The following is a 247,222-nucleotide window of genomic DNA, read 5'->3' on the forward strand; positions in this document are numbered from 1 at the left end:
CGCAACGAAATTATTTTTTTATTACCGTTTCTCTGTTTGCCGAGGTGCCAACTGCCCGCAATTTTTCAATTAGAGCATTGTATGCTGCTGTCTTTTTGTCTCGGTCACTATATTCTTTACTTTTAATCTTCCACAAACATGGGTGGTTTCTGTATATTTCAATGAATTCACTTACAAACTCTCGAGAACACTGACGAGTATCAGCCATTTTAATGCCCTGTGCACACAAATACAAACACTAGACTGAGCAAACAGCTGTTTCGCGCCAGATTTGCGACGATCTCCTGTCCACACACTCTAACTTGTCTGCGCAGATGTGGTTTGAACCGACAGATTTGAGAGGTTTCACTCAAACCTCCAACTCCAACTTCCAGGTTTGCACACACCTCAGGTTGGTGCAAATCTTCTGTTCACACGCAACGATCTGTCTGCGCAGATGTGATGTGCGCAGACATTTGCGCAGACAGATCGTTGCGTGTGGACGGGCCTTTCGTTTACAGCTCCCACGTCAAATGAAAACAAAACAGATTTCTGTGGCCGGTAGCCATCAAGTGAATTAATATACATTCTCATAACCATGAAAGACCAAAATAAGTTAGAAGTTTCAATTTTCTGATTTTATATTATTTCCACGTTATTAGCAATCAACCATTAATGTCTTAATGAAGCTATTTCTGTCTGTTTTATAGAGAAATTTGCTTCAGTTAATTTTTTTTGCGCTGAGGCAGTTAGTTTATTTGAAACGAAGTGTTTCATTCCGCGCTATTGGCTACTTTCAACCTGGTTCAGTTTAAAGTGCAAATTTTCATTTTCTGGGACGAATGATGTTATACCATAATAAAGAACCAAACATGAGAATACAGTACGGGACCTCCAAGAAAATTGGTCTCACGAGAACCACATGAAAAGCTGAATATCAGGTACTTCAGAGTCCATCTGGACATAGAAACGTGCAATTAGAGCGGAATGAAGTATTTTAGAATGGTTTATGAAATTCCGGTGCTGCTGGAGTAGTCTCTGATGTCCTGTTCCTTTTATGACACTGTAAGATCTCTTAATGCTATATACGTACGAACATACGTAAACATTGATTTGAAGCTAAGTAGGCAAATTTGGTCAGTATTTTTGAACTAAATATTTTGTTTCAAATATAACGACAGGTGTAGCAGAATTTTATAGATCTGCCTTCTGTGAAATTTTTTTTCGATCACAAGGCACTTGTCTAGTACTTCCTCTGGGCCTGAAGTTATTTCTTAATTTGTGTTTACGTCTTAAATTTGTAGAATGCCATTCTATGCTAAATTTTAGACTGGCAGCCTACCATGTTTTATCGTTCTAACTCCCCACATGGCTTCATATTTATTCCTAGGGTAGAATATAAACTGTCAGTTGTACAGTTTCTTTGCCTCACAAACAACCATGTTAATTTTTTCACATTTTAAAATAGTCATGAAATTTATTGTCCTTTATTCCGGTATAAGCTACACAAGAAACTGTCTCTTTTTTTGTTGCAAGTAACTTGTATTCCATACTAGTAGCTTTTTGCAATGCTGTGTAGATGCAAACCTGTTGGAAATGCTGCATAACATTATTGGAGAGCACGAATTAAAAAAAAAAAATATCTGTCAGTCACCCCTTAGCAAAATTTTATGGTGCTTCGAGCTGTGGAGTCTAATTTTGAAATGATATTTTGCCAATAACTGCTTCCTTATTTGCATCCTTTATCTGTGTGGGATATGATAAAACAATTGCTCTAAGTACAACTCAGTTGTCCTCTAGGTGCGTTTACACTGCGATTTGTATCGGCACATGTATGAGATACATACGACTTTGCGACATGTATCGCGACTTGTATGAGTTGACAAGTATCAACCTCATACATGTATGAGCGTGCGTTTACACTGGTTGATATGTATCACTGTGCGATAGCTTCCGACGACGATTTGGAAGTTCTCACATTTTTATGTGCTGATACACTTGCTCTTTTGGAAAATGATAGGAAGAAAAGGCGGAGGAAGCGTAGATGGTGGCACAGAGAGTTTCTCGCGAATTAACGCCATATTTTAGAAATTATGTTAGGATGAGTATGGAGGATTTCCGCGGTTTGTTATCACTTGTGGCTCTTCTTGTGTCCAAAACCAACACAAACTTTCGGGAAGCGATTCCACCAGAGGATCAGTTGGCAGTAACACTCCGTTTTTTAGCCACTGGGGATTCCTCGTAAAACGAAGATTTCATGACAAAACATTTGCATTGTCGCGCGATTGCTAATGCCGACGTCTCACACACGATTGTCGGCATCCGTTGTCAACATTATCACGCGAGGCCGCCGGAATAACAGCAAAACATTGATATACGTGCCAGATGCATGAAAAAATTATTTAATGTATGACATACTCTGATATATATAAAACTTTTACCTTCACTTCTTGGGATAAAACTTGCACAATGGCCTCGCAAACACGAAGAATAATGTTGCATATGGCACTTTTTGATATTTTATGCAGATACATTAACGTCGAAACGACAGTCGGCACCTTCAAAACTCAAACAGCCGCCAAAGAGCCTGGTACTACGCATACGCTAATCGTCGAAATAAGCGGCAGTCGACAAGACGACAGGAAATGATAGTACTGCGCATGCGCGAGTTCTTCAAATGTCGCTCATACATGTCGCGTATATGGCCAAAAAGCGATATACAAAATGTATACGCGACATGTATGAGCTCGAGGGTCCGCATACAAGTTCCGTGAATTTTTGTATGAGGTGATGTCAAATTGACATGTCGCTCATACATGTCGCGATACATGTATCCCAGTGTAAACGTACCTTCTCAACAACATGCCACACGGGCGGCACGGCTACACATGGTCACGTGATGCCCCACCAGAAATGCGACGAAAAGCGTATGAGCAGAGCAAGCACCAAGCACGGGCTGCCCACGTCATCGTAGCTGCGCATGCGCGGTACAGCCTGTTGTCTGGCGCTTTCTGGTAACTGCTCAAACGAACCTTCTGCTACTTCCGCGATTTCTGCGACTTCTGCGATTTCTGCGACTTCTACGATTTCTGCGACTTCTGCGATTTCTGCGATTTCTGCGATTTCTGCGACTTCTACGATTTCTGCGACTTCTGCGATTTCTGTTACTCCTGCGATTTCTGTGACTTACCACCGTATGAAAAAGTTACATTTGTCCACACAGAAAATTGCATCTCAATAAACCTGTCATTGGTAAGTATGTTTTACGTTTGTTCTTCCGTTGGCTTTAATTTTGTATTGAAGAAACAACTGTGAAAATATTAATAGTGTAATTAATATGTAAGTAGCCATACAGTAGCGTAATAGTTCGTGTTTATAGTTAATGAATTCTACCATATTGTTATGTTCACAGGTACGCGAACTACATTTTAGTCACTCAGTAAAGTGATAACTCAAAATATCATTGTCAACAGATCTGGAGAAATTGCCACTGCGTCTTTAGACCGTTTTCGTCAGACGAGAGGTTAGTTTCTAAGTGTTTCGATGGACTTAATTACTTCAGTGAGATCGTTCTTGCAAATGTGAAATATACCCCATAGAGCAAATTTTAGCAATCTACTCTGTCAATTATATTACTTGTAATTAGTGACAGCAAAAATTGTTTAATAATCAGTTCTGACTCTGATTACTGGTTGCTGTACGTATCTATCCACATCAAGGCTGTTGAGAGAGACTCGTGAAGATTCAAGACAGCTCTTAGAAGATTTTGCAGTTTAAAAGTGACATAATTGTGAAATAAGTGTGCAGATGAGTGATTAAACTGTGTTTTATTGAAGTTGTTGCGCGATTTTAAAGGAATAGTAAATGTTAAATACAGTGAGTGAATAATGAAAATCTCATTTTCCACATGTTTAAGCCATCCTATACCCGTAATTTTCCGCCACTTATTTACTGGTAAACACTAGTTGGAGAGTGACATGGCGCCCCCCCCCCCCCCCTCCCCGTCTCCAGAATCTTGGTGTGACACTGACCTGTAACATATCCCAGAGTCTACAATATGCATTTTGAGGCTGTTGATATGAAAGTGGGAAGTAGAGATCTTCCATTTAAATCAGGAATAGGTTAAGTGCATTACTTGAAAGTAACACAGGAAAAACTTACTTATGTAGGTGGTAGTAGTGTCGGCAAAAAGTTCTTGTGTGTGAAGTTGCCATGTAGAACACCAGCTGTAAAACTTTTATCCCGAGTCTTGAACTGTGTTGGAACAAAAGTGAGGCATTTATATGACCCCAATAATACTGTTTTCATTTCACTACACTTATACAGATGTCTGAGTTCCTCTGTGTTAACATTGCAAAGTCCTGTAGGCATGTGGAGTATTAAGCAAAACTGTCATATTGGAAGCAGAATCAAACACATTTGTTACGTTACTTGATACACTCCTGGAAATGGAAAAAAGAACACATTGACACCGGTGTGTCAGACCCACCATACTTGCTCCGGACACTGCGAGAGGGCTGTACAAGCAACGATCACACGCACGGCACAGCGGACACACCACACTGCGCAGCATTTGTGCACCACCGCCGTCAGTGTCAGCCAGTTTGCCGTGGCATACGGAGCTCCATCGCAGTCTTTAACACTGGTAGCATGCCGCGACAGCGTGGACGTGAACCGTATGTGCAGTTGACGGACTTTGAGCGAGGGCGTATAGTGGGCATGCGGGAGGCCGGGTGGACGTACCGCCGAATTGCTCAACACGTGGGGCGTGAGGTCTCCACAGTACATCGATGTTGTCGCCAGTGGTCGGCGGAAGGTGCACGTGCCCGTCGACCTGGGACCGGACCGCAGCGACGCACGGATGCACGCCAAGACCGTAGGATCCTACGCAGTGCCATAGGGGAATGCACCGCCACTTCCCAGCAAATTAGGGACACTGTTGCTCCTGGGGTATCGGCGAGGACCATTCGCAACCGTCTCCATGAAGCTGGGCTACGGTCCCGCACACCGTTAGGCCGTCTTCCGCTCACGCCCCAACATCGTGCAGCCCGCCTCCAGTGGTGTCGCGACAGGCGTGAATGGAGGGACGAATGGAGACGTGTCGTCTTCAGCGATGAGAGTCGCTTCTGCCTTGGTGCCAATGATGGTCGTATGCGTGTTTGGCGCCGTGCAGGTGAGCGCCACAATCAGGACTGCATACGACCGAGGCACACAGGGCCAACACCCGGCATCATGGTGTGGGGAGCGATCTCCGACACTGGCCGTACACCACTGGTGATCGTCGAGGGGACACTGAATAGTGCACGGTACATCCAAACCGTCATCGAACCCATCGTTCTACCATTCCTAGACCGGCAAGGGAACTTGCTGTTCCAACAGGACAATGCACGTCCGCATGTATCCCGTGCCACCCAACGTGCTCTAGAAGGTGTAAGTCAACTACCCTGGCCAGCAAGATCTCTGGATCTGTCCCCCATTGAGCATGTTTGGGACTGGATGAAGCGTCGTCTCACGCGGTCTGCACGTCCAGCACGAACGCTGGTCCAACTGAGGCGCCAGGTGGAAATGGCATGGCAAACCGTTCCACAGGACTACATCCAGCATCTCTACGATCGTCTCCGTGGGAGAATAGCAGCCTGCATTGCTGCGAAAGGTGGATATACACTGTACTAGTGCCGACATTGTGCATGCTCTGTTGCCTGTGTCTATGTGCCTGTGGTTCTGTCAGTGTGATCATGTGATGTATCTGACCCCAGGAATGTGTCAATAAAGTTTCCCCTTCCTGGGACAATGAATTCACGGTGTTCTTATTTCAATTTCCAGGAGTGTATTTTCGGGAGAAAAAGGCAATGGTGCTTCTTATTAATATAATACTTTAAGAGTCACAGCTGTGTTTGACCAACCATAACTGATGCTGAATGTGCATGTCGTCATATAATGTGAAGGGCTTATTTCAATAGTGGTACAAGTCCATTACCTCCACTTTTCTGTCTATAATGCTTCTGAAGTTAATGATCCAAACAAATATAAATAAAGGTTCATCTCTAGCAAGCAGCCATAGGCTTGAATATTCTGGTATCTCAACTGCAGATTTTTCAGTGCTCATTTAACTTTACGACTCCGTATCTCAAAATGAACAAAAATGAAATAAGTCCTTCATATGCACACACAGCACACCGATCTCGTGAGGCACAAGGCTCTCATAACGAAGTACGTACGTCGGTCAATAGATGGCACTAGGAAAAGAATGTTAACTGCGCTTTTTAGTTGCTACTTGCCACTCTTAGTTGCGATTTGTCACAGAAATCGCAGTTTCTCGGTAGCTAATAGCGTAGTTTGAACTTTGCTCAACAGATGGCATTGCTAGCTGCGCTTTTTAATTGCTGCTTGCGACTCTTAGTTGCGACTTGTCACGGAAATCGCTGTTGGACTCGATAGCGTACCGCAGAGATGGACGTAGTACGGACTTTGGCCAACAGATGGCACTGTTAACTGCGCTTTTTAGTTTCACTTGCGACTCTTAGTCGCGACTTGTCACGGAAATCGCAGTTGGACTCGACTGCGAATTGCAGAGACGAGCGTAGTATAAACTTTGGCCAACAGATGCCACTGTTAACCGCGCTTTTTAGTTGCTAATTGCGACTCTTAGTTGCGACTTGTCACTGAAATCGCAGAAAGCAGTGCTTAATTCGACCAATAGATGGCTCACGTCTTTGAATGTGAAATACTACTTGCGACTACTAACTGTTACTGAAATCGCAGTTAGATTCTGTAAAGTTGTTATTGTGATATCTGCGACTTCTCAGTCACTGTGATTTCTAACAGATTCGCGATTTCCTGCCCACCACTAATACACTCACGTCTCACACTGTATCGAAACATAGAAACAGTGGCCGAGTCTAGTGTTTAGTGTTTACCGTGTATGGCAAAACGATAACCTTGTAATGAAAAAAGTTTATGAATACGTACCCGAGCCATTCGATTAAATCTTCTATTTACAGAAATTTAGAAAGCATCCTATACTTGAACTTCCGATATCCCAAATGTTGCCTATACTCTGAGCATTGACATAGTGTTCTGTTAACGTCATCGATGAACAGGCTGTTCGAATACTAACGTTGTTGGTAATGTGAATCAGTCGGTCGCACTGCTTGGAAATAAAAATATGGACCAAGATTAGTGTGTTTTCCGTTAGTAAATTATTTCTGGGATTCGATAACGGAACCATTATTATGAGCATCCCTATTCATGAACTGTCGAGTAATCCAACTGCTGCATGGAAAGAACTGTCAAAAAATCAGAAAGTGATAAAAGTTCAAACGGGTCCACCGAAACCTTTGATACCAGATGATAAGGTCAGCAGAAATTATGACGATAATGCAATTAGCTGTACCGCTGAGTACATTGCTGTTTTGCAAAGTAGCATGTATAATATTTTTCTGTGTCTATTGTGTACAAGCCAGTCGAAGTATACTTATCCCAGCCTTTATTTGTTTGTTGACCAACCGTAGACAATATGCGTTTCTAGCAGTAGCTGGTAGAAAAAGGAAATTAAACACGTTGACCAAGTGAATATTTTTTTTTTTTTTGGACGGACTGTTCGCAGGCAATAACTGATGTGATAATACTCAGATAATAGGCACTGTAAATAAAGCTCAAAACGGTACTAGAGGCATGTATCATATAATTTTAGTTTTGGTGTTACAAGCACGAAAGTGCTCATGTATGCGTTCATTTATCATATGAATGTATGGAAACATAAATACTGCTTAACGCTGTAGCCTATAAAAATCACCGTTGTTGAAATTAACATTATTATAATTTTGTTTTATCTGTTGTGAGCAATGTACTTAGTGTTATGTAGTAGGCCTATAAATCTTAACATTCATCATTTAAAGTTCATATAAAAGAAAAAGGTGGTTGAACCAAATTTAATTACGTTAACCGGTGCAACTTTTTGACTTCAGTAAAGTGTAGCACAGTTGTGTTACTGAGACAATGCTCTTCTTGTGCTGGCCTGCTGGTGTGTGAAATACTATTAGTCTAACCCTATACTTTTTACAGAGTTGTTATTTTTGTATATGTTGTCTGTGCCAAAATTTAAAGGTCTCTGGTAGGACATACTTGATATTCTGTTGTTTACATAAAATTGTAGGTCAGTTACATGTTTTTTCAGACGTTTTTCTTGCCATGTGCTGCTTATATTTGTGCAACACCTCTGAGCATAGTGTGCCTCCTTCTAGTAAAGAAATGTATCCTCACTTTCTCTCTGTCATTTTTTTCTCTCCATTCTTGCTGAGGGAGATTTTAGTATATGCACCATGTAACACAAATGCTCCCTTCAGTCCTGAATATATAGTTTGGTATTGTGTTTTATGTGTATATAAAATGCTGTGGACACTCCTCCAATAACTACTTTTCACAACTCTTTTAAATTTTAAATTCCCAGTAGTACATCATACAGGTCTATTGAATAAGAAGAAAAAAAATCTAAATGTGAGGGTCAAATTTGATATTTCATCATGAAAGAATGGCCTCATTTTGTTAGACTGGACATTCTTCCACCCTATCTTCAATGTTTGTTAATTATTTTACATTAGTTTCAGGACGTATATTGTGTATTGTTATAATTCTCAGGTAGTTGGATTGGTATTGTAGTAGTATAAAATTGGCTACCACATGAAGTCTGGCACTGTTCAAATACCATTCAAAATTAAAATAATAGAGTGTGTTTCTTCTATGATAGTTGCATTAACCAGCAGTAACAAAATACAAACTTTCATTTATATCTCCAATTAATATTTGAGAGTAGAGTCTCCTTATACTGGAAGTCACCTGATGGTTCAGGTAGTTCATCCTAGAGATCATTGTCATTTGCGACACACATTTCTCAGTCTTTGAAAAGAAATTGAAATCTTTAGGTGTCATATCAAGACTGTGTGGACACTAGACTACATCAGGCATTCAGAGGTATCTTCTTTTTGGAATGCTTGCTTTACATTTCCATGGATTGTAACACTTTCATTCTGCAACTTGCCTCTTTGGTTGCACAAAGCAGTAAAGATGTTGATTAGCATGATATGCACAGTCTCTGATGAACACCAGAGGCTGAAACATTTCCACTAGTAATACATGAATGTCACCTCTCAATTCACAGTTTATGAGTCTTACTTTATTTATTCACCACATGAACAAGACCACAGTACAAACTATTCTAGACATGCTATTAGTTCATATGCATGAGATCAAATATTCAGGCAGATGGAAGTTACTCTGTCAGCCATCCTCATGTACGTTTTCTGTGGTTTTCTTGAAACACTTAAGCGCATGCTAGGATGGTTCTGTAATAAGGACATGGTAGACCATGCATGCTTTCCTTATGGGCCACCTGCCTTATCCCTGTAATGGGTGTTATGTATTATGTGTGTTGCATATTTTGAGCTATCAATTTGCATTGTATTACCTTGACCATTCATGTATCACTGTGATGTGATCCTTGGAATGAATAAAGATAAATAAATAATGGTCAGCAACAAAAGCAAACAACAAATGATTAAATAAAAAGTAGCACATATGTATGAATATTTTGCATTTTTCAGATGAAACTCATGTTAAAGGAGGTTTGTCACAATTGTTTACGAAATGCTTATTGAATGAATGTTTAATATATAGGTAATTGCTTAGTCAGAGAACACTATTTTCATATGTATTGTACATTACTGAAAGTATCTGAAAAGCAGATTGTTCCCTTTCATACCAGCTCTCTTATTAGTTCCATCCTACACAATTTTTGATTTATTGGAGTAGATCATAAATTGCTGATCGTAGAGTTTCTTGGCGTCACGAATTATATTGGCCAGGTTCTTCTTGATACAGACTACAATTATCACAAAAAACGTATTGTCTCTAGTTTTACTGTATGCAGGTAGCAGCCATTTATTTTTGCAAGGCACTCTTATTCCTAAAGTTAGCTAGTTTTTTTAAATGTCCTTTTGTGTTGATGTTGTATAGGTGGGGATTTTATTGGAAACAGCATGTCGCAATGGTGCTGCAGAATACTCATAAATTTCTCGCTCTTACTGTCAGTAACATTGGTATAATAGACATATTTTCAGCCAACTTTGTTGAGCAGATGGGTGACAATTGCTAAATTATTTTTGTTGCCTACAGATCTTTTGTAGACATATTGTAATATTTGTCTGCTTAGGGTCCAGATATATTTAGCATAGTCATGATCTGATAAACCATTAAAGGTCTTGTGTAATTTGTGAACTGATGCCACACCTACATCAACAAAAAGACCAGTACGGGCAGAAGAGATAGTAGCTGTTTTTCTTATAGATTTGTTTTTAATGTTTTCTATGTTATAACCTTTTAACTTATTATTTGTTTTTGGCAAGTTGTTATCTCTCTTAAGAAATTTTCAGGGTGTTTAACTGTTGTAAGTATAAACAAAAGGAGCAAGTAGAGGAAAGTGAGTGGTAGGGGCCAGCCACCAGCCAACCATAGTTCATTCTTGAGTGCAACAGGTTTGCTGTGTTGCCTGTTTTTTAGGTATGTGCAGTGCCTTGTGAAGTGTGGCTGCCCTCCACCTCTTGCCACTGCAATCTGTCAATCGCAAAGTTATTTTAATCTGAGTATCACTGCTTCTGCTGTGGTTGTTGTTGTTCTTGTTGTCATCATCGGTCCAAAGACTAGTTTGATGCAGCTGTCCAAGCTAGTTTGTCATATGCAAGCCTCTTAGTTGCCTTAAAAAAGGAATCAAAATTATGGCTCTTGAACAAACATTATTAGAAGAAACAAAACTGGCATTCTACAGGTTGGAGCGTGGAATGTCAGGTCCCTTAATCGGACAGGTAGGTTAGAAAATTTAAGAAGGGAAATGGATAGGTTAAAGTGGATGTAGTGGGAAATAGTGAAGTTCCATGGCAGGAGGAACAAGACTCCTGGTCAGGTGAATACAGGGTTATAAATACAAAATCAAATAGGGGTAATGCAGGAGTAGGTTTAATAATGAATAAAAAAGTAGGACCATGGGTATGCTACTACGAACAGCATAGTGAACGCATTATTGTAGCCAGGATAGACACAAAGCCCATGCCTGCCACAGTACTACAAGTTTATATGCCAACTAGCTCTGCAGATGATGAAGAGATTGAAAAAATATTATGATCAGATAAAAAAAAATATAAAAAAAATTGAGATAGTGAAGGGAGACGAAAATTTAATAGTCGTGGGGGACTGTAATTCAATAGTAGGAAAAGGAAGAGAAGGAAAAGTAGTAGGTAAATATGGAATGGAGGTAAGGAATGAAAGAGGAAGCCACCTGGTAGAATTTTGCACAGAGCATAACTTAATTATAGCTAACACTAGGTTTAAAAATCATGAAGGAAGATTGTATACGTGGAAAAGGCCTAGAGACACTGGAACACAGATATTTAGGAACCAAGTTTTAAATTGTAAGAGATTTCCAGGGGCAGATGTGGATTCTGACCACAATCTGTTGGTTATGAACTGTAGATTAAAACTAAAGAAACTGCAAAAAGGTGGAAATTTAAGGAGATGGGACCTGGATAAACTGAAAAAACCAGAGTCGTAGAGAATTTCAGAGAGAGCATTAGGAAATGATTGACAAGAACAGGGGAAAGAAATACAGTAGAAGAAGAATGGATGAATTTGAGAGATGAAATAGTGAAGGCAGCAGAGGATCAAGTGGGCAAAAAGACAAGGGCTAGTAGAAATCCTTGCGTAACAGAAGAGATGTTGAATTTAATAGATGAAAGAAGAAAATATAAAAATGCAGTAAATGAAGCAGGCAAAAAGGAATACAAACGTCTCAAAAATGAGATTGCCAGGAAGTGCAAAATGACCAAGCAAGGATGGCTAGAGGACAAATGTAGGGATGAGGTATATATACTAGGGGTAAGATAGATACTGTATTCAGGAAAATTAAAGAGACATTTGGAGAAAAGAAAACCACTTGTGTGAATATTAAGAGCTCAGATTGAAAACCAGTTCTGTATGGTTCGCGGGAAGAACGACTGCCGGAAAGCCTCAATGGACACTCAAATCTCTCTAATTTTACATTTGTGATCTCCTCGGGAGGTATAAGTAGGGGGAAGCAATATATTCGATACCTCATCCAGAAACGCACCCTCTCGAAACCTGGACAGCAAGCTATACCGCGATGCAGAGCGCCTCTCTTGCAGAGTCTGCCACTTGAGTTTGCTAAACATCTCTGTAAAGCTATCATGCTTACCAAATTACCCTGTGACGAAATGCCCCACTCTTCTTTGGATCTTCTCTATCTCCTTCATCAACCCGATCTGGTACGGATCCCACACTGATGAGCAATACTCAAGTATAGGTCGAACGAGTGTTTTGTAAGCCACCTCCTTTGTTGATGGACTACATCTTCTAAGGACTCTCTCAATGAATCTCAACATGGTACCCACCTTACCAACAATTAATTTTATATGATCATTCCACTTCAAATCATTCTGCACGCATACTCCCAGATATTTTACAGAAGTAACTGCTACCAGTGTTTGTTCTGCTATCATATAATTGTACAGTAAAGGATCCTTCTTTCTATTCTGTAGAAGTGTTGGAACAGCAGGCAATACTGACCCTACAACTTATCTTAGAAGATAGATTAAGGAAAGGCAAACCGGTGTTTCTAGCATTTGTAGACTTAGCAAAAGCTTTTGACAATGTTGACTGGAATACTCTCTTTCATATTCTGAAGGTGGCAGGGTCAAGTACAGGGAGCGAAAGGCTATTTACAATCTGAACGAAAACCAGATAGCAGTTATAAGAGTCGAGGAGCATGAAGGGGAAGCAGTGGTTGGGAAGGGAGTGAGACAGGGCTGTAGTCTCTCCCTGATGTTATTCGATCTGTATATTGAGTAAGCAGTAAAGGAAACAAAAGAAAAATTCGGAGTAGATATTAAAATCCATGGATAAGAAACAAAAACTTTGAGGTTCGTCTATGAAATTGTAATTCTGCTAGAGACAGCAAAGGACCTGGAACAGCAGTTGAACAGAATGGACAGTGTCTTGAAAGGAGGATATAAGACGAACATTAACAGAAGCAAAATGAGAGTAGTGGAATGTAGTCAAATTAAATCAGGTGATACTGAGGGACATAGATTAGGAAATGGGACGCTTAAAGTAGTAAATGAGTTGTGCTATTTGGGGAGAAAAATAACTGATGATGGTCAAAGTAGGGAGGATATAAAATGTAGACTGGCAATGGTAAGAAAAGTGTTTCTGAAGAAGAGAAATTTGTTAACATCAAGTGTAGATTTAAGTGTCAGGATGCCTTTTCTCAAAGGATTTGTATGAGTTGTAGCCATGTATGGGTGTGAAACATGGACAATAAATACTTTAGACAAGAAGAGAATAGAAGCTTTTAAAATGTGGCGCTACAGAAGAATGCTGAAGATTAGATGGATAGATCATGTAACTAATGAGGAGATACTGAATAGAATTGGGGAAAAGAGGAATTTGTGGCACAGCTTGTCTAGAAGAAGGGATCGATTGGTAGGCCATGTTGTGAGGCATCAAGGGATCACCAATTTAGTGTTGGAGGGTAGCGTGGAGGGTAAAAATCGTAGAGGGAAACCAAGAGGTGAATACACTAAGCAGATTCTGGAGGATGTAAGTTGCAGTAGTTACTTGGAAATGAAGATGCTTGCACAGGATAGAGTAGCATGGAGAGCTGCATCAAACCAGTCTCTGGAATGAAGACTACAACAACAACAAACAAACAATCCTGTGTATTCATTAGATGAGTTTCTAGTTTTAGTACACTCGTATGATGAAAGACCATCTGTCTAAAAATATATGAATCTCAGATCTTAGACTGTGTCACGAACTGTAAATATTTGAATCTCAGATCTGAAGACTGTGTCACAAACTGTAAATTCCTTAATCTATGTATTGCAATAGCAAATTGTTTTTATGTATAGGCCAAGTATGTAACATTGTTCTCTCAATTTAGAAAAAGTTGTGTAGATAATAATGCCAAGCAATAACATGTAACTCTAGTAAGCAAGGCTCTGACTTATCCAGAAGACAGGCACAAAAAAAACCTTTTTTTTTTGTAATCAGTTGATGTTGGATCAAAATAAATAAATAATGTTATGAATATTCCACGTGGGAAAAATATATCTAAAAACAAAGATGATGTGACTTACCAAACGAAAGCGCTGGCAGGTTGATAGACACATAAACATACACACAAAATTCAAGCTTTCGCAACCAACGGTTGCTTCATCAGGAAAGAGCGAAGGAGAGGGAAAGACGAAAGGATGTGGGTTTTAAGGGAGAGGGTAAGGAGTCATTCCAATTCCGGGAGCGGAAAGGCTTACCTTAGGGGAAAAAAAGGACAGGTATACACTCGCATATATGTGTGTGTATGTGAGTGTATACCTGTCCTTTTTTCCCCCTAAGGTAAGCCTTTCCGCTCCCAGGATTGGAATGACTCCTTACCCTCTCCCTTAAAACCCACATCCTTTCGTCTTTCCTTCTCCTTCCCTCTTTCCTGATGAAGCAACCGTTGGTTGCGAAAGCTTGAATTTTGTGTGTATGTTTGTGTTTGTTTGTGTGTCTATCAACCTGCCAGCGCTTTCATTTGGTAAGTCACATCATCTTTGTTTTTAGATATAAATAAATAATGTGAATTACATAATTTGAACCTGTACTCAAACCGTGGTCTCCCTGTACAACTTTTTTCCTTCCACTACTAAATTGACAATGTCTTCTGTTTTCTCCAGAGGATGCTCTAATTTTCCTATACTTGATATCTGTTGTTCCCCTAATTACATGCATTTATCTTCTAACCATTCCTGCTTAGCCATTTTGCACTCTCTCTCTGTCTCATTATTTAGACATCTGAATTCCCCCTTGCGCTCACTACATTTGCTCTTTTTTTTTTAATACATATTTTCTCCTTTCATTAATTAAGTTCAATATTGTCTATATTATCCAGGGATTTCTACTAGACTTTGTCATTTTTACCTATGTGAACCTGTCCTACCTTCTTTATTTCATCTCTCAAAGCCACCCATTTGTCTTCTATATGGTCCTGTCTCCTGTTACAGTCCACCATTGCCTATGTTGTCTCTGAAACCCCCAAGAACTTGCTTTTCCTTCAGACAGTAGAAACTCCAGGTTGGAATATCAACAGTATTAGGAAAAGGATAAGCACACCTCATGCACACATGGGTCAGTTCCTTCAATTTATCCAAGTCCCATCTTCTTAAATTCTTACATTTTCACAATTTCTTCTATTTTAACCTGGAGTTCATAACCGGTAAATTGTGGCTAGAGTTAACATCTGTCCCTGGAAACTTCGTAAAATTTTGTTTCAGAATCTCCGTCGTACCATTTTATAATCATTCTGAAGCCTTCCAGTGTCCCCTGGTTTCTTCCACGTATACATCCTTCTTTCATGCTTCTGAGACGAAGTGTCAGTGATGATTAAATTATGCTCTGTGCAAAATCGTACCAGGCAGCTTCCTCTTTCATTCCTCTCTCCTCGGTCCATGTAATTGTACAATTTTTCCTTCTCTTCCTTTTCCTACTATCAAATTCCACATCACAGTTAAATTTTCATTTCACTTAGCTATCTGAATAATTCCATTTGTACATATAATAGACAAACATCCTGTATATTAACTTCCAATGTAGTAAATTGTTTGATGTTTCTCATTGTGTAAGGAGTTATTAAAAAGCTTGGAACAGATACCGAACTTTTGTTCTTTGCAGACTGCTGGAGATAAACACATTGTACAAAGAACTGAACTCAGGCTTGTTGAAAATTGTTTGCATTCACATGAAATGTTCCATCTGTAAAATCATAGGGACAGTCTTTTTCTTGTCTTACGCAAATCAGCTGGTAACTGTTTACTGATATACTAAATCTAGTTTCCTTGATGTATTTTGTCTCCTTGTTTTTCTTTTTTTCTATTGTCTGTTGTGATGTAGCTCCATCCTCCATGACTTTTAAATTGTGCAGCAGCTACTACCTCTGCTAGCAATTCATAACTAGACAAGTGTGGAATGCTTGCAATCATTATCTGCCATCATTGAAGATTATACTTATGGGAAAAGATTTTAATTTCATGCAGTATTATTCTGTTTCTCAGTGGGATCTGTGCTCAGCAGCTCTTGACTTCTCAAGTTCTCAATTTTTAATGTATATTAATTGAAGTGTACATAGGGATAACAGTCAAAGTCATCTAAGGTCAAATTTTAGCTTTCACTGTCATCTTGTTATAGAAATGAAGAACTTCCAGGCTGTGAAACTTAAATATGATATTGTAGTGCCTGTGTTGTTAAGAACAACACTGCAGCGTTCCTTCGTACATGCATGCATCATTCTTCTTAACAAGACAAGTGCTGCAGTATCATATTTATCGGCTGACACCGGGCAGCAGCTTATAATTAAGATGTCCTCCCTGTACAGGAATTACATAATGTATGTATGAGTGCATGTTGTGATGCAGGAATAACAAGATATGGAAGTTTGGGTCGAGCTGTGAGCTGTTCATAGTTGCCAAAGCTGTTAAGGCGACCAATCACGTAAAGTGGGAAATCTGGGTTCGAGTCCTCGTCGGGCAAAATTTTCAGTGTCTTCATTCCCTTACACAGCTGATTGTTGTTTGTATTTGCAACTGCAAATACATTTCATGTGAAACCTTAACTTTGGGGATATGATCAATGCCCATGTAATTCAGGCTCTAAGTTTTTACGTACATTGGAAGAATGATCAAAGTCACATTTTTCCTTTGGAAGGTTGATCAGAGTCCACACATCCAGGTGTAAATTATTCATTGTTTTTTTTTTAGTATTGTGCACTGTTAGTTGTACTGTAGCTTTCTTTTGAGACAGTGTTCGAAAATGGAGTTTGAGTGAGAATACCGGCAATGACTATGAGTGTTCATATGGGAAATGATTTGTAAATGCAACTAGCACAGAAAGAAATACATTGATTAAAGAGTTCAGTGAAATAGCATCTTATGATAAACAAATCTAATCATTGTGAAGCCTGTATTGTGCTGGAAACAAAAAAAGAATTCTGATGAAGCACAATATCATGACTTCTCCTGCAGTTATAAAGTTAGGGTGTTAAGGGATCTGAAGACAGTTGAAATACCACGAAGTGCTTCTATCAATCCATGGCATTACAAACCGATGCCTCATCACTTTGAAATGTTCCCTAGTCACTACAGGGAAAGCATACATCAACACCGTGGGTAAACATGGTTATAGGCCCCACAAACGTAATGACGAAACAAGAGGCAAAAGTCCTGAACATATACAATCGCTCAAAGGGCGTGCTGCTCATTAGAAGACCTTAATGTCAAGAAGCTACACCAGATGTCCTTAAACAAATTCCTGGGTAACCCAGTGTCCTATGAACAATATCATGTAACTTTTGTGACAAAATATAAATTTTGGCTGCCAAATGACAACACCTGCAGCATATGTGATGTTGTCCAAGTTGATTCACAGATAGTGATGCAAAGGTTTCTCCTCAGGACCTGATTGAGAAGAGAAAACACTTATCTGTTTAAAATGAACTGCACAAATGAAAGGCTGACAAGTTTTTTTGAAATAAAGCAGACTGGACAGGGGGAGTGTAGAAAATAAACAGAGTTGTAATTATGATGAATCATGAGGAAAAAAAACCACTGCCCACTATCTCAACAAGTTACTACCAACTGTCACTTTACTCATTTAATATATATTGCCGTGCTACAGCTAAGTCTTTGTTCTACACCTACAGTTGAACCATGGCAAACAAAGTTTCAGATGAAGTTTGTTCTGAGCTATCGTATTATAGTACTGAAGTCATATCCAGCAATGTATGTGAATTTGGTGTATTCTGTGGTTCTTGCCCAGGACAGAACATGAACTACACTGTGTTTCATTGCCGCAAAATGACGCTGATAAATCATCAGAATGGAAGTTAGTACACAACAAGCATCAAACATTCGGCACTAAAACTTCGTCTACAGCAAATGTTTCGAGGTTCGAGAATGTAAACAATTTTGATGTACTTTGTTCTAGTAATAGTCTCACAGAAAGTGAAAACAATCGTAAGAAGAGTGTTCCGATAAACTATCGGAAAAAGGTTAGGTTTGATCTTCCAAAGCCACAACGTTCAGTTAACAGCAATGAAAGTGGCAGTGGTGTGATCCAGTCTGCTGTGAGTGAAACATCAACAAATCGTCTTCACATTTTCGCTGATAGTCATGGTAGAGGCATGGCTGATATAGTGAAAAGCAATTTTAATGCTGCCGATGTTTGTGGAATTGTGAAGCCAGGTGCTAAACTTCAAGAAGTTGTAGTGAGGTGTGATCCTGAAAAAGTAAAAAACGAGTGTGTGATCTTAATAGGTGGCTCAAACAACGTTGCCTGCAATGAAGGGAATGATGTCATACAGTCGCTCAGGATGAAAATATCGGCGCTTCTTCAGTCTAAGGTATTTGTTGTGAACATTCCAAAGAGACATGACTTAAACCCACAGTCCTGTGTAAATGAGGCTATCTCACAAACGAACTCTAAGTTAGCAAAGTTGTGTAAGCATTTTAACAATACTTGTGTTGTAGATATAAGCAGTTTTGGACGAGAATTATTTACAAGACACGGTATGCACCTGAACAGATCAGGAAAAAAAAGCATTAGGTACCCTCTTAAAAACAAAAATATTGGAAGAAGCCCACAAATGTACCCCAAAGTTGGAACCAGTCGCACTTAAATGGCTCCAGCCCTCAAGTCAGACTCGGTTTCAAACTCAAATGTTTCAGGAAATTGTTAGTAATGAACGTACTGTGTCTGTAGCTACAGATAATTTTTTCGGCAAAAGTTTACATCTGTCTCTAATTCCAAAGAAATGACGATTTTTCACCAAAATGTGGGAGGACATGGTAATAAAGTAAATGACATTACTGTTCTGTTAGAGGAACCACAAGGAATAAAAATACTGATGTATTATGTGTTAGTGGACATCATGCAAAAGGCATTGAAAGGTTACAGCTAAGTGGTTACTGTCAGGCAGCGCATTACTCTAGAACCATCATGGAAAAAGGTGGAGTGTTAATTTATGTAAAAAATAACATATCTTACAATGCATTAGAGTTAAAGAGCCATTGCATAGAGCAACAAATTGAAGTATGTGGTGTTGAGATTACTGTAAATGACTTCATGGCTGTAGTGTTAGCGCTGTATAGATCTCCCTCAGGGAATTTGAATGTATTTCTTAAGCACTTAGATTCTTTATTATCCATTGTGTACTCAAAGTCCAAGAACTTGATAATTACTGGTGACTTTAATGTTGATTTTCTAAATAAGAGCAATAGTAAAGCTGATTTAGTACATTTAATGGAGTCTTATAATCTGATGGTAATAGTAGATTTCCCAACTAGGGTTACTGTTAACAGTAAAAGTCTGATAGATAATATATTTATAGATAAGTCTAAATGCAATGAGATCACTGTACCTGTGTGGCCTTTCTGATCATGGTGGTCAATTGCTTAGGCTCAGTTACATCAGTGTGTGCAACAGTTCCGAGCATTCTTGGAAATCTTTTAGGATGGTAAATGAACAGGGCCTTAAAAAATTCAATGACAGCCTAAAAGAGATAGATTGGAGCCCAGTTTATAGGGAAACAGATGTAAACAAAAAGTAGAATTCATTTTTAAATGAATTCATGTCTGTATTTGAGTCCATCTTTCCCAAAAAAGTAGTTAGAAATAGTCATATAGGCAATGCCAAGAAGTCTTGGATCACTACAGGGATAATAACATCTTGTAGAACAAAGAGGATGTTATACAGTTCTCTCAGGATTTGTAATGATCCAAAGAAACGACAACACTAGAAACTTTGCTGTAGCATTCTCAAGAAGGTTATAAATAAATCTAAAAGTATGTGCATAAAATCAGAAATTGAAAGCTCAGAAAATAAAATTAAAACTATATGGAATGTAATAAAGAGGGAAACTGGCAGGACAACAGGGAACATGTCTCAGATAGAGATTAAAACAGGGGACAGTATCATAAAGGAACCTGAGTTGGTTGCAGAAATATTTAATAACCACTTTTTGAGAGCAGCAGAGAAGACAGGCTGTAATGGTTCTATAGAAGAATCATTGTCCCTCCTACAGAAAGCTATTAGCAACAGAATCCCACAGTTATCTTTACCTCCAGTTGCTGTAAGTGAAGTCATAAGAGTAATTAGATCATTAAAAAATAAAAATTCTGCTGGTGTGGACAATATTTCTAGTAAAATACTGAAACACTGTTATAAATTTGTTAGTCCCGTCTTATGCAACATATACAATACATCCCTACAAGAAGGGATTGTCCCTGACAGACTAAAGTTGGCTGTAGTGATTCCTCTCTTTAAAAAAGGTGATAAAAGCATTGTTACAAACTATCGCCCATTATCCCTATTAACTACCTTCTCAAAAATTCTAGAAAAACTCATGCACAGGAGGACTGTAGACCATCTCAACTTCCACAGTATCTTAAGCAAAAATCAGTTTGGTTTTCGTGCCGGTCTTTGTACTGAACGGCAATATTCTCTTTCAGCAACCAAGTTTTGGAAGCCATTAACAAAAAAATGTCTCCAGGGGGTATTTTTTGTGATCTTACAAAAGCCTTTGACTGTGTAAACCACCAAATTCTCTTGAAAAAGGCAGAATACTATGGTTTAGGTGGCACTGTTGGCTTGTGGCTACAATCATATCTATAGGATCAGAAGCAGACAGTAATGCTAAACGGCTCTTCTGGAGAACCTGCCTCGTCTGAATGGGGCACGATAACATGTGGTGTGCCTCAAGGCTCTGTTTTGGGCCCACTGCTTTTCCTCATATTTATTAATGACCTTCCTCTTTGTTCTGAGACAAACAGCAAATTTACACTGTTTGCCGATGATACAACAATTCTAATTGACGATTTGATTGATCATGATCTTGAACAAGCTACAAGTACTGTTTTTAATGACATCTTAAATTGGTTCTCTTCAAATGGTCTCTCCCTCAATGCAGATAAAACTCATTATATGAGGTTCCATACATCACAAAGTAATATCGATGAAATTAACATAAAATGTAGAGATCAACAAATACAGAAAGTTGAAGATACAAAATACCTGGGTGCTTACATAGACAGTAAATGTAATTGGTCAGTTCACATTCTTCATCGATGTAAAAAACTTAGCTTGGCAACATTTGCATTACGGGTAATTTCTTCAGTGGCTGAAGTTGACACCATTAAGGTTGCCTACTTTGGCTACTTCCACTCATTGATGTCATATGCTATCATATTCTGGGGGAACCAACCACTTGCAAAAAAAGTTTTCACCATCCAAAAACAAAAGCAATCTGAATAATGTGTGGGGTCCATCAAAGACACTCTTGCAGGCACTTGTTTCGGAAGATAGGTATCCTAACAACTGCCTCACAATATATATTTTCCTTGCTGACCTTTGTGTGCAAAAATTATTCTACCTACCAAGACAACAGTAAATTCCATGGCTATAACACCAGATACACAAACAATCTACATTTCGAAATGAAACGTCTCACTCTGGTACAAAAAGGAGTTTACTACTCCAGCATTAAGCTGTTCAATGCTCTACCACTACGTATCAAATGTGTTCATACAGAACTGCCAAAATTTAAACAACTTCTCAAAGATTACCTGACAGAGAAATCTTTTTATACTGTAAATGAATATCTGAAAGAAAATGTATACCATCACTGAACTTATTGTGTCTAGAAGTAGTTCAATTGATTTTATTGTGCATTGAGCATTAGCACACTTTTCGTAACAACAAATTGGCTGTACCTGTATTTACTCTTGTAGGCCAAATATCTGATTTAACTTTGTGCTCTTATCTTGAAACTTTATTTGAAACTCCTTTTTCTGGTAAATGGTTGTTATGGTATCTAGCTGACATTGTATCTGTTACTGTATTTATAGTATGTCTTACTTAAACTATGTACAATTTGGCATTGAATTGCCCTTTGTATTTATTGTAAGTGTAAATTGAAACCTGTACAATTTGACACGTTCCATATCCTTGTGATTGGCTCACTAACTGGATCTACGGAACAAGAAATAAATAAATAAATCTTGAAGCCTACTGATGGAAGATTTGACCACAGCCACATAACTTTTTTAGTGTGACCAGAATATGGGCCTAGCAAACATAAAGACAGTTTTGTGAAGTGCCAAATGACTGGTATCAAGTAACTGAAAATGCAAGATGACTTCCAGAACCCTTTGTTGTAATGGAGTGTAATCCCTTGCAAAATATAGCAATTTGTAAATTTTGAAACAGTTTTGTGGCTAAGAAGCTCAACAATGTTTCAGTTCATTATCAGATGGTGAAACCCATGATGAAGACAAGTGTTTTTTTCGTAACATTACAGACATTGTAACACTGGACTTGGATCATTTTGCCTATTTAATTAATGTTACTGTTTTGCATTATTAAATAGGCACTTGTGTCATGTTTAAAGTTGAATAATTAGAAAAAAATGGGTCATTCTAGGAAAGTCCTGGCAATAGTTCCTACGCTTTTAAATTTATTTCATATGTTTTAAGAAAATCCAGTAAAGGAAACAAAAGAAAAATTCGGAGTAGGTATTAAAATCCATGGAGAAGAAATAAAAACTTTGAGGTTCGCCAATGACATTGTAATTCTGTCAGAGACAGCAAAGGACTTGGAAGAGCAGTTGAACGGAATGGACAGTGTCTTGAAAGGAGGATATAAGATGAACATCAACAAAAGCAAAACGAGGATAATGGAATGTAGTCAAATTAAATCAGGTGATGCTGAGGTGATTAGATTAGGAAATGAGACACTTAAAGTAGTAAAGGAGTTTTGCTATTTAGGGAGTAAAATAACTGATGATGGTCAAAGTAGAGAGGATATAAAATGTAGACTGGCAATGGCAAGGAAATCGTTTCTGAAGAAGAGAAATTTGTTAACATCGAGTATAGATTTAAGTGTCAGGAAGTCGTTTCTGAAAGTATTTGTATGAAGTGTAGCCATGTATGGAAGTGAAACATGGACGATAACCAGTTTAGACAAGAAGAGAATAGAAGCTTTCGAAATGTGGTGCTACAGAAGAATGCTGAAGATTAGGTGGGTAGATCACGTAACTAATGAGGAGGTATTGAATAGGATTGGGGAGAAGAGAAGTTTGTGGCACAACTTGACTAGAAGAAGGGATCGGTTGGTAGGACATGTTTTGAGGCATCAAGGGATCACAAATTTAGCATTGGAGGGCACCGTGGAGGGTAAAAATCGTAGAGGGAGACCAAGAGATCAATACACTAAGCAGATTCAGAAGGATGTAGGTTGCAGTAGGTACTGGGAGATGAAGAAGCTTGCACAGGATAGAGTAGCATGGAGAGCTGCATCAAACCAGTCTCAGGACTGAAGACCACAACAACAACAACAAGAATTTTGATGCTAATCTTTACCTTGCAAAATTAATTCTGTATACTGCTATTAAGTTTTTTCACTGTTGTACTGCATTATTGTAAGTAGACCTAGTATTATGACAAGATAAAAGGTTGCTGTATTGAATATATCCTATATGTCAAGTATAAAAGTGATACATAGGTAATAATAATCAGATAAAAGAGCAGTTTCTAAGCTTTTAAATTTAATTGTGAATGAACTTAGATCACTTCTTGCAAATTTTGTCTTTTGTTCTATTGATATATTTCTTCATTGTCATTCTGCACTACTGTAAGTGATTATTATGCCATGGTATAACATATAAAGTAGACAATAATTTAGGGGGTAAAATCTATAAATTATTTGTAATTAAAACTTGACACAGTCCTCAAAGCTTAAAATTTAATTTTCTCAGTATCTTCCAAACAGGACTTGAATTATTATTCCCATGTACCGTGAAATTGGTATTCTGCATAGCAGTTGGAAACAGTATGGGTGCACTGACTGCTGCAGTTGCTTCTGCACCCACATAAAATCTTATATATCCCAGGGACCCTGAGGTCGTGACTGTCTATAAATGGCTGCAACATTTCCATTATCTTCTCAGGTGGTCAGAAAATAGATCTTATACCTTGTCTTCCCCAGATTCTACATATTTTGCTAAAGGAGCACTGCAGAAAGGAAGGAGCACAATAGGTGATTCATTTCATGATTGTTCAGTATTTCTGCATTTTTGTTTCTTGGAAAGTGCCAACTTTAAATCTTATGCCCCATCCCATTCTTTCGCGACATATACTCCAGAAGTTAATTCCGGAAGTCGAGTCAAAAACAGTTGTAGCACTGTGTAGCAATGTATTTAAAATGACTCTCTTCTGGATGGGGTGGTGAAAACTCTGCATGCTGAGATATAAATCAGTGTACCTCTGGTGTACAGGGCAGCAGCCGCCCATACAACTTTGTTTGCCACAACATCTCAGTATTTCTTCTACTGTTTCGGCAATGAACCAGATGCGTGGGTGCATACCGTTCATGTGATCAATAAACTGTTCCAGAGTGTCGGGACCTTGTGGCTAGATTGTAAAAGTATCACAAATAATTGATAAAATGGAGAACAGTCTTCTCGTACTGAATTTTATTGTATTTGAAAGTCTACAAATGACCATGTCCCTTTATTAAAGTGTCAAATCAGAGACAAAATAAAAATTGAAATGAAACATCTTCGGGGTTTTGTGATCTGTTACAAAAAAAACATTTATGAGAGCCCATTTGTCTGGAGCAGCAAAACTAGCACTACTTGCACTACTTGCACTACTTTCAAAAAGGGCTAAAGAAAACATCCAGGACATGGTGGAGCACATTACAGTTACTATGACATTAAACTATCTCTTCCAAATTTGCCTAGCAAGTTTAGAAGAGCCTATCCAACTGTGACATGAGGAAAGTAGCTCTGCATTCAGGACCAAACAGCAGCTGTGTGAAGGTCCAGATGTAGACAGTCAGCAGAGAACCCTGCAGCTTTCGATGTAGCAAGAGTAAAAGTGCATTGAGTAATTCAAGAAAGCAGAGTAGAAGTTCGTGATTAAATCAATGATTTCATTTTAGTAACCAAAATATAGGAGTGAGTTGGAAGAATATCTTCCAAAAGCGAATAAATGCAGGTTAATACAACACTGAAAACATTTTTAATCTTTCCTAGCAAACTTTTCCCAAAAACAGTAGATTATTTTTCCCAAATAAAATGTAATAATGTACAAGACACCACTTTGTAGCATCGTAAAGAGAACCAGAAGAATTAGCTGTTGGAATTGATTTTCACCAGCAGGGAATGATAAAAATGCCCTTTTCCCCTGAGGGGATTAGATTTTACTGTGCCACTAGTTAATATACAACAAAAAGGCTGAACACTTTTCACTAGTGTGTGTGTGTGTGTGTGTGTGAGAGTGTGTGTGTGTGAGAGAGAGAGAGAGAGAGAGAGAGAGAGAGAGAGAGAGAGGGGTGGGGGGGGGGGGAAGGGCGTGAGGTAGGTGGCTCACCTAAAGTGTCTTGATCTCTTCAACAAAAAATTATCTTTTGGCAGTGAAATTTTATCACACATCTGAGTGAGGACAGGTAGACTACTTGGAGGAATCAAATAAAGGGGCAAGGAAAAGAATGAGCTAAGTCCAATTTTATAAATGTTATGCACTGAAACGCCAAAGAAACTGGTATAGGCATGTGTAATTCAAATACAGAGATATGTGAACAGGCAGAATATGGCACTGCGGTCGGTAACATCTGTATAAGACAAGTGTCTGATGCAGTTGTTAGATAGGTTGCTGGTGCTACAATGACAGGTTATCAGGATTTAAGTGAGTTTGAACATGGTGTTATAATCGGCACACGAGTGATGGGACGCAGCATCTCCAAGATAGCAATGAAGTGGGGACTTTCCTGTACGACCATTTCACGAGTGTACTGGGAATATCAGGAACCCAGTAAAACATCAAATCTCCAACTTTTCCGGGGGCTGGAAAAAGATCCTGCGTGAATGGAACCAACAACGACTGAAGGGAATCGTTCCACGTGGCAGAAGTGCAACCCTTCTGCAAATTGCTGCAGGTTTCAATGTTGGGCCATCAACAAATGTCAGTGTGCGAACCATTCAATGAAAAATAATCGATACGGTCATTTCGGAGCCGAAGGCCCTCTCGTGTGCCCTTGATGACTGCACGACACAAAGCTTTATGCCTCTCATGGGCCCTTCAACACCGACATTGGACTGTTGATGACTGGAAACGTGTTGCTTAGTCAGACAAGTCTCGTTTCAAATTGTATTTAGCGGATGGACGTGTACGGGTATGGGGACAACCTCTTGAGTCGGTGGACCCTGCATGTCAGCAGGAGACTGTTCAAGCTGGTGGAGGCTCTGTAATGGTGTGGGTCGTATGCAGTTGGAATGATATGGGATCCCTGATACATCTAGATATGACTCTGACAGGTGATATGTATGTAAGCATCCTGTCTGATCACCTGCATCCATCCACGTCCATTGTGCATTCCGACGGACTTGGGCAGTTCTGGCAGGATAATGCGACACACCACATGTCCAGAATTGCTACGGAGTGGCTCCAGGAATGCTCTTCTGAGTTTAAACACTTCTGCTGGTCCCCAGACTCCCCAGACATGAACATTATGGAGCATATCTCTGATGCCTTGCAACATGCTGTTCAGATATGATCTCCACCCCTTCGTACTCTCACGAATTTATGGATAGCCCTGTAGGATTCGTGGTGTCAGTTCCCTCCAGCACTACTTCAGACATTAGTCGAGTCCATACCCCCCCCCCCCCCCCTGCGGGTCCGGGGGTAAGAATAGGCCCGCGGTATTCCTACCTGTCATAAGAGGCGACTAAAAGGAGTCTCAAACGTTTCGGCCTTATGTGATGGTCCCCTGTCGGGTTTGACCTCCATCTATCAAAATTTTTCTGAAGAGCGAGCCGATTGGGGAAGGGCGCCTTACGTGGTGCATTGTGTCCATCTTGCGTTGAGATCTTTCGCCAGCTTATTCGTCGTTGCGTTGAAGTCCTGCCCGCTCTACATCTCTTGGGCATGGATACGCTCCTGCGTTCACTTTCTGCCAAGCAATGTGCAGGGCCACTTTCTGCACTGACAGTGACCATGGACCACATGTCACCTAACATCCAGTACGATAGCCAGTCCGTTGTGGTGGGGCCGCCATGTACCCTGTTGGTTGTAGCCCCCTGACAACACAGGGATCGCTCTACTGATGCCTGCGCCGTTAACTCCCCGCGTATGCCAAGGAGTAGATGCCCATCTCCCTGGGGCATCGGGACTCCCGGCAATGGCCATCCTGCCAGGTGGCCTTTGCTGTGGCTGGGTGGTGCCCATGGGGAGGGCCCTTGGTCGGAGTGGGTGGCATCAGGGTGGATGACACGCAATTAAGCGTGGCACATCTTCTCTTGCTGGTGGCCAGCCACCTGCAGTCTCTAAGCGTTCGAGGGCTCATTTTAAAGGTAACGTTTATGACCCCAAATCGTTCCCCTCCCTTGCCACACCATGGGAGGAACGAAAGGCTATGAATGAGAGCGACAGGTATTTGCCTCGGTATCTCGTCTGTACCAGAGCTGACGGGGAATCGTTTGTGTCTGTGAAGCCTCAGTTCTTTGTCGAACATTTAGAGGACAAGTTCGGGGAGGTGGAGGGCTTGTCCAAGATGCGGTCAGGGTCAGTCTTAATAAAAACAGCATCCTCTGCCCAGTCACGAGCCTTGCTCGCTTGTACGAAGCTGGGGAATGTTTCTGTTACTATCACCCCACATAAAAGCTTAAATATGGTCCAGGGAATTATTTTTCACAGGGATCTCCTTTTACAGTCCGATGACGAGCTGCACGCCAACTTAGAGCGACGAGGGGTCCATTTCGTCCGCCGCGTCCACCGGGGTCCGAGGGATCACCAAGTTGCAACCGGTGCCTTCATCTTGGCCTTCGAGGGTGACACGTTACCTGAGAAGGTCAAGGTGATGGTATACCGTTGTGATGTCAAGCCCTATATCCCTCCCCCGATGCGGTGCTTCAAGTGTTGGAAGTTCGGCCATATGTCTTCTCGCTGTGCTTCCAGCCTCATTTGTTGCGATTGTGGTCGACCGTCCCATCCTGATACTCCATGTGCCCCACCTCCCATCTGTGTCAACTGCGGGGAGCACCACCCCCCTTGCTCACCGGACTGTAAGATTCTCCAGAAGGAGTGGAAAATAATGGAATACAAGACCCTGGATAGGCTGACCTACACTGAGGCTAAGCGTAAGTTTGAACGACTGCATCCAGTACGAATGACGTCCACTTATGCCGCCACTGTCGCTCCTGTTACAGTTCCTATAGCTGCTCCACACACCGTTAGCTCTCAGAGCCAGAGGACCACACCTGCCCCCTTGGTGGTGGGGGGCACTAAACTCCCTGTTGCTCCTGCTCCATCTACTTCAGGAGCAACACCCCCCCAACCATCGGGGATGTCAGTTCCCCCTTCCCAGCCGGAGAAGCGTAAGACTTCTTCGGCTCCTCTCGCCAGGAAGGGGTCCCTTGGGGACCTCCCTTCGCAAGTTCCGACCGGTACCAAAGCCGACAGCCGCAAGTGGCTCAAACAACCGCCAGTCCCTGGTCGTAGGGACACACGGTTGTCGTCTGTCCCTGAGACTGACCCAGTGACACCCTCCCAGCCTGAACCACCGAAGGCACAGCGAGAGAACAGAAGAAGAAGAAAGTCCCCAAGGCTAACGACATTGCGGTGGCACCCATCCCACCACTTCCTACAAGCTCTGCGTCTGAGGATGAGGTGGAGATTCTGGCGTCCGCTGAGGACCTCGATCTTGCCGGTCCCTCCAATGCCACGGAAAGCACTAGCACAGGTGCTCAATCGGAGGCAGCAGGTGACCCAGCGGCGTAATCTGCCTTCCCAGTCCTGTCACGCCTTTCTCAGCCATGGCCAATACCATCCTCCAGTGGAACTGCAGCGGTTTCTTCCATCATCTAGCTGAGCTCCGACAACTTATCAGCCTTCACCCTTTCTTCTGCATTGCTCTTCAGGAAACTTGGTTTCCAGCAATGTGGACCCCTGCCCTCCGTGGCCATCGGGGTTATTATAAGAACCGAGCAGCTTATGAAAGGGTGTCTGGTGGCGTCTGCATCTATGTCCTTAACTCTCTTCACAGCGAGTCTGTCCCTCTACAAACAGCTTTAGAGGCTGTCGCTGTTAGGGTGTGGACGCCACAGGCTATTACCGTCTGCAGTCTTTACCTTCCACCGGATGGTGATGTTGCACTGCATGTCCTGGCTGCACTGATAGCCCAATTCCCGCCACCTTTCTTGTTACTAGGCGATTTCAATGCCCACAACCCTCTATGGGGTGGGACTGTCTCCGATGACCACGGTCGTGCCATGGAGCATGTGTTGGCTCAGCTTGACCTTAGCCTCTTGAACACCGGTGCTCCCACCCATTTCAGTGTGGCCCATGGGTCTTTCTCGGCCATCGATCTCTCTCTTTGCAGCCCCGGACTTGTCCCATCCCTCCACTGGAGAGTGCATCCTGACCTGTGTGGTAGTGACCATTTTCCCATCTATTTGTCACTGCCCCAGTGTCATTCTTCTGGGCACCTGCCCCACTGGGCTCTCAACAGGGCTGACTGGCCGGCTTTTACTTCCGCTGCAACCATTGAGTCTCCCCCACAGGGTGACATTGACGAGGTGGTCCGTGTCTTAACCACGTCAATCATTTCGGCGGCCGAGGCTGCCATCCCCCGCTCTTCTGGACTCCCTCAGAGGAAGGCTGTACCCTGGTGGTCGCCGGAGATTGCTGAGGCTATTCGCGACCGTAGGCGGGCTCTCCAGTGTCATAGGTGGCACCCGTCTCTAGAGACCCTCATCGCCTTAAAGAGGCTCCGTGCCTTGGCCCGTCGTCTTATTGCACGGCGTAAGCAGGAGTGCTGGGAGAGGTATGTCTCATCCTTGGGCTCCCGTGTCTCCCCCTCGCTCGTGTGGTCCCGGATCCGGCGGATTTATGGATACCAGACCCCTATGGGTGTCCCTGGGATCTCCTTGGACGGTGCTGTCTGCACGGACTCTGCTGCCATTGCTGAACACCTTGCCGCGCACTTTGCTAAGAGCTCTGCGACTGCAACTCACCCCCCCCCCCCCCCCCCCCCCCCCGCCTTTCGCTCTCTAAAGGAGCGAGCCGAGCAGACGCCGTTATCATTCCACACACGTCGTTCTGAAAAATACAATGCTCCTTTCAGCGAGAGGGAATTCCTCGCTGCCCTCTCCGATTGCCCTGATACAGCACCAGGACCAGACTGCATCCACGCGCAGATGCTGAAGCATCTCTCCAGGGACTGCCAGAGACACATCTTCACCATCTTTAACCGCATTTGGAGCGAGGGCATGTTCCCGTCGCAATGGCGAGAGGTTGTTATTGTCACCATCTTGAAGCCCGGTGCGGACCCACTGGCGGTGGACAGCTATTGTCCCATTACCCTCACCATCATTTTGTGCAAATTGCTCAAACGTATGGTGGGGCGGCGTTTGTGTTGAGTCCTTGAGTTGCGCGGTCTCCTCGCTCCATCCCAGGGTGGCTTCCGTCAGGGCCGGTCTGCTGCGGACAATTTGGTGCGGCTGGCATCTGCTATCCGTACGGCCTTTGCCCAACGTCAGCATCTCGTTGCTGATTTTTTGATCTGCGGAAGGCGTATGACACCACATGTAGGCATCACATCCTTGCTACGTTGCATGAGTGGGGTCTTCGTGGTTGGCTCCCAGCTTTTCTTCAAGCCTTTTTATTGCGCTGCTCTTTCCGGGTGCAAGTCGGTGCCACCTCTAGTTCATCTTATACACAGGAAAATGGGATCCCGCAGGGCTCGGTGTTGAGCGTCACCTTATTTCTAGTGGCCATTAATGGTCTGGCTGCAGCCGTGGGGTCGTCGGTGTCTCCTTCTTTGTATGCCGACGACTTCTGCATCTCCTTTAGCTCCACGACTACGTGTGTCGCCGAACGCAGGCTGCAAGTAGCCGTTCGCAAGGCAGCATCATGGGCTCTGACTCATGATTTTCAGTTCTCTGCAGCCAAGACTCGAGTTATGCACTTCTGCAGGCGTCGGACGGTCCACCCTCATCCTGAATTTTACCTCGACGGCCACCTGCTTGAAGTGGTGGACACTTGCCGCTTCTTAGGACTCATCTTTGATGCCCCGCTCACATGGGTTCCTCATATTACTCCGCTGAAGCAAATGTGCTGGCGGCATCTCAACGCCCTCCGCTGCCTGAGCCACACATCTTGGGGTGCAGATCGCTGCACGCTGTTGCGATTGTACAGAGCCCTTGTGCAGTCCAGGCTTGATTATGGGAGCCTGGACTATGGGTCTGCATCACCCTCAGTGTTGACGTTGTTAGACCCCATACACCACTGTGGGGTTCGGCTTGCAACTGGTGCTTTCCGTACGAGCCCCGTGGATAGTCTACTGGTGCAGGCCGGGGTTCCCCCACTGCAGATTCGCCACCATCGACTGCTCGCCGACTATGCTGTCCACGTGCATTACTCACCGGGCCATCCCAATCATCACCTGCTTTTCCCTGCCATGGTCCTCCATCTGCCCGAACGGCGACCTCGGTCTGGGCTTTCCATAGCTGTCCGTGTCCAGTCCCTGCTGTCCGAGCTGGGGTCATTCCCTCTTCTGCCTCCCTCCCGGGTCCGTGCACCTACGCCTCCCTGGTGTTTGCCCCGGCTGTCCATCCGTCTGGACTTGGCACAGGGACCCAAGGACTCGGTTCTGCCTGTGGCCCTCCGTCGCCGTTTTCTTGCGCTCCTCGCCTCATTTTCGGGCTGTGAGACTGTCTACACTGATGGTTCCCTGGTTGATGGTCGCACTGCCTACGCTTTTGCTCACGCTGCCCATGTTGAACAGCACTCCTTGCCAGCTGGCTGCAGTATTTTTACTGCAGAGCTGGTGGCCATATTGCGCGCTCTTGAGCATATGCGTTCCTGCTCAGGTACGTCCATCGTCATTTGCAGTGACTCCCTGAGCAGCCTCCAGGCCATCGACCGCTGCTATCCCTCTTCTCCTCTGGTATCCTCTATTCAGGAGTCTGTTTTCGCCATTACCCGCTCTGGTCGTTCGGTGGTCTTTGTTTGGATGCCAGGTCACATTGGCATCCCGGGGAATGAACGTGTCGACAGGCTGGCCAAAGGGGCGATCGACACCCCAGCTTTGGAGATCGGCCTCCCGGCTCGTGATCAGCAGTTGGTGTTGCGCCGTAAGGTGCTTGGGATGTGGACTGATGAGTGGTGTGGCCTGACATCCCCGAATAAACTGCGGGCTGTCAAGGAGACGACCGATGTGTGGCAGTCCTCCCTGCGGGCTTCTCGCAGGGACTCTGTCGTCCTGTGTTGGCTCCGCATCAGCCATACCTACCTGATGCACGGCCATCTTTTGCGTCAGGAGGATCCCCCCTTGTGTCGGTGTGGGTCCCGGCTGACGGTCATCCACATTTTGTTGGCAGTCTTTTAATCTCCCGGGCACTTTTCCTTTGGTTTTATGCGACGATGCCTCCATGGCTGACAACGTTTTAAATTTTATCCGTGGTAGTCCTCTTTATGGTTCCATTTAGGGAGGTCCTGCACCTTTCCCTTTCTGTGTCTCTTGTCCTCGAGTGTCTCATATTTGGTTGCAGATTTTAGTGCGTAGTCGGATGGTTGACTCTTTCCCTTGTTTTTGTTCTCGTGGTCAGTCAACCAGTCTCCGGCCATCTTCTTTTCTTCTGTTTCTTTCTGTCTGGTGTTCATCTGTACTCTTCTTGTCTGTAGTGTTCGTTGCCGCATTTGTGTTCTTTCAGTGCCTGGGAGGGAGTCTCCTTCCCCTTGGGGTTTTACCTGCTCCGCAAATTTAAGTCTCGCCTGTTTTTGGAATGGGGGACTGATGACCTTAGCTGTTTAGTCCCCCTTAAACATCCCAACAACCACCACCACCACGAGTCTGTACCACATCTTGTTGCGGCACTTCTGCGTGCTCACGGGGGCCCTACACGTTATTAAGTAGGTGTATCAGTTTCTTTGGCTCTTCAGTGTAGAACATTAATATTTCTAGTTAAATCTTTTCTTGATCTTACAGTTCTGTAACATTTACAGTTATTTTGCAAACTTACAAACCTTAACTAACATCCTGTAAATATGTAACAATGTTATTGCAAATTTGTTTGAAGTTTTGATGATGTATGTTAAAAAGTTGAGTAAGAGTTGTTTATCAAATTAAAGAAGGGGATCCGTCCATGACTTCAAAGTAGCATAAACACTGTATTTTCCTTTATTACTTGATACAGAATTGAAATATAATTTAAAAGCAGTACAAGACTGTCTAGTCTGAGAACTTCAAGCAAAAAGGAGGCAACTCTCATAATGTTCTTTTGCTAATGACAAACAAAAAATTTTCAAAATATATAGCTCCTGGTATTTCTCATGATAGATGGGTAATCTGAATCTATATCATAGTAAAAAACATATATGGTTGGGAGAAAACTCAGGAAAACCCAAACTCTAGTCCTTTGGATTCTTCAACCGGATGTGCTGATTTCAAACAGCAATCTTCTATGCTCCATTATGTCATCCTGAATTTGATAAGCCTTGGGTGAGTTCCATCTACGACATGCTCTCTAAATGGGTTTGTAGGAAAGGGACACTTCTGCACATAGAAGTGCCTCAGGAATCCTGTCCATTGGTGAAAAGTTTCAGCTTTAGCTTCCTAACAAAATGTGCGAATCGTGGAACAGACAACATCACTACCTTTTTTGGCAACACATTCAGGATAAAGGAAAAACGTAATCTATGCATTTGACAAACAGTGGATGTTTAAAGTTTACATATATAATTGGCATTTATAACATAAAGCTTTAGTTGTAATGTTGGGCAGAGGCAGATCCTTGCCAAAATCCATATATATGGCTTCCTTTTCCAGCTCTTTCTGCTTTCCTTCTTAGCTTTTCTCCTCCTCTCATAAAACATGTTTGCTTTCAATTTGTGAAAATAGTTTTATTATTATTATTATTTTGAGCTTTTCCTCATTACAGAGGCTTATCTCCAACATAATAATTTACTTGGAAATTACAACACAAACAATAAACGTTCTTAAACTATACTCTCAAAATATTTCTCCAGGTGTTTCGATCCTGCGTGTCCTCTTCCTCTGCGCCCATTCTCCTCATTGTGTGCTGTACATTTTGGAACCAGGTAGTCACAGGTCATCCTCTTCTTCTTCTCCCCTCCGGTTCCCACTCCAGTATCAATTTTGGTATTCTGGCTTCCTCCATTCGTCGTACATGCCCGTACCACTGTAATTTCTTCCTATCCATTACGTCATATATTCTTTCTTTTATTTCCATTCTCCTTATTACTTCGGTGTTCCTTATCTTTTATTTCCTGGAGATTCTTGCCGATCTTCTCCAAAAGTCCATCTCTAGAGCTTGTAATTTTTTAATGTGCTTCATGTTAATTGTCCAGGTCTCCGTTCCATACAGAACCACACTCTCTAATATGGATTTGTATATTAATTTTTTAGTTCTGCTCATTACATTCCTGCTCCATAAGACTGAGTTAAGCATCCCAATGACCCTCCGTCCGCTACTAATTCTTTTATTGATTTCTGACTCTGATTTTCCCTCGATTTCTAAAATGGATCCCAAATAACAGAAAGTGTTTATCTTTTTGATTTTCTTTCCTTCAATGTATAGCTCATCTGAATCATTAGTCAAGTATTCTGTTTTTTCGTAATTAATCTTCAAACCCCAAGTTTTGTATGCTACTGCTAGTTGATTGCACATATAGTTAGCATCCTCCCCATCTTGTGCTACGACTACTTGATCATCAGCGAATAATAAATGATGTAGGTAAACTCCATCTCTTATTTCTAATCCCATACTATTACATTTACGAGACCATGTTCTAAGGCTAATATCTATATAGATTTTAAATAATGATGGTGACATGGGACAGCCCTGTAAAAGGCCTTTGCTTGTTCTAAATTTCTGTGAAAGTTTATTACCAACTTTCACTTGGCAAATGTTATCTTTATACATCTGTTGTATTATTTTAATCAAGGAAGGGTTTATGTTTGCCATATGTAGTGCTCTCCAAAGTAATTTTCTTGGAACAGTATCATACGCTTTTTCTAGATCTATGAAAATTAATCCTATACTTTTTGATTTTTCCCTATGTTTCTCCAAAATCTGTCGTAATGTGAAAATATGGTCTACACATGATCTCCCAGCCGTGAATCCACATTGTTCTTCTTGGGTTCTAAAATTGTTTTTAATTACTTTCGCAAAAATTCTCATTAATGTGTTTGTAACACAAATTCCTCGATAGTTTGAACAAATTTTGCGATCCCCTTTCTAAAATATTGTATTAATGTAACCTAGCTTCATTTCGTTGGGTATTGAATCTCCATGTATCATTTTGTTGAAGAGCTGTGTTATCAGTTTCACAATTTTGTCACCACCATATTTCAGACACTCCAGATTGATATTGCCTGGTCCCGGTGATTTACCATTCTTTCCTGTTCTCAACGCCTGAAGTACTTCACTTTCTAAAATATGGATCTCATCATCTTCATGTCCTTTATCTTCCCCTGTTCCTTCTTCTATATATTTTTCTCTGTCCTCATTTAATAATTTTTGGAAATACTCTTCCCATTCCTTTTGTGTTATCAGTTGGAGATTAGTTTTGCTTTTTGTATCCTGTCGATGCCCTTTCAATACTGACCATGCTTCTTTTGCTCTCCCAAATCCTAATTAGCTATTCACCTTGGCACATGTTCTTTCCCATGCTTCATTTTTTGCCATCCTTATTTTTTTCATCACTTCATTCTTCTTTTCCTTGTATATTGACCTTGTTTCTTCTGATTTATCATTCAACCACTGAAGGAACGCATTTTGTTTTTCTCTAATGAGGACCTCTACTTCCTCTGACCACCACTCTGCTGCACGGTAGTGGTTGCTATCTTTTTTACCCAACACCTCTGTTGCTATGATTTTCACATTAGCTCTTATATAGTCATATATTTTCTCTGTACTTCCTTCAAATGATTCAACCAGTTTCCTTTCCATCCTGACTGCAAAGAGTGTTCTGATACTTTCATCTTGTAGGCTGTCAATATTAAAAGGTAAATTTTCATCTTTCTCAGTCTGGTTCGTTTTATTTATGTTACTTGTATCACTCCTTGCATTCTTTCATGGCCAGAAAGACTTCGTTTTAACTAGATAGTGATCTGATCCACACTGGGCTCCTCTATAAGATCTGACTTCTACTGCCTTGAAAATACTTGTTTGCCTAATGATAATATAATCTATTATAGAACGAAGTTCTTTGGTGTTCTGTTGCCAAGTATATTTATGAATGTCCTTATGTTTGAAAAATGTGTTGGTAATTTTTAGATCAAATTGTTCACAAATTGCAATCAATCGTTCTCCATTGTCATTATATTCATCCTCTCCATGTTTTCCTACTATTCTACAAGATTCTCTAATTCCTACTCTTCCATTCAGATCTCCCATGATAATCAGTTCCTTTCGTCTTGGGATTTTTTCAATAGTCTCCCTGAGGGTGTCCCAAAATGTATCTTTCTCCTTATCTTTTGTGTCGTTCGTGGGTGCATATACGCCAATAATCACAACTTCCCTAGCAAATAATGTCATTTCAACAGTTATTATACGTTGATTGATGAATGTCCAATTTGTGATTCTTTCTTTCCATGATTTTTTTATCATAATGGAGACTCCTGCTTTGGCTCTTACTGCTTTTGATACCCCACTCCAGATATGTACATAATTATCCAGTTCTTCTTCTCCTTGGCCTTTCTTCTTTGTTTCAGAGAGTACGACAACATCCATGTTGAACATGTCAAGTTCTGCGGGGAGTAAATTTATTTTAGTGGAAATACCTTGCACATTCCAGCATCCAAACATAATTTTCCGTTTCTCATTGCCAGTTCGTCGTCCAAAGTTCCAATTTTTCCGAGGCATATTATTAGGTTTTTTAGCATTTTTATGTTTTTATGTGAGTGAGGAGGTGGCCCACTGCACAACCCCCAACCTGGAGGACCAGGTAATTTTTACTCAAGGTTTTCTTCCTTTAGCCTTTGATAAGCCAATATCATACTACAAGGCAGCAGTTGCTAGTTTTGGTCCACCCCGGGTATTTTATTTCCCCGGTACCCACCATATCTGGTGAGCATTCCCCTATCCGCCACCTGGGGAGGCGCCTGATGGGAGACCAGCAAACTCCACACGGGAAAATAGTTTTAAGTTTTCTAATTCTTCAGTTGAGACTCATTGTCTCTGATTTTCGCCACTTCTGTGCACTTTTGTTTTTCCATTTGTAGGCATTTCACTTTGCCTCTGTATTTGTCACAGGTACTACATGTATCTGTGTGAGTATACTCATAGGAAATACACTATGTATGTGTTTTGTAATATGCCTTACGTGTTCGGTAATTCTCTTTGAATAAATTGAACATTGTATTTATGTCCAGTTCATCAGAGAGTATACTTTAGTTGTATCTTCTAACCCATAATAACAATGTCTGTCTGGAAAGGGGGCAATATGCTGCTTAATTTCCAGGGGCTGTTCCCGTGTTTCTCTCTCTTATCAAGAAGGGCATTCCTGGTAGTTCGATGACTAGACACTACATATTGTGTCTTACTTTTTGATATGTCATGTGCCATGCATTGCCATCAATGCCATAAGAAAAACAAAAACTTCTTTCACTGCATCCCATATTTGTACTCAAACTGTGTACTCATAGGTTGCATTGTTAAATCTTGCTTCACGTTCATTTTTCCTAGGCCTTTTTCAGTACATTGGAAGTACAGAAAGGAGACCATATAAATAAGCATCCTGCAAAACTACGCAGTCCAGTAAGTTCAGCACTTAATGGACTAAGCCTTTTTGTTGTGTTTCACATGGGCTGAGCTCTTTCTTTCCCTGTACAACTTCTTTTCAAAGCTCATTTACATTATGACTGAGTTAGTTTTCCTGTTCTGTACTTCCATATACTGGTGAAAAAAGAAAAAAAATGGACTTAACTTTTTTCCTGGACCCTTCAAGTATCTTAGCAGTTATTATTGTCATTGTGTTCTGTTCCTTCCTGAAATCTAATAGACCTCATTTTACTCTGCATATGAATTTTTTGTTTGCCCTATATGTATCAGTCCACTTTCTTCTCTTCTCTCTTTAAATCCTGAAACAAACAGTATAACATTTAGCACTTGTGTTCCAGTCAGTACTGCAGCAAGACACATTTGGTACTTGTATCTTATATTCTCATACAATATTTAATTTTTTTTACCTTCAAATACATATATTTTAAATTGCAGAAACTTATAAAAGAAAAACTTTAAGTTTAAGCAGTAGTTTAAATAAAATTGCCTTTTGCATGCTGCACATTAGTTTTTCACATTTTACATATTTTGCCTTATTTACAATGCATCTTCAGTGGGTGTCAGATCAGCATCTAATTCATTATCAGTAAGCCAAACAGCTTTCTCCCATACAGAAAACTGGTTGAAAGGCTGCAGTGACCACAACAGAAACTGCAAACTGTCAACCAATTGTCTATATGAGAGAAAGCTGTTTGGATTACAAATAATGAATTAGATGCTGATCTGAAACCCACTGAAGATGCTTTGCAAATAAAGTGAAACACATCTGGGTGTGCAAGCAAAATTTTAAAAAAAATTAATGTGCAGCATGCAAAAGGTGTTTTTCTTTAAAATTACTTCAATTTATACACTACTGCTGCAAAAATGTCCACCACAAGAAATTTGTAACTTATATTTTAAGTTATGTAAACTATGTTCATCAAGTTTAAGAACAGATAAGCTGGGTGACAGACCCAATAACTTGTGATGTATACATTTAAGGATATCAGTGACAATGTATTACTGAAGCAGCTTTTAATTTTCTAATTAATGTTCATACAGTATAATTTTAGGCGCAATTTTTTGTTGCCGTTTGATTTATTTGTAATGTTTCTGCAGGTTCGAATAGTATGTATGAGTGATACACACTCATTGACTCCACATATCAGATTTGACATTCCAGATGGAGATATTTTCATACATGCAGGTGATTTTACAAAATGTGGCAGAGAGGAAGAGGTTATTGATTTCAATAATTGGATAGGTAAGCTTAGTTGTTTCCTAATATTACATCCATGATAGTCAATACTAATATGAAAACTGAATTTACTTGTAATATGTAATTTTAGGTCAGCTGCCTCACAAATATAAAATTGTTATTGCGGGAAATCATGAGCTGAGTTTTGATGAAACATTTACACAGTCTTTGAACAGCAGTCCAGGCGACAGAACTTCTCATACAGGTTACAGTGTTGTTGATAAAATTCCAACATTGGGTGTTCCAAAAGAAAACATAACAGAAGCAATAACAACTCCAAATGTGAAAAAATGTTTGACGAACTGCATATATTTACAAGATGAAGAACTTGTAGTTTACGGATTGAAAATATATGGCACACCATGGTAAGATATTGTTTGTAGTGTTTGCACTTCATTTCCACTGTGCATCCTTTAGTAGTGAACTTACTATCCGTGAATTTACTGTTTATGGGGAAATTTACTTGTATAATTGTCGTCATAACAAACAATGTATGAAAAATATCAGAAGTGTCATATCTCAATGAGGAAATTAAAACTTTCAGCACAGGGCAGGAGCATGGAGAGGAACTCTGGCTCATGTTTAAAAGAATAACTGATCATACATTGGACAGATATGTACCCAGTAGAACAGTTCTTGGTGGGAGCAAACCTCCATGGTATACAGTTACTGTAAAGAAACTTCTAAAGAAACAGAGATTACTGCGTAATATGTGTAAAATAAAGCATAGGACTATAGATAGAGAGATGATGAATGAAACACATTTGGCTGTCAACAGAGCAATACGTGATGCCTTCTATGACTACTGTAGCAGAATATTGTCAAGTGACCTTTCACAGAACCCAAATAAGTTCTTGTCATATGTAAAGGCTGTAGTGTCCAGCCCCTAGTGAATGATACATGAACTGAAATTGATGGTAGCAAAACAAAAGCTGAAATGCTTAACACTGTTTCCAAATATTCCTTTACAAAGGAAAACCCAAGAGAATTGCCCCAATTTAATCCTTGTAACACTGACAAAATGAATGGAATAAGTATTAATGCCAATGGTGTTGAGAAACAGCTGAAATCATTAAAATTGGACAAAGCTCCAGGGTCAGGTTCTACACTGTATTTGTGGCTGAGTTAGCCCTTCTTCTAAGTATAAACTATTGTATATCCCTTGAATAAAAAACCATGCCCAGTAAAAAAGCACAGGTCACACCCTTCTACAAGAAGGGTAATAAAAGTGCTCCACAAAATTAACATCCAATATCCTTGACATCAATTTATTGTCGAATCTTAAAGCATATTTTGAGCTCAAAGACAATGAGGTATCTTGATCAGAATGACCTGCAAACTGCCAACCAGCATGAATTCTGACAACATCGATTGCACTTTTCTCACATGACATATTGAAAGCTTTGGATCAAGGTAGTTAGGTGGATGCAGTATTTCTCGATTTCCGAAAAGCATTTATCTCATTACCACATTTATGCTTATTGTCAATAAATTTGATCATATTGGATATTAAGTGAAATTTGTGTCTGGATTGAGGACTTTGTGGTAGGGAAGACACAGCATGTTATCTTGGATGGATAGTCATCATCAAAGGTAGAAGTAACTTCAGGTATACCCCAGGGAAAGGTGTTGGGAACCTTGCTGTTCATGTGGCATATTAATTTATGTTCTGCTATCAATTTGTTCCTCCACAAAAGTTACTGATTCACAAACACGATACTATTTCAACGACAAATCTCAAAACTAATCTTGCATCCTTTCGGCGAAATAACCGAATTACTGAAACATTTTCCCTCCTACGAACCAATGGAACTTTCAGCTCTTAATTATATTTTACAGCAAATTTTTGTATTACTTATCCATGGTACGGCTGCATGTGACTGCTCCACACTGGAGCCCATCACTTACTCTCCGCATATAACTTGGTGTTTGACCAATACCACCACTGGGACGCTGTTTAATGTTATACAGCATGACAATGCTCCCTATAGAGAAAAGACACTTTCAGCTTCAAAAATTCAACGCCAGTGATTAATAGAGAGTATCATTTAGCTGCATCATAACATGAAAGATAGCAGTGCTCCATGCACCCCTCCAATAGAATCTTTTCAGCAAATGCAAGAAAAAACTTTCTTGAAAAATCAAAAGAGAAAATAGGAACCCCGCATAAATTACGATCTAGAAGCAAGAACCCTGCATAAACAAATAATTGGATACCAACTAACAACCCAGCAATGGTTCTGTCTTGAGTTGTTATACTCCAATAGACTAAAAATGTTGTTGTTGTGGTCTTCAGTCTCGAGACTGGGTTGATGCAGCTCTCCATGCTACTATATCCTGTGCAAGCTTCTTCATCTCCCAGTACTTACCGGAACCTACAACCTTCTGAATCTGCTTAGTGTATTCATCTCTTGATCTGCCTCTATGATTTTTACCCTCCACGCTGCCCTCCAATGCTAAATTTGTGATCCCTTGATGCCTCAGAATGTGTCCTACCAACCGATCCCTTCTTCTAGTCAAGTTGTGCCACAAACTCGTCTACTCCCCAATTCTATTCAATACATCCTCGTTAGTTACGTGATCTACCCATATAATCTTCAGCATTCTTCTGTAGCACCACATTTTGAAGGCTTCTATTCTCTTCTGGTCCAAACTATTTATCGTTCATGTTTCACTTCCATACATGGCTACACTTCATACAAATACTTTCAGAAACGACTTCCTGACATTTAAATCTATACTCGATGTTAACAAATTTTTCTTCTTCAGAAACATTTTCCTTGCCATTGCCAGTCTACATTTTATATCCTCTCTACTTCGACCATCATCAGTTATTTTGCTCCCCAAATAGCAAAACTCCTTTACTACTTTAAGTGTCTCATTTCCTAATCTAATTCCCTCAGCATCACCCAACTTAATTTGACTACATTGCATTATCCTCGTTTCGCTTTTGTTGATGTTCATCTTATATCCTCCTTTCAAGACACTGTCCATTCCGTTCAACTGCTGTTCCAAGTCCTTTGCTGTCTCTGACAGAATTACAATGCCATTGGTGAACCAAAAAGTTTTTATTTCTTCTCCATGGATTTTAATACCTACTCCGAATTTTTCTTTTGTTTCCTTTACTGCTTGCTCAATATACAGGCTGAATAACATTGGGGAGAGGTTACAACCCTGTCTCACTCCCTTCCCAACCACTGCTTCCCCTTTCATGTCCCTCGACTCTTATAACTGCCATCTGGTTTCTGTACAAATTGTAAATAGCCTTTCGCTCCCTGTATTTTACCCCTGCCACCTTCAGAATTTGAAAGAGAGTATTCCAGTTAACGTTGTCAAAAGCTTTCTCTAAGTCTACAAATGCTAGAAACATAGGTTTGCCTTTCCTTAATCTATTTTCTTAGATGAGTCGCAGGGTCAGTATTGCCTCACGTGTTCCAACATTTCTACGGAATCCAAACTCATATTCCCCGAGGTCGGCTTCTACCAGTTTTTCCATTTGTCTGTAAAGAATTCGCATTAGTATTTTGCAGCTGTGACTTATTAAACTGATAGTTCAGTAATTTTCACATCTGTCAACAACTGCTTTCTTTGGGATTGGAATTATTATATTCTTCTTGAAGTCTGAGGGTATTTCGCCTGTCCCATACATTTTGCTCACCAGATGGTAGAGTTTTGTCAGGACTGGCTCTCCCAAGGCCATCAGTAGTTCCAATGGAATGTTGTCTACTCCCAGGGCCTTGTTTCGACTCAGGTATTTCAGTGCTCTGTCAAACTCTTCACGCAGTATCATATCTCCCATTTCATCTTCATCTACATCCTCTTCAATTTCCATAATACTGTCCTCAAGTACATCGCCCTTGTATAGACCCTCTATATACTCCTTCCACCTTTCTGCTTTTCCTTCTTTGCTTAGAACTGGGTTTCTATCTGAGCTCTTGATATTCATACAAGTGGCTATCTTTTCTCCAAAGGTCTCTCTAATTTTCCTGTAGGCAGTATCTATCTTACCCCTAGTGAGATAAGCCTCTACATCCTTACATTTGTCCTCTAGCCATCCCTGCGTAACCATTTTGCACTTCCTGATGATCTCATTTTTGAGACTTTGTATTCCTTTTTGCCTGCTTCATTTACTGTGTTTTTATATTTTCTCCTTTCATCAATTAAATTCACTATTTCTTCTATTACCCAAGGATTCCTACCAGCCCTCATCTTTTTACCCACTTGATCCTCTGCTGCCTTCACTACTTCAACCCCCAGAGCTACCCATTCTTCTTCTACTGCATTTCTTCCCCCCATTCCTGTCAATTGTTCCCTTATGCTCTCCCTGAAACTCTGTACAATCTCTGGTTTAGTGAGTTTATCCAGGTCCCATCTCCTTAAATTCCCACCTTTTTGCAGTTTCTTCAGTTTTAATCTACAGTTCGTAACCAATAGATTGTGGTCAGAGTCCACATCTGCCCCTGGAAACGTCTTACAGTTTAAAACCTGGTTCCTAAATGTCTGTCTTACAATTATATAATCTATCTGATACCTTCTAGTATCTCCAGGATTCTTCCATATATACAACCTTCTTTTATGATTCTTGAACCAAGTGTTAGCTATGATTAAGTTATGCTCTGTGCAAAATTCTACCAGACGGCTTCCTCTTTCATTTCTTACCCCCAATCCATATTCACCTACTATGTTTCCTTCTTTCCCTTTTCCTACTCTCGAATTCCAGTCACCCATGACTATTAAATTTTCGTCTCCCTTCACTATCTGAATAATTTCTGTTATCTCATGATACATTTCATCAATTTCATCATCATCTGCAGAGCTAGTTGGCATGTAAACTTGTATTACTGTAGTAGGCATGGGCTTCATGTCTATCTTAGCCACAATAATGCGTTCACTGTGCTGTTTGTAGTAGCTTACCCGCACTCTTATTTTTTTATTCATTATTAAACCTACTCCAGCATTACCCCTATTTGATTTTGTATTTATAACCCTGTATTCACCTGACCAAAAGTCTTGTTCCTCCTGCCACCGAAATTCACTATTTCCCACTATATCTAACTTTAACCTATCCATTTCCCTTCTTAAATTTTCTAACCTACCTGCCCGATTAAGGGATCAGACATTCCATGCTCCCGGTGATCCGAATGGGGGACTATTTTACCTCCGGAATATTTTACCCAAGAGGACGCCATCATCATTTAACCATACAGTAAAGCTGCATGCCCTTGGGAAAAATTACGGCTGTAGTTTCCCCTTGCTTTCAGCCGTTCGCAGTACCAGCACAGCAAGGTTGTTTTGGTTAGTGTTACAAGGCCAGATCACTCAGCCATCCAGACTGTTGCCCCTGCAACTACTGAAAAGGCTGCTGCCCCTCTTCAGGAACCACATGTTTGTCTGGCCTCTCAACAGATACCCCTCCGTTGTGGTTGCACCTATTGTACGGTCATCTGTATCGCTGAGGCACGCAAGCCTCCCCACCAGTGGCAAGGTCGATGGTTCAAATATTTACAGTTGTTTACATTTTGGTTAATATGTGTGACAAGTGGGTAATCAACACTATACAAAAATTAAGAATATCAAAATTCCTTAGTGCATCAGTTAAGTCTGAATAGCGTACAACTCATCCTGAACATTAATTTTTCTGAATAAACAGGATTATATATTATAAAGGAATATTCAGAAAGATGTGTAGATGTTATGGGAATAGGTTATGCAAAAAATTACAATGTTGTCAGTTCTCAAACAGTTCAAGACATTCTTTACTTTTCTGTTTCCTTAGCGTAACATAACTGATGATACTTTTCAACTGTAATAAACGTAACTTTTACCTCTTTCAGGTGTACTTCCATAAGCTCAGTAATTAAGATACCCCACCTGTTCTTTGTATAGGAACATTGATCAGTGTATGCAAAAGGAATCTTATTGCACATATAACTGCTGCTCTGTACATTGAAGAAGTCAAGAAATTGTCAACTTTAATTAAACTGGAACCTAATTGGTTACCAGCTAACTACCTAACATAATACAGTGTCTCATAACTGTACATCATACAGTATGTTATGATTCAAGTCATAATCAAATCAGAAAAAAGACAAGAATTATATATCTACAGCAAACAAAATGACCTGACATAAAGAAACAGATGATAAAACTTTTTCTGTAGGTAATGTAAGACAGCCAGACAGTCTGGTATTTGAAATTGGAAAAACATTTCTAACACAAGGAAATACTAGTTGCTGATTAATTATCTGAAACATAACCTTTGGAAAGACATGCGTAATTGACATTTCACTTTTCCATACAATGCTTTGAGCAGTGTTCACTCTCACTGACAGTTAGTACTATCACCTAATTCTATTGCTTCTACTTCTGCTGAGGACCTTAGGTGAGTGCAACAGGTGTTGATTGTTGCATAGCGGCCATCACCATGGCCGAAGGTCAGCAACCTGCCCACGTATCATTGCTAAGGCAGCATGGGGTGGTATGCTGAAGCTCAGCCACAGCTATGTGTGTTGTGGCTGTCAGGTGGCAGTGGATATGGCCAGATGCTTGAAGGAACTGCATTGTGTCACAGCTCTCTTCCACTATCATTTTGGCAGCTACTCAGACATATAAATGCTACAGACACTGAGTCACAGACAGGCACAACAAAAAGACTGCTATACACTTTAGGTTTTGGCCAAAATACCTTCCTCTGAAGTAGAAAACTCACACACACACACGACTGCAACTGAAGCCACATTGTGAGGGGCATTGCCTTAACATGATGGGAGTGATGACTGGGTTGTGGTGAGGAGGAGGCTGGGGCTGGGAGGGGGAGGGATTGTGAGGTAGGGGTGGCGGACAGTGAAGTGCTGCCGGGGAGCGCACAGGGATGAGGTGGAGAGAGGATAGGGCAGCTGTGTGCAGTCGAGAGTTTATATGGAGGGCCGGGGAGAGGTGGGAAGGGGGGAGGGGTGGTGGAAAAGGAAAGAAGTAAAAAGACTGGGTATGATGGTGGAATGAAGGCTGTGGAGTGCTGGAATGGGAACAGGGAAGCAGCTGGATGAATGAGGACAATGACTAACGAAGGGTGAACCCAGGAGGATTATGGGAACATAGGATATATTGCAGGGAAAGTTCCCACCTGCACTATTCAGAAAAGCTGGTGTTGGTGGGAAGGATCCATAAGGCACAGGCTGTGAAGCAGTTATTGAAATGAAGGATGTCATGTTTGGCAGCGTGCTCAGCAACAGGGTGGTCCACTTGTTTCTTGGCCACAATTTGTCAGTGGCCATTCATGCGGACAGACAGCTTGTTAGTTGTCATGCCCACGTAGAATGCAGCACAGTGGTTGCAGCTTAGCTTGCAGATCACATGACTGGTTTCACAGGTAGGCCTGCCTTTGATGGGATAAGTGATGTTTGTGACCGGACCAGGGTGTACACGCCCTGGGACAACCGGGAAATCTGGGAAAAAACCCAGGATTTTTTTCATCTGGGAGAAAACTGGGAAAAACCCAGAAATTTTAGGAATTCCGGGAATTTTCCATTCTTTTAGTTTTCATTTAAATTTTTGTAATTTTGACTGCAGTCTACCATCTAAAAACTGATCCTGACCTTATAAAACTACCTGCAGACAAAATCTCCATCACTGTTGCTTTAAACTGCAAGATTACCTGGCAGAAGGACTCCACCAGCTGTCTGATACACCCACATACCAACCTTGCCTCAATGACCCCATTCCATAAATCCAGCAGGATCTCCAATCACTCCTCAAATCCGTAGGCCTATCCCAGAACCTCTGCCAGGGTCCATCTCTCTGCTCACTCCTACCACTCCCACACTCCTACCTTCTACATGACACAAGTCCATAAACCCAACCACCCAGGATGCCACATTGTGGCCGGTTACTGTGCCCCCACAGACAGAATCTCTGCTCTCATAGACCAACACCTTTAACCTATTACCCAGTACCTAACCTCCTATATAAAAGATAACAACCACTTCCTCCATCGACTCTCCACAGTTCCTTCCCTTTACCACATTATGCCCTGCTCATCACTATTGATGCCACGTCCCTTTACACGAACATTTCTAATGCCCATTGCCTTACTGCTATTAAATACTACCTTTCCCGACACCCTACAGATTCCAAACTGACAACCTCCTTCCTAGTCGCCATGATCATCTATATCCTCACCCACAGTTACTTCTCCTTTGAAGGCATTACCTACAAACAGATATGGGGTACGGCATGGGCATCCAAATGGCACCATCCTATGCCAACCTATTTGTGGGCCATCTAGAGGAAACTTTCCTGAACCCCTCACCTGGTTCAGATTCATTGGTGACATCTTTGCGATATGGATCGAGGGTTAGTGTATCTTATCCGCATTCCTCCAGAACCTCAACAACTTCTTCTCCATTTGCTTCACCTGGTCCTGCTCAACACAACAAGCCACCTTCCAAGATGTTGACCTCCACTTCAAAGATGGCAACATCAATACCTCCATACATATCAAACCTACTAACCATCAGCAATACCTCCACTTCGACAGCTGCCACCCATTCCTTACCAAGAAGTCCCTTCCATACATCCTAGCCACCCATGGTCATCGCATCTGCAGTAACAAGCTATCCCTCTTGAAATACCCGAGTGTCTCACTGTAGCCTGCTCAGACCGTAATTATCCAACCAACCTTGTACAAAAACAAATATCCTGTGCCTTATCTTTCCAGTCTCCCACCAACTCCCAAGGTCCAGCTACAGAAGAGCATACCCCTTTGTAACTCAGTACCACCCAGGACTGGAGAAAGTGAATTACATTCTCCACCATGGTTTTGACTACATCTCATTATGCCCTGAAATGAGAAATGCCCTGCCCACTATCATTCTCACCCGTCCTACAGTGGTGTTCCGCCATCCACTAAACCTACACTATATACTTGTCCATCCCTACACAACCCCTACTCCCAAGCCCCTTGCCTCATGGCTCATACCCCTATAACAGACCTACATGCAAGACCTGTCCCATACATCCTCCCACCACCACCTGGTCACAAACATCACTTATCCCATCAAAGGCAGACCTACCTGTGAAACCAGGCATGTGATCTACAATCTAAGCCGCAACTACTGTGCTGCATTCTATGTGGGCATGACAACCAACAAGCTGTCCATCTGCCAAGAAACAAATGGACCACCCTGTTGCAGATCACACTGCCAAACATGACATTCTTCATTTCAATGACTGCTTCACAGCCTGTGCCATATAGATCCTTCCCATCAACACCAGCTTTTCTGAATCCCACAAGTGGAAACTTTCCCTGCAATACATCCTGTGTTCCCGTAACCCTCATGGCCTCAACCTTCGTCAGTCACTGTCCTCACCCATCCAGCCCCACCCCTCCATGTTCCCATTCCAGAACTACACAATCCTCATTCCACCATCACACCCAGTCTTTTTACTTCTTTCCTCTTCCACTACCCCCTTCCCCTTCCCACCTCTCCTCTGCCCACCATCTAACCTCTTGACTGCACATAGCTGCCCTACCCTCTCTCCACCTTGTCCCTGTGTGCTTCCCAGCAGCAGTTCACTGGCCGCCACCCATATCGTACTATCCCTCCCCGTCCCAGCCTCCCAGCCTCCTCTTTAACCCCACCCAGTCGCCACTCCCATCATGCACTGCACTGCACTGCACTGGTGCTGCTCCTCACAGCGTGGCTTAAGTTTCCAGAGACTGCAGTTTTGTGTGTGTGTGTGTGTGTGTGTGTGTGTGTGTGTGTGTGTGTGTCTTATTTGTGACAGTCTTTTTTGTTGTGCATATCTGCGACTCAGCATCTCCACTATGAGGGGCAATATTGTTACATTCCATCTTGGGTTTACCATTGTTTGACTTTGACAGTTCTGTTATTTATGACTGCCACTCAGTTTTTTTATGGCTGTACAGCATGCGTACATGCATCATTATCAATCTCCTTGCACTGCCTCTTCCACCGTACACCTTTTTCTGTTGTTGTCAGTTTTTAACTGGTTTGATGCGGTGTGCCATGAATTCCTCTCCTGTGCCAACTTTTTCATCTCAGAGTAGCACTTGCAACCTGTATTCTCAATTATTTGCCAGATGTATTCCAGTATCTCTCTTCCTATACAGCTCCCTTTCGTAGCACCAAAGTTATTCCCTGGTGTCTTAACAGATGTTGTACCATATTATCCCTTCTTCTTGTTAGTGTTTTCCATGCATTCTTTTCCTTGCCATTTCTGTGGAGAAGCTCCTCATTTCTTACCTTATCAGTCCATGTAATATTGATGTCCTTGTTTATGTTCAAATGACAATATTCCACTTAAACTCTGCCTATGCTCATTAGCTCCTTTCTGAGCACACTCAGTTGACCTTGGCCGTTTGCTTTCATTTTGTCTCTTTTTGTGTTTCTGCCAGTAAATTGACAAGCCATAATTATCTTGCACATCTTCATGGTGGTAATCATGCCTTCTCTTGTTTCTTTCACTTGTGTTTCCTCTTGACTCTTGTTGCTTCTTCTCTCTTGTGCTTTGTGCAAATCTTCATCATGCTTGGTCCACATTATCAGTTATCATGCTAGGGAGACAAATACAAACGTGCGGTAGTCATTGCATGACCCTGCGTATGGGAGCTTTACGTGTAGGACACACTTTGTTACAAAATGAAAATGACCATGTACCTAATACGAGCAGCAGGTAACTCTTATACTTCTCAAATATTAAAGCTGTTCAGTTGGAAGATGGGAAATAGTTCTTTGAAATATTGACAGTACAAGTCAGATTGCTTTCTTTTATTGTCCCTTTAACACATAACACATTTCCACTTCATGGAAGTCTCTTCATTTACGTTATGTCTACATGTTCCTCCATGAAAGTTACTAATTCACAAACACAATACCGTATCACCCACAAATATCAAAACTAGTCCTGCATTCCTTTCCATGAAATAACTGAATTACTCATACACTTTTCTCCTGTGAATCTGCGTAATTATACTGTCTAGCAAATTCTTCCCGCTAGTTGCTGACGATATGGCTGCATGTGACTGCTCTGTGCAGAAGCCCATCATCAACTCTCCACACATTAACTTGCTGTATGACCAGTATTGCTGGGGCAGTGTTGACATTATACAACAAGACAATGCTCCTTCCAGAGAAAATGTGCGCTCAGCTTCAAAAATTCCAGAAGCCAGTGATAAGTAAAAAGTACAATATTGCTACATCATAATATCAAAGGTAGCAGTATTCCTTACAATGCTCTCCATGAAAATTTCTGACATTACATGCTATACAATCCATATGATGCCTTATTTTGATAAGAGAAAACAGTGTTGAAGACCTCTTCTTTATATTGGTTTAGTATCCTGAAATTGAGCTTTCAACTTAGTTCTTAAAGGTAGAAGTTAGTCTGCAGTGTCTTTTATTTGAAATAGGTCATAATAGACAGTCTCATATTTTCAACTTTAATTCTAAAATAGAGTTAATGGAAAATTTTTCCAGTCACACAAAATTACTTTTCCACACAAAATAGCTTTTTTTCAGATAGGTAGCTGTTTGTTACATCAGTGGATTTCAGTATTATCTCACATTACCAATAAAGGAAATATGGACGTTAGTTGACAACAATTATAGGACTGTAGAGTCTTTTAAATTGCAGTAAAATAATGTTGCACTTTTATTTGTCGGAGTAAGTCAGGGCAGTGCTTGTTGCATCGTTTTAAAACCATCATGTTATTTGACTCTTACTGTTTGACACAACACTTTGACCTTTTCAGTCCTATGCTCTAAGCAGTTTCACAAGACATTCAGGGCCTTATTCCTTTATCGCACTACAGGTTTCATTCATTTTATGCTGCCAACTTATTGATCATTCTTTCACCAATAGATTTCAATCAACTCATTGTATTTTGCTCAAGGACCAGAATGCATTTGCATCTTCTTTTTCATAAGGACTTGTGAGAAGCAATAGAAAGAATATCTGTGGTATCAGAAACAGCATACACAGAATAAGAGGTTGGTGTATCATCTGATGCTAATGAAGATAGACTGAGATACACAGGGTATATACGCGGATGAAGAAAACAGAACTCCCGGATTTTTCCCAGATTTCCCAGTTAAAAATACACTTTTCTCTTGGGTGGAAATACACTTTTTCCATATTAAGTGACAGTATACTTTCCCTCGGAACTGTATAACTTATATATCCTTTGATTGTTTATGGTTCTATACCCTGGCATAGAATTTTCTGGCCTTTAGAAAATGAAACTCAGGAGGTGGGGTGGGTGGGGGAAACACGTTTTGGAAAGATCTTTGATGGCCAGCAACATGTATGCTGCATATTTTCGTATTATAAAGTCGAATTCCACCAAACACCACATGTTACTTTCCAAAGCATTGAAATTGAGGTTGCAATGCACTTTTGTAAGCCAGTCATAGCTCATGTCACGTGAGCTCACCAACCAATGACAGTGGATATCAGAGCATAGGACACATGATGTAGTCACCCGATAGCAACATCACTGCTAAGTAGCGTGAACACACAAATAGGAAAAGTTAATGGTTTAAATTAATATACATAGTGTTGCTACAAGAAAAGCAAAGCTTTCACATATAATATTGGTCTCGAAGATTAATAAGCTGCAAGAGAAGCTAAGCTTTTACATATAATGTTGATCTTTTCTGCACTTGTTACGCTTTAAGATACATCACACAAAAGTGCCAGTAAAATTTTTAATAACGGCGTAAGTGTCTGAATTTCTGGGCTCTAAACTCTTCTAAATGGCTCGTCCTCAAAGAGTTGATTTTTAAATGAGAATCTAACACTCTGTGACTTAAGAAAATCATCGCACATTCTCGCACATAGTTCATCTTGTGTAAAAGGAAGTTCACTTTGAAAGTAACGCTTTACAAACCACCATTTGCAATATTTTCCCGCGACCTGTTAGAAATAGGTTCGTTTCAGCAGTTGCCAGAAAGCGCCAGATGACAGGCGTCACCGCGCTTGCGCGGCTACGATGGTGTAGGAAGCCTGTATGTTCATATGTGTAAAACATTAAAAGATCTTACATTATCTCATAAAAGAGACAAGACATCTGAGGATACTCCAAGAGCATTGGTATTTCATGAACCATACTGAAATGCATAATTTGGCTTAAAGTGCACATTCGTATGTCCAGTCACATAGGGTAGCCATGTGGTATGGGCCATCTTGCCGCAGTTCGCATGGCTCCCCCCGTTGGAGGTTTTAGTCCTTCCTTGGGCATGGAGGTTTGTTTTGTCCTTAGCATAAGTTAGATTAAGTAGTGTGTAAGCCTAGGGACCGATGACTGCAGCAGTTTGGTCCCATAGAACTTACCACAAATTAATTAATCTTGTGTCCAGATTCCCAATGAAGTAGGTCTTGACCTGATTTTAAGAATTTCTGTGTGGTTTTCAGGATGCAGATTTTCCTGGCATACCAGTACTGTATTATCTCATGTTTGGTTCTTTATTACGGTATAGTGCCATACGTGCTAGAAAATGAAAACGTGCACTTGAAATGCAGCGAACAGTTGGAACTACCCAATAGTGTGGCACTAAACACTTTACTTCAAATAAATTGACTGTCTCAGTGGAGAAGATTAATAAAATCCAAATTTATTTAGTACACCGACAAAAATGATGTCATTGTTCTCCAAGGTGATTAATGCTTGACTGTCAAAAAGGTGGAAATAAAATAAAATCTGAAACTAATAACATATTTTAGCCTTCCATAGTTATATGAATGTATCTTAATTCATTTGATAGCTCCTTGACACAGAAATTTGTTTTGTTTTCATTTGATGTGAGAGCAGTAAACAAAGAGGAATCAGTAAAATCACTAAATGTAAACACGGGTCACATGGAGAGTACTCACCTCCCCACTGCAACTCGGACTGCTCTGCGCATCAGCCCCAGATGTACGATATTTCTGAACCAGAGCAGTACTAGATACTACCTCGAGTGTTTCAGATAGGACGTAAAAATTTTTTAAAAAGTTGACTTTCCAAAAATATGTTCATTTTGTAGCACACAGCTTTTTGAAGAATCTGATAAATAAAAGATATATGCTCGAGGAAATGTAAGACATGTTATTTGGCCTTAAAGTGTGCCAAAGTGCAGTGCCACACCTCTTCACACAGCATTCTTCTATAGCACTTCACTATAGCTCTGTGAATTCAAATGTGTATATTTTGTAATGGATGCCATCAAACTACATTCAGGGTAGTGGAAATTAAAATGTCCTGTGGTGCCTCTCCTGCTCCCAGTCAGCTGGTCTGACACCCTGCCGCTCAAACAATTAATACTGGATGGGATTATTTGTCAATGCGGAACAAGAACTTTTAAGAAAATTTGCACTCTTTATTGCCTATTTGCTAATAACTTGCTATTTTGTGTGACATAAAATTAAATATGGGATACATAAAACAAGTGAAGACAAGAGACAAGTAAGACAGTACACGTTTCGTCAAGCCTTAGCTCCTAGCTTCTTCTTTTTTTTTTTAAAAAAAAAAAATCTTGCTACAGCTTTACATGGCATGCTTTCCTTTCTGTGAAAGAATCTATTATCTCATCAAAGTTCGTCAAATGCTTTGATACATGCAAAATCAATATGTCTTTGTCTAATACTGAAAAAGCTGCTAATACAAATAGTACCCAAGATTGGTGTGGTTTCTCGATTCGATTACGTCTATTATGTCTCTGTCTGCAAGATAAAATGAAATAGGCCTTTCTAATATTGCAGCAATTGTAATACACACCAAATAAATGAGACTGTTTGGGCACAATTCATGAAGTACCAATATCAAGTGCCTGTTAGGCTCACTACAAGCAGAAAACTTTATGTTAGGAAATAGTTCCACAGTTCATTCATATGCTCCAGTTTCTCAAGCTTGAGATCAAGTAGTAGTATTATGCAATTTTTATATAACTTTGGAATCATCATATTCTTCCATAATTTGTTTGATGTCCCCATTTTTCCTCCTTCCTCGTTCTAACAAACAATCTTCTCACCACTAATTCTGTAACTATTTATGCCAGTGTCAAAACTTATTCTCCGGTTAACTTCACTAAACCTGTCACAATCACTGGTTTAGTTGTTGTTGTTGTGGTCTTCAGTCCTGAGACTGGTTTGATGCAGCTCTCCGTGCTACTCTATCCTGTGTAAGCTTCTTCGTCTCCCAGTATCTACTGCAACCTACATCTTTTTGAATGTGCTTAGTATATTCATCTCTTGGTCTCCCTCTACGATTTTTACCCTCCACGCTGCCCTCCAATATCAAATTGGTGATCCCCTGATGCCTCAGAACATGTCCTACCAACCAATCCCTTCTTCTAGTCAAGTTGTGCCACAAACTTTTCTTCTCCCCAATCCAATTCAATACCTCCTCATTAGTTATGTGATATACCCATCTAATCTTCAGCATTCTTCTGTAGCACCACATTTCGAAGGCTTCTATTCTCTTCTTGTCCAAACTATTTATCGTCCATGTTTCACTTCCATACATGGCTACACTTCATACAAACACTTTCAGAAATGACTTCCTGACACTTAAATCTATACTCGATGTTAATAAATTTCTTTTCTTCATAAACGCTTTCCTTGCCATTGCCAGTCTACCTTTTATATCCTCTCTACTTCGACCATCATCAGTTATTTTGCTCCCCAAATAGCAAAACTCCTTTACTACTTTAAGTGTCTCATTTCCTAATCTAATTCCCTCAGCATCACCCGACTTAATTCGACTACATTGCATTATCCTCATTTTGCTTTTGTTGATGTTCATCTTATACCCTCGTTTCAAGACACTGTCCATTCCGTTCAACTGCTGTTCCAAGTCCTTTGCTGTCTCTGACAGAATTACAATGTCATCGGCGAACCTCAAAGTTTTTATTTCTTCTCCATGGATTTTAATGCCTACTCCGAATTTTTCTTTTGTTTCCTTCACTGCTTGCTCAATATACAGATTGAATAACATTGGGGAGAGGCTACAACCCTGTCTCACTCCCTTCCCAACCACTGCTTCCCTTTCATGTCCCTCGACTCTTATAACTGCCATCTGGTTTCTGTACAAGTTGTAAATAGCCTTTCGCTCCCTGTATTTTACCCCTGCCACCTTCAGAATATGAAAGAGAGTATTCCAGTCAACATTGTCAAAAGCTTTCTCAAAGTCTATAAATGCTAGAAACGTAGGTTTGCCTTTCCTTAATCTAGCTTCTAAGATAAGTCGTAGGGTCAGTATTGCCTCACGTGTTCCAATATTTCTACGGAATCCAAGCTGATCTTCCCCGACGTTGGCTTCTACTAGTTTTTCCATGTGTCTGTAAAGAATTCGCATTAGTATTTTGCAGCTGTGGCTCATTAAACTGATTGTTCGGTAATTTTCACATCTGTCGACACCTGCTTTCTTTGGGATTAGAATTATTATATTCTTCTTGAAGTCTGAGGGTATTTCGCCTGTCTCATACATCTTGCTCACCAGATGGTAGAGTTTTGTCAGGACTGGCTCTCCAAAGGCTGTCAGTAGTTCTAATGGAATGTTGTCTACTCCCGGGGCCTTGTTTCGACACAGGTCTTTCAGTGCTTTATCAAATTCTTCATGCAGTATCATATCTCCCATTTCATCTTCATCTACATCCTTTTCCATTTCCATAATATTGTCCTCAAGTACATCGCCCTTTGTATAGACCCTCTATATACTCCTTCCACCTTTCTGGTTTCCCTTCTTTGCTTAGAACTGGGTTTCCATCTTAGCACTTGATATTAATACAAGTGGTTCTCTTTTCTACAAAGGTCTCTTTAATTTTCCTGTAGGCAGTATCTATCTTACACCTAGTGAGATAAGCCTCTACATCCTTACATTTGTCCTCTAGCCATCCCTGCTTAGCCATTTTGCACTTCCTGTCGATCTCATTTTTGAGACTTTGTATTCCTTTTTGCCTGCTTCATTTGCTGCATTTTTATATTTTCTCCTTTCATCAATTAGATTCAATATACCTTCTGTTACCCAAGGAGTTCTACTAGCCCTCAATTTTTTACCTACTTGATCCTCTGCTGCCTTCACTACTTCATCCCTCAAAGCTACCCATTCTTCTTCTACTGTATTTCTTTCCCCCACTCCTGTCAATTGTTCCCTTATGCTCTCCCTGAAACTCTGTACAATCTCTGGTTTAGTCAGTTTATCCAGGTCCCATCTCCTTAAATTCCCACCTTTTTGCAGTTTCTTCAGTTTTAATCTACAGTTCATAACCAATAGATTGTGGTCAGAGTCCACATCTGCCCCTGGAAATGTCTTACAGTTTAAAACCTGGTTCCTAAATCTCTGTCTTACCATTATATAATCTATCTGAAACCTTTCAGTATCTCCTGGCTTCTTCCATGTATACAGCCTTCTTTTATGATTCTTGAACCAAGTGTTAGCTATTATTAAGTTGTGCTCTGTGCAAAATTCTATGAGGCAGCTTCCTCTTTCATTTCTTAGCCCCAATCCATATTCACGTACTACGTTTCCTTCTCTCCCTTTTTTTACTGTTGAATTCCAGTCACCCATGACTATTAAATTTTTGTCTCCCTTCACTATCTGAATAATTTCCTTAATTTCATCATACATTTCTTCAATTTCTTCGTCATCTGCAGAGCTAGTTGGCATATAAACTTGTACTACTGTAGTAGGCGTGGGCTTCGTGTCTATCTTAGCCACAATAATGCGTTCACTGTGCTGTTTGTAGTAGCTTACCCGCACTCCTATTTTTTTTATTCATTATTAAACCTACTCCTGCATTACCCCTATTTGATTTTGTATTTATGATCCTATATTCGCCTGACCAAAAGTCTTGTTCCTCCTGCCATCGAACTCCACTAATTCCCACTATATCTAACTTTAACCTATCCATTTCCCTTTTTAAATTTTCTAACCTACCTGCCCGATTAAGGGATCTGACATTCCACACTCCGATCCGTAGAACACCAGTTTTCTTTCCCCTGATAAAGACGTCCTCTTGAGTAGTTCCCACCTGGAGATCCGAATGGGGGACTATTTTACCTCCGGAATATTTTACCCAAGAGGACGCCATCATCATTAAACCATACAGTAAAGCTGCATGCCCTTGGGAAAAATTACGGCTGTAGTTTCCCCATGCTTTCAGCCGTTCGCAGTACCATCACAGCAAGGCCGTTTTGGTTAGTGTTACAAGGCCAGATCAGTCAATCATCCAGACTGTTGCCCCTGCAACTACTGAAAAGGCTGCTGCCCCTCTTCAGGAACCATGTGTTTGTCTGGCCTCTCAACAGATACCCCTCCGTTGTGGTTGCACCTACGGTATGGCCATCTGTATCGCTGAGGCACGCAAGCCTCCCCACCAACGGCAAGGTCCATGGTTCACGGGGGGGACTGGTTTAGTTATCCCTCAGTTATTCTCCAGTTAGGCGTTGTTAAGTGTTCGTACAACTCTTTTTCCGTGCTACTCCCAGAATAGAACTTACACAGCTGCTAGCCAGGGAGTGTACAACTGGCCCTTACTAGAGTGGAGAGCAGCTACGAAGGTGGGTCAGGGTTTGATGCGCAGAAGCATGTGGAGGTGTACCACATGACTCACAACCAATCGCGTGCCAGTGACATTCTTGTCTTCGTTCTGTGCAGGTCATGCTGTGTTCGGAAGTTCTAAATGTTTATTTCAGTCATAGTGTTCTGTGCTGAGTGCTGACTGCCTTCATGGTGTTCATTCTGAGCAATCACGCCAAGTGCTACACAAACCCGGCAAGAGGAATAGTGTTCCATGTGCACCAATGCTTTAAGAAACAATCTTCCGGTGTCAAATGCCAGGAGCAGACAGCTGAAGTCTGTGGTGTTGGTTTGAGGATTGCTCAGAGAATTTCCAGCGAAGCTAAGACATCTGTGCAAGCCTGCACCAGGGAAGCAACACAACCGCAAAAAAGAAGTGGGCGAGCTAGACGATTTCGCGAGAAATGTTTTGGCGCATAATGTTCAGCATGTATGCTGAAGACGAATATCCAACAGCAGAGAAACTAGTTCTGCATATGAAAGAAGCTGTAAATTTTAACGGAAGCAAATGGACCATGTTTAGGATATTGAAAGACACGGGGTTCAGGTATCAGAAAATGACCGATGGGTGGAAATTATTAATGAAATGAAGCAATATTGTAGCTACAAGGAGTGTGTTTTTGAGAGCAATGCAGGAAATCAAAGATGGCACATCTCGAATTTATTACTTGGGTGGAACATTTGTTAGTCATAAACACGCAAGGGCTGTGTGCTGGAAAATGAGCTATGGGTACAGTGGATTAATAGTTACTGTTGGTAAGGGTAATAAATTATAGTGCTTCATGTCGGATCAGCAGATACTGGCTTTATTTCCCAGAGTAAGCTGATTTTTAAGGTGTCAAAGGCTAAGAATTCTGAAGATTACCACTCTGAAATGATGTAAAGCATCTTCAAAAGGTGTTTTCACAGCAATTATTGCCGCACATTCCTGCATCTTCAGTTATAGTCATGGACATTGCGAGCATCCACTCAGTGCAAGTGAGCAAAACTCCATACGAACTCCAAAAAGGCAGACAGTATTGCATGGCTGTCATCTAACGGAATACCTCATAACTCGTCACATACCAGAGTGGAATTGCTGGTTCAACACAAGTCTGCATACAGAGTTTATGAGATAGACAAAATTGCAAAGCAGTATGGACACCGTATCGTTAGATTAACCCCCATACCATTGCCATTACAACCCAATTGAGCTGGTATGGGCTCAGGTGAAAGAAAATAGTGCAGAAAAGAAAAATACATTCAAAATTGGAGATGTTGAGAGACTTACACATAGACAATAGACATCATCTCAACATCTGCATGGGCAGCTTGAGTAAGACACACAGAAAAACTGCAAGATGAAGATTACAAGGGAAATTGGCCAGGGACATGGTTGTGGAACCATTCGTCATAAATCTTGCTGAGTCTGATTCAGTGAAGACGGTGGTGTGGATTTCTTGCTGTGAAGTACGTAAGTACCAGTTACTGCTACTTATGACTTGATTTGTGTGAATGTGCCTGCAGCAGCATAAAAAATTATTAGTAGCTCAGGTTTCATCTTTGACCTCGTAACAATGCCGCTTTTTTTCATAAAACAGATTTTGTTCAATTAAGTACACATACTATAATGCCATAGCAGGTTGCACAATGAAAGAAAATTTTGAAGTTTTAATAATTTGTGACCATAAGGATATCAGGATATCAGAAACATTAAATGGTCTGTTTCTGATATCCTTACGGTCACAAATTATTAAAACTTCAAAATGCTTTAAATGTATTCAATCGCTGTGTGTGCCTAATGTAAGCAATGCAAAAATTCGTTTGATTAACGAAACAAATTGTTGTCATTTAAAAGACGGAACATTAAACATTGAGAGTATTTAAATAAAGAATGAAGCTATGTCGTGATTACTGACAAAATAGTGTGTGTATCATCTTGAGGCTGAAGCTCTTCCATCTGTGTTTGCTCTACAAATAATATGGTCTTTTGGAAGGGATCTGCCTTGAGCAAAACATAATTGTTTCTTTTTGTGCTATCACCCAGAGATGTTTTGTTGAGGTTTCAGCATCATCATGGGGCTTTCATTTGCTTTCTGTTATACAATAGGAAAAATATTCATTACTACTTACACATATATAAATTAGAGTTTTTAAGAAAGTTTTTATGACAGCATAAAGTTTTGCGTATACCTTGTTACCACAACCAGTGGTTTTCCTGATTTGTGTGTGTTCTTTACAGCTGTTTTACTTTCAGAGTCTCTTGTCTTCAACCGCATAGAACTTAACGTAGAGAAATCTTTAACTCAATATTTTATACAGTTGGTAACACTGTGACTGACTTTGACATTAATTAATACTTTGTGCTTGGTTGCATGTGCACACGCGTAAGGATTGTCGTTACTAAGAAAGCAGTTCTTAAAGTTCACTGTGGAACGATGTGTATACTAGCGTGCCGTCAGCTGTCTGGGTGCATGAACTGACGGAAGGAAATTGGCAGCACAGCAACATACCCCCCCCCCCCCTCTCTCTCTCTCTCTCTCTCTCTCTCTCTCTCTCTCTCTCTCTGTGTGTGTGTGTGTGTGTGTGTGTGTGTGCAGAATGCACAATGCACCGACCTTTGTAGCTACTCCCCACTCTAGTGTAGCAATCTGGCGAAAAATGTTTTGTCAAAATTCCATTTCCTTGGATACACTGAGGAGATAATATGTTTTCTTTCATGCCTGTTATTCCTGTTAGTCGTTTATTTCCATTCTGGTAGCCTCAACCTATGGATTTTGCTGGTAATTATAACAATGCTGATCATTCACCAAAACCATTGAACCACGTAAACAAACAGCGATTGGCATTCACCCGTTCAGTTTTCTTCCACTCAGTCCCGTCACCTTTTACTGCCTGAAAGTTTATTTCTAGATGCGACGAGGGTTCGCCTGGCAGAGACCTCATGTACAGTATGCACGCATTCAAAAATCAACTTATAATCCATTCAGAAATCGACTTAGAATGTGTTCAAAAATGTTCAAAAACCCCTGAAATTGCCGCCTGGGCAAATATCCCAGTTGCCCCCCACCTTCCCCCCCTTCCCCGGCCCCCTAGATCCAGCTAGTTGTGCATGTGTGAATTGGGCAGCTTGAGCGCGTCAGTAAATTTTTTCTGGATTGCATCTGGCTGCATGCTTATACAGCTAGCAGACACACTTCTGTAGTCAGAAGTAGGATAAGGTACTACTCATATGCAACTCAACTGCGCATGCGCAAGAGCCTGCTCGCAACTGCTCAAATGAATGTAAACAGTTGTGACGTCACGGTCATCAGAGACATTTAGTTGTTATGAAGCATTGCATAGTCTTCCTAAAGACTTTGACACATTTAGCTCTTGACAGATGCTTATATGAGCGCTGTGTTTTGTTTTTGTATATTGCACATTTCCTTTGCAACCTAAGTTTCATTTTAGTTTTCTTTCTCTTTTTCATCTTTTATTGCTGCAGTATTATTCTGCAGTAGTGGGATACAGTAATGTCCTTTGTTAGAGTATCGGTTCTTACCAGTCAAAATTACAAAAATTTAACCTAAAGCTAAAACAATGAAAAATTCCTGGAGTTCTAAAAAATTCCTGGATTTTCTCCAGTTTTCTCCCGGATGAAAAAATTCCCGGGTTTCTCCCGGATCTCCCAATTGTTCCTGGTCATATACACCGTGGATACAAGAACAAGCACTTTGTTTTGCAACTTTTGATAAAAAAAAATTACGTAACACAGCAATTTGAAGAAATGGGGGACGGTAAAAAGAGTGGCTGATTGCAGAGTAATTGCATTTCATTTGATTTCTTACCCCCATTTATCTTTTATCTACATAACAGCACGTATGTCGACAGTATGCACTATTGTACGTGAAGGCGTTCATGACTGGATGTCACAGCTGCCAGTATATCTTCTGGGTTATATGATCACGGTCCGTGGAACTTGAACACTTCTGAGGATGTCAATGTTGCTTTGGATGAAATGTTAGGAATGAAAAGGTTTCATGGACCACAACCATATAACGCAGAAGGTATTCCAGCAGTATGCCCCATGTACCTTATTTGGAAAGAAATTTGTCCTGTTCATTAATAGTATTTACAGTTGACAACAATAATGTCCATTTCCTGTTCACCCTCAACCTTGCAGTCAGTGATGTTCTGTTCTGTCTCAGGTTTGTATTTCTCACAGGGTTACTTGTATGTTAACAGTGACAAAAACAGTATGGTTTACTGATGATGACTTCATCATTGTGCACATTGCATATGGGTTCACTGAATGAAATAGAAGAGTGGCATATCACTATGCTGAATTGATTCTGCAAAGATGGCAGCTATGTCACAGAAATTTTGTATTTATCTGGAAGTTCTTACATTACTGTGTGTGTTATAGAATATATGTCTGTGATTGTGTTTTACAGGATTTTTCATCATTGTCAGGGTATTTTCACAGAAACAATGTAACTGGGGTTACAAAAAAGAAACCAAACAAACAAATTTTAATAATGTTATTGCTCCGTAACAAGCCACAGGTGACCATGGACTGCTTATCACAGACTTCTCTGACTACTAACACTAGATACCAGATAACTCTCTCTATTTAATGCTTCAAACATGTCCATAAATGACACTATTTCAAACTCAGTCACCCTTAACATTTCAGTGGCTGTTTTAGTTCCAGTTTATTGTGATTTCATGGATGTACAGGGAGCGGCAAAAAGATCTGATGGGTTTGAAGTACAAATAACACAAATGTTAAGAGTGATAAAAAATGTTGTACTGGTTATTACAGAACAGTGTTTATGGAAATTTAAAAAAATAACATTGGAACAACCGATTTCATCAGTTTAAGATTTGAAGATGACGTCCTTCAAATGGTGCCCTTCTGTGATGAAGCACTCTTTTAGTCTCGCACCAAAACTGTCAAACACCTTCCCTAACTTCGCTGGAGACAGGTTGGTGATTTCATGAGTTATGACCACCTTAAGTTCGCCCAATGTGCCGGGCTTGTTTGTGTAAACTCTGGATTTCAAGAAACCCCACAAGAAAAAAATCACAAACGCTTAAATCAGGGGAGTGTGCTGGCCATGCAATATCCCCAAAATGCGAGATTACTCTGCCACGAAACTTACTTTTCAAAAAGTCCATCACCTCATTGGCTGTATGGGCAGTTGCCCCATCCTGCTGGAACCACATTCTACTATGCACTAAGTGTTTTGTCCGAAGTTCGGGGATCAGGAAGTTTTGTAACATCAGCAGATAATGTCGCAAATTGACCGTAACAGTTTGACCAACCTCTTCAAAGAAGTATGGTCCAGTGATACAAGTTTTTGCTACACCACACCACACAGTGACCTTAGGACTATGCAGAGGGTGTTCATGCAGTTCTTCAGGACTTGTGGCAGACCAATAACAAAAGTTATGTTTGTTTACATAATTGTCCATATGAAAATGCGCCTCATCACGCATCATGAAAATTTTTTCATTTGTCATCAAATCAATCATTTGGTCAGAAAATGCTTTTCACTTTGCATAGTCATTGGGCTTTAACTGCTGAACAATAGCCATTTTGTATGGATAGAAATGCAGATCGAACCACAAAACTTGCCTTACCAAGCAGTCAGACATATGCAAAGCAGCAGCTTGTTTATGGGTTGGCCACCGAGGACTGGCTTCCACAGCTTCTCTTACTCTATCGATATTCTCTGGCATCCAGGCTGACCTTGGACAGCCTGTTAGCTTCCATTTCAATGCTGAACTGGTAGCTCTGAAGTTACTCACCAACAGCATAATTGTGTTGCATGTTGGAACTTTTCCTCATCAATCTAAATTAAAATGCCTATGGGATTGCCGCTGCACAGCAACACAGGAATTGCCACTTTTAAAAAACACCTCGACAACAAACACGTGATGCTAAACTGACCACTGCTCCATGGCTGCTAAAAATGTCCACTTATAGGCTCTGAAATGCACCTGTCTCTACCCCCCCCCCCCCCCCCCCCCCCGCCCCTCCCCTCCCCAATTGCCACTCCCTGTAGATGCACTCCTAATTAAGTTGGCAATGAGAAGAAAGTGGTCAGTACCAATAATTGAACTTCTTTCAGTTATGCAACTACCGTTAATCACATCTCTGAGAGCTTTTTTTGGAGTACACATTTAGTATTTTCCCAAGTAACTTGAATATGTTATTATACTGTGTTGCCAAACTGAAGGTAGTACTTTCAGTTGGCGTATTATGTATGTTGTTTTTCAGATGGCTCATACAGCATGTCTGTAATTGCAAATATAAAACTGGCTGTAGATATTTGGAAGTATGGCGCACACACACACACACAAATCTATTGTAAGTCTGCAATTGTAAATAAATTTTTAAAAGTCTTTCAGACAGTGTCTGTTGACTGCTGAGGCTCTACAAGAAGGTAAAAGTGCACATCTTCAAGGGATGATGAGATCCAACAGTCAGCTGGAGAAGTTGTTCTGTTGCAAGTATTATGGAACTGTCTCCAGCAACTAATATGATCTTCATCTCTTGCAAAGAGTGGAATGAACCAAGCAACGCCATGTTTGAAATTAAATCCTCATCTGGCTGAGAGACTTTGCTGTGGTGTTCAAGGAAGAAAGGATGCACAACCTCCAGTACAAATGTGTATATCAAAAATTTTGTTGTTTGGAAATACATTTTGAGAGAGAGGAGTGCATTACATTTTACGGGAGAAAAATGTTGCAGGTTCTGGCATATTGTGTTGTGTCTGAGTTGCTGTGCACTTGCAATGTTAAAGAGGGCAGGTAGTCAGTTTATGATCAGGTTCACTCACATTGTAAGAGGGAGCGTTATATCCATGTTTCTGCTTAGAAAAAACCAGCTGCAGTTTCATTGAAAGAAGTGAGGTTTATTTTAAAGGCCAATAGAAACAAAATGCTTTATTCCATTTCAGTTCCACTGTCAGCCAATTTCTACCTGTTGGTAACCATCAAGTGTGCCTAAAAGCGTACCAGTTACAATTTTACACTGCTATAAAAGCATATAAAAATATTCTAAACTGTGTTCAGGGGATGAGACTGCCGTACATTTCCAAGTGCACATGACTGTGGAAGTGAAATAGGATAAAGCATTTTATTCCTAACAACCAACAGGTTAAATTCCTCTATGCACCATACAGTGGCTTGCAGAGTGTCTATGTAGATGTAGATACATAAAAATGACCACCTCCAATAACATTATTATAGCTGTGGACCCAAGCTGGAGGAAACTCTTGAATTAATAGTTATACTAAGATGACTGAGCTCTAGGAGCTTTCACAGCTTTGGGAAGGATACTGGGAAAGTTCTGTAAAAGGCTACATGTGGAAAAGCTGCAACAGATTTCTTCTGCTCATGACTAAGCCTACTCATACAGGTAAAAAGCTCCTGCTCCTCTTGTCAGTTTTGGCACAACTGTTCATCAGATAGCACCGTGATGAATGGAAAAAAAAGATATGAGCAGTTTTGTGGTACCCTTATCTATTTGCTAGAACTGGAGGAGGAATTGTCAGTGAAATGACTCGAGCACTTTCCTTTCTTGCCTGCCTTCTTCCTTTGTCGTGTATGAGAATGTTGCTGCATCATGGGAACTAATAAACAGATAGTTATGTCACAGTAACAATGACATGTTCAAACCAAGTATCAAAACAGGAGGTGAATATATGAACATGAACCCTATACCTATTGCAACCTCTGCCAATTTATGGATGGTGGTTTCTTTTCCTGAAGATTATTTTTTGAGATTTGTGTGTTGCTAGTCTAAAAGAAGTTTCAGGCAAGTGGAACATGAAAGAGCACCTACTGCAAATCTCAGTTTTGTCAAGCCATAATTTGTTACTGTTCAGTTAGCTCTTGAATCATGATAGCATTCTAGCACACCAGTCAAAATTTATTCTGACTGTGTAACTGTAGTAGGCTTTTATGTTTTTCTAGATCTCTTGCAGCTCTGATCTTCACTTGACAAAAGTCGGCTTGGGGGTGAGGGGAGGAATCTGTGTATTATACTGTAAAACTTTCCCAATACTCTTTACATTGCTAAGTAGATGAAAGTCCGTCCCTGAACAATTTTTGAAACAGGTGAATAAAAAGAGCAGACCAGTTTTTCCTGAGGGTAGAATGCCTTTGGATTGTCAGATGCATTATAAACTATTCAAAAAAGAATAGGAGCTTTAGGTGAGATGCTTGAAAAGGGGGGAGCATTGTGGAAGACTGTGGCCAGAGAATGAAACTACAATTTGCTAGAGAGTAAGGAGAGGTGAGTTCATAGAACAGTGCCTCAGTTTTGTTTACTTTGCATTACAGACTGTGTAGCTGCTTTAAGAGTCATAAAACTCCAACAGAGGATAAAGATTTCTGAAGAATCAACTCCAGCTTACAGGTGAGTTACTGAGGCAGATGAGCTTTTACTTTTAAGAGTGAAAAAGTTGTAAAAATAAAAAAGGAAGAATACTTATACGTCACAAGACTACTTCTCCACCAGCTTGGTAACCTATCTGTACAACTTATTTAAGCCGATATTCAATTAAACTCTGTTTTGCCATACGATGGTTTATGGGTAGTGAACATCACTGTACACATACACTATCTGATCAAAAATATCAGGAGAACGCTGTGTAATGAAGAGTCAATCACTAAATGTCATGAGAGGTGGACCGCCAGAATAAAAGGATTCTGGGAGTATTGTGTTGTTCGTAGAGAAGCAGTAACAGTCGAATGGGCTGTCAGCAGAGCTCATGTGGACTATTCATTGGATGGAATCAATGGAAGGAATCGTTTGTGAGTTTCAAAGTGTTACTAGCAGTCCAGCTAGCATAATGACTGTGCACAGGGAGTTCAAAAACAAATGAGGTATGATGGTTGAGCAGCTCCTCACAAGTCACACATTTCTGTAGTCACTGCTAAACAGTGCTTGAGGAGGTGGAACGAGCACGGTCACTGGACAGTAGGTGACTGAAAACAAGTAATTTGGAGTAATGAATCGAGCTGTGGCTATCTCATGTAAAGGTTTGTATTTGGTTTATGCCTGGAGAATGTTACTTGACATCATTTATTGCGCCAACGGTGAAGTATGGAGGAGCAGTGAAGTACAGAGGAGGTTGTGTTGTGGTTTGGGTGTGTTTTTCTTGGTTAGGTTGTGGTCCCCTTATCGCACTTAATACTTTGGAGACCAAGTCCAAGCGTAGCTTGGGCTACAACTTTGTGTTTAGAAGACCACACCTGAATACAGTTTGGGCTGCAATTTTCTCAATGCATGAATCACTTATTGCTTGAAAACTAGACTTGGTCATTTGAGAACAATGTACGGACGTCTCACTACCTGTCTCTTGACTGGTGCTGCCTTCTGTTGTCAATTTCTAGAATTATTTAGAAAGAAACATTAGCAAATGTAACAGCTGTTGTCACGAGTGGCTGAGCCAGTATGATTGCATTCACGTAATTTCGTGCATGTACTCATTAGCTTTCACAGTTTACTGTAATTGTGGTACAAATGTGTCACATTTGTTGGGTGAGCAAGAAATTTTGGAAACTCAAGAGGAAGATATCGTTCAGTAACTCACCTCACACTTTTTTCTTGGAAGGATAATTATACTTTGTCATCATCATTTTAAAATTTGTAATCTATCAAAGAACTAAAGTAAATATGAAAAATAAATCTTGAAGCTTGGGCCTTTTTTTAGTATGTATTACCCTTGAATATACACCAATTACATATGTGCCAGTAACAATTTAAATAATTTTGTAAATGACTAGTTTCGTAGGCCCGATATTCTTCTAAGTGGCAGGTCTCCAAAGTGTTAACAAAACGTCAAACGTGGAAGGATATGAACACATTTTACAGCATTGTGTACTGTGTGTGCAATATTGGAATAGTTTGGAGATAATGATTGATTGTATAAGCATGACATTGCACCTTGTCAGAGAAAGCAGCATCTCTTGAGGAAGAATGAGCTGCCATTCCTCCACAGACACCTTATTGAAGAAGTTGCCAGCAAATTTCAAACCACCATAAATATGAAGGGTGGACCTACCCCATGTTAATATCTACTAATAGGTGTCTGGTACTTTTGATCAGATAGTGTAGCTACATTATGAAGCAGGTCTCTTTGTGGATTCAAAATTAAAAACAATTATTGTGACAGATTTAGTAATAGAGAGATATCAGTAATAATGTAGGCTTAGCAGGTTTGAAATTGTCAGTATATTTGTGTGTGTTGAAGATTTTTAGAATTTTGTGTGTACCATCCGAACACGGCAAGTCCCATATTTTGGGAACATTTCTTGTGTGGGGAATTGACAGATTTTAATGGAAATGTTTTCTTTCTTTCATAACATTGAAGTTACACCCAGTGCTGAAACTTGCTGAAGATGACTGTCTCTGCTGTTAAGTGTAGAATTTTTAGTGTGTGCACCACAATCTCAAGTTTGTGCTGAAGTACTGAAGGATATTGTTAGTGCAATAGTGGATGAGTGCACAAAGAACTGCATGAGGAAAGCTTTATGTCTGATATGTTTTCGAAAAGCTGTTTTTACTTTCAAGTTTAGAAACATCCAGATCTCATTTGTTTATCCCATGTAGCTGGGAAGATTGCAGAATAATTACCAAAATGTGGAAATACTGTGTTTATAGTGCACAGCACTTGGGTTTACCACTGTTCAGTTAGAACTGGTAAAAAATAGATGGATTGAAATGTGTACATTAGTAAAAACACTCTGTGTCAAAGCATTCCTTGCATTTTGATGTGGATGAATATGAACAGTATTCTGCACACACACTTTTGACAGTGTTAACCGTTTCTACTGCTAAAACATGTGCATGAGAACTTCTGTGGAGAATTAGCAGATCAGTTACTAACTGAAAATGTTATTGAGAATGGCTACGAGTAGAGCCTGAACTATTGCATCAGATTCTTGTGCAGGGGCAATATCTAATGCTAACACCTACACAAAATGTGGAAGTGAGAGACTCATTTCCTTTCTTCTGCAACTGTTTTAATGTTGTAGGTAAATAATTACATTGAAGTTTCACAAATATCAAGATATTTAAGTCTCTCAGTGTGTCCTATATGTATGAACCAGCAAAGTCAGCATTTCATGTTCATACAATGTGAAGGGACTTGGCTAGAATGAATTAGTGCATAGTAAAGCTTCATTATATTAGGAGCACTGTTGTGTATGTGTGGGAAACATGTACAGCGGGGAAGACAAAAGGGAAGTATTAGAAACCTTTGAAATGAAATTTGGTATTACAGGAGGCTGTTGGGGGTCAGATTGATTGATCAAGTAAGGAGTGAAGACATCGTGACCTGAGTAAACAAGAAAAACTGCCTAATAAAGAACAATGAATTGAAGAGGTAAAGTTATTGGCCACACATTACAATGTGATTCTTTGCTGAATACCGTTATTGAAAGAGTGGTGGAAGGAAAAAATCATAAGGGCTGGTCTAGATACAAGTAAACCTCAACAAGGCACATCATAGATGATGTGGAGTGTTGCTGTTGTGGTGGAACAAAGAGGATAGCTTTCAAGTGACAGGAATAGAGAACTGCATCAAACCAACCTAAAGCTTGTAGACTGAAACACTGTATGTGTATCACTGTCTGAATAACACCTGTGTTGTGGAGACAAGAACAGTACTGATGGGGTCACTTATAGATACATGGAGAACATTGGACGCAAGGGATGAAAAAAGGAGAAACTGATATGATTTGTCAGTCTGTCAAGGGGAGAAAGGGGAGGGCTGAGATTTTTATTAATCAGTTTAAAATATTCGGATGTAAAAAGAAGAAGAAGAAGAAGAAGAAGACATGGATACGATTGTGAATTTTAGTGCAGCTGAAAGTGTGCTGCATTGTACAGCAGATAATGGAAATATGTCCTACATTGAGGCAAAATACTAACAGATCAAAATTAACAGGGTGGAACTGCAGTTTAGGCTAATTGTTAGTGCTCTGAGGTAATGGAATGTTACATATGAGAGGCACCTTGTCAGTATCACAAAGACTGGAGAGATAAGGAATAGGTGAAATCAGTCAAGAATGAATTTGGTCAGTTTAATATATCTGAAGGGGGAAAAAGGAAGTGATGTCAGCTTGATGTTTTAGATTTATTATACCATAGCTTGGTAAATGGTCACCAGGTGGCGCACAAGCCTCCATTGGAACACGATAAACTCAAAATATACAAAATAAGCAAAGAAATATCTTGATTGTGTAATCACTAGTCAGAACAATGATACCACTGGAAAAACTTATGAGAGACCCAAGTTGACATTAAACAAATTGCTACAGGGTACCTGTCTTACATTCTTTACACTATGGACAGAATTAATGAGATCCTAATGATATCATTAAAGAAATTCTTTAGGGTACCGGTAACTGGGATGTGATGACAATGCTTGGATCAGCCCAAGAAAAATAAATATTGGATTAAGTAATTATAGATTTTCAGTGGTTACTTACTGCTTGCTTGAATTTCACACTCATTTAGCAGTTCCATTTGGCATTCCATCATAGTAAAAATAATGATAGCCTTTTTTGAATAACTGTAGAAATTCAAGAAAATAAACTTACAATTTAATGCTTGAGGATGGAGTTTGAACTCAGTGTTGGATGCTTAAAATTCATTTAATATTTATTGATATTTATTTACATTAGAGTATAGTTTTATGTTAAGAAGTTAAAATCACAGCACACTCACAGACTAAAATGTGTTTGCAAGGAACAGAGGCAAATAGGGTTTGCTCTAAGCAAGACACTTTTGCAGTTGTATAGGTCATGTTACTGTTCATTCCAAAAGGAGCAGAACATTTGGCATTAAAGACCACCAAATTTATTTTATATTTATTGTGGTAGAAAATAAATTCAGATACACCTCAGGGATGCTCCTAAGCAGGTAGCGTCTCAAATATTTTTAACTTTTGCTCACAAAAAGAGTATACAGCTTATAATAGAGAGGTATATTCATGTTATATGACTACTGTAGCACTAGTAAGCAGCTCAATAAATGTATTGAGCAGAGAAAGAGGTCTAAATGATATGGAGGCAGAAGAAATAGACGCTCTGCTGCTGGATAACTGGATACACAGGAATTCAGTGAAATGAAGACCATACTAATCATTAGAGATTCATATACTTAACAAAATATGCCCAAAGGCGGGCTTGTTTTCTTATATGCCATTCTAGCTGAAAGGATGACATTTTCAAACGCCTGTATTTGCTTAGTAGAGAAAAACTGTTCAGAAATGTCTACAGCCTTAGGATTAGAGCTACACAAAAAACATTCAATTTTATTATGTTGTTGCTTAGTGGCGCTGTATTGTAAAAACATAATTAATAAGCCAGAGGATCAGTTAGATCATGATAGCCACACCTGCTGACAGCATTTGAAATGGGGCTATGTAACTGCTGTTATGAGCTGTTAAACATTAAACTGCTAAATAAAGGAAATTCTTGTAAGCGCAATGAGTACTGTGTTGGCCCAGCTGAGATCTCTGGTGTTGTCAGGATGACAGTGTGTGCAGTGCGGTGGAGCAGGACAGTTGGTGCGTTGGATGCTAATGACACAACATTAGCGGAACAAGAATTCATTCATTAAAATTTACAGTCACATATTCTCTTCTGTGTCGGCACCCAGACTGCCGGTGGTGCTGTGTCACAACTTCAGAAGTTGCTGATGCTGTCTCAGTGAACTGCAATGGGCATCATCCTCAATTTGCAACTTACATAATCACAGTGGTATTGGGGTGGTAGGCATCATGGGCAAATGGTGTAGTCCATTTGACAGGCAAGGCAGACTCGGATGGAAACTGCAAATTACCAGAGCACCCTTGTTGACGTCAAAGTGGTTGTGATTAGGTGATCTCTCAGCAGCTTTGCCTGGTGTGGAGATTGTCCACAGCATAACCCATGCAGCAAGGAAGGTTGGGGATGTCGATGACTGCATATAAATATCATTTGGGGACAGCAGTGGTTAGCATGCATCCTGAATATTGGGACATGTCTATAACGCGTTAAGCACTATCAATTCAACTCAGCAAGCTGCAGGTAGAAGTCTCCAAGCCTTCTCATCAGTGGTTGCAAGGCCGGCAGCTCACAGCATCAGTCTAGTAGACCAGATAATGGCAGTCTCGGAGGTGGAAATCATCTGTGCACATTGCAGGCTTGGCTTCTTAGTTGGTTTAATGCAGCATAAACAATGAACACAAAAGCCCAGAAGTCTGAATATTTATTACTACTGGTTTGAGGCAGTGACATAATGTCTGGTCAGTGACAAGCAAATGTGTTCTGGACTCATCAGTGCTCTTCACCACACACTATTTCGCAAAAATGGCTTCAGGGCTTCAGCTTACTGTATCAGCAAGCTGATAGGTGTTCTTGTCAAACTTCTACTCTCCCATACTAAATCAATCTTAGCTGCTATAATGACATGATGGCTTCTTCTCACGTAGGTAACAAATCTGCCGAGTTTACACTTAAAGCTTCTTGCTCGCTCTGGGTGAGGCAATCTCTTCGGAACTTGTTCCAGGTTCCACAATGTTTGCTTTGTGCCTGTTTGATTTTGACATGAGGAGTTGGCTGGAGAGGACTTTGAAAACATTTTTTTACATTTTCTATAACATGTTACTGCTATGTAACAGTACTTTATTCAAAAACTGAAGAGTACTGAAGTTCAAATACCCAATGAAATTTAAATTTTTATTTATCGCTCAAAAAAATATCAGGATCTTTGAAAATGATGTAACAACATTCCATCTCCATTCACTTCTTCCTTATTCTTAAAATGAAACTAAGCGAATTTGAATTCTTCGCAGGCAGCCTGAATTTTGCAAGTGGGCCTTCAATGTCCCACGAGGAGCGCCATGTTTGGAGAAGTGGAATAAAATACCTGATGACACAGACATTCTTGTTACACACACACCACCAATTGGTCATGGTGATCTATGCTGCTCAGGTGTGCGTGCTGGCTGTGTGGAACTGCTAACAACTGTTCAGCAGAGAGTGAAGCCAAAATACCATGTTTTTGGACACATCCATGAAGGTAAAATTATTAAGTATATAATTACAAACATTTTAACCTGAACTCCAAAATCATTGCCCTCTTGAAACAGCTTTTATGAACACATTCATTTCAATTTGTAAGCATATATTATTAAACAGAAAATGCCTTCTAATAATTGTCAGTGTTAAATATGTCTAGTAAGTTGCTAATGATGTCATGCAAAGCAGTTTCATGCAAGGATAGGAGAAAATGCAAAGCAGTTTCATGCAAGGATAGGAGAAAAAAATAAAACACACACACACACACACACACACACACACACACACACTCTTTCTGCTAAATTGAGATGAATTTCCACAATTTGAAACAGTATTTGTCATGTTCTGTGAATGACAAATTAAAGTGAACTTTTTCTTTATTAATTTTTACAACAGTCATACTTCTTGTGTCAGCTATGTCCACCTTCAGTGCAGCACTTGAAAATTAGTATACAATCAACTATTAAGACAGAAATGTCATCATTACACAACAGCAATATAAAAGAATCTGAGCGAAGTACAGTAAGGTTCAAAGCTAAAAGAAAAAATAAGGACAAAATGTGAAGAAGGGTTGGAGAGGCAAAGAAGATGAGGAGTATACCCTTGTCTGTACTTGTGTGCCCATGCTTGAATCAAAAAATGCTGCTTGCAAAATGCTAAAGAAAGAAACAGTTAGGGGCATGAGAATCTACAGGTCTGTGAAGTAAAAAAATGGAACATGGTAAAGATATCCACATGTACATGACTACTCTGCAATTCACACTTAAACAGAGTGAGGTGGTGCAGTGGCTAGCACACTGTACTCGCATTCGGGAGGACGATGGTTCAATCCCACTTCCGGCCATCCTGATTTAGGTTTTCCGTGATTTCTCTAAATTGCTCTATTCAAATGCCGGGATGGTTCCTTTGAAAGGGCACGGCCGACTTCCTTCCCCGTCCTTCCCTAATCCGATGAGACTGATGACCTCGCTGTCTGGTCTTCTCCCCGAAACAATCCAACAATTCACACTTAAGTGCTTGGCAGAGAGTTCACAGTACCACTTTGATTTTTTCTTGACTGTTCCATGCGAGCTCTGATTTTTCTTGTTTTCTCACAATTGTGGTTTCTTCTTACACAGGTGGGAATCAACAAAATATCCTCACATTCAGGGGAGAGAGTTGGCGATTGAAATTTTTTGTAAAAATCTTGCCACACTGAGAAACACATTTCTTTTAATGGTTGCCACCCCAACTTGCTTATCATATCTGTTACATACTCTCCCCTATTTTGTGATAATGAAGATTGAGCTTTTACCATGTCCTCCATCAAATCTATATGGTAAAGAGCCCATACTGCACAACAATACTCCAGAAGAGGATGGACTAGTGTAGTGTATCATAGTGTAAGTAGTCTATTCAGTAGATTTGTTGCATCATCTAAGGGTTCTGTCAATAAAATACAGTCTTTGCTTCAACTTCTCAATAATGTTTTCTCTGCGAAGTACCAATTTCAGTTGTTCATGGTTGTAGTCACTAGGTATATAGTTGAATCAGTATATAGTTGAATCAATACAACATTTTAATTTGTATGGCTTATTGTGTAACTGAAATTTAACAGAATTTTTTTTAAGGAATGTGGATTGTGTAAATCATTTGTTAATATCACTTATGTTTCAATTGATGACTTCACAGCAGTTAGTATGAAATGTGACCGTTCTATCAAAAATCATGAATGCCACCACACAACATCCAATTTGATAAGAATATGCTTGTGAGGAACTGTGTCAGAAGCCTTCTGGAAATCTGGAATAAATTGGAGATCCCCTGTGGACAGAGCTCATTACTTCTTGTGAATATAGAGCCATTTGTGTTTCATGGGAACGATTTTCTGAATCCATACTGGCGTTGTCAGTAGAATGTTTTCGTGAAGGCATTTCATAGTGTTTGAACGCAGTATATGTTCCAAAACCCGACTGCAAATCAGTGTCAGTGACATGAGTCTAGAATTAAATGGATTTCTTCTGTTTCATTTTTTGTGTATTGGTGTTACCTGTGCAACTTTCCAGTCTTTAGATACAAAACTTTTGTCATGTGAGTGGTCGTATATGATTGCTAAAAATGGAGCTATTTCATCAGCATACTCTGAAAGGAAACCACCTAATTTACAAAGACCAGAAGACTTGCCTTTATTGATTGACATAAGTTGTTTCACTATACTGAGGGGGTCTACTAGTAAATTACTCATATCGGGGTAGCTGTCCTGGATTCAAATTCTGTAACATTTTCTGCATCTTCTTTGGTGAAGGAATTTCAGAAAACCGTTTAGTAACTCCGCTTTAGTGGCACTGTCATGGATAACATTACCATTGCTATCGTGCAGTGAAGGTATTGTGTCTTTGTGCTTGTATACTTTACATATGATGAGAATCTCTTATTTTCTGCCAGATTTTGAGACAATGTTTCATTAAGGAAACAACTGAAGACGTTTCACATTGAATTCTGTGTTTAATCTCGAGCTGCTGTAAAACTTAGCCAAACTTGGAGATTTTGTGATCTTTTAAATCTGGCATCTTATTTTGTTGCTTCTGCAGCAGTGTCCTACCCTGTCTTGTGTACCAAGGAGGATCTGTTCCGTCTCTTGTTTATTTGCTGTATATGAAACTCTCAATTGCTGTTAATACTATTTCTATGAATTTAAACCACATCTGGTCTTTGCTTAAGTAGTCAAGTTTGGGAGAAGTGGAGACTATCAGGAAGGTGGTAAACAAATTTCTGTCTGCATTTTTAAATAAGGCACCATATTTTATGTTTATTTTTTGTGGAACTGGATGTTACAGTATTCAGTCTTGTTACAATGACCTTGTTGTCAGGAATAGGGAGGGGTAACAGGCAGATAAGGAAAAGTGAGCTGTGAAGTCTAAGCATAGAAGTAGCATTATAAGTAATTACATCCCTTTAGCCTCTTTCTAAGCGAAGCCAGACTTTGTTCTAGAAACAAACTGGACACAGATGAGGTAAATGTTGTTATGCTGTATGGCAAGTCTTGCCTTAGGTACACTCTATATAAAACTGTGTGTGCAAGCCACTTATCAAAATTTGGTTTGTTATAGTAGTTGCTTCCTACAGCAATTTGGGGTATATTGGTGTTAAAACTGTTAGAAGATAATTTTCAGGTTTTATTTTGGAGTTGGACAGAGTACAAACAAGTGGTGATGCAGGCAAGGAGAAGGCAAGCAAGTTACAGGTTCCCTAATCAAGATCAGCAGTACTGGGAGCAGGTGTGTTGTTAAAGAAGAGTCATCCACAAATAAACCAGCTAAAATGTTTGCATTCAAATATTTCCTTTTTCACTTAATTGACTGTAAATTGCACCATAACCTGTGCTATTCATGGGAAAAGGAAAAATTTGAAGAATATTCCTTCATATCTATTACCTGATGACTACTTTTAAATTTATCCATTTAAGAGGAGAACACATACAGGGCAGTTCTATGTTGGCAGTGCTAATTTCCAAGGAGAAAACTATTTGGAAACAACTGTAACATGTATGAACTACTGCTCATGCATATTTCCAGAAATGGTGGTATATAAAAAAAAAGTTATTGTAAGAAAATACAATTTGTGTTTAATTCTATCCAGCAATTTTTACAGCTGATATTTTGTTGCTCCATATTTATCATCTGATTAATGGCTGCATGTGTCTCTCTTACAGATATTTTGAAAATCAGTATTTCATGCGTATGTCTCTCATTTGCAATTTGAATTGATTCCTAATCTCTTCAGAACATCAGCTTTTGATATTCCATAATTAGAAAATAGTTTCTAATACTCCAGTTTTGAAAGCGTAGTAGCACATGCACAACATTTTTGTTCCATGGTCCCACAGTTGAATTAAGACTTTCAGTGAGATTTTACGAAGATCCCTTAGGTGATCATTTGCAACATTGTTATGAGAGTTTTATAATGTTCGCAACGGCCACTAGAGAAGTGTTTATGAGACAGCTTTTCTCACCCGTAATCCATAATGGGTCCGTTATAATTTTCACGAAATTTGACATGTTGCAAACTTTGAACTTTTTTTTCTTCCATTGATCTTAAGGCAAGGGTGACAAAATCTTCTGTATTTTCCAGGATCTCCCGCATTACTTCACTTTTTTTATTTAATCCTCCTGGCTCCTCTATTGCCCATCAAATTCTTGCATATATTTCGTCAGTACTCACTGTTATGAATTTTAATCGAGTGAAGTACCATCCATAGTTGAGATTCCCTGAACGAAAGATTCAAAAAGTTTTCACATAATAATTGAAACTATTTTTTTCTGTTCGTGCTTCTGCGGAAAGAGTACTGTTTGGCTCTAGGTAATGTGAGGAGAGGAGAAAGAATGACATAGCCTATGTGTCTTGAGGGTTCATGAGAGAGGGAATACTTACTTGTTTCCCATTCATAACTGGCTTGCCTCATACCTATCAGCAACTATGGTATGAGTAATCAACGGACGTAACAAGGACTCACAAAAGTGGATTGTAGAGAAATTCACATTTAAACATACTTGTTATATTATTTATTGCTCCATTGACTCAGAAAACACAACAATATTTCACAACACTTCAAAAGAGATAGTACTGATGGGGTTCGTTTAAGTTGGCAGGAATCAAAAATGTAGGACAGTCAACATGAAATGTACTGATTTGTGTAGTCACTAGGCATCTAGTTTTCTAGTGCACAAAAGTCTGTGTGGTGAAAACAGGAACAGAAAAAGTTGGGTTAAAAGATTTAAAAATACAAAACAAATTAATATGCCAAACCTAAGTAAAACCATAGGCTTTGTATTAAACATCCCAGGATCTCTTGTGAGAAATAAGCATACTGATCAGAGAAACAATAGTACCCTAGAACTGATTAAATCAAAGTTTACCATTGAAATCCCCCCCAGGGGGTCCACAACTCTTTTGTGGATACGTGCGTAGCGAGCACGGGACCCCGAGCTAATGTGGCCCTCCTTCCTTTCCGGGCTGCATACCCTCCCTTTCCGCATCCTTCCCTGTCCCCCATCTTCACCCCCCCCCCCTCCCCCCCTCACCTCTGGCTCTTTCCTTCCCTTTCTCCTCCTCTGGGAGTATGATTTGTGCCTACGTCCGGAGACGGACGCTCGAAACTGTTACAAATTCCTTGCTTTCTATACTTGCCAGTCTTCGTCCTTCCTCTGTCCTTCTCTTTTCCTTCCCTCTTCTCTTTGCCCTTTTCTCCGCTTCGGTGTTTGAGACCCCTCTTCTTTCCTTTCCCTTTCTCTTTTTTCTTCCCTGTGCGTGTCTGAAGGCCGACCCATGCACTTCCATGTGTAGCCGGTGACGGGGCAACACGTAATTCCCCGCCCCGGGTAGACAGGTAGGACACGTACGTACCCCCTGGTAACGGCCAGGCCCAGGGAGGGGTGATTACCCGAGCTGATACCTTCCGAAAGTGCCGATTGGTCCCTCCGTCCGTTTGTCGGGAGGTGTGACCTGAGGTGTGAACAATCACCTAAGGCGGGAGTGCCCTCAGAGAGGGCCCCCACAAGGGAGGAGCGCGCCATCGGAGACGCCGGTAATCATGGGGGATTCTTCCGCAATGGTTTCCTCACCTTCCACTGTGTCTGCTCACAAGTGTAAGTTCACTGAGTCTCAGCCACAGACAGTTCTTCCATCGTTGCCGCAGTTCCTTGTTGTTTCTCCGTCTGACGAAGGTCACGACTTCTCCACGGTCAACCCTTTCGTTATTCAGAAAGATGTCGACGCAATTGCAGGTCCTGTAAAGTCTTGTTCCAGATTACGGAATGGCACCCTGTTGTTAGAAACAGTCAGTGCCCTCCAGCCACAAAAATTGCTGCGTACCTCACTACTACACACCTTCCCTGCCCGGGTGGAACCGCACCGTACTTTAAATTCCTCGCGTGGAGTCGTTTATATACGCTCCCTCGATGGATTGTCTGACGAAGAAATTCAGCACTACCTGTCTGACCAGGGCGTAACGGCTGTTCATAGGGTTATGAAAAGGGTTGACACGAACATCATTCCAACCCGCACTGTCTTCTTGACATTTGACAAAGTTCAACTCCCATCGAAAATCAAAGCAGGCTATGAGATAATTTTCATTCGCCCTTACGTCCCAAACCCTACGCGTTGCTATCAGTGTCAGCGGTTCAATCACACCAGCCAGTCCTGTTCCAATCCGGCCAAATGTGTTACGTGTGGCAAGGATGCCCATGAGGGTGCTTGTCCACCTCCATCCCCTCGCTGCATCAACTGTATGGGTGACCACGCTGCTTCCTCTCGAGATTGCCCCGTTTTTAAGGACGAAAAGCTCATCCAGGAAATTAGGGTGAAGGAAAAGGTGTCGACCTTTGCTGCTCGAAAATTATTCGCCAGTCGACAGCCCACCGTGCCTCAGACAGGAAAATACAGCACTGTCCTTGCTTCTCCTCGGCCAACAGAGGAGGCGGCCACGCAAACTTGCTACCTCACCTTTAGTGCCACGTCGCCCATTCAACCTCACCACTTTCGCCTGCCCACTCTCTGGCTCACCCTTCGTCGGGTTCTGCTAAATCTCGAGCCCAAAAGTCAGACACCAAGACTTCGAAAAAAGAGCATACTCGTGAAGAGTTTTTACGTACCGCAAATTCACAACCATCGGTTCCTCCTTCATCTAAACATCATACTTCCAAGAAGGCTACAAAGAAACCCAGTTCCTCACCTTCTCCGCTGAGGCGTGTCCCATCTACAGCACCACCTGGCGGAAATCGCCCTCGGCCGTCTTCTGTGTCGCCGAGGCGCACTGCTGGCGGGCGATCAACCGGCCGATCGCTGGTGGCAGGAGCTGCTCCTGACCAACCTATGGATCAGGATCTTCTGCTTTTGGCTGAATGCCGTTCCATGCTGTCGGTCGCAAGCTCTGAGCAGTCGTTGAGTTGACAGCGACCTTGGTCACATTCCTCCATTTTCTGTTCACCCTATGTCCATTATCCACTGGAATATCCGCAGTATTTGAGCCAATCGGGATGAATTGTCGATCCTCTTACGATCCTACTCGCCGGTCATCTTCTGTCTTCAGGAAACAAAGCTGCGTCCCCATGACCGCTTCGTTCTCCCTCATTTTCAGTCCGTCCGATATGATCTCCCCTCTGTTGAAGGCACTCCAGCACATGGAGGACTCATGATTCTTCTCCATGAAACTCTCCATTATCACCCAATCCATTTAAACACTTCCTTCCAAGCTGTCGCCGTCCGTCTTTCCCTTTCCGGATACACGTTCTCTCTTCGTACTGTATACATTCCATCGTCCACACCAATGGCACGAGCTGATCTCCTTCATCTTCTTGGTCAGCTACCACCCCCCTATTTGCTGGTTGGGGACTTCAATGCCCACCACCCGCTTTGGGGATCTCCACATCCTTGTCCACGTGGCTCACTATTGCTAGACGTCTTCCACCAAGCGGATCTAGTTTGCCTCAACACTGGGGTCCCTACATTTTTGTCTGCCTCCACGACAAATTTATCTCATTTGGACCTTGCGGTCGGTACTGTTCCGCTAGCTCGGCGCTTCGAATGGTTCGCCCTTGATGATACACACTCGAGTGACCACTTTCCATGTGTCCTTAGACTGCAGCCTCAACTGCCATACATACGCTGGAAGTTTGCCCAAGGTGATTGGACACTTTTTTCGTCTCTAGCGACATTCGATGACCGTCACTTTCCCAGCGTCGACGATGAGGTCACACATATTACCGACGTTATTCTTACAGCTGCGAAACATTCAATACCACGCACCTCCGAATTGCCCCGGCGCCCCCCAATTCCTTGGTGGAACGAGGCATGCCGTGATGCAATACGTGAGCGGCGACGTGCTCTCCGCGTTTTCCGCCACCATCCTACTTTGGCCAACTATATCCGCTATGCCGTCGCGTCATCCGCGATAGCAAGAAGGCAAGCTGGAAATTCTTTATTAGCTCATTTAACACCTTCACTCCCTCCTCGGAAGTTTGGAGTCGGCTTCGACGGTTCTCAGGCGCGCCTAGTTTCTCCCCAGTCTCTGGGCTCACTGTTGCGCATGACACATTAGTGGACCCCGTCGCAATTTCTAACTCGTTGGGTTAGCACTTTGCTGAGATTTCGAGCTCTTCAAATTACCCGCCAGCGTTTCTCCCGAAGAAACGTGCAGCGGAAGTGCGATCTCTTGCTTTCTCCTCTCAAAATCGCGAAAGCTACAATACTGTTTTCTCCATGCGGGAACTCCAACATGCACTCTCTTCTTCTCGCTCCTCTGCCCCAGGACCGGATGGTATCCACATCCAAATGTTGCTGCATTTATCAACCCATAGTCTGCATTACCTTCTTCGCCTTTATAATCGAATTTGGACCGACAGTACTTTTCCCAGACGATGGCGGGAAGCTATCGTCGTTCCTGTTCCGAAACCTGGAAAGGACAAACATCTCCCCTCTAGCCATCGCCCCATTTCTCTCACGAGTAATGTCTGTAAGGTTTTGGAGCGTATGGTGAATTACCGTTTAGCGTGGTGGCTGGAATCCCGCAGTCTTTTAACACCTGCCCAATGCAGATTCCGAAAGCATCGTTCTGCAGTTGACCATCTTGTTGCTCTCTCCACTTATATCATGAACAATTTTCTCCTGAAACGCCAAACAGTAGCAATATTTTTTGATCTGGAGAGAGCATACGATACCTGTTGGAGGACAGGCATCCTCCGCACACTGTTCTCTTGGGGCTTTCGAGGTCGGCTGCCCCTTTTTCTTCGCGAATTTATGGCAGAGCGCACATTTAGGGTGCGGGTGAACACTACTCTCTCCCGTACTTTCTCCCAAGAAAACGGGGTACCCCAGGACTCCGTGCTGAGTGTTGTACTGTTTGCCATTGCCATCAATCCAATTATGGATTGTCTCCTTCCTGATGTCTCGGGCTTTCTCTTTGTGGACGATTTTGCGATCTACTACAGCTCTCAACGGACCAGCCTTCTTGAACGACGTCTTCAAGGATGTCTCGATCGCCTCCACTCTTGGAGCATTGAAACCGGCTTCTGTTTTTCTCCCAGTAAGACCGTTTGTGTTAATTTTTGGCGATGTAAGGAGTTTCTTCCGCCCTCCTTACATCTAGGTCCTGTCAACCTTCCGTTTTCAAACATCGCTAAATTCTTGGGTCTTATGTTTGACAAAAAACTGTGCTGGTCCTCCCACGTTTCCTATCTTTCGGCTCGCTGTCTGCGATCCCTTAACACCCTCCGTGTCCTTAATGGTACCTCCTGGGGAGCGGACTGAGTGGTCCTTCTCCGCCTCTATTGCGCCTTAGTGCGCTCGAAATTGGACTATGGAAGCATAGTCTACTCCTCTGCTCGGCCGTCTATTCTTCAGCGTCTCGACTCTATCCACCACCGTGGATTACGTTTAGTGTCTGGAGCTTTTTACACCAGCCCTGTGGAAAGCCTTTATGCTGAGACTGCTGAACCTCCGCTGTCCAATCGGCGAGCAGTCCTTCTGAGTCGTTATGCTATTCATCTGTCTACCATGCCTGCTAATCCAGCCCATGACCTTTTTTTCGATGCCTCCTTTGATGTAGGGTATGCAGGCTGCCCCTCCTCCCTACTACCACCGGGAGTCCGCTTCCGTCAACTGCTCCATTCTCTTTCCTTCCGCTTTCCTAAAACCTTCTTGACAACTTGGGGTACAGCACCGCCTTGGCTCCGTCCCCAGATCTGCCTGCTCCGTGACCTTTGTCGATTCCCCAAGGATGGTACCCCTTCACTTGTTTATCGTCGGGCATTTGCTGCTCTATGTGCACAAATGACAGACGCCACATTTATTTACACCGATGGCTCGAAAACATCGTTAGGTGTAGGGAGTGCCTATATTGTTGGCGACACCCCAAATCACTTTCAGCTTCCCGACCAGTGTTCGGTTTATACTGCGGAGCTTTACGCTGTTCTCCAGGCTGTCCACTACATCCGCCGCCATCAGCGGATACAGTATGTTATTTGCTCAGATTCTCTCAGCTCTCTCCTCAGTCTCCAAGCTCTTTACCCTGTCCACCCTCTGGTGCAATGGATTCAGGACTGTCTGCGCTTGCTCCACATGGGGGGCGCTTCGGTGGCGTTCCTCTGGCTCCCGGGACACGCTGGTATCTGTGGGAATGAGGCGGCCGATACAGCGGCCAAGGCTGCAGTCTCTCTTTTTCGGCCAGCTATTCAGTCGATTCCCTTCACCGATGTACGGAGCGTTTTATGTCGTCGAGTTGTTCTTTTATGGTACGCACATTGGTCGACACTTCCCCATAATAAATTGCGGGACGTGAAAGCTCTTCCTTGTGCTTGGACCTCTTCCTCCCGAACGCGTCGTCGGGAGGAGGTAATTTTAACTAGACTCCAGATAGGGCACTGTCTTTTTAGCCATCGAAATCTTTTAAGCGGCGATCCTCCCCCACTCTGTCCCCACTGCTCTCAGCTGTGGACGGTAAGACACCTTTTAATTGAGTGCCCCTATTTTAATCCGTTACGCTCCCGTCTACAGCTATCGCCTGATATATCATCGATTTTAGCAGATGACACATGCTCAGCCGACCGCGTTCTCAAGTTTATTAGTGCCAGTGAAATGACGTCAGTCATTTGAAGCTTTTTTTGGGGACAACCAACACCTTTCTGTAGTGGATTTTTAAGCCTTCCTTCTGCTTTTAGTTTCTCCAATTTTATGAATTTCATTCCCATTGCTGCTGGTTTTCAATTTCGGTTTTTTACTGTTTCCTAAGTCACGAACCGGGCGCTAATGACCATAGCAGTTTTGCGCCCTAAAACCAAAACAAACAAACCATTGAAATCAGTTTCGATTATAATTGCAAGGGATTTTTTAAATTCGTGCAGGAAGATAAAAAGCTGCAGAGATCTGGAGATTCTGTAAAGAAGTACTTGTATGGTAAATACAATATATAGGCCTATGTGTAAATTTGTTAAAGATGATTGTGATTATGTTTGTCTATTACATGCCTTGAAGAAACATTTTCATTAAATTATATCCATTTTTCATTCCATAGATGCAAAAATGAGCAATTCCTTTTAGGAGTGGAGCATGACAGAAAACATAATGTAACATATTTAGAACACTTGATATGCCAGTTTCTGTATTTATATCTTTATTTATATCTTTGTCACACATTCCAAGGAAATAGGATGTAGTTACACAATTCGAATTTATTGTGACAGTTTTCCTTAAACTGTCCCTTCATGCTAGTTATGACTATCAGATCAAATATTTTCTGGACATGGCTGTCCTTGACATTAGAGTGGTGATATGAATGTCTCCTGTACACAGATTTCTGAAAACACTCTGCTGCCTCTATCACCTGTCTACATGACACCTCTGACAGTGAGAAATTGACAGCATTTAGGGCACTAGCCTCCACCACTTGTCCACTGGGTCCAGTTTCCCCGTTCCCCATATCAAATGCCTCTGGTTTCAGAACGCATCTAACAAACAATGCCAATATTTGATTTCCAAAAATATTTTAGTGCTTGCATTTCAGTTGTGCGACTGGATTTTTGATTTTCTTTGAGAAAGGTCCAGTTCATAGTAATTGAACGAAGGTCATGGAGTAAAACAGAAGTAATATCTGGTTTTCCCCCAGGAAGTGTTATAAGGCTACTGCTATTCCTGATTTACATAAATGATTTACGAGACAATCTGAGCACACGTCAATCCATTCCTGATCTATATAAATGATTTAGGAGGCAGTCTGAGTAACCCTGTTAGGTTGTTTGCAGATGATGCTGTCAGTTACCATATCGTAAAGATATCAGGTGATCAAAACCAGTTGCTGAATGATTTAGACAATATAAGTGACAATTGACTCTAAATAATGAAAAGTGTTAAGTCATCTACTTTGCTGTACTATTTATTTATTTACTCTTAGTGATACAAGTTATACGATGAGATCATTTCGATGTTTTGCCAATGTTAAGCATACATCTTGGCCGGTATGACATGTCCATATGGCATCTTGGAGCATAAATGTCTTTTTGTTATGATGTGATCACATTATTTATATGTTTACTTTTTATTTGGATGTTCTTATAAAATTATTTTTGGGCAGCTTAACCTCCAGTAAAGCTGTCAAAATATCTTTATAAGATCATGCAAGTAAAAAAAGTAAACTTATAAACAATGTGATCATATCATAATACCAAGACAACCGACATTTACACTCCAAGATGCCATATGGACAACATCATAAACTTAAACATAACCTGATAATGGCAAAATCCCAAAACGAGCTTGTTGTGTAAGTAAGTATACTGATGAGCCAAAGCATTATGACCACTGCCCACCACGACATTGGATGCCACCTCGTGACATGGTAAGAAAAGTATGTAAGTGGAGCAGACGCAGACAGGAGATGGAGATCACTCTAGCAAAGGTATGAGCTGCAAATGGGGAAATCCATTGAGATAACTAACTTTCACAAAGGGCAGATTGTTATTACACAGAGCTTATGAACGAGCATTTACAGAAAGAGGTAGGACTGCAAAACTACAGCACTAAATGGTTGGACATCCATGACTTTTCACAGAATGTGGGTTTTGGAGGCTTGTCTGCTGTATAAAGTAGGATACTGGTGATCTGTGACATCTCCGCTGAAAGAGCACAGTGCTGGTGCACGCACGGGTGTTTTGGAGTACACGGTTCATCATATATTATTGAACATGGAGCTCCACAGCATATGTTCACATGTTGACCCAAGGACATCATCAGTTACAGTTGCAATGTGTACAGGATGACACCATTGGGACTTGACTGTTGATCACATTTTTGTTACAGTAAGTCAACGGTCATCTCCACAAGCGCAGTTGTTGAGATGAATGGTTGCTCCACACGTGCAGTGTGCCACAGACACAGGTTGTTGGGAGCAGTATTATGCTATGGGAGACTTTATCCTGCACTTCCATGGGACCTTTGGTAGTAATCGAAGACTTGCTGACAGGTGTAATCCATCTGCCTCCCTTCAAGCTCGATGTCTTCTGCAATGATGTCATGTTTCAGCAGTATAATTGTCTTGGAGGCAGATATGTGCTACAGTGGTTTGAGGAGCATTACAGTGAAATCATGTTGATGTCTCAGTGACCAAATTCACCTGTGTAAATCCTATGGAATCCATCTGGGCCACTATCAGGTGCCATGACCGTGTATGCAAATCAGTGGCCCATTACCTGTGCATAGACATCTAATACCACGTAAATCCAACAAACTGTCGGATCCCCGATACAGGGAATCGGTGATGTATTTCGTTTCAAAGACAGACAAACAGGCTACGAAGCAGGTGGTCATAATGTTTTGGGTCATCAGTGTAAATAAATAGTGCAACAAAAAACTTTTACTTAAAATAAAATGTACCCTTTAGAGATTACAATCATGAATAACTTAAATTAGAATGATCACACAGATAATATGGGGAAAGTAAACCAAAGATGGCAATTTATTGGTAGAACACGGAGAGAGTGCAACAGTTCTAGTGCAAGAGATTGCTTACACTGTACTTATCTGCCCTCTTCTGGAGTACTGCTATGCAGGGGGTGTGTGTGTGTGTGTGTGTGTGTGTGTGTGTGTGTGTGTGTGTGTGTGTGTGTGTGTGTGTAGGACATCAAAAAAGTTCAAAGGAGGGCAGTCATTTTGTATTATCGCGAAACACGGGAGAGAGTGCCACAGACATGTGTGAATTGGGGGTGGCCATAATGAAAAAAAAACGGTTTTTGCTGTGGCAGGATCTTCTCCTCTGCCAAAATATTTTTTGTTTGCACCCATCTACATAAGGAGGAATAATCATCATCATCATATAATAGAAATCAGAGTTCGTATAGAACTTGTTTTTCCTGCATGCTGTTAGTGAGTGTAACAGAAGAGAAATAACATTGTCATTCTATGAACCCTCTGCCTGGCACATAATTGTGAACTGCAGAGGAATTGTGTATATGTTTTTTCTATCATTCGTTACGTTTTTGGGGGAATCTTCTTCGCAGTTCATATATCGGAGAGGAGCTGTTGCTGCTTTCATAATTGTCACACGTGACCATAACAGCTGAACCATTGCCTTTATTATAAAGGGGGGAAGTTGTTTTTGTACATATTGAAAATGTACATTGTCATATAACTTTGAACTTAAACCAGATATAATTTCTGAACATCGTTCAACTACTTGTTTTACTATTACTTTCCAAATATTTTCATCGCTGCAAAGGAAGACACTTATTTAATGTATGCATCTTCTTCCAAGAAAACATCTAGAAAAAAGTTCCCAGAGGTTAGGGACTTCTTTAATGTAAAGGTTGTTCACTTGTCAGTGTGTACAGGAGATATTAAACATTTCTGTCATGTAACTTGTGTACATATGTGTCCTAAAAAAATCTACAGAAATGGGGTATTGTCCTCTTGCAAATAATAGCAGATTGAACTTTGTAACTTACAAGGGAACCTCCATATCGCACCCTCCTCAGATTTAGTTATAAGTTGGCATAGTGGATAGGCCTTGAAAAACTGGACACAGATCAATCGAGAAAACAGGAAGAAGTTGTGTGGAACTATGAAAAAAATAAGCAAAATATACAAACTGAGTAGTCCATGCGAAGATAGGCAACATGAAGGATATTCTGAGGTCAGGAGCGCCATGGTCCTGTGGTTAGCGTGAGCAGCTGTGGAACGAGAGGTCCTTGGTTCAAGTCTTCCTTACAGCATAAAATTTTATTTTTTATTTTCAGACAATTATCAAAGTTCAGGCACTCGCACATAATCAACTTCGCTCTCCAAAATTCCAGGACATGTTCAGATTTGCTTGGACATACGCAGGATTTGACGGTCTACACACAGAAAAATTTGAAAACGTTAAAAACATATTTTGACAGAGCACAGGGAAAAGTGTGCGACTGTGAAACTGTTGGATTCATTTGTTGCAGTTTATGTGACAAACTCTTATGTTTTCATCACTTTTTTGGGAGTAATCCTCACATCCACAATAAAACCTAAATCGGGCAATGTAGAAGAATCTTTTTACCCATTCGCCAAGTGTACAAGTTAGGTGGGTTGACAACATATTCCTGTCATGTGACGCACGATCAAATGTTTTCAGTTCCCATTGGAGAGGCACGTCCTTTCGTCTACTAATCGCACGGTTTTGCGGTGCGGTCGCAAAACACAGACACTAAACTTATTACAGTGAACAGAGACGTCAATGAACGAATGGGCGGACCATAACTTTGCGAAAATAAAAACTTTTCACTTGAGAGGAGACTTGAACTAAGGACCTCTCGTCCCGCAGCTGCTCACGCTAACCACAGTGCTCCTGAGTTCAGATTATCCTTTATGTTGCCTATCTTCGCATGGACTCATTTAGTATATTTTGCTTATTTTTTCATAGTTCCACACAACTTCCTGTTTTCTCGATTGATCTGTATTCAGTTCTTCAAGCCCTATCCACTGTGCCAACTTATAACTAAATCTGAGGAGGGGTGCGATGGGGACGTTCCCTTGTTAGTGGCTTCAATCTCAAGTCTACTGCAATCATTTTTCTAGTAATTCTCTATTTTTTCCCCATCAAATGATTGGTCAGTTAATATTTATTTGGTGCAACACACACTTTGATCAGCATCTTCCATTATTTCACCAAACTGAATCTTCATTATAGATTAACTGCATTTTGGACTGAATCTTAAATGCAGACCATTTGTCTCTAATGGGTTTTTATGGACCATCTGAGTAATCAACACACGTAATCCACCAGTCCATACCTTCTTTCTCCTTATATGTCTGACTTACAGTAATGACCAAACATTATGTTGTAGTAAAATGTAAAAACTTATAAAGGAGAGAGAGAGAGAAAAAGGGTTGTCTACGTGTCTTCTCCTAAATTACGAAAATTATGTTATCATCAATATAGTACTCCACAAAACTAACCTTACTGCTGACTCAACTATGTAGAGTTGGACATGTAAAAATTGTAGTCCTGTTTTGAGATGTTAGCAATGATTTTTAGTCACAAGTTTTACATATAGAAGAGCTAACCAAGGACTACATCTTTAACAGTACTCAGTATTTGTTTCGATACACCTTAATAGATAAAAGATGAACACCATCCCTATTATGGTTTGTGCACTCCCAGTTTTGAATTGCTGGAACCAACCAATCATTCATTCAAAACTTGCTTAAAGGGACAAGTAACTATCCACCAAGATGAATGGCCACTGTGGCCAGGTGGACCACCCTGTTACACAAAATGCTCAATAGCAGTGGCTGCTTCACAACTAGGGCCATCTGGATCCACAGTAACCTACTGCCTCCAGTCCCTCACCCTCATTGTGCACTGATCTTTCACCTTCCCTTCCTCAGCCTCGTGACACTACAGTTCCACCAGGCAGCACTGTTTCCTGCACCCTCATTCTGTTTCGGATTGTTGTTCCCAGTCAGTGCATTTCTGTCTGGCCTAAACAGCTAGATATATTCTAAATTGGGAAAGAAAATCTTCACTTTAGGGATAAAATTACACCTACTTGTATGACTACATTGTATATTCAGCTTACACACTGAAATTATACGAGTTTATGTCTGCCAACAGTACTACTATTCAGTGAGTTGTCATGACTTGGCTGCCACTGTTCTACACTATGGCCAACTTTTAGCAAATTTAAAAGGAAATTTTATTTTTCTTATGATAATCCTGTTCCAGATAAACGAAACCTTGTCCTTGACAAAACAGGTTTCACAGTATTAAGCTACCACAATTACTATTAACATGTCGAAACAGCCACAATTGTTTACAGCAGTCAACTCATTAGAAGTTAACTGAATTTGCTGAAATCAAATAATGTATTCCATGTGTTATACTGTTTTACATCCATTGTTATTTTGTTTCAGGTTATGGAATTACATCAGATGGAAAAGTTATTTACATCAATGCATCAACATGTGATATAAATTACCTCCCCACAAACCCCCCAATTGTATTTGATGTGTCTTTACCACAGTCTGTAAATAAATGAATATATAGTATATGGTATACTCCACGAGAGTTATAACAAGGAAAGGAATATAAGAACTGATATTTATTCAGCAGACGAAGTATAAGTAAAATGATACAAAGTGTACAACAATGCATATAAAAACATCTTTAGACAGTTCATTTTAAACAGAATAACTGTTAAGTCATCACATACACAAAATAAGTTTGCTGACAAGCAATCAATTACAAGGTTTCTCAAATGTTCTTTGTAAAAGACAGGTCTCAAATAAAACTGAAAGCCAGCTTATTACAACTATGAACAATATTCTCTTTATTGATTCCTCAGTAATTATCTACTTTTGGTTATGAAATTAAGTATCTATACAGAATTTCAATATGTAAAGAAATGAGATTCTTTTATAACCTCGCTCAACATTCCATGTCCACAGTATCTATATTTCTTCAGTATGGTACATTTGAAAATAGATACGATACTGATTCTCCATTGTGTGTCCTACGGACTGCTTCAGCAAACATCATTGACACATCAATGCACTGCAACAGACAAAGAGCACAGAACTTTATTTCTGTTATGACTAACCTCTTGGGAAATACTGTCACTGATAAATTTTAAAGCTGACTTAATTATTTCTGTAAGTGGCAGATATGGCTAATAATTATCTACTGAATTAAAGTTACAGTTAATTAAGAGGGTATTGTAAGTGTGGAAAGTAATCATAACTGAAAACCAGTAAAGGCAATCTACAACCAATCAGGGAAAGAAACTTTTGTTAAAGTCCTTTCAAACATTTTTTCAGGTTTCCATTGGACCCCATTGTTTCCCTTCTCACAGGTATGCCATAAGATTACTCAGTCATGGCCTTATTGGCAGCCTGCCTGACCCTAAGCACTGCTACCTGCTGTGCAAACCCTCATCAAATTCCAATGAATAACCTATAAGATTTGTCTGCTTCTATCAAACTTCCTACGAATCTTAGTTTCTCATTCTCATGCACACATTAAGCTCCTCTACAAAACTACACTGCAGTTCATAAGTGATTGGTAGAGGTTTCGCACACTCCACAGCAGAATGAAAATGTCATTCTGGCTTAACTCTTTCTGTGTGAGCTACGATTTCTCTTATGATGATTATTTTTCCTCACACACACACACACACACACACACACACACACACACACACACACACACACACACACACAGAGAGAGAGAGAGAGAGAGAGAGAGAGAGAGAGAGAGAGAGAGAGAGAGAGAGAGAGAGGGAGAGAGGGAGAGAGAGAGAAGAAAAATGGCAACTAATATTTCCTGAAACAATCTCCCCATAATGAAATAGCTTTTGTTCTAATGACTACTAACCCAACTCTTATATCTGTGACATGCCCTCTATTTTGTGATTAAAAAAATTCAAAGAACAGCTTGTTCTCTGCCAACCCAATCTGAATAACCCCATACTGTGTGGCAGTACGCCAGAAGAGGATGGAGTAGTGTAGACAGTCTCTCTCATAGATTTGTCACATCTTGTAAGCACACTGCCAATAAATCAGTCTCTGGTTCACCTTCACATCATTTTCTATGTCATATTTAAATTGTTTGCAATTTCACAGAAATTTAAAGTATTCATTTTAGCACTCATTTGGGTGTCTTATTTATACTCAACTGCCACATTTTCATGGATGTCTTGTCTAAATCATCAATTGAAATGGTTTTGATCTTCTGATAACTTTCCTGTGCAATAAATGACAGCATCACCTGCACACAATCTACAAGGACTGCTGAGATTTACTCTTAAATTCTTTATGTCGATTACGAACAGCAGACGGCCTGCAACACTTCCTTGGGGACTGCCTGATTACCACTCCTGGGTGGTTGTGTTTGTGTGTTTTTTTTTTTGGGGGGGGGGGGGGGGGGGGGGGTGGGCTGCAAATTCACTCCACAACAGTCATCACTTGCACACTGTGTACATTAGGCCAGCAAAACAATATTTGCTGTTCTCTCAAGGACTCTGTTCAAGTCCCCTTAAGCCATCAGGATTTATGTTTCCTGTGGTTTCCCTAAATCATTCTACACATTTTGGCTAGGATGGTTCTTTTGAGAAGGCATAGCCGACTTCCTTCTCCACCTTCTCATAATATGAGCTTGTGCTCCACCTCTGATGATTCCATTGTCAACAAGAGGAACTCTGACCTTCCTTCCTTCCTTCCTTCGACTCAACTATTGTCTCCATCTGTGGTTGGAAGAGCAATTTGAGTACAACTGAACTGTTAAGTATCAACAAGTTTCTCACCTGCAATTGTCTTCTGCTGGCTGTTGTCATTGGTGCTTAAGTTTTGCTGTGGCTGACAGAAGGTCGGAGGGAAGGAGATTGATTGAGACCGGGAGGGGAGGGGGGGGGGGCGGAACCTGATGGATGGATCCCTGTTTGGCTAGAGAAATAGGTGTTTGTTTGCATGAACTGGTGTTGTTGCCATTTTGTTTCTCCCGTTTTCAGAATTAAACAATGGAAAATCTATGATGGGATGTAACAATATCACGAGAAGAAAAGTTGTTACTCACCTTATAGTGGAGATGCTGAGTTGCAGACAGGCACAACAAAAAGCCTCTTGCAATTATAGCCTTTGTCTATTAAGGCCTTCTTTAAAACACACACACACACACACACACACACACACACACACACACACACACACACACACACACACACCTATAACTGAGTCTTTTTGGTGAGTAGCATCTTCCCTTCTTATGATATTGTTTTCAGAATTAAAGTATTTAACATCCATGACATGTGCCTGGTTCCCCTATTTTGATGTCAACATCATGGTTGGTCCAGATTTCTCATTTTGCTTGTGTATACTTTGTCCAGCACTTTACTTCAACCTTTTGTATTTTATGTTGTTTTACTGATATTGCATGTGACATCTGTCCACTTGTTATCTATGTGTGTGTCCAATAACCATACATATTACTTGGAATTTTAATACTTCGAACTCTATCACTTCTTAAATGTAACTAAGTGAAAAGGAGCTTATTGTTATATAAAAGCATATAAGATTGCCATGTAGCATTTTGACCACAGAAAAAGGTCACTTCTATAATTGACACACTTTATGATGAAATTCCCTTACACTTGCATTGTTTTTGAGAAAAGATTATCCACTGCTATTTCTTCGCACACTATTAAATAGATGAATAATTTAAATTTTATATATTGCTGAAAATTAGAGAAGACTACCTCTTTAGTCCAAAAAGATATTAAGGAGTATAATCAAAGACAGGGAAAAATCACCAACAGGTGGACTGCTATAGTAAAATCTAAGTTCCATAAACTTATTTCTGACATTCATGCTCTTAATGAGAGTTTCACCAACCTGTATCCTAGGACAGTCCTTCATGTGTTGCTCTTGTGGGATAGTGTTGGTTACAACTACTGCTTCGAAACATGCATTGTTTATTCTTGATATTGCAGGCCCCGAAAATATACCATGAGTTAAGATAGCATAAACCTTGGTTGCACCAGCTTCCAGAAGCCTAGTTTTTGAACAAAGAAAATGCAACTGTATCTGCAGTACTCTTTTCTTCTTTTACATAAAAAAATATGAATGTATACTCACTTTTCAGCAGCATGACAAATTGTACCACAAGTGTCAGCCATGTCATCTACCAATATGGCAACTCTGTCTTTCACATCTCCAACCAGCACCATTGCTGCAACTTCATTTGCTTTTTTGCGTTCTTTATGGATAAGTGCGAATTCAACATTCAGCCTATCAGCTATGGATGTAACCCTAAAAAACAGTAACACCAATAATAGTAGCAGCAGCAGCAGAAACAATAACAAGAACTATTCCAGTATCAAGTTAAAATCTTTAGTGTGAGGAGACAGTTTCTAGGAAGTATACAAAAATAAGATGATCCTTCTCCTCTAGCAAAAAACATGAAAAGCATTACAATGACAAAATATCAACACTATGTTTTTCATATCATTCAGATAAATTCCAGAGAAAACCCATGCTGGTCTAGGATAATTTTATTTTCCCTTTGTTAGTTTAACTTTATGCAACATTAATAACTTATTTAAGTTATTGTTCTCTCTTATATAATACAACTAACAACTATGGAATTTGAAAGTAGATTTTGATTCACTGTCATTTTCAAATTATTTCCTGCATCATGTCAACCCCTCACACAGGGTAATGGAATTTTTAGATTTTGAAAGCCAGTATTTAATCCGCCTATTAAATTTAAGTTGAATTTGCTCAGTACTTTCTGTCTGGGCAGCAATAACTTACATTTCTAGCACTCTACTTGGCCTCTGGTCAAAAACACACCCGAAGTGTTGAAGTAATTTGTAAGGGAGGGAGGGGGGGGGGAGGGAGAGGGAGAGGGAGAGGGAGAGGGAGAGGGAGAGGGAGAGGGAGAGGGAGAGGGAGAGGGAGAGGGAGAGGGAGAGGGAGAGAGAGAGAGAGAGAGAGAGAGGGGGGGGGGGGGTGAACATCAATAGCATTAGCGTAAAGGAACCAGTGCAAAGCTAAATATTAGCAATCACTTTTTGCATATCTGTTAATTTCTTACTTTATGCTGCATGAAAACCTACACACTGTCTATGGTATTCTGAGTCCAATTATGAACCTCACTTCCACAGCCTAGAAACTAAGAGAAAATTCACAGTCTAATACAGTTGCTGTGCTGTTATCTGTAAACTTTATTAGTGTTCAGCAATTACAGATGTTAAGTCTATTGATGCATTCTTGCAGGAACAAACACCTTTACATATTTAATGGCACAGAATTAACACACATTCCGATTAGTGCAATCGAAGCAAGGCATTGTGCACTCTGCATATCAACAGTAAATCTATAAGCTATGTTATATTTTACAACTGTTCACCTGCTTACTGCCTATGATTTAAAAGATCTGTGAAATATTTTATACAGAATCAGTGAGTAACGACATTGAACATTAAACTGCTTTTATATAGCACCGATAATCCTAATCTGAGAGCTTTAAAGTGAACATGGCAACTGTACATGAGACTAAACTGTATTTTATGAAGTTGACCAAACAACATTCTTAGACATCAGATTACATTTCTTTTCTGGTGCAGCCACAATGAATTACTAATCCCAGAAATATTAGCTCACGTAATTCCCTAAATGTGACTTTTTTTAAAAACTAGTCTATGCGGATTGACTTTCGTTCTAGAAAATAATCAACATGAGAAAAAAAAAATTGACAATTACGGAGTGAAAAATATTTAAAAATGTAAATATGTTATGCAATTGCATACAATCCAATACGACTAAGTAGTTAGAAATTATTGTTAGCTTTACTTAGTATGTGCACAATTTAAAACATCAGCCTTTGTTGCCAGCTAAAATGAAACACACTCATATATGAGCACATTTTAATAATGTTTATTACTTCCACTAATAGTTATTGGCCATACTTTGAAACTCATCTAATTTTCTCAGATACCATGAGAAGGTAGTTTCATAATGTGAGATTTGTGTAAAATTTAAAATACTGTAACTAGAATACCCAAAAAACTGTAACTAACCTTTTGGCACCACCAGCATCTGGTGATACTATAATACTGTTACGCCATTCTACTATGTTTTCTTTAATCCATTTCAAAACAGCTGGTTCTGCATACAGATTATCTACAGGGATATCAAAGAATCCCTGTATTTGAGATGCATGGAGATCCATTGTAATAATGTGATCAGCACCAGCCACAGATAACATATTTGCCACCAACTTGGCTGATATCGGTGCTCGGCTCTGTCAAAAAATGCCGAACGTACATACAATGTTACATCACATGTACTAAGGTCCATTTGCAACATTATATTGTGGCAAGAAAAATCATAACAAATAATTCTCATATAACCCTTCCTGCAGGGGAGCTGAAGGAGAAATGATTATTAGCTGTATAAAAACACTTCCAAGAAAGAAAAATCAGCAGAAATGTTTACAATGTGTGAATGAAAAACTTAAAAAGTTTAATGTGTTGCAAATGCACCCCAGTTAGTTTAAAAGTAAGTTAGGAAATAGAAATAAAACCATAGTTATAGGAAGCAATGCAAAACACTGATTATTTTGCAATTAGCATTGAAAAAAATACTCAAAACAGACAGGCATAAATATCAACACAAAAACATTTATTTCCAAAGTAACAGTGATTCACTGTAACATATGAAGGCCAAGGAAGTAACAAAATTTGTTATAATTCGTGCAGAAGTCTCATGAGGTTCTTGTTTATTAAAGAAAATGTGCAAAGTGTAACAAGGGTCCACACTCATTTTGTTGGCTGGAATTGTATTGACAAACTTTAGCATAGTTCAATTCTAAACTACCAATTTCATAAGATCTTGTGCGCATAGGTAATTCAGGAGAGCGTTTGTGAATGGAGTTTAATAAAAAATGTCTTCCAGTCTATTCAGAACAGTGTTCCCAAATAGCAGAGGAATAAACCTAAGGATTTATCCCATTTGATTTTATCTACCTATTTGGAAAATAACTTTTCCTCATTTTGTTAATTTCAAATTCTTTGTATTCACGTATTCAAAAATGTACCAACATTCATTTATCTCCAAGACAAGAGAGTTCCCTAAGGGACAATATGTGGAAAGAATTGTAATACGCATAAAAATGATTTTAAGTGCCTTCTCTTTTTTTTTTTTTTTTGCATATGTACAGTGACACACTGCTACCATGCTAATCATCCAGCAATGCTACTACATGGTGCATCCCAACAACACTAGTTCCATATAAGTTAATGCCATGAGTGAGTTGGGTTAAACAGCGAACACAACAGGACAATGAAGCTATACAAACTCTTACATGCAAATAATTGTTAGTAGTTACGTCATTCCTCCTGAAAAGTTTGGGCTATGTGCACTAGCTGTATGCAGCTCTCTCAATGAGCACCAACAGCATCAATATACACAACTTTTGAGATGTAAAAACTTCAGGCACATTTTCTAATGTACCTGTCACTTGTAATGAAATTTCAATTTTGTGTTTAAGACAGTAAGTATGTAGACATAAAACTTACACAATTAACTATAAGCATCAGTATTTTATATGAATGCAGAGCCTATATCAATCCACAATGTTTGCAACATTACACAATTAAAATAAGTGTTCGGAGTTTTAAGAAGGATGGTTTGAAATTCAGATGCCATCAATCAAAAGAATACCTGACAAGGTACTAACACCAGATTCTGAATAAATGTCTAAGAAATGCCTAACTTTTGTTGCCAGCATTATACACTAGCCTCTAAAGATTCTGTCCAACAATGCCAAAAATACAGACAGAATCTTTCTCCCTGTAAAAACTATAGAAACACACCATTGTACAACCATACTCTGGCTATTAACTGATATGTCTTAGTTTAAAGTTAAGCATGACTGACTGAAGAGCATCATACAAAGCAAGTGTGTTCATTTCAAAGACACAGCCAGCAGCCAGTACCATGTACATTTGTGTGTGTACACAATGTCAAACAGAGTGCTGTATTTTCTCCACCCATGCTGTATTTATGAAGACTTCCATAAACAGTTGCTAGTGATAACTTTTAGGTAAGTGTGGTTGTCTGACATGCTTAAGATCACTGACATTGTAGCCAGTGATTGGCAGGAGGAGGGATGAATGCAATACGAAAATGCTATATCCATCCACTAAGATGTGTTTGGTCAGTTACCACCAGATGTTCAATTAACTACTTCATTATCTTCGAGAAAGAAAATCTCTGTGCTTGGGATATTGGTGTATAATCTCTCAAAAAGCTGACACACACATTTGAGAAGGAAAAGGGGGAGGAGGAAGACAGGAGGAAGGTTTGTGAAGAGTCTCAAATAACAAGTCTTGAAATAGGAGACGAATTTCTGAGCAGTACTTGCCTTCAAGATACCAACTTTTTAATACTGTCGATGTGAACACACAAAATGCACAGAGTGGCATATCCTAGTTTTCTTTCATAAAGAGAGGAGAGTGGAATGGAAGGGAAGGGAAGGGAAAGCCACCCACACCCCAGGATGTGACAGACCCACATGTTGTGAGGATGAGAGGACGCAAAGCTCACTGAAAATGTTTTCTGGTCTCCTCTTCGCTACATGGTGGTGGTTCTCATTCTGGGTGAGTGTGACCAGTCCTTTCTTTTTAACCTTTCCCACCAATCACCTCCTTTTCCAAGCAAGGAAGTAATCACACTGTTTAGTGTACTGTGTGTGGGACACGCAGACCTGCAGTGGAGGGGGGGGGGGGGGTGCAAGCACCATTCTTGAATGGCAGAAATTCCCATTAGCAAAGGATCCCTGACTGTACCTATTTTGAAGTGTTGCAAAGGCAGCTCATTTTCAGTTATAAGCAGAAGCATGTACTGAAGAACTGCGTTGTTCAAATGGTATGGAAAAATTACAGATCCTTGCATATGAGCAATGCTGACCAAAATAGGAGCTGTAGTTTTTCCTGTATATGAGGTAGTCATGGCTAGTCAGCCAGGATAATCACAGATTTCCAGCATCTCCCAGATTAAGTGCTCCATCAGTGAACGTGTATGGCACCGTAAATTTCACCTCTAGAAGACCAAATATAAATTAATAATAAATTAATAAAGAATAAGTTATTTTTGACAATGTGATTATGAAACAAAATTTTAAATGTACTGGCTACCTCAGTCTGTAACTTTCTCCACAAAACCTGATTACATAACTTTCTGAATCCAAGTACGAAGATCTGAGAAGCCCATGTGTGCTGATTATTCCATTGAGTGAAATACAAATCTCTAATTCATCCTTCATGGGGAAAAAACACACCAGGACAATGTTTTTTGGAAATGAAAAAGAAACCAAGAGGAACACTAACAAATTCGCAGCTTAATTTTTGCTTATATATTCCACAAATGGATATTTATAGAAACTAAGTTCTGGTGTTATTTCCTATCACATCCCTGTCTTATCCTATCTTTGATTCTGTCTCTAATGGCCTTCTTGGCAACTAGAAGTAACACCCAAAACCACTTCCTTCCTTCCAAACTTTAATACTGGGCTTGCAAAAAAGTTTGTTCGGTCTATTATCTCGTGCAAGTTCATTCCTATCCACTCTTATCAAAATGATATTATATAACTTATTTGCATATTTCCAGTATTCAAACGTTATGATAGTGTCAGCATCGTGTGTTCTACACAACTGCAAAACTGAGCTGCAGTTGATTAATTCATTCAATAAAAATCTGTCAAATGATGTTTTGGAGATCTGAATGTGATGCATTCCTAACAGTCACCTTACAAAGTGCATTAAAAAAAAAATATCTCAAATGTCGAGAAGCAATCTAGAGATGATTATATATATTTCTGTGGGATGAATTAACATTGGTACTTGCTGTTTAAGAAAACATTTCAGTTCCACTTGGACTGAATATAGCAAAACCAACCACTTGTGTGCCATTTGTAACTGATTAAAATAAATGCCAAAGGATCACTTAACCAGATATATGAATTGTTCACAATAATCTAGAGCATAAAATACCGCAAAACTACGCCCCCTTACTGTTTTTAAAGGAGACAGGGGATTCGCTTCACAAATTTATAAATGTTACTAAAGAAATGACTAAAAAGTTGTGTGCTACAGACAACAGCTGACAAAAATGATTCTAGTTTATTCAGTATATAAAACACATTCTATCACTATGACCTAGTACCCTGAACAAACTCATTTGCTAACCCAATATAAATTCAGTAAATGCCACAAGAAATACTTTGAACAAGGCTGTAGTCCACTCAACACTAATCTCATGTCATATAATCCTAAACAATTTAACAAATTAGTTCACAAAAATACAATCTACTGTAGCAGAAATAACTTTTTCGAAAGGGAAAAATAAACTGTTAGGAAAAGAGAGACATTTAGAGTAATCTGATGATTCTGGATTTTTCTATTGTGAATACTGCAGGGAGATTAACAAGAGTATCATTTGCTCACGCTATGTTGACACTGTACTCACTGCTGAAAGAACAGGAGCAAAATCCTGAAATGTGTGAAATGATTGTGTTGTTATATACAGCTGTTTAGCTACACAACTATTGTCCTGAAATAAAATTACCTATAAGTTAATGATCTGTCAAAAATACTACAAATGCCAAGCCGGGAACATAGTTACATTTACAGTTATACAGTTACCATTGTGCAGACAGGAAACACAGCAAACTCTAGAAAGACAAGAAACATGGGTCTTACACCAAGTTATATCTGCAATAAACATCGTTGGCATAAATGTATTGAACTGAAACCCAAACAAACAACAACAAAACAGGTTAAAAGTAGAGCAGAGCTGCCACAGTGACGGAAATAGCTCCAAGATAATCTGTGAAATGATTATGAAACATTAAATTATTTATATGGATACTTCTGTGGTACTGCCTTTGTATTATTTAATTTTCTGTTGCCCACGATACAAAGTCCTTTTGAAGCATATTCTATTCAATTTTTTCACTGCTCTTTCTTAATTTTATTACATAATTTAATTTTGCACAACATTTCCCTTATTGTAGACACTATTGCTCATGAGTATTTGAATGAACCTATTTTTTCACCTCTTTCTCACTCTTATATATGTTCCGTAAGATACATAAATTGTACTCATTCTTCACATAACAACAATATTTTTGTTCTTAATACCTTGCATTGGTTGATCATAAGATTATGGGTACCTGTGCAACCTACAAACAACAGAGCACCTACTGTCTAAATATGAAACGGGTACAAAATCAATTTGTAACGGACTCAAAGCTTGATTTTCAGCTGTAATATAACAACATCCTGATACTTTATTGCTCTTTCTCTTATCTCACCAATCAAAGAACTTTTCTACACAGTTTATAAAATCTATGTTAACACAATAGGTATTTTATTTACTACTACTACTACTAGTACACCCAGAAATTCTTTCATACTGCTTTTCTTGTCAGCTACAGAAACTTAGTTCTAGTGGATTACAAAATGATATGATTAAACTGTACAAAATCACTACAGAAGTATTTATTACTTTGTAGGGAGACTACGTTTTTAAATAATTTTATTAACCACAACGGGGAAAAGGGGTATTGGCCTAAAAGCATGGTTTGTGATATCACCGATTTCAAAAGCCTTCTGCACACCTGTTAGCTTCTTCATAAAGGGATATCTTGTACTAACAAGAAAATCAGTGCCACTTAATTTTGAGCAGTTTGACATATGGTATCTCCTGATGTGCAAGTATGCTACAGTTTACGTCACTACCTCATTTAACAAAATAATCTACACAATTATCTATAATATCTCACTGTATTTGTCATCATATACAAATAATAAAATATGAAAAAATTGACATCATGCCAGAAATGAGAAATCTTTTAAATGATAAAAAGACTCCTCGAAGGCCAAGTGGCGTTATTGCAGAAATGACTGATACACTCACTGACCTGCTGACGTCAGCAAGACTGTCACAAAACACTCGTTCCGTGGGGGGTTTGACCTCTGCCCTATCAGTCAGAAACCACACAATATTTGTTCAGATAAGCCTTCCATTATTTTAAAGGAGTGACTGCCGAACATTTACACAGTACTTAATATAGCATTATAATATTTCTCCATGTGAAAGGGACTTGTGATTCTACACAAGGAAATAATACTCTTTACTTCATGCTGAGTGTTACTTGAAAATAACTACCTATTCTAAATATTAGATGTTTATTTACGCAAATCGTGAAAGACATACCAACAAATCAACTCCATTACCAATTTAAAATTGACATACTTTACAGTCACAAGGAACATTTATTTAATGAAAGCAGACCAAAAGACAGACAGAGGATATCCACAACTGACTAAGCAAACTGCCTCAATGTTAACAACAACAATCTAGCAAAATTTTATATAAGAATGTTACAAGAGTGTCATTATATCTCTGCCACAGGTCACACAAATGGTATCATAACCAGTTATGCCTTATGATCAGATGACCTGTTTGAAAAGAAAAAAGGGTGATAGTACAATACTAAGGAACTAAATTACAAATTAAATACATTATACTAAGTAACTCTTCACCCGAAGAGGTCACAGAAGAGCCCACAATGTAAACACATCTGCAGTGTGATTGTTGGGACTAAAGGCTACCACTGACTATATAATATCTAGTTAACTCCTAAATTGCAAATACAATTTAAGATAAAGGAGGGAGAAACCATAACACACTATGAAGGAATTATCTGAATGGGATGGAAATTGGATGTTATGTGCATGTACAGACAAACAAATGATTACAATTTCAGAAAAATTTGAGAGGAAAGAGTTCACAAACTGAGCAAATAAATAACATGTCTGTTCAACTCGTGCCATTAGGCAAGCAATTATCTCAATTGGCATTCATTGATAGAGTTGCTGGATGTCCTTCTGAAGGATATCTTGTCAAATTTCATCCAGTTGGTGTGTTAGATCATCAAAATCTTGATCTAGTTAGAGGGCCCTGCCCATAATGATCCAAATGTTCTCAACTGGGGATAGACACGGTGACCTTGCTGGCCAAGGTAGGGCTCGGCATGCAAGAAGACGAGCAGTAAAAACTATCACCATTGGTAGGCGGGCATTATCTTACCAAAATGTAAGCCCAGGATGGTTTGACACAAAAGGCAACAAAACGGGATGTAGAATACCATTGAAGTACCGATGTGCTGTGTGGGTGCTGCAGATAACAACCAAAGGTGTCCTGTTATGAAATGAAATGTCATCCCAGACATCACTCCTGGATGTCTGGCCGTATGGTAAGCGACAATTGGGTTACCATCTCACTGCTGCCTGGGACATCTCCAGACAAAGCTGAACCCTTAGAACATAGCAGTATGTCGAGCATATTCTGTGCCCCATTTTGTTGCCCTTCATGCCAAACCACTCTGGGCTTACATTTCAGCAAGATAAAGCTGACCCACACAAGGCAAGAGTTTGTACCTTGTCTTCGTGCTTGTGAAACCCTATGTTGGCCAGCAAAGTGCCTGGCTCTCCCCCCAACTGAGAAGTTTTGAAATGTTATGGGTAGGACCCTCAAACAACCTAGAATTTTGATGGTCTAACATGCCAACTGTACAGAATCTTGGCACAATATCCCTCAAGAGGACATCCAACAACAATCAATCCAAGCTGAATAACTTCACGCAGGCCCGAGGTGGACCAACACATTATTGACTTTATCAATTTATGAAGCTGTTCCTCTTGAATAAATCATCCAATTTTCCTGAAATCATTTGTTTGTATGTACTTGTACATTACATCTACTGATTTCCATCCAATTTGAATAATTACTTTGTGGTGTGTCTTTCTTTTTTGTGTTAAGAGTGTATATATGATTAAGAATATTCACCATGCACAATTGAGTGTGAGAAACCCTTCTCAGGTAAATCAGTTTTACATCGTGAAGTTTCTTAATAATATACCTATTACCAACTTTATACTATGTAGTCAACTGTCACCTTCAGTCCCCACAATCTAAGTGCAGATATGTTTACATTGCAAGCTCTTCTCTGGGAGTCTTCAATTGCAAAATTACTACGTAACAAATTCAAGTACTGTATGGATGGTTGTGAATATAAGTTAATTTGATTTGTGATTTAGTTTCCTAGTATTTTAGTATTCCCTCCTCTTTCTTCTTAACAGATCACCTGATGCCAACTTGGTGATACAGAAATACTGGTTGTGACACCACTTTTGAAATCTGATGTAGAAAACATAATTAAAAAATCACTAACTTCTTAACCAAAGGATCACCCACGTAGGTAATTATTGTCCAACAACAAGCAAAATTTAATTGTAATATTTGCTACAAATACATTAAAAATGCTGTGGTAGCAATGACTGCTCAATCATTTTAATTTACAATGAAATTTTCAAATAAGTCAATGTATTCTGTAAGCCAGAAATGGATAGTGGTGCTCTACAATATAAAAATAGTTTGAGAACAAAAAGCTGCTCAGAAGGTGCAATCTATTCTGGGATGTATTAATCATGCAGTCAGTCACACTGCAAGCCTATGTGATTATGCAAGTAATTTTCTGGATTAATTTATGATGGATTTAATTGGTGTGTTTGTGTGGAGGGGGGGGGGGGGGGGGGGCAGGAGGGAGAAGATAGTGATATTGCAACTGGTTTCGCCACCTCCCTTCCTCCAGTCCAAAGACTGGTCTGATCCAGCTCTCAATGCTTAATTTTGTCTTGTGCAAGCCTCTTCATCTCTAAAGCATCCTACATCTATCTGAACCTGTACTCAAGCATTTGTCTCACTCTACAATTCTCACCCCCCCCCCCCCCCCCCCCACTTCCATTAACAAACTGACAATTAAGGAACTTTTTTTCTTCCAAAAGTTGATAACTGCCCCAATTTTTCAAAATTCAGATTTTTGTAGTTACGAATCAAGCTTCTTGCCATGCATGACCTGCTGAAATCTTCTGGTCAACATTTGATCTTTGGTGTTGAAAACTATGAGTTTATGAAAAAAACTATATTTGTTCTCAGTCAGTTAAACCGAAAGTCAATATGTGCAAACTGTGCTTTGCTTCTGAGACACCTAAAGGCAGGACAATAACGTAGTAAGTCATTGTCAACGATAATCTGACAGATGTTTCTGCAGAACCGATGACAGAAATTAGTGGTTTATATAACAACTTTAACTACTGATTATTGCTCCGTTTGAGCCAGCTTTGTCAGGACGAAGTTTGCAGTAAAAGAGTAAGCTGTTTAACTACAAAATGGAAGTTAATACAAGTGTTTCAGAAAAAGAGTATACCTATAACTTGGTGCTCAGGTTGCAGGAAGTCCTAGTTGAGAGTGAAAGCATACAAGAAATCCAACAAGAATAAGAGAATGCTGGCAACTGCTTGTTCACATGGGATACCAGACATACCAGTGAATCCAAAAGCCTCAGGAAGAAAAGAATACAGAGCTGCTGATCTCACTGATATCACAACTTTTCATTGTCAAGTAGTTTAAACAAAACTGACCAAGATTAATTGTTACTAAAATACGCATTGACATCACCATAACATCAGGAAGGAGGCACAAAGGAAAAATATATTTTGATAAAATCAGCCTAAGGAAAAGAGAGGGCGAAGGAGTACCTGAATGTGCAGCAACATTTCAACCAATGTCAGGGATGTGTAAAGACAGACTACAGTTTAATATTATTGTAGCCAGTATATTTTGTTGTATTTCAATAACCTTTTTTGGCTATTCTGTACTTCTGATTATCAAATATTTATGAAAAATTGTGACACTGAAGTGTTAGTGTTCATTTTGCATAAAAGTGCAATTAAGTATGTTTCTTTTAAGTAATGGCAACGAAAAAATGCAACAGAAAAAACCTCTCTGGACATATATATCAACAAAACTTTTAACCTGCAACTTTGCATTTATTGACAAAACTTTGAAATTTTATCCCTGTACTCCAATAAAAATATTTGATATATGCCTACAAAAGCTGTGTAAACATTACATTACTTTGTTTATGTACTTAGTATATGTGTATGGCATTTAAAAAAATTGTTTCCATGAAAATTTACTTTTTTGCATGTATTGAGTTTTGATAAAACGCTGCTCAATTCCTTGATGCCTTGGGCGTGTTCTATCACCTAATCCCTTAGTAAAGTTGGGCCATGTATTTCCAATTTCCTCAATTCAATTCAGTACCACCTCCTTTGTTATTCCATTTACTCATAAGAGATGGGGGATCCGCTCCTGAACTGATTCATAAAGTTGAATCTTTCAAAGGAGTGAACAATCAGTGATTCATAAAAAAAGAACGGTTGCTCCAAACGTTTCCCACAGCACAGAGAGAGAAAGAGAAAGAGAGAGAGAGAGAGAGAGATAGAGTCGGAGCAGATCAGTGGGGCCTCTGCTGGTCAGAGCACACTGCACGCCACACAACACAGCCAGCGCCGGCCTCTGCCCTGCTTCTGCCTTGGCTGCCTGCATTGTGCAGTGCCCCATTGGATTTTGTGTTTCACATATGCCGTGCCATCTCTGTGGTTCCTCTGCCGCGTGCAGTGTCTGGCGCACCTTAACTTAGCATCGCACTCCGTCGGCGATCGTTTGTCGCACGTCCTGCCCTCTGGGCAGTTGATGCGAGCAACAGGACAGAGAGTCTCCTAGTGCGGAGAACATAAGAACTACTTGCAACAATCTGCTCGCAAGAGAACGGACGATTTGTCTCGGAGCGGGTGACTGGTGGCCGTTCACCTGTACCCCCACCCTCGGAACTCGCCTGCTCAATGCTCACCCCACCACTCTCGACTCTAGCCAGAGCGTTGAGCAAAGCAACTCAGGTGTCACTCTGAGTCTCTGTGGTCTTAGCTCACGCAGTAATACAGCTTGCGGCTCGACCTGCTTGACTCAGCGCCTCTGCATCGGAGTTCGTCTCTACTGGATATTGTTCTTCATAGTAATACCGTTATGTATATTACATAATTATGATATGTATACATCATTTGTTTTTATTTTATTTTTATTTGTTTAAACTGATCAGATTAGGTTCCTGACGGCTCCTCTTACTATAGGATTTTTTATTATGGACACTCGAATTTACGCTTTAATTATAAGCGAACCGATAAATGTATAGCAAAATGTGATACACCAATATTTTCCTTGTTTTATTCTGTGGAAGGCTATATGCAGCACTTTGGTCTTACAGTCAAATTTATATATTTTTTTCTTATTGTAGTACGGATTTTGCGATTTTAAGCGTCTTCGGAAGTAAACGTTCACTTTAAAAATATATGGCTTGCAATGTATTTGTACGAGGTTAATGAAATTTTAATACATTATAGCCAAATATATTGTTAATGTAAATCTCAAGTTACAACATTTTCTGATCACCCAAAAAACCACGATAATGCAAAATAAATCAATAATCAAAAACTTTGTCATATCGTGGAAATTTCAATAAACAATACAAAATTCTTACTCATTATCTGTGTTACTTCAAAATAGGATCAATAAGATCAAAATACAGGTATAGTACTGGAATAAACCAAGTTTAAAGGGCAATGTGCCTTCCATTTATTTTCTATTGTGAATGAGTGGTGAGTCATGAAAAAGAGCTAGTTCATTTCAAGGAGTGAACAGTTCTGATCCGATCTCTGAAAAGAACCGTTTTGCCCATCTCTACTACTCATCTTAACCTTCAACATTGTTCCACAGTACCACATTTCAAAATCTTCTAATCTTCTGAATTGCAAATTGCTCATGTTTAATTTTCCATACACACTACATATTAGATGTTACCAAATTATTCTTTTCAATAATGCTTTTCTTGCTGTTGGCAGTCTGCATTTTATCTCATGTTAACAGAATCTTTCATTGGTTCTTGGTAGAACAACATTATAACAAATGAAATGCACCAGTTTGCTTTTGTTCTACAATGTTACTTTTATTGTGTTAACCGGTTTTCGGCATACAAGGCCATCTTCAGACACTTACTGAGTATTGTTACCAAACAAGTTACACTGTTTGCAAACAACATTGAAAGAGAAGTAACATCTAGATTGAAGCAGAAACATACAGTAAGTAACATCTTTGACAGTGTGGTGGTAATGCAATGAGAAAGTTACTTCTCTTTCAATGTTTGCAAACATTGCAACTTCTTTGGTAACAATACTCAGAAAATCTCTGAAGATGGCGTTGTAAGCCGAAAACCGATTAACACAATAAAAGTAATATTGTAGAACAAAAGCAAATTGGTGCTTTTCATTTATTGCATTTTATATCTTCCCTATTTTGGCCATCATCAGTTATTTTGAGCCCAAATAGCATAACTGATTCTACTTTTAAAACCTTATTTCCTAATCCAATTTCCTCAGCATTGCCTGATTTGACAACATTCATTTGCTCTCTTTAAATGTACAAATGTTATAAACATATGTTTGCTTTCCTTTTACGGAAGCTGTAGAGTCAGTACTGCTTCATATGATTCTACGTTTCTCTGGAACTTCAACTGATCTTTGCCGAAGTTGGTCTCTGCCACTTTTCCATTTTGCTGTAAATAATTAATTTCAATATTTTGAAAACATTAGTGAAAAATTACTGCTATATATCTTCTAGAAACTCAATAACAAGAAGCTTTTGTCAACGCCAAACTTGTTTGCATGAAATTAATTTTATTTGGATAACAGCATATTTCTCTTCCCTGAGGTAACTCTCTTTCAAATGCATAAAATATAATACATAAAACTCAATCAACTGTGAGGCTTATGGAGAACGAGAAGCAATCTAGCCTCTTTCACTGTAGCCACACATGCACTGGCAGTCACGCTGTCACAAGAAGCAGTTCGAGCAATCATTCATGTAGAACTCGTCAGAGTAACCAGGTAGCAATTTGAAGTGAGTCACACTTCTTCGCAAGTGTAAAATTTTACCATCACATCCAGTTGCAGTTTTCTTCATTATTTGTAAGTTAAAATTAACAGAAAACATAGGAAATACAATAATGAACTTCAGTAAAGCTATTGCTGTGTTCTATAACACAATGATTATTCTTCTTATTCTTCTTCTTACCACCACCACCACCACCACCACCACCACCACCACAGGCAGTGCCTTGATGCTCTGGCCACTCATCTATTTTCTGTTTTCTTCATTTCTCGATAATTTTAATACTGCCCATAGATCTTTTATTATTTTCTGTCTTTGCCTTCCCTTCCAAGTTTGTTCCTTCCAATTTACTTGTTAAATACTTATTGCATCTAAATAAATGATAAAAAATGCTCAGTGTTCCTTTTTCTGGATAGATGCTATGAGTTTCCCCTGTTCTACACTGGATATTCTTTCTTATTCAGCTGGGCTCTGTTAGCCTTCTCCAAAGCCACATTTCTGCTGCTTTAAGTTTTTTCTGTCTGCTTTCAACAACGAACTATCTTCAGTCATACGGGAAAACATCATGATCAATTGTGTTTTTTTTTTTTTCCATACTGAACAATATGTTTGCTGAAAGATACCTTCTGTCAGTGAAATCATAACTACAGTTGCAATTCTTTTTCAATTTCCAGCCTGCACCAGTAACACAAACAAACTATCATACAAATGCTTAACAAAAACTAAACATCACAGTGCAAATTAAATCGGTCAGTGGCACATAAATTCATTCTACAGCTACAAAACTGTGTGTTGTGCACTGTGTCCCAAATACGAAAGATCAAAATTACACATATGGTATAGGATCAAACTGAGAAATCTCACAATGATGCTGAATAGTGCTACCTTGAAGAAAAAAAGAAAAAATACACAAATACAGTGTGCTACATGTTACAGGTACTTGCAAACATTCATTTAATGTATGATGTAAGATGATGATGTTTCCGGAAAGGAACATTAATGTACAGTGAAAAGTTTGGTAACAGGTAACCACTAGAAACTGAAGAGGAACTGGTTGATACAGGAACTGGTTGGTATGTTTCCAACTGTTTATCTCATTACACAACAAACAGGGATATTTGGATAGTGCACACAGCCTGATTGTTGTTACTTAAAAGTTGTTATTTTTTACCCTAAAGATTTAGAACACCATCACCTCTTCACTCATTAACATAATCCCTGCCTTCATAATATTTGTGAAACCTTCCCTGCATCTAATTTTGAAAGCATAGCCAATGACTAACACAGATAACTGACAAAGAATTCCTTCTCATTACCATGCACTGCTTTGATATTATGTGCAAAAATTAGTCTGACAAATTCAGGGAATGAAGAAATGACACCATTCAGCAAGTCACAAGCACAATGACATCATCATCCTCTGCATACCCAAGATACTGAGATTAAGCAAGAGAGTGAGATTCACACATAGCTCTGTACCATCTGAACAAGCAATAATCTTCACTTTGTCTGCCATAAATTAGAGTTGACTGTTACATCCATCACATCATTTTGTGTCATTTCCAACAAAACTGTTATTGTCATTTGAGTGATATAGTGGTAAGGAGCAAATTTTCAAAATGTTTGTCACTAACAAACTTTATATTTTTACTACTGTTATTTGCAAAGACAACCTATTTTTAAACTCCATTTTACTACTTGACTAGTATTACACTTCAATACATTACAAAGTTATAAAACAATCAAGTAAACTCTTGTTAACACAGCATGCTACAAATACTACCACATGATAAGATGACATTAAGCACCGACAGTTCACAGAAACGCAGAAGCTGATACATGGTGAGTCAGGACCCAAATTTTGAACTTTTACTGCATGCCATGCAAAGAAAATTAGGCAACACAAAGATGAGGCCCTTTAAGACTACTGTGGAGTCCAACAGAAAAATTTAAATACATTACGAACAGGGCTGATATCTTAAATAATGAGTTAATTTCTATACAGATGGCACACACAATCTCTATTTCATATGATATGAAATGGGGGCCAAAAGACTGATTTATGCTAGCAAAAAGCATCCTTACTCTTTATGAAAACTGCTCTAAGAGAAGCAATTCTTTTAAGCCGTGATGTCATCTAACTGAACACTAAATGAAAAGGACAAGATGTTTTAATCATTAGCAACTTTTCGTAGTATTCTGGCCACATTTGTCCTGCAAAGATTTTATTGCCGTAGTACTTGAAGACAAAGGTGTCTTGTGATTATAAACTCCCATTCAACCACAACTATATCAAGACTCTCATGAAAAAGCAATAAGATCTTTTCCTATTTGATACTCTTGTGTACTCCAAGTTTTCTGTGAAATTTTTGAGTTGCCCAGTAGGTCTAAGCATACACCTTTGAACCAAATTCTTTGGTTTAAGTCCTGTGCATTTCACAAACAGAGAAATGCTATTAAGTGTTGAATTTCCCATGTTACTTATATTTGACTGAATGTACGTGTAATCATATATATATATATATATATATATATATATATATATAAAACCGGACAGATTATAAAAAGAGACTTATAAGACCTAAATGGAGCTGAAATTTAGCAAGTAAAAACTGGTGACGTCACAATGAACAACACCAATGCAACTTGGAATGATGATAACAAAAGCACATTATGACCAAGAAACTTTAGATACTATATTAACAATTTCAAACAAATCATATTTCAAATAGGTAGGAAATAATAATCAGAAAAATTACAGGAGGGGGAAAAAAAGACACAAAACCGGCTTATTCATTACATGTAACACATTAATATGCGATACCCTCGGTATTTTTTGCAACTCAAATATATGCACGGTAAGATGAACATTCCTCTTCTGGAAACACCACCTTATCTTAGCACTGACTGTGTGGGAGGAGAGCTTTACATGTTCGCATGAAGCTGAGGGCTATGCTGACAGTAGAATAGCTACTGGCAGCACCCAAGCGATCCATGCCCAGGGGTGTGTGGGGCACGGGAAGTTGTGTTGTTAATGGAGCCTCAGAGATACAGACAATCTCCCTGACCAGTTAGCTTTACACTGGTGGGGACTCCCCTGGTGTCAACCTGAACTATTCTCAATTCTCTTGAGACAAAATTGGAGAACACAGAAACCAATTTAGAAACTGAGGGGCTTGATGCTATCTCAAATACCTGGCCGAACCAATGAAAGCTGTTATTGCAACTGGATCTGTGGATAGACCAGTTCAAGATTGGACCAGATTCAGATCAAAGCCTTGCCTTGGACCAGATTCGGATCGAAGCCTTGCCTTGCACTGAAAGGAATAAAAGTCTAAGAGATTAGAGAAAAAAGGAAGGCAGACAATGGCTTCCAACAACAAATGGAGGGAATTAAAAGGCCTGGAAACAGACTTCCAAGAAAAGACTCTAGAGTGAAGGGGTTAAACAGACCCCACCCCTTCCAAGGCAGTGAATAAGGGAATGGGGTTGAGTCTGTTACTCCCACTTCCCAGGATAAATGGAACCAGAAAAAAGCTGATGCAGGAAACATGGAAACCTACTTATAGTACTACAGCCTATTTTTAGGATGGCAGTAACCCAACAGCGATATTCACTTGCAGCAGAAAGAGCTAGTTCACATGGCTCACTTTGAAATGATTGGGGAAAACAAGTCAATGCCCCAAATTCAGGAAAGTCTATCTGAAGAAAGGTTCCCTAATTTTCATGACAGAAAGGAATTACAGTCATTGACTGCAAACTGGCACTGATTTAAATCAATGCCCACTCACAGTCAATATCTGTACACACACACACACACACACACACACACACACACACACACACACACGATATCTCTGTAACACATGATGAAGCAACTGGTCAAAACAGCACAAGAACTCTTCAAGACCACAGAGATATCAATCTGAGTACATAAACTACATGTTTCTCCAATGAATGAGTGCAGAACCAGGACGCCTCAACAGATGACTTGAGGATAATCAACCAGAATTTGGCATCTGACAGCCAATCCATTGGGATAGAAGTCTGTGAGAAATCCCTGAAGACAATGCGAGAGTAGAACCTAATACTGTATCTACAGGTATCTGAAGTTACAGTCAAGATAATTAAGGATATCAGAAGTGACAATGGCAGCTGGAAATGTTGCCTACAATTGCCTTCTGGGAAGACAGGGAGTGGACATGGTCTTGATCCAGGAATTATATAAGGGGGTGGGGGCTGCAGATCAGGCATCCAAGGAACTGGAAGTAAGCCAATTTACTTAAGATATATAAAAGAACCTCAGAATATGCATTTATGTTAAGAATGGAAAATCATTCATGCTGATGGGAAACTCTGTTCTAGAGACTTAGTGACTATCTGAATGAAATGGCATGAGGAGGGGTGCAAGAGTGAAATTTTACTGGCCTCAGATTATCTCCCTTATGAGAACAGTACTGCTCCATCCCACGAAGGGAGGAGACTGGTGGACAACTGCTTGTGGGTGAATACACAATTGGTGGTTGGCTGTAATGTCAATGCCCACAATCTGGTGTAAAGAAATAGCTGTGACAGCAGCAGAGGTGAGCAGCTACTTGAAAATCTATTTGAGAGTAACCCAAAAATATTTAATAGGTGTACGGAAGCTATCTACAGGGATCAAAGAAGAGTAAAGTAATTGACATAATGTTTGGGTCCATCCTATTAGGTACTCGTACACAAATCAATGGCCTGTTGCAATGGAGCAATCTTAGCTGACCACGTGTATATTAAGTCTGGAATTGAAATTGGAGTTAGACAGGCTATAGGAATCCAAGGAAGAACAGAGTCGTATAGGAAAGACCTTAACTTGTGCTTATCGGAAGTTAAATACTTGATAAGAAATCTAGTACATTCAGAGGAAATTGCAGATGAAGGGATAACTGCCATCAGTAACTAATACTTAAAAAACTGCCCAATCACCAAAAAGTGCACAAACAGGAATAAACCTCAGTTGAACAATAATCCTGAACTGCAACAGGTAAGAAGACTGTTCAACCTGACAAGAAGGAGAAGGTAGTCAGCAAAATACTATTAAGGAAGCAAAGCAGTCATCCTGGAAGGTATTCTGTGACAAGGCAAAGATACAGCTGTCACGGCCAGACTTCACAAAATACTCTTACGATTACCAACAAACCCAGGAGGCTCACTAAGGAAGGAGGACATTGGGTATACAGGGACGGTGCACGAGATGCTGGACGTGGTGCTCAAGATTCACTTACCTTAATGCTAACCAGCAAATTTTACAGACCAAAATTCAATCCTTGTGAGGTTCCAGTTCACATGTAATCAAAGTGGTGGGAATGTTTCAGCTGTTCAAGTCACCAGGCCCATATGGAATCTTTCGACTATTGTAACAAGCAGAGAGGGATTAATCAGACTCATATTCAAGCTGTTTAGAGCCAGACTAACAATAGGAGTCATTACAAATGGTTGGAGGACAATGAAGAAGGTTTTATTCTCAAGCCAGATTATACCAATCCTACAGATATGAGAATAATCAGTTTGTCATCCTTTCTTTTAAAAACATTAGAAAAACTAGTTAACATGGACATTAGGGTTCAAATGGCTCTGAGCGCTATGGGACTTAACAGCGATGGTCATCAGTCCCCTAGAACTTAGAACTACTTAAACCTAACTAACCTAAGGACATCATACAACACCCAGTCACCACGAGGCAGAGAAAATCCCTGACCCCGCCGGGAATCGAACCCGGGAGCCCGGGCGTGGGAAGCGAGAACGCTACCGCACAACCACGAGCTGCGGACGGCATTAGGGAAAGGAGGTTAACTGAGGTCCCTCTACATTAAAGCCAACATGCATATCAGTCATGTAAATCATCCTAAACAGCACTTCAAGATGTTGAGAAGGTAGAAAAAGCTCTACACTTTCAGGAAATTGCTCTTTCCATCTTCCTGGATACTGAGGGGGCTTGGCTTTTAGGAATACAATCTCCAAATCCATTGTTCGAGCTGCAGAAGATCATGCCACTGAGAGCACTACATGTAAGTGGATTAACACTATGCTGAGTAGATGAAGGTAGAAACCACAATGATGGATGTGAAAATTACGATCAGTAGCATACAAGGGTGTCCAGAATATGGGGTTTTGTCCCTACTACTATGGAACCTAGTGGTGAATAAACTTATTAAGGAGTTAAATGCTAGAGGTTACTTTTGCCAAGGATACACAGACAATTTACTCATAGTAATATTTGCAAATTTGCACGTACCATTAGAACAATGACAATCCACTCTGGACACTGCAAAATTGGTGAAGGAAACAGGATCAAGGATCAATCCCCAGGGAAACATGTACCATTCACAAGGAAGCAAATCCAAGACATCTGTAATCATAAGCTCTTCAACAAAATTCTGCCAGTAGGGAGATAGTGAAGTACTAAGAGGTACCTCTAGATGAGAAACTAACAGGGAGCCCTCACATACATAATATAAATTCCTGGGCAAAAGGTGCTTCACGTGCACTAGAAGGGTTTGTAGCAAAAACAGGGGTCTAAGTTCCAGGATCATGTACTGACTATACACCTCTCTAATAAGGCCTTTGATAATTTATGTGGATACAGTATGGTGCACTGAAGTAGAACATATGGTGCCCGCTAAGGAGCTTGGAAAGGTGCAGAGATTTGCCTGCCTACCCATAATACGTAGAATTAGCAGCACACCCACTGCTGGAATGGAGACCATGCTGGACATGCTCCCTTTATGCCTTTGGGTTATAATGGAGGCAGCACCAGGAGCATACAACTGGAAACCTCTAGGATATTGAGAATCTCACAATAATAAAATGAATGTGGCAAACATAGGAATGGTCAGGGACATGCCAACTGACTATAAAATAGCTTCCAGCTGCTTCAATAAAACTTTCAATGTATAATTGAAAGTAGGGATCAGTGGGGGTATGAACTGCAATACAATCAGGTGATTTAGTCTGGTTTACTGATTGGTCAAAAACAGGCCAGGAGAACATGCTGTGCTGGGTGTATGGGGTGCAGCCTAGACTGGAAAGCACAGGCTGACTATAGTATTCCAGACTGAGATAACCACAATCAGAATGTGTGCAGAGGAGAATCTACGCAGGTGCTATAAGCATCGCAGCATCTACATTCATTCAGACAGCCAAGCAGCTTTTAAATCTATTGCAAAATGCCATGAATCGCTTATGAAGCTACAGGTACGCAACAGGGTAAACTTGCTGTGGGTTCCTGGTCACTCAGGAATTAGTGGTAATGAGCAATCAGACAGGCTGGCCATAGCAGCGGTGACAACCTCATTTGTTGGACTGGAACCTGACTCAACTATCATTAAGGCAATGGTGAAATCTGAACTATGTGGCTGGATCAGGAGGCAGCACATAGGATAGTGGACTAAAACCCAAAAATATGTCAAGCTACTGATGCTGGAACAATGTTTTAAGAGACATTCTGCAATCTTTGACTTTAATACGAGGCAGATTTAGCTCACAGCAGGTCTAATGACTGGCCATGGGAACTTCAGGAAACACCTGCACACTATGGACATAGAGAAAGATTATGTGATGTCGGGGATCAAACTGCATCACATTTATAATCTTCTAATGGGGAACACTGAAAGCTAAAAGACAAAAAATGTGTATGTTATCAATTCCTGAAGAGACTATGTACAATAAAGATATAACAAAGGGCCTATTACTCTTCAAGTGTTCTGATTGGCTTTACTGGAATGACAGGGAATGAAACTGTACAATTAATTGTGTATCAGTGTGGGCAATAGGAGGCAAAGACCAATGTTGTTTTGTCTCCCCAATAAAATAAAATCAAGATCAACATTAGAAAGATGTGAAAATCATGGAAGATATGAGGAAATTACAAATTGCTACAAATGACTTAAAAAACAAAACTGACAAAAATCAGGAAACTCTATGACAAGTCATTTTATCATCCAAGTTCACCAAACAAAACAATGGGAAATTTGAATTCTGATGAAGAATGAAGGTTGTGATCAGAGATAACTAGTTCAATTGAAAAACCATTATACAATATAGACAAAACAGCGAATGAAAATTTGTACCAAGGCTGGGAATCAAATCTGGGTCTCCTACTTACTAGGCAGGTGCACTAGCCACTACACCACCTTGGCACAGTGGTTTTCACAACTGCACAGATTAACCTTCCACACTTTCTCCATCAATCCAAAGTCTCACCCCCACCCCAGTCTACTTTCAGTTCCCCCTTACACACAAACAGAATTGCCAAGGCTCCCCACATTCTGGAATAATACTCCAGCATCGAACCATTTGGGGGATCCAGCGTGAAAGCCAGGTCCTGAAACTGTGTCATTTCATTTGTACACGTAATTGCACTTGGGTTTCAGGCTGAATCCCGTATTTACATTCAATGCTGATGTGCTATTTCAGAACATGGAGCGCCTCGACAATTATGTTCATGTGTAAGGGGGAATTTAGAGTAGAGTGGGACAGCAGTGAGAATTTTAATTGAGGAGGCTAGCATGCCACAGTAATCTGTGCGGTCGTGTGATCCATTGTGTCCAGGTGGCTTAGTGGCTTTCACATCTGCCTAGTACGTAGAAGACCCAGGTTTAATTGGTACAAATTTTCCACTTGTCACTTCAGTCTGTATAAATAAAATCATATCTGTGTGAGCCAGCAAAGTCTCTCAATCTATGTCATTAAATTTTTTATAAAATTTAATTAAGTGATCCAATGAAGACAATAAAATATAAACAGATATATACATGTGCGCATCAACAACTCGGCAGTGATTTGTCTAGCACATACTAGAACATTTGACTATCTTACAACTGTTATTTATTTATACAAACACAGTGTATTACACTTGGAGCAAATGTTAGGCTGCATTAATTAGTTTTATCACTCAAGACCAATTATTTTAGACACACACACCACACCACAGAGAGAGAGAGAGAGAGAGAGAGAGAGAGAGAGAGAGAGAGAGAGATCAGTCTCAGCACACCATAATTCCGTAGAGGAGGACAGCAATCACATTCAAACAAAGTTTAAACCGCTGATTAAAAATCAGTAAATGGGACTCAATATAAATATGTGTGGGTGTTGCAGTAAATGAACAGATAACTGTAAAGGAGTTACTGAAAAATTAGTCTATCAAATGTATTGAAATGTTAACAAGTCTAAGAGCCAATGCAGAACAAATTCACATCCCTATCTATCAATGCAGTGCCTGTGCACTATAGGATACCTAGCTTTATTCAGCTGAATGTTTTGCTCTGTGCTTTCGTGATTTTGCATTTTCATAATGAAAGTAACTTTGTATTTTAATTTATTGTAGTACAGAATATCCTTTTTTATCATTTCAGAGGAAAATTTAATTGATCCTAAAACAAAAGGCAATTATGAATCTTATTATTGGTGCAAAAAAAGTACTGTATAGATGTCAACCTCTGATGTATTAACTACAGTACTGCAAGCACATGCCCAATGTGCGCAGCAAGGGAGAGTGTGAATAAACTTCACGCAACCAGGTGAAAGATACTGAAGATGACAACATTATTTTGTTAAATTGCACATCAACTTACAGAACAACACACATGAGCAACAGCTACAAAGTTGCTGCATGTGCAAGCTCGATGTGCATCCGTAGGTTTCGCACTGCCCTGTGACTTAGCTAACCATCATGTTACCTTAAACAAAATGAACCTGTTAAGGCCTAACTTGCCAAGTTCTTGCCTGCTTGGAAGTGAGCGAGAGCAAACTGTGTGGACTGCAGTGATAGGGAAAGACTGCTGCTCACTCAGCTTACCACATGGATGCAGTGCTTCAATGAGATACTACTACCAACAGTCAGTTTTGGAGGTCCAGGAAGGAAGATTAAACTTTAAATAGCCTATCACTGAGAAGGTAATTTGAACTGAAATTAATATCTGATTACACAGATATGAGACTTTAAATCAACAGTTGCCTTTTCAAAGCAGCTGACAGAGCAGTAATCAACCCAAAAGTTGATTTGAGTAGAACAGTGCTTTACTAGGCATGGTCTTATTAGGGGCAGTATGCCTAGCTGACTGCCCTAGGAATGTTTCTCAACTCTTTAAGGTTTGTGTCTATTAGCATGTAATGTTGCAAGTATTTGCTGCGGCATTTACATTAGAACAAAAACTTGTACAAGTTTACTTCTGCAAGTAGCTGGGGCAAGGGAATTTCAGAACTTTGCAAGTACTTGCTGAAGTTTTCCCTCTTGAGTCCGCCCTTGAGATAGGCAGGTAGAAGTTTATAATGTCGTGGTTAAAATATCAGAGGAACTGCCACTATTTTGAAATTATTAGTATTAGTAAAGAAAAATTTTGATGAAAAACAAAAAGTCAAGATAATTTTTCTGGTGAAGGAATGGATGCAGGTGTACATACTTAAGTTTTCAAGAAACATTTTACTTATTTCTTGTCCACTTTGAGTGCGCAATTGGTAGATTTTTTATTTTATTTTTTTCCCTTCTTCTTCGCCCCTCTTATCTCAAAATCTGCTGCAGCAGTATCTAATGTGTTGTGCTTTATTAATCCTATCCTTAATCGACGTCCTTCATGTCCCACACTACAGGATAGCACTCTACTTTCTGAATTAACAATATCATTCTTTCACTACTGCACAAGTATTTGTCACTTTCCAACGTGTCTATTTTTGTACCGGTCCTGAACACACACAACTTTTACAAATTCCAGAAAAACTTCCAGCGACATGCAAGATCAGGAATAATTGCAGCACGATGAAAGAAACTGTTTCCACTAACTTTCAGAAGGTACTTGCTGTTTGTTGAACCTTGCAGAGGTCAATTTGCCAGCTGTGATCCACGTCAAAAGACTTGGCAGAAGTAGGTTCTGCAAGTGACTAAGTTTACTTGCTAGTGGATACAGATCTTTAGAACATAGCTAGCTGTAGATGTACCTTCAGTGTAATATGGAGTAAACAATGAGCAACTCAGAATTTTTCCACGTTAATGAATATTACAATAATCCCTGCATTTACTGTGACTGATTTATGGAAACACCAGGAAATTTAAATTTGGATGACTGAATTAGTATTTAAACCATGCTCTTCCTGCAGATGAGTCTCATATAGAGGAATGTTTGATATGAGTCGTCAGCCTTGACAAGTGACATAGGAAACATACGACAGTCTCTACAAACAATTTAATGGCTGTAATGTGATGCTATTGGTGAGTTTTTCAAAAGGGCTAAGTTATGGATTAGGCTGTCGCTACAACCAGTTTCTCTTTAGTATTACATATGTTGTCTATGCCAACCCAAAAGCAAACTTACCTTCCTACCTAACCTATACCTCACACCCAGTCACAGATTAATTTGTCATCACAACTAGTCCTGCCACCCCCCCCCACAAAAAAAAAAAAAAAACACCCACTCCTTGGCTTCACCAATTAACAGAACAGAACAGAATATATGCATGAAAAAGTGATGTGGCAGCAACCAGTATCACTGTGCCACTTAGCAAAGCCGACAACTGGTATTTAACATTCCTCTTGATCTGGTGAGTCCCGCACCTTAATAACTGTGTCACCTTGCTTAGTCAGGAGCAGCAGGAGGACGATCGCAGAGCAGATTATCTATCATTTTTCTTGTATATGACACACTTTCTGTGAATATCTCTGTACTAGCATTTCATACATATTCTTATGCTGAATTTGAAACAGATTTTCCATTGCATTTGAAATATGGCAACTTCATAATATTCATTCTAACTTCGCACCTTTAGTTGCCCTAGTTCAAATGTTTCTTGACCAGGATTCAACTGATCTCAGTAGTGGAAATTACTGTTTAGGGATCATGGAAGCTAAGCCTGTTTATTCGATATTGCCATCACACAACAAAACAATGCAAAATAAAAGACTTTTAAAATATACTGCACACAAGAAACTCAAACCTGAGCAAACCTGTAGATTACGAACAAGCAAATGAAACTTGGTACACTAGTTAACAGCAACAATGCTGCGATTTGTGCTTGATAGGACATTAGCAATATGTCTGATCATGTTTTGCGGTCTTCAGTCCAAACGTCGGCTTGATGCAGCTCCCTAAACTAATCTATCCTAATGATCCTCTTCATATCTAGGCAATTACTGCAACCTACATCTATTTGATCCTGCTTACTGTAATAAAGCCTTTCTCTACCTCAGTGATTTTTCACTCTTACGCCCATCACCAATCACCAAACTAACAATTCTTTTATGTCTCTTCTTGAAGCTGTGCCATAAACATATTTTCTCCAAAAATTTTTCTTAATACATCTTCAATAGTTATCTGACCAATCCATCTAATCTGTATTCTTCTGTAGCACCTACAATGATTAGCCTTTGATCACAATGTGGAAACTCAATGGAGTTAAAGAAAAATCTTCCACTGCCAAAATATGGTGTACAGTAGCCACAAGCAATTGCATATTAAGCAAGTTTCCTACATAGGAAGTAATTGACACATCTTTATAACAACATAATCTCACAAGCATAAAGAACTGATTAGTAATGTAGCACAGATACTTTAAGCACAAGCTTGCCCTTCTGTAAAAGCAGGTGACACTACTATTACCATTAATAAAATTTTTGGCCTGTTAAGTAATATGGTATGCATTCCATTATAGACCCACAATGTTGTCTGAAAGAAGAGGAACAGGAGATCAAAGGAAAAGAGGGAGAGTTTACAGCTATTCCACCGCCTGTGCATTCTTCCAGTACAAGACTGCCCACAACAATGACGAGCCATCCCAAAAGAAGAATTGAAATCCCATAACAAGTAAATTTTTTTTTTTTTTAAATTTCCATCAGTTTAAGGATATTGTTACAATTACCCGAAACTTCCATTCGTTGTTGGGTTTCAATCTGAAAGGAGTAACATCATTTCCGTTACTTTCCCCATCTCCACCAGCCTGTGAGATCACAAGAAAAAACTTGAACACATGAAATAAACAGGCAAGAATGCCACGATGAGTACACAATGAACTGAAATGATACGAAGGCCCTGAAATCTACATAAATAGTAGTAGGAAAAAATTAAGAAAGCATAGGCACTCAACACTGAAGTTTTAAACATCAGATTACATAGAAGAAAAATATTTAACAATCAAACAATTTCTTAGAAATAAGGAGATGTACATATATAACAAAAATGCATCATAAACAGTTCTTAAAAAGTATAAACAAGTTCATCAAAGCACACACACTTAATGTAACATACCAGCATCCATCTCAATTTTCTTAATATGAATTACCTACTAAAGTATCTACAAAGATGTAATAGTAGAGGAACAGCCGTGAAGAAGTGTACACACACAAATAGCTGTATAAATAGGCCTATATTAAATATCACTGAACGATATTTAAGAAAGTTTCACTTTATGTCTATAAGTAGTGTATGTGAGGCAAATATCACAACTGTCCAATACTTCATTGAAAAATACCATAACTGCAGTGCAATACGGAATCATAACTTAACACACGAAGCACAATTCTTGGCCCATCAGTTCAGTCTTGCACGCTATTGCCTTCATATGATACCCTCAATAAAATGAGTATTCTCTTAAATCAACACACATGCAGTAAACGTTAATATATAAATTAAGAAGCATACCTTGTCTTTCTTATCCTGTCTTGCGTATGGGAAACATGGAATGACAGCAGTCACTCGAGAAGCAGACGCTATTTTACAAGCGTTTATCATAATCAACAATTCCATTAAGTTATCGTTTACTTCGCCACTTCCACTTTGAACAATATACACATCTTCCCCACGGACTGATTCTCCAATCTCTACGCTGAAACGTGTAAACAAACTTATACAGCTCATAATAGTATCAGTAAGTTATCTACATAATAAAAAAATCCGTCACACTAAATTAATTTAAGAAGCGAAACAAGACTATTACACAAGTCCTCAAGCAAATTGCTGCCCACATGCTATCCGATTCTATGTTTTTGAATGTTTTAATAACGCCACCAACGGCGCAATTAATTTGAAGCCGGCAAGTGGAAGACAAGAGAACGCTTGTAAAGTTCCAGCACAAAACATAAAGCACTGAAACTTTAAAAAGCGATACAGACGCTGCATGGATCTCGGAAATTTGATGCAAACAAAAAGAGGTAAATAAAAACAACTTACCATGTCTCAAGGTTACTAAATTTCTTAGTAACGACTTTTCCCAGATCTATTCCAAGACGGTCGACAATCCGCTGCGCAAGGTCTGGATGCGATGTACCACTAAAAACTTTGATGTTCGGCATCCTACTCCGAAGCAACACACTAGGCTTCTCAAGGTTTGCACGGATCAGACTCCTCGCACGCACTGGATCTGATAAAACAGGCATAACTGAATACTATACAACCAATCAGTGATGAGCGGATAAGGTATTACATCACTTCCGTTTGACTTTGACAACAAAAGCGATGCCAGCAACTATGTATATAGTCTTTAGAGATTCAATGACTATTTCTTTATATTGCTTTGATATATTGTACGAAATTATTACCGCTCCTTCAAGCACTCGTACAGAGACAAAGAATACCCACGGCTCAGTAATACCAACGAATTTACACGCAAGTGTCAACATCAAAATTACTGTTTATTGATGGTTTGATTTGTGTTCTGCTGAACTCGTGTCATGGGAAACTTATGAAAAAATCTTAGTAAGTGTTCATCAGCAACACTAACAGAAAGACAATTTATGACATTCTATATAACAGTAATTTTGGATCTCAAAACAGAGAGACCGAGCGAGATGGCGCAGTGGTTAGAACACTGGACTCACACTCGGGAAGGCAACGGTTCAAACCTGCACCCAGCCATTCTGATTTAGGTTTTCCGTGATTTTCCTAAGTCACTTCAGGTTAATGCTGGGATGGTTTCTGTGAAAGGGCATGGCCGACTTCCTTCCCTAATCCGATGGGACCTATGGCACAATTGACAACTTTAATACAAACCATAGCAAAGCTGGTGCACAGTGGAAAACCTTTAGAAACATGAATGAGGAAAATATCCAATACTTCAAATCATGCATTCGGGAGAGTGACTGGAGCTATGCTTATCTTGCAAATTATGTTGAAACAAAATATAATTTATTTACTGATGAATTATCAGGTATATTTGAAAGTGTCTTTCCAAAAAAGGTCTGCAGACTACAGAACAGGCAATCAAGCAAAACCCCATAGCTCACCAAGGGCATAAAAATATCATGCCGGAGAAAGAGAGAACTGTATATAATAACCAGACAATGCTATAATCCCCTCCAAATGAACTATTATAGGACATACTGTAAAATTTTAATTGAAAACATTAAAAAATCTAAAAGTATGAGCATAGAATCTCAAATTAGTCGTTCAAATAATAAAATCAGAACGATTTGGAATGTAATAAAGAAGGAAGCACCTACTGCACCATCTGACAAATTTAAAAACTGCTGTCCTAAAAATTAACGATTTGGAAATAACTGATAGTAAACAGATAGCAGACGCATTTAACAACCACTTTCTAACTGTCACTTCTCAAATAGGTCAGAGTAGTGACCTAAGGGAAGCTTCAGATATTCTGAAACTGAACCTCCCACAAAGTTTTAATGATATAAATCTAACACTTATAACTGTTAATGAAATAAAAAAAAATAACTCACTCATTGAAAAGTAAAGGATCTTCAGGTATAGATAACATCTCTAGTAAACTGTTGAAAGACTGCAATAATGATGTAAGTGTAGTACTTGCTCACATTTGCAACATTTATCTTTATAAGGGAGTTGTTCCAGAGGGAATGAAATATGCCATTGTGAGACCTTTTTTCAAGTCTGGCGATGCTACATATGTCAAAAATTATCGTCGTGTCTCTCTCTTAACAACATTTTCAAAGGTTCTTGAAAAGGCAATGTATAACAGGATTGTGGAACATCTTGATAAACTTAATATTCTTACCCAGAGACAGTTTGGTTTTCAAAAAGGAGTTTCCACAGAGCACGCCATATATTCACTCACAAATGATGTCTTGAGGTCTATTAATAGTACGAAGTCACCAGTTGGTGTCTTCTGTGATCTTTCCAAGGCCTTTGATTCTGTAAACCACAAGATAGTCTTGGAGAAGGCCTATCATTACAGAAGCAAAGTGCCTATAGGTAACTGACTAAAATCACAATTTGAAGACAGGAAACAAAAGGTGGTTCTAAAAGGCTGTAACAAAGGATCCTCTAATCTAGTGGATTCTGAATGGGGCAAAACTCAGCATGGAGTTCCCCAGGGATTTTTCCTTGGACCCTTGCTGTTTTTAATATATGTTAATGATTTACCCCTGTCCATTAGTAAAAATTGTGAATTTACAATGTTTGCTGATGATACAAGCATTGCAGTAAATGGTAAGTCTACTGCTGATCTGGAGACTGATGTTAATAATATACCCAGCGAAGTTACAGCTTGATTTTCAATTAATTCTCTTTCAGTTAATATTAAAAAAACTAATTTTATACAGTTCCACACAAAAAATAAAACTCTAGAAAATATAGTAATTGCTCATGACAGCGAGGAACTAGAACAGGTGCACTCCACTAAATTCCTGGGAGTGCACATTGACAGTAGACTCAACTGGGAACAGCATGTGTCCCTTACTTTAAAAAGGCTTTCATCAGCAAATTTTGCTCTAAGAGTCATTACTCATTCTGGGGACATCAACATTTTAAAATCAACTTACTTTGGATACTTTCACCCATTAATAAGTTATGGAATAATCTTCTGGAGTAATTCACCAGCCTCAAAATAAACTTTAACTGCTCAGAAGAGAGCAGTCAGAATGGTGTGTGAGGTTCCTCCACGAACCTCATGTAGAAAACTTTTCACACAGTTAGGTATACTGACTACAACATGTCAGTACATATACACTCTGATGAATGTTGTTAATAAAGACTATGCTCAGTATGAAACAAATTGTTCATACCATAACTACAATACTAGAGGTAAAGATGATCTACATGTCGAACTAAAAAATTTATCACTTGTTCAGAAAGGACTAAAGTATGCTGCTATAAAGACTTTTAATGCATTGCCTAATTATATTAAATGTACAAGAGAAAATGAAACGCTGTTCAAAAGTACATTAAAAAAATACCTGCTTGACCATCCACTGTACTCCTTAGGTGAATTCTTTTCCACAAATAATGCACTCCCTTAATAATAGATGCATTTAGTCTCTTAGTTATTAGATAGATGATAAAATATTATGTTAATGTTATAGTGTGAATTGCTATACTAGTTAAATGACAGCTTGTAAATGAGAAAAGTGATACTTATTAATATCTATATCATTGTATTATATTACTATTCTGTAGCATTAATTGTATTTGTACAATTGTATTGAGACATTCCACATCCAGGTGAATCACTGGCATGTACGGATCCATGGAATATGCATACCAAATAAAATAAAATAAAATAAAAGACCCTGAATCAACCAACCAACCGACCAACAAAAACAGAGAAATGCCACAGTTACTGCTTTGGAAATTATTGACAAATAATTTGACACAATCAGAAATTGTCAAAATGTAATTGATATTTTGCAGGATTCTATCCTTCTCTCTTCTATTCTTTTTGGTGCTCACACATTTGCACTTTTACATAGCGCTGTGGCGACACTGACGTTCGAATATTACTGTGGAATATCTTTGCTTTTGCTTTTGATGTATTTTAGTGGTTTTTTAATTCTGTTTCCTGCCTTCGTCTTTGTCAATCTGAGTTCTTATAGCCTGAGTCACCTGAGTGTAAAATTATTTCCCATCGGTGGAACTCACTACACTGTTAGCCAATGAGTGGCTCCTCAACCAAAGAGCATTTGTGACAAGAAAGTCTGTAACAGGTGAAGCAGCACCATGTTTGTCCTACTAGGAAGTCACGCTAAAAGCACAAGGCATTCGATGCGTCCATGCGTCGTGCCTTTATTTGTTTATACTTTAGAAGATGTACTGTGGCTGCGCTCCTTTCAGAAACCTACTTTGACTTTTCGATGGCATCAATAGGTATCTCTGTTTTCAATATATCATCGTGACAACATTTCCATGGTCTGGACTGTGGCAGCCATTCTAGCAGACGGATAGCGGTTTATAGAACGAAAGTACTGTACCTAAGAAGCTCCCCCAACGCTACATAAGTTTGCTGGTTATGTGAAATATGTTTTAATTTGTTTGAAAAATAAGAAGTGTTACTGTATTTTTTTCTTGAAAAGTTAGAACCTGTGACTATATACTTATCTTTGCCTAGTGGTAAGTTTTGCAATGAGTACTTCAGGAGAAGCTCTGCCCCAGCCAAATAAATATGCTAGTTGGTGGAGTATGTTCTAATTTGTGCGAAAAATTACAGACCACTTCCAGAGAACTAAACTTCCTTTGCTCTTGAAAGTAGCTGAAACACCAGCAGAAATATGCCTGCACCAGAACCAGATAATATTTCGTCTGCTTATGTGCTTAATTTGTAGGTGTTCTTGTATGGAAAAGAAGTTTCCTAAAATAACTAGCTGGTATATTTTCTTTTATATTTTATGGGTGGCTGACAGTGAGACTAAGTCAACTTTTGATTCTTTTTCACATATGTCAGTGTTTTTATGTTTTTTTGTTCTCACGATAAGTGGTAGTTTGTTTTTACCAGATACCGGTAATCAGTGTGTATTGAATATTAACTTTCATTTACGTGTTTCATATTGAATTTGTAAATTATTGTAAATTGTTGACAATGACGAGTCCCAGAAATCTTGAGAACCATGAAGATCAATAAAATTTTCTGCAGCTGGCAGGACTCAAACCTGTACTACCATATTTGCAATTTGACATTCTTATCCACTACTGAAGACTTACGTACTATACCACAGCGACGACTTTTAGGGTGTAACTTTTTCCTGTCACATATCACTCCTAAAACCTTTAAACACCAGTAACTCATTATCTGACACTTAATATCACTAAACTGTACCTTTTTGAGAGACCCTCAATGTAACAGTGTTTTGAAACAAAACTTAATTATAGGACATAAGCTGTAATGTGGTGAAATGAAATGGGCGTATTGCATCGTTGGCCGGGAAGTCCAGTCCCCGTTGAAGATGTATCACAAAAACGTCACTCAGTTCGATTTCTTACAATTAAAAGTCTGTAATGTCGCACCAGTGGTAAAAGTTTCAGAGGATTCAAAGATAAACAGTACTGATTTTCCAAATTGTAAATTGTTCTCCTAGCTTAGCAGTAGTGTTGAAGATTAGGTGTATGCAGAGGAAGGAAGTGAGTTCACACCATGTTCAAATTTTGTCTCTGCAGCGGACTGTATGCCAATGGCTTTGCTGCAGTGGTAACACCAGTTCCTCTCAGATCACCAAAGTTAATGGCTGTTGGCTTGGGCTAGCACTTAGGTGGGTGACCATCCAGTCTGCTGAGTGCTGTTGGCAAGCAGAGGGCACTCAGTCCTTGTGAGGCAAACTGAGGAGGTACGTGACTGAGAAGAAGTGGCTCCAGTCTAGTAAACTGACATAAGGCCGAGAGAGTGCTGTGTTGACCACATTCCTCTCTATATCCGCATCCAATGACGCTTGTGGGCTGATGATGACACGGCGGTCAGTCGGTACTGTTGGGTGTTCGTGGCCTCTTCGGTCGGAATTTAGTTTAGTGGACTGTATGCTGAAATGAAACTTCCTCGGCGATTAAAAACAAATTAAAGTGCCAGGAAGTTTCATCAATAATAGTGGTTGATTTTGTATGCTCGTTTCTCCACAGAATGAAGAAAAAAGAAATTTGTGGACGTTAGCAGTATACAGAGGAGATATAGAATGAAATATATTCTGCAGTATTATTGATGTAAATAAGTTATTTTACAAGTCTATCAAATTAAACTGAAGTGTCACAGAAACTGTTATAGGCATGTGTATTGAAATACAGAGATATGCAAACGGGCAGAATATGACCATGCGGACGGCAATGCCTATATAAGGCAACAAGTATCTGCTGCAGTTGTTAGATCGGTTACTGCTGCTACAATGGCAGGTTATCAAGATTTAAGTGAGTTTGACCATGGTGTTATAGTCAGCGAACGAGCGATGGGGCACTGCATCTCTACGGTAACGATGAAGTGGGGATTTTAGCATGCAACCATTTCATGAATGTCCCATGACTATCAGGAATCTGGTATAACATCGAATCTCTGACGTCGCTGAGGCCGGAAAAAGATCCTACAACAACGGGACCAATGACGACTGAAGAGAATCATTCAACGTGACAGAAGTGCAACCATTCCGCAAATAGTCGCAGATTTCAATTCTGGACCATTAACAAATGTCAGTGTGCGAGCCATTCTACTAAACATCATCGATATAGTCTTATCCTTGATGACTGCACAACACAATGCTTTACACCTCGCCTGGGCCTGACATTTGACTGTTGATGGTTGTAAACATGTTTCCTGCTCGGACGAGTCTCGTTTCACATTGTATTGAGCAGATGGACGTGTACAGGTGTGGAGACAACCCCATGAATCCATGGACCCTGCATGTCAGCAGGGGAGTTTTCAAACTGGTGGAGACTCTGTAATCGTGTGAGGCATGTGCAGTTGGAGTGATATGGGATCCCTAACACGTCTAGATACGACTCTGACAGATGACACGCACATAAGCATCCTGACTGATCACCTGCATCCACTCATGTCCATTGTGCATTCCGACGAACTTGGGCAATTCCAGCAAGACACACCCATAATTGCTACAGAGCGGCTCCAGGAACAGTCTTCTGAGGTTAAGCACTTCCGCTGGCCGCCAAACTCCCCAGAAATGAACATTATTGAGCGTATCTGGGATACCTTGCAACGTGCTGCTCAGAAGAGCTCTCCATCCCCTCGTACTCTCACGGGTTTATGGACATCCCCAACAGGATTCATGTGTCAGTTCCCTCCAGCACTAGTTCAGACATTAGTTGAGTCCATGCCAAGTCGTGTTGCAGCACTTCTGCATGCTAGTTGTACCAGTTTCTTTGGATGTTCAGTGTATAATTTGTTTCATAAGGCACATAATTTGAAATAAAATTATATTTTTTCATTAGAAAGTTATGTTCAGTATTTCTTTAATATAATTTCCACTTGACAAAAAATATTGAATTTAAATGGAAGAAAAAATATTGTTTTAAACATAATTTGAACCAGGAACCCTTTCATTTCTTGTCTTCAATAATATTCATTCAGTTACAGGCGTCTACCTCTTAAATGTTTTGTAGTTAGCACTGGTCGGAAATTACCTCATTTTTAGACGCAACTTATTCGATTTTGCATTTTTTAAATTGTGTCGCGTTTCTTTAGGAAATTGATGTCTGGATGCAGATATTCAAATCCTATAAAGAAACGCAACGAGCTTCAAAGGGGCCAGTCCATAAGGTCCTCTTGGGCTGGTTGTACACTCTCCGGTTAGCAGCCAGTTAAGCTGACGAGCTGCTCTACTCTCAGAATAGCGCGAGAAACGCGTGGCACGATCCCAGAATAAACTCGAGTTAACTTAACGAGAGATTTTCGGCCGATTAGCGAAGTTAACTGGGGAATATGGTTTCAGGAATAGTGACAGAAGCAGTTGCAGACAGCAATGACGAGATTTTTTTCTGAACTGTTCAAGAGAATGAGAAAGGAGAAAAAAAGTGAGATGACGCTGATTCGAAATTTATATCCAGATTTCGCTTATCAAAGGATGCCATACCTTGTCTTATCAATCTTGTACGTGAGAAACTGGAACATATGATGGACAGATGAGATTATTTCTCTATTTTCTAAAATAATATTTTTTATTTGCAGTAATATGCATTTGATTTCAGTACCTCGTCAATTACGTCGTGTTATTTATGTATATCAGGCACATTAAAATGACGATTCGTTCGAGAATAGCCTTATTTATCTGGCTTGTGTTACAATTCCTCTGTAGTGGAAAGGACTGAATCGTTTTATTTGTCAGACGATGCCATAATATACTTAACAATTCGAAAAACCACACCAGTTATGTGTACTATTTCTTTAAACAGCGTTTTCTATTTTAGACAAAATATCGATTTTTCATGTTGCAAAAGTTTTGATAAAACAGTAGCATCCAAGTAGCACACGCCATTTCAATAGGAGGAAATGTCGCTTCACTCTGTTTTCTGTTAGGAATGACGCTTTTTGTAAACAGAACAACTTTCGCCTTTTAGTGAAAATATTAGGATTACAGGCAATGATTCAGAGCAACAACATTGTCCCCATCTAACATTATTCACTGAAGCCTGTGAACTATCTATACTTACTCGAGCTAAGTTTAACACAGTAAGATTAACAAGGAAGTTAATATTAAAAAAAATGGATATGCCTCAGATACAGAACATAGCTCTTGTGTTTCTCAATTATCAGTATAATCCACATGAGGACATACATATTTATCATAAAATAATAGATATATATGTATATTATAGAAGCAGAACAGAAATCTAGTTAGGTAATGAATCTATGTAGTTGTGGTATATGGAAGGAATGCTTGGAATGCCATGTTTTTCTTTTTCCTTGAATATCAAGTTATTTTCAGTGGCCTCCTTTATTTCAGCTGAAGGTAACTTAAACTGAAATATCTTGTATTGCACATCTGTGATGTACCATTTTTCTGAAATTCATGGCTTATTAAGACTGTTTAGTGTAACAAAATTGTTTGATGATATACTAATGTCCAGAGCTTACTCGACCAGATCTATAGCAGAAAATATTGTTAAATCTTATCTCCTATTGGGACAATAACTTTCCACCTCTAGTAAATACTTCAGAGCAAAAAAAGGAAGTCAGTCTTTTTAAAAAAGCTATATGGTTTTGCGGTTGTGTTCTCACTTATTAGTATCATTCACATAACTACATCATATTTATCATAGAGTAATTGTTATCTGTGTCTCTTTAGTTATTGAATCTATGTAATCTTAATAGTGGTAGGAGTAGCTAGCAATTTATGTTTTTAAATCTCTCTTGAACTGTTAAACAAATTGTCTTCTGTCATTCTTTTGCTCATTATTTCAGTTCTCTGAAGTAATTGAGTGAAAAAGAAATAAACACGTATACATGGAATTATATACTTTTATTCTGGAATAGTTTGTTTAATTTGTATTTTCTGATTCTACTTTTGAGCTTTAAGCTCTTTTTTAACCAATAAAGTTCTTCCTCCCTTCTCTGGTTCTTGTCATGCTACTTTTGAAGCAGCACTGTCTCCAGCTCTGCTAATTCTTCCACATTTGGGAACAAGCATTTTTATTCTGAAAACAAAACTGACTATTTTAAGCTAAGATGACTGCAGAAAAGAAAGAACACAGTGAAAGTGACATACCTCAAGTTACTTCCCCTTCCCTCCCAGATGACATATGGCTGCTAAAGATGATTATGTATGGAATAGTTACTGTTCCTCAAACATTTAGGATGAAATACAATAACAACTTTCAGTCTGGATGTGTGCCACAGCTACATTTCAGTCACAGGATTAGAAAAAAATGGTTGTTTATTGTATATGCCCAATGTAATTATTAATAGTCACATCACAGAAACAAGATTTATACACGCCCAACAACTGCAAAAGTGGATGCACAGTTTTCAATAATTCAGCAAAGGGTACTTTCTGTAGAAATCCCTTGTTTCTTTAATGAATTAATCATTCTAAGACATAAATACAACAGCAAGTAGCCAGTAATACCTCTCAGGAGTGTCAGTCAAATGAATCTCAATGATGTCTGCGTTGTCACAGTTGGAGACTCTGAAAAGACCAACTATTTCACGAAACAGAGCGTATTTCGCAGTTGCTTTTACGTTATGTCCCTACTTGTACTGTGGCATCCTTCCATTGATAACTTTATGAAACCATAGATTTCATTGTACACAACCAGGAACTTACACTCCATATATGGGGTGCCACCGCCTCTGCTACCTTTTCTAGGCTAAATATTTACGCGTTTCTTTCTTGGAAAAAAATCGTAAGTCTGTTGTAGCTGCTCTGTCGATTTATGTGAAGTTGTTTACGAATGGAAACTGTTGCACATTTTTCCCATACTTTATTCGGAAATCTGGGAAGATCAAACAACAAATGCCTAATCCTTTCAGGGGAGTTAGAATGGAACAATTCTTTTCACATTTTCGGATTTTTATTTCATTATAAAATTTGCCCTTGTACAAATAAAATGTTATACATATATATCACTTATAAACTCATATGGGAAATTTTTTATTTTATTATTGAAATATAATCTACACTGGTTTAAAATGTTAAAATTTTTACGTGCATTACTTCAAGACTTAATAAAATCGGTAATTATTTATATGGAAGGCTGTGGATTGCTGTGTTATAAAGGTTAACAGTGTTGGTCATGTCCAGAAGAGGATGGGTACCAGGTTGAGGAAGCTGAAACAAAGTTTTAGAGACAAGAAACTTTCTGATGGTACAACCATAATAGGCAGGCTGACAGAGAAAATGATTGATGAACTATGGCAGTATTATGGGATTGCCATGAGAAATAATACTGAGGATTTGTTGAAAATGAAGCAGGCAATATGGGCTACCTTCTCCCACAGACTGTCAACTGGTGAAAAACTAGTACACTACCTTTGACCTTCTGAACCTGATTCATGGTGCAATTACCGCAGTGCCCAGTACTAAAACAGTTCATAGTCATAAATGTTCCATCCCAGTAGCAGTCATGGATATCATAAAACCTATTTACAGGGACCTGGCAAATCCATAATTACTCAAGAATTGTCTGCATGGTCAGACTCAAAATCCCAATGAGTCGTTCAATAATCTATTACGGACTCACTTACCAAAAAATGTTTTTGTTGGAATGAAGACACTAATGTGGGGGGTCAGTGATGCTGTTATTGCTTTTAACGATGGCAACATTGGTAGGGTGAAAGTGATACAGCATATGGGAATTAATTCTGGAGCAAACTGCACCAGAGAACTTGAACAGTAGGACAAGGTTTGCATTGATAAAGCAGAGTATGCAGCACAGTTGGCCACTAAGGAGTCCAGTAAGAAGAAAATGAAAAAAACTTGCAAAAAGATGAAGAGGATGATATACAGTATGGTGCAGGGTGCTTCTGAGTGACTAAAAATAAACAATGAAGCATATATTTGGTGAGTTACAGTCTTTTGAAACTTTAGAAGCTGTTCCTGAAGATTTACGTTTTCTGTTACATTTTTTCCTAAATCTCAAAAACCACTTTGAGTAGAGTATTCAAATTTTCAGGGAGCAATAACATACATATCCTGAGTCCACTGAGCTAAAAGAACATAATATTATGTATAATTAAAATTATTCAGGACAACATACAAAAAAGTACACAAAATTTTAACCATGTAATTAAAAAATTGTATTTGTGAAAGCAGTGGTTGAAATGCAATTATTGTAGTTCAGTGAACTCAGAACATAAAGTTTAATATCCTGTAAAAGTTTCATTTCAATGGCTACAGTGGTTCCTGAAATGCAAGGAAGCCAAGTCACTAAATTTAACATTGTTCAGCTAGGTCGTTCTAACCCCCCTTGACTAATTTTACGATAGATCGTGATACTGTTATACATGGAAGTATCTCACAAACTTAGTTAAATGTTTTACACTAACGTTTCCATTGAATGAGACTGCATAAGTTTTAGTGTTTTCTATTACACTCGTGAACTCGTCTACAGTATCTACCAACCTACAAAATCCTCCAACGACAATTTTCTCTTCTGGAACGCTTTTCGTTCACGTTAGGCATTCTGTTTCTGCAAACGACGACTCAAGTAAATATGGAATGACGTATGCAATAATACTCAGTGTGCTCTTAGGTTGTTGCTGACTTAACTGCACAGGAACGCTATTCCGGGAATGACTAACCAGGGAATTAAATGGTGTCGTACAATGTATGCTCCAAGTTAACCTATGCTTAGCCCATTTTACTGATAGATATCCCTGTATTTATCTAGGGATTGTACAACTGCCCCCTTATCAGGTAAATGCTTTTGACGCCTATTGATAGTTACATGATCGATAGTCTCTGGAGATTTAGCAGAACCCCTTTGAGTGGACGCTAGTCGGCTCCAAATTGTTTGCGTGCATTGTTGATTGTGTCTCTTGCATGAATGTATTGTGTAATAAAACATCAATCTTACAATCAAATGGTGAATCATTCTTTTCTCCAACGAGTATAGAACTTGTTTTCCCACAGCGGTGACCCTGATTTTACTGCCTCGTGCTGTTATTTTTACGTGTGATAGTGATAAACAGTGCCAGACAGTGGACTGATTTTCCGCATATTTTCCGTGCCGTTTTTTACCTCGGACATCACCCGCATTTCACACCGTATTTGCAACATTATCAGCTCCCATTACAAGATATTTCGGCACATGTACCTAACGTGAGCAGGTCAATGCTGCCTTGTCGCCACACACCACACAGCTTCCGCTGGTAACGATGAGCCTGTGAACATTTCCTCTCAGGAACGAGTGCCACTTAAACATGAATATAATGCGTCTTTGTCTGCATTAGTGCAACCTTCCCCATTTTAGACTATCCCATCACAACCAGCGAGAGAGTTGTGTTTTGTACAGGAATCACATTGCCGCATTTTGATTCAAGACCAGATGCAGCTGAATGATTTGACTAGTTTCTCATCAGTTATAACTGTTCCGTCTGCGCCGGTTGTGTTTTCAGCCACAGCTGTTGTGCTGTGTTCCTGGGGCATCTCCCTGCATGCAACTTCACCTAGGACTTGAGTAACTCTTCACTGTGTATACTGTCACTGCACTTAAGATGTGCTATACATAGACACTGTGCTTTAGAAGTGTTCCAGACTAGACGCCTCTGAAACATCGATGCAGAGGACAGCCACTCCATCCCTGCTCTGTTCTACACTTGGTTCCTCCTCTGTAGTGCAACAAGATCATGTCAGACACTTACCCAAGCTACCTCAGCTGATTAAAGACAACCCGAAAACTGCTTCGCATTGGTTGACAATATACTGGACAAGGATGCCATCCAGAATGATGATATCAGATTCGTGTGCCTAATGAGGCCCCTACACATACATACAAACTTCGTCAGTGACTTAATTTTGACCCCTCCATCCCTACCAAAATATGCCAATGCACATATGGTTGTTGTTTAATGTTCGTTTGGTTCCCTCAAAGATTCTTTGTGGAATATCATCACTGAAAAGCGCTTAAGAGACAAATCCCCTTCATACCTCTGGCAACGATTATGTGCTCTTGTGGGCCTAGAGGTGATGCGTGTTGTTACTCTATGGACATTATGGTTGGTCAAACCACCCCAAGACCTCTAGCAGCAGCTTCTATCATATTCCATGGAGCTGATGGATGCTGGACTCCTGTTCACTGATAGTGCTTATCACATCATTCACCATTGTCAACTGTTTGCAACGAGTCTCTCTCAGACAGACAAGGTTGCTAGCAGTGCTTCAACCACTGCCCCATCACCACGCTTGTATGACAGAGGTTGTGCGAAATCTCACGCACTGTGTGACAGCATCATGCTGACACCAGGTTCCTGGGGGCCAGTCACTGGCACTACTAGCTCCTGCTTCCCGCTCTATCCTAGGTACTGCCCCACACTCTGCTGCCACTTGTCACCAGCACTGCATACAACACCTGCCTCGCCCCGCACCCTGTCTGCCTGTTATGCTGGTTTTATATGACATTCGTTGATTTTGCAAGAGACTATTGACCCCCCATGCATGTGGCACACAAACTCATCACATGAGCCAGTTTAGGTGCCTGATCCCACATTGCTGCAACAGGGCGTCATGTTCAGAGTCAGTTCCCATCCTCAGTTTCTCCTTCCACGATCAGACTTCATGTGTTTGATCAAGCATATAATATAAAGATACGAGATAATATATGGATATGAGTGTCATCCCTATCTCCTTCACTCCTTTGAGCCTTCTCCTGACATCAATGGCTCTTCAAGCAACTGACAGTTCCAATATCACCATGCATGGCGCCACTAATCTTCAGCTTCAGCTTACACCAGATCTTCCATTCTCTTGGAGCTTTGATGTGACCAATATGGAGGGCCCTGTCTTTGGGATCGATTTTCTTAAACATTTTGGTCTCTCCCCTGACCTACATTCTGCTGCCTTAACCCACCATACATAGGGCATGTGTGTTTCCAGCTCCTTTGCCTTTTCCCTTCCCTCATCTGCGGCTCAGTATAACCCCCTTGTTCCAGCTATCTCCAAGTGCCCTGACCTGACTGCTAACCTCATCAACTCACTGGCAAAGATTGTGACTCAGGTGCCAATATGTCAACACCTTCTGTGTCAACAAAAATATCCTCCACTGCCTGATCACCGATGCGTCAGCCAACGTGGTGCATTCTCTCTGCATGGTTGACAACCTCACTACTGTGTGGGCTCTTGTTGAGGGTTCCAACTGTGCATCTGCTGCTCCTTCATCGCTGGTTCCATTGCAAACACTTCATATCAGTGACTCAAAAGGTATCTACGTTTTGCATGAAGTTTCCCTCTGATTCTCTCCCACCTTCTGTACCTACACTCACAGCATTCCAAAGTTCTACAAAGACACACATTGACGCGATACCTAACAGTACCTGCCATAGGTTATCCACAACGAAAAGTTCTCCTGACTGTTACGATGTTAGACGTTTTACACCAAAAGACTTCATCACATGAAGGCTGCCATACAAGAACTCTTGGATGCAGATATTGGGTATCCATCTGTTAGTAACTGGTCATCACCCATTCACCTGCTTCCCAAGAAAAACGATACCTTTAGGATGTGCAGAGACTATTGCAAACTCAATGCACGATCTGTTATGAGCGACTACACAGTCCTTCACATTCAAAACTTTATGCAGCAGCTCCAGACCATGCTTTTCCTCAGTGTTATTGATTGTCGGAAAGCTTACCACCAGATACTGATGAACAAGGTCTATATTCCAAACACTATCTGCTTCGCACGGTTCAACATGTTGCATTATTGATTTGTGACTAATGTCTGAAGAATGCTGCCTCGGCATCGCAATGGTTTATCAACTCTGTGCTGTTTTCTCACCTTTCTGCTACCCTCACCTAGATAATATCCTCGTCTTCTCAGTCATACACTGATGAACAAGGTCTATATTCCAAACACTATCTGCTTCGCACGGTTCAACATGTTGCATTATTGATTTGTGACTAATGTCTGAAGAATGCTGCCTCGGCATCGCAATGGTTTATCAACTCTGTGCTGTTTTCTCACTTTTCTGCTATCCTCACCTAGATAATATCCTCGTCTTCTCAGTCAGAGAGCGCAAGTGGCACTTAACTTAGGTGTCCAAAATTTTATCGGACGACGGCGTAGACATCAAGCATGAAAACCTACAACTTTGACGCTATAGCACTGCCTTCCTCAGTCACCCTGTCACTTTCAAATGAGCCTGTCTGACCGCATAGCTTTCATATATGAACTGTCTTCACCCGAAACTTATTATGACCTCAGACTTCTTCTTGCTATGGTGAACTTTTTCTGGAACCATATTCTTCATGGTGCTTCTCTTCACGCCCCCAGAACAAATGTCCTCGTGGGCAAAAACATTCCAGTACACGTACGGTGCAATAGTCTGAATGTATGATGCATATGTATAAGATCTGTTCAAAAAATTCTGGAACATTCGTAATTTCGCGCCAGTGGTGTGTTAGAACAGAATGCGGTTGGCATCTCTGCACACGTCTGTGTTAAGGTGCGTTTACACTGCGATTTGTATCGGCACATGTATGAGATACATGTATATACGACTTTGCGACATGTATCGCGACTTGTATGAGTTGACAAGTATCAACCTCATACATGTATGAGCGTGCGTTTACACTGGTTGATATGTATCACTGTGCGATAGCTTCCGGCGACGATTTGGAAGTTTTCACATTTTTATGTGCTGATACACTTGCTCTTTTGGAAAATGATAGGAAGAAAAGGCGGAGGAAGCGTAGATGGTGGCACAGAGAGTTTCTCGCGAATTAACGCCATATTTTAGAAATTATGTTAGGATGAGTATGGAGGATTTCCGCGGTTTGTTATCACTTGTGGCTCTTCTTGTGTCCAAAACCAACACAAACTTTCGGGAAGCGATTCCACCAGAGGATCAGTTGGCAGTAACACTCCGTTTTTTAGCCACTGGGGATTCCTCGTAAAACGAAGATTTCATGACAAAACATTTGCATTGTCGCGCGATTGCTAATGCCGACGTCTCACACACGATTGTCGGCATCCGTTGTCAACATTATCACGCGAGGCCGCCGGAATAACAGCAAAACATTGATATACGTGCCAGATGCATGAAAAAATTATTTAATGTATGACATACTCTGATATATATAAAACTTTTACCTTCACTTCTTGGGATAAAACTTGCACAATGGCCTCGCAAACACGAAGAATAATGTTGCATATGGCACTTTTTGATATTTTATGCAGATACATTAACGTCGAAACGACAGTCGGCACCTTCAAAACTCAAACAGCCGCCAAAGAGCCTGGTACTACGCATACGCTAATCGTCGAAATAAGCGGCAGTCGACAAGACGACAAGAAATGATAGTACTGCGCATGCGCGAGTTCTTCAAATGTCGCTCATACATGTCGCGTATATGGCCAAAAAGCGATATGCAAAATGTATACGCGACATGTATGAGCTCGAGGGTCCGCATACAAGTTCCGTGAATTTTTGTATGAGGTGATGTATCGCGACATGTCAAATTGACATGTCGCTCATACATGTCGCGATACATGTATCCCAGTGTAAACGTACCTTTAAATGTGTAATTGCCAGAAGCGTCACTGTTGTATGTCTTCTAGTTATTGTTCAGTGCTGTATTGAGTAGAACTTTGTGTTGTATAGTTTGCGAATTTTGAGATGGCGGACTTAGAGGAGCACCATGTCTGCATTCAGTTTTGCGTGAAACTCCAGAAAACTTTTACATAGGTACACCAAATGATACAGGAAGCCTACGGGAATGAGTGTTTAACCAATTCTCAGCATTATGAAAGTTTCACGTGGTTTTAAAATGGCCAGACGAAAGTTTCACGTGGTTTTAAAATGGCCAGAAGGAGATTAAAGATGACCCTCATTCAGGACGCCCTTGGATGCCTACCGACGATGCTCATGTCAGAAACGTCAATGAAATTTTGCATGCCAATCGATGTCTGACCATCCGAGAGATTGCAGAAGGCTGTAACATTTTATTTATTTATTTATTTATTTTGAACCAACATCAACTGATTACAAAAAAAGGTTTTTTTTGTTCCAGTCTTCTGGATAAGTCAGAGCCTTACTTACTAGGGTTACATATTATTGGCTGGCACTTTTATCTACACAACTTTTTCTAAATTTAGTTGAGAGAACAGAGTTACATACATGGACTATACATAAAAAAAGATTCTTATTGCCATACTTAGATTAAGGAATCTACAGTTTGAGACAGTATTCATATCTGACATTCAAATATTTACAGTTTGTGACACGGTCTAAGATCTGAGATTACATATATTTTTAGATAGATGGTCTTCCATCATATGAGTTTACTAAATCTAGAAACTCATCTATTGAATATACAGGATTGTTTAGGAGCCATAATTTTAATTTCGTTTTTAGTTTTGTAATGGGCAATTTGGAGATATTAGGATGGAAGCAATTCAGTAGTTTTATGCCTGCATAGTGAGGGCTTTTCTCATAAAGTGTTGTTCTATGAGAGATGATGTGGGGTCTCTCTCTACCTCTAGTGTTGTGATCGTGTTGGATCATCTCACGAAATGGTGACACAGTCTCTTGGAATGTACCGTGTTGCCGCCAAGTTCATCCCATGGCTCATGAGTCAAGGCCAGAAAAACCTTTGCCTCCTAATCTGTGAAGACTTTTGGATTACACAAATGAGAACAAGATGTTCCTTAAGAGAATCATAACTGATAATGAGACATGGGTCTGCAATTATGATATTTAGACCAAGGTTCAATCTTCACAATGGTTTGGGAAATATTCTCAAAGACCAAAAAAAGCTCATCAGGATAGGTAACATTTAGAAGCCATGCTGATTGTTTTCTTTGACTTTGAAGGATTAGTTCATCTTGAATTCATACCAATGGGGCAAACTGTTAATCCATGGTACTATTGGGACGCATTGCGATACCAGCAATATAATGTGAGAAGAAAATGGCCTGAAATTTGATGTACCATTCGTGGATCGTGCATTATGATAAAGCACCCACACATTCATCCCTGTTGGTGCCTGACTGTGGCACAAAAAGTGAAATCACTATTAGATTAGATTAGATGGTAGAAGCCAACCTCGGGGAAGATCAGTTTGCATTCCGTACAAATGTTGGAACACGTGCGCCAATACTGACCCTGCGACTTATTAAGGAAAGGCAAACCTACGTTTCTAGCATTTGTGGACTTAGAGAAAGCTTTTGACAATGTTGACTGGAATACTCTCTTTCAAATTCTGAAGGTGGCAGGGGTAAAATACAGGGAGCGAAAGGCTATTTACAATTTGTACAGAAAGCAGATGGCAGTTATAAGAGTCAAGGGACATGAAAGGGGAACAGTGGTTGGGAAGGGAGTGAAACAGGGGTGTAGCCTATCCCCGATGTTGTTCAATCTGTATATTGAGCAAGCAGTAAAGGAAACAAAAGAAAAGTTGGGAGTAGGTATTAAAATCCATGGAGAAGAAATAAAAACTTTGAGGTTCGCCGATGACATTCTAATTCTGTCAGAGACAGCAAAGGACTTGGAAGAGCAGTTGAATGGAATGGATAGTGTTTTGAAAGGAGGGTATAAGATGAACATCAACAAAAGCAAAACGAGGATAATGGAATGTAGTCGAATTAAGTTGGGTGATGCTGAGGGAATTAGATTAGGAAATGAGACACTTAAAGTAGTAAAGGAGTTTTGCTATTTGGGGAGCAAAATAACTGATGATGGTCGAAGTAGAGAGGATATAAAATGTAGACTGGCAATGGCAAGGAAAGTGTTTCTGAAGAAGAGAAATTTGCTAACATCTAGTATTGATTTAAGTGTCAGGAAGTCGTCTCTGATAGTATTTGTATGAAGTGTAGCCATGTCTGGAAGTGAAACATGGACGATAAATAGTTTGGACAAGAAGAGAATAGAAGCTTTCGAAATGTGGTGCTACAGAAGAATGCTGAAGATTATATGGGTAGATCACATAACTAATGAGGAAGTATTGAACAGGACTGGGGAGAAGAGAAGTTTGTGGCACAACTTGACTAGAAGAAGGGATCGGTTGGTAGGACATATTCTGAGGCATCAAGGGATCACCAATTTAGTACTGGAGGGCAGCGTGGAGGGTAAAAATCGTAGAGGGAGACCAAGAGATGAATACACTAAGCTGATTGAGAAGGCTGTAGGCTGCAGTAGGTACTGGCAGATGGAGAGGCTTGCACAGGATAGAACAGCATGGAGAGCTGCATCAAACCAGTCTCAGGACTGAAGACCACAACAACAACAACAGTACTTGATTCATAGATCATGAATATGACACTTCATAATGATGTGGAACATGTCAGGTTAATAAAAGGTGTCTATACAAGATGTTACATTACACAAAATATTACATGACACTTGACATTTTTAATTTTTTTGTGGGGTTTGGGGAAATTACCCACTTACTATATCCAAAAATTCATCTAATGAGTAGAAGGAGTTGCCATTAAGAAATTCTTTTAATATCCTTTTAAATGCTATATGGCTATTTGTTAGACTTTTGATGCTACTAGGTAAGTGACCAAAGACTTTTGTGGCAGCATAATTTACCCCCTTATGAGCCAAAGTTAGATTTAGTCTTGAGTAATGAAGATCATCCTTTCTCCTAGTGTTGTAGCCATGGACACTGCTGTTACTTTTGAATTCGTTCAGACTGTTAATAACAAATTTCGTAAGTGAATATATATATTGTGAGGCTACAGTGAAGATCTCTAGCTCTTTAAATAAGTGTCTGCAGGATGATCTTGGATGAGCTCCAGCAATTATTCTGATTACACGCTTTTGTGCAATGAACACTCTTTTACTCAATGACGAGTTGCCCCAATATATGATGTCATACGAAAGCAGAGAATGAAAAAAGGCGCAGTAAGCTAATTTACTCAGATGTATATCAGCAAAATTTGCAATGACCCTAATAGCATAAGTAGCTGAACTCAAACGTTTCAGCAGATCCTCAGTGTGTTTTTTCCAGTTCCACCTCTCATCAATGCATACAGTCAGAAATTTTGAATATTCTACCTTAGCTACCGATTTCTGTTCGAAGTCTATATTTATTAATGGTGTCATTCCATTCACTATGTGGAACTGAGTGTACTGTGTTTTGTCAAAGTTTAATGAGAGCCCATTTTCAGAGAACCACTTAATGATTTTCTGAAAAACATCGTTTACAATTTCAGCAGTTAATTCTTGACTGTTGGGTGTGATAGCTATACTAGTATCATCGGCAAAAAGTACCAGCTTTGCATCTTCATGAATATAGAATGGCAAGTCATTAATATATATTAAGAACAGCAGAGGTCCCAAGACCGAACCTTGCAGCACCCCATTCTTGATTGATCCCCAGTTTGAGAAATCACCAGTTTTTTGCATATTATGTTAACTGCTTATTTCAACTTTCTGCACTCTTCCAGTTAGGTATGATTTAAACCATTGGTGCACTGTCCCATTCGTACCACAGTACTTGAGCTTATCTAGAAGTATTCCATGATTTACACAATCAAAAGCCTTTGATAGATCACAAAAAATCCCAATGCGTGACTTCCAGTTACTCAGAGCATTTAATATTTCATTAGTGAAAGTATATATAGCATTTTCCGTTGAAAAACCCTTCTGAAAACAAACTGACATTTTGTTAAAACTTTATTTTTACAAAGGTGTGAAGCTACTCTACAATACATTACTTTTTCAAAAATTTTGGATAAGGCAGTCAGAAGCGGTAGTATCCCCTTTTTTATTCAGTGGTTTAACAATGGCATACTTCAATCTGTCTGGGGACATACCCTGCTTCAGAGAGCTAAGAATCCCACTTATTTCTTGGGAACAAGCTTTTATTATCCTGCTGGAAATGCCATCAATTCCATGTGAGCTTTTATTCTTGAGAGAGGTTATTATCTTCCTAATTTCAACAGGAGAGGTGGGTGGATTTTCAATTGTATCAAATGGTGTATGATGCCTCATCCTCAGTACTCGCCAGGCCTGGTTCCTACGTTTTTTTATTTCCAACGTTGAAATGTCCATTGAAAGATTGAACATTTGCAGAGACAGACGAGATAAAAGAAAAATCGCAGATGGCCCTTCATGCGATCCAGCAAGAGGCATATCAAGACTGCTTCCAGAAGTGGAAAAGGCACTGGGAGCTGTGTATCTATTGTGAAAGAGTGTATTTCGAAGGATACCATGTGTAATAAGTAAAAGGTAAGCATGGAAAATATTGTGGACAAAGTTCCGGAATTTTTTGAACAGATCATGTACAACAATTTCAAGACAGCTTTTACGAATGCCTTCACTGTCACACACCCAATCGCTAACACTCACATCTCCATCACTACGAACATGAACGAATCTTCAATTGGCACTGTTTTGCAACAAAATTTTGGTGACATTTCACAGCCACTATGCTTCTTTTCCAAGAAACTTTCTTCCCCACAATGCAAATGGTCAGCATTGTTAGTAATCTATAAGGCCAATCATAACTTCTCTGAGGACATAGAAGTGTGGGAGGTCATGTTTTTCACCGATCACTGACTGCTTGCAGATGCGCTCCATAATTCGGCAGCTGACCTCCCACCTTGCTGTTTCTGATACATGGATCGTATCTGCCAATGCATCATGGCTGCCCACTACATTTAAAGAGCTGACAGTGTTATGGTCATAGCTGACTATATGTTGCATACATGCTATTTCCTCCCCTCTCGACTTAAATGAATTAGCTCACTTGTAAGTGCAAGATCCCAACATCCAGAACTTGTTATGTGATGCCCCTTCATCTTTGACTGTCCAAATATATCACCATTCCGGTTCTTCATTACCGATTTTGTATGACATACCTGTCGATTCACCTTGATGTGTGGTTCCTAAATCCCTATTGTATAAGATTTTCCTTGGTCATACATGAGCTGGCACACCCCAGCATCAAGTCTACCACACACCTCATGACTGAACATCTTATCTGGCCAGGAATTAAAAATGACTGTCGTGCTTAAGCTCATCTATGGTTATCCCGCCAATGTAGCAAAGTTGGTTGACATGTCCAACCTTCCCTGGAACATTTTGAAATCCATAAGTGTCTGTTTCATCACGTACATCTTGACCTCGTAGACCCACTCTTCTTTGCTGATGGTTTTAGATACATTCTCCCCATGATCGACTACACCTACATGTTGGGCGAAAGCAGCGCCCTGACCAACATTTCAGTCGATATACTCACATGAGCTTTCATCAACACAAGGCTAACCCACTTCAGCTCCCTCTCCTCTATCACAAGTGATCAGGGGAGGCAATATGAGACATTACTTTTTTCCAAGCTGTGTGCATTGTGCACTGCCAACAAATTCCACACAACTGGATACCACTAACAGATCAGTGTGTTGGTCAACTTTTGGCAATGCCCTTTGGTAGCACCCTTTTGTGTCACAGTGTATCCTGGTCTGAAGCTCTACTTTGCATGTTACTTGGTGTATGTACCACATTCGCCAGTGGCCTTGCCGCAGTGGTAACATTGGTTCACTTCAGATCACCAAAGTTAAACTGTCAGGCTTGGCTAGCACTTCAATGGGCGACTGTATGGTCTGCTGAGCACTGTTGGCAAGCAGGGTACACTCAACTCTTGTGAGGCAAACTGAGGAGCTACTTGATTGAGAAATAGTCACAAAAACAGACACTGGCTGGGAGAGCAGTGTGCTGACTTCACACTCCTCCATATCTGCATTCAGTGACATCTGTAGGCTGATGATGATAGGGCAACTGGACAGAGTTAAGTTTAGTTTTATGTACCACTTTCAAGAACGATGTCAACTCCTCATTGGTCAAGCTGCTATATGGTGACCCTTTTGTACATGCAGCCGAATTTGCCGATAACTCTGCTTTGCTTTCTCCATGCCAGCTTCCACAACTAGTTGAATGCATCTGCCCTCCAAGCACTCATTCTGTGCCTCATGCCATCATACACAAGGAACTTGACCTGTACTAGTTTGTTATGCTCCACAGTGACTCAGGTCAGTCTGGAGCAACCCACATGTGACCCACCGAGTGTGCCCTGAGATTTGAGTGATGTGTGTGACATGTCCCTCTCTCTCCCTGCTGCGCTTTCTTCTGAGTGCTCTAGTCTAGGTTCCAGCTCCCCTCCCCCCACTATGTGTGCCCTCAGATACCAGTGCCTTCTCACATGGCATTTTTGAATTGATATTTCCTGATACTGCATCAAAGACCTCTCCCTCCAATTATGTCTTGGCATGCTCTTCATACTTTATGCTCCCCACACTTGCTCAACGACACTGCCACCAGCTGTGTCCTCTTTTCTTATCACCTTCCACTGGATGCTGACAATGAGAACATTTTGGCTTTGACTGATTCCAAACTTTGTCTTATGGTCGTCATACTCCTCAACTCATACCTCCCCCCCCCCCCCCCTCTCTGTACAGCACACAACCAAATTATTCTACTTTCCCATTTGCACCAACTCCTACATCCACTGCACTGACTACAGAACTATGTCGTCTGAGCATTCAGTGTTGAGCTGCTACTGCACTCCATGAGAAACGATTCAGTCATGTCTCCCTACAGGGCCAGCCAGGACTAGTTACAAAGATGTTCAGGAATCCGACTGGTTGCCACCTCTCCCTGCATATCTGTACCACTGTATCCTCCTCTGTGTGCCACACTGCATAGGAGAGGGGGCCTCTGCAGTGACTATTGGTAGTTACACCGTCAATAGTCACAGGAGCCTTAGCCAAAACTCTATGACTGGTCACTAGTTAGCTCTATCTTGTTCCCATATGTTGTTATTTATGTCTCTTGCATCAGTCTGTCAAATTAATAAAACCTCAATCTTACAATGAAGTGGTGAATCATTGTCCTTTCCAGTGAGTACAGGATCCAGTTTTCCACTAGCTCATATTTAAGCTGACAGGCATAAAATCTGTACAGTTTGATGTCTGACTAAAGGGCAAACACATACATAGTGTGTAACAAATCCGACGATAACTCAAATACATTGCAGTCGTTTTCACAAGCAATGAAAAAACCGACTATGACTTTAAGAATGACTCACCGAGTGTGACATCTAGCAGCAGTTTCACATACTTGGTGGTCTCACATCATGAGCTACAGCCATAGAAGGCTCACGATATAATGTCAAGTATGTGATATGCTTAACATCTATATTGCTGTGTTACATGTGTGTCGTGGATAAGTTAAAAAAGTGTGTAATGCTAACACAGCTCTTATCTAATTCTGGATTATCAGTCCTATAAGTGGTGACACCGGCGAGCACCATGGTAGCTGATAAATACATAACAAGTGAGGTTACTTCACCAGATACTGTGAACATTACCTCTTCAGATACTTGTGTCCATCAAAGAAAATGTCTGCCATTCAACATAAATGTCAAATTTCAGACAAGTGCCAAGCAGCTCATGTGATATACAGCTTGCTGACAATTCACCAACAAGCCACATCACATCCTCAATGTGTGTAGAAAATTTGTCATCCTATCATAAATGCCACAAAACCTGATTTATGGTTTCAACTCGTAGAATTGTCTTTTGAAGGCTACAGAATCGTGGATGACAACCTGCAGTTCATTTTGATGATTGGATCATTAAATTCGCAGACTTTTTTAAATTATTATCTGACATTGTGCATAACGCTGTGCAAGCGAACAAATATATGTGCCTAAGGACAGGACGCATTGCTGGGTGAGTAAACCAATGGATCTTCATATAAAACAAGTTTTATGATGTAAAGTCCTCAGTGACAAGTCACCTGCATAGTGGCGCCACTCCTGGTCCCTAATTTATGATGCTGAAGTGACTGATGGTACCCGAAGACAGGTGTGGATTCTTCCGTTTCCTTTTGCAGTGAAGACTGCTGTGGCTGCAAATAATACCTAAAATCTCAACTCGCTGTTACTCATGGCTGAGCAAATATGTAATTTGCTGCTCTATGATAACACAAACTGTTGCCCATGAAGTGCAAGTGTAGTTTCAGATGCCACAGCTAAATGGGAGCAGCTCCCGACAGTGGAACTAGTTAGTTTGCAACAGTGTGGCTTCACCGAACTCAAACAGCAGCTCTGACAAATTTCTGCAGCTCCCAGCAATTATCAGTCTGTCAAGCAATGTAGAGCATGCTGTAACGCAGCCAGCACTCCAGACAGTGGTTTAATCAGTCCTGCTTTGGACAGCTAGCTTGTAAGTGCGTACCTAGTGCAATAAGCCAAAGAAAGACAGTGGTGGGGATTAGGCATGACCGGGCACTCCAATAGTAAACTGGCTACGCATCACTATGACAATATCCTCAGTATACAGCTGAAAGTCTAGAAGAAATACCCACTCACAAAAAAAAGCAGATCTCGTCCTTGTATTGGAAATGAGACTATCTGGCATGCCTCACTGATGCTCTGCCATTCACAATTTTTCTACATCTCGCTAATTATATATCCAGTGCATGAGCACAAGTTTTCTATTAACTCAGGATTGGACATCAGTGTTCTACTGTATAAGCACTACTCACTGCCATGCTGTCAAGCACAGCTTGAAGAGGACAATGCTCTGTAACGTTTGCTCCAACAATGTTGTCTGCATTCCACGAGCTTAAATCCAGCTTAATAGATGCAGTGATCCCAGCACATCCTCTTCCTTCTGCACCTTTTGCTATTGTATTGATAATAGCAGACCATGACAGGAAATGCCCTACAACAATAAGTGAGCAGTACATGACAGCTTCTTGGGTTAGTAATGGAACATGCTCCTCCAGCATTACTTTTCCTCAGCAGTAGTTGTCGATACCAGTATTATTTTTCGAATTTTGGAGAGGTCAGTATTATCTCAGTTGCTTTTCTGAATACTTTCTTATAATTTCATACACAGTATATTACACTTCAAGCTAAAATTTATGAAAAGGAATCACTTTATAAAACATTTTAGTTTTGATGTTATAGTCGATAAGTACTAGTTCTGAATGTACAGTTAAACTTATTCTTTTTAGAAACAATTGAAATTACGAAATATTTGCGCACTTAAAATCTCTTTCATTAATCAAGCAATCTTGTACTGTTTACTATGTTTATTTCTGGATTCATTTATCAAATAATAATCGAAATTAATAATGTAACAAAAACTAGTAGGAATTCATTTGCTAAGAAAATTTTAAAACCTTTGGAATATTGCCTCTGATGTGATCGGACGTACTTTTGTATGTAATTTCGGCTTTGTTAATATGAAAAATCAAAAGACTATATGACATACAGTGTGACACATAAAACTGGGAACGTTTGCACAATCCCATAACGAAAGAAAGAAATTGCATTCATAGTAATTGAAAACTTACAACTTTGCCATTTACTAAACATTGATGGCATTTATCATTTTTTAAAAAAAATTACGTCCTTTAAGATGGCATCCTGTATGAATACATTTGTGAAATCTGCTGTTGAGATTCCTCATTGACCGTTGCAACATCTGAGTTGGGATACTGTGAATTGCATCCCGAATTCTCTGTTTTAACACATCCAGGGTTCATGGCCGAGTCGTGTAGGCTTTGCTCTTGAGGTAGCCCCACAAGAAAAAACCACAAACGGAGATCTAGGGGACCAGGGAATGTCACCAAATCGTGAGATCATACGGTTGCTAAACAATTCTCGCACATATGCCATTGATTGCCATGCAGTATGTGATGTCGCTCTGTCCTGATGAAAGCAGGCTTCTTGAACATTTGAAAAGGTGTTCAATGCAGGTATAACGAAATTTCGTAACACCTCCACGTAACGATCGGCATTGACTGTTTTTGTGTTTCCCTGTTCATTTCCGAAAATATCGTTCCGATAATCCTATGTGATGAAACACCACACCATACTGTCACGTTACTGACGTGAAATGAGCGCTTTGTACAAATAAATTTCCGATCATATGGAGCAAAACTGAAGGCAGCCCAACAAAGCATCTTTACACCAACAGTGACGATGCACTACCAATAATGATGAACCAGAACTAATGAAAGTGAGGAGGGCTTCACGACTACAACCAGGAACATCAAAAAGGAAAAATAAGTACAAACTATATGTGAGGTTAATTTGTTTGCGAACTCCTGTGCTTTTTAACAAAAGGAATAGGGACGAAAGCAAAAGCTAGATAGAAATGAATGCTGCAGGATCCTTTGAGGTATGTTTGAGCTGAGTGAAATCGTAGACAGTAAAAAACAGTAAATACTGGTGTTTTTCAGTTAATTTTTGGCAAAACTTGCAACAGTGAAATCGACAGTGTACATGCTCAGATAGTCAACTTAGTAATCAAGTTCCAGAGTTAAAAAATGGGTCGTCAGAGGGGTGTAAATAAAAAAAGTTGATGTTTTAGAAAATAAATTTATTGTTTTAAAAAATGTGTTTGCAGCTGAGTCAGTGAAACAAATGAAGAATGTTGGTGACGTCAGAATGGAACTGAAGGCCATAGCGGAAAAACTGTTAGTTGGGAGTTAACACCCAACAAGAGGACGCCAATTTATACTAAAAAATTTTAAATGTGGAGAACAATATAACTGTTTTAGACCAAAAAATTTTAGCAGTTCAGGAAAGTTGTATTAACGTAAATCTGTGTGCAAACAATGATATTGTATAGTCTAAGACTCCTGTCGAAAGTTTTCCATCACATAATTTACATTCAGTGGATTTTCTGCACCACTGCACGGATAGCTTTGTGTCAGGGATGAATGACAATCAAAAAATTAAATTTGTTAAAAGATTTCTTGAAGGCAAAGGTCTGTCATGGGTAAATTTAAATTTAAGTCAGTGGGAAACATATCAGAGTTTTGAGAAAAAAAATGTAAAGAAATTTTGGCCAGAAGCAGAACAGGGGAGAATCAAAAGCGAGTTTTGGAATGGTCCTAATAATAGGAATAGGGATGGCACTTTGAAAGTGTTTTGTGAGAACCAGGTTAACAAATTAGCACGCCTTGACTAGCCTTTGGATGAAATGACCTTGACTGATACACTTAAAAGGAGATTACCAGGAAGACTGCTGTGGGATTTGGTACATGGACCTGACAATTGTCTTGAACAGTTTTTACCATATGTTGACAGGCTGGATAGGGCAGTAGAAAGAAGTATGTACCATACCAGTAGGAATGATAGAAATCACAATGGGAGTAATCACAGTTACAGAGATAATGGCAACTTCCACTGAGATCAAAGTGACAGTAAGGAGAGAAATTCTGAACAGCAACATAGAATCACCTTAGAGACAGTTCCTGTAAAGTTTCTTGGCATTGTTTGGCAAAATAATTTAGGCTGGCAGGCACATGTGAATTATTTAACACCAAAAATTTCTAAAGGAATATTTATGCTCAGAAAATTACAAGCAGCAGTAGATGAGAAAATTTTGCTTTCTGTCTATTAAAGTTATATTCACTCTCATTTAACATATGGGACACTCTTGTGGGGAAATAATTGCTACTCAAAATGCTTATTTACAGCCCAGAAAAAAGCTGTCAGACTGATATGTAAAGTACCACCTAGGACTCACTGTAGAGAATTATTTATTAACTTAGTATTATAACCTTGCCATGTATATACATATTTCAATGTCTCTTGTACATTAAAAAGAACTTGTCTAGTTTTCATCTGAATTCTGATGTACATAGTTATAACACACGACACTGTAATGATGTAAGAAAAGACTACTGCTTATATACCAAAACCCTAAACAGCTTCAAGCACACATCTGTAAAGCTATTTAATAAACTACCAGAGTCAGTTAAGAGTCTGGAGCTGAAAAAATTTAAGATATTTGTAAGAACTTTATTAATTCAGAATTGTTTTTATACAATGGAAGATTTCTGTGAGCATAATTTCTAACATAGATTAATTATTTGTGTATTTATTGTCTTTGTTGTTTGTACATTTTTGATGTTGCTTATACAAGCTTTACATCCCTGTAAACGTTTTGTTTTTGGGCAATAAAAATCAATCAATCAATAAATCAATCGATAGGAATAATGGGAATAAGCATGGGCATTTTAATAGAAGAAACAATCACTGAAGTACCTACTTGGGAAACGGCAGTTTGCCTCAATGAAGGTCTACCGTTTTGGGGTGAGGATTGGGATACTATATTTAATTATGGTGATGTAAGTGCTAATCACTAACCATTATGTGAGAGTGGTGAGAAGTTTGGTGTAGTATGTACTAATGATTGTTGATATATGTAAATCTGGTCATGACTGTATTGGTTATGAACCAAGTGATATATTTGGTGTAGATGTGAATCAAATGTGTGAAGTAACTGAGGTTTGTAAGTCTGGGACTGGTGGCTTATTGCAAACGAATGTAGGTGAGGTAAGTGACCTTGATGGAGATGAGACTTGTATTGTCAGTGATGTTATTGATGAAGTAACTTGGAGGAATGTGATGATCACGAGTTTCAGGTGTTTGTGGAGTTTAAGAATAATTAAATCTCAAAGTTATTTGTAAATGATGTCGACAATACAGGTAAGGTAAGTGACCTATGTGATGTAAGTGAGGGTCATGGAATATCAATCCAGTCAAAACAATTTTTCGTAAATGCCATGCAGAGTAATCATCCAAACAGTGAAGGTGAGGTATTTGTGAGCCTGGAGAATATATGTGAAAACTTTTGAAGTTTCTGTGGGACCAGATTGATGATAACTTAGATAAAAATGCATTTTGGAATAAGTTTGCTGTTGTTAGTCATAATTTGTATCCCAATTGGTTTAATGAAGTGAAAGAGGACCTAAGCAGGAAGTGTAATTTTGACAGTAATATGTTTTCTGTTCCATCTGTAACAAGTGATGTTAGTTGTGCCACGGAATCTATTCATTGAGCTCAATCTTTACCTGACAACATGTGTAATCGAAGTAATTTTATAGTACTTGTAAAGTTCATAAAACCTTGTGAAGACAGTGTGGATGGAGCATTTGATGAAATTGAAAGCGATCTTTTGCATGAAGTGTCTGACAGCAGAGAGGATGATTCAGATTTTGGGTGTCCTTACATTAAAATTAAGATTGATCTGTGGGAAGGGAACTGTTTGATTGATACAGGTAGCCCAATTTGTGGTATATCTGAACGTTTTAAAGACAATCAAGTATAGAAAGAATTTTGTGGAAATGCCCATTGTAAGTGTAAAGATAAGAGGAGCTACAGGTAAGCAAAGCAAATTTGTAAAGTCTCAGGTACTTTTACCTTTTAGTATAGAAGACAAAACCTTTGAACATGGATGTTTAGTTAACCCTAGTCTGGAAGAAAATATAATTTTCAGTACCGATTGGATAGTGAAAGTTGAGGATTGTTTTGGATGAAGTATTAAAGAATTCATTGGAAAGGATTGCATTTGCGTGTGTTTGCAGGTCTTGTTCTCGTTTAAGCTCACATTGTGACCACTAGTGCATTGAGTTTACTTATGTCAGCGCAGCTGTTTATCTTTGTCTTCTTTGCAGTAGTAGTATTTTTTGTATTACTTTTGTTGCATGTGAATAGTAAGCCATTTTAAAGAAAGCCTGTTATTTTAATTTATAAAATAAGTTCATACACAGTTTTGTTAATCTTTCTTAGCAGATCTCCACTATCGGCATCAGAATTGTTTATTTTGGAACCTAAAAGTAATATTTATGTGAAAACAAATTTCTGTATTTTAAACTGTAGGAAAAGTTGCAACTGTTTGCAAAACATTGTGAACCAAGGAGAGTAACAGATATTTTACAATGATACAAATTTTGATGAGACCTAGGTTCAGAGTTTTGAAAGTGTAGTAGATTCTAAAGCGAGTGAAGCTAAAACTCTTAAGGAGCAACGAAATGAACAACTTAGCAATTTGTCATTGGAGTTTAGAAACATGTTCAGTGAAGGACTATGGAAAATGAAAGGCTATTAGTGGATGCTTTAAATTAGAAATCATCAACCTTTCTTTCTCAAGTCATACAGTATACCATTTTCAAAAATTAAAGATGTAGTGAAAGAAATTTAGAAAATGGTAACATAGGGAGTAATTCAGAGAAGTAGGAGTGCTTACAATAATCCTTTGGTTGTGGTAAGTAAGGGATATGGTGGAATGAGAATCGTTTTGGAGTCTAGACATATTAAAAAAGGGTTCTTATCAACAGAATGACCATCATGAGAACATGGTCAAGCAATTACGCAAAATTGATTATGTAACATTCATGAATAGTTTGAACTTGACCTCTGGATTTCAACAGATTCCACACGAAATTAATTTTAGAAAGTATACTGCAACTTTGTATAGAGGTAAGTGTTTTCAATGCTGTGTGGTGCCATTTGGGATAAGTGTGCCTGTAGCTGAATTCAGAAGTGCTTTGGACTCTGTCTTGGGAATTTAAATGAATTAAAAATTAATTGCATGTGTTGATGACATTTTGGTAACTGGGAAGACGTGGGAACAACATTTGGATCTTAAGAGATGTGGTTTCAAAATTGGAATCAGGTGGTATGACATTGAAAAAAGGTAAGTGTAAAATTGGCGTGGAAGAAGTAAAATTTTAGTTCACATTATATCTGAGGAAGAAATTACACCTGATAAAAAGAAACTTGATGCTTTTCCTGGTTCTTGCAGCAAAAAAACAACTTAAATTATTTTTTTGTTAACTGGATTCTATAGAAAATTTTGTAGCACCCAAGCTTTGAATGCTTCATGCCTGTGTGAACTTTTGAAGAAGAATACTGTTTTGGATTGGAATCAGAAATGTCAGGATGCTTCCAAAGAGAACAAAGGACAGTTGTGTCAATGTCAGACTCTGTTCAGATTTGTCTCTTCCTTTTTGTATTATCACAGACAGAAGTGATGTTGGTTCAAATGGTTCAGATGGCTCTGAGCACTATGCGACTTAACTTCTGAGGTCATCAGTCGCCTAGAACTTAGAACTAATTAAACCTAACTAACCTAAGGACATCACACGCATCCGTGCCCAAGGCAGGATTCGAACCTGCGACCGTAGTAGTCGCTCGGCTCCAGACTGTAGCGCTTAGAACCACATGGCCACTCTTGCCGGCAGAAATGATGTTGGTTTGGGTGCTCATTTATTTCACATGCATTTTTACGATGTAGAGTATTGAGTATTACGATGTAGAGTATTGCAGAAGCATGAAAAGACATACACAGTAACTGAGAAAGAACTTTTCATTCTACATTGGGCCTTCGACAAGTTTAAAAATTATTAAATAAATCATAAAGTTACCACCTATACTGATCACAAAGCATTCTGTTATCGCTAGGAGTGTAAGCTGTACCATAACAGAATTCCTCATTGGGCCTTGTTTCTTCATCATTTCAGTTATGAAATCAGATACATTAAGGGCACAGACAAAGTAGTTGCTGATGCTTTGTCTAGGCAACCATTAAGGAGTGGCTTATATAACAACTTTGGAGAAGGAGAGAATTATGTACTTGAGAGGTGTGAAGGAGGGAAAAGAAATCTTGAAAATTTGCAAAGATATCAGCGGATATCAAAATTGTGATCAATATTGGAAATTGGTGAAGAGCCCTTTGGGTAAGAAAGGAAAAGAAAAGACTGAACAGTGTTATAAGGTACACAAGGGTATTTTATCCAGGAGACATAGGACTGACTCAGATGACTGAAGACTATGTTCGCCAGAACGATGTATTGATACTTTAATTACATGTGCAAATGAGAGATTTGGTCATTGTGGATCAACCAAATTTACACAAAAGATTCAGGACAACATCTATTTTTATAACTTAGAAAGGGGAGTCAAGGAGAAGAATGCCAGCTGTGACAGATGTTAAAGAATGAAGGAAAGTAACCAAACAAGTAGAGGTCAAATGCAAAACATACTGCCTAATAATAACCTAGACCTCCTGTGTGCGGACGTCTGTGGACTTTTACCTAAGCATAGGAATGGATTTTGGTATGTTTTTGTGGTGGTTGATGCATTTTTGAAGTTCATAAGGCTGTTGCCTCTTAAGATATCTACCAGCAAGCAAATCATTTCTAAGTGTGAAATCACTTATTTTCAACAGGTGGACATTTCTTAAACATTTTTTTTTCTGACAATGGTTCTCAGTTGACATCACAAGCTTGGAAAGAATTTGTTGAGCATTCTAAAATGAGGCATATTCTAACTTCTGTGAACCATCTATCGAATAATCCTGCAGAAATATATATGAGAGAAACTGGAATACTGTTTAGAACATACTGTAGTAAGAATCAGACCAGTTGTATAGATTATGTCAGTGATTTTGAGGATGTTGTGACCAGCTTATATCTTTCTTAAGCCGGTTTTTCACCATTTGAAATCACTAGCAGACTAGCTAATGTTACTTCTGAGAAAGTTGAGTTTCCATCATGTATAATTCAGTCACTGCAAGAGAGAGAATAGTGTGTCAGAGAGATGATGAAAAAGGAGGGGATGGGAGAAAGCAGAGACGTGTTGGTAAAGGCAGGTTTTCTAAGTTTGAAGTAGGCGATCCTGTGTTGGTGAAAGCAAAAGAGAAATCTAAAGTGTTGACACCTGAGATAAAGTAATTCTTCGATATTTATGTAGGACCATTCTAAATTCTTGAAAATCTGCGCCATAATGCATGCAGACTTGTGTATCCTAAATCTAAGAAGTTGTATGGATTATACAATATCACTGAAATCAAAGCTTATGGACACGATCTTTAGATATCTATATTTTTCTCCTCTGTCAGAAATGTAGTACTCTATGTGATCAAAAGTACCTGGACACCCCAAAAAACATACTTTTTAATATTAGGTGCATTGTGCTGCCACCTAGTGCCAGGTACTCCATGTCAGCGACCTGACGCCGAAAGTTAACTCTAGAGCAAAGCTGTCCAAAGAAGCAAAGTCACAAAGATACGGCGCTCTGCGCCAGAGACGCCACAGCTTCCAACGTTTTTGGCGTTATTTTGGAATATGTACACGGCAGCATTAGAGCGCTATACCAGTACTGTAAACTACAGTAGCTAGAAATCGCAGTATTATGGTAAGTCTATTTTTTGTGGATGTAGCATTTGTGAGGAGAGTGTTCAGCTTCGTAATATGAGGAGCTACTTTCTTGAGCACATATTGAAATGTACTCTCGTCCATTCCCAAAGGGATTTTCATGCCACTTTACATCCTCGACTTGCAGCCACCGTAGCAAATTTTGTTCTATATCTCTCGCATCTCACCGTGAAGTCCACGGCTTCACCCTAGTACGTTTCCTTTTCTTCTGCTTTTCTTGCAAATGCAATGACAATGCAGTTGCAGTACACACGGCTGCAGACTAAGTATAATTTTACTTACGGCATCAGTGGCGTAGTGTGTTTTTGTTAGCAATGACCATTCATTGCCGGGAATACATTTCACCACGAAGTAAAATCTGTCCTTGCTTTATGATTGACAGATTATTATATGTACCTCTGTCCGCTCAGTAAATTAGTAATATTGTCACGTAGAAAAAGGTGTAATTAGATGAATGACGAACACTAACCTTCAGCCACTTGTTTGGACCTTGGCCATCGTCACCAGATAACCCGGAAGGATGTCTCATGTGGTGGCACACAGCTGCTGTCGTCGTAACGTGCTCTTCTTCTTCTGTCTCAGATAGATTGCAATCTGTTGAATATGGCTCGAACTCGGGTTTCTCGCCACTTAAACAACGGCTCTGTCGTGGCCTGATCGGAGCCACTGTGTCGTCGATAATGTGCACTATCACAAGTTCCAGTACCCGGCGGCTCCACCAGAATAATGTCACGTAGAAGAAGGTTTAATTATATGAATGACGAACACTAACTTCTCTTAACAAAGATTTATTCCGACTTGCACGTACTAGAGCGTCGAGCGAACTGCCTCCAGCCAGGAAACATAGGGTATACATACAGCTGCAGAACATTCCAGTAAAATTTGTGGATACTTCTAGAATGTATTCCAACTGAATACAGCAATTAAAATTGTACAGTCCAGATGAGTTTTGCACTCACAACCTCCCAGGCGACAGTTAAGTATCATAACCACTAAACCACGGTGTTACTGAGCTTCTTGTGCCACAATATTCGTAAAGTGAACATTTCATAACAAAACACTTGCATTATATGAAGATGGTGTTTCCAACATCAGCACAGTACACCGCCGATACCGTAAGTAAAATTGAACTGCAGGGAATTTAAGTCATCACCGGACATTATGAAGGATCTTTGACGAAATGTTTGATGACAGTGTAATACTCCCTTTTGTGCCACGTTAGAGGTCATTGTCAAAGAAAATTTGATGATATAATATCGGCCTAAGTTCCATCTATTAACACGACAATGCGGTTGCCAACTAGAAAATAACTTTGTTGCGAGCATCCGGACCAACTCACACTTAATTTTTTAATGTGGCAGACTTGAGATTATTTTATAGATTGACAGATACGCAAGAACAGTATAAACTGCAATAGTAGAGTCGTCACAGAAAACCAGATGGTATACAGAGACTGTACACTATTGGGAAGTACAGTATAAAGTATGAAGCTTACTATTACGGCAGTGGTGAGCCGTCGGGAACGTTGGTAGTAGTTGTAGCAGTCACTTGTTTTCCCGAAATTACACGACGTCTGCCAAACTGGGGCACAGCTGGACAAGATTTCTTGCATGTCACTCGGGAACCCCGGAACACATCACACCTCATACTGTATAGGCTATAGTACCGTATTACTGTATTTCTAATTATTTTGAGAAATGGTAACATGAGTGGAAGAAAAAAGAAACGCATTACTATCGCTGAAAAACTGCGAATTTTGATATTTTGTGGAGGAAACCAGTAATCGAAAGCAAGTGAATATTGTCAAGGAATTAGGAATTTCTGCAAAACTGAGAACAGTGCATGTGTGTTCGCAATTTCTACTAGTAAGCGGACACGCATTCAGGGCGGGAAATATGGGGACGTTGTTCAGGCAACATAGAGCATAAGGCATTCCTATTAGCGGCAATGCTTTGTAAAAAAGCAAATGAATTTGCAATTCGACTCGGCATGGAAAATTTCAGTGCTTCATCTGTTTGGCTACATAAATTTAAGGCAAGACATAACATCAGCTGTCAGAATGTATGTGGCGAAAGCAAAAATTTCGATGCCGAGGCAGTGCGAGATTGAAAGGAAACCTGTTTGAAAGAACTGACGTCCTAATAAGCTCCTAAAAACATTTTCAGTGCGTATGAGACGGGTTTGTTTAACTATGTAATGCCCAGTGTGCGATTTGCAGGGGGGGATTTCCCCCCCTCTGTATCAGACCATCCCCTCCTCTGGTTTTAGTTTATGCATCCCAACCTGGGATGTTTATTTCCCACAAACTGGAGTAAAACTTTACATATAATTTAAATTTGTGGAGCTGAATACTGGAAGTTTTTAATAAGTCTTACTATTAATATGTTTCAGTTTTCTATCATCAGAATAAATACAGCTTTTCACAAATGTGCCTCTACTTTTTGAATTCCCCTCGCATACCTGTATGTAGATGATTTTGTAAATAAGCTTTACCTATAATGTACTTTTAAAGATATAACAAGGGAAGGCTTTTCTGATAGTGCATACGCGTGAATAGTGAGTTTCGGCATTAACATCTATTTATAAATAGCTGTTTAACCATGTGTAACGCCACGGTCCAAGCTAGTAACATATATAATTCTACTAACCTCTAACCAAGACATCCCCCCCACTGGTAAAAGCACAAATCGTACCCACTAATGCCTGACCGCACAGTGGCTTTCAAAGGCGAGAACTGCCACGGAGAAAAAAAAAAAAGTAAACGACGTGTATCAGTGCTGTTATCCGCTAACAGTGTGGGAGTGAGAAGGTCCCCTTACTTACAATCGGGAAATTTGCCAAGCCCCATTGTTTTAAGAACATTGTCACGTTTCCCACAAAATACGCTAGTAACAAGAACTCGTGTATAATGACAAATTTTTCGAAAGCTGGTTTCGAAGTGTCGATGGGAAAGTGGGTGCAGCAGGCCGGAAGATTTTATTGTTCGCAGACAAGTGTGCAGTGTATCCTCCCCTTACTTTCTGTTTGAGAAATGTGACCGTGGAATTCTTTCCAGCGAGTAGCACGAGTGAGCTCCAGCCACTTGACCTTGGAATAATACACAATTTCAAACTGCATTATCGCAAAACGCTTGTGCAGCATGACATCAGGTGTGTTAAACATCGAGAAAAAGGAAGAAATGAAAATAAACATTTTACAGCAAAGATTTTTACTTGTCATTTATTTCGTGTTGTGCTACTGGAGCGAAAGAACACTTCAAGAAATTATTAATGAATTTGTTTCTTCTGCTAGGCAATTACACTACATTGCAGCATCATGGCACACAGTTTCAGACGATACCATTCGGATCTTTTTACGAAAAGCCGGATTTGGAAATGAAGTCCATGTTCGTGGTGGAAATGGACGATATTTCACCTAATGATGAAAAATGAAATCGACTAGAAGAGCAGGCATTATTTGAGGATTACGTGAACGTTGATGAAAACCTCGTCACTACAGAACCCATGACTATCGCTGAGATAGTGTAGTGTGCATCGCAGGACCTGGACTAGGGAGCAACTGACAATGAGGATGATACAGAAGATCCACAGCATTCCTCTGTGACGTTTAACGATGCAGTAAATGCGTTAGAAATAATTAAACAATTTGTGACGCTATTGCCGCGTCGAAGAAAAAACAAGCAAAAATTCCGGACCTTTTTTTACGAAATGACGTTTTCTTCTGTGTAGAGGTTTACATTTTTCTTTATATCTATGTTAGGTATGGTACGTACAAGAACAAAAGCTAGAATATGGAGTACCCCAAGGGTCCGTCATAGGGCCTCTCCTGTTCCTTATTTATGTCAATGATATGGGTTATAACAACAATATGTTACAGTTTGCTGATGACAACACCCTTTTTGCCAAAGGAAGAACTGCTGCAAATCACTCCAAGAAACAGACGCACTCTTCCAAAACGTTAAGGTATGGTTCATTAAAAATAAAATGAAAATGATTGAAGAAAAAACACCCTTAACAAAATCGGATGCCATGATAATATGGAGGCTGTCAAACTGTTGGGCTTCATGATAGACAGGAAATTAACAATGAACGAACACACAGTGTATGTGCGCTCCAAGCTCTCCCATGTAATATACCTTCTGAGGAGGTTAAAAGGTGTATTGAGTGACAATATCTCATAATGGTATATTATGCCCTATTCCATAGCCACATTAATTATGGCCTACTGTTATGGGGACATTCTGCATGTTGTAAGGATGTGCTAATTCTACAGAAAAAAGCTCTCAGAATAATCACATCAAGCAAAAGACAGGAGCACAGCAGGCCTATATTCAAGCAGTTAGGAATTATGACAGTCTTCAGCCAGTATGTGTTTTTATGTCTCATCAGCGTGAAAGAAAACCAAGGAGTCTTCAGCATGAGACAAGATATACACAATCACAATACCCGTAACAAGAGGAGCATCGAAATACCCAGGTGTCAACTGACAGGAACGCAAGACAGCTTTCCATTGGTTGCCCTAAAGATGTTCAACTCACTGCCTCAAGGACTGCAATCCCTGCCGCTAGCTGCATTCAGAAGGAGAGTATCACAGGACCTGAAAGAACGCCCATTGTACTCCATTGGTGAATTCTTTGATAGTGACCAAAGTGAATGGACAAACAAATATTGTTTCTATTAAGTATAAATGTCTTAATTTTGTGAATATTTTTTTAATGTATATATGTAATTAATCTTGATGCAGACTGTCCAGTCATGACTAGTAAACGACACAGACCTAGTAATAAAGTATATAACGTTTTGTAGAATGTAACTATTTATGTACTGGATTTTTCATTTGTGTTTACCAATTAATTTGATAGTGTGGTGCTATATTTCACACATACATTTTTCACACTTATACGTTTTTTTCTGTAGTCTGTTGAAAAACGTGTAAACGAAGTTATGTATTATTATTATTGTGAACTCTGCAGAAAGTGACATACTTTAATTGTAATGAACCCTTTTGGGTAATGTCGTGGGTGTTGTGGTAAATTGAGTGAAGACTCATTTTATTCACGTCTACTGTGAATATTAGGATTAGTATCTTGAAATTTCATATGTACAAACCAAACACATGTATATGTTAAGTACAGAATTCTTATGTCAGTACATCGTGGAAATGCTCCATACCTTATTTTGTAGGCATTTGTTAAATGTTGCGTTAGTGCAGTCCAACTTGTCTTGCTTGTGTACATAATTTCTTTTTAGTCTGCTAATTGCTAAGTGAATATTACTTTGAGATATCTTTAGTATATATGTGTATATTACCATACTAGTTCATTTTTTCGTTGCATTTAGCTATGTTTATTAATGTACCATATGTGTGAAGACTCGTTGATACATTCTGACTTTCAGCTTTGAGAATCAGACTCCTGGACAAGAAGAACTAGGGCCATCTCAACATGACAAGCTAAGTAAACTTGAAGGTGTATTGTAATCTTTGCTCCTCTCAAAATTTTCGTAAAGGCTTTGCTTGTTAATTACTTGGACTGGGCATTATTTAATGTGGACAATAGAAGCAAGGAGGGGGGAGACTACAGATTCTTTTCCCAGAAATTGTCAGAGGCTCGTACAAAATTGAATGTCTATTACAGAGATTTTTTGGCTGTCTATGAAGCCTTTAAACATTATAGACTGGGGGTGGAATCATGCCATTTCACAGTATTTACAGATCACAAGCCAGTTTCCTTCACTTTCAGAATACCCCGCATTTCCTTCTCACTATAGCAATTCTGCTATTTTGAAATTCATAGACCAATTTGCTACTTATACCGATCATTTGCAGGGTGCTGTTAATGCTGTGGCAGATTATTTATCTTGCATTAAATCATTTCTGCAGGAGCAACATCTCACAACTAGCTATGGCTCAAAATACCAATGCAGTGCTATAGTAGTACATCAAGAAAACAGACACAGGCTTGTATCTGCAGAAGTTGCCAATGGCCAGCCTTCTGGTGTGATGTGATGTTTCTGACAGCTGACCATGACTTCTGTTCCATTTTATCACCAGAGCAGGGTATTTAATGACATCCATGGACTAACTCATTTTGTTGCCAGTGCCATATCACAAATGATAGTGGACAGATTTGTATGGCAGGGTCTGCGACATGAGTTTTGGCTGTGGGTAAAAATTTGTTTGTCTTGTCAGTCAACCAAAGTGAGATGCCATGTCCGTAGACCAGGTGGTTCATTTAAGGAGGCTCCCCAATGTTCTTCTCATACAACTTCGTAGGGCCACTCAACCCTTAAAAGGATACACCCAATGGGTAGAGGCAGAAACCACATGGATGTTGTGATTTGGCTGCCAGACAGACATAACAACGAACTAGGGCAGCCAGTTTGAGTGCACCTTGTTTAGTGAAATTGCTACTTCTGTGGTTTTATACACCCTGTACCAAACGGATAGCAATGGCATGATGGAGTGTTGGTGCTAGACCTTCAAGTCAACCCTTATGTACTCGAATCCAAGCCGCACTCGAATCTAAGCCGCACCGGAAAAATGGGACTCGAAATCAAGGAAAAAATATTTTCCCGAATCTAAGCCGCACCTGAAATTTGAGACTCGAAATTCAAGGAGAGAGAAAAGTTTTAGGCCGTACCTCCAAATCGAAACAAAGTTGGTCCATTGTAATATGAGAGACAATTTAGGTTGAATGAATGACGATACAGCTACAGTAGTTTGGTTCGAGTCATAAGCTCAGCAGTTAAGCTTTACCAGGTAGCCACTGCTATGCGTCAGGTGCTCCATCTGTATTTATACGGGTACCCTTCCTTTTCCACGTGCTTCGTCTGGTTTGAATTGATTGCTTATTTTTCTTTGATCTGATAAGTGCTGTTCTCTTTGTTATAGGTGTTTACGTCACTCAGCTGAAAATGCATTACTGTACTGTGCATTGTTTGTCGCATTCTGATAATGTGTGTTTACGGCCTGTCGCCGCTCGCGACACGGCTTGCTTTTGTGCGCGCTTCCGCCGCTTACAATAAAAAAAGACAGGAATTGTCTCATTAGCTAAACCATGGCAAAAGACTGCTATTTGTTGTTGATTACACTGCTGCTTTCTTTGATAATGATCAACAAAAACCAAATAATAGACTGCGTATGATAGATGATGTTCTGAACGAGAGTTTAGCGAAAATTTTTCTCCGTTTGAAAATCTTTGCAGACACCCCTTTAGTACATTACATTCTGCACAGAAATTAGAGTCATCTTAGATTTAAAAATCTAGTCAATTGCCATGCTTCATTTCTGACTATATCACTATTAGGCATAAGAATAATACGAATATAAACATGACATGATATGTATATTCTTCCGCGTTTGCTGTTGTCTCGCTCTAGTTTCGTAGTTTATTAGGCAGACAGGATTTAAATGAGATAGCGACAAACATGAAAGAATACATGGCAAAATGTTTATATTCGTATTATTCTTATGGTGAAGACAATACGGCATGTGATTCACAATTCATAAAAGTTCCTATTAGCAACCATCTCTTCTCACAGGTAGGAAAAAATTCAGAACGTAGAGTTGGCCATATTGACAAACATCCCAGTCTTGCCAGTCGGATTTTCGTGGTAAATTGAAATGCTGCTACATTCGAAGATGAACAATACGGAATTTTTATTTACTTCGTTGGATAATGTATGAAAATGCAGTGGTCGAAACTCGGGGTGGAGAAAAAAGCTCGTCTTCTACTTTTTTTTTTAAATTTATTTACTGACGCAGAGGTTTTGGTGCCAGTATTTATCTTTGTGCCTGCAAAGCATGCCTGTGCAACGCTACATACAGGGTGGTCAGAAAATATGTGAAATAATTGTAGGGATGTTACAGGGCAGGTTGTACTGAGACATAAATGTTAAGAAAGAAATTCGATACGTTGCACCGTTTCCCGAGTTATTTAGCATTGAAGTTAGTCAATCAGATCGTCGCGCGCGTAAATTCAAGTTTCAACTAACGAGACAAAGCACTCGTTGGGCAACACCGCCCCTGGCAGGCCGCTTGAATGCGAGCGCGCGACGCCCCGATTGGCTAAATTCTATGCTAAATAACTCGGAAACAGAGCAACGTATCGAATTTCTTTCTTAACATTTATGTCTCAGTACAACCTGCCCTGTAACATCCCTACAAGCATTTCACACATTCTGACCACCCTGTATATTTGACGGCAGAAGTTAAATGTGGCGGCACCTACCAATGTTTTTCGGAACTTCCGCCTACTTTGCACTCGATTCTAAGCTGCAGGCTGTTTTTGGATTACAAAAACCGGAAAAAAAGTGCGGCTTAGATTCGAGTAAATACGGTATGTCTCATGGGTGAATACACTCTAGGAAAGGCTCCTCACCAGGTCTACACTTTATGCATCTATATCTGTCACTCACATGTGGACAAAACCCACTCTCATCAGTGAAAACAAGAGAGTGAAATTTCACTCACCCGTTGACTCTTTTATGACACCATAGTAGCGATGTTTGGCCACATTGTGATATCAGTGGTAGCCTGGCGAGAGGCACGTGTGATCTTAGTGCTGCTGTATGCAGCCAGTTCCCCAATGGACCTTTGTGACACATCAGGTGCAACATGTGCCCATATTTCTTCCCTGTAGATGTTTGGTGGGCCAGTGGTGATTCCACAATACAGCATTCTTGATGTGCATCTGTACTATATGGAAGTTCAGAACCAGGTCTGCGGGTGTGGGAATATTCCACAGACCACTATTGAAAGTAGCTACATATGCTAATAAATTGTGCCCAGGATGTTTAGCAACCTGTTGATACATCCACCCAGTTTAGTCCTGTTTTAATGACTGAAGTTGTTTAATAGGAGTACACACTTGATGGCGGGGCATGGTTGTACCATAGAATGAATGTTGCACAAACTGTTCACTTCTAAACACTGCCTGCAGTTTAAAACAGGGGGTATACAGACAGACCTCCAGGGCGACATCTGATCGCAGATGACTGTGACAAATGAATCACTTAATACTACAGCCTCTCAGTATGCATATTTTATAGCCTGGTGTGACTGAACACAGTTCTCAGGAGTGTTGCATTTTTTCCCCAGCAGTGTAAATGAATGCTAACATTAAAAAATGTAAGCCTTAATTGGCAAGATTCATGAAAAGTATGTTTCGAGAACAGTTGTGTATAGGTGTGAAATATAGACAAAAGGGAAGCACTCTTAAAATGTTGCGTTATAGGAGTTTGTCGTGCCGTAAGTTAATAAGAAAAAAGATTTAACAAGTAACTTAATAAATCAAACATATAGAGTGATTAAATATGTTCTCACATGAGTCACTGCTGAAAACTGTAGTTGAAGAGGAAGCAGAAGAAACCGTTCACATGTGCAGGCCAAGATATGAATCATATAAGGCAGAATGTTGATGATATGGGATGTACCAGTAACACTGAAGTAAAGAGGATAGCTGGTAGTGACAGAACTGGAGATCTGTAACAAACCAGCCTTTATGCTAGTGACGGAAAGAACAATATAGAACTGCTTACAAACTGACCTTGCAACCACTGGACTTTGCGTCACATAGCGACTGATTCACTTATAACTAACAATATTGACTTGAGAGCTAGGTTGTGCAGTGGTTGCTAGCTAGCTCTTGCAAGTCAGCATCTGACAACTATGTAATTGCTGCAGATTGCAGCAAGTAGGTGTTTCAGCATTATGCCATTCCATCCAGCCCCGTTATGTTGATATGACTACCCATGTGTTACAGAAATTTGGGAAACCACTTCAGCATTACGAATGGACAACAACATGGCACCTGGCTTCTAGAAAATAACAGGCTGGGTGAGGGTGCGTATAAATAGCACCTGACCAGCTACCAAGGGGCACAAATTTGGAGACCATTGTAGAGCGGGCTGCTGCCATTTGACACAAAGCAGTATTGTTGCTCTGTCATTCAACAGCACCATTTGTCATATGGCATGCACCAGACTGAATATTGAACTAAAACACTATTAGCTACCGACTGGCTTAGTGACTGCTGTGCCATGCACTGCCAGCCAGATGTTGGGGGCTGGAGTTCACTCACCGGATGACACTACCTCCACCACAAGCCACTGATGGACAGACCTTCAGCACATCCTAATTATTGTGTCTCAGCATTAGCCACTGCTGAACTGCCTGTACAGAAAGAATGCCCTGCTCCTGATACAAGTTGTGTTTTTTATACCTACTGCCAAGATCCTGACTACGCATTGCTTCCAAGGACTGTGGGTTTGATACCCCTCCTCCCCCTGCCTGCTGGTTGTGGACATGGAGCATTGTTGTATGATATCAGTAACTGACTCTGATTTTAACATGAGCTTTGCTGAATTTGGTCCTGCACGTACCCCACTAGTGAACCAACACATCCAAGGTGAGGAGGTTGGAGCGGTTACTCAGACAATCCTACACCTGCTCTTCCACCCTCCCCATGGCTGACACTACAAAACTACATAATGACACCATTACAGGTTACAGAACTGACCATGTTGATCTCAAGCTCTGAGGTTTGGAAGCATTCAGACTGTGGTGATCACAGTTCTGCCAAACACCATTATTATCTCTTACCAAACTCCTCAGACCTTGGTAGGCTAATATGCAATAATTAGGGTTGTCAGAGCTCTAGTGTGATATGTGAGTTTCTGGATGTTGGTATTTTGACTGGGTGAAATAGTATTGGGAGTAGTGAATTGAGGGAACCTGAGCAATGGATTCAGGCATGGGGCATCTGCAGCTACGCTGTGTTCAAAGTTTTTACACAAAATTGGCTAAATAAATAGGATCATTTACCTTATAAAATACTTGAAACACTAATTCTTAAATAGAGGCAATAAACTACGGAACTATAGATATCAAAGTGAAGAGAAATTAATGGAGTTGAAAGAGGAATTAAATAATACCAAAAGTGACAGCATTAAAAATAATGTAAGAAAAGAACAAATAGAATTAAAGTAGATCACATATTTTTCTACATGGGTGCAGAGCAGGGAGGAAATTCAGATGTAGGTATTAGTGTCAGTGCACAAGAAAATTAGTGACAGTGTTGCAGATGAAGAGAGCAGCTATTGGAACAGTCAGGTTCATTTTAAAAATAAGCAAACTATATTACACAGAAATAATTATATTCTATGCACAGGTGTACTCTCTCTCTCTCTGAAGTGGTAGAAGATGTCTGTGAAGAGTTACACAAAGCGTTAAAAAGGAATGAAGGGAGGAAGATTAGAATTAATTGTTCCATTGATGACAGGATCATTTATTGTGGAGCATGAACTTGCATTGGAGAAGGATGAGGAAGGAAACTGACCATGTGTTTTTTTTAAGGAAACGTCACTGTATTTATCTTGAGTGATTTTGGAAAACCATGGAAAACATAATTCTGGAAGGTCCACTCTAAGATTTAAAGCAATGTCCAAAATATGAATCGAGTGATATGGCAACAAATCCTAATGCAATATAATTGGGAATATTTTAATACAAAAGTAGTACAAAATATAAATAATGAATCCTCACAACACCTGAAATGACTCTAGCAATACATTAATAGAGTTTGACAGAAAGAACAACAGTCTTACACTTAGCACACTCATCAAGTAAAAATATAGAAAGTTGCATAGCAAGAACCAAATGAAATTTGTTACATTTAATCAAACAGCAAATAAATTGTACAGGATGTGATTGTCCAAATCACTTTAGAATTTCAAGTGATCATAAACTTTTTAAGCCACAGAATGAAATTATAAAAAGAAAAAAAATGTTTATCAGGCAGGACATCAGAAATATAGTCTTTATGTGTGTATGTCATATTGTAAGTTTTGTGTGTAAGTAATTCCTACATTTCACCATTTATTTTAATTTTTCTGCCAAAATGCTATCTTTGTTTATGCTAGAGACAAAATATCAGAGAAAACTATTTTTTTATCTGCTGTTGATGACTGTAACAAATGTTTTTGTTTTGTATCAAACAATGGAACATCATGTTCAAAGCAACAGTGTCTTTTTGACACATTTTTGTGACAAACTGGTGAGATTCATGCTTAGAAGGGTATAACACTAGTCCAAGAAATTGTTCATACTGTAGCTAACAGCAGAAGACTTTCAGGGTAAATCTTTTTCGGCTAAAATACTACAGCATGTAAAATCTGTTCATAAGGAAAAAAACAATACAAAGGCAAAGCAAGTAATAAGGAAACAAGATGGCAGCATACTGTGTGTCTGCTTACATGCTTCAAATTACTATACGCCAGTTCAGCTAACATCTGAGCTGCATTTTCTAAGGTTGAATTTTGACCTTTGATTAGTACTCTTGTGCCATTAGCACATATTACTGTTTGAACAGACTTTTAAAGGCATTGTAGGATTACTTATGTAGATTAAGAAGAGGAATACATCAACACATGTTATGCTCCCCATATTCTATTGCTACAATAAATGACTGAAATCATAAAAAAAGTACTTAGTGAAAAAGCACAAAAACAACAAAATATTCTGGTTTTAAATTGGCAAGGTATGGTGTATCACGAGCTTCAGTGTTGAAGTAACTCATTTTCAAACTAAAAAGTGCATATGAACAATGTGCAAGAGACAGCAAGTGAAAAAATGGCAATGTATGTAGATGAAACATCATTTACAGAAAACTGATGAGCAGTTCACAACTAAACTTTATTTGGAGATAGAGCAGGAAAATAAATATTAATAGAGGGACAGAAAAACGTATTCCACAAAATACAGGCAAATGACATAGCCAACAAGGAAGAATATTATCATTAAATCTGGAGACATAAATCTTAAAAAGCTTTGTGTAGTAGGTAAAGATAGTAAATAAGGTTTTAGAAATTGGTGTTGCATACTTATATGATAAGGAAATCTCATGTAGGTAAAATACATTGATGACCCAAAACAATGTGACCACCACTCACCGCAAAACGGAATGTCACTTGATGGTGTTGCAGGTACATGACATGGTAAGGAAAGTATATAAGGAGAGCATACATGAATGGGGCATCATTCTAACAACACTGCGGGCTGCAAATGGGAAATCCACTTACATAAGGAAGTTTGACAAAGGATCATAGCTATGATCTGGCATCTGGGCACAAGCTTCTTGGAAATGGCAAAGCTGTTCACATACTGCTGTTGTGAGTATCTATGGAAAGTGTTTGAAGCATAGTGAATCCCTGAGTAGATGACAAGGTTTTGAATGTTTACACTTCATCACAGAACATGGAGGTTGGAGGCTTGCCTGCTCTTGAAAGTAGGATAGGCAGTAATTGGTGGCAGGTCTGATGATAGAGTACAATGTTGGTGCAGGCACAAGTGTTTCAGAGAGCATTGTTCAATGCACTTCACGGATCATGGGGCTCTGCAATAGACAAATCCAATGTGTCCCCATGTTTACCTTACAATATCATGAATTGTGATTGCAGTGGGCATAAGATATTCAAGATTTGACTTTGGGTCAATGGAAACATGTTGTTTGGTTGGGTGAATCATGTTTTTCATGTTGATGGTCCTGTCCAGATATGCTATCATCCAGGTGAAGGCTGCTTTAAAAATGCTTGGCACCATGGGAACAGGTCAGTAAAAGCATTATTACACTACTGGAGGCATACAGCTGGGCTTACACGGACTTGTGGTTGTAATCAAATATACCATGACAACGTGGACTTCGTGAACATTTTACGGAGAACCTGTGCCGTTCATGCTTGATGTCTTCCCTGATATGATGGTATCTTCCAGCAGTCTGTATCATAAAGCCAGAATTATCCTACAGAGATTTGAGGTGCATGATGGAGAATAGTATAGCATTGTATCATATCTTTCTGTTTGCTAGATTTCACTACCCACTTATTAATATTATTTACTGTTTTATATATTATGGGTACTTGCCACATTTGTATATCTACATGTGTTTATTTGTTATGTATATATACCAGATGAAACCTATATCATGTATATGATCAGTGATTGAAGTATAAATATGAAAATGAATTTCCCACAGTTGTAATAATAAAGTAATTTATTGAGGAATTATATAATAAAATATGCTTCTTATTTCTTTTTTATTTGCAAGTTTTCTAAATATATGTGCAAGCACTGTGTCAAATTTTCACAGCAGAATACAGATCTCAGCTCTGAGTATTACATGATGAAGCACAGTCTTCATGGAAACTGCTTTTGTCACCTGTATTATAATAATACAAATCACAGTTTAAATCTGAATTTTATTATTTGTTACAAATACCATCAAGAGCAGGTAGGTGCTCTAGGAAATTAATGTAAGAATTCCATTGTTCTGTAAAGTATATCTGCAAGATAATTGCAAATTTTTAAATCTCTGATGTTGGCTTCTGGCAAGAGAAGGAGGAGGATAAAAAAGTGCTTTTGCTCTAAAAGATTTAGAGAAAAGAGGTGTAACACAAGAACACAACAAATACAGAGTCCAGTATGTAAGTGATGGAGACAGAGTCAAATACAAGATAAAATTATTTAAAGCAAAGTAAATGCATTGGTTGTTTCAAACATGAGGACAGTTTACTATATATGATACAGTAATAGGTACAAGCAAATGGTATATCAAAAGTATATTCATGCACTATGAAGAAATGAAGAAGAACAAAGAAATTTAGCGTAAACAATGTATAAAACTGAGAAGAGTACAGACTGCTTAAAAACAAATAACATAACACTCTGAAATAATTTTTATCATTTCAGCATTGTCTTATATCTTCTTTTGTTTTCAAAGTTTTTCAGTTTTTGTTAATATAAATGTTAATTATCACAGTGTACCATATGCTTTATGTTTTATTGGTTAGAAAATTATTTCTTCCAAGTATGCAATTGCTTGATGAAAGCATTATTGTTTGCAGAACATAGCCCTACATATGAAAATATGCTATAAACTTAATTTCAATCTCATAAATTGTGGCGTAATATTGCTAAGGACTCACCCTCCTCAGAAGCTGAACTGCCTGTAATCATCCTTCAGAAAAGCTATGACAGGGTTTATCTCCAGTGACCTCTGATTTCGTAATAAACTTTGGGTCAAATGATAATTTATGTGAATGTGTTGATCGTGTCCTAACTGGTTCTGACAAAGACTAAATATTTCAATGAAGTATGAGCAGTTAGCTGCATAGTGTATTTCTTATATAACTAACATGAAATTATAAAATTTTGACATATGAACAAATTTTAATTTACTTTTCATGCATTTTTTTCTCCACTGGAATCTCTCAGAGTGTTTAGAATAGATTGTGTGGGGTGCATCATAAAGCTTTATAATGGGAAATTTTGTGTGGTATCATACATATGCTCTGGATACATGAGTGGAAAAATTGTTATTTTAAATTTCTTGGATGCATGCCTTCAGTAAATACAACATTTATTTATAATAATTATAAGATCCAATATGTGAAAACTGTCAGTTCAAGCTTTTCTTCAGATTAATGAACACTCAACATAAAAAGATTTGGGGTGGACTGAGGCAGTTGCAGAAACTGTGTTAATAATTAGCTGATGTTAAGCCTGATTAAACTTTTTGTGGTTTTTCAGGCTACATCTAACAGAGTAACATAAGCAGGAGAGCTGGTAATTAGAAATATGAAGCAGATAACATGGAATTTTTTATTTATAAGGTTTCTAAATTTTTTTCCGTGAATGAGATGGAAGCTTAATGAAGGTCTTTGCACCAAAATACCGACACCTATTCTGAACCTTAGAAATGGGGGCAAAGTCTACATGGAAATTGTAGTACCCTGAAAAATGCAAAATAAACCAACAATCTTTTCTTTAGCTCAGCACAATGACAGAATACTTTAAAACATAACATGCAGAACTGAGGGTCCTAATTACTTTATCTATGTGTTGACCCCACTGTACCTTGTTGTTTAGTTGAACTTGAAGAAATTTGGTTAGACGTGATTATCTTAAGCATGAAAAAGTTCTTCTCATCCAGGCAAAAGGTGCTACAAGAAAATAAAAGGTATCAAAAAACAGTTTCATTACTGTTTTATTTTTAAAAAATAGAAACTATCATGAAAAACAGACTTATGGATTAGTTAAATAAATAACAACTTCTGTACAAAGAGCAGTTTGGTTTCACATCTGGAAAGGGAACAGAAGATTCTGTAGCAAAATTTAGAAAAGTTATTTGGAAGCCCTGACTAAGGAAGAACATGTAACAGGCAGACTTCAGTAACGTATTTGCAAAATAATTAATTATAAATTATTGGTATGTAAACTTGAAGCACTGGGAATAAGGGAATTATCAGGAAATGGTTTAAGTCTTACTTAGCAGAGTACAGAGGACAGAAATCTCCCAAATTTTAAGTGGCTCAAAACATATGGTGAAACATCCTTCATGTTCTGAATTTTTGGGTAGTGAAGTCCCTCAGGGGACTATTTCTTAATTACGTAAATGACTTCCAAGCACAAGTAACACATCGTGAAACAGTGTTATTTACAGATGAAAGCAGTATAATAATTACAAATAGGACAACAGAAAAGATAGGAGCAAAAGCTGAAAAGGTACTTACAGCAGTCATCAGCTGGTCAATAACAATTAACTCTTAATTTTAAAAAGACTAGTAACATGAACTACAATACAAGCAAAAAAAAAAAAAAACCTAATACAATTCAATTCAATCTCTTTATTCATCTGTTAACAATATACATTGTATGGATGTAGTCAATTACAATATAGTTTCTTATATTTAATTTGTTTCAAAAACTTGGATAATAAATACAAATATTTTATATCAGTATATATAAATAATATTACTTTTCCATATTCAGATATTCTTCAATGTTTGTAAAAACTATGTATTAGCAAAAATTGTTTAAGATCTGCATTGAATTTATGAAATTCTTTAATTTTATTTATTGTAATAGGCAATGCACTAAAAAGTATTTTGGGCTGGTAGTTTACACTTCTTTGGTAGAGTGCTCCTTTGTGGGTGTCTCTGTGAGAATCATCCCTGTTTCTTTGTTTCATGGTTATGATCCTGAATATTTAATGTTGAAAATTCCTGATGAGTTTTCAGAAAGCACGCACATTCATAGATGTATAAGCTAGGAAGAGTCACTATTTTATATTCTTTAAATATTTCCCTGCATGACACTCTGCAGGGAACCTCTTCCATTATTCTAATAGCACTTTTTTGAAGTTTGAAAGCTTGTTTTGCCTTATCTGTATTTCCCCAGAAGACCATACCATATCTAAGCAAACTGTTCATATAAGCATAATAGGCACACAGCAATGATTCAGTGTTGCAACATTCCCAAAGCATTCTTAGCACAGAGCAGCATTTACTTAATTTTTTACTCATAACTTCTAGATGCTTTTCCCAACTCAAGTGCTCATCCACTCATATACCTTGGAATTTTGTGCATGGAGCTTGTGGAATAACAATATACATTGTGTGGATGTAGTCAATTACAATATAGTTTCTTATATTTAATTTTTACTCTTCTTACTTAAAGTGCATAATGAGATTATACAGGGTGTTACAAAAAGGTACGGCCAAAGTTTCAGGAAACATTCCTCACACACAAATAAAGAAAAGATGTTATGTGGAGATGTGTCCTGAAACGCTTGGTTTCCATGTTAGAGCTCATTTTAGTTTCGTCAGTATGTACTGTACTTCCTCGATTCACCACCAGTTGGCCCAATTGAAGGAAGGTAATGTTGATTTCGGTGCTTGTGTTGACATGCGACTCATTGCTCTACAGTACTAGCATCAAGCACATCAGTACGTAGCATCAACAGGTTAGTGTTCATCACGAACATGGTTTTGCAGTCAGTGCAATATTTACAAATGCGGAGTTGGCAGATGCCCATTTGATGTATGGATTAGCATGGGGCAATAGCCGTGGCGCGGTACGTTTGTATCGAGACAGATTTCCAGAACGAAGCTGTCCCGACAGGAAGACATTTGAAGCAGTTGATCGGCGTCTTAGGGAGCACGGAACATTCCAGCCTATGACTCGCGACTGGGGAAGACCTAGAACGACGAGGACACCTGCAATTCTTCGTGCAGTTGGCGATAACCCTAATGTCAGCATCAGAGAAGTTGCTTCTGTACAAGGTAACGTTGACCACGTCACTGTATGGAGAGTGCTACGGGAGAACCAGTTGTTTCCGTACCATGTACAGCGTGTGCAGGCACTATCAGCAGCTGATTGCCCTCCACGGGTACACTTCTGTGAATGGTTCATCCAACAATGTGTCAATCCTCATTTCAGTGCAAATGTTCTCTTTACGAATGAGGCTTCGTTCCAACGTGATCAAATTGTAAATTTTCACAATCAACATGTGTGGGTTGACGAGAATCTGCACGCAACTGCGCAATCACGTCATCAACACAGATTTTCTGTGAACGTTTGGGCAGGCATTGTTCGTGATGTCTTGATTGGGCCCCATGTTCTTCCATCTACGCTCAATGGAGCACATTATCATGATTTCATACAGGATATTCTACCTGTGCTGCTAGAACATGTGCCTTTAAAAGTACGACACAACATGTGGTTCATGCACGATGGAGCTCCTGCACATTTCAGTCGAAGTCTTTGTACGCTTCTCAACAACAGATTCGGTGACCGATGGATTGGTAGAGGCGGACCAATTCCATGGCCTCCACGCTCTCCTGACCTCAACCCTCTTGACTTTCATTTATGGGGGAATTTGAAAGCTCTTGTCTACGCAACCCCGGTACCAAATGTAGAGAGTCTTCATGCTCGTATCGTGGACGGCTGTGATACAATACGCCATTCTCCAGGGCTGGAACAGCGCATCAGGGATTCCATGGGACAGAGGGTGGATGCATGTATCCTCGCTAACAGAGGACATTTTGAACATTTCCTGTAACAAAGTGTTTGAAATCATGCTGGTACATTCTGTTGCTGTGTGTTTCCATTCCATGATTAATGTGATTTGAAGAAAAGTAATAAAATGAGCTCTAACATGGAAAGTAAGCGTTTCCGGACACATGTCCACATGACATATTTTCTTTCTTTGTGTGTGAGGAATGTTTCCTGAAAGTTTGGCCATACCTTTTTGTAACACCCTGTATAATGGATAACCAGGAAAATAATTAAGTTATGTATGTTGAGCAGTAATTAAAATAGAATGAACACGTTTGGAACAAGATTTAGCACAGCATCTTATGCTCTACAAATATTAACCACAGTGTATAATAGCTTATGATCATGCATCACACTTTGCAGACAATCATTACAACATAAGTTATGGCACAATGTTCCAGAACGTAAATGCTAAAAATATCAAAACTGTGTTCAAACTGAAAAAACTGACCAAAAGTTACAAAACACAATGTTCAATCCACAGAGTGTACAGAAGACAGAACAACCTTAAGGTACGGCAATCTTTACAAACAAACATGTGCAGATAAATACAAATTTCAATTTGCAAATTTCCAGATTTAATGTAATGATATTCTCTGATAGCCATAGATATGGCTTGCTGGACTCTTACATAATGATTTTCATGTAAATGCAGCTTTCATTGTAAAACCTGGGGCACTTCTGGCAGAAATCACAAGAAACATTAACGCTGAAAAATCTCTCTAGTTTGCTACAATACACAGTAACTATTTGGGATGCCAATGATGTGTACAAGAATGAATTATTCCAAGCCACTAACAATTTCAAATAAATTCTGAACTCTACCAATAAACACTTCCTTTGTGACTGAAGAAATCATTAAGGCCAATAGACAGTTTGAAAAGATTTGCAAAGCATTCCAGAGCTCACATTTCTTATCTGTAGGTTTCCCTGAGAGAGAACACTTTACACAACATGGTCTACATCTGAATATTAAGGAAAAGATGTTACTATGCAATAAAATCTGAGACGACATAAATTCATTGGACAGATGCAAGGAGAGGACCCTATTACTCTTCCACATCCTGTTTCCCACTCAACAGCACACAGCAGTCATCATCTTCAGAAGCAACAGGACAGTTTACACCACTGACACCAACAACATTATCAACTAAACCGCCTGCAGCAGTAAAAACCAACCACCCATCAAGCAAAAGAAGTTTGTCACCACCAGGCTAGTACAAGGATTTTTCATTGAGCAGATTCAGAAGGATGTAGGCTGCAGTATGTTCTGGGAGATGAAGAAGCTTGCACAGGACAGAGTAGCATGGAGAGCTGCATCAAACCAGTCTCAGGACTGAAGACCACATCATCATCATCGTCATCATCATCATCATCATCAAGTAAAAACCAGACATTGAGGAGAGAAGTGTGACAGTTTCCAAGAACAATGAATCACTAGTAATTTTTTACCCAATGTTCATGGTACAACTGAATTAGAAGTACTTCTGCTTGATCAGCTAAAGGATATTTCAATGTTATGTGTGAGTGAACATTGGTTATAGCAAAACCAAGCTTATAGTTATAGATTAAGAGGATTTGAAATTGTTTGTAGCTTCTGTAGAAAGACTTTTCTGGGTGGAGTAACATGTGCATATTCTAAGCAAGGAATTGAGTGCAAAGAAACTAAGTTCAGTAACATAAATAACATTGAAAAAGTGTTTGAATATTTTTTTTGCAATCTTAAAGAACCCAAAGTAATCACTGTGTGCATATAATGTTCCCCATCAGGCAACTTCATGGCATTTTTGGACAGCATAGAAAGACTCTTTGGTGAATTAAGAATTTTTTAAAGAAATCATTATTGTAGTTGAAGATTATAATGTGAACTGTAAATTAACCTGTAAAATGTATCTAAACTGAATAATTTGTTATATTCGCATAATTTATCAGCATCTCTCCATGAATACACTACACTTGAAAGACCTCTAAAACTACAACTGATCAAATATTTTTTGAGTTGCAAGCACTTAATCATAATGTAGAAATGATTGAAACTGGAATCTCAGATCACGAAGCAATAAAATTTAGTGTAATAATGTACTTTGCACAAACTCTAGGAAAAGTGAGAAATACTTTTAGAGAAGATGTATAAATGAGGACAACATTAGGATTTTTAATTCTTTGTTAAAAAATTCAAACTGGGATTTGGATAAATATGACACTGCAGATATGAAGTTTGAGTCATTTCTAGCTTGTTATAAACATAACTATGAAATTGCTTTCCCTCTTGTGGAAATTAAAGTAAAAACAAGAACTAACACTTGGATAAAACATGGGTGAGAAAATCTACAGAGCAAATTAAGAAGTTATTTAAATCAGTTAGGCAAAACCAAATGAAGCAACAATTCATACATCAAGTGGTAACTAGATTTTTGAAGAAGTATGCACCAGATATTATAAGAAAGATTACATGCATAACCCCCATTCTAAGCCAGGAAGTTTGAAACACTGGTATACACCATAACTAAACTACTTAAGAATCTTGATGCACCTGTATTATGATAGATCACAACACAATAAAGCAGATAGAGATAAATACAAGATCATAAAAAAGCACTACAGAACTGCAATCAAGACAGTGAAATGCAAGGCCAAGGTTGATACATTCTTAACTCTTCAAATAAATTACAGTGACATGGGAAGTTATCAAAACTGAAATAAATTGTCAAAAGAAAGATTGCAGCATTCCTATTCCTCCTGATACAGTAAATAAATATGAAACTTCCTGGCAGATTAAAACTGTGTGCCGGACTGAGACTCGAACTCGGGACCTTTGCCTTTCGCGGGCAAGTGCCCTACCAACTGAGCTACCGAAGCACGACTCACGCCCCGTCCTCACAGCTTTGGAAGTTTCATATCAGCGCGCACTCCGCTGCAGAGTGAAAATCTCATTCTGGAAACATCCCCTAGGCTGTGGCTAAGCCATGTCTCTGCAATATCCTTTCTTTCAGGAGTGCTAGTTCTGCAAAGTTTGCAGGAGAGCTTCTGTAAAGTTTGGAAGGTAGGAGACAAGGTACTGGCAGAAGTAAAGCTGTGAGGACGGGGTGTGAGTCATGCTTGGGTAGCTCAGTTGGTAGAGCACTTGCCCGTGAAAGGCAAAGGTCCCGAGTTCGAGTCTCGGTCCGGCACACAGTTTTAATCTGCCAGGAAGTTTCATATCAGCGCACACTCCGCTGCAGAGTGAAAATCTCATTCTGGAGTAAATAAATACTTTGCCAATCCTATACTAGAAACTGACATCAAGGAAGATGTGATCGAGGCTGAAGCACTGCTGCCATCATTACACAATAAACCAACTGAATGTTTTGAATGGAGTCATGTAACTTGCCGACATGTCATCAAAGCAATAGCTAAACTCAGTAATTCCTGAACAGAAGATTACTATGGCTTTTCTGTTCATTATATATATAAATGATCTGTCTTCCATTTTGCCCTGTGACACTGTACTATGTGCAGATGACACCACATTAATAGCTCAAAATACTAACATGGGTGTGTTACAGCTGAATGTAGCAATAGCAGTAGATGTGTGTACCTCCTGGTTTCAGGCTAATGCAATTCGCATAAATAATAGCAAAACAGAGAACATTTTATTTAATCTGAACGCTCCAAGAATGAAAATAAATCAGTGAAACTTCTTGTATTCCATATTGATCAAAGTTTAGGCTGGGACATACATACAGATAAGTTATGGTTCAGACTTGTACGTTTGATTTATCAGTTGTGTAAATTGAGAGGCCATGTAAGTGAAATTCTGCTGCTTTATGTATACTTTGCCTTCTTCAGTTCCCTTATGACATATGAAATTTTGCTGTGGAGAAACTCACCTGGATTAAGACTGTATTTAAATGGCAAAAAAGGCCATCATGTGCATTGCAGGGGACACATCATGAGAATCATGTAGACACTACTTCAAGGAAATGAATGTTATGACAGTACATAGTTTATATATTTGTATTTGCCTAGTATACACAAAAGAAAACCTGTTTAATTTTGGCCTTAGGATCTCAACACACCATCATAACACTATACAGAGACATGCAATTGACAAGCCCTATCCCAGACTAGCAAAGATCCACAATAGCTACAAAGATCTTGGTTTCACATGTTTTAACAAACTACCTAAAATGACCATTCAGTGACCGTGGATAAATTCAAAAGTGTAATAACAAAGTGGGTAAAAAGCAAAGCCTTCTATACAGTGAAAGAAGTTGAAGAATGGGTAATAGATGATTTGGAGTTTTGAGATGAGACTATACTAAATTATAATCTGTAATATTTTATGAAGCTACCAGTGTGATATGTTGAATCACTGTGCTACATTGTGTAAGGCAATACAGAGATAAAATTTATCATTATTATATTTGTATACAGATTATTTAGACACAAAGAGACACACAATATTCTGATTCATTGTAGAATACTGTATTTGGTTTGCAAAAAATGATCAGTTTGTGTTACAATGTACTTTTCTGAAGTAGTTACTTATGTAAAAGCCTCCTTGCAATGTAATTAGTCAAGTGTAATTGTAAAATAACTTTATTATACTGTAACTATAAACTTATGATACCAGTAACATGTAAACATGTTCAAAGGTGAATAAACTTCTATGCTATGCTATGCTATTCTGTTCTATTCAACAGAACCAAGGATAACAAAAAAATGACATCACTTTGGAATGTGATAAATACAAACTTAGGCAGAAGCAAAACAAAAAACATCAACATTGTTATTAAAAGTGAGGGAAAAACTGTAAATGATCCTTTACATATTGCCTCTGTATTCATTAGTCACTATGCAAGTATAGAATTTTATAAAAAACTAAAGTCATATAATAGCTAATCATAACATCTCTATAAATCCCAAAAATATGTTTGTGTATCATGTAACAGTGCCAGAGTGGAGTACGCGATCAGCAAACTAAAAAATAAATTGTTGTGTGGTACAGATGACATTCCAGATAAAGTAATTAAACACAGCAAATATGTTGTTCCTCTGCTTGTTGAAGTAATTGATGTTTCTTTCAGCATTATCACTCTTCTTAGAGAACTTAAGCTATCAGTAATGAAACCATTATATAAAAACAGTGACCCTTATGATGCAGAAAACTACAGACCGTTTTCAAAGTTGTCTCGTTTCTCAAACATTTTTGAAATACTAATGTATGAAGGACTCTCTGCTGTTTTGAACAAAAGTGGAATATTTTTTATGAACAAAACGGGTTTAGAAAAAATGGATTGACTGAAACTGCTAAACTGCTGTACATAATTTCCTAAAACTTGTTCTAATGCCATTGATTGTAATGGAGTAAACTGTGGATTGCTTTTAGATTTATCTGAGGCATTTAATGTTACTGATCATAAAATATTACTTGACGAACTATACTGCTATGGAGTTCATGGCAGTACTCGTACTTATCCGATAGATATTTATTTTATTTACATATTCATCCATCAGGAGACAATAAATATTGTATGGATGTTTTCCAAAAGTACATATAAATTTATGGGAAACAATTTATGGAAAAGAGACATACAAAATTTTACAGTAAGTAGTACATAAAATAATACATACAAAACTTTACAAAAAGATGTACAAATAATAATACTTGGTCATACAAGACACAGCAATACAACTTTTTATAACAGTATTGTAACTGCATAGTGTGTTTGCCCTAAGGCTTTACATTTGTCTTCCGTAAACAGGAACTCTTTAAATTCACTAGATTCAGATTCTTTATTGGTAATTCAGCATTATTACATCCAATAGACTTCACCAGTTCACTTAACCTATTAATTTTGCAAAATACATTTTTACATACTTATAATAGAGCGAAACATTCCACGTGGGAAAAATATATCTAAAAGCAAAGATGATGTGACTTACCAAACGAAAGCGCTGGCAGGTTGATAGACACGCGAACAAACACAAACATACACACAAAATTCAAACTTTCACAACCAATGGTTGCTTCATCAGGAAAGAGGGAAAGAGAGGGAAAGACGAAAGGATGTGGGTTTTAAGGGAGAGGGTAACGAGTCACTCCAATCCCGGGAGTGGAAAGACTTACCTTAGGGGATGTGCACGTATGTGTGTGTGTGTGTGTGTGTGCGAGTGTATACCTGCCCTTTTTTCCCCCTTAGGTAAGTCTTTCCGCTCCTGGGATTGGAATGACTCCTTACCCTCTCCCTTAAAACCCACATCCTTTTGTCTTTCCCTCTCCTTCCCTCTTTCCTGATGAAGCAACTGTTGGTTGCGAAAGCTTGAATTTTGTGTGTATGTTTGTGTTTGTTTGCATGTCTATCAACCTGCCAGCGCTTTCGTTTGGTAAGTCACATCATCTTTGTTTTTAGATATATTTTTACATACTTAGGTTGATATTGGGCATTTCTAAAAATTCTTATAATGAATAGAATGGATTAGTTAACAAGAAGTTATGTACATTTTCTTTAAATAATTTGTCAGGCTTGATTGACGCATTCTTAGATAATGTGTTATATATTTTAATTGCCATATACTTATGACTATTTTTAGTTATAGCTAATTTATTTTGTGGCAACAGCAGAGAAATACTGGTTCTTGTATAGTAGTCATGCCTTTGATTTGTTACACTTAAATTAGGTAGTTCAACAAGTATGTAGTTAACGCTGTCAATAATATTTAAATTAATAACTGTTAAAATTCTATATTTAATGAACAATGGTTTACAATGTGTCCTATTATCTACCTTAGCCATTACTCTTATTGCTTTCTTCTGGATCACCATAATTTCATTTATTTTTCTGCTGTTTCCCCAGAGTATGAACCCATGCCTTAAAACAGATTGAAAAAAGGCTAAGTATGCTGTCCTTACATACTCAAATGTCACACAACACATCAGTCCCTTCAACAAATGTATAACTCTTGATAACCTAACCACAATGTGATCAACATGAGAGTTCCATGTTAGACTGCTGTCAAGTATGATACCTAAAAACTTTGCCTTTTGTTTTTCTATTTTTGTAGTCTTTGATTGACTGAACCACATATTCTGGGGCTTTTCCTTATTTAATAGTAGACCATTTGCATTAAACCATGATGTTGTATTTTCTTTTGCCAATTTCATACCAATTACAAGGTTATCAAATATGTGGTTTACAGATAGAAAAGTTGTATCATCTGCATACATATACATCTTTACACCTATATTTCCTGGTAAGTCATTTATGTGTACAAGGAAGAGAAGTGGTCCCAATTTAGATCCCTGCAGCACTCCATGTTGAGCCTCGAGTGTGTTTGACAGATGACTTCCTGAACTCACCACCTGTTTCCTTTTATTGAGGAATGATTTGATGAGTTTTAAACTTTTATCACATATTCTATAGTACTCAAGTTTAGAGAGCAAAAGTGACTGGACAATACAATCAAATGCTTTGCTCAGATCACGTAACGTTACCTGTGTCTGAGCATGGTCCTCGAATGCTACTAAAATGTCTGTGACTAAGAGCTCTATGGCATGTATAACTGATCTTCCTTTTCTGTAAGCAAACTGAGATGCACTTAACATATCATTTAGTTCTAGGTACTCATACATCTGCTGATATATTATGCCTTCAAAGACTTTTCCTAGTGCTGGAATTAGTGAAATTGGTCTGTAGTTTGCAGGATCTGATTTGATACCCTTCTTAAAGACAGGAGTCACCTTGGATAGTTTGAGAGCATCAGGAAAAACCCCTTCTATGAGACACAGGTTTATAGAATATGTTAATGGTGCTGCAATGTAGTGTATGATTTCTTTCAATAGATTGTTTGACATATTAAACATTTCTGAACTGTATGAATTTTTCATTTCTTTGACTATTTTAAGAACTTCATGTTAGCGTACCTCTTTAAAGCGTTTCAATGATGATCTTACCCTATTGTGATTTAGGTTTGCACTCTTAAGATAATCTATATATGTTACATTGGATTTACTGATCAACTTTTTGTTATTAATCAATCAGCATCATCAACTTCAAGTAGGAAAAGCAACAGAAACAAGAAACCTGTGGTACAACAGGATTTTTGGTATCCAGCCATAATGAAAACTCCAAGATAACAGTGTTAAACGAAAGGAGAAATACCACCAGTGCTCACTCCCCTGTTCTGAAGATTATGACTCTAAATGTGCAGTGCCTCAAGAACAAATATTGTGAACTTGAAATAGCAGTAAGTAACACCCAACCTGATGTCTTGTGTATTACAGAACATTGGTGTAAGGACCAAGAAATTAGTAGTATTCATATTAATCCATTGAAACTGGCAAATAATTATAGTAGGAAAATTGCAAAAGGTGGTGGAGTTGGTATTTACCTTAGACAAGAGTTAGAATTTAAAAAGAGATGTGAAGCAGAGAACTTAAGTATTTAAAAGTTTTTTGAAGCAGGTGCTGTCCAGCTATATGGCCTGATGAAAAAAGTCATAGTCATAACAGTGTATAGGTCACCATGTGGAAACATAGAAGTCTTTTTTGATAAATTAGAGTTGTTGCTAAATACTATTTACAAAAAAGAAACTGTGATTATTCTTTGTGGTGATTTCAATATTAATCTTCTAGTTGAAAGTCAACAAAAAAGGCAATTTTTGGACATATTAAAGAGTTTCAACATGTCACCACACATAAACAATTCAACTAGAATAACAAACACCTCCAATAGCCTCATAGATAACATTTTCTCAAATATGTCAGAAACTGACATAGAGGTAACAAACATAGATTTAGGATTGTCTGACCACAATGCTCTCACCATTGAAATCCCTTTAAGGTCAAAGGAAGATAAAGGTGTAAATAATATTTACAAAAGAAACTTCTCTGTGGAGAGCTGTCATCAGTTCATAAGTATCTTAGAAAATGAAAATTGGTTAGATGTTTTGAAACAGTCAAGTACAGATGAGGCATATAGTGTATTTGCATCGATTTATATGATGAACTTTGAGATGTGTTTTCCAAAGAAACTGACCAGAGTCTAGTCTACTGGATACATAAAGTCAAGTTCTTGGATGACTCTTGGAATTAAGAAATCATGTGAAAACATGAAAAAACTGAATTCAGAGTTGAGGGAGTGTACAAATATTGACTTTATAGAATATGTAAAGAGGTATAGGAAAATATACCGCAGAGTAATTGCAAATGCAAAGTTATTAAGTAATAATATGGAAATAAAACAGTCCAGAAATAAAACTAAAATAGCATGGGAAATTGTGAGGAAAGAAACCGGGGTACCTACCAAAAACAAGGAAATTATTCTAAAAGATGAGGAGAACAAAATGGTAGATAAATATGCCATGCCTAATTATATAAATAATTACTTTTTAAATGTATCCCAGACATTAAGCAGGAATCTTGGGGAGCAGATTAAGATGGAAGCACCCAAGGCAGCCAGCAGTATGATGGCAGTTCCAACAAACGAAAAAGAAGTTTTAAAAGTGATTAAAAGTCTGAAGCCCAAGATGTCAGCTGGAGTAGATGAGGTGCCAATAATATTAGTAAAGAAAACAGCTAATCAGATAGCAAAACCATTGACGCACATAGCAAACTTGTCAATGGCTGAGGGCATGTTTCCACAAAAATGGAAAATTTCTAAAGCCATTCCCCTGTTGAAAAAGGGTGATAAACTTAAAATAGAAAACTACAGACCTGTCTCACTCCTCCCAACTTTCTCTAAAGTTTTAGAGATACTAATGAAATATAGAGTCACACATCATCTTAATATGCACAATCTGATAAACAGTAATCAGCATGGATTTCAAGCTGGGAGAAGTACCGAAGCAGCAGTACTAGAATACACAAAAGAAATAATCACTAAATTGGAAGAGGGAAATAGTGTAGTTGGGATAAATCTAGATTTGTCAAAAGCCTTTGACACTGTTGACCACAGCATACTTTTGAAAAAGCTTGAAGCTATAGGTATCAGAGGACCGGTAAAAAAGTGGTTTGAGTCTTATCTGGAAAAGAGGATGCAGGTGGTTGAAATTACAGCACCAAATATTAATCAAAAAATTAAACTAAGATCAGATCCAAGGGAGGTCACAGTAGGAGTACCTCAAGGAAGTGTATTAGGCCCCTTGCTGTTCCTCATTTACATTAATGATATTCAGGTGTCAGAGAGAAAAGCTAGAATCATGTTATTTGCTGATGATGCTAGTTTAATAGTTAGTGATACGAAGCAGTCATTGCACAGTACTGTGGATGATGTCCTACAAGATATACAAAAATGGTTTAGTGCTAACAAGCGAACACTGAATGCAAAAAAACTAATTATGTGCAATATGGAAAAATAAGTGAACAGGACGACCTAAATCCCACCATGGAGGGCAAACAACTTGAAAGAGTACAGTGTGCAAAATTCCTGGGTATGCACATTGATGAGAAGATTAATTGGAAGGACCATGTGGTGAACTTAGCACTAAAACTAAATTCAGCATGTTTTGTGCTTAGAATAATTTCAAGAGTTTGTAGTAATGACTGTACCAGATTAGTATATTTTGGCTATTTTCAGTCCATTGCATCCTATGGGATAGTATTCTGGGGAAAAACAAATTGTCGTCTAAATGAGATTTTCAAATTGCAAAAACGTGCTATTTGGATAATGACCCACAGCCCACCTCAAACACATTGTAGGCCCCTTTTTAAAGCATTGAAAATTTTAACAATTCCATCATTATACATTCTGAAATGTCTGTTGGTGATCAAAAGAAATCAGGACAAAATGAAAACCAATACAGACTTCCATAATTACGATACACGGCAATGTAAAGATCTCCACATACAAGCTGTAACAAGGACCCGAAGCCAGAAACATGTATGTAATCAAGGCATCAAATTTTTTAATGCACTACCAAAACATATCAAAGGGCTGGAAAATGAGGATAAATTTAAAACTGTTCTAAAGAACCACATGCTTGACAAATGCTATTACAGCATAAGTGAATATCTCTGCGCAACTGTATAAAATATATGTTTAAGTTAGTGTGACAAATGAAATTACATCAGTGAATAATAAATTATGTTATAAAAACACTTATTAGTTGTATATTGTATTAAACATAAGATAGATTAGTATGAATTCAGCACAGATACAAATTTTGTAAAGATATTATATAGTTGTTAAAATGTACTCTGACAAATCTTATATCACAAATGTGATCATTGGGATGATAATAAATAAATAAATAAAAATCATCAGCACAGCTTACAAATTATTTGTTGATTATATCTGCTGGTATTGGGACTGTCTTGTCAAAGTTTCTGACTTCACCATTAACAGTATTAATTACTGACCAGGCTGTTTTGCATTGGTTTTTACTATTTTTTATGAGATGTGTGTTGTATCTTTGTTTCGCCAATTGTAACCCTTTCTTATACATTTTTTAGTGGTTTTTTTCGAGATCCTTAATTTCATTAGAATTATTTACTTTGCCAAGGTGCTTCAACAGCAGTAGCTTATTTTTTAGAGTCTCCAGTTCTTTAGTGTACTACAATTTACCCTTTTTTGTTTTATGATATTTCTTTTGAACAAGATGGGCCTTTAATGAACCTATTAAGTAATTGTGGAATGTTTCATAAACTGTTTGGGCACTGGAATCACAGTTTTGAAATAATGTGTCCCAGTTAGTTATGCTCAGCTGGTGTGTTAGTTTTCTGAGACTGTGTTTTGTTAATATTAAGTTATTGGATTTTGTTAACTTTTGTGCAGCCTTGCTCTCTTCCCCTTTTATAAAACATCTTAACTCTGGTGTTAACATGGAGTGGTCCGAGAAAACAAATTCCTTTACCTTGGTGGAGTACATATCATGAGCACAGTTGACAAAAGCATTATTCAAGTACACTTTTAGTCTTGTTGGTTCTGAATTTACATGATGGAAGTTGTGCTGCCTTAGCATATTCAGTAACTTATTTACACAGGGTTTGTTACATGTTACATCAAAGCTTGAATTAAAGTCTCCCCAATTACAGTTACATATTGTTTCCACTTCGTTATGTAGCAGAGTACACTGTCTAAATTATCTAAAAAAAGTTTTATCATCTGAGTGAGGGCAATGGTAGATACATACTATGATAAGTTTCTTTATATCACATATGATCCCGGTGATTTCAAAGCGTTTCTCTACACATGCCCAGCTAAGATCTGGTGCTCTACACTCTACTTCATTTGAAACATAGATAACAGTACCACCATTATGGTACTGAGATCTGCAAAAATTGTTTCCATGGTTATAACCTTCTGGTACATAGTATTGTATTTGTTCTGGTTTAAGCCAATGTTCAGATAGGCATAAGAAATAATACTTATTCTGTGGCAATGACTCCTCCAGAATTTCAACTTTACTTTCAAGACCCTGAATGTTTAAAAATAAGATGTTGCTGTGACTTATCTGTAAGTTAGCAGGCTGGTTTTTCACATTTTAATTTTCTTCTTGGCTTGAAACCATAAAAAATTATCACTGAATGCCACAGATATATTTTTCCTTTGGTTCTTCCTTAAGCATTGCTGTGTTGCTGCTCCAGTTGTTGTTGGTTCTGCTACTGCTGCTGCTGTTCTTGTTGTTTTTGCTGTTGTTGCTGCTGCTGTTGTTGCTACTGATGATAATGATGGTGCTGCTGCTGTTTCATTTATTTCTGGTGTTTGTTGTTCCACAACTGCTGTGCCTTTCTGTGAATTGTTAACATAATTCAGTAAAGATTTCACCACAATCAACAGCTGTCCATCAGATATACAAAATTAACAGAAACTTTAGGGGATGAAAGACAGTGTTTTCAGTTTTGCCTTAATATAAACATTATCAGAATTATTTATTGGCCTAAATAGTCATTTACTGAATGAAAACATTGTTCAAGTAGAAATTCTTTAAATTCTACATTTAAATCTGTTTTCATCTTCTAACTTTCTGATGTTGGCTGGCAGTGTGTTGTAGAGTTTTGTACCAATATGACTCACATGCCTTAGAGTTTGTGGTCTTTTTGTTCACTGAGTATGGAGTGCTGTGCTGTTTCAGATATTGCACTTATGCAAGTCAGCATTTGCCTGAAAATCTGCAAGGTGGGCCCTAATATATAAAACACATTTGTATATATGTAAGGAAGGTATTGTTAGAATTTTGAGCTTGTTGAATAAGGGTTTGCATTGTGTCTGTGAATGACTGTGTGCTATTATTCAGATAGCCCCCTTCTGTAACAGAAAGATTTGTTACAGACGGCAAGTGGTGGAGCCCCAAAATATTATTCTGTATGTTGCAAGAGACTGAAAATTGCCAAAATATGCCAAAATTGCCAAAATATGTCCTCTGCAGTACAATCATTTGCAGTAATTCTAAGAGCAAAATAGGCTGAGTTAAGTTTCTGCATAAGTTTCATTACATGTTCATTAAAATTAAGATTTTCATCTACATGAATCCCCAGCAATTTTGTTGATGACACTCTGTCTATGGCCTTGTCACCCAACAGCAGAATAATTACATTTTGAAATATTGTCCCAAACTGCATATAATTTGTTTTATTTGCATTTAATGTCAACTGGTTTGCATTGAACCATGTGTGAACATTCTTTATTACTTGATCAGTAGTTGTTTGCAGCATTTGCTTTGGCCCACCTATTATCACACTAGTATCATCTGCAAATAGCATGGTCTTTGCTGTTCCATCTGAGGTGTGAATGTAATTTATATAATGAACAATAACGGGCCTAGAATGTTGCCTTGTGGCTCTCCTATTTCCACTTTTTTTTGCATCTGATACTAAATTTATTTTGTGGTTGGAGTAATCTGACATCAGTCATACAATCTGTGTTCTGTTTTGTAGGTATGATTGGAACCACTTTTTCCCTGTCCCATGAATACCTAACGCTTCCAGCTTTTCTGAACAAATGCCATGATTGACAGTGTCATATGCTTTGGATAAACCTAAATTTATTCCTACTACACAATCGTCTTTTTCTAGATTATTGATTATATGTTCAGTGTTGCACATTAGAGCTATTTCTGTACTTTTACCTGCCCGAAAGCCATGCTGATATCTAATTAGTAACCTATGGTCATTTAGATATTTGTTGATTCTGTGCTTCATCAATTAGGAATAGATCATGAAGGTAAATCCTAGTCTTCTGTATATGAGAAAATTACTCATGGATTAAGGATAGGTGTTAGAACTCCTGTTATTTTTGATACTCATAAATGACTTAACAAGTTATTTAACACATTGACTGCCACATGAGTTTAATATAACTCACAGGAAGTTTTCTATTTGGGCCACTTGAAGTAAATACAACCCATGTACATTTTTCCATTTAAAGCTCGGTGGTGCAGTTGTAACTCACAGGAGCGTGCTGTGACTTGTTGTTATAGTAGGTTATGGCCCCAGTAACAAATCATGTTCATGGCCTACGGTTTTCAAGAGCTCAAGAGTAGTTATTGACATTTGAATTTTTGAGTTATATATAACTCACATGGCTCAGTTGTAGTGGACTTTTCTTCTTTTTGTTATTTATTTATTATTTATATAATAGAGGGAAACATTCCACGTGGAAAAAATATATCTAAAAACAAAGATGATGTAACCTACCAAACTAAAGCGTTGGTATGTTGATAGACACACAAATAAACACAAACACACACACAAAATTCAAGCTTTCGCAACCCACAGTTGCTTCATCAGGAAAGAGGGAAGGAGAGGGAAAGACAAAAGGATGTGGGTTTTAAGGGAGAGGGTAAGGAGTCATTCCAATCACGGGAGCGGAAAGACTTACCTTAGGGGGAAAAAAGGACAGGTATACACCCTCACACACACACATATCCATCCGTACATACACAGACACAAGCAGACATTTGTAAAGGCAAAGAGTTTGGGCAGAGATGTCAGTCGAGGTGTAAGTACAGAGGCAATAATGTTGTTGAATGACAGGTGAGGTATGAGCGGTGGCAACTTGAAATTAGCGGAGGTTGAGGCCTGGTGGGTAACGGGAAGAGAGGATATACTGAAGGGCAAGTTCCCATCTCCAGAGTTCTGATAGGTAACCTCTTGGTTCATCCCTATGAAATCCCCAAACCACCTTCCCTACCCTCTGGCTCCTACCCTTGTAATGCCCCCCAGTGTAAAACCTGTCCCATGCACCCTCCCACCACCACCTACTCCAGTCCTGTAACCCGGAAGGTGTACACGATCAAAGGCAGAGCCACGTGTGAAAGCACCCACATGATTTACCAACTGACCTGCCTACACTGTGAAGCTTTCTATGTGGGAATGACCACCAACAAACTGTCCATTCGCATGAATGGACACAGGCAGACAGTGTTTGTTGGTAATGAGGATCACCCTGTGGCTAAACATGCCTTGGTGCACAGCCAGCACATCTTGGCACAGTGTTACACCGTCTGGGTTATCTGGATACTTCCCACTAACACCAACCTATCAGAACTCCGGAGATGGGAACTTGCCCTTCAGTATATCCTCTCTTCCTGTTACCCACCAGGCCTCAACCTCCGCTAATTTCAAGTTGCCGCCGCTCATACCTCACCTGTCATTCAACAACATTTTTGCCTCTGTACTTCCGCCTCGACTGACATCTCTGCCCAAACTCTTTGCCTTTACAAATGTCTGCTTGTGTCTGTATATGTGCGGATGGATATGTGTGTGTGTGATAGTGTATACCTGTCCTTTTACCGCCTAAGGTAAGTCTTTCCGCTCCCGGGATTGGAATGACTCCTTACCCTCTCCCTTAAAACCCACATCCTTTCATCTTTCCCTCTCCTTCCCTCTTTCCTGATGAAGCAACTGTGGGTTACAAAAGCTTGAATTTTGTGTGCGTCTTTGTGATCTATGTGATCGCCGTAAGCTTATTGACACCAGTGCTTACTAATTTAAGTTATTTATTACAGCACTGAAGATGGTCACTGAGTGACCGAAAATCGATTTTGCGATAATATACAAAAATATACGACCAATGCTGTCTCTCCTTTCAAGTATACCCATTATCTGGTCGTAGTGCACAGGACACTATGGAGTCGCCAATCAATAAAATTTTGTGTGCGTGTTTGTGTTTATTCGTGTGTCTATCAACATACCAACGCTTTTGTTTGGTAAGTTACATCATCTTTATTTATTATTTAGTTTGACGTATTACTTACACAGTAGATTGCAAATCACATACAGTTTTATTTACATTTTTCAACTCTAATTGCAACAACAATGAAACTGAAAAATTTGGGTCATCCCACTCTGTTTCTCTAACACCTGTATGCACTGTGCTTTTTGAAAAACACTCTACACAAAAATGAAGTCACAATTCTTACATTTCCATGCACTTTGCTTGCATTTATGGACAGCTTGCTCTCGTCCAAATTCATTCTTCATTTTTTCGTTGCACACTGTACACCTACGTCTGGCTGCTTCCATGTTCACAAGTGGCCAATCTGCAGGTAGTGCAGTGGCTTTGGTGAGAGATATCTCAGGCTCATCGGCATCATCTGTATGGAATAGTCTCAGAGTCACTTCCTCTTAGAAATCTGTGATTGAGACCTTCTTGTTGTTGATGTATCGGTAAATCACACGAGCATTTACCATTGCTGACCCTGTCAACAATTCAATTGCAAGCTTCCTGTACCATTTCACACCCCACCTTAGACAATGCAAGAATGAATTAATTTGGTCAGAAAGATCTATAAACAACTTTGGCTGATTATAGTCAATTACCATTGCTGGTTTTTTCTTTGTGCCCTTCCTGGTTTGAACTTCTGCTTCTTCTCCATGAACAGTACTCAGCATCAGAACATCCCTCTTATCTTTCCATTTCAGTACTACTACACCTGTGGTACTTTCCTTTGCTTTGAGTTCCCACTTCTTCAGTTTTGCCTGTACAACATCTTGGGGATTCAGTTTCCTGTTTGATCTTAGAGTACCAACTAAATGTGTTGATTGTTCAAGAAGCTGGTGTGCTATGTGAACACTTGTGTAAAAATTGTCTGTATATAAGATTCTGCCCTCATTTAGTAATCCACTCATAAGGCTCATAACAACAGAAGTGGCAAGAGGAACACCAAGATTCCGAATTTATGGCACTTATTCTTTATATACTGAATGAAACTTAGTCTTCCTCGAAATGGCTCAAGTGTTTCGTCAATGCAAACTTCTCTCTTCAGCACTTTGAAATCTATGCAGTAATTTATCAATAAGAGGTTGAATTTTGAATCAGCGGTTTCCTGATGGGCACTGGTTGTTATCGGAAAAATGCCACATGCATAAAAGCAGTTAAAAACGATTGCGTGACATAACATTTTTTATATTGTTGTGACAGAACATATTTCTTGACCAATAATTTGGAATCCTCGGTTTTACATTTAGTGACATCCATAACAAAAATCCTAAAAATTGTTCAATTTCAGTTTTGGTGACATCAGTCCACCTTTTCAGTCATGAATTAACAGTTACTGAATGACATTCTTAGACTTGTTTTGCATATAAATTAGTTTGTTGAGTCACATGTTCTAAAATTTCGTCAGTTACAAAATATTTGAAGAAATTGTATGGTGTCTTTTCTTTGAGAGTTAGTGCAGCAGAAGCATTTACATAAGAACTGGAATGAATAAATGTAAAGTTTTTCATATTTTCAACCGTAGCTGGCCCCGAGACAATATCATTAGAATTGGTTCTAAGTGTGTCATCTTCATCTTCAGAACTTCCTGATATTACACTTACTTCAATTGAACATGAATCAACTGCAGTAGTTATGGCACTAACACAGTTAGAGGTGCTTTGTTGCCTGGTTTTTACAGCTTTGAAGTCTGGTTCTTTGGCTGAATGTGGACGTAAAACTCTTCTTCCTACCTTCACAGATATGACTCCATCACCAGAACTTCTGGTTTTGCTACCAGTCTCCTCTGGTAAAAATTCGTCTGAGCTATTACCAAATAAAGACACAGAATCTTCATCACTTATGTTCATAACTTCATCTAAAAGCTGCTGTACATGACTTTGTTCATCATCATAACTTCAATGAGACATTTTCTTGTGTCACAATATCCCTTTGTTAAGGAGCAAACAACACTGAATAAAGACTGTAGCAACAATGCAGGAAATAAATAATGGAATTGTACACAATTAATGCTGTGGAATGAAAAACTGACAGGAGTACAAACCTAAAATTATTAGCGACATAGAAAATTACACACCTGGTACTTTTACTTGGGGACCATGTGAATCATATGTAACTCACACAAAAAGTAAAAAAAAGGTACTAAAATGCCATATTTTCACTTTATTTGCACTTAACAAGTTTACTTGGAGCAAACTAAAGCAGGATATTGAAAAAAAGTAAATGGCCCCAAGGGGTCAGTAACCCAACTATACCATGGTAGTCAATGTGTTAACACAAGATGATGATGTCCTGTTTGCTGGTGATACTAGTCTCTTTGTTAAAGCTCAGTATGTGGCTGACTTACACAAAAAATAGAAATAACAACTGAAGAAGCAGTTAAATGGTTTAGAGATAACAGTCTATTTGTTAATGAGAAGAAAATGCTGTGGATGAATTTCAGGCATACGTCAAATAAAGTAAACCCTAATATAATAGTGAAGTTAGGTAAACAGAATATACTGCAAACTTCAAATACTAAATTTTTAGGAATTTGGTTAGGTGAGCTTTTGAATGGGATAAAAATATAGAATGGCTGAACGAAACATTAAGTAAATGCTGTTACATATTTAGAATGCTCAAAAATTCCTGCAGTGAAGAAACAGTGATGAGTGACTGTTATGTGTTCATCATAGTCTAGTGCTATAGAATGTCTTATTTTGGGTATTTCAAGTCTAGTAAAACACTCCTTTACTATTCAAAAATTAGCAATAACAATGATAAAAAGGGTTGCACCCTGGGGAAGATTCAAAGAACTGAAAGTTATAACTCTTCCATCTACATATATACTGTGGTGTCACCGCCAGACACCACACTTGCTAGGTGGTAGCCTTTAAATCGGCTGCGGTCCGTTAGTATACATCGGACCCGCGTGTCACCGCTATCAGTGATAGCAGACCGAGTGCCACCACACGGCAGGTCTAGTCTAGAGAGACTCCCTAGCACTCGCCCCAGTTGTACAGCTAACTTTGCTAGTGATGGTTCACTGCGTACATACGCTCTCTTTCTCAGAGACGACAGTTTAGCATAGCCTTCAGCTACGCCATATTCAGTTACTATGACTGTATTCTGAAACAGTTAATATTGTCAAGAGCGATGTTCATTATTAATGGATTAAAGTTAAGTATCAAACTAATTACATCCACTTTCTGAATTCTAATTCCTTGTCATGTTCCAGACCTCACATCAGTATAGTCCTTCCCTCCTCATGCCAGCCTGCGTGAGCTAAACGCGTGCATTTCGGCCTCCTCTAGTAAAACGGTGTTGACTCTTCTGCCAACACAACACATACCTATGAAAGTATATGCTTTTTGAAATCCCATCCTCACTTCTTTTCTTCTAACAGTGATCACCATGACTATGAAACTAGACACAGAAATGACTTTCATAGAGAAGTACATAAGAAAGCCCAATATCATAAAAGCGTAGTATATCATTGCAAAATTCTTTTTAGTGCTTTTCCGTTAAGAATTATACAGATATCAAAGCTGCAAATTTTTAAAAATGACCTTAAGAAAATTCTTATAAGTGAAGTACTTTCAGTGTTGATGAGTACGTGAATTTTATGAATTCAAGGACATTTGTAACCTAAATTATATGTAGCCATGTGTCAATGCATATAATGTAAACTTAGAATTTGTTAGAGTCATATTTGGTTATCTGTATGATTTGTGTCTGCATTTGTATGATTCTGTTTATGTATTTAATTATCTGTATGATAAAACTGATGAGCAATAAATATCAAATATCAAAAGGGCTAACTCTATGACCTATTTAAAAAATGGACAGTTTCAAGCGAGTGTATCTTCAACTTAGAGTTTTTATAGAGAAAAACACTGGGCAACATGAAGCAAGCATTGCCATTTATTATTATTAAAATGAATACCGTGTTTGTTTGTAACTGAAAATAAAGATGCAAGCCACTGTGTTTTACGAGGAGTCTTGCTGTATAATAAATTGCCAAAAGATATGAAAGACATAAAGAACTGTTAAAATTAAAATGCACCTTAAGGTGTATATACGAAAAGTACTGTTTACTCATTTAAAGAGTTCATGCAGTAAAAATTATTACAAATAAATAATCAGGTTGACCAATAATATAGAATGAGAAAGGAAGATTCTACCTTTACTGAACAAACTCTGAATGAATGTCATTCATATGATGTGATGTTCTCCTAAATGAAATTTTCACTATGCACTGATATGAAACTTCCTGGCTGATTAAAAGTGTGTGCCGGACCGAGACTCGAACTTGGGACCTTTGCCTTTTGTGGGCAAGTGCTCTACCATGTGGAAGGTAGGAGACAACATACTGGCAGAATTGAAGCTATGAGGATGGGTCATGAGTCATGATTGGGTAGCTCTTTCAAAAAACTTTTGACATGGACAGGTGTTAGTTTACCAGATTTTGAGCTGTCACAAGAACATTTAGGGCTTCAAAAAGAGATTGTCCCCATTAGTTTCTTTTAAAACTCTGAAAAGGTGGTGAAGGTTATGCATGAGGACAAGGAACTTGTTCATCTGGTGATCCTAAAAGACTCAACGACACAGGTATAGCATGTGTTGTACATGGCATTCGATGTTGGAAGAAGTTTGTGAGAAATTTTCAGATCTAGTTCTACTGAATGATTATCATCTCAATCTCCACTTGAGAAACAATATAACGTAGCTACAGTTTCCAGCACATAACCAATAATTCTCTTTCCTAAGATTTCCAAGTGTATTGAAATAAGTCTGGTATAAATCAGGATATTCAGAGTGTGGCATCAACAAGTATGAAGAACATATCTCTGCTATCACAAGATTTTTGACTCTTTAACATAACGGCCTGTGGCATCTTGCTTATTGAGTTCACTGTATAACTTGCTGTAATGTGGATGTTTGTACTTACTGATATGAAATATATCAAGTCTTACAGTATTAAGTATGTTTTACCTGGGATACAACCCAACAGAAGTCTCACTGTGGTGACCCCAAGTAAGAATTCACATGCCTTTTCCCCATAGTGCAAGTATTTTCATGTCTACCATGCTGGTTTTGTTTACACCTATGTTTGTTCTGCTTGGCCTTTATCCTGCCGCACAGCATGTGGATATCGAAGTTCCTGCACTCACAATGGGACATTTCATCATTTCACCACCACCTGGATTCTACAACACTTTTGCTGCAGTTTTGTCGCCTCAACAAGTTTGCCACTTGACAGTGCAACGTGTGACTATAGACTCAGGCCTCGCCTCTCCAGCGAGTTTGCATCAACATGTGCATTTCAAAAATGATAATGAGTTGAGCAATGTTCTTACATTTTATCATGCTAACATGGATTCTGTATTTCATGCACAAACTCTGTATCACACGCCAGTCGCCTGAGCAACCATTACAACAGTGCTGTGTGCAACCTTGCCTTCATTAGGACAGACCATGTGTTCAGATCACGCTCCTGTGACTTCTGAGTGCTTTACCGCTTTATCAGTTTACAAAAGGACAATGCCCAGTATACATCATGAACATTTCCAGGATCATTTCTGCAACCAGTGACAATTTTGCCCCTCAGTGCACTTTGTGGGTCCCCGCCTAATGTGAACAATGTGCTGCATAGTGATACTAACTGTGGTTTCCACACCTCATCATGTTGACTGCCCTGTGGAAACATTTAACTGTGCTCCTCCATGCACATCTGCTCTTTCACTCTCCCCGCCACAACAAGTAAACTTTCAGGGGGTTTCAGCTGCAGCTGTTCACTTTTCACATGGCGCCGGCCATGCCTTCTGCATCGAACTTCTGCACCACAAATGTTGCACCGGGCAGTTCTATAGCATCATTACCTAGTACTTTGGTGCTGTACTCTCCGACAGACTGCTCGCTCGCACGCTACGCCGTACCACCTGCATTGACCGCACCAGTCCAGCATCCACATCATACGAGTGATACAAGGGACTCGGATACAGAACTAGTTGTACCCTCATTGCCACCACCAGGCCACTTACCGACCCTGCACCTGTTATCTGAGGACAACCCAGCAACGTGGTTTGCACAGGTGGAGAACTTATTCAAACTGTACCATGTCACTGATGACAATTCCAAATTCCTGTGCCACATGACTCATCCGTATGGGGACACAGACCTGATCTGCAACCTGATTCTGATGCCACCGCTAACTTCGAAGTACGATTTTGCAAAACAAACTGTCACTGAGTGCCTCTCGCATTCCCCACGAGAGGTTATTCTGTTAATATTGTACAAAGAACATCTCGGCGACCACACCCTGTCCCAGCTTTGGTGCTGGCTATGCCTCCTGGTCAGTGAGGAGATGATGGCGGACAAAACACTGTGGTCGATGTGGTTATCAAAACTGCCTACAGATCTCCCAGGCTAATCTCCTCCTTCATGCCTTGGAATCCATCAGTTCACATATGCGGATGGCTGACTGGGTCTATTTGTTCACACACCAGCGCCATCAGCAGGAGCTCAAACAACAGGTTGGCACTCCTGCACCGGTAGTTTGCCCAGTCACTGGCAGGGGCAGGCTGCTCTCTGCTCCTCAGACTGCTGTGCCACCTGGCACCCAGCACGCACACTCTCCACCCACTGAGCTGCTGCATATTTTGCCTGCACTGTATGCCCCAGAGTACGAACTTGAACACATTGAGGACAATCGGCTGCCTTCTCTCCCAATGTACCCTCACTATTGTTACCACACCATATTCGGCGATGATGCTAAAAAGTTCCACCCTCCGTATGATAAGCACCAACTCACACTACATTTCATCCTCACCTCTGTCCCGTCACAGGGCTGCCTTTACATCAAAGACTATTCTTTGAGTTGCAACTTCCTCGTGGACACTGGTGTTGATGTCTCAATCATACCTAAGTTGATGGTCACATGCCCCCTCACACACACATGTTCTCTCCTGCAAGCTGTGAACTCATCTACACTCCAGACCTGCAGTTCCATTGAGCTTCAACTCCACCTCTCTAACGGTCTCTCGCTGCCCTGGATCTACAACATGGTGGACATCGCAGAACCAATCCTGGGAATTGACTTCTCAGGAAATGACTTCTCATCACACCATCACCTGTCTCCAAATGTCGTTCGTGGTTCTCTGTTTCACCACACCTCTAACTATCACATCCCATGTGTACACGCTCTGCCATCTTCTCCGAATGTAAATGCTGTTAACTGTTTAGTGCACCAGTGCGAGGCTCTTGCAAGCAGGACTTGTGGTACCATGGATCGCATCCTGGTGGAAAGTGTCAAGACTTGTGCCCTCTGCTATGAGAGTGCTGTTTTGGAATATCACATTGCAAATGTTGAGGACGAGCTTGCCATGATCACCTTCCACATCAATTCACACCGCTTGTCAGTGCCGACATGCGAGCCTTCATCTGCCACACCTGATAGCTTCACCAACAATGGCATATACGTTAGCAACACCACAAATATCTCGTGTGACTCCAGTTTCAACCACACAGTGTCACCCCTGCCTCCCCCGACCCCATCAAGTGTGTTCCACTCAACGGCTCTCTCGTCTGTTTTGCAAACTGACATGCGGCTTATGACAATCCAGCTGTCTGGGCTCCTACCACACCCCCAACCACCATGTGTGCACCCACCCAGTGTGTTGATAAATATTCCCCCCTCTTGCACCTTCTTGCGCAGCTTGCTTGAGAGCTCCACTTGCGCCAGCGTGCCACCACTGCCAAGCGGGCATCTCTCGCGCATTATGTACAATAAACAGTCTCTATGCGCACTGATTGCACCTGCCACATGCTTGGCAAACTGCCATCCACATTGGCGTAAATATAACAAACACATGACCTTTTCACTGCCATTCCCCTCTCGAGCAGACAACTACACTGCTTCCAAGCCATACGCCCCTGAAAATTCAACCAACACTGCGCCCCGTCCACACGCAGTCTTTGAACTTTCAATTTCCACTGTGAACAGAACTGTTCACCACATTGTCACGTCTGAGGGCCCACCTATTTGTCACAAGGCTCGCCTCTTTAATGCCACATTAAGTTACACTCAGCGTGCCAGCAAATACAGGAACTTCTTGAGGCAGGAATTTTACAGCCCTCCGATAGTAACTGGTTGTCAACCATACACCTCAACCCTACGGGACGGCTCCTTTCATATGTGTGGCGACTACGGACACTTGAAAGATAGAACTGTAATGGACAATTATTCTGTACTGAACATTTCCCACTTCACTCACCTTCTCATGGGTGCTACAATTTTCAGCATACTGGATTGCACACGCGCTTATCACCAAATCCCAGCCGCACCGACGACATTCCAAAAATGGTGATCATCACCTCTGTTGGCTTGTGCAAATACCATTTCATGCCATTCAGGTTAAAAAACGCCGCCCAGACATGGAAACAATTTATTGACTCTCTCTTGCTCCAGTTCAACTTCTGTTTCATATATCTTGACGATATCCTGATCATCAGAAAATCTGCTCAAGACCACGAATGCCACATCGTGATAATAAAGGACGCTCTCTCACCTAACAGAGTTGACAAACTGCAGCTATGCCAACAATCTGTCCAATTTTTGGAGTTGGCCAACGATATACACTTCCCTGAATCAAAGGTGCAATCGATCTTATCCAAGCTACTCCTTACTACAAACAAAGAGCACCATCAGTTCCTGGGAATGATAAACTAATACTGTCGTCATTGGCTTGCAGCAGCCGACACCCAGGCTGCCATCACTAACACCCACATTGGCAACCAAACTTTAGGGATGTGCCGCCCTGTTCCATGGACTGAACCAATGTGCACAACATTCCAGGCCCTGAAAGACTCTCTCGTATGAGTCGTCATCCTCGCTCATCCAATCTTGGATGGTGAATTCGTCATCACCATGGATGCCAGTGACTCCGCGGTAGGCATGGTCCAACAACAATGCCACAATGATGTCGCCATGCTTCTTCAGTTTGTTTTGAAGAAGCTTTCATGTGTTTATCAAAAATACTCAGCCTTAGACTGCAAACTTTTAGCGTTTGTTTATGAGGTGGTGAAACACCTCTGCCACGACATCGAGGGCTGACCTTTCCACATCCTGACCTTCCATAAACCAGTAGCAGATGCTATACGCAACCCCCCTCTTGCTCCCCCCCCCCCCCCCCCCCCCCCTCCAGTCGCTTTCAGCATTTCAATTTTCGATTTCATCTCTCATTTCTCGACTGATGTCTGCCATATCAAAGGTGCCTACAACATCATTGCAGATTTCCTTTCCCACATTAGCACCATCTCAATGGTCATCCACCTTTCTGACCTCACGAACAGGACGAGGACGAGGATACACAGCAACTCCTCAACAGCACCTCCACTCGGCTGTCTTTTTCACAACAAGCAAAATTCACTTGCTGGTGCAACTCCTCCACCGGCACCCTCCACACCCTCATCCCCACCCCCCTCTGCCATTCAGTGTTTGACACACTACATTCTCTAGTACACCCCGGAATTAAGACATCGACTACCTCATGCCCTAACAATTCATGTGGTGAGACATGAAGTACAATTGTCAGACCTGGGTCTGGGATGGCATCACCTGTCAGTGCAGCAAAGTCACCAGGCACACTGTTCCACCTCTCTGCAAATTCAACATTCCATCTGGCTGCTTTTGTCATGTATGCCTGGACCTCATCAGCCCCCTTCCTCCCTCAGAGGGCTTCTGTTATGTTCTTTCTTGCATTGATCATTTATCTCAGTGGATACAGGCTGTACTTCTCACCAACATAACTGCCGAAGCTGTGGCCAAGGTTTTTTTTCTTCCTGGATTTCCTGCGTTGGCTGCCCTGCTACCATCACCACTGACCAGGGCTGGCAGTTTGAATGAGCACTCTTCTCCCAACCCTCCCAGCTGTGTAGTATAAACAAATGTCACACAACTGCCTACCACCCCCACCAAGGAAACGGACTGGTAGAACAGTGGCATCACACTTTCAAGACAGCATTTTGGCGTCACAATAGTCTTTGGACTGCGGACCTCCTGTGGGTAGTATTAAGTGTGTTTTCCTTGGGCTACAACCCAATCAAAATCCACAAGAGGATCACCTCCCACAATTTGAAATCCTGCTGAATTTTGTTTTATATTATGTTGTCCATCGTGTGTATTATATGAAAAAATTTCATTCATTTTATGTGCATGGTGTAAAAAAAGTTATGTTTTAAGTGTTTATTTATAGGTTGTCATTACTGTAATGATTTTGTATCATAATGAAGAGCTACTTATTACTTTCAATTAACAAATTAAATGCATGCGAAACAGTAAAAAAAAAAAAAAAAAAAGAACCATGCATGTACATCGTAAAATAACAGTTTAAATCATAAAGCAGAAGTAAGTAAAATAAATAATCAGAACATAAAGACATTTTAATCAGGTATGCAGAAAATACCCCTACAGTACCTTGTGACTGTATGATTCTCTCTCTCTCTCTCTCTCTCTCTCTCTCTCTCTCTCTCTCTCTCTCTCTCTCTCTCTCTCTCCCCCCCTTCCCCCCCTCCCTCCCTTACAAATTACTCTGCTATTCAAAATTAAGTACCTGGCAGAGGGTTTTTTTCTGTAAGATTGGGTAGTGGTGCATGTCTGCAGTAATTTGCACAGTCATAATGGGAAACTTGTCCAAGGTTTTGACTCCATTCCGTGTCTATGTGGAAACATGAGATTTTCTGATGGTCACAGACCAGATCTCATTCCATGGTTAAACTTCCATCAGGCGCAGCTGTTCAGACTGATACACATTAGAATTTGTTGTAACTTATTTGTCAGCAATTGGCAGCACTGGCACCTTCTTGCTAGTAGCGTTCCTTCTCCGAATGCTTTTCATTGTTGTGTGTTTCAGTATCAATGGGACTGCTCTGTTGTAAAGATATTTGCTGAGTGCTCGGTTTGATACACTGCACCTGTTTCTGTTACATTTAAACAGGTAATTTCTTTGATTATCAACATACCTTAGTAAGTAGTAGAAAGCTAATTTAGAATGTAAAATGCACTTATGTTCTTTTTGGAGCATTTAATCGTCTTTTACAGTTGTCTGAATATCAAATATCAAATTGATACATCGCGCCCAATCACATTTTTAATAGGAATTTTATGATTTTAGGTGGAATATACTTCATGATGGCAGGCTGCAGTAAGACATATAACCTCCTTGACCCAAGTCATGTTGCAGAAATCCAAAAGAAGCTATTCAAAGAGAATAATAATGAATTTCAAGAGGATTTTGAAGACGAAGTGGACACAGATGGTGATGACATAGTTGAAGTCCGGCCAGAAGATGACAAGAAAGTACTTGAAGAAAACAGCCATTACTATATTGGAAGGGACAAAGAGACAAAATGGAATAGTGTTCTATCACAGAGAGTACAATTCAGGGCTCTCAATATTATTTGGAAGTTTCCTGGACCTATAGGTGTGGCAAAAGCAGTGATAAGAATTGCCTCATAGATGACAAAACTTTGTCTATTATAGTTTTGTGTACAAATCAGTATATTGAGAGCGTCAAAGCTTCATTTCAGCAAGAGAGAGACAAAAAACAAATAGACATTATTGAATTGAAAGCCTTCATCGATCTCTTATTTTTTGCGGGAGTAAACAAAAGCAACAGGCAAAGCTTAGACCCTGTGGGGAGTTGATTGGGATGGCATTGAGAAATTTTGCCTCATAATGACCATAAAACATTTCGTATTCATTATGCGGTGTCTTACATCTGGGGCCGGCCGGAGTGGCCGGGCGGTTAAAAGTGCTACAGTCTGGAACCGCACGACCGCTACGGTCGCAGGTTCGAATCCTGCCTCGGGCATGGATGTGTGTGATGTCCTTAGGGTAGTTAGGTTTAAGTAGTTCTAAGTTCAAGGGGACTTATGACCACAGCAGTTGAGTCCCATAGTGCTCAGAGTCATTTGAACCAATCTTACATCTGACAAACATACAACTCGTGATGAATGGAGATGATTAGACAAGATAACAGCGATTTGGGAAATATTTTCTGTATTTATACAGAACTGCCAGAAATCCTATACCTTGAAGAAAATGTTACAGTGGATGAGAAACTGGAAGGATTCTGTGGAAGGTGCAGTTTTCACCAATATATACCTAGCAAACCAAACAAATATGAGATTAAGATATATGCTCTAGTGGATTCCCAAGTATTTTACCTGTATAATTTGGAAATATATGTTGTGTTGCAACCAGAAGGATTATATCGCGTAAGCAATAAACCTTCTGATGTTGTTCTGTGGCTGAAATCAATCAGGTCTAAATGTGACTAGTATTGGCGTGATAGAAGAGTTACAAAGGAAAAATCTTTCTTTTGTTGGAACTATGAAGAAAAACAAGCGTGAGATTCCTCCAGAGTTTGCTACCAGTAAGGGAAGGGCTGCCAACAGTTCACTTTTTGGCTTCAAGAAAGGATGTACTCTAATTTCCTGTTCCTAGAAAGGGGAAGTGTGTGATCCTAGCATCAAGTTTGCATGACAATAATTCAATAGATGCTGACACTAGAGATAAGCTAAAGCCATTGATTGTAACATTTTATAATAGAACCAAAGGCGGAGTTGACACTACAGATAAGTTGACCTCTTCGTACAATGTTGCAAGAAACGTACGTCATTGGCCCATGGTTATATTTTTTGCAGTGAGCAATATGAGTGGAATCAATGCACAAGTAATCTATTGTTGCAACAATGAGAGCTGTATCAGAAGAAAAGGATTCCTGAAACAACTATCTCATGCATTAGTTCAAGCTCACTTGGTTCGAAAAAGTTTGGACACCACAGGAGTTCACAGGGATCTTAAACTGAGGCTACAACATTATAGGTCAACGTGTGAAGATACAGCAGGAGACAGAAGCAGAAAAGGGGAAAAAACAACTGTAAGCAAGAGGAAAAGGTGTAATACCTGCACAATAAAGAAAAGACTGACAAAATATTGTTACAAAATGTGTCAAAAGCCAATCTGTGTGATGCACTTTGAACCTTTTTGTTTTGACTGTGGTAAAATTCCTCATATGTTACTGCAGTCCAAAAGTGACAGTGACACAACTGAATAAGTAATGTTACCATTGTTATTGTGCTATGATGTCATCTTTACCTTGCTGTAAAGATATTTGTCCTTTATGATGAGGTCTCATACTCCGAGAAGTGTAGGGGATGATGCAGGAGACCTGACCCCTGACTAGGCAAGGTCCTAGTGGAGGTGATTTGCCATTGCCTTCCTCCAACCATAATGGGGATGAATATGATGATGAAGATGACACAACACCCAGTCATCTCGAGGCAGGGAAAATCCCTGACCCCGCCAGGAGTCATCCCGGGACCCGGTGCGTGGGAAGCGAGAACACTACCGCAAGACCACAAGCTGCGGACTTTGTCCTTTGTAATGAGTTTAATTAGTGAAATGTGATAAAGAAGCAAGTGAAAAAAGACTATGTTATTATTTGTTACCACAATCCAACACTGATGAAAAGAAATCTGAATGAATAATATTTATATTGCTGTTGTGTTCTTGTGTCTTCTTTGTCTTTCTTTAAATATATTTTTAATTTATTATCATATAGCTGGTGAATACTGTCCTGAGATACCTTATGCCATGCCTGCTGGACCTATTCATGTAGTTCTGTAAGAGTTGTTGGTTCATGATCCCACAAATCACTTCCTAATATTTTCAATTGGAGACATGTCCAGAGATTGTGCTGGCCAGGGAAGTTGCTGCACATCTTGCAGAGCATGGTAAGTTTCATGGGCAGTGTATGAGTGAGCATTATCCTGTTGGAACAACTCATCACCTTCCTGTTGCAATAATGGCAAAAGAATGGGTCTAACAGCATACTGTATACACCAAGTGACAGTTAGTGTTCCCTCCAGAAACATCAAAGGTCAATGAGAGTTGTAGCTTATTGTACCTCAGACCTTTGTGTCTTGGATAAATGCATTTTACAAGACAGTGCTCACCAGGTCTACATCATGTATGCAAATGACCATCACTAGTGTGCAGACAGAATCTGCTTTCATTGCTGAAGTCCACAGCATGACATGCCATCTTCCTAGTGATCCTCTGATGGCACCTGTCGAGCAATACATGGTGATGCTATGGCGGGAGTGGAAGATGGGCTAGAAATGAGCATGCCCATAGTTCCACTGCTAATAACAGATTTGCAACAGTTCATGTTGACTGTTCTTTGGTGGCTGTATGATCTGTCACTGCTGCCCTTACACTGCAATGATCTTGGTGGGTGTCGGTGTTGTGTGGACATCTCAAACCTCATCTGTGGGTGTGAGAATGTTCACATGACCTCCAGTACCACAACTGATGTAGCATGTCCAACTTTTTTGGCAATTTCCTGAAAGCACAATCCTGTCAAACAGAAGGCCACAGTCTGAGCCCTTTCAAATTCATCCAGCTGACTGTTGGAAACGCAAGTACATCTCTGTGGCATGGGTGCCTGCTTTCTTCACACATTTGCACCACACTGAGCCTTCTGGCTATGACAATTCCCTATTAAAGGGTAGACACAGCTATGCTATCTGCTGGCAGACTGTGCTGAAACTGTTACCAGTACATCTACTATCCCTCAGGTGGCATATGCCATCATTGGATCAAAACTGATATCATCTTTCCAAGTGTACTAATTTTTTTCTTGCAGTGTAATAACTACAGGTTCTGAAAAAGTTTTTACCCTTAGTAGCTATCTGCATAAGATGTAGAAAATGGTTGCTAAATTTTAGTCAGCAAGCAGTTATTCTGAAAAGTGTTACAAGTACTTACAGGAAGACCAAACACCTGCTCTATCAGCTATGAAAATGGTGGTAATGAGTCTTACATTACAGGCATGTGCTCCATTCTCAGTTAACTCAATTATTATTATCTAATGATTACAAACACTTACATAAGCAGTGTCCAAGGCACGAGAGAGTAGGCTAACAAAAAGAGGAAGACAAGAGGGAGAGTTGATGAACAATTTAAAAAAATTCAGAGATAACATTATGTTGATTTTTATCTGGTTACTGATTTATGTATATTAAGTTGCCTTCTCTGGCCATATGCATGAAAGATGTTAAATAGCATTTATAATACAAAATATACACAAATTTAAGAATCATTTGTAATATATAGGAAAAGAAATTGATGTATCATTACAATTGTTTATTTACCAAACATAGTACCTCAGAAATCAGTCTTATAACACTTGGATGTATGTGGCATGAAAGCATCTATAATTTATATTGTAACAAAAATTTTCATTTTTCAAAATAAATTAATGGTAGTTGGGCATTTTGCCTAATTTCAAATTATTACCAAAGCTGATTATACTGTTTACAAAAATGTTAATTACTTTCAGCTTTTATATGAAACACATTTTTATATATCGTGGTTATAAAGATATTCTTTCTTAATCTAATATGCCAATCACCTTTTGGGGTGTGTTTTAGCCCTTAAAAATGAAACTGGAAAAAAATGAAAAAATATGAATTGTATTATTTTGCCCCACAGATTTCATCAAGATCATTTATTTGCACCTGGTAAATGTTCCATTGTTAGTACCATTAGGTGATTTGTTCAGATCAGTGATGAAATTTGCACTCCATTGACTATCACCGTATTCTATAATTCCTGATAAAAGTTTCTATTCAATAAATTTCTCCATAAATAGTTGCAGATGCTTAGGTACACAGTATGGGTTCCTATAGCTTGATGCATTATTACCTGTAGGTGTATGGTGACTTGTAGGAGGCATTGCTGATGATGGACCATTTGCGTTAAACAAGTCTAAAAACCATAGTAAAAAAAGCTTCTGTTGTTTGTCAGTCACTTCCTTGCAAGTGACCTCACATTCTTGTGTAATGCAGATGCACTAATGGTCTGCTTGCAGCCCTGGTCCTCACACGCCCTGTGATTATTTTCTTCACCCAGAACATCTAAACTGACAATCCTCAAGCCCTTTAGCAGACTGACATTGTCCATACTAAAATTATCCAGGCTAACTGTAACCGTAAACTATGCTTATGTTACAAATGTTTCTGGACACAAAACAATGCATTTTATCTAAATCTTTGGTACTTTGTAGTGGTGCTACCAAACACACACCATTTATTGTCATACGTTGGCATCTTCAGGAATCCAAATCAATTTACCTGTACCTGGTGTTATGTTACCATGGTAACTAATCTTTAGCATATGTATTCACATTTCAGTTGGCAATACCTTCATGATTGGTGCAGCTCATGACAATATCTCCCTTGAAATTGTTGTTCACAGTGGAAAAAACGTCCCACTGAATCCAACTGAACAACATGAAATTTTGATTTTGGCTTGATGTTTATCAAGGAAGTCTAGTCTGAGAATTGCGGAATAACCTTCACCAACATTTGGCAACACTTTCATATATTCTCAAAAATCCTTAGCTCCAATGCTAAAGTTGAGCAGTGTTGTCCCTGATGACTTCATGTTATTGTTACCTACTTCACATAACCTGTATGGTAGAGACCTAAGTCTCTTTCTGTGTAAGGGATCCAGACTAATGAGTAACAAACATGCATCTGTGCCTGTTAAAAACTTATGTTCCTTGTCCTGTACACTGCCCAACAAGCAGTATTCTGTCTCTGCATGTATATGTGCAGTGTTTTGTTCTACTAGGAATGAATTCTGATAGGTGATGCATTCCCATTTGTGTTTAATGGACACTTTTCCTAGTGATGTTTCCCTTGTTTCTTATTTTTGCACTCTTGTGCCTTATGACCAACTCAACAAAACTCATAACAATCTGGTTGATGACATTGCTTCTGCAGATGATCCTTACATCCACTTTACTTCAGAGGTGAAGATCTAACATTCATTACACCCTTTTGTAGTAATATTGATTTCTTCCAGCCATGTGACAATTCTAATAATTTTGGCCAGGTCAGATGGATTCTCCATCCCGACTCTCCATGACATGTCAGCAGGGACACACCATAAGAAAACAGTGACAGCTCTATTTTCAACTTCATGCAAGATAACTGCATCAACTGCTGCCCTTTATGTCAGCTCATATGTTTATGCATTAATCTTCTAGATTCCACTGAAACTGATTCCACAGATGATTCATTAGTCTTCTTCCCCTCCTGATTCCAACTGCCACACCACAGCTCAATTAATGGTTTGTCCCTGTGGCATGAGTTCATGATGAGCTAGTCCTTCAAAGTGAAAGAAAACTATAATCATGGCTTTGACATTTGACCTGATGAGGTCTTTCTGGTCTTGACGCATGAGCCGTGGGACAAACTTGACAATAACACCATGCATTCCAAGATGCTGTGCTAGGATTTCATGACATGATCCAACTGAAATGATACATTCTTCTGCAATCTCTTGGACAGTCAGTCTTTGATTGGCATGCACAATTTTGTTTACAATCCTGATATGTGTCGTCGGTAGATGTTGAAGGACGTTCTGAACAAGGGTCATCAGTAACTTCCATCTGGCCAGTCTTCAACCATGTTTATCATTCCTAATAGCGAGTATAGCTTAAGCACTCATCACTATCGGCTTCCTGCATGATTTGGTGTGTATCTGTAAAGGTTTTCTTGAGTTTTATGCAAAATTTAATGCAGACATATTGTGTCTCTAACTCTGCCATCTTGAAATTCGCAAACTGTTTGACACACCAGTCAGCTCAATACAGCACTGAACAATAACTAACAGACTTACAGCAATGAAACTTCCAGCACCTACACATTAAATACAGGCACGTGCAGTGATGTCAATTGCATTTCGTTCCAAATTGCGAATGTTCCAGAATGTTTTGAACAGACCGCTTATACTTTTCAGGTATTTCAACTAAACAATGAGAAGTCTGCAAATTAACAAATGATAATTTGAGCATGGAATTAATGTCCCTGTGACTCAACATGTCTAGAAGCTATAGCACAATCAGAAAGGACAACAGAAAAATTCTGACTCACCACACTACATCATTTTGGATAGGGGCTGTAACATCTGTCATACAAAAATCATGAAATAATAATCATTGTAATCATTGAAAATAATGATCTTTGTAAAACTACAGGTGATTCTATTGGAACAACTGCCCATGTTGGTCATAAGGCAATAAAAGCTTGGATGTTAAATGCAGATCTAAGAACAATTTTAAAACATATACCGGTACTCATTTGGGGAAAAGTGGAACTCTGCTTGGATTTTTGGTACTTGCAATAATCATACCCCAAACACCATTTTAAAATTTCTCTTCCCATTTATTGTATCCACTTTTATCAGACAAAGGAAGACATTACTTTACCCATTTTGATCTGGATGCAACTAACACGGACTACCCATTCCATACAGACTAAAATCAGGCTCTGTCAAACACCATACTGAACTGAAGTGGCCTGGGGGTGCTGCTGGCAGAATATGTATAACATCTAACTATCACAATGTTACGTAGTGTTGTTTTTGGTAAGAGCATAACTAAAATTATAATTAAAAGTTGTACATCTCAAATAATTTGCATACAAAAGTCATTACTGCAAAATAGTACAGTTGATTCACAAAACTGTTCACACCAAAATTACTTCTATTATTTGTAAATCCTGATACAGAACATAAAACAGATGTAATATATCTGTAGAAAAACACAAAACTGCAAAATACCTGCTTGACAATCAGAGTGAAAAATATGCACAAATCAAGTATACCATTGCCAACACAATATAAAAATAATATTCCCATAAATAATTACCAATACTTACTGTAAGCATTAGTCTCAACCAGCATATTCTACATTCTTCTAGTTTTTGTAATGGTATTAACCTTTCTCAAAAGTGTGTAAACAAAAACCAGAATGACAACTCCAACCTGAATATGGAGGTTTTATGAGCTCTTTGATGTATCAATGCAGATGGCACACTTGGTTGTCAGGTATGTTAGAAAGTGGATGTGTGTTAAAGGATCACTGCATCAATTGTTGTCATCACTAACGTATGTGAATATTGTAATCAGTTGTGAAAGTGTATCACAATATGGAATTAAACCATCTGGTCAAAAATCGTATCATGGCTAAGACTACTTATTTAAAAGCAAAAGTCAGCATAAACTTATTACCAGAACATGTTTTTTTACAAGCTTACACAAGAAGAAGAAATAGCAGCCTGGGAGACTACCATCAAAACTTCAACATCAAAAAGCTACGTACAATTAATTCTGCTGCATGTTCTTCACTTTTTGCAAATTTAGATACTTTAGGGTAGAGGAGTAGAAATTGGAGGAAGACAAGTACGGTGTTTGAGGTTTGCTGATGACGTGGCCTTTCTAGCCACATGGGAAAAGGAATTACAGGATTTAGTGGACACCATTGAAGCTAATGGAAAAAAAATGATGGAATGAAAATTAACACAAAGAAAACAAAAGTATTGGCAGTAGGAGGAAATAAAGGAATAAAAATTATGCTGAATGGAGAAATATTATAACAGCTGCAAAATTTTAAGTATCTTGGAAGCAGGATAGACACCGACTGGAAGTGCAGCACAGAAATTGAAACAAGGATAGCAATGGCAAAAGAGCCATTTTATAAGAAAAGGAGAATTTTCTGCAGCAGTCTGGGCAGAGAACTTAGGTAAAGACTCAGAAAATGTTTTGTATTGGGTGTTCTTCTGTATGGTGCTGAAACATGGACTTTGAGGAAGACAGAGAAAGGCTGGAGGCTTTTGAGATGTGGATATGGTGAAGCATTGAAAGAATAACTTGGATGGACAGAGTAAAAAATGAAGAGGTACTGAGAAGAGTGGTAGAGAAAAGACAGTTACTAGATGTAATAAAAAGAAGAAAAAGAAACTAGATTGGGCATATATTAAGAAGGAATGACAGACTGAGAAAAACAGTTTTAGAAGCTTATGTAGAAGGGAAAAGGATATGAGGAAGGAAGAGATTTCAGATTCTGGATGATGTCATGGACAGTACAACATACAGCAGCCTTAAGAAGGAAGCAATGGATCACAGAAAATGGAGAGGCAAAGGACCTGCTAATATAGCAGAAAACTGATGAATGTAATTCATTTTTATATTTTCTGTAATATTTTGGAAATCCGTTTATATCTTTGACTTTTAAGAATGTTTATTATCCTATAAAATTCCTGCTCATGAAAACTGAATTCTAAAATTTTGTTCAAAAAGATATAATTTTTTTATTTCCTAAATTTTGTTTCTATCCTGAATATTGTTTTATTGCTAAATGTTAAGTCAGGCTTGCAGTGAAAACAATAACTAGTGCTCAGAATCAAAGAGTGGTAGTGTCTTTGTTTAGTATTTGGAGAGAAAGGTTTTGATCAGTGTTCACATAAGTTAGTCTTGGACTTGCTTTCATGTAAGGCAAAGTGGATTTTTATTTGTTGGATTGATCACTGTGAACACTGTTTAACATGAAAGTAATTTTTTTTGTAATTCTACAGTTATGAAAAGTAAAGGTTATGAAATCAATATGTATTTAAAGGTGGCTCTTTTTAGCAACTTTATAAAAATTTAAAAGTTAATTGTTGGAAAAGTTGGACTTGCCATAAACTATGATTTTTTCAGCTGCAAATTATTATTTTCTTTTTTTTTTTTCTTTTTTAAAGGACTTCATATTTGCCATTGGCTGTAGAAATTCACAATTGCTATTTTCAAGTGGTACTGCAAAAGATTTTGCTTCAGCATATGTCAGACTTTAAAATCCTCCAACATGTGCTGAAGCAAAATTTTTTGCAGTACCACTTAAAAATGACTCAAAGGCCAAAATTGCAATAATTTTTACAGACAATGGTGACCCAAAATATATTTTGATGATGAGCTAAGCCACATATTCTTCAGATAATAAAGATGAGTATTAAAATTGTTTATGGACAAGCTTTCCATCACATACTGTTACATGTTAACATGTCAGATAGTTCTGACAAAGAAATGTGAAATCTCCAATTACATCATTTTGGTATTTTCTTTTTGTTTGGACTGTGGGGGCTTAGATTTGTCAAAATTCATAAACTAGAAATAACAGCTAAATGCTACTGTACATACAGTATGGCAACAGATTAATAGCTGTAAGTCTTCAGGCTTTCCCGGCGAGATCTTGACATATGGAATAATCGGGTCTACTGCCGGATGTTTGTGTCACTCTGGCACAATATTTCGGCCACGTAACTCATTGCCTTCTTCAGATGGTACCTGAAACTGCCATATTGGAGGATCTTGTCCAGTATTTACTCCCAGAGGGCGCTGGGTGCTCTCTTTGCCGTCCGCACCCGCCTGGCCCTGCTTGTAAGGTGTTGTCTCTTCCCCGCTGCTCCCTCGGACGTCCGCGCCAGACTTGGTCATAATCTGTGGCAGCTCTCTGAGGCCTGTCCTTTGTCAGGCATTCTGTTCGTGGTCTGTGCCTGCCTGGTGCTGCTCCTGAAGTTTTGGCCCTTCTCTGGTGCTCCAACGGATGTCCGCACCTGCCTTGTCCACCATCTGCAGTTGTGGCAACTGTCTGAGGCCCGTCTCACATCGGGCACTCTGTTCGCAGTCCGCGCCCACCTGGCACTACTCCTGCAGTGTTACTACTTCTTGAGGAGTTTCTTGGTTCCTTTTGTTGGGCCCTGATAAGTTCCAGAGCCAGACTCCACTTCGAGCTGAGCTGGTAACCGCTGTCTCGATTTATTAGGTTGTCTGTGACCTTGATGGACAAATGTGGGCAAATGTGCACACCACATTTGGAACTCAGAGGATTTCCTACAATGGCTAAGGCAGCTATACACCATGGACTCTGACACCATGGTCAGTTTCGATGTGGTGTCGCTCTTCACACGAGTGCCACTCACCGATTCACTCAATCTCATTGGAGAGAGGTTTGAGGGTGCCCTGCTCGACCTGTTCAAGCATGTACTGACCTCAACATATTTTCTTTTTGGTAGTCAATTTTATGAGCAAACAGAAGGAATGTCAATGGGCAGTCCTTTATCACCAGTGGTAGCCAACCTTTTCATGGAAAGTGCTTTCTTAGTTATGTTGATGACACTTTTGTCATTTGGCCCCATGGCAGGGAGTAGCTGGATGACTTTTTGGAACATCTAAATTCACGCCACCCAAGTATAAAAATTACTATGGAGCTAGAGAAGGATGGACAGCTCCCATTCTTGGATGTCCTGGTCAAGAGGAAGACAGATGGTACTCTGGGGCTGTGTGTATCGTAAGCCCACCCACACTGACTTATACCTTCAAGCCAGTACTGCCACCACCCGGCACAGAAGAATGGAGTCTTGAAAACATTAGTTCACAGGGCTTGAGCTCTGTTGGATACGGAAAGTCTGGCCACAGAGATAGAACATCTACAGCTGGTGTTCAGCATCCAAAGGGCACTTCTTGCTACCATCCAACCACAGGGTACAGAAGAGGAGCCAGAGGAGGCAAAGAAGGTGGCATACCTGCCATATGCTGGAGCTATTTCTGCAAAGTTCAGCAGAATTCTTTCAAAATATGATGTAAAGAGTATCTTCTGTCCACCCTCCAAAATTGGGACAATGCTAGGGGGTGTGAAAGATGACCTGGGGCTATGTAAACCAGGCATTTACAACATCCCGTGCCAGTGTGGAAAGTCATACATTGGCGAGACAACCAGGATGGTGGACATCAAGTGCAAAGAACACCAGAGGCACACCAGACTCGGACAGGCAAGCAAATCTGCCTTAGCGGAGCACTGCCTGGAGCTCGGTCACTCAATGGACTACAACAACACCAAAATTGTGACACAGATGCCAAGATTTTGGGAGAGTGTCATAAAGGAGGCCATCAAGATCAAGGTCACAGACAACCTAATAAACCAAGACAGCGATTACCAGATCAGCTCGGCATGGAGTCCGGCTCTGGAGCTTATCAGGGCCCAACGAAAGGAACCAAGAAACTCCTCAAGAAGTAGTAACATCGCAGGAGCAGCGCCAGGTGGGCGCGGACTGCAAATGCAACTCCTGATCTGGTATGGGCCTCTGACAGCCGCCATAACTGCAGATGATGGACGAGCCAGGTATGGTGGACAGTTAGAGCACCAGGGAAGTGCCAAAACCTCAGAAGCAGCACCAGGTGGGCGTAGACCGCGAACGGAGGGCCCGACAAAGGACAGGCCTCAGAGAGCTGCCACAAATGGAGACCAAGTCGGGTGCGGACGTCCGAGGGAGCACCGAGGAAGAGACACCTTACAAGCAGTGCCAGGCAGGCGTGGACCATGAACAGAGCGCCCCACGCGAGATGGGTGTCAGACAGCTGCCACAACTGCAGATGGTGGACGAGGTGGGCGTGGCCATCCATTGGAGCACCAGGGAAGTGCCAACAACTCAGGAGCAGCGCCAAGTGGGCGCGGACCATGAACGGAATGCCAAACACGGGTCCGGCCCCAGACAGCTGCCATGACCACAGATGGTGGACGAGCTGGGCACGGACGTCTGTGGGAGCACCAGGGAAGGGCCAAAACTTCAGGAGCAGCACCAGGTGGGCACGGACCATGAACTGAATGCCCAACACAGGACAGGCCTCAGAGAGCTGCCACAGATGGTGACCAAGTCGGGTGTGGACATCCGAGGGAGCACCGGGCAAGAGACAACACCTTACAAGCAGTGCCAGGTGGGCGCGGATGGCAAGGAGAGCACCCAACGCCCTCTGGGCATAAATACTGGACAAGATCCTCCAATACGGCAGTCTCAGTAGCGCCTGAAGAAGGCAACGAGTTACGTGGCCAAAATATTGTGCCAGAGCGACACAAACATCCAGCAGTAGACCCCATTATTACACATGTCAGATTAATAGTTAATTACAAAGTATACTATCTTAATTAATATGTCTTCCATATTTTTCTTTTAATTACTATTTCTCATAACCAGTCACTGTAACCCCTTATTTCTCAGATTATATCATTTTAGATTCCAATTTCTGTTTATTAAGATATGTATCTACTTCACTTTCAGAGTTAAAGATTTATATTGTAAGTACAACATTTTTATTTTAAGCAACAGTTTAGTTAATTATAACTTAATTACAATTTCTCTTGTCACAATTTTTTCATTAATTATTCTCACAGAATTACTGACATTTTACCATCAATCCATTCCACATGACTGCATGAAGATGATTTTCGATGTTCTATAATAAAAAGTCCATGACCACAGTTTCATCATGCTACATCAGCATCAAATTCATCATCATCATCATCATCATAATCCATGTAATCATCATTATTACCAAAGTACCCTAACACGTCATTATATTCATATCTCTCACAATAAATCTATAATGCATCATTATCTCCAAATAATTACTTCTCAAATAATTATAAAATCAAGAAAGTAACAAAACAACATTCAATTGATCATTATTTCAACATAGACAACATTCTGAAACACACTAGCCAACATCACTTCATCCAGGTAAGGGGAAGAGTAGATATTACTTAACTAACTTTTTTCTTGCAAGGTTTTCATAGAATTTGCAAAGCTGAGTTCTTACTTGGCTATTCTTCTCTAATGGTCTGTCATTGTGATTCATGGCCACATGTTTTATACAGCTCCTTGTAGACATATTGAACAGTCTGCCATGGAACACCAACAGATCCAGTGTTCCAACACAACATGGCCATGAGCGTGGCCAAACATAATTGCACTCTCCTGTCACTCTGTCATGACCTTACATTTACCCATACTTATATAAAATGTTCATTTAAAGCATAAATGTTTCACTGATTGTTACTGTCTTATGCTCGTGTAGAGCATTGTGCCTGGGGCTGGGCATGTGATTTCATCACTGCACCATCCTTAAAGACAAGAGGAATATCCATCTTTACAGAAGAATCAAACAAATGGCCAGATGATGAAAGGAGTACCATATCACGGAGAGTGTTGGTAGCACAAGCATGTTGGGGATCAGGCCACAGGATGCACACCCCAAATAGCCTGAGCAGTCTGTAGTAGGTGTAGCAAGCTGCACAGTTCCTCAAGTGTGCCAAAATGTAGATGAGGGAGTTGCTGCTACTTCCAAACACACCAGTTGTAGCATGATCAGAAGTAGCCAAGACCCACCACTCGAGATCGGCCCGGTTAATCAAGACAAGTCAACACATACAGCAAAATAGGTGTCACTGCTCACATGATCATGCTGTTTGTATGTGGAAGACGGGAAGTCAGATCACTGCTACCTCATTGATTTAGGCTCAGATGTAAGTGTGCAGCTGGTCAGGCAAAGTAAGACTGCAAAGGCAACTCTCCACTTTACCGCAACTAGCAACTCACTGACCACAACTTATGGTGAGTGTGAAGAGACAGTGGAACTGGACTTTAATTAAAAAGTCAAGCAGGGGTTCATACCAGAAAGTGTGAGTGAACTAATACTAGGTGCAGACTTCATACACCATGAGGGACTGAAAATAAAGCTTAGTAAAACATGAATTAAGGTTTATAGTAGAATGGAAATGGGTGTCATAGGCAGAAGTGCAAAGTATGCCATTGCATCACCCAGTAATTTGGTTAGTCCAAAAGCTAGACAAGAGACTGTCAGCCAATTACAGAAAGAATTGTATACCACAGTGCATCACACAAAGAACACATGGGCATATGGTCTCTCAATGGCCAAGGAGGCTAGCACCTGGCTGTTTGTCAGTAAAGAAAGCAAAATTTGTGGAGACATTATAAGTGGGCATCATACAAAGGTGTGACAGCCCATGGGCAACACCATTCTACTTCATTAAAAAGAGAGATGTCAGCTGGAGGCCCTGCAAGGATTGCCATGCTCCAAACACATGGACAATCAACAGCCACTATCCCATTCCTCATGGATTATCAGTAATTAAGAATATTCCTAGGGATCATCAACTTTTACCAATGTCACCTACCCAGAGCAGCAGAGATGGAGTTTCTGGTCACAGATGCACTGCCACGTAACAGTGCTATGGGCAGACATCCCCTGGCTTTGAAAAGGCAATGGCTAGTACAAAAAGCAATCGTCTTATCCCACATGCTCAATAATGCACCCTTCGCAATAGCCAAGTGGCTATCTGAGCAGTTCTCCATTAATATGTAAAGAATAGTTGGAAACCTTTGGGGTTTTTCTCCTGGAAGCTGATGGCAGCTAAAACTAATTGGAGGCATATGATTGAGAGCTGCTGGTCATTTATGAAGCTGTATGAAACGTTTATCCTTATGTTGAAGGTTGACCATTTACAATCTACTCAGATCATGAGCTGATCACTTTATCTTTTCACAACATCATGTAAGGTTTCTCACCCCAGCAGTTTTTCCAACTGAAGTTTATTGGAAAATTCACAACTGACTTAAAACACATAAGAGAGGCAGAAAATGTAGTGGCTGATTTTTTCCTAGTGTCAGAACAATTTCCTTAGCAATAATTTACCATCAAATTTGGACAGCATAAGCTACAGATAAGTGTGGCTGCAACAATATTTGTAAGATGCTTCAACAGCTCTTCAGCTCAAACAAAGGAGCTTACTTGGTGTAATGTATCTAGATCCTCACCTAGACCATTCATGCTCAAAACACTATGAGAAGTTTTTGACAGTGTTCACAGCTTCACCCATTCCTGTGCAAAAGCCACTACTCTCCTCTGAATGCAAAAATATTTTGTTGATACCAACCTGCATAGGGAGAAACAACCATCATAAAAAAATAAGGTGAATCAGAGCTCATACAGAAAGATATAAGTATTCTTTTTTCCTGTGGACTGTTTGAGAGTGGAATAATAGAGAATTAGTGTGAAGGTGATTCAATGAACCTTCTGCCAGGCACTTAAGTGTAATTTGCAGAGTAGCAATGTAGATGTAGAAGTAGATAGCTTAAACTGATGACAGATAAATTTGTATGGCCCAGTATTAAAAAAGACTGCCACTAGTGGTCGAGAGCATGTGTAGCATTTCAACAATGCAAAGTCAGCAGAGTTGTACACAAGCCAATGGAAAAATTTCCTAAAACAACAAATCATTCCTCTCATATTCACACAGGCCTCGTGGGCCCTCTTCCACCATCAGTGGGATATTTACAGCAATAGATAGGTTGGGTGGAGGCAATATCACTTGGTGACATAGCAGCAGAAATCACATCAAGTGCCTTCCTAAAAGTGAGGATTTCCCATTTTGGCTGTCCAGGTCATGTCACCCTGGACTAAAGGAGACCATTTCAAAATTTCTCAAATTGTCTGGATAGTGCGGGTTCCAGCACCATCATATGACCAGCTACCACCCTGTAAGCAACTTGATGGTAGAATGCTGGCATAGAACATTGAAAGCTGCACTTATGAACCATGAGAATAGCTGGACAGTTGCACTACCATTAGTTTTGCTGGGAATTCACACAGCCTTTAAGCTATACATTGCCACATCCACTTCAGAGGTGGTTTATAGAAAGAGGTAGGGCTTGTCATCTGAGGTTTTTTTTTCTTTTTTTGGGGCAAAACTGATGCAAACAGAACCAGAGCTACCATATATGTTGCAACAGGTCAAGATCCAAGTAGCTAAGCTGCACCCTTCACCACTGTCAATGGAGAACAGAGAGTGTTCATCCACAAGGACCTTAAAATGAGCACACACATGTGATGCTAAGAACAGATGTGGTGTGCTCACTGTTGAAGCTGTTGTCATACTCTGTACCTTTCCAGGTGCTAAAACATGGAGGACATATAAAGTAATTAATGTCGAATGACAAGCCAATGACAGTGAGACAATGATGGCAAAAACAGCATATTTTCTCATTTCAAATATGCACAAACAGTAACCAGATACCTTGGATACTACACCAGCAACTTTGAACCAACTGGGTAGTGATAGTGGTCAGCCAACACCAGCATCACCCTCAGCTCAGCAAACAAGCACACAGGAAATGCCAAACATAAGGTAACCTATACAAGGGTGGTTCGATCGGTATGACATAAATACCCACATGTGTCAGGAGCACTTGTGGTCTTGGGATAGCACCTTTCATTAGAAATCAGAATGTTATAGTCCCAGGCTTAAACCTTACCACTGCTAAAATTTTGAATAAAAATCATCAGCAATGCCAGCCAAAGATGTCTGGCATAAGAAAGACCCTTGTTCTGCCTTGTCAAAGGTGGAACAAGAGCAGCAGAGGTTTAGGGCACTCTCTTGCCCTTTGGGTGAGAAACTGTCCCCAAATGCAGAAGAATCTGCAGTGATCAACAGTATAAGGATGCAGAAGGCAAAAGAAACCACTGCATTAAAGACATATAATGGGTATCTATGTGACATGTAGCCTGTAATTGGAAAAGTGTCATAATGAACTCTCCACTGGTAAAAGATCCTGACTGGTACCCATTCAGACATAAATCTGGGAATGCACTGCCAAGGAGGAGGTGACCTAAGAAAAAGACTGAAAATTCATGAAAGGTTAATGTTCTATGAATTGGGGTGTGGAATGTCAGAAGTTTGAATGTGGAAGGGAAGCTAGAAAATCTGAAAAGGGAAATGCAAAGGCTCAATCTAGATATAGATATGTCATTGAAATGAGGTAGAAAAAAAGCAACGATTTCTCTTCAGATGAGTATGGGATAGTATCAACAACAGCAGAAAATGCTGTGATGGGAGTTGGATTAATTATGAATAGGGAGACAGGGCAGAGAGGGAGTTAATGTGAACAGTTCAGTGACAGGGTTGTTCTCATCAGATTTTACAGCAAACCAACACCACCAACAGTAGTTCGGGTATACATGCCAACATCACAAGCAGAAGGTGAAGAGGTAGAGAAAGTATATGAGGATACTGAATAGGTAATTCAGTATGTAAAGGCAGATGACAATCTAATAGACATGGAGGACTGGAAAGTGGTTGTAGGAGAAGGAGCAGAAGAACGGGTTATGGGAGACTATGAGCTTGGAAGTAGAATATATAGAGAGGAGAGAGACTAATTGACTTCTGTAGCAAATTTCAGCTAGAATACTCTGTTCAAAAATTACAGGAGGATGAGGTATACTTGGAAAAGGCCAGATGATATGGGAAGATTCCAGTTAGATTACATCATGGCCAGGCAGAGATTCTGAAATCAGATATTGGATTGTAAGGCATGCTAATGAGCTAGTTAGATTACGTCTTGGTCAGGCAGAGATTCTGAAACCAGATACTGGATTGTAAGGCATATTCAAGAGCAGATATAGACTCAATTCACAATTTAATAATGGTGAATAGTAGACTGAATGTTTGAGAGACTAGTCAGGAAGAATCAGTGCATGAAGAAGTGGCGTATGGAAGTGCTTGAAGCTTGCTGGGGCTATTGATACTGTGATAATGATTAGCTCAGTAGCTGGTTTGTTTGAAGAGGAATAGATAGCTATAAAAATGGCAATCACAGAAGTTGGAAAGAAAAAGATAGATTGTTGTTGTTGTTGTTGTTGTTGCTGTTGAGGTCCTCAGTCCAGAGACTGATTTGATGCAGCTCTCCATGCTACTCTATCCTGTGCGAGCCTCTTCATCTCAGAGTAACTACTGCAACCCACATTCTTCTGAATCTGCTTGGTGTATTCATCTCTTGGTCTCCCTCTATGATTTATACCCTCAACACTTCCATCCAGCACTAAATAGGTGATCCCTTTATGCCTCAAAACATGTCCTACCAACTGATCCCTTCTTCTAGTCAAGTTGTGCCACAAATTTCTCTTCTCCCCAATTTTATTCCATACCTCCTCATTAGTTACGTGATCTACCCATCTAATCTTCAGCATTCTTCTCTAGCACCACATTTCAAAAGCTTCTATTCTCTTCTCGTCTGTGCCTATTTATTGTCCATGTTTCATTTCCATACATAGAAATACTTTCAGAAAAGACTTCCTGATGCTTAAATCGATATATGATGTTAAAAAATTTCTCTTCTTCAAAAACTCTTTCCTTGCCATCGCCAGTCTACATTTTATATCTTCTCTACCTCAACCATCACCAGTTATTTTGCTGCCCAAATAGCAAAACTCATCTAATACTTTCAGTGTCTCATTTCCTAATCTAAACACCTGATTTAATTCGACTACATTCCATTATCCTTGTTTTGCTTTAGTTGATGTTCATCTTATATCCTCCTTTCAAGACACTATCCATTCCATTCAACTGTTCTTCCAATCCTTTGCTGTCTCTGACAGAATTGCAATGTCATCAGCAAACCTCAAGGTTTATATTTCTTCTCCCTGGGTTTTAATTCCTGCTCCAAATTTTTCTCTTGTTTTCTTTACTGCTTGCTCAATAACATCAAGGATAGGCTACAATGCTGTGTCACTCCCTTCTCAACCACTGCTTCCCTTTCGTGCTCCTCAATTTTTGTAACTGCCTTCTGGTTTCTGTACAAATTGTGAATAGCCTTTCCCTCCCTGTATTTTATTCTGCCACAAAGAAGGTATCTGTGGAGAAACCATAAGTAATGGAAGAAATTTTTCAATTGATTGATGGAAAGAAGAAGTACAAAAATGTTTAGGGAAATTCAGAAATATAGAAATGCAAGTCACTTAGGAGTGAAATAATTGGAACTGTAGGGAAGCTAAGATGAAATGGCTGTATGAAAAATGTGACGAAATCAAAAAAGAGATGACTGTTGGAAGGACAGAATCAGTATACAGAAAAGGCAAAACAACCTTCAGTAAAATTAAAAAGCAAGGGCAGTGACATTAAGACTGCAAAGAAAATTCTGTTGTTAAATGCAGGAGAGAGACTGGGTAGGTGGAAAGAATACATTGTGGGCCTCTATGAGGGGAAGGACTTGTCTGATTATTTGATAGAACAAGAAACAGGGGTCAACAGGGAAGAGATAGGGGACTCAGTAGTAGCATCAAAATTTAAAAGGGCTTTGGAAGACTTAATATCAAATAAGGCAAAAGGGATTGATAGCATTCCCATTGGCGGAAGTGGCAACAAAATGACTATTCATGTTGGCACGTAGAATTTGTGAGATTTTAGGAAAAGCATCATCCACATGATTCAAAGATAGCAAGAGCTGATAAGACTGAGAATTATTGCACAGTCAGGTTAACAGCTCATGAATCAAAGTTGTTGGCAAGAATAATACACAGAAGAATGGAAAAGAAAATTGAGGATCTGTTAGATGACAATCAGTTTGGCTTTATGAAAGGTAAAGGCACCAGAGAGGCAGTTCTGACATTAAGGCTGATAATGGAAGCAAGACTGAAGAAAACTATAGACATGTTCACAGGATTAATGAACCAGGAAAAAGCGTTCAACAATGTAAAATGTTGCAAGACGTTCAGAATTCTGAGTAAAATAAGAGTAACCTGAAGGGACAGATGGGTAATATAAGATATGTACAAGAACTGAGAGAGAACAATAAGACTGGAAGATGAAGAATAAAGTGCTTGGATTAAAAAGATTGTAAGAGAGGGATGTAATCTTTTGCCCCTGCTGTTCAATCTTAATGTTGAAAGAGTACTGACAGAAATAAAAAAAAGAAAGTTCAAGAGTGGGATTAAAATTCAGTATGAAAGGATGTCGATGATAAGATTTGCTGATGACATTTCTGCTCTAAGTGAAAGTGAAAAAGAATTACAAGATCTGTTGAATGGAATGAAAGTAATGAGAAGCAACAGAAATGAGTACAGCAAGAATCTTAACATCAGAATTGGGGATCACAAAGTAAATGAAGTTAAGGAATGCTGCTACCTAGGAAGCAAAATAACCCATGATGGATGGAGCAAGAAGAACATAAAAAGCAGACTAGCACTGGCAAAAAGGACATTCCTGGATGAAAGAAGTTTGCTAGTATCAAACATAGGCCTTAATCTGAAGAATTTCTGAGAATGTGCATTTGAAGCATAGCATTGTATGGTAGTGAAACATGGACTGTGGGAAAACCTGAATAAGGAGAGAATTGAAGCATTGAGTTGTGATGCTACAGAAGAATGTTGAAAATTAGGTGGACTGATAAGGGAAGGAATGAAGAGGTCCTCTGCAGAATCAGTGAGGAAATGAGTACATGAAAAACATTGACAGGTAGAAGGGGCAGGATGATAGGAGATGTGTTAAGACATCCATGGTAATAGAGAGAGCTGTAGAGGGTAACAAATGTAGAGGAAGACAGAGACTGGAAGACATACAGCAAATAATTGAGAAAGTAGGTTGCAACTGCTACTCTGAGATGAAAAGGGTGGCACTGGAGAGGAATTTCTGGTGGACCACTTCAAATGAGTCAGAAGACTGATGAGCTCCTCTCTGCTGTGGGGAGCTGTGTGGGAAGTGCTGAGTTTGGACAGTGATTGAAAGCACATATATTATTCTCTGGCTGACTGATTGGATCTGTCTTGTTATGTGTACTCTTAATTCTAGTTTCACAGTTCTCCCTTTACTGTTGGCCGCAAGTTGTATTCTAGTCAATCAAGTGAATTGGTTTGCACAGCTACACACTGTTGTAGAATAGGTGCGGTTCTAGTGAAGTTCCAGAAAGGTGCTGAAAGAGTGGTTTCTTACCTTTCCAGAGTACTCTATGAAATATACTGGATTATTATATACTGTGCATGTCTATGAAATATACTAGACTATTTTACTATTACATTTGTATTGTCTGTTTGTATTTTACCGTACAACATTTGTATTTACTGTTTTGTTAAAGATAGCTAACTTCCTCATTACAAAGTAATGTAAAATCAATTTATTAAAAATTACTTGCAAATATGTTCTCTTGACATGTCCAATATCATATGTACAACCTTACAATTCTATGATTTGTATTAACTGTTTTGTTTAAGATAGATAATTTCCTTGCTACAAAATAATGTAAAAATCAATTTGTAAAAATTACTTGTAAATAGCTCTCTTGACCTGTCCAATATCATATGTACAGCTGTACAATACTATGATTGCCTGGACCAATAAAAATACAATACAATACAATACAATACAATACTCTTCTAGCCCAAGAGAATTATTCTACAACTGAGAAAAAATACCTTACAGTTGTTTAGGAAATCAGTAAGTCCCGATCCTGTTTATATGGCAGTCAATTCACTGTTGTGAATTTGTATGTGTCAATGTATATTTGTGGCTGAAATGATGGAAGCTGCCTAAAATTTCATCAGTACTCGTTCCTCTGGAAAAAAAAAAAAAAAAAAAAAAAAAAAAAAAAAAAAAAAAAAAAAAAAAAAAAAAAAAATTTAAGCTGATGTGTGAAATTGACTTCAGTTGCTACAGTTAAATGTTCCTTTACACATCACAGTAATAAAATTCTTATTCACTGTGAGTTCAGTTTGTAACAAACCATGTTAACTGTAGACTAACTTTCTTACAGTCATCAACTAGAAAGTAACTTCTAAACAAACCCAAAGTATTTCAGCCACAGACTTCACCTAAATGGTAATTATGTTCCATTTTTCAGTTCATTATCCTTCACAAAGTCATACACTCCCTGTCATCAATTATTACCACAGCATAGTAGAACACATTTCACTGGCAGGTCTCGCTGGCAGCAGTGTACCCTGCACAACAGGTACTGCTGCTTGGGACAGTGGACGCATATTACTAGAGCACTCTCATGGGCAATGAAGTGGTGCACTCAGGTAATCTCTTAGCAGTTCTGCACGCTGTGAAGATGAACAGCAGCATAGGCCAGGGATGTCAATGACTGCTTACAGGTACTAGTTGAGGGCAGCAGCATTTAGTGCATCTCCTGAATACTGTGAGAGGTTGATGGTGCACCAAAAAGCACCAGTTTCACTCAGGAAGGTGGATGTAGAAGTCTACAAGTCTTCTCTTCAGTGGCTAAGAGGTTGGCAGCTCACAGTGTCTGAGTACACCAGACTGGACACTTTTACTCTTTCTTGAGAAATGAAGCTATGGTACCAAAATGATGTTATGTCTTCTCCCCGCTGAAGTCATGTTGCTGAGTTTACAATTCATGCCTCTCATTCATATGAGGTGAGGCAATATCTTGTGGGTTTGCTCTACTATTTGCAATGTAAGCTTTCTGCATGCTTGTAATTCTAGTTGCAACATGTGGCATTGGCCTAGCTTGCATTGGTTTGCACAGCTACACACTGTTAAAGAATAGATGCAGTTCCAGTGAAATTCCAGAAACGTGCTGAAAGAGTGGTTTCTTACCTCTTCAGAGTTCTCTCCTACTCCAAGAGATTTATTCTGCAACTGAGAAAGAATACTTTACAGTTGTTTAGGAAATCAGTAAGTTCTGATTCTGTTTATATGACAGTCAATTCACTGTTGTGACAGACCAGCATTCCTTATGCTGGTTGACAAGTCTGATGGATCCATTAGAACAGCTAGCAAGATGGGCACTCAAACCTCAAGAATGTGACCTCACAGTAATATACAAAAAGGAATTCAGACACAAGGGTGTTGACTGCCTTTCACTCAGTCCATTGGAGGAATGTTACAGCAGTTAATACTTTAGAACTTTTAGAGAAGGAAGAAGCTGTAAAATGAAAATTCAGATTAATAGATGGAATGCTATATAAAGAGAAATAGAATCTTTTGGGACATAAATGGTTGTTTGTCATTCCATCCTGAAGCAGTTTCAGGATGATCTGACATTAGAGGACATGTGCTTTCTGAGCTGGTCTGCTATCAGTTTCAAAAAAATCGGAGCTGTGTCTCTTGGTAACACCTTCCACTATGTCCCACTAGATAGTGGCAGGATTGTGCGATGAGGCTTTAAGGGACTGTACATGCATCGGCTCATAGTCTTTTCATCTCCAACAAACGCCACAATGAGTGAGTCTTATGGGACAATGGGGGAGCTGTTAGTATGTGGAGTTGATGCTGCAAGTTTGGCACAGTGTTACCTTGGATGGAAGTTCAGTAGCAGCATTTATGGCAGGTGTTTGCAAGGTCATCTTCATGTTAAGTGGAGTTCAAATTATACTTGGGGTTTAAACTAAGCTACTATCCTTGCTGGCACAGGTAATTCACTGTCAAGATTATGAATGTGTATATGCTTGAAGTAGGCTTGGTCTTCCTGTAATCTGGCCAAATGTTGCTGTATTGCCTTTGGATTTTCATCAACAGTTTTATTTGCAAACATTTGAATTTTTTTTATATTGATGTATGTCTTCAATTAATCTCATTTAAGAGTCTTGTGATGTTTGAGAGTGTTCTGTTGAAGTCTGTATTGTGAGTGGTATATGCTTTATGCCAAGATGGTTCCACGATTTTTGCATTTCAGGTTTGTCTGAGTGACGTTAAGTTTTGTACACTAATGTGATGCTTACTGGTCTAGTTACCAAATATATGTATGTGTGCAGGCTCCTTGCCTTACTAAGTGGTTTTCTCTAAATTCTTTTAAAAGCAAATATATTTTATAGCTCTTGTCATGTATAAGATTAGTGATCTGTCGTCCTTAAAGAGAGAGATTTTGGCTGAACTGTGATTCATGTCAAGCAAACTGCTTTCAAAATCATGTTGTGGCAAAGTTGTTTTAATCTTTTAATGACTGATATTTGTCCAAGAATTGGTAACATCACATTATTTAAGTCATAGTTAAGAGTAGCATTGTATTCAATGTGACTCCAGATTTAAGATTTGTTTTAGTTCCAGTACTTGTTTTTCAGATTACATTAATCAAGAAAATGTTTTCCTTCCTTTAGCATTTAAAGTATGTAGTGTCTTAGTCCATTTTAAGATGTGTTGCAACTGTTTTTTACATTAGTTTTAGATTACTGAGGAGTGTAGTTCTCTGAGTATTTTAATTAACCTACTTGAAACAGCTTCTGGACTTTGGGAGGCTGGATCCAGCAGTTACTTTGAAGCTATCATGAGCAATTGGATTTCACAGAGCAAGTGTGTCTACTTTAATGTTTACATTGTACATGTCTTAAATGAAAATAGTCGTCTCCCAGAGTGGCATTTATTGCTGTTTTTAAGTTCTTTAAATTGTCCATTTTAATTAGAGTTACTTGATAAAATAAAATTTTTTAAAACACTATACATGTTTATTTCTCAGTGTGTGTTTTTGGTTGCTTCTAACACTGAACTGAATGTCCTATCTTGTGGTAATTTTGAGACATCTCAAATTGCAAGGACCCTTAATAGAATCAGAGGTGGTATCTTGAATAGACCTCAACTGATCTGTCAAACATTATGTAAGACACTGTAATGCATGCTGATAGAAGCATTCAAGATATTTTGTACCATTCTCCCAGCAGTTCCCTGATTTTGCTTAATTGTAATTGACATTTTGGCAAGGTTTCCCAAGTTGACAAATGGAAATAAATGGTGAGTAATGCACCCTGAATACATCACCTGCTACATTGTCACTAAGATTACTGACTGCCTGAGCTCACAAAAATTGGAAGGTTTATTATCAATGTTGCAGCATGCTGTGATGCCAAGGGAATTTGGTACTAGTTTCACAGGTAACTGTGAGTTGAGACATTGAGTTTTATTATGAAGTATTGAGAATTTGTGATGATGATGGTAGGAGCTACAATGAAGTAGTATCATAGAGTATTTTTGAGTAGTGTTAAGGGACACAGGTTGTAGATGGTAAACCACCTGTGGTCAAATATGTCACTGATATTGAGGAGCTCATGCAGCATGATACACTGAGCAGGGCTCTCATGGTGAGAAATACAGTTTAAAGTTCAAGTGATGGTTCTCTGAGTCTTATGGGCTTTATAATGCAACCATAGGGACTCTGCCACAGATTACAATTTTGAGTAGTTTAGGCTAAACTGTTCGTCTGAACATGTGTGTGAACTTTGTGAATGGCATTTTATTCATCTCATGACATTCACTTGTAATCCATTTGGCATTCATACAGGAGTGTATATATGTCATGGGAATGTTTGAATGCATTCAGGAATGCTGAGGTTCAAATCGTAAAAGGTGTTATATTAATGCAAAAGGTTTGCATAGGCATATTAAGGAGACAGTTTGCTGTAGTGAAAGTAAGTGATTAGGTGTTACGTTAAATGAACTTCTAGGTGAGATGTCTCATTATGGGGGATTATGATGTTGTGATGTGTGTGGTGGAAACTTAGAATGTTTAATTTAGTATGGGAGGGAAGCTTTGATGTTATGTGTTGCAAAATATTGATCATGTTGTGTAGTGTGATACCTAGGTTAGGGTAAGTGATACATTTTTAAGGTTAAGTATAAGAGTCAAGGAGGATAGTGTGTGATGAAGAGTTGGTACATATTTCATTATGTGATAGGATGCCTCCCCGATCCCCACACTCATACCTTTATGAGATGATTAAATGAAGCTGCTCAGTGAACAAGTGAATCTTGGACTGTAAGTGTCTGATGGACTAGCTTCAACTAGATCTCAGAGGGACAGCATAAAAATTTTTGTGGGAAGCAGTGAGTGAATTCTGAAAAGTGGACTGAAGCATGAATGACGTGGACAAACATAACCAGTGGAGTCAAGTGTAGTAGCATGTACCAGATATACTAAGATCCATGTCACAAGTTACAGAACGAGCCTGTCACTGAAACAATATGAACTATTGTATCTGAGTGTCTGTTCTACCTAGCATTTGTCAGGGCAGCACTAAGTTTAATTTGGGGACTGTATTTCTCTGAAGAGGGAGGTGCGTTGTGGCACACTATGATGCCAAGAGTTAATGCACCTGTGCTCTGTGATGGGACTTGAACCTCCAGCAGGAGGGAATGCAGTTGCAGTAATATAGCTGGTGTGTTCCTGACCCCAAATAAATTCATCAATCAGCAAGTGCCTTGCCCGTGGGATCCCTCATCCAGATGGCATGGCGCCTCTATTGTTTATCCGCTTGCAATAGAAAGTGTTCAGGCCATTGGACTCCTCATGTGGCCACTCTATCTCTTTGTTTGTATGTGTAGTCAGTCGAAGGTCTTGCTTTCATTGTGGACTGGCACCTTGTTGTACCAGGTTGCCCATCAGATGTCGGAGAACAATGCTCACCTCCCATGATTGCCAGTGCACAAGTTGTTTCATGTTACACTGTCTTCACAGCACTTAACATCATAGTCACTAACACTATTTTACATAATACTTCACATCTTAATAAAGGACAAATTTCCTATCCTATAGAGCAACATTAAACACAGTTACTATTTAAATCCAAACAGTCCCTGTGATGATGCAAACAAATATTTACTATAAAAGTTTCTTAAAGACAGATATGAATAGTAATTAAATAAAGATTAACCTGTTTTATATGATAGTTTTGTATTTACATGGATCTATGTACAAATAAGGAAAAAATATTTTTGAAATGAAAACTAAAATCTTAACCCTAACATCAATGCAGGTGGCTTGTCTGTTTATCCAAGATTCTTTTTTATTGATGTACATACAGGGAATGTGCAGGCCAAAAGTTGCTAAAGAACTCCAACAAACATGGGACCACAAATCAACCATTACTGAGGAATCACACTAATTCAAGTTGGGAACTGTAAACACCCCTGGATACTGCAGTATTTATGTTGGTATCTCAAGGTTTGGGATTGACTGTCTGTTTGTTTATGCATGTGCAACTTCTTCCCATCGCCCCTCCATGCACTGTGCCATATCAGCCTCACAGTCATCTAAGAACATGAAGGCACTATGGACACAAATAAAGAGTATGCTGACATGCACTTTATGTACAGCAAAGAGAATAGCAGTGCCCTTGAGGCTGCACAATTTTATGGAAAAGCTTTTCCACTCTGCAAGCAGCCTGACAGGTGTACATTTAGCTGGTTACATCAGTGCGTTAGAGAAACCAGACGTTTTGTGCATCATGTACATTAAGATCAGCCCAGATCCATAACACCCAATGTTGAGGAAAGGGTGTTATGCATTGCACACGAACATCCAAGTGCTTCAGAAAGGAGGATTGCTACCAATGAGGGTGTCCTCAGTCATAGCAGTGTGTGGCAGATTTTACATTGGCAAGACCTGTATCCATATCATCTTCAGCGAATGCAAGTCCTCAACAATGCAGACTTCTCTCCTGGAGAGAATTTCTGCCAATGGGTGCAACAACAGTGTACACTTAATACCCTGTTTGTAAGCGGTATTCTATTCACAGATGAGGCTGGATTTACCAGTATTTTTAACTATCATAACTGTCACACTTGGACCAATGTCAATCCTAATGCAGCACATGTATCACAACATTAACAGTGTTATTCATTGAATGTCTCAGCAGGACTGATTGGAGGCAGCATAATTGGACCACACTTCCTACCACAGAGACTAACTGGACAGCAGTAAATGCAGTTTTTGCAGACTGTAGTTCCAGATGTACATGATAATGTCCCTCTGAATCAGTGCCTGAACATGTGGTACATGCATGATGGTGTTCCAGCACATTTTCATTTATGAGTGTGCCGGCTTCTAACTTGGATGTATGGTCAATATTGGATTGGTAGAGGAGGGGCTGTGCCATGGCCTCCAAGGTTCAGATATAAATCCCATGGATTTCTTTAGCAATGTAATTTTAAAACTACCAAGCCAGACCAAAGAAAAAGAACACCACTCATACTGCCATTAAACCTTATCCAGACGGCATCCACTGCTCTGGTCAGATTCCCTGTTCTCATCCTCCTTCCTCTCCTTATTCACATTCAATTTTTTCCCTCAACTTCTTTTATGTTGTCAGATGAAAACATTGGGCCAGTTCAGGTTGTACCAAACTTAACAATTACATGATCTGCAATCAATTATGTGCGAAAAAGAAAAGAGAAACACTCAGCCAAGACATAGTAGACAACAGAAAACACCAAATGAGCCTCTTAAATCAATGTATTCACTCACATACTCACATATCATTACCTCAAATTTCTGTATTCCAGCTATTACTTGCTTTGGTAATTACTTCCATTTAATTTTCAGCATCTCTCTCCATTGATGGTTTGTGCTTCTACTCACTTACTCCTCAATATATTCTTCCACTCTTAAGCTTTGTCCTCCAATGGCTCTACTCCCACTCTCATCATGATACTCATACAAAGCTGCTTCTTGGGGGTGGGGGGAAACTTCTAATTCCACTAAGATTTAGTCACAGGCTGTTGCTCACCTTACTCCTAAATTGCATATGACGTCTTAGTCCTGACCATCTCTTCTCAACTGTGAAACCTTGCCAACAAAAAATACAAATCCCCACTCATTCTGAGCTCCTAGAAAAATCACTCAAAGAATGCCAGGCTTCTGTAATATAGGGCATCTGACATTGGGCATCATTATGCTAAGAAAAGATCCCCTCATACTTCAACCAACAATACGGTCCAAATGCTCATCTGGTGTTGACATTAATACAACACAACAGCCCCAAACAATGATGACATAACTCAACTCTTCCTCCGTTCTAAGGGTATCATAAACCAAAAACAATATGGAACATAATAAAATAGCAGATAAAAGAAAACCTCATCACATCCACAAGGACTGGATTGAAGCACACCCTACACCCACATTTGACTATATATGTAAGACAGCAGAACTAACTCAAAATCTTGACTTCTTCCATAAAGTCCGTCAGAAAAACAAATATCCATTTGGCACCAAGCCTGCCATAAATATGTCCATGGTATATCATCCATCTATTACACTTCTCTCAACCCCTAGGTCATATAACTGCCTTTCCGAAAATAAGACAAAAATTTACTCTCAGCCCTTGCTGATTTAACCAAAACACACACACACACACACACACACACACACACACACACAAGCCCACACAGGGTGCTGTGAATCAAAACTCCATTGACAAACTTTCAGTGATTGTCGGGGGAGTCTGGTGTAATGTAGTATTGCACTGACAATACCTGCACAACATGAAAATGTTTATGAGGTGTGCTGCATGCCATGTTTGAAAACAAACTTGTTCTGTTAACTCATGGTTCTTGCTGTTGGCAACAGTAATGTCTTCTTTACTCTTTGCCCTCAAGCTTGAATTCAGTACTGTTCATCCAGTCTACGGTTGGTTTCCTTGGTAGTGTGAGTTGTATGTTGATAGTGATACAAACAGTATGGATTGGTTTACCGACAAAGAATCGGCTAATATGCATGTCTTCTATTGGTTCACTGAGCCCAATGGAAAAACAGTGTGATGATGATATGTTCATCTGTTCCCACACTGAAATCAATAGCTTAATAGCAATTCTGTATCTGTACATAAGTGTCAATGAATAACTGGATCCTTTCATGTTATTATGTTTTGCTGATTTGATATTACAGGGTTTTTCACTGTTGTGAAAATGTTTTCATGGAAACAAAGATAACTCTGGTAACAAAGCCAAACAAGTCATAATTACATTGTAACTTTATAATGAGTCACTGGAGACTGCATGTCCCCATAGCAAAATACTCCCTGAACAAACTCCAAAATTTTGTCAGTAAAGCTCTGGTTCACATTAATCCCAGGAGCAAGTAAGAAATACAGGAGCCAAAGACTATGGGCAGGATAAACACAAGAACTACAGAACACTAACCGAAATAATTTCACTATCAAAACATAAAAACAATGCACACACAGTTATTAATCAGCCAAACTGTGCACTTATAATGAGTAACACCCTTATTACCAACCGTGTTTCATCGAGTCTGCTGAAACATTCCTCATAACTCTTGTCAACCAACATTCACACACATCAGTTCACACACTGATTCACCAATTGACACATTCCTTATATGACCAAGCAGCAAGGCATACTCCTAGAACAGCACACTCTTTTCTATTAATTATAAAAACAGTCCAAGAAGGAAAAAAAACTTTACCACTGAAGAGCAAAAAAATTCCTGTACACAGCTTATTACAAGAGAAAATAGATGCCTAAAAGCCTCAATCAAGAGAGAAAATATGAACAACTCAGCAGTACTTCTCAAGGCTTAACACAAAAGGGAACGTCTTCTTTCTCATTCCATCACTCTCTTCTCAATTGTTTCCCAATCAACTCTTATAATTACCTTGTGGCAGCTATTCTATACCTTTTTTTTTTTAAATGTCAATGATATATTGTGGGCTCTTTTAATTTGTCAAATAGTTCCTTACAAATTTCCAACTGACATAGAATCATACGATATGTATACTTCTAATGTAATAATAAAAAAAAAGAAAAAAAAGAAAAAGAAGAAAAATCAAATGTGTCACCTCACTATCAATAACTCACCTGTGCTTGCTTCTTCTTGACAATCAATCCTCAAACTTCTGAGGGAATTATTCCGTAAGATATCCTCTCCAGTAATCCTCTCTTAGCAATCTCTTATATAAAATCTCACTAAAGCTTTCCACTACATGGGCTACAGTGTGCCCAGCATCAGTGAACTACTTCCACATAACATTGTAGTGTATTGTATTTTTATTGGTCCTGTTGTCTACAAAGCGGGTTATGCATAAGACATTGGACAAGTCAAGTTATAAATATACAGTTGAAAGTACATTAATAACTTAATACATAAGTATTTATATAACACACTTCATAAATTTAAATATTCTTCAATGGAGTAAGTGCAGTGAAACTTTCTGGTAGATCAAAACTGTGTTCCTGGCCAAGACTCAAACTTGGGACCTTTGCCTTTCACAAGCGAGTACTCTACCATCTGAGCTACCCAAGCATGACTCATGCCCCATCCTCACAGCTTCACTTCTGCCAGTACCTCGTATCCTACCTTCCAAACATTACAGAAGCTCTCCTGCGAACCTTGCAGAATGAGCACTCCTGAAAGAAAGGTTATTGCAGAGACATGGCTTAGCCACAGCCTGGGGGATGTTTCCAGAATGAGATTTCCACTCTGCAGTCTAGTGTGTGCTCATATGAAACTTCCTGGAAGATTAAAACTGTGTGCCAGATCAAGACTTAAACTCGGGACCTTTGTCTTTCACGGGCAAGTACTCTACCATCTGAGCTATCCAAGCACAACTCACGCCCCGTCCTCCCAGCTTCATTTCTGCCAGTACCTTGTCTCCTACCTTCCAAACTTTACAGAAGCTCTCCTTTCTTTCAAGAGTGCTAGTTCTGCAAGGTTAGCAGGAGAGCTTCTGTAAAGTTTGGAAGGTAGGAGATGAGGTACTGGAAGAAGTGAAGCTGTGACGACAGGGCGTGAGTCATACTTGGGTAGCTCAGATGGCTAGAGCACTTGCCTGCGAAAGGCAAAGGTCCTGAGTTCGAGTCTCGGTCCGGCACACCGTTTTAATCTGCCAGGAAGTTTCGTATCAGCGCACACTCCACTGCAGAGTGAAAATCTCATTCAGGAGTAAATGCAGTGATGCTGTAAATACAACTAGAGATTTTCCAAAGATATTGACCTCAGTAATGGCTTTTATGTTTTCAGGAAGTTTTTTATAAAGCTTAACTCCCATGTGAAAACTACCTTTTTGGCACAGAGCTGTGCTGATTTGAGTTATCTGTAAGTTTCTGTTTTGTCTGGTAAAGTGATCATGTATATCACAGTTTTTTTTGCAGTCTGCAGTCCTTATCTATTACATTTACTTTAAAGAACAAAAGGTTTTCCATAATGTATACACATGGTAATGGAGGAATATCAGATTTCTTAAACAGAGGTTTAGAAGAGTCTCTAGGCTTGCACCCAAACAAGATTCTAATGGCCCTTTTTGTAGTTTAAAAGTGCTGTTAGCTGTTTTAGAGTTTCCCCAGAAGGCGACCCCATATCTAAGATGAGAATGAAAGCAGGCATTTATTACTGTTTTCTCACTACAGCATGATTTTAATGAGCAAAGAAGGTAACGTGTTTTGCTCAGTTCTGAAATGAGATATTCAATATACTTATTCCATCTGCAGCCAAAGTCCTAAGAATTTGGTTTTTGTGTTGTCACCAACTGGTTCATCATTAATAAAAACTGATGGGATAAAACTGTCCTTGTTAGGAACATTGTAGAATTTTAGTGCAAGGGCTTTTTTTACTGTTTGTTACAAGCTGAGTACTCTGTGCCCAGTTGCTAAGTTGTTTTATGACTGCTAGGTTGTTTTGTGACTGTGTTTACTGTCTGCTGTAACTGTTCATTGTTGTCTCGTTTTAGTAGAATCATGGTGTCATCTGCAAACATGAATGTTTTATGTGAAACAACATTCAAGTTTAGATCACTTATGTACAGAAGGAACAGAAGGGGTCCCATTACTTATTCTTGGAGTACACCACATTTACTTTGTTTATAATGAGATGAGTGTTCAGATACAGTTTTTAGTTCAATATTTGTCTGCTTGATGCACAATGCTTACAATTAGTCAGGAAGGAACTGAGCCGTTTGTTGGACAGACCTCAAATACCATATCTTTCAAGCTTTGGTAGCAGAATTTTATGATCCACCACGTCAAAAGCTTTTGACAAGGCAGTAAATATGCCTATTGATTCTTCTTTTTGTCCCTCAGGTTTAGGATGGAATTGATGCACTCATAAATAGCAGTTGTTGACACAATATCTCTCCCTAAATCTTCAGCACATATTAATATTTCTCAGGTTACTGCCCAAATTACACCATGGACCACAAGAAAAGATATCTCCATGCATCAACCAATGTTTGTGGGGAAATCCACTCAACACCATTAATCTTCATGCTAATTTTAATACAGCATAACTCGATACATCAATCCACAAAATTCTCTCAACTGTTCTCTTAAACAGCTGTTATCACAGTCATGACACAATTACTTCTTTCTTCTCAAATGAGCCTACAATATGCCACAGCTTGTGGAAAACAATATACTCACTTCTTTCCCTCACAGTTTATCCTTGAATATGCAGTGGAGGTTCAAAGTTTTCTGTATAATACTGTGGGCACCTGCTCTCTCTTCCCAATAACAAACCAACTTCAAAATATCCCTTACATCTAACACACAAACTGTAAAAGAAAAACACACTCCCATAGACATAGAATAGCAAAAATGTCTAGATAGCAGTATGAAATTTGAAGAGGAAGTGAACATTGCTAATGGCTGGGGATATGGGGTTCTCACATCCATAACACATATGGACAATATTTTCCTCTGTGGTGCCTGTTGCTGCACTAAAACACTCTCAATAAGTGGTCAACTCTGATGTGGACAAGTTATTTCTCCTCATGATGGAGTTGTTGTCTCACTTGCTGCCAAGTGTTGAGCTTGTATGTGCTGCTGCCCTGTACACTAGTTGTCTGACTTGTGTCATTTTATGAAGACTATGGCCAATTCTGAATGTGCAAGGAATACAGTCCCTTTGCATTTTTGCACGGCCATTTGCACCTTGCTTTCTCTTTACTTTGCTGAACAGTCTGCACCATAAAAAGAATTTGTTTCTCACCCTATAGCACCAAACATGTTGGGAATTTGCGTCTGAACAAGCCCCTTCAGGCTATAATGCTCACCACAGCTACACGTCATGGACACAAATTACAGGCATTCCTGGAGTTTCACAACCTCCACAAGACAAGTCTACAATTATACTTGTTAATGATCCCACAACTGCTTTACATCATTCCATGCCATTTGTTTAATTTTCATGGCTCTGACCTGAACATAAGTCTCACTCTCGTGACTAGTACTCTTGGTAGTGCCCCTGAACATCTCACACATACCTTGCATCTTTATGTCTGTTCATGATACCACTGATGATATTCCACAAAGCATCTTTTGGGGGAACACGACAAGCTCCCAGATGTTGGTTCTTACAAAAAGTAATAGTTAAATAATTGTATGAGGATTTTATAACTAAAATAAAAATCTTGGCCCAATATGACCCCAATTTATTACAATTACTTCTTGTGAGCACATACATAAACAAGAAAGCAATAATTAAACATTAATGTGATTAATAAAAAGCAAAGTGAAGGGAACTATGAATTATAAACACTGAAACAAACTTAAATCAGAGCTCAGCTGATTTGGCAAAGTATGCAAGGAACAACTGAGATAGACGTGACTGTTGTCATTCTTGAAAAAGCATAACCAAATAACAAGCAAATACAAGTAATCAGAGTCATTCATAGCTCTGAATGATGACATAATCGAGTAGCATAAGGACCAAAATCAGTGTGTGAAATCAGAAATGTATACATCTTATTACACAGTGTATACACAACTTATAATCACAAATGTAAATGTCTTCTACACTATTTGCTAACTGTTCATACAAACTAACCTACATACATAGAAACTCAGAAGATTCATTTACAACTGAAAAAAAACAAAACATACTGAGTGTTGAGATAAGAAAGTTCATTGAAATGTATGGTTATTAACCTAACAGTGCCTAATTTTATCAAATTCTGACAATTATTTACAACATGGTTCATAGAACATACTCTTGAAATTTTTATGTTTTCACATTTCTGTGTTGAACATAATAAATCATCAGTCATAGAGCATCAACCTACCACCGCATTATACCAGAGTTCGACAATATTTAAAGTTACATAACGTATTGGGTAGTTAATCCCCGATTTGAAAAAATATACATTTATGTGGAATAAAACTGTCCATAGCAGTGACTTATTTTCTAAATAAAAAGTTCCTTGAAATTTATATAAGTACAAGAATTTTGCATATAGGATAATTTCATGTGTAACAATTTACAAATTTCAGTCACAAGACTGATGTAGTTGACAGTACATTATTCAGCATCTAGGATCTCTTGAAAGTTAACTGCTCTAACAAAGGTGCAGCCATACAGGAGTGTGGGAGTGGATCCACCCACATCTTTCAGTTTCCTTCCTAGATTTCTCATCACACACTTCAACAGATAGGTAACTTCCTGCCCAGCTTTCACATCTAAACCTGGAACATTGTTTTATGCACTAAGTATGATGTTTAATACCTGTCTCACATCACACAGCATATGTTTGGCTATTTATATTGAAAAAAAAAATAGTATTCAGGGTTCATGTTAGAATGGATTAAAAAGTGTTCACCCCTATGGCACATTAATAAAGAGCTAAATGCAATGAAAAAATGAACTATTAAGGTAATATACACATATATACTAAATATATCTCAAAGCAACATTTACTTAGCAATTAGCAAATTAAAAGAAATTATGTATACAAGCAAGACAAGTTGTACTGCACTGATGCAGCATCCAACAAATGCCTTCAAAATGAGGTATGCACCATAGTCCATGATGTACTGACATAACAATTCTGTGTTTAACATATACATGTGTTTGGTTTGCACATATGAAATTTCAGGATACTATTCCCAATATTTACAGCACATGTGACTAAAACAAGTCTTCACTCAATTTACCACAACACCCATGACTTTACCCAAAAGAGTTCATAACAATTAAATTAAATCACTTTCTGCAGAGTTCACAAGAATGATAATAATATTTAACACTAATAGCATTCTAAAATAAGAAATTTATCACTAGATATTTAATGGAATTGTCACATTTCAAAATTGTCAAAGGATCTATCCATTTAGTCACATGGTGGCAAGTATGTATCAAAATCTAAAGCACAAATCTATTGCATAACAGAATTACCATATATAGTTGTATGAATCTGCAAATATAGTGTGGCATAGATTTAAACTCAGTCAATAGACAAAACAGATCTTTAGATATCACATCATCTTACATACTACATTCCTGACAAGGGGGGGGGGGGGGGGGGGGGGGGGAGGGAGAGAGAGAGAGAGAGAGAGAGAGACAAAAGATATTTATGGATCATGTCTATAAGCTTTCAGTTCAGTGATACTGCATAATTTAAACAACTCCTTAGATTTAGGATACACAAGTCTGTATGTATTAGGGTGTAGATTTTCAAGAATGTTGAATGGTGCTACATAAATATTGAAGAATTTCTTTACCTCAGATTTCTCTTAGTTTTCACCAACACAAGATCTCTTACCTCTAACTTAGAAAATCTGCCTTTACCATAATGTCTCTGCTTTCTCCTATCCCCCTGCTTTTTCATCATCTCTTTGACACACTCTTCTCTCTCTTATGGTGACAGAGTTTTACATGGTGGAAACTCAACATTCCCAGAAATAAAATTAGCTGGTGTGTGATTAAACATCATTTATAATGGTGAAAAACCTGTTGAAGAATGTAGTAAGCTTTCATAATGTCCTCAAAGTCACTAACATAATATATCCAACTGGTACATTCTAAACAGTCTTTCAATTTCTCTCATATATTTTACTGCAGGATTATTTGATGGATGCTACACAGAGGTTAGAATGTGTCTTATTTTAGCATGATCAACAAAGTCCTTCCAAGCTTGTGATGTAAACTGAGAACCATTGTCAGATGAAATTGTTTAAGAAATATCCACCTGTTTAAAATATGTGTTTTCACACTTAGAAATGATTTGCTTGCTGGTGGCTTCCTCAAGAAGAAACAGCCTTATGAACTTCAAAAATACATCAGACATCACAAAATCATAATAAACCTCCATTATTAGACTTGGGCAAAGGTCCATAGACGTCGACAGACACAAGGTTACTATTAGGCAGTACATTTTGCATTTGACCTCTACTTGTTTGGCTACTTACCTTCACTCTTTGAGATCTGCCACAGCTGGATTTCTTATCCTTGACTCTCCTTCGTATGCTATAAAAATAGATGCTTTCCTGAATCTTTTGCGTAATTTGGTTGATCCGCAATGACCAAATCTCTCATTTGTATAACTAATTAAAGTATCAATACACTGTTCTAGATAACACAGCTTCCAATCATCTGAGTCAGTCTTATGTCTCCTGAATAAAATACCCTTGTGTACCTTATAACACTGCCCAGTCTTTTCTCCTTCTTTATTAGCCAAAATGCTCTTCACCGATTTCCAATTTTGATCACAATTTTGATACCTGCGGATGTCTTTGTAAATTTTCAAGACCTCTTTTTCCCTCCTTCACACCTCTCAAGCACATAATTTTAAACTCTTTCCCTCCTTCTCCAAAGTTGTTAGATGAGTCACTCCCTAACAGTAGCCTAAACAAAGCAGTGAAAACTACATTGTCTGTGCCCTTAATGTGTCTGATTTCATAACTGAACTGCAGTAAAAACAAGGCCCAATGAGTAATTCTGTTATGGTACAGCTTACACTCTGGACATAACAGAATGCTTTGTGATCAGTATAGGTGATGACTTTGTGACCTATTAAATAATTTTTAAACTTGTTGAATGCCCAATGTACAGCCAAAAGTTCCTTCTCAGTTACAGTGTATGTCTTTTCATGCTTCTGCAATACTCTACTAGCAAATGAAAGTGATCTACATTCAATAACACCAATGTCAACCTTCTGAAATAAATGAGTACCCAAACCAATGTGACTACTGTCTGTGATAATACAAAAAGGAAGAGACAAATCTGGTCTGAAAAATATCTGACTTTGACACAATTGTCCTTTGATCTCTTTGAAAGCATCTGGACATTCCTGATTCCAGTCCCAAACAGTATTCTTCTTAAAAAGTTCACACAGGCATGAAGCATTCAAAGCTTGGCTGCTACAAAATTTTCTATAGAATCCAGTTAACCCAAAAAATGATTTCAGTTTTTTTTTTTCTGAGGAGCAGGAAAATCAACAATAGCACCAAGTTTCTCTTTATCAGGTGCAATTCCTTTCTCAGATATAATGTGTCCTAAAAATTTTACTTCTTCCACTCCAAATTTACATTTACCTATTTTCGGAGTCATTCCTCCTGATTCCAATTTTGAAAACACATCTCTTAACAGATACAAATGTTATTCCCAAGTCTTTTCAGTGACCAAAACGTCATCAACATACACAATTAATTTTAAACTCACTTCACTTGCTAAGATAGAATCCAGAGCTCTTATGAATTCAGCTACAAATATATTTATCCCAAATAGCACCACACAGTACTGAAGACATTTACCTCCATACAAAAATCAGTATACTTTCTAGAATTAATTTCAAATGGAATCTTCTCCAATAAGAAACATATTAAGATGTCTAGAGTCCACAACAATTCCCACTTCATGATTTCTCCTACTTACCACAACCAAAGGATTATTGCAAGCACTCCTACTTCTCTCAATTACTCCCCATGCTTCCATTTTTTAAATTTATTTCTCTATATCTTTCCTTTAAAAACGGTATACTATATGGCTCGAGAAAGAAAGGTTGATGATTTCTAAGTTAATGCATGCACTGACAGCCTTTCACTTTCCCCGGTCTTTCACTGAAAATGTTTTTAAACTCCAATAACAAATTCCTAAGTTGTTCCTTTTGTTGGTCATTAAGAGTTTTAGCTTCCCTCACTTTAGAATCTACTACACTTTCAAAATCCTGAATCCCTGTCTCATCAAAATTTGTATCATCATAAAATATCTGATAATCACCTTAGTTCACAATGTTTTGCAAATAGTTGCAACTTTTCTCACAGTGTAAAATACGGAAATCAGTTTTTACATATGTATGACTTTTAGTTTCCAAAATAAACAATTCTTTAGAACTCCATCCAAAACGAGCATCAACTTTCAATATCCAATCAGTACCAAGAGTGACATTTTCTTCCAGACTAGGGATCACTAAGCATCCAAGTTCAAAGGTTTTGTCTTCTATACTACAAGTTAAAAGTACCAGAGATTTTACCAATTTGCTTTGCTTACTGGTAGCTCCTCTTATCTTTATGCCTACAATGGGCATTTCCACAGAATGATTACTGTATATAATCTTGTCTCTAAATTGTACAGATATATCACAAATTGGGCTACCTGTATCAATCAAACAGTTGCCTTCACAATGATGAGGCTTAATTTTAATGTAAGGACACCCAAAATCTGAACCGTCCTCTCTGTTGACAGACACTGCATGCAAAAGATCACTTTCAATTTCATCAAATGCTCCATCCACATTGTCTTCATAAGGTTTTATCAACTTTACAGGTATCATAAAATTATTTTGATTACTCATGTTGTCAGGTAAAGATTGAACACATGGCACAACTAACATCACTTGTTTCATAAGGAACGCAAAACACATTACTGTCAAAATCACACTTCCTGGTTTGATCCCCTTTCACTTCATCCCACCAATTGGAGTACAAATTTTGACTAACCACAGCTAATTTATTACAGAATGCACCTTTATCTAAGTCATCATCAATCTGGTCCAAAACAAACTTCAAAAAGTTTTTGCCTTTATTCTCCAGGCTTGCAGATATCTCACCTTCACTGTTTGGGCCATTACTCTGCCTGACATTAATGAAAAACTATTTCGACTGGACTGGTATTCGATGACCCTCACTTACAACATCTCATACATCACTTATCTTACCTGTATTGTCAACGTCACATACAAATAACTCTGAAACTTCATTACTCATAAACTCCACAAATACCTGATACTCATCATCACATACCTCCAAAATTACTTCATCAACATCAGTGACAACACAAGTCCTATCTCCATCAAAGTCACTTACCTCACCTACATTCACTTGCAACAAGTCACCAGTCTCAGACATACCAAGCTCAGTTACTTCACAGCCCTCATTCACATCTAAATCAAAAATACCAGCTAGTTCAGATCCATACCTGATTTACATACATCAACAACACTGTTTCCCACCCAAGAGAAGAAACCATTAGTACATACTACATCAAAATTCTCACTACTCTCACATTCTGGTTTGTGATTAGCACCTACATCACAATAACAAAACATAGTATCCCAAACCTTTTGATCAAAACATAAATGAGAAATCTGATGTTCTTTCTGTGCAATTTTACATACATGTGCCATATCATTAATGTTACTATTACTGTCTAATTGCAAGTGTAACTTATAGGTCGTGTGCTTGTTATGTTTCCTTGCCCCAAAACTGTGGAGTTTCATTAAGATGAACTGCCATTTCCTGAGTAGTTACTGCTGTGATTGTTTCTGACATGGTGGCCTTCAAAGGCCGGTATGGACGGAGTTCCTGTCAACATATCATAAAAACTGTTCAAGATAACTGACAGGTCCGTGTAACAAGTCTCACTGCAATCTTTCTGGTAATCTCCTTTTAAGTGCATCAATCAAGGTCATTTCGTCAAATGGTTTGTCAAGATGTGCTGATTTTTTAAGTTGGTTCTTACAAAACTATTTCAAAGAGCCATCCCTATTCTTATAATTAGGACCATTCCAAAATTCACTTTTGACTCTTCCCTGTTCTGCTTCTGACCAAAATTTATTTAAAAAACTTTTCTCAAAACTCTGACATGTTTTCCACTGACATAAATTTAAATTTAACCATGATAGAGCTCCGCCTCCAAGAAACCTTTTAACAAATTTGATTTTTTGATTGTCATTCATGCCTAACACAAAGCTATCTCTACAGTGGTGTGAAAAATCCACTGGATGTAAATTATCTGATGGAAAACTTTTGATAGGAGTGTTGGACCATGCACTACTATTGTTTGCACACAGATTTCTGTTAATGGAACTTTCCTGAACTACTGAAATTTTTTGATCTAAAACAATTACATTAGTTTGCATATTGTTTCCTACATTTAAAATTTTTTGTTTTAAATTGGTGACATTTTGTTGGGTGGTAGCTCCTACTCACACAGGTTTTCTGCTACGGTATTCTGCTCAACTCTGACATCATCAACAGTCTTTGATTGTTTCACTGACTCAGCTACTAACTCATTTTCCAAAACAATAAATTTTATTTTCTAAAACATCAACTTTTTTTAAACTCAGAAACTTGATTACTAAGTTGACCTATTTGATCTTGTACCCTGTCCATTTTACTATTGTTTCCAGTTTTCAAGTTATTTAATTGTCCTTGTAGCGAAACAAATTTTCTATCATTATCTGTTCTTATTTCAGTTAAATGACTGTTGACTGCACTAAATTTGCTATTGTTATCTGTCATCATTTTCTCTAGGTTTGCTAAAATTAAATGCAAAACATCAGTATTTACTGCTTCTTTGCTGACTATGATTTCACTCAGTTCGAACGTGTCCTGACTGGATCTTGCACCTTTCATTTCTACTTCACTTTTGCTTCCATCCCTAATTATTTTGTTAACAAGTACACGAGTCCACAAACAAATTACCTTCACAAATAATTTGTACTTATCTTTCCGTTTTAATGTAAGTGGTTGTAGCTGTAAAGTCCTCCTCACTTTAATTTGTTCTGGTCTTCTTAAGTAATAGAACCCAGTACATTGTCCTCGATGGTGAGTGTTCATCGGAGGTAAGGGTATCATCTGGAGTGCCCCAGGGAAGTGTGGTAGCTCCGCAGTTGTTTTCTATCTACATAAATGATCTTTCGGATAGGGTGGATATCAATGTGCGGCTGTTTGCTGGTGATACTGTGGTGTATGGGAAGGTGTCGTCATTGAGTGACTGTAGGAGGATACAATATGACTTGGACAGGATTTGTGATTGGTGTAAAGTATGGCAGCTAACTCTAAATATAGATAAATGTAAATTAATGCAGATGAATAGGAAAAAGAATCCTGTAATGTTTGAATACTCCATTAGTAGTGTAGCGCTTGACACAGTCACGTCGATTAAATATTTTGGCGTAACATTGCAGAGTGATATGAAGTGGGACAAGCATGTAATGGCAGTTGTGGGGAAGGCAGATGGTCAGCTTCGGTTCATCGGTAGAATTTTGGGAAGATGTGGTTCATCTGTAAAGGAGACCGCTTATAGAACACTGGTGCGACCTATTCTTCAGTACTGCTCGAACATTTGGGATCCCTAACAGGTCGGATTGAGGGAGGACATAGAAGCAATTCAGAGGCGGGCTGCTAGATTTGTTACTGGTAAGTTTGATCATCACGCAAGTGTTACGGAAATGTTTCAGGAACTCGGGTGGGAGTCTCTAGAGGAAAGGAGGCGTTCTTTTCGTGAATCGCTACTGAGGAAATTTAGAGAACCAGCATTTGAGGCTGACTGCAGTACAATTTTACTGCCACCAACTTACATTTCGCGGAAAGACCACGAAAATAAGATAAGAGAGATTAGGGCTCGTGCAGAGGCATATAGGCAGTCATTTTTCCCTCGTTCTGTTTTGGAGTGGAACAGGGAGAGAAGATGCTAGTTGTGGTACGAGGTACCCTCCGCCATGCACCGTATGGTGGATTGCGGAGTATGTATGTAGATGTAGACGTAGATTGGTAGTGCATTGTCACTGTTGGTATACAGGTCCTTCGTTGATCAGCCTTCAATTTTGCTCCATGTGATTGAAAATTTATTTGTACATAAATTTTAACATCAATGAAATAAAAAAATGTCTGCTGCAGACATAACTTCATTATTAGTCAATTAATCACGGACGAGTCCCAGATGAGTCCCCCCTTCCTTCCAACTTCCATCTATTGTCCACATTAAACAATGTCCAGTCCAAGTAATTAGTAAGCAAAGTCTTTTATGAAGATTTGAGAGGAGCGAAGATTACAATAAACTTTCTAATTTACTGAGCTTGTCATGTAGTATTGGCTTCAGTTCTTCTTGTCTTGGGGTCTATTCTTGAAGCTTAAAATATCACATCAGGTCCTCATGTGTGGTTTTAACTAAATAAACCTGAAGATTGTTGTTACAGCATTTTTTTTTTACATAAATATATTTTCTCACATTTTAATATGTCATACAGTATTTTGATTTTTCACATTTACAATGGTGAAATTACACTGTTGGCACAAAAATACATCTGATCACATCAGAGGCATGCTTATGACTCTCACACTCTGCGAAAATAAACATATTCCAAAGGGTTTACAATTTTTCTTAACAAATTTATTTCTACTAGTTTTCTTTACAATATTAATTTTTTATTAGTATTTCATAAATGAATCCAGAAATAGACGTAATTAACAGTAGATGATTGCATAATTAATAATATAAATTTTAAGTCTGCAAATTATTTGTAATTTCAAATGTTTCTAAAAAGTATAATTTTCACTAGTACGGTACTTATAGATTATAAGATCAAAACTAAACTGTTTTATAAAGTAACTCCTTTTCATAAATTTTAGCTTGAAATATAATATAATGTGTATAAAATTATATGAAAGCTTTCAGAAAAGCAACTGAGATAATAATGACCTTTCCAAAATTTGAAAAATACTGCTGGTATCGACAACTACTGTTGAGGAAAGGTAATGCTAGAGGAGGATGCTCTGTTACAGTGTGCAGCGATGGGCCTGGTCATGCCACAAAAATGCAGAAAATCCGCATGCAAATGATGAAGCCTGCTCGATCGTGGAATGCCTCATCATGTGTTAATTAATGGGACCTAATCAAGTTTAAAAAGCAACACACCTAAAAATGTCTAATTGTTCTGCCTTCTGGTTAGCCTGTGCTGTAAGATATACTGACCATAGTTGAGTTCAAGAGTTGAGTCCTGTATACGCGCAGACCTGCTGTTGACCACTACTCATCAGCTGCTGTGTGATGGGCTGCCCCCAAAAATGTAAGTCTGCCTTCTGTTGTGTCCCCGGTGTCAGAGTGTGTCATCTTTTTCGTCAATATCTGGAGTGCCAGCTTCTTCCCATCTCTGAAACCAGAGTGTCACCTTCCCCATCTCCATCCAGAGGGTCTGAAAATTCCATCTTTGCTTGCCCAAAAACCAATGCAACAGATACTTCACTGATCATAAGTCTTCAGTAGACACTGTCCAATCATACTTCCTCTTAACCAACTAGCAAATGTTTCATAAGTTGTCCAATGAGCTGCCTTCTCACATGTACGATTCTAAGAAAAACAAGTTCCAAACCCCCAATTCTCAGGTATCTTTTTATGTCACCAGGTGAGCAATTTTCGTGCATAAGAAA

At 39.2% G+C, this 247,222-nt stretch overlaps 2 protein-coding genes and 1 non-coding gene across 9 annotated transcripts; 2 read left to right on the forward strand and 1 right to left on the reverse strand.

Moving 5' to 3' along the window:
• Positions 1–6,818: 6,818 nt before the first annotated feature.
• LOC126481443 (metallophosphoesterase domain-containing protein 1) lies at positions 6,819–89,849 on the forward strand. Its single transcript, XM_050105207.1, has 5 exons — positions 6,819–7,334; positions 39,035–39,179; positions 39,265–39,538; positions 72,576–72,802; positions 89,707–89,849. The coding sequence occupies exons 1-5, from the start codon at positions 7,212–7,214 to the stop codon at positions 89,829–89,831; spliced, it is 894 nt and encodes a 297-aa protein (XP_049961164.1). The 5' UTR covers positions 6,819–7,211; the 3' UTR covers positions 89,832–89,849.
• A 27-nt stretch (positions 89,850–89,876) lies between these two features.
• LOC126481442 (ribose-phosphate pyrophosphokinase 1) lies at positions 89,877–171,645 on the reverse strand. 7 transcript variants are annotated; one of them, XR_007587561.1, is made up of 9 exons: positions 171,504–171,645; positions 122,391–122,580; positions 121,863–122,046; positions 121,084–121,161; positions 95,367–95,590; positions 93,421–93,594; positions 93,178–93,337; positions 90,198–90,346; positions 89,877–90,156 (listed from the first exon to the last, which is right to left on the reverse strand). XR_007587561.1 is itself a non-coding variant. In XM_050105202.1 (8 exons), the coding sequence occupies exons 1-8, from the start codon at positions 171,532–171,534 to the stop codon at positions 90,254–90,256; spliced, it is 1,080 nt and encodes a 359-aa protein (XP_049961159.1). In that variant the 5' UTR covers positions 171,535–171,645; the 3' UTR covers positions 89,877–90,253. The 7 variants fall into 7 exon arrangements, 6 of the variants coding, with proteins under 6 accessions (XP_049961159.1, XP_049961157.1, XP_049961163.1 ...); XM_050105202.1 differs by lacking the exon at positions 121,084–121,161 and adding an exon at positions 99,817–99,840 and having other exon boundaries at positions 89,877–90,346; XM_050105200.1 differs by having other exon boundaries at positions 89,877–90,346.
• Positions 171,646–178,512: 6,867 nt separating this feature from the next.
• Positions 178,513–178,587, forward strand: Trnas-uga (transfer RNA serine (anticodon UGA)). The gene has a single exon. It is a non-coding gene; the product is annotated as a tRNA-Ser (tRNA).
• The last annotated feature ends 68,635 nt before the right edge of the window (positions 178,588–247,222 follow it).

The sequence above is a fragment of the Schistocerca serialis genome, chromosome 5 (genome assembly GCF_023864345.2).
Source record: "Schistocerca serialis cubense isolate TAMUIC-IGC-003099 chromosome 5, iqSchSeri2.2, whole genome shotgun sequence".
NCBI lineage: Eukaryota > Metazoa > Arthropoda > Insecta > Orthoptera > Acrididae > Schistocerca > Schistocerca serialis.

Bases quoted from the DNA above. Each gene is read 5' to 3' on its own strand.
- LOC126481443 (XM_050105207.1), top strand. From the start codon at position 7,212: ATGAGCATCCCTATTCATGAACTGTCGAGTAATCCAACTGCTGCATGG. The intron at 7,335-39,034 runs GTCAGCAGAAAT...ATGTTTCTGCAG, and splicing joins CTTTGATACCAGATGATAAG to GTTCGAATAGTATGTATGAG. The intron at 39,180-39,264 runs GTAAGCTTAGTT...ATGTAATTTTAG, and splicing joins TGATTTCAATAATTGGATAG to GTCAGCTGCCTCACAAATAT.
- LOC126481442 (XM_050105200.1), bottom strand. From the start codon at position 171,534: ATGATTACAGGCAGTTCAGCTTCTGAGGAGG. The intron at 122,047-122,390 runs GTAAGTTGTTTT...TACACGTTTCAG, and splicing joins TTTAGTAACCTTGAGACATG to CGTAGAGATTGGAGAATCAG. The intron at 93,595-95,366 runs GTTAGTTACAGT...ACTGTTTTTTAG, and splicing joins GATGCTGGTGGTGCCAAAAG to GGTTACATCCATAGCTGATA.